Source organism: Uloborus diversus, chromosome 7 (assembly GCF_026930045.1).
Source record: "Uloborus diversus isolate 005 chromosome 7, Udiv.v.3.1, whole genome shotgun sequence".
Taxonomy (NCBI): domain Eukaryota; kingdom Metazoa; phylum Arthropoda; class Arachnida; order Araneae; family Uloboridae; genus Uloborus; species Uloborus diversus.
In genome coordinates this window covers 72,574,832-72,857,417 of record NC_072737.1, presented here as the reverse complement: position 1 = coordinate 72,857,417, position 282,586 = coordinate 72,574,832, and the positions used below count along the sequence as shown (strand labels likewise).

At 34.1% G+C, this 282,586-nt stretch overlaps 4 protein-coding genes across 8 annotated transcripts; 2 read left to right on the top strand and 2 right to left on the bottom strand.

The window, feature by feature from the left end:
* Positions 1-78,647: 78,647 nt before the first annotated feature.
* LOC129226429 (tigger transposable element-derived protein 4-like) lies at positions 78,648-80,864 on the bottom strand. Its single transcript, XM_054861031.1, has 2 exons — positions 79,182-80,864; positions 78,648-79,095 (listed from the first exon to the last, which is right to left on the bottom strand). The coding sequence occupies exons 1-2, from the start codon at positions 80,434-80,436 to the stop codon at positions 78,851-78,853; spliced, it is 1,500 nt and encodes a 499-aa protein (XP_054717006.1). The 5' UTR covers positions 80,437-80,864; the 3' UTR covers positions 78,648-78,850.
* Positions 80,865-99,308: 18,444 nt separating this feature from the next.
* LOC129225924 (3-hydroxyisobutyryl-CoA hydrolase, mitochondrial-like) lies at positions 99,309-231,289 on the bottom strand. Of its 5 annotated transcripts, XM_054860461.1 has the most exons (13): positions 231,172-231,259; positions 221,352-221,416; positions 212,705-212,744; positions 212,474-212,605; positions 212,259-212,343; positions 210,628-210,711; positions 194,970-195,022; positions 180,895-180,973; positions 139,948-140,093; positions 138,963-139,049; positions 138,296-138,451; positions 121,136-121,274; positions 99,309-99,552 (listed from the first exon to the last, which is right to left on the bottom strand). In XM_054860461.1, exons 2-13 carry the CDS (start codon positions 221,381-221,383, stop codon positions 99,434-99,436), a joined length of 1,152 nt encoding a protein of 383 aa, XP_054716436.1. In that variant the 5' UTR covers positions 221,384-221,416; positions 231,172-231,259; the 3' UTR covers positions 99,309-99,433. The 5 variants fall into 5 exon arrangements, with proteins under 5 accessions (XP_054716436.1, XP_054716437.1, XP_054716440.1 ...); XM_054860462.1 differs by lacking the exon at positions 221,352-221,416 and having other exon boundaries at positions 231,172-231,289; XM_054860465.1 differs by lacking the exon at positions 121,136-121,274 and having other exon boundaries at positions 231,172-231,260.
* Positions 183,201-183,971, top strand: LOC129225926 (uncharacterized). Its single transcript, XM_054860466.1, has one exon. The coding sequence runs from the start codon at positions 183,201-183,203 to the stop codon at positions 183,969-183,971; it is 771 nt and encodes a 256-aa protein (XP_054716441.1).
* A 20,668-nt stretch (positions 231,290-251,957) lies between the features above and the next one.
* LOC129226739 (uncharacterized) lies at positions 251,958-253,190 on the top strand. Its single transcript, XM_054861368.1, has one exon. The coding sequence runs from the start codon at positions 251,958-251,960 to the stop codon at positions 253,188-253,190; it is 1,233 nt and encodes a 410-aa protein (XP_054717343.1).
* Positions 253,191-282,586: the final 29,396 nt, after the last annotated feature.

Sequence of the window (282,586 nt, the reverse complement as noted above, 5' to 3'; positions counted from 1 at the left end):
CGTGACGACCATCCCAATGTCTGAATTATTGTAAAAGCAAAGCAAAGAGCGAAAATTGAAAGTTACTTTAAAAGCCTTACTTGAATTTATTACAATTATTTTATTTATTAAAAAACATAAGATGGCAACAGTTAAAAATTTTAATTCATTGAGATAATATTTCCGATCATTTCCATACAATTAAAATCACGAGAAATACGCAGACGACAATCTATTACGGTTTATCTATTTATCTTTCTTACTGTTGCATTAATAAAACTATTTTTATTCGCAAAAAAAAAAAAAAAAAAAATCAACACCTCTTGGAGCGATTGGAGTCAAAATTGAACCAAAGCCTGTTTACGTATGGATTCACATATATTCCAAATTTCAAACAGAACGTAGCATTACTTCTTGAGATAGGGCACTCACAATGGAAAAAAAGAACGGGCGATTGCACTACCCCCTTTTTAGCTGTTGACACCAAAATAAAATCAGCTCTTATACCCACTAAGGGCTACTTGTCAAAAAATTTTTGTTTGATTCCGTTCGTTATTTCTTGAGATACAGCAGTCACAATTCACGACAAAAACCGTTCTATAACTCAACCCCCGTTTGAGCTATTGACACCAAAATTGAATCAGCACCTGCTCCAGTTAGGGGCAACATGTGGACCAAATTTTGTTTGATTCCGCCAGTTACTTCCTGAGGAATAGCAATCACGCATAACTCAAAAAACGTCCCATTGCTCCACCTCCCTTGGAGGAATTCGCGCCAAAAACCAATGGGCACAAGTTCACATAGGGGCACATATGTGTACCAAATTTCGTTCAATTTCATGCGATAGTTTTTGCTGTAGAGCGACCACAAAAAACTGGTCACACACAGACGTGACACACATACATACACACACACATACATACATACACACACACAGACAGACAGACAGACATTTTCCAAAAATAGTCGAAATGGACTCAGCACACCTCAAAACGTTCGAATCCGTCAAAATTCGAAATTCGAAAATTTGCACGAATCCAATACTTTCTTCTATATATTAGATATAGAAGAAAGTAAAAAGGGGGTAGCGCAATCAACCCGTTCTTTTTTTCCATTGTGAGTGCCCTATCTCAAGAAGTAATGCTGTGTTCTGGTTGAAATTTGGAATATATGTGAATCCATATGTAAACAGGCTTTGGTTCAATTTGGACGCCAATCGCTCCAAGAGGTGTTGATTTTTTTTTTTTTTTTTTTGCGAATAAAAATAGCTTTATTAATGCAACAATAAGAAAGATAAATCGTACTAGATGGTCGTCTGCGTATTTCTCGTGATTTTAATTGTATGGAAATGATCGGAAATATTATCTCAATGATTTAAAATTTTTAACTGTTGCCATCTTATGTTTGTTAATAAATAAAATATTTGTAATTAATTTAAGCAAGGCTTTTAAAATAACTTTCATTTTTCGCTTTTTGCTTTGCTTTTGCAATAATTCAGACATTGGAATGGTCGTCAAGTTTTTTCATGTGAAATTTTGTTTTTGTTGGGAATATTGCTTCCTCATCAAGCATGGGGAGGGATCAAAAAAAAAAAAAGAAGAAAAATATAGAAGAAAGTTTCGTGATGGCCACAACATACTAGTTTTATATGTAATTAACTTGTGGCAAGCATGGTTTCGAAGCGCGATGGATCGAATCGGAAACGTTTTTGTTAATTAATTAATTAATTTAAACATTGGATGGCTATATCTCCCAAATGATTAATATTTATTTTAACCTATTGTTGAGCGAGAACTGAAATAAATATTTAACCCGTTGCCAAACGACAATAAGAAAGCCAGCTCTGCTTTTTGTAATGAAATTTCCTATTGTGATATGTCAATTGAGAATAGATAAAACGTAGAGAGAGAGTGAAGCCTTCATTTCTTGAAAGCAATGATTTAGGTCACGTGATATATTTTAAAGTAAAGTACTGGAAGAAATCGGGTGTCTTTTACTAGGTTCACGCAAAACGCGTATTTTTCGTCGTAGTTAAACCATGTGACCGGATCGATGCTTTAGGTTTTCCTAACCAAATGATCAGAAAGTACCGTATCTAACAACATTTTTTTCTCGGTTTAAATTCATCTGAGTTTTGGCACCAATGCCAAGAATACTTTAAGGATTATCAAACTAATTATTACATTATTAAACAAAAAGATGGTGGAATTTAAAAACGAAACAAATTTTATTTTGATCCAGATAATTTGCAACAAGGTAGTTTTGTACACACAAGATCAGTGCAGTGGAAGGTTTTTATCTTTGGTGGAAAGAACAGGCACTATATAAAGTTTTCGTCCAAATTTTTCGTTTTTTAATTAGTGTTTAGTTTATTTAGTTGAAGAATGCGTTTATTTTACTTCGGGAGGGGGAGGATGAGTGATTTCCGCTTATGCTGGGAACTGTTTTTACCTTTATCATTTTTTAAAACGATATCCTATCGATTGTTTTATGTTGCAGAAGGAATTCCGTTTGTTCTCGATGGGCAGTTAGTTTTTTACACTTAATATCTGAGGACGCTTTTTATCCGTTGAGTATGGCTAAAGGAACAAACCATCAAATACGAGAGAAAAAATCTTTACTAATATTATAAAGAGAGAGGGCGGATTTGCGTGTGTTTATATGTTCGAGGTAATCTCCGGAACCACTGCACCTATTTGAAAAATTCTTTCACTACATGAAAGGTGCTTTCTTACTGAGTAACATAAGCTATAATTCGAAAAAAAATCCGGTACATAGTTCTTTTTTATTCAAATTTAAGCGCAAATTTTACGTAATTTGCCAAATATTGGCTATTAAAGGGGTGAAAAAATTACTTGCACATATTAATATTTTTATCGTTAAAAAGGGTAGAATTTTCCGCGTTCTAAGCAATTTGTTTCAATGCTCTAACTTCATTACGACGGGAGCAATTTGCGTTTTTATCTCGAACTTTTTTAGACTTAGCTGAGATTTTGGCAATACTTTCTTCATTAAATCTATCAATAAAAAGTGAAGGAATTGTCCCACAGTTTTCTTTTTGACACCATTTGAAAAAGCGACATTTTTTACTTCAGAAATATCTCGACGTATGGTGGGAAAAATAACCTTCAATTATCTCCAAAGGAAAAAATGTTACAAGTCGTTAAAAATAAAGTTCGAATTAATCTAATCTCCATTAAAATTACTGATGTTTTGTTTCGCATGTTTCATTCTCATGCCTTATTGAAATTATACTAAAAACCTGTAGCTATACTTAAGAAGACTCGCAAAGGACTTGACTCCATAGATTATACAGGTTAACAGGATAATAATTTTATTTGCTCTTTCAACATTGCGAACTCTGCTCTCCATATCCTCCGAACAAGCAATTTAAATCAAAGCTATTATTGCCTTGACAACAGGGATCCCGACACACGCGACTCAAAACATAACTTTACATAAACTATTTGCAAGGCTTAAGGGAGAGTTTTCTAGTTTCATTTGCCAACTTTCAAATGTAGATGGCGCAGAATTTCACTCGGTTTTAAAGGGGGGGGGAATAAAGGTCCCTCTCTAAACAGCTTCACTCAGAGGGAAGTAATTAGGCGTTAATAGCTGTCACGGGAACCGAACCCCTCTTCCTTCAGGCAAATGCAAAGACGAAGACCGGTTTGCTCTTTCAACATTTCTCTAGAGGAGCAAATGGTCAAATTTTAGCTTCGGAGCGATTTTTGTGATGCAGTTATAGGAATTAGTTTTTCTGAAAGGTATTGACACCAGGGCCCAATTTTCCAATAGGCAGAGTAGGCAGCTGCCTACGGCGGCAAATTTTTCAGGGGCGGCAAATTTTGCTTTAACCACACATTTTTTTAATTCTTTTTTTGGTCTTAAAAGTAAAATATTAGTATTTTTTCATTTTTCGAAGATATTTTTTCTCATCATTTAATAATTATTACTTTCACACATCTTATGAAAATCAAATGTTTTTCAATCATGGTAATTAATCAGCCTAAAATAGTAAGTGAAGACGAAAAGCAGGTGTTAATTTCAGAAAGTGTCGTTGCGTTTATCCAGAAGTCGCAACAAGATTGGAGTTTGATTATGATTTTGGTGTTATACTTAGGTTTATTCAGGGCTGGTTTCTTGAGTGACTGACGTTTATTTTCTTTTTTACATTATTAATATTTAAAAATTGTTTTCTGTTAATATTAAGTCTCGGAGGTAAATAAAAATGAATGACGAGCGAAAAAGGCTGACTGCTTTTAAATAAAGGAAACATGTTAATAAACATTATAAAAACCGAAAAACAAAAAAGTCATCAAAATTTTTTTAAACATGATATGTTTTTTTTTTCAAATGGGCAGTTTTCAAAAGCGGAAACTTTTGCAAAGTAATCCAGCTACAATTTACTAATGAAATACCATTGAACAGTGAGGAGTGGTAAGAACACAAGAGAGTGAACGTAATAACAGAGTAAATTATTCAAATCGTTGATTCGTAGATTGAAAAAAAAAAAAAAAATAATAGAATAAAGATGCTGCTATAAATAAAGATGACAACTGATAAAATGGTTAACGCACAAGACATTGAAGTTCAGTGCTTATCAAAGATTCAACGATATAGATATTAAATAATTAAGCTAGGTTTGATTAAAACACAGTTTTGATCAAAAAAGCGCGTAAAAGTAACTTTTTTTCAAAAAGTAACAGAATTCATTCGGAATGTAATCGTGTTCTTTTTTTTTTTTATTCTAAATTCAAAATGTCTTTTTGAGCAAACAATGAAACAACAAAAAAGTTTTTTTCTCTGAAAATAAAGATGCTGTCTTATGTGAAACATACTAACATGCTTAGCATTCGAGAAAAATCTCGGTTACTCTTTATATTAACTCGGTTACTCTTTATCCGTTTTCTATCATTATATTTTCCCTTATAGGTCTAACTCAAGTCTGTATCATTTTTCAGTAATTCATGTGCGTTGTCATTACAAGGAAATGTTTTAAAACTTCAAAGAATGATAGAAAACATGTTTTATGAAACTATAGGGCCCTGAAAAAAAAAACAAAAAAACTATGCTCTTTTAATTGATAATTGCAAATAAATATACATATTGTAAATATTATTTAAATTGTTTTTATGTGAATCGCTTGATAACTTCCCAAGAGCAGTAGGGGAGACCGGGGTAAGTTGTTACATTCGAATTTAAAACTAACCGCCTGTAGAAACTGACTTTCCTTGCACTACTACATGATAGCACTCACCCATCTGCACAGGGGTACCCATCCCCCTCAAGCTCAATGGCGCAAATTCACCCCCCCCCCAAAAAAAAAGTTTCTCGCTTTTGAATCTGGTGAAATATAACAGTTTTTAGAGTGTTTAATTTCCAGTCACATTCATGGGGGGGAGGGGGGTAGTGCTAACAAATAGCATTTTGAACTGAAATATTGTTTGGATTGTTGACCCACCTTGCCTTCCCAAATTTTACAACGTGCACCTTGAGTAAACAAGTTTTGGGTACCCCTGAATTTTGCTACAACTTTTTTTTTTTTTTTTTCAAACGCATGAACAATTACAGGAAGAGTTCATTCAACTTTCTGGCTTGGGATGGAAACATTGCTAGATTTACACAATATGAATCTACGCAATATGAATGTGATTTTATTGTCCCTTAGATAGGGGGTCCGGGGGAAAATTGTAGTTTTAAAATCAGTTTTAGACGATCTCTGGTGATGTTAGGAGGATAAAAGGTTTGTTGTGCCCTTCCCGGAAATTTTTCAATATTGAAACTTTAAAAACGCAATTGTAGATAGTCTAACCAGGCACGTAGCTAGAACTTCGTTAAGGGAGGGGTCCAAGGTTGCACGCACTTCAAAAGAGGAGGCATGCTAAAGCAGAATTAGTAGCTGATAATTACACAAGATAAGATAAATCCAATTAAAACTGATTATTAAAATATGATAATTAACTAAAATTAATTAAATAATTGAAATTAATAGAGTCATTAGTTAAAATTAGTTAACAAAAATTTTATGTTAAGTGGTAAATTAATTATTGTCAGTTTGTAAATTAACATTAAACTGAAAGTTATCACATACAAAGTTTCCAAATATGGGTGAACCTCTGTCCTCCTGAAAATAAGTGATATATTTTCTATTAATAAAAAGGATACAATAAAAGAAAAACGGAAAACGAAAACTGCACTAGAAATTACTTGGAAAATGCATGCGATATTTTAATAAAATATTAAAGCTTTGTAATATATTTCATTTGTACTTATGCCATTTTATTTGAAAAGTAGAAAGCCACCGGTCAAATTGCTTCAACTCTTCTTCATTTGAACGAAGCAATTGCCTGTTCGGTGATATTTTGATAGTTGAAATTTTAACTCTAACACCAGTGGATTAACCCTAAACTCAAGTAGATAGCGTTCATTATTTTCGTTTCTTCATTCCTCTGAGATGACACAGTCTTACCAGAAAAACTGTTAAGTTACCGGATCGAGTTCAGCCTTGTCACAATAAAGCCTTTCCCTGCATGTTAAACATTACCAAAACATATTATCAAATGACATAACATGCCGTGGCGCGAATTCATTGTTGAAACACGCGGGTTACTCTATCATCGGCATTATTTATATGAGGATAAATAAATCTATATCTATGGAGTCGAATGTATAACTATATGAATGTTACATAACGTAACCCTGTCCTATTTGAACAACATTTCAGGCAAAACCCCACAACTCTCTCAACGAAAATATTAACAAGGTTTCATTTAAAAAGCTTGAATTAGTTTTTATTTATCTACATTTATAATATTCTTTTGATAATACGAAATAAAATGATATTTCCAATCTTATCCGTTTTCTAATTATCATTCCTAATCATCAATTAAAAGCTTGAACAAACTATTAACTCTTTGAGGGACGGAGGCTTCCTTTGATGCAACCATTATATATATATATATATATATATATTCTTTCTTCAGCCAATTGACACAGTGATTTCAGTTAGCCGAAAAAAAAAGAGAAGCAAGAAATAAATGGTGTTCTCAAGTGAAGTCATTATTCCTCAAAGGGTGAAAGCTGTTCGAAAAAATTTTAAGTACCGAAAAAGGCGTATTGCCGTTTTTTATCATTATTTTTTTCTTTCTAATGGGGCTGTGTTAGAGGCTTTAGCCTTTGCGGAACAAGTGCGAACCAACGATATGGCATATGCCACCATTAAGACGCGGATGTGAATGTCACAGGAAAATTTGATGCCCAGTTTCCACCAGATGGAGACACCTGAGCTCTCTTCGATGCGAAACTGCAAAAGGAATTTAATTTTGTCAAGAGCATTCACAGTCAAACGACCTAAAGGATCTTTTGCATGCCGATTAATGGAATGTATACCTAATGAATTAAATTAAGCATCTGTGTAATTTTATTTTAACAACATGCTGTTAATTTTAACAACAATAAATATCATATTTTACGACGCAGGTAATGATTTTTTTTTCTTTAATACGATGTTAGCAAAACACTCTATTGCAAGAAATAGTAAATATCTTTAGCTTGAAGAAAATAAGCGTTAAAAAAAAAAAAAAAAAAAAAAAAAAAGGCAACATAGAAACGAAAAATTCAAAAAAATTTACCTCGTATTCACTTTTTTCGCTTCTTTGCTTGCAACGCAGTAAATAGCGGTAATTTTCACCTAGTAATTTATAGTTAAATGCAGATGTCTGTTTTTTGTTACGTTTAATGCTACCTTCACAATTTACTAAAGATGGATGCGTAGATGCTAATTAAATAACTCCTTAGTACAAAGCCAGTGAATAACAATCAGAAAATGTATTCCAATGATGCAAATACAAATATGTTTAATGGAACAACATCGAATAAGAGATTTTTTCGTCAATTAAAAACTGACCTACTGTTTTCTTTTGGGATCATAGAATCACAATTCAGTAAGATTTAAAAGTAATAATTTCTAATAAATTACTTATTACATGCGTTACTATGGCCTAGCTTGTAATTTCATAAACTGATCACAGTAAAATATTCAAGTAATTTTCAATTTCATTTTTCTATAAAATTTTGATACCACGGAAAGCTTGTTACATCAACTTCAAGTTTTATTTATTCATTTATTTTATTCATTTTACCTTTAAACACGAATTATTTTTGGGCATTTAATATGTTCCATGATAATGCTTAAATATTGGGGGGGGGGGGGGGGAATATCAGTAAAAAATCTACGTAATTTGTTACTCAGAAAGGAGAGAGATGTTAAAAATAATCTAAAAGTTCAAATAAAACTTTTATCAAAATATAAAACGAATCTGAAATGAACCATGCCAAAAATATAAAGAATTAAAACGAAAAAAAAATCAATAATTATTTTTTCTCATCCTCAAACACACGAAATGTGTAGAATTTCTTTTTTCGCCGCTGACTTATAATCTAAAATTAGTTTTTAAATGGAAAAACACATTAAACACGTAAAATTGCTCGTATTATTAAGAAAACTTTAAAAGGGAGCACTGCGACTTACCTAGTTTGGGTAAATTTAATGTTTTTTTGCATAAAATTTTGTTCAAGATATGTTTCTTATAAGTATGACGTAGATAAAAACTGCGTGTTAAAACAGAAAAAAATCGGAATTCAATTACTGATTCACCAGGAACACACCTCACTCTGGCTGTCTTTCGTACAACATGCGTCTACGAAATCCACGAAAATCCAAAAAGAAAGGAGAAAGAAATAAAGAAAACCACGCCAATGAGACTGTGGGATACGACGAAAGTGGCAATAAATGCTTGTTTTTACTTTGCCGATGGCAATTTGATGGACTAAAGGCGAGGGGCGGAATTTCAAGGTCACACGACCCAGCTGGTTTGAAAGAAGAAAGGGACATTTCCCCGTTTCGGACAAAGCAAAAAGCAGACGAAAATTGGGAACCTGTAGTTGTTGCACGAGGTTCTCGTGTTCTGAATTGACTCAAGCGCTGAGAAAATTGCCGATTAATGGGAATATTTAAGGGGAAAATGCTGCGTTTTATAAAAATTTAATCTTTCGGAAAAATTTTATTGATGCGAGATGCAACAACTGAGAAAAAAGGACAGGGTTTTTCGGGAAGGGGGGGGGGATCCGGACCCCATGGACCCTCCCCTTGGCTACGTCCTTGGTCTAACGTTGTTTGAAAAAGGGCTTTCCTTTGTTTTCAAAATTGTAGTACTAAAAACACAGTTTTAGACTATGTGTGATAATGTTAGGGAAAGGAGATCCTATAGCTCACCCCAGGAAAATTTTCAAAATTAAAGTTTTAAAAATGCTATCTATGGTTGGGGGAAAAGCAGTTTTCTGAAATTGAAGCTCTTAAATCGCAATTGTAGCCGACCTTTGTAACGTTAAGAAAAAGAGTTTTCGGGAGCTCTTTCGGAATTTTCTCGAAATTGAAGCCCTAAAAATCAAATTTAACACGATTTTTTAATAATGTTGACGAGAATGGAAGGGGGGGGGGGGGAGAGGAGTGCTCCATTTAAATTTTCGAACTTGTAACTTTGAAAACGCAGTTTTGATAGATTTTGATAATATTAGTGGGAATTGAATTTCGGTGCCATTCCCCCGGCAAATGTTTGAAATTGATACACCAAAAACGCAATTCTAGGTTGGCTTTGATCGTGTTAAGAAAAGAGTGGGTAATCAGGGGATCTCTCCTAAAAATTTTTCAAAATTGCAGTACTACAACAGCAGTTTTAGATGACTCTTAATGACAAAGAGGGTGATATTCTGGCGCTACGGTGAGGGGCGCTCTCCTGGAAGTTTTTCAAAAATCCAAAATTTTTTCTAAAATTGAAGTTGCATACCCAAAAAAGGATGAATCAGACACCCCGTGACAGATATGTTTCGGAAATTCTTAAAAATTGATTCAGCTATTCAGTACACATCGAAAATCAGAACTCAAGATTTTTCATGAATCAAGTATCCTTCCTTTTATACATTTCAGATATAGAAGAAAGTAAATATGATTTTCGAAAAATAATTTGAACACTTTAAGAACAGACTGTTCTACCTCCATCAGCGAAAACCAACATCACTGAAAGTTTTAATAAAAATCATCTAATGATAAATTGAAACAATCAGTTTAAAAATGGTAGAGAAGATGGTAGTAAAGTGAAATGAAAAATTCTTCATAAGCTTGAACTCGTTAATGAAGACAATACATTAATTGTCGATTGGAGGGATAAAAAATATGTTATTCGCAAAATTCAAAACTAGTTCTTAACGATTGTCGAGGTGCAAATGAATCAATGGAAGACTGGAGCGTACTCAGAATTATCACAAACAATAAATCATTTTTGACCTCTCTCCCTTTCATCATTTTTAAAACACGCATTCAACATGCAAAATTGTGCTACTTCCAGAAAATTTATAAAAAATTGAAAAGAAATCAAATCGTCTGATCCAGCTTTGAAACGGACATCAACTCCATGCCGTCTGTGATGTTCCCTTCATTGAAAAAGAGACACGGTCATTAAATTTTGGAAAGAATCGTCGGTAGGCCGTCGCTAAGTCAAATAACTGGGGAGGGGGGGGGAGTACGCTTTCGGCGGTCCGTTAATTATTTCAAACGCATGTTCCAATATGCAGAGAGAGAGAAGATTTGGCTTATGGTTCAGCAGGGATAGTCGTATTACTAGACCTTAGTACTAGTACTATAAATTTAATTGTAAGGATAATATTCAATCAGAATTAAGGGGTGTCGGAGGGCTACCTTCTTGCATTATTTTGAAATTGAAGACATAAAAACGCAGTTTTAGATTATATTTTAAGTTTGGGAGGATGGAGGAGAAGAGGTCCAAGATAGCCTCTCCCGATAATTTTTCCAAATTTAAGTTCTCAACACAATCGTACGTTATATTTAATTATGTTCAGAAGAGGGGGTACGGGGCTCACCCCCGGGAATTTTAAAGATTGTTATTTGAAAAACACAGTTTTAGACGACCTATGGTGATGTTAAGGGAGGAAGAGACTCTCTTGGTCATCGTTCTATAATTTTTCAAAATGCAAACTTCAAGCACGCATTCCCATTTGTGAATTATTCGTGATTGTGACACGTAAAGGGGAGTCTGGGGGCTCTCTCCCGAAAAAAATCTGAAAATTTTAATTCGAAAAATGCAGTTTTAGATGATCTATGGTGATCAATGGCATAGCTACACTTTCTGCCGCCCGGGGCGATTTATTTTATATCCGATGAACCGTTTTTTTTATTGAAGTGAATGAATTACGAGCAGCATTTAATTATCAATTCCAGTTTAGTGAAACATTTTCTGCTCTTCAAATTGTATGTGAAACAATTGTCAATATTAAGTAAGTCCATTTCATAATTATGATATTTTTCTATTTACTGTGTATCCGATGAACCGTCTTTTTTTTATTATTGAAGTGAATAAATCTCGTGTATTATTTTGTTTTATTTTCTGGTTAAATGTAACATTTTCCCCTTTGTATGATATGTATATATTTATCTTGAGAGGTGTGAAAAGATGCATCAAACGGTGTAATGCATATTTACTGCATAAACTACACAGTGCATTGTGTACAATCCCTTAGATGCAATTCTAAAAAGAACTAACTTACGTAGTGCATGGTTCGAAGGAATCCCATTGCTAGTTTCAATGTGTGAATTTTAGGATGAAAAATCAGCCGATAAAAGTGGTAAATTGCAGCGGTGCCCACAGGGGGGGGGGGGATTATGGCGCAAGTTGCGCCATCAAAATTTTTGGGGGGGATTTTTTTTCTGAAGGTTTTTTTTCCTTTAGAACATGAATTTTTTTAATTTTAGAAATAAAAAATATTCAAACTCATTCAACAAGAAATAAATGCATTTATAATACTTTTTCCGCGTACACTTCAGGGCCATTACCGTAGCCCCCCCCCCCCCGTTTTTCAGAAGCGCGACCGACAATTTCATTTTAGGGATGCAACTAACGAAGAAAAAGGAAAACTCTTCGTTGTTTTAAAAAATTAAAATAGTAATTATAAATGAACAATTGAAATAATGCACTATAGTTGTACTGTAAACTGTACAGTTAATCCAGGAATGATATTTAACTTTAAAAGACGCAGATGGTGATGATTTATGTGATATTTATTATGTGATTTCATAACGTTTCCATTCTTCCTGGTTTCTTAAATTTACAATACAAGAACAGCTTCCATTTTCATAATTTTTGCACTTTGCTTAGAAACTACTCTGTGAACTTTTACGGATTTCCTTTTCTTGCTTTTTAATTGCATTGCAGATATGGAAAATTCATGGCATTCACAACAACAAAATACAGACCGACAAAATTAAAAAATTGCCTCAGTGAAAAGCTGAAATTAGCTAAGGAATGCATTCAACCGCTTTTAGATGGGGAGTCGATTCCGTGGGCCCCCGGGAAACATCGTTATCAGACTTTGAAGAAAGGAGGAGCTCGCAAGTGGCCAGGCAAGTGAGTCCTGAGGCAAGTGGCTCGCGTTGGGAAAAAGGGGAGTAAGCTAAAGTGATTTATGGTAGAGTTAATTAGGAAACGTGGGAGAGACTCGTATTTTTCAGATCTCTTATTTTAGCGACACCTGCATGAGAGGATTGGAACTAAATGCCCGAAAATTGGACAAGTTTCTAAAACATCCACACTTTAAAATATAAAAATTGATGAAAATGAAATTTAAAAATAATCATTAAGACCCTCAAAGTCTTATGAACCATCGATAACTGCTTTTTTTCCCAATATTATTACAGGATTTGTAGTAGGACGCAAAGTTGTTCAGTTTTTAGTGCGTGTATGGTTGCTGTTCTGAAACCGTCGCCAAGCGAGATTTTCATTTAAACTTAATTTAAATTGAAAAAACGCAAAATTTTTCTACTATATTATCTCAATTCATTCTAGACTGAAAATCACGTCGTATGCAACAAAGATCGGGAGGCTATTTGCTGTTGATTTTGATTACGGGAGTAGATTGATTTTCCCTTGGCGCCAATCTCTTGGGACAACAGCCTTAACATCCTCCCACCTTAAGTTGGCGAGAGACAACTTAACTATCAAAAGTTATAAAGTTCAAAGTTTGAGAGGAAGTCCAAAAGTTCAGAAATAATTAAGTTATTACAGATTAAATCGGTCAGGAGGTTTTATCAGTCTTCCGAAACTTGAAAATTTGGCATCATTCTTCATCAAACAGTTGCCCTTTCAAAACTTATCGCAATTTGGCAAAATTTCCAACGGAAAAATCCTCTGAATCGGTCTAAGCAACTGTCCTTTACTTGTTTGTAGACGCACTACTCTTGATATGCCATCCTTTCCCGGTATTAGCTCTTGTACACGACCTAAAGGTCAATCAATACATTTTGTACTATCACTCCCTGAAGCCGCCTGGCTTCAGGGGGAAAAACTAATTTTCCAGCAGTGGACTGTATAATGGAATTGGTGACTGCATAGATGAGTCATGGTTAAAACAATAAACAATTAAATTTATTTACAATAAGGTATAAGCATAAATAAGACTAGGATACGCTTGTATCCATGCGAGAGATTGGGAGCGAGAGCCCTATGGCTGCATCCGCCTTAGACCATTAAGAGATAGACGAGCCATTCCATTCAGTCGCTATTGTATGCGCTGATGCAGGAGTAAGGGCGACAAGTTTTATGACCCGGGGAGAAGATCAAACAATTTCGCCGCCCTCTACCACGTGATTCGGTCATTTGGATTTCAGCGTTTTCTTCCCATGTCTCTATTCTAGTAGGAGAGAGTCCAACTGAATAACATGCCGTATTGCTGTGCACACAATTGCAATGAAAAAGCAAGAAAAGACGGACTATCGTTTCACAGGTATGAAACTGTTCTCAATTTTTTCTTTCTTTCTTTTTTTTTTTTTTTTTTTTTTACAAATTAGCAATTGTATTTATAAAAAAGCAACTTCTAAAAAGAAAACAAAAAAAAAACGGCTTTGAAATTTATTTTTTAAAAAAGTTTACTAAAATATTCCTTTGATCAACAAATAGTCACGGAAAAGCTATTTTTCATTGTTTCCGTGCATGTTTTACTTACATATAGTTCATAAACCCTTTCCTAAGACAAATGAGTGTGCTATATCTTCGACCACAAAACATGAAGTGCACGATTTTAAAAATGTAATTCATAAATTTACATTTATCTGAAAAATAGTTTTTTTTTTTAAATTTAATATTAAGAAAATAATTCCATTTACTTTGTTAATGAGAAATTTAAAGTTTGGCTCGTTTCGTGTTTAATCAAAATGTCTTTCAAGTTTCGTTTTTTAATATTTTAACTTTTATCTGTAAATTTAAATATGATACTTTTTGTGTTACACATTTTATAAATCATTTTAAAGTTTTTTATGCTTTAATTATTTAGTTTTCCACAAGATGAAAAACTAAAGAAAAAATGGTGTGAGATGATACGGAGAGAAAATTTCATTCCATCAAAACATTCAAGGCTCTGCTCAAAACATTTCCAGGAAGTTGATTTTGAAAGACATTTCGGTTTATGTAAGTTGAGAAAAGGAGTTGTTCCAAGTATATTTCAACGAAATAAAGATATACCATCAAAACGAAAGCCTCCAGTGCAGAGAACTTCTATTTCGAAACAGACGAGGTATTTTAATTTTCTATTTCCAAATCACCTGCAGTCTCACCGTATTTTTTGTTCTTTCGAAGTTTCTAATGAAACTTAAACACGTTTCTGTTTCAGTATGAAATTGGATGCTGCGCATGAGAACGTTGGAAATTTGGCGAGTACTGAACATCACTTTCTGTTTAACAAAGACGTACAAAGCAGTTCTACACAGATAAATGATGCTCATACAAAAGATACAGCGTCTACTTATAGCAGAAGTACAAACAGGTATGTAATTTTTCAGAAAAGAGAATCAAATAACTTAAACAATTGTGTACATTTATATATGAGAAAAATACCTCTAAATTAGCAGCTCAGTAAAACGGGATTTCCCAAAGTTTAAAAATAAGTCCATGGATTGTGTCACTGTTCGGCCACAAAACAAAATTATTAAAATATCCGGTAGTCATTATTGATTGATTAAAAAAGGGTGATAAACTTGGAACTGGACTAACGATGTGAATTGGCCGAAACTACACCACATTTTAAACACATTAATATAACTAAGCAATATAAACCATCTCATTGACTACTTTTGATTTAATAAATAATTGCTTAAATCAGGTGCTTTCTTTGTCTTGATGACTGAAATTAATCAAAAGTATCAGTTATCGTTCGTATTTACAAAAAAATGCAATAGCTCATTTGCTTTTTGATTAACCTTTTTGGGGGGTAGTTGCTAATATATTACCGACTTTATGGGTAATAGCCTGAAAAAGGTTGGAAACCGCTTTTCTAAATGATCAGAAAAACAAGGAAAATGAGAGGTTATCAAATAATACGTATTTTTTTTTTTTTAAATATTATTGTGCTATTACCCGAAGTCCCACATTGTTTTGATGTTTAATAAAATTTATATACATCTCTGTTTCAGTTCGGTATTGGATACGAGGAACGAGAGCGTCGGAAACTCTGATATAGTAGAACATAGCCAGTTTAACAAAGATGAACCCAGCAACAACAACATCATACTGATAAATGACATTCATTTAAAGGATGTAGCGTCTACTAATAGCCGAAGTACTGACAAGTATGCAATTTTTCAGATAAAAAGTATCTAATAACTTAAACAATCAGCCTTCAGTTATTTAAATCAAGAGATTTAAATTATTTGAAAAATCATTATTGTTCTCAAATTTAAAAATTTGTTTAAAAGTAATGGATTTTACTTTATTGTACTGCTTTTTCATAAATTATTTAAATAGATTCAAAATACACATGTTTTAATTATAATAATTAGTATACATATCGTTAATCTTGATCTTTATTAATAATAAAGCTGAAAGTCTATCTCTTGGGTATTAAAAGCGTCTCTGTTTTAGTTTGATGTTGGATACTGCTAACAGCAGACACGGAGATTCATGTAATACTGAAGATCACATTCTGTTCCTCAAAGATGTACAGAGCAACAATACACTGATCAAGGATATTCACCAAAAAGATTCTGCGTCTACTAGCAGCGGAGGTACTGAAAGGTATGCATTTTTTCACACAAAAACTATCTAATAACGTAAACAATAAGTGCAGACATATTTGAGAATTTTTTTTATAAATTATCTTAAAATATAAGCAAAATGAGCAACAACCGAACAATAGTTTTGTAAGCACAAGTGAGTGTGTACTGTTATTATACTTATTGCTTAGAACAGAAAATCTTTCAATCTTGGCGTAAAGCCGTTGCCATTCTATAGCAATGAAAGCATCAACATTCAAAGTAACATCCAGGATTGAAAGGTAAACTTGAAAATTAAAAAACTGAAGGCTGGAATTTCCACTTTTATTTTAATTGAATCACAGACATATTATTACGAGTGATACTTAAAAAAATAAAAACTTTAAGAAAATTTCCTTTTCATCAACATTTTTATGCATAATAATAAAAAAAAACCATTAAGTACATTGTCATAAGCATTTTTATCTTGTTTTCAGAATAACTGAGGAACCAGATTCATTTAAGAGGAAAAAATTCCCAGGAGATTATACACTTTCTGACATGTCTTCACCTACAAAAGCGAAAAAATTCTATGTAAGTGCAACTTCAACAATTAAGGAGAAAAATAAAACAGTGAAGGCATTGCGTCAAAAAACGAGACGTCTTGAAAACAAAGTTAAAGATTTAGGATCCCTTTTGAAATTATGTGAAGAAAAATCTATGTTGAGTGAAGATGCAGTTCACACGCTCAAGGTATATTTATGTATCTATCTATTTACAATTTTCTGTTATTTCTTTAAGTGTTTAAAATCCCCGGAGAATTTTTATATAGCACTAGCAGTACCCGCACGGCGATGCCCGTACTAAGAATTTAAAGGAAGGCCATTGAATACAAAAAACAGACGCCCCCTCCTACTCAGCGTCTAATGCGCCAAGCAACCACGCTACCGGAACCCGGGCTACCGGCCCTTTGGTTAGTGAAGCGGATGTTTATTCTGTAGCAATAATAAATGTTTCACCAAACAAACAAAAACACCAACTTGCAGAGGTTAAGGGCTAAGGGGCTCCTGAGCATTGCAAAACTGCAGTCTTGTGCGTTTGAAAAGTCGTTTTCGTATTCGTGGTCTCTAGTAATATATTTTGCTCCTTAGCTCGGGGTTTGAATCAAGTTGAGCCTAAGATTTACCGTTGAAATCAAAAACCCTTAAATTTTGTGATTATGGTAGAATGGTTCTATGGTGGTCGGACTAAATTTAAAAACATGTAAAACAAAATATATTCTGGTATAATACAATGTAAAATACATATTAGCACTGATATATTATGCTTATGAAAATGGTAATATAAGTGTATTTTTAATAGTTTTAATGTATTAATTTAGTTATTTATTTGTTTATTCTTTATTTCTTACAGTCTTCCGTATCAGAAAACGCCAGTGCATTGATTTCTCGCATTTTGGAAGGATCTGAAAACTCAACCTATACATCAGAATTGCGAAGTTTTGCATTAACTCTGCATTTTTATTCTTCCAAAGCGTATGAATATATTAGAAAAAGCTTCAATAATTTTCTACCTCATCCTGATACATTAACGAAATGGCTTTCAGTTGTTGATGGAAATCCAGGATTCACCGAAGAAACTTCTAATGCAATAAAAATGAGAGTGAAAAACAGCAAAAAGCAATTAATTTGCTCTTTAATTATGGATGAAATGTCAATAAGGAGGAAAATTGAGTATAAAGGCGATAAGACGTATGGCTACGTGGACTACGGTACTGATTTGGTCAGTGACGGCTTACCAGAAGCTAAAGAGGCATTGGTTTTTCTGATAAACTGCGTCAACGAGCGATGGAAATTACCAGTAGGCTATTTTTTAATTAATGGATTGAATGGCCAAGAAAGAGCTAATTTGCTAGAAAAATGCTTAAAGTTTTTGCACTCCACTGGTATTACAATTGCATCGGTAACGTTTGATGGATTATCATGCAATTTTTTAATGGCTGAATGTTTAGGTGCAAAACTGAGCTATCCTGAAATAAAACCATGGATAAATCATCCAATCACAAATGATAAAGTTTTTATCTTCTTGGATGCATGCCATATGATAAAACTTGTTAGAAATACTTTTGCTACTTCTGTGTTTCATGACTACGAAGACAACTGTATTTCTTGGACATATATCAAATCATTGGTAGATTTCCAAGAGCAAGAAGGTTTGCACGCAGGCACGAAAATTAGGAGACAACATGTCGAATTCAAAGACCAAAAAATGAAAGTGAAGCTCGCAACTCAAACATTGAGCAATAGTGTAGCAGTTGCTCTGAATTATTTAGGCGAAACTTGCAAACTCCCCCAATTTAAAGGTTTCAAAGCGACCTCAAAATTCATATCCATCATGAATGACATTTTTGATTTTCTGAACAGCAGAAGCAAGTTTGGAAAACGGTATAAGCCGGCTTTCCAACTGTCAAATGAGACAGTTTTGAAAAATTTCGCTGTTTATGCTGAAAGTTACATAGAAAGTCTTAAATTACAAAATGGTAACTTAATGGTTACAAGTCCTAGAAAAACTGGGTTTATAGGACTTATAATCTGCATGAGAAGCTTGGTACATGTATATGATACTTACGTGATCCGAAAAGAACCTCTCTTAAGTTATGTACCATCATATAAAATGAGTCAAGATCACTTGGAGGTATTTTTCAGTGCCTTAAGATCCCGCGGAGGGTTCAACAATAACCCATCAGCGTTCCAGTTTAAATATGCATACAAGCGTTTGCTGATACACAGCCAGATCAGTGGCTCAAAGTATGCGAATGCTCTTCCATTAGAGGATGTTAGGATCCTAAGTACAGGCCAACTAAGAATTTTCAAAGAAACAGAAGAGTCTAACACAGAAGTTGAAGATATCGCAAAGAATTTTTCTGATGTTCCCTTCGTAGAGCACTTGAGCCCATACGTAAAGGATGTGGTAGGACACATTGCGGGATATGTTGTCAGAAAATTGAGGAACGTATCGTGTTCCGAATGCACAGAAGCATTATATTTCTCGTCCTGGCTCTCGAGATTAACAGAAAGGAAGAGTTATGTGCCTGTAACCGAAACTAAGTTTAATTACGGGTTGACAAAACCTTCCGAAGACGTTATTTATGTCTGTAAAAGAGCTGAGACTGTTTTCAGGGAAGCAACAAAGCTACATGCGATAAATAAACCCAATTTATTGCAGAGCATGGTTTTGTTGACTTTCCGAAACATTGATCACAATCGGTTGTTCAAAAATCTTAAAAACCATGTGTTGGAGTACGAACCTGAAGAAAATCATATATATAAACTAACAAAATTAATAATCGAAAAATATTTAAGGATACGAATGTATCATTACGTAAAAAACATCAACGAATCCCGAAGTGCACCAAAAGTACGCAGCAAGTGCACAAAACTAATCTTGTTTAAAAACCAATAACTGGAAAATAAAAAAAAAATTTTTTTCTTGAATCTTGTGTTACAATTAATTTTATTGCCACAACATTTTTTCTCTAAACAATTATAAACGTTGAAGAATATCAGAGGAGCTAATGGTATTCGAAAGTTGAAAGAATTATAGTGGAAATTGAGAAGTATTTCGATAAAAAATAGCGTCTAACTTAGCAAAAAAAAAAAAAAAAAGAACGAAAGAAAAACATAATGGATGTATGTTTGCATGTGGGTAGGTGTTTGTTCTTTATACAAATACAAAATTTGCGTGGGAGTTTTACCAAATTTGGCGCACAGGTTTTACTTTTAAATGCATTTTGGGTATCACCTCCCAAAAGAGCGTCCCCCCCACGCAAACGCTCCTTCCGTAGTGATGTCAGTGCATTTTAGACATGAAATATAATTTTAAACATATCTGAATTTCAGTATTTACATTTTTCAGTGACTCTTAATGGCATTTCGTGTATAAATCCACCCCTCCCCCAGAAGGATATCAACTGGGGGGGGGGGGGAGAGGGGAGTTCAAACAATTGTTTTATAAAAACCTTTTTTCCCCCTGTCCTATAAAACAAAATTAACACTTTTTTCATCTCACTAACCACTTTTACACGCAATAAAACAATTTACGCTATGAATGCACTTCTCTATAAAATCAGCCAATCTCTAACTTGTAAACTGTATGGGAAATTGCATTTCGAATTTCGTAAATATACCTTTTTTAATTCCGAACCCAAAATATTAAAAATATATTTAGAGTAGCTAAAATTTTCGCGATTAACGAGCGATCCATACTTTTTGAAAGAAAAGAAAAAAAAAACTTTGCTGAATAAGGAAAATACAAACAAGATTCAAACACATAAAGTTAGAGGGGGAAATTGCAAATTTTTTTAGCCTTTCCTTAATTTATTTTTGAAAATTTTCTTCCTGTTTTAGCGATGTTTTTTGATTAGATTAAGCCATTATTTATTTCATTAATTTTCCTTTAAAAAAAACTTTTGCGGGGAAGATAGGCTAAAAATAGTTTTAAATACATTACCATTTGAAACTTTTAACATCATTTTCACAAAATTAATATTTTATTCATTTCTTGAAAGCATGAAATAGTAAGTTAATAGTAAAAAAGCTATCTTGCATTACAAAAAGAGAGAAAAAGAGAGAGAGCGAGGGGAAATAAAAGCAATTTTCATTAATCGTAAAGAACTCCTCTGCAATTTACCCTCTTTCGAAAACGTGGGTGAATTAGTAACTCTATTTCTCAATGAGCGAACTTTTAGAACCATTTTTAAATCGGCGTAACTCAACAATTTACAGTAGAAATAAAAATTAAAAAAAATCCATTAATCAGTAAACTATGCGCTTGCGGGTCACAGAAATTTTTTTTTTCCAAAACATTTCTGGCCGAAGATAAAAAATTAAAATCAACGCTACTCAAATCCCTACGAGAATTTACGCAGTTATGCGAAACACTCCACTGTGTGTCCATCCCAGTCACGTGGTATCCCCTTACTTTCCCCCGCGGTTCTTCCTGCATCAGCAACCACGCCCACTGCCGTATCTATGTGTTAATGATCTAAGGCATCCGCTAACAACGTTGGAAGTGCATCTCCGAGGGGTGGTTTCCCACGCTCCTCTCACAATGGGGGCTTTAGGGTTGCTTGGCGAAGCCAAGAACCAAGACCCCAAGCGTTGCTCCTTATCGCTCGGGGACCCGCGCAGAGGCGTTAACATGCCGCCCGGCGTTGCAATGCATTACATTCAACAATTGAAAAACATAGATTTAGATTTTACCTAAAAATCGAACAAATCCTTTACCAAAGTTGAATAATTATGAAAACAATAACACATGTTAAATACGATAGCATAATGAGTAACATAATGAGTTATACAATTGAAATAAAAAAAGAAACACAATCACAAATATTTCATCCGAATAATATTGTGCATTCATGAGGAGAAGACACTTCGGAACGCCTTCCCGAAAGCAGAGCTAGTTTTAGCGCGGGGGTGATCGCTACCGCTTGCAATTGAGACAACCCTAATTTTGGCGGGCATTTAAATTTGCGAAAATGTCTTTGTGTTCTTTCCTTTCGTTTCTAGCTTCGCGTAATTGTCGACTAATGGGAATCTTTACCTTTTAAACTGAAAATTTCAGAAATATAAATATTGTATTTGCCAAAAAAAAAAAAAAAAGTGAGTTATTGGTTTTCCGAATGAAACATTTCTATTAAGGATAGGCATTCCGAATTTTGAACGATATCCTTTTAAACACTAACGTCCTATATTCGAAATTGCAAGTGCGCTGATGAAAAAAAGGGGGGGGGGGGGACAGGAAAATTTCATTGCCACACAGACTGTGGCATTGAAATACTTAAGGGTTGCGTTCTTTTTGAAGACTTAGTATCTCTCTCTATTTCCCTCTCTCTTTTCTTGAGGGGGGGAGGTGACTCAGCAGCTGTTAGGGGCTGGGTCTTTGATGCATCTGTATGGATTGTACAAAATTTCAGATCATGTAGAGTGGATATACAGTTAGTAGATCTACAGTAGCAGTTATTTTTTAAAAATGCTGAAAACATTATTCGAACAAAAGTTGCCCTCTCCCCCCCCCCCCCCCCCCCAAAAAAAAAAAACCTGGTTGAACCAAAGGCGAGGACTGGAAAATTGTTCCAGAAAGGATTTACATGTGAGAAATAAAAGTAAATGAGAAAACAATAAAAAATCAATTTGAAATATATTAATGCAATTGATTTTTAAAATCAAGATTATTTCTCTAAGTATTGCATGAATGTTAATGTTTAGATATATGTAATAATTTTCGGTGCGTTATAAAAAGTGACTTTGGTTGGAATACTGTTTTAAAATTATAGGTTCATCGGTAAGGCCGTCTTAAGAACTGACGACTACACTCAGGGCGAGTATTTACCAGCGCGGGGGAAGGGGGTGCTAACCAACTTCGTTTCTGGGGGGGAGGCAGAAACGAAGTTAGTTATATCACTTCAGTACACAGTAGCTTAATGTCCACACGGATTGTCCATGAAGGATGTTACACTTCACCCTCTCCCAAGGACGTAGCCAAGGGGTGGGTCCATGGGGTCCGGACCCCCCCCCCCCCCCTTCCCGAAAGACCCCTCTCCTTTTTTCTCAGTTGTTGCATCTCGCATCAACAAAATTTTTCCGAAAGATAATGATTTTATAAAACGCAGCATACTCTCCCCTTAAATATTCCCAGTAATCGGCAATTTTCTCAGCGCTTGAGTCAATTCAGAACACGAGAACCTCGTGCAACAACTGCAGGTTCCCAATTTTCGTCTGCTTTTTGCTGTGTCACCTACTCCGTCCGAAACGGGGAAATGTCCCTTTCGACTTTCAAACCAGCTGGGTCCTGTGACCTTGAAATTCAGCCCCTCTCCTTGGTCCATCAAATTGCCATTGGCAAAGTAAAAACAAGCATTTATTGCCACTTCCGCCGTATCCCACAGTCTCATTGGCGTGGTTTTCTTTATTTCTTTCTCTTTTCTTTTTGGATTTTCGTGAATTTCGTAGACGCATGTTGTACGAAAGACAGCCAGAGTGAGGTGCGTTCCTGGTGAATCAGTAATTGAATTCCGATTCTTTTCTGTTTTAACACGCAGTTTTTATCTACGTCATACTTATAGGAAACATATCTTGAACAAAAATTGTATGCAAAAGAAAATTAAGTTTACCCAAACTAGGTAAGTCGCAGTGCTCCCTTTTAAAGTTTTCTTGATAATACGAGAAATTTTACGTGTTAATGTATTTTTCCATTTAAAAACTAATTTTAGATTCTAAGCCAGCAGCGAAAAAAAAAATTCTACACATTTCGTGTGTTTGAGGATGAGAAAAATAATAATAATTATTTTTTTTTTTTTTCATTTTAACTCTATAATTTTGGCATGGTTCATTTCAGATTCATTTTATATTTTCATAAAAATTTTATTTGAACTTTTAGATTACTTTTAACATCTCTCTCCTTTCTGAGTAACAAATTTCGTAGATTTTTTACTGATGTTTTCCTCCCAATATTTAAGCATGATCATGGAACATCTTAAATGCCCCAAAAAAAATTCGTGTTTGTAGGTAAAATAAATAAAATAAATGAATAAATAAAACTTGAAGTTGATGTAACAAACTTTTTACGGTATCAAAATTTTATAGAAAAATTAAATTGAAAATTACTTGAATATTTTACTGTGGTCAGTTTATGAAATTACAAGTTCGGCCATATTAATGCATGTAATAAGTAATTTATTAGAAATTATTACTTTTAAATCTTACTGAATTGTGATTCTATGATCCCAAAAGAAAAACAGTTAGTTTTTTATTGACGAAAAAAATCTTATTCGATGTTGTTTCATAAAACATATTTGTATTTGCATCATTGGAATACATGTTCTGATTGTTATTCACTGGCTTTGTACTAAGGAGTTATTTAATTAGCATCTATGCATCTATCTTTAGTAAATTGTGAAGGTAGCATTAAACGTAACAAAAAACAGGCATGTGCGTTTAACTATAAATTACTAGGTGAAAATTACCGCTATTTACTGCATTACAAGCAAAGAAACAAAAAAGGTGAATACGAGGTAAATGTTTTTGAGCTTTTCTTTTATATATTGCCTTTTTTTTAAACACTTATTTTCTTCAAGCTAAAGATATTTACTATTTCTTGCAAAAGAGTGTTTTGCTAACATCGTATAGAAGAAAAAAAATCATTACCTGCGTCGTAAAATATGATATGTATTGTTGTTAAAATTAACAACATGTTGTTAAAATAAAATTACACAGATGCTTAATTTAATTCATTAGGTATACATTCCATTAATCGGCATGTAAAAGATCCCTTAGGGCGTTTGACTGTGAATACTCTTAACAAAATTAAATTCCTTTTGTAGTTTCGCATCGAAGAGAGCTCAGGTATCTCCATCTGGTGGAAACTGGGCATCAAATTTTCCTGTGACATTCACATCCGCGCCTTAATGGTGGCATATGAATGACTGGATGCCATATCGTTGGTTCGTACTTGTTCCGCAAAAAGCTAAAGCCTCTAACACAGCCCCCTTAGAAAGAAAAAAATAATGATAAAAAACGGCAATACGCCTTTTCCGATATTTAAAATTTTTTCGAACAGCTTTCACCCTTTGAGGAATAGCGACTTCACTTGAGAACACCATTTATTTCTTGCTTCTCCTTTTTTTTCAGCTAACTGAAATCACTGTGTCTGTTGGCTGAAGAAAGAAAAAATATATAAATAAAAAATGTTGCCTCCGTCCCTCAAAGAGTTAACAGTTTGTTCAAGCTTTTAATTGATGATTAGAAATGATAATTAGAAAACGGATAAGATTGGAAATATCATTCTATTTCGTGTTATCAAAAGAATATTATAAATGTAAGTAAATAAAAACTAATTCAAGCTTTCTAAATGAAACCTTGTTAATATTTTCGTTGAGAGAGTTGTGGGATTTTGCCTGAAATGTTGTTCAAATCGGACAGGGTTACATTATATAACATTCATATAGTTATACATTCGACTCCATAGATATAGATTAATTTATCCTCATAATAAATAATGCCGTTGATCGAGTAACCCGCGTGTTTCAACAATGAATTCGCGCCACGGCATAATATGTATTTTGATAATATGTTTTGGTAATGTTTAACATGCAGGGAAAGGCTTTATTGTGACAAGGCTGAACTCGATCCGGTAACTTAACAGTTTTATTGGTAAGACTGTGTCATCTCAGAGGAATGAAGAAACGAAAACAATGAGCGCTATCAACTGGAGTTTAAGGTTAATCCACTGGTGTTAGAGTTAAAATTTCAACTATCAAAATATCACCAAACAGGGAATTGCTTCGTTCAAATGTAGAAGAGTTGAAGCAATTTACACCCGTCATACCTTGACGGGTGACTTTCTATAGTTTTCAAATAAAATGGCATAAGTACAAATGTACATGTTTTGTTGAAATATATTACAAAGCTTTAATATTTTATTAAATTATCGCATGCATTTTCCAAGTAATTCCTAGAACAGTTTTCGTTTTCCGTTTTTCTTTTATTGTGCCCTTTTTATTAATAGAAAATATATCACTCATTTTCAGGAGGACAGAGGTTCATCCATATTTGGAAACTTTGTATTTGATAACTTTCAGTTTAATGTTAATTTACAAACTTTCAATAATTTACCACTTAATATAAAATTTTTGTTAACTAATGGCTCTATTAATTTCAATTATTTAATTAATTTTAGATAATTATCATATTTTAATTGGATTTATCTTATCTTGTGTAACTATCACCTACTAATTCTGCTTTAGCATGCCTAATCTTTTGAAGTTCGTGCAACCTTGGACCCCCCCCCCCCCCCTTAACAAAGTTCTAGCTACGTGCCTGCCTCTCCCCTCGTCACATCTCACGCAATGTTCGATGAACATATCGCTATAACGAACGGTTTTATTTGGACCAAAATGTGTGAAATCACATTTCTTGTAATCCCCTCCTTCCTCCTTGAGACTGTCAGAAGTTCATGAACCCCGAACCCTCCCTCCCAACCCCACTCAAGCGTGACATCATTTGTGAACGGCTCCTTAGGTTTGCTCTAAGTCACCAAAATCGCACTAACAATTGTTTTAAGGGAAAAGACCGGCTCCCCCCTGGATAGTCACCATTTTTTTTTATGATCATGTATGTTTTTAACAAAGAATCATATCGCATCCCGGCAAGGAAAGTGACACAATTCAAAATTTGGGAAAACCGTACAGGCTATTGATTTAAAATCTAAATTCGATGCTCTTTCTCGACACAAAAATCGCAAAGTTAGCTCACCTAAAGGGTGCGAGGGGGGGGGGGCAATGTGCGATATGTTGAACAACTGAATAAGATGACTATAGCAACGTTTCTTGCTAAAAAATACGCCTTTTACATTCAGAGTCAAGGACGGATCCAGAGACTATTCAAGGAGGGGGCGATTATTTCACACCCTTACCCTTTTATAAATTTGCAAACATCCGCCGACAACCCTTCCAAACACCATGAAAGATCGTCTCATTTCAGTTATTTTGGGAGGGGAGGGGGACTTCCTTTTCTACAAAATTGCGGAGGAGTGTACCAAACCCCATCCCTTACCTTAACACCATCAAAGGTGTCCCATAATAGTGTCTCTTTTTTGGGGGGGAGGGGACTTCAATTTTCGAAACTTTCCTGGGAAGAGCCCTTGAACCACAACCCTATTTAATATTACTAAAATCGTCTAAAACTGAGTTTTTGGAACTTTTTTCCTGCATAAAGTTCTTATCCCTATCACTAAAATGTTAAGATATGTGCTACAATTTCATTTTCCAGACAGCAAGAGCTTCGTAAAACTATTGAAGATATGCTAAAACAATTTTCAACTTCAGTATCAAAAATATGCCGTGGAAGAGTTCTGCATCTCGACTGAAGGAAGGGGCGATCGACCCTCCCTTGTATCCGTCCTTGTTAGGAGCTGTATTAGAATACGAGCAACAAACTTTTGCTTATTTTATAATCCCCACACGTAACGCTGTTCCGTAAAAGTATTGGAAGAACTGAATTACTTTTAGAGTAATCGAAAAAACTTGAGAAAAAAAAGCATATACATTTTCTTGTATTTACAAAAATAAATAGGTCAAAACAGTAACATGAAACGTTGTTTCAGGCACTTATTCAATTATTCTGTAGATAACCATATTGGCATGTGAAAAGCTTTAATTTTTGTTCTGTTCCTTTTTTTTTATTTCTGAAGAATGAAAGCCACATTGAAAAAAAAAAAATAATAATAATAGTACTAAAGTATTGAAATGTGTCACACAGAGTGCAACTTACCTTCCAAAATTGTTCGTACGCTTTAAATGTGTGTGGTTAAAAATGAAGTGCCGAGGAAATGAAATAGTACTTCATACACACTTTTTTATACTGTCTCTACATGATTACATCAACGACTGTTTGAAATGGGCCAAAAATGAGGTGACAGAAAAATATTTTCGGAAAAATTCGAAATTAAAGTTGTTGTCTGTTTTTTTCTTTTGTTTTTCAATGCAGTGATAGTTAGAAAATCGTTTGGTATTAATTTTTGCTTGTTTACTTCACAAATTCTACGTATTATTTTCAAAATGGCTCGAATTCGCAAAGTAACAACAAACACAATTCGAAAATGTATTAATTCTTGATTATATTCGAAGTAAAACAGTTCGAAATATTGCAAAAGTAGTTCATTTATCCCATACTACTGTGTAATACTTTTAAAAAAAACGCTTTAAAGAAGAAAATTGGATTGAAAATAAGGTGAGAAATGGTTGACCAGCAAAGTTAACAAAATGCGATTAGAGATTTACAATAAGAAAATGCGTGAAAAACCCACGTTTGAGTTCTGTGAAAATTTCAGCACAATAGAATGAAACATTTTCGTTCCAATTTCACCTCTAACTGTTCACCGTGTTTGCAGAAAATGTTTAGTTAGTATGAAAAACAAAAAATTTAGGATTTCCTTTGCAAAGTCCAATGATAAATTAACCCCAAACGAATAGAAATACACTGCAAATCTTAAAATAATTTTAAGTCGAACAATTGTCTTTGTAGTACACCTTTCCTTAGAAAATTATAGAACACTGGTGTTCTTCCAGCGCGATAACGATAGCCAACTGGCAACCTTTCTCAGTGTTGGTCTGAAGCCTCATCCCCAAAAGACGCATATAGAATCTTCCGATACCACGTGTTGGGGGCGTGGCCAAGTCTCAACTGCTGAAAAACGGACAATAATAGTTTTGACACTAAACATGTCTATTGTTCTATCGGCAGCACACAAATTTTAGAGACTGATCTCTATGTCACCCCAGTTTCTGTTCGTATAGATACAACCCTTACCTTTCCGTCAGGGCCGGGAAGGACTTCAACGATTCTTCCTAACAACCATTTATTTACTGGTAGATTATCTTCTTTAATTAAGACTATTGAGCCAACTGTAACATTTTTTGTTTCTGACTGCCACTTTGATCTTTGTTGCAAATTGTTTAGATAATCACGCTTCCATTGCTTCCGTATATATTGAACAAATTTAGTGATTCTTTGCCACTTCCCTAATCTATTTTCATTTAAATGGCCGTACAATAAGGAAATGACCTGGTGTCAAAATTTCTAAATCATCAGTTGCTGATGACAAAGGAGTCAGTGGTCGAGAATTCAAAATTGCTTCTACCTGATTAGTTACAGTTATAAATTCTTCATATGTCAATCTCGCATTGCCAATAGATCTCTTTAAGTGTTACTTGAAGGACTTTATACTTGCTTCCCAAATTCCCCCGAAATGAGGAGTTCTTGGAGGGATAAATTTCCACTCAATATTTTCGGAAGATAAATAGTTACTTAAATATTCATTTGGTTTGCACACAAGGTTGTAAAGACGCTTTAGTTCGGCGAGGGCCCCCACAAAGTTTTTTGCATTGTCACTATACAGAACTGAGCATTTACCTCTTCTTGCAAAGAATCGTTTTAGAGAAGCTATAAATGGTTCTGTCGTTAAATTTGAAACTACTTCAAAGTGAAACGTCTTAGTCGATAAGCACACAAAAATAGCGACATAAATCTTGTCTAAAACCCCTTTTCTCTGACCCTTATATTTAACGTAAAATAATAAAGGCAAATGACTTTACAGTGTCATTACAATGCAAAAATAATAATAAAAAAGTATGATATTTTTAATCATGAATTAATTCAAAAATATTTCAGTGTACGATGACTTTTGTGGCGTATTTTTTCTGTCTCATCGTTTTTTGACAAATTTCAAAAATATAATCTGGCAATATTTTGAAAAAAACTACTGGGTTTTATTCAGAATCGCATAGGAATGGTGTGAAAAAAAAATTGGATTTCATATTCGAATTAAGTTTGGCGTTATTTTGTTTTTACTACAAAATTTCAAGGTGTACGAACACTTTTGGGAGCCACTGTAGGTACTGATGGACGTATTGTGTAATGTGCATTATGGCTAAAATAGTCGTACTCAGGGCCGTGCGAAGAGCAGACGGCGCCCGGGGCGAAAGTTTCCTGCCGCCCCCTTGCCCCCTCCCCCTCCCCCTATACACTGTTAAAACTACAGGATGCATTCGGCACCTTTCAGGGGAGAAACGGCTTGTTCACCAGCGGCACCCAATACGGAGCCGAAATCGCACCTCTAAATAGGGTGAAAAACAGGCACCTTTTAAAAACTAGACAGCCGGAGTGAAAAAAAGGATCCTTCGGAGAGAGAAATGGCACCCTTACTATAGATCCTCCTCCCCCCTCCCCCGTATTGTGTGCGTTTTTAAATACAGTTGTGTACCTTTTTTTTTTTTTTTAGTTTTGTTTTGATTTATGATATTTTACGTTTTGGACATTTTTCACATTGAACTCGGTATTGGAAATGATTAAAACATGTAATTACAGCATTTGATCATATTTCAGAGTTTTCAACATAGTTAAGAAGTACTCATAGCGTTAATTCATCTGATCGTGCTCTAACTCAGTGTTTCTCAACCTCTTTTGACCCACGGGCGCGGTAAAAGCAAATGAAAAACTTTGCGGACCGGTGAAATCTTTATCGTTTTCTTAAAGAATCATAAAATAAATAATATGAATAATAACTCTGGGGTCGTTAAAAAACATGTGAAAAAATTCAGGGTTCTGATGGGTTTTTTTTTTTTTTTTTTTTTTTTTTTACAAAAAGTAATGTTAAAAATTAATAAAACAATAAATATCTACCCCTTCACTTGTATCAAAGATCTGTCACAAATACGTTATAATTTAAAAACGAGTAATTATTTAAAACATGTGAGAAATTATACATTTACTAAAACTTGACGTATTCCGAAAATGAAGCATAGCTGTAATTATGGATTATTTAAATGATGAGCCAAAAATATTCAGGGATATTACAATTACGGAAAAACAAAATCGTTTCATAAACGTTAATCAAGAGTAACAAAAGAAACTGCACATAAAGTTTTTCAACAGTTAAATAAAAAACCAAAAGAAAGTTCTAACGCTTTCGAGGACTGCTAACAGGAAATGATTCTAACACTTGAATGAAAAAGCAAAAAAAAGAAAAAAAGAGCTAGACTGAGAGAGATTTTTTTTTTCGCTATCTTTATGCTATAATCTACGAAGCACAAGAAACATTTTTATTAAGGTTCTTTTGGTGACTAATAAAAGCTGCTTATCGAGTATTCAAGAAAATAATGACAGATATTTTTAGTAGCGTTTTGAATGATGGAAATTTCACGATAGTAACGGTAAACGAGAACTAGAAGACTAACGGTTACTGTGAAAAGCAATAAATGCACTTTTAAACACTTAACTATGTGTGAAAGCCCTAAAAGCTACAAAGTGATCAAAAGCTGTACTTACTTGTAATTTCGGATAATTAATCCTAGAAAAGTTGGGTTTTAATCCAATAGTGTACTTCATTCAATGTGAAAGACACACAAACGCAATCATCATTTGTCCGCCATATTGAGGTGGTTGAATGTATGTCTAAGGCAAAAAGCGCATGCGCAATGAGTCTTTCTGCGATTGCATGATGTTCTGGCTCCTCTGCTCTATTTTCTAGCCTGTGATGCACCTTCAGGCACTATGCTTTCACCTTAGAGGGAATATTTTCACTCGTCTGGAACCCCTGCTTTTAACAGTGTACACACAGAAAAATCAAGTTAGTTATAACATCAATGCATAATACAAACTTATTATTTTTTTTACATATTAATGAACAGAATAATCAAAGGGCTATGCATAATACAAATTAAAACAAAACAATGAATCTTTTTCAAGTATTTGTGACACATTAATGCCCCAAAAATTTTTGGAAAAAGGAAAATGTTGAAAATCCAAATCTTTATCTAGTAAAATGTTATCCCACTAGATAAAAAACAAACAATCAAAACTGAGTTCGTTATTCATATTGATCAAACTAAGAACACAAATAAATAATTTGCTGTAATTTGCTGATTATAAATAGAAAATATCGGAGTAAATTACATGAAAATTAACTCATCCAATGATTCTTTTCAAGAGTTTTTTTTAGTTTTACTTGTACGAACTTAATACCAGCTTTTAGAGACGTACCGAGTAGCACTTTGGCCGAGTAGCCGAGTACCAAGTTCTAATTATGTTTTAAAAAGAACCACCGACACACACGTGACGAATTTTGAACTCATTGGAACAGTACAGACCTCCATGTCAAAATAATAGTTTTTAAAACAAAATTCCAGCTGAAATTTAATTACGCACTATTTAAAAAATTCTGCTTGTGTCAATAATTTTACAAAATAAGTTATTTTTAAATTAAAAATAAACAAATACATAAAAGGTAGGATTAATCCAGTTGGAATTAAAACAAAATTATATCAATCTATACTTCTCGTCCGCCAAACGTAAATAATTTTTAAAAGCAAATCGAACAATGCTAAAAGCACAAATTTGCAGGAGCACTGCAAACATGTGTTTCTGCATCACAAGGAACATGTTTTCAGTGCATAATGTGAGTTAATGAATGTAAAAAAAATCCAACTTTTGTCGGATGTCTTTAAATCTATAAGCTCACGTTTTGTGCATTGAAAAAAAATTCTTTGTAATGTCAAAACACATGTCTGCAGTGTTCCTGCACATTTGTGCTTTTAACGTTTTATTTTTTAAGAAAAGGTATTTTTATGCTTCAAAACTCCATTTAATAATATAAAAATTTCATATTTTCTGTACGTACCTTTTTTGCCCCGTTTAGTTATTTCATAAGGATGTGACGAACAACTAATTGCTGATGATTCTACAGGAAAAGAACAAACACAGGCTGTTTGTAATCTCGAAGACAAAGTTCAAAACTCTCTGTTGTGATACTACAGCTTCCAAAACAGGTCCTTTAAGTGGTTCTTGCGCTATTCTTGAGCAAATATTTAATAGAGAAATGCTTTCCTTTGCTTGCCGCCATCATATATATGAACTGATCTATCCAACTAAAATACAGTGCTATGGAGGAGCTGCGGAGTTGTTCCGAACTGTACCCTAACTTGGAAATTTTACTTGACTTTTACCGTGCTGAACTCACTAACATTACGGTCAGGGATGACTAACAAGAGTTGATAGAACTGCCTATCATATTTTTAGGTGGAGATACAGAAAATCAATTTAAAATAATACCACCGGAAGCCATGCACCAAGCTCGATGGATGGCTGGAGCGATTTACTCCCTAAAACAATTACTATTTAGTTCACAACTAAAATTAGATACGAAGGAAAATGAAGTATTGTTTGATGTCTGCTTGTTTGTAGTAACAATATAAGCGAAAACATGGCTTCAATGCATTTTGGCAGTCAAAGCACCCAACAAATATTTGTGCTTTTTGAAAAAAGTGTACGAAAATGTGGACCCAATTATCTCAAAAGCTACTCTAAAAAAATACATCCATCTTTTATGGCATGGTCAATAATATTTCATTCTTTCATGTGAAAAAGACTGTCTCAATGCTTAGAGCAGTAAACGATGCAGCTGAAAGAGCGGTAAAAATAACGTAGGACTTTCATGGTTTGCTTATAGCTGATGAGGAACAAAACTAATTTGTGTAACGTTGCGTTCAAGAACACCGGAATCGCTATCCTGACTGCAAAAAGCAAACATTGAAATAAAAATATGTACAGTTATTTTCTTGTAGTCTAATATCTGCTTTAAATAAATTGATGTCGCGTGTAGTAAGGAATTATACAGTTAGCAATCTTTCCACTGTAGTCGCCGTACAGGATTTCAGGTCCAAATTTGACCTCAAGTCGGCACGGGTTCCCGTTATTTTATTGCAATAAAACTTTTTTCTCATGTTTCTGAGGTGAAATGAAAAACATTTGGAGGGTAATATGCGTATTCGATTTCGCAAATTTTTTTTCTCCATTATATCTTGAGACACCCAAGCCTACACACACATACACACACTCATGCCTGCGCACAGACACAAACACACACTCCTACACACACACACACACATACACACACTCATGCCTGCACACAGACACAAAAACTTGTCCCTACATACACACACACACGAACGCCTACACACGCGCGCACACACACAGCACTGCATACACATCACGCACACAAATGCATACATACACACACATACCCACACACACTCGTGAATTTGAATTCCAGATGCCAAAAGTTCAAATTAATATATATATATATATATAACAAGAGATACAATTTAAGACAAATTTAAAATAGAAATTCAAAGAAATTGAAAAATCAACGACATTAAAAAAACTGAAAGAATAAATACAAAATTACAAATTTACAAATATTTCTTGTGCTCTTTTATCTTAAGGTATGTTCTCTGATTCCTTTCTCTTCTAAGGCTCTCGGGGAGGATAGCAAGCTATTGGGTCCTTCCCTCTTGCTAGACAGAAAGGGCCTTGTGAACTTTAAGACCAATTCCCCCCTGATGAAGTGTTCGTCCTGGGTTCACCTTTTTCATTTTCCATTTTGATGTTCTCGCTTTTTTCATTTGCTTTTTTCATTTGTATTTTGACTGTTTGTGTGAATATATATATATATATATATATATCTTTACTAATATTATGAAGAGAGAGGGCGGATTTTTGTGTGTTTATATGTTCGAGGTAATCTCCGGAACCACTGCACCTATTTGAAAACTTCTTTCTCTATATGAAAGGTGCTTTCTTACTAAGTAACATAGGCTATAATTTGAAAAAAATCCGATAAAAAGTTCTTTTTACTTTCTTCTATATCTAATATATAGAAGAAAGTATTGGATTCGTGCAAATTTTCGAATTTCGAATTTTGACGGATTCGAACGTTTTGAGGTGTGCTGAGTCCATTTCGACTATTTTTGGGAAATGTCTGTCTGTATGTGTGTGTGTGTGTGTGTGTGTATGTGTGTCACGTCTGTGTGTGACCAGTTTTTTGTAGCCGCTCTAAAGCAAAAACTACCGCATGAAATCGAACGAAATTTGGTACACATATGTGTCCCTATGTGAACTTGTGCCCATTGGTTTTTGGCGCGAATTCCTTCAAGGGGGTGGAGCAATGTAACGTTTTTTGAGTTTTGCGTGACTGCTATTCCCCAGGAAGTAACTGGCGGCATCAGACAAAATTTGGTCCATATGTTGTCCCTAACAGGTACAGATCCTGATTCAATTATGGTGCCAATAGCTCAAACGGGGGTAGAGCTATAGAACATTTTTTGCCGTCAATTGTGACTGCTGTATCTCAATAAATAATGAACGTAATCAAACAAAAATTTATCGACAGGTAGCCCTTAGAGTGTATAAGAAATGATTCTATTTTGGTGTCAACAGCTGAAATGGGGGTGGCGCAATCGAACGTTCTTTTTTTTTTCCATTGTGAGTGCCATATCTCAAGAAGTAATGCTACGTTCTGGATGAAATTTGGAATAAATATGAATCCATATGTAAACAGGCGTTGGTTTAATTTTGGCGCCAATCGCTCCATGGGGGGGGGCTGATTTTTTTTATTTGTGTGAATAAAAATAGCTTTTTAATTGCAACAATAAGAAGGATAAATCGTAACAGACTGTCGTCTGCGTTCAGCTCGTGCTTTTAATTGCATGGAAATGATCGGAAATATTATCTCAATGATTTAAAATTTTTAACAGTTGCCATCTTGTGTTTGTTAACAGATAAATGTTTGTAATTATCTTAAGCAAGGCTTTTAAAATAATTCTCAATTTTCATTCTTTGCTTTGCTTTTGAGATAAATCAGGAATTGGGATGGTCATCAAGTTTTGGCATGTGTAATTTTGTTTTCGCTGGGAATATTGCTTCCTCGTTAAGCATGGGGAGGGATCAGAATTATAAGAAAGATATAGAAGAAAGTTTCGTGATGGCCACAACATACTAGTTTTTTATTTAAATTTAGGCCCAAATTTCAAGTAAATTGCCTCTTATTGGCTATTAAAGGGGTCAACAATTACTTGCACACATTAATATTATATATATTTGAAAAGGGTAGAATTTTCTGCGTTCTAAAAAATTTATTTCAATGCTCTAACTTAATTACGGCGGGAGTAATTTGCGTTTTTAGCTCGAACTTTTTTAGGCTTAGCTGAAATTTAGGCACTACTTTCTTTACTAAATCTGTCAATAAAAAGCGAAGGAATTGTCCCACAGTTTTCTTTTTGACAGCATTGGAAAAAGTGAGATTTTTTACTCCAGATCTCTTTCGACCTGCGGTTGAAAACATTAGCTTCTATCTTCAAAGGAAAAAAAGTTACAAGCGTTTTTAAATCAATTTCGAAATATGTCATTTTGATTCAGGTTGTCACTCATTTTATTTTCGCGTTTCCATGGTTACGCTTTTTGAATCCATTGTTATATTATCTTATTTTTCATCTGATTTCTTAAACTTATTTTATTTCATGTTTCCATGGTTATGCTTTTAAAATCCATCTTTCGCATTTTAATTTCTTAAAAGTATTTTAATATCTGTCATTGTTTGGAAGGGTAATTTTGCACCGTGTTTTTTTTTTCTTCTTTTATTTAAGTTATTCTTTAAGTTATTAAGTTATTCTTTTAATTAATTGTTGAAAATATGTTACTTGACACAATTTTTGTTCTCAAGGTAGACCGGGCAAAGCGGGCAACGCAGCTCCTAATATATAAAGATTTGAAAGCTACTGTTAATGGGATTTTATACCTTTTTGTATGTTTGGCGAAACATTTATTATTGCCAAAGAAAAAACATCCGCTTCACTCGCAAAAGGACTATGTTCCGGTAGCGTGGTCGCTCGGCGAGTTAGGCGCTGAGCAGTTCAGTCTAGGATTATTGTTTTAAGGCAACCGTTAATGTAATTCATTGTTTTGGCGATTTGTTTTGAAAGAAAAGAAACTTTTCATTTGTTTTTATCCGAGTGAAATGTACGACATTTTCTTCTTTTTTTCTGACGATGAGTTATGAATGTTCCACGGGATGTTTTTTTTTTTTCGTTAGACGGATGGATTATGATAGCGTGGTTGCTGGCAGAGTTTGGCGATAAACAATAGAGTTGAGGTACTATTTTTACATTTGAAAGATATTATTTGATTTCCTTCTTTTTTTTTATTTGACGAAATATTTTAAATTGCAGTTAAAACCGCTGCACTCGCTAAATAGAGATTTAAAGCAATTGTAAATCGAATTTAGTGATTTGACAAAAAGTTTTAAACTCCAAAAAAACTTATAGTTTTTTTTTTTTTTTTGAAAACGTGTGTACTCATTTTATACAAAGAAAAACGATCATTTCACATCAGAGGCGGAGGGGGCGTGTTGAAACTCGTTTGATATTTTGGCAACACTTTTTTTACTATAGTTATGTTTAGTGAACCTGGCAACGAAAATGTTTAGAATTCCTTTCTTTGAACTGTCGTTATTATACGTCCTACGGTTCTAAGCGAATTATATACGATTATTATACGTTTAAGTTGCTCAATATGTTTAAGAATTATATCCTGTGTATGTCGTGTCATCTACAATAAATTGTATGCACGGGATTTACGAAGTTTCATTTGAGTAACAACAAGTGGCGTCCGTGACATTTGATTTTTGTATTTTCTGATTTGAATAGCGAATATGTCTGACAACGAAGACAAAGATGATGCCGTTGTCACTCAGAAATGCGACTAATTTGAAAGATTACGGAAAGAAAGAACTAGTTTACGAAGGTTATTTACCACGACTTGTAATCAATTTGAAAGAACACAGAAAGAAGAAGTCGGAGGTAATAGAACTTGGCAGTAGGGTAGTAAGGCCGATCCTGCCCCAAGAGGCGGCTCTGCGGCTATGAGCCGCCTCCCAATCCCTCCCCCAGCCGTTCCTTCCCTCCCCCAACCGTTCCCTCCCTCGCCGCGTGAGTTGAGTTGTCCGTGAAAGATTACGAGGTTTCTGGTTGTCATGACAACCAGAGTTTTGGGATGGCAACACTTCGTAGAAGTTTTCGGATGGCAACACTTGTTTTTCGTAACCTTTTACGAGTTTTGGGATGGCAACACTCAACGTAGAAGTTTCGGATGTGAATATTTTTACGCGAACTTTGAAGATTTTATTTTTGCAATGCTCCTGGCGCCATCTATTGAGAGGTTGATTTTTTATTTCCGAACTTTGAATATTTCTGCGAATTTAATTATTTTTATTTTTACAGAATGTCGCGGCCGGGAATCGAACACCCAAACTTTGAGTTAGCAAAAACGTATGCTAACCACTATGCTATATTTTCCATTACTCTTTCAGTCTTAATGTGAATCTGTACCATGACAACGAATATTACAATTAAATTAATTTTAAAACCATCAGTAAATTTACTCTTTAGTACTAATCATGGCATATCATTAACTGAATTTCAGCTCATAATTGAAACTATCGTCATTATTATTATTTTTCATAATAACAAAGTTTTCACTTAAGTAAAGATTTATTTAAATACAACCCATTCGAGATTTTAGATTTATTTCAATGCTTTGTGGGCTTGAAATATATTTTAAACTTTGATTTTCTTTTTCATGCATTTCAAACTTTATCATTTTTATTTTTTCTAACTTGTAAAAATTTCGAAGAAATAATTTTCTTAACTAATTTTTTTTTTTAACTTTCATACAACAAAATATTTTTTCTTATTTGTTAAAGTTTCTAAGAAATAATTAACTTAAATATTCTTTCATACATTTTGAACTTTAACGTTTTTTCCTGTCATTTAGCACTTTGATTATTTTTTTTTTCACTATTTTAGCGTTTTTCAATTATTTTCAGTCTTCAACTATTTTCTTAGCTTTTTAGTCTTCAAGCATTTCAGACTTAAATTATTTTTTCGTGATTTCGATTTTTTTTTAAGTATATTTTAGAGTTTGATCATTTTCTCGCTTGTTTTTACTTTATCGTTTTTTTCCCGATATTTTTAAACTTAGAAATTTTTCGCAATTAGTGACAGGAATCGAAACCTCAAATTTTTCGAAACATTATCAGGTCTACAATTTTCATCCAACTAATTTAATTTAAAAACTTGCAATCAATTTACTCTTAGTAGTAATTAACACTTATCATTAACAAATTTTCACGGATTTTAAAAAAATCAACTTAATTAATTTTTTCCAGTAAGCAAATTTCGCACTCAAGTTACATTCCAACACTGCATATACGTTTCAAGAGTTTCATTGAATTTATCACGTACCATTTAATTAACTCTAATAATTACTTTTTCATTTAATTAACTCTAATAATTACTTTTTCATTCATACTTAACTTAATCATTTTATCATACATTTATTCCAGTTACAAAATTATGCTTAAAAGTTATTTATTTTTCTTAGCACAAGAGATATTACTATGTTCCTACTAAAATGCTTTTCACTCTAGTTTGAGTTTACTAAAATAGCAACTCATTTACGATTTAGATTCATTTAATCGTCTTTGATTCTTTTTCATTATTATTATTTTACATTATCACATACGTTATTATTTTTATACATTTATCCATTTAATTTTCCAAAATCTACAATCAATTTACTCTTCGTATTAATTAACACTTATCACTATCAAATATTTTCATGAATTTTAAAAATTATCTTCTTAAATAATTTTTTACTGTAACCAAATTTCCCACTCAAGTTATATTTTATCACTACATATGCTTTTCATGAGTTTCATTTAATTTATCGCATTTCATTTAATTAACTCTAATAATTATTTTTTATCATCGATATTTAAGTTAATCATATTTTCCTTTCTTTATTTTTTTTTCATGCAAACACTCTTGATGGAATAAAATAAAATTTTCAACTTTCATGAATTAAATCCCCTCTGACTATTTTATTTTACTTTACCATACTTTACTATTTTACTTACTGCGTTTTACTATTTATCATTCATTACAGCTTTTCCAAAATATTACTTTACAACCAACTAATTTCATTAACAGAATTTTCATTACAATTTATAAATTTCACTTTTATTTAATTATTTTTACCTACGGTAAAATAAAACACATCACATAAAAAAGTTAAACATCAATGAAGAACCCGAGAAATGTTAAAATTATAAGTCGAGTATCAAAACTTCATGTCAGCAAATTTTAAAAATAGACTTACCGAAAAATAACTTCTACTGAAATTCATTTCAAAACTTGGAATCAATTTACTCTTAGCATTAATAAACACTTATCATTAAGAAATTTTCATGGATTTTAAAAATCAACTTATTTAATTTTTTTCCAGTAAGCAAATTTCGCACTCAAGTTACATTTCATCACTTTATATGCTTTTCAAGAGTTTTATTGAATTTATCACATTTTATTTAATCAACTCTATTAATTATTTTTTTGATTAGTATTTAACTTAGTCATTTTATCGCATAGTGTTTTACTTTATTATTATTATTATTTTTTTTTCATACAAGCACTCTTGTTAGAATAAAACAAAATTTTCAACCTTCATGAATTAGAATCACTTTGGCTATTTCATTTTCTCAATAATATTTTACTTTAACAACTAATTTCTTTAACAAAATCGATATCATTTATTTTAGTCTTTATCCTTTTCGAACGATACATTCAAATGGACAGCTATACGTTAAATTAAGAAACTTAATCTAAATTTTGACAAATTAAGTTATAGCTAAATACTGACTAAAATTAAGTACAAAAGACTAACCTTTTTGGGGTGAAATCCCTCAAGTACCAGCTATCGCGAAGTTATTTAAAAACAGTGAATGAAATTGTAATAAGTGGATTGTTAATTATAACTCAATCTCACAAAATTACAATTACACGCATGTTTTATTTGAAATCGCTGCATACGGCTGGCTGCCCATCGTCGATTTGCAGAACGCATGCCGTGATATCGCAAATCAACTCGGCTGTTGAAAAAAACCACCGTAATCCTACAGCACTTCGGATCGTCCACACACACACCGAGGCGAATTGAGAAAATGACTTTATCAATATTGCTATCTACCCCTTTACCGATAACAGATAACAAACCCCACGTGCTAGTATTATTCACCACCTGGCCTACGTCTTTCAAGTGATGTCACTGTTTCTGACCAATTAAAATTAGTTCACGTTTCTCAAATATCAAGCACATAGATCGACAATAGCCTGATGTCAGGTTTTCCAAACAAAATTTTAGATTTTAATTCGTAGTTTCGAATTAATTTCTTTTTCATTTCAAACTTATAAAAAAAAATTTCCAGCTTGTAAGAATATTTCTTTCAAAAACAGATTTTTGATTCAAAACAGTATTTTTTCAAACTTGTAATATTTTTCTACTTAGAAAATGAAATCAAAAATTTTTGTTTTCTTTAATCATATAAAATGTTTTTAAGAAATAATTTCTCAAACTTGTAATATTTTTCCACTAATTAAAAAAAATCAATTTTTTTTTTTCAATCATATAAAAATAAATTTTTAATCTTACAACAGTAAATTTTTCCGCAAAAATATTTTTTTCAAATCAAAATAATAATAATATTTTTGTAACATATTGTTTTTTTTCCTTTCAATCTTTTTTTTCAAAAATTTTCAAACTTACAAAATAAAATTTTTTCAACTGAATCTTCAAACGAAATGATTTAATTAAATTTAAAACTCAATATCACTTTACTCTTAGTATTAATAACCAATAGCACTTAACCATTTACTCTTTGCACTCTAAGTATTAATTAACACACACGCATTACAAATAATAATAATAATGTTTAAGATACTTACAAATCATCTACTCAAGCTTTCAAATATCCATCTAGCATGTTATTGTTCATTCGTGTGAGGGAACTTGTAATAAAACTTTACTTATCAACCGAAATTATAAGCGAAAATATCGCATTTTTTAGCACTTAATATAATCCTACAATTAACAAATTGGTTTTAACTTTGAATTTAAGAAAAATAAAAACTATTACACACTTAGTAACATATCTATCGATGTATATTATTTCATGACAAATCACAAATAGGTGAGGATCTTTTATCGATCATGTGACCAACTAAGTTAAGAAAGAGCGTTCTTATCTCATATGAGAATTTATAAGTCTTTAATATTTCTCTTTAATGTAAGTGTATTGATACGTACGAGTTTGTGTATGTGAATATAACTGTGTATTGTTTTCAAACCATTGTCATGTTTAAGCTTTACGGTTCTAATTTTGACTTTCCACTTAGCATTATTTGAAGTCTTTCGCATGTATTAAACTATAGAAATATCACAAAAATTATATTTTCATTCAGTCTTAATTACAAAACCATACAATAAGATGAAGACAACACCGATAGTATAAAGATTACTTACAAGAAAGTGCATATAAAAAATATATGTAAGAGTGATTTCAAAGTATAATCCATCAACCATATTCAACAACTCAATAAAAACACAAGTCTCTTTTAAAATGATAAACATAATTTATTCACACACACACAGTAAAAGACAATTAAATAAACTTACATCTTTAAGTAAAACTCTTCAAAACTTTCAAGCATATTTTTAACATCGATTGCATCAAATAAATCAGACACATGACATTTTAAACATGGACTATCAACATTCAAAGTAACGAAGTCACGAGTCAAGTTTTCCCAATTAACATTAAAAAGAGCCTATTCGAAAAAAGTGTCGAACTTTCGACCCCTTGTTAATGATTCACATTCATGCACTCTCATGTAAAAAATGAATCCATTTTTTACAACCCACACATTCTTTTTAGAAAGGTACTTTATGTTGCATATGAGCTCATCAAATAGTCACTTACGTAGAGAATCAGCCAGTTTACCAACTTCTTGTGATGTATATGTGCTGATTTTATCACATCGACAATCACAGGGATATTTTTTCTCAATTTCCGAAAGGATGTACTCTTTTAGAGTATAAGTCATAAGTTTGTCTTTGACACTACGTGAGATACAAGGGGACGCGTAACACAATTTGTCAATCTGGCTTTTCCAAAAGTAGAACTCTATCAGGCATCAACTGGAACACTTCTCGTTTCAGTTTGAACAATCTTTGCACACTAACACAGATGTTACCATTCGCACTCGACTCTCCTTTTTTATAACAAAAGCGAAATCACGGTCTTCGATTAATTTTTGATTTATATTTTTACGTAGGCTTGAAATAAGAGATCTCCACACATCTGGTTCTAAGGAAATACCATCCATAGTTGGTCGAAAAATACCATCTTTCCCACACGTATATCTTCTAATATGCACGCGTGTACGTTTCCGAAAAGTATTCACCAAAAGTGAAAATACAATCACCCAAGTGTATCATATCATCAGGCTGTGGAGAAGCCTCAATGTTCATTTTCATGTTCGTTGCATCCCATCTGTTCATCTTCAGGCTTCAAAGTTTCAGAATGATTTTCACCAGCGTTAGTCATTCTTAACTCTCATAGGATTAGGAGTCACAATACTAAAACAACTTCCTGTGAACTTAAAAAATAAATCAAACTAGGTTTTAACACTAGCTGGTGAAGAAAAATCCTAAGTACATAGAATAAAATTTCACGATCTCTTTCAAAGCTCAGAATCACCCTGAAAATGATTCTCCAAACATCCACTATAAACCAATGAATATTCACTTTAACCAATGAGAAGTGTACATAAGTCTCTTGCTACTGACGTCATGGAATATCACACGAACTTTTGAGCAGAGTTGAGTTGTTTTCCTCAGTATTCAGATTTTTAGAAAATGCCAACACTGAGGGGGTTGTACCTGGAAAACGGATTGATGTAATTCTTGTACGACCATGTGGATAGAATCCATCCAAATATTTATCTGAGTGGTATGTTGCATTAATAAACACCCGGGCAACGCCGGGTAGTAGACTATTTTATGTAAAAAGCGGATTGTTATTGTGCATAAATATTTCCGATATAGTCTATCAGATGTAATTCAGTTTAACGTGAGTAAAGATTATAGTTGATAATGCATATATTTTCCCCTTTTGTGCTGACTGAAAATGTACTCATAACTTGTATCATTGATAACGATTATTAACGTTGATGAGTTGTTTTGGCAAAAATATGTTTTACTGGTGTTTTGCAAACCTTGCTTTACGCGCATTTATTTATTCCTTAACGCGTTAGAAACTAGTGTCAGTGTACTACAAAAGCATCAACTGGACTGCTCTTACATTTTTTAGGTAGCCCGTGCAACGCCGGGCACGCAGCTAGTCTTATACATATAAAATCTGAGTATCTATCTATCTATGTCCAAGCTTCTTCTCCCGAACGACAGTGAACTGACCATCGAACCAGGTATCGATGGATTCGTCATCTTCCCGTCTTCATGTTTGGCTATTTAACATAATCCTCCGATAATAATTAGCGGAGATATCAATTAAAAACTATTAATTATGACTCTTAGATTTCAAAATCAAATCCCTATTTTTCGAAGGCTTTCCTCCATTCAAATTATTATTCAGTGCTTCATCTCAACTTTCCATAACAATGCTTTTATTAAAATGTATAGCGGGTGAAGAAAATCATTGAGATGAAAGATCTGTTGCCATTTTTTTTCTCGAATATGAACAGGTAAAATTCTTGTTTTTATTTTGAGGCTTTTCCTGTAATCAGGGGATTTAAAATGTTTACTTTTTGGGGTTTTCCGCAATCTGCCGCAAAATTTCAGTGACTTTTTTTTTTTTTTTGGTTCAAGCCTGAGTGTTGAACTCGCGTCACTTGATATAACTTTCATTTTTTAGGTAGCCCGTGCAACGCCGGGCACTCAGCTAGTAATGTTTAAAAATTTTGAAATTTATACGGTAATTGTAAACACATTTTGTTAAGTTCCGAGAAATTGTTGTTTTCGGTTATCTTTCAAGCTTTGATTCCGTTAATTTACCTCTAAATAATTTAATGCATTATTCAAACTGGCCTGCAAAAAACAGAAAAAAAAATCGCGGCTTTTAAGATCTAACCTAATGCACTGCTGAAAAATCGTTTCCAACAACGTAATTTTATTTTAAAAAAAATTATAATTTTTAGTACTTTTGAGAAGCGTGAACGGAATGTTTGTTATAATATTACTAGAAAATCGCCGGTCAAGGTATGATGGGTGAAAATTTGCTCCTACATTTTAGCTCAGCAATTGCCTGTTTGGTGATATTTTGACAGTTGAAGTTTTAAACCCAACTCCAGTGGGTTAAATCAAAACTCCAGTAGATAGAGTTCATTGTTGACCATTTAGTCTTTGCCTGCATGTTAAACATCACCAAAACGTATTATCAAATTATCATGCCATGGCGCGAGTTTCATTGTTGAAACACGCGAGTTACTCGATCATCCGCTTTTATTTATATTAGGATAAAACTACATGGAAATGTGTCTCTACGTGGTTGAAGAAATCTTAATAATTTTGTAAAACAAAAAATGCGAATAGATGCAAATTTATAAAACCAAATGTATATATAATTTTTATTTTCGAGACATTCACTGCTTTGATCTTTTCATATTGTGACTGTATTATCAATTATTGAATGATTGATTTCCCAAATTTTTGCTAGTGCAAATTTTGTTCTTGTGGTAGCTTTATTATTTCTAAATAATTCATATTTGTTTTTTTTTAATTTAATTTTTAAAAATCCTTAGTCAGTTTTAAACAGAAAAAAAATTATAATACGGTAGTAAAAAATTATATTCAGCGAGTGGTAGTTCTAAAAGTGCCATATTTTGTTACAAGAACAATATATGCACTTCACAAAATTAATTTCTTAGTACGCCACTGCAGGACAATGAATTTTAGGCCATTTTATCCGGTCTGAAGTATAATTTAAAAAACATTCCACCAATTTTCAATTTCGATAACAAATCTTGAGGGTATATGTTTCTCTCAACACCCCCTCTGGGTTGAGACCGGTTTATTGTGATTTGTTTAGAAGAAAGGGGGGAGGGGGGAATATGGGGCTTTTTGGCGGTCACCGCAAGCCTGTCAAAACAGGTGGCAAGCACTTCCATATGGCTAATCGCTATGTTCTTTCCCCTATCCTTCTTTATCGGAAGACAGACAAACCTTTCAAATAAAACTGATACTGAACATAAAGAAAGATAGATGAAAATTTATTCAAACAGTTTGTTTAATTCATAAATCTTCACTTTATATAATCGAAAATAAAACATTTTTTCCGCTAACGGAATAGGGAACCAATGTAAAAATAATTCCTTTAATCATTCGCAGTTTTTTTTTTCTTAATATTTCCCTTCTATCCTCCTTACAATTTCTATTTTCATCTCTTTTCCTTTTTTCCCGCTTGAGTTGTAATTTTGAATTATTTAAAAAATGCTTAAAAAGCTATTGTTATGTAAAACTTCAAATCTCCTCCTTGTAGGTGCAGCGAGAAGGATGTGTGTGTGTGCGGGGGGGGGGGGCTCATCTCTCCGTTAGATGCCTTGATTACAAGGTGGGCGACCACCCTTATTTTCAAAAATTATCGATTTTGAGATTTTGAAAAATTTAGAGAGCCCCCAGTGTTTTAGAGAGTTCTTTCTAAATCCGCAATTGTTTTTTAAATTGGTAAACGTTGAATTATTAAGAAAACTAGAAGAAATTTACTAAACTCAAATGCACTGCTTACAACTGAAATTTACTTTTCTTTCTTGATTTTCTCATTTGTTCGCCTACCTTAACAATATTGTAAAACTTAATTCAGTATTTTATACATATATTCTCTCTCTCTCTCTCAGACAATTTTTATCAAAAAAAAAAAAAAAAAAAAACCTTCAGGAGGTAGTTCAGGCTGCGCTATACTTGTAATGAATCTGATTAGTGATTGCATTACCGGTAACCGAATACCGGTATAAAGAGCAACTTTACAATTTCGCAATACGAGTATTTGCGGAGGTAAAATACTGGTATTTTCGGTATTAGTTGAAAATAATCAATAGCTTCAATTAAAGAATTTTCAACTTATTAAATATATCTACTTTATATTTTAAACGTATATTTCTTTGTCCATGATACAACAACCAAAATCAATCAATTGATGTAAACATTTGGTTTCAAAAGCATGAACTAATAGAATATCATTTAACACAAATAGCGGAAAAATTGCAAAATGATACTGTCATTACTATATGTTGAGCTGAATCGTATTTTCGTGCGCTTTTGTGCACCATGTTTGTATTTTTTCCATTTCCCTGATCAATCACTTTCCCTTCTGTGAAAGTTAAATTTCGAGTGTAATTTTGAATGCATATGTTCTGTGAAAAATTTATTTCAACTATCAATTGCAGTAATACTTTATGATTTTTTTACAAAGAAATTGTTTCAACTGTACTAAATTTTGACAAAAACTTTTTCTTGTTAGCATAACAAATAGGTAATTTGTTGTCACCATCATCAGTATTGTTGTCCTGTCTCGCTATTTGACTTTATACTTGAAAGATAATATTTAGAAATTATAGAATAGTGCTTGAAAATTTGCATACAGGTAAAACCTAATCGACTGAAACATACTTTCATATATTTGCACAATTATAATTGTAAAGAATTTTGAAAAGAAAACTAATAAGAGAAAATAACAAGATCTAATTTAGTTACGTATCGTAAATTTCAAAAGCAAACACAAACCTCTCCTTCTCAAGAGAAAATGATGTTAATATTGGAAACGTATCGTCTCTCGCAAAGAAATTACAACTAGCCATAAAGATAAATGTAATTAACAATAATAATAATGCACACAATACAAAACACACACACACACAAACGGATAAGCAAGATACCAAATTATTTGAAGATGAAGGACAATTAGAGGAGATGAATTGCACATTGTTAATAGTACCACCGACCTGCGTGAATCAGAAAGAGTACTTTTAACTATATGAAAGTTGAGCACTAAAATGAGTTCCATGCTTAGACAGTTCAATAAATGCATTATGATTTTCACTATAATCGATTTTTTATTGTGACATTTGTTCCTTCATTTTATGTTTTCCACAATACGTTTTCGTAAATAATATAACTTTTGCACACAATTATGAAGTGTGGCAAATGGAACAATATGCTTTCAAGAATTGTTTGAGAAATTTCAAATAACGGTATTACGTTTTAAAATACCGAATACCGGTATTGAATTTTCTGTCCGGTATTGCAATCCCTAAATCTGATAGAGTACAATAAGATCAGTTGTTGCAATAACAAATATTTTAAATTCACAAGACGGGCCAATGGGACGGTTTTACAGGTTAAATTTTTCCCATTGAAGGAAGGGGGGGGGGATATCTGACAATATAAAGGATTCACGAGGAAGTTGTTTCATAAAAGTTATGATGAGTCTGGTATTTCTCAAAAAAAAAAAAAAAAAAAAAGTCGTTACGACGAAAATGCATAGTGTATAATTTGCCTCTTTAAACTTCAATAATCCTTTCTGCTTAGTTTATAATATATTATTTCGTCACATAAAACCTGATGGACGTTATATCATAGAAAAAGATATTTAAGAACAACTTTTTATAGTTTTTGAAATATGCCGTTTAATGATTTGTTAAAAAGGTTTGATTCGAAAGTAGCTGTTAAATGATTGAATATTGCCACTAGCGCAACCAGAATTTAACTTTTAACTTACTGAGTAAAGGAGAGGGGGTGGTAAAGCAGTCCCTCCACCAAATATAACTCTATGATGAGATTAATAATATGGTTCAAAACCAAGCGTTTTCAGGGGTTAACCCCCGAACAATCCCACCCATACATTCTGAATGAATTATTTGGTACACGGGAAGTTTTCATTACAATGCGAGGGCGAGAAAAGATAAAAGAAAAAAAAATGACACTTTCTCGCTTTGAAATTCTTTACACGGCCTAAAGTTCTCATTAGAATTTTAGGGTGAAAAAGAACTATTTCAATAAATTTGAACTGGACAAAAAAATAAATAAATAAATAAATAAAATAAAATAAACTCGATGTTTCTAAAAAAAGCTTTTTTTTAAAAATTTTTTAAACCTTTTTCACATAATATATATGTACCCTACCTCTCTGCCAGTCTAGAGAGACATCAGGGACTGGTAGCAAGAAAATTTTACGCTGCCATCATAAGCACCCCCCCCCCCCCATCCCCGCCCTTTTCCTACCTTATCAGATGAAGGCATAGGCACATGGAGTACCAAATCTGCAGCTAAATTTTTAAAAAATCAAGTAATTTTATATCGCACTACAGGAAGGCGTAAATATCAAGAAGAGTAAAAGAATTTTAAAATTGTAAACTCTTTAACAACTTGTATATTACTCCAAGCTGAACAGTATGTTTACGTTACTATTACATTTGAAATGATAGATACTTTTGATGTTTACTTTTTATTGCAACCAGGCAAAATTTGACGACACCTTATTTTATGATACATATTTATCACAAGTATATGAGGCAGTGAGAAGCAAAGGGATGCAAATGACTCTTTTAAAGGTTTGAGTACATCGCCTGCAAAATTTAAGCAGTGAGTAGCATAAGATGTTAACTTCAAACAAATTTCTTGTGAGATCACCAGAGCCCGAACGTCAGCTGAGATGGTTTGAAATTGCAATTAAAGGGCTTGATGCAAGAAGGAGGAAGCTCCAAATTTCAATTTTCAAAAGTTCTGCATTAAAACTTAAAGCGCCATATCACAGATTTAATTTAAAAAAAAAATATGACTCCTCTTGTAAAAGTCCTAAGAATTATATAAGGGGAGTTATTAAGATATAAAACAGAAAAAAGTGGATTGATGTTTGAGTTTACTTTTATTGTAGTGAATCCGCGAAGAAAAATATTTTCCGCGATTTAATGAAACTAAGGTTTAGTTAGAATTATAACAAACATCATTAGATCATTAGAATTATAATAAACATTTTCAGTTGTGAAGAAACGGGTAAAACCTTTATTAACGCTGTATTTATTCATTTGTTTAAAAATGTAGGGTTGGTTGCAATAAGTGGGTACCCTAAAACAAATATAGAAATGACTTTTATATTTTTTTACACTTACCATGTCACATTTCATCACAGTGATTGATTTTACATACATTTACGCTTCATGGTACGATTGATTTTACATATATTTAGGCTTCATGGAATTTTTTCTAAGTCATAGAACCTATATGTCAAAAAAAGTTTCCTAAAAATATATATTTTAGGGAGTTTAAGCAACATTTTTCAAAGAAGTGTTTCCATGTTACTTCTTGTAATTGTTTTGATTATTAAACTTTCATGTATAGAATTTAACCTAAAATGCATTCTATATTATGAATTTTTGCATCAAATATTTTTATTAAGTATTTAAGAGGAGGGGCCCCACTTACCCCGTAATTTTTTTTTTATAAAAGGTAAGTTGGTCCCCTCACTGTGGGGTGAGTGCGTTCTCCCCTAATAGTGACAATTTTGATATCGAAAACAATTCTGATGAAATTAAGTCTATTTATTAAATAATAGGTAACTATGAAGACCTAGTAGAAAGTGATAGTTTAGCTACAAAAACTGCTACAGATAATGAACATTTATTTAATGAAACTTCCATCAAAGAAAATCATAAAGTATTATATAGCTCTAATGTTGGAAGTTGATTATTCAAAGAAAAAAAAAATAGTGCTGAATTTACAAGAACGGATAAAAATAGTGAAACTTTTTATTGGCCTGATGCAAATGACGTTGGAATTATTACTGAGGATGAAGTAATAATGGTTCACGCTTATCCAACTTTAAATTGACGTCGCCATTTAGTCTCTCCAATTTCTTTTTTTACTTGCGATTTTTATTTTATTTTTGGCCAATTTCCAAAAATTAATCTCATTCAACTTTTTTATGTTCATTTAGCACACTTTTCATATAAAAGTTAATTATATACCTATATGCTTTCAATAAATTTCATAGATATAATTGTTTTGTTTTTCGTTTTATAATCCTCCATCATACAGGTTTAAATGGTAGTAAATATCTCATAAATGGTTAAATTTATAAAAGAAAAACCCCCTTATCACATTTTTAGATGTGCTTGATTTAAATTTAAATAAAAGTGGGGTGACCCACTTACCCCTTTATTATGGGGTAAGTGTGCATGTATGTAAGTATGTGGTGTAAGTAACCTATGTGATTTTTTAAAAAAATGTAATCGTTAAGAAAATTTAAAGCCCTTTTAATAAAATAGTAATGAACTTTTGGTTATTACCAATATCTAAGATGAAAAATATGTCAGGAAGTTATTATTATTATTGCTTCAAAATATTTGTATAAGGTTTCAAAAACGAACTGTTCTAAAAAGAGGTCCCACTTACTTCAACCAACCCTTACAAATTTTATTGTTTACCTAGGCTTGATTTTATGAATAACGTTTGATTTTTGTTTTTAAAGAAGTAAAAACACTTTAAAATGTTAAAAACCATTTTTGTTATATCATTAAAATAAAATGTCACTGAAAAATATCAAGTACGGGAAAAGAAAGTTGGCTGCAGTGCATCTACCTTTATTAATCGACGCCATTATCTCTCTTTTAAATACTTCCTCCCTCTCCACCCTATACAAAGACCAATTTACAAGAAAAAGGTTTGAGCAAGGTAATGAGAGGCGAGAGGGGGAGGGAAACGGAGATTTGCTACTTCCTTTGATTTTGGCGGTCGCCCCAAGACATGTCTATTGACATTCACACCAATTCCATATGTGAGGTGTCATTTTATTGTCCTTGTTTTTCAGAGCTCGGAAGCTTGAGTACATTAGCGTGCGCGTAGTGGAGTATTGAGTACATTCGCGTTTTTCTCACGTTGATCCTTGATCATCTGTTGCAACGTGTCCCAAACTTATGATTTTCAAAATCTCAATTTTCAGTTAATAAACGAGACCAAAAACGCAATCAAATTACTTGTTTAATTCTTGGAATTCAACTTTATATCAATGCATATATTATTTTCTATAGATTGAAAACATGAAATTGGGCTCATTCATATCTTGCTGTTATGAATTGACAACCATCTTGAATTTCCAACTCATCTTTTTTTTCTCTGGGATTATAAATAAATATGTCATAAATTACGGGAAATTTTGCAAGTGAATTTAATAACAGCCGGAAGAATGATTTTAGATTTATTTATTTTGTGTGATACGAAGTCTCCTCTCCGAAACAGTAACAAAAAGTACCTTTTTTGTGATTAATTTAAATTTTTGTAAAAAGTGAAAAATATTTCATAACAACTGGGGAATTTGGGGCATATGAGAGAAATGCATGATGTGATACAGATCAGAATAAAAATTTTCAATTATTTTTGATACTTCTTCTTATAGGTTGTTTCTTAAAATTCTTACTGTGCAATTGCTATGCTATATGGCGTTTATTAGTGTTATGCACTTATTTTCCTTCATAATTCACAGGAATTAACTGTGCTTCTATCTTTTACTTGTAAGGTTTACGTTAATTTTTCTCTTCTTTACTTTTCTAATTGTTACTGTTATTATTATTATACTGCCTACATCTCTTAAAGTACTTATTGATTCACTGTTTGGAGAAGGTATGTACTGTAGGGGAGACTAGGGATACTTGATCCCGGGGGATACATGATCCCTCAGCCAAAAACGTACCAAACTCATTAAGTAGAGCTTTGAAACCTGACCACAATATTATAATTCTCTCGTACATACGAACGGCAACACTTTGTCTTTTTCAGTCTTTTTTTTTTTTTTTGGCTCAAGAAATGATTGTCTGAATGTGTCAAAAGAAACTTTTTTTTTTGTTAAGAAAAGCATTCTAAAGCTTACATTATCTATTACATACAACTTAGAGAAAATAGAAAAGTGTAATTTTAAAGTACATACAGTCGTTAATAATTAAGACATATTAGGGATCTTGATACCTTTGGTTTCAGGGATACATGATCCCAGGGAGTATCGGTATAACAATATAAACACAATGAAAACAATATAACTGTAGTTTCCTTAGTTGAATTTAATTTTAAAGATTCAAAACCATGTTATCACAATAATATTTATCACAGAGTGTATAAACAATTACTGCAGTATATCTGCTGAATAATTGAAATCTCAGTTCGCACTTTGTTACCAATTTCAGGGTTTTCATTTACACATAACACCTCAAACATATGAAAATAAACTAACTCTACTGATGAGTTATGCCACTCATCAGCCGAATGAGCATGAGCAAGTTGAAATTGATTATCCTTGTTTGAATTTTTAAAAGAAAATGATTTTCCTATAGTTAGATTTACAACGAAAAAAAGTTGCCCATTGTGTAATTTAAATAGAATGCAAAATTGGATTTCCAGAATTTGAAATAAGTTTTTTAAAACGAAAATGTAATGTGCTGAATCAACCCATTTTTCTTGAAAAATTGACAAAAGTGAAGTACATGAAAATGAATGTGTTAAGTGCCACATTCAGTTAGGTTTAGCAGAACTTTAAGAACTACATTAACTACAATGTTTGCATTTGTTTTTTCAGGGTTTGAAAACATATGCTAAGCTTTCTTTTCTTTTTCATAAGTATACAGATAGTTACTTTTTTTTTCTTTTTTTGAAAATTAATTCAATTGAAAAACTCTTAATTTTATTATTATAAGCAAATAAGTTGATTTTCGTAGTTTTCATCGCAATTTTTTTATTACTTGTTGTAATTTTAGTATCTTTACGCTACTTTTAAAAGCATTATCAGTTTTATTTATGAAATATATTGTTCATAATTGTATTGGAGAATAAGTAACTGATCAAAAGCATCTGAGTTCATTAAAGTTGTTCACATTTTTCTACAAATTTCCTAGTTGAATTTAAAACAATGTTATTTTATTTTTTTTCTTGTTCATATTATTATTATTATCTTAGAAAGAAAATTAGAAACGCTGTTTTTTTTTAGAAACATTATGCAAAAACTAAAATTTATAGGTAAATTGCTGATCTAATGAAACGTCTACGTATTTTCTTAGTGGGATCAAGTATCCCCCTTGAAAGAATCAAGTATCCCTTGATGTGGGGATACATAATCCTTTTATAAAAATATTGAAAAAAAGAAAATTCTATCAAAACTATGTTTAATTTCAACTGGAATAAATACTGTCAGATAGAGGGAACAACTACGATTGTTCACGCAATGTTTTTTTTTTAATTGATAATTTGCATTAGAGAAAAAAATTGAGAACTAAAGTGGGTATCAAGTATGCCCAGTTTCCCCTACACACTATCTAAATGCTACGAGATGCTTGTTTTCATTTTCAAGAGATCTAATGAGATTTCTAAAAATAATGTAAAAGATCCCCCCCCCCACCCCACACTGGAAAAATATATATTAACTTCATTTCATTTTTTCCTCCTGACATGTTTCTTTTTCTGGCTTTAATGATAAGTATTAAAATGAACCAAAACTTCTTGATCTCTAACTTTAAAGTTTGAATAACTTTTATTAATTCATTATGCTTAAAAGAGAAAAATATAATTAGATTTCTATAGCGCATGGCACATGTAAAAAAATCTGCTAAATGAGAAGGCTCCCTAAATAAATTTAAATCTATATATATAAAAATGGATGTATGTTTGTGGGTGTGTGGGTATATGTGTATGTTTCTTATACAAATCCAGTTTTCGTCGGATTTCTTCCAAATTCAGGGCCGATCCTAGGGTGTCGGCCGCCCGTGTGCAAAGACCTACTGTGCCGCCCTTCAAGAGTAATTTCCATATTTTGACTAATCTTTGACGCCCATATAAATATTTCTTCAAATTTCAAAATCAAGTTCTAATTAAAAAAAAAAAAAAAAGAAAAATAAATAAAAAAAAACAGAAGGTTGAACTTATAAAAATGAAGAAAAATTTTCTAGTAAGAAACTTTTTAGGTACAATTTATATCTTTGAAGAAAATAACAGATGCCAAAATTTACTAGTCGTAAAAACGCATTTTATAGTCTTTCTTCGGTGACATCAGTGAAAGGATGGAGGAGGGAGATCAGGGGAGGGGGGATTGCTCCCAGAAAATTATTGAAATTGGCGTATGAAAAATAGTTTTAGTAATCTTTGGTTGTGTTTGGTTGCAAGGAGAAAAGAGTCGGGTATATTCAAGGTGCATGGAGAAATTTTCGAAATTGACGTTAAATATCGCTATTTTAGGAACTTTTTCGAGACTTCAGGGGAAAAGTAATGTTGGAGTTCTCTCCTAAAATTGTTTCAAAATTGAAATCAATTCGAAGCTATTTTTTGTGACCGTAACTTAGGAAAAATCGCCGCTCTTCCCGAAAATTTTCCGAAACTGAAGCTTTAAATAAGCAGTTTTGGGTTATCTTTGTTGATGTTGCTAGAGGGAGGGAGATTCAATCATCTCCCATTGAAAGTTTTCGAAATTGAAGTTTAAAACGCAAATTTAGGCTATCTTTGGTGACGGTAAGGGATCTGGCGGCTTTTTTCTGGTAATTTCTTGGCACTATTGTTTCAAAAACCCATTTCTGGCTATATTTGAAAAGAATAGGGAAAACGTGAAAAAATTCCGAACCGAAATATTTTTCGGAACTAAAATCCATTTTAGGCTACTTTTGGGAAGGAAGGGCTTTGGGGCTCCCAAGCGGATATTTCTAAAAGCGCAATTTTATGCTATCTTTGGTGACGTTTACAAAACTGGGAAGCTTCGGCGGATCTTTCGGATATTTTTCGATATTAATATCTAAAAAACACAACTATAGACTTTTGTCCACCTCACTTCGACGATAGATGGGTATATGCCCTAGTGCCGTAAAAAGTTACATAAGCCAGGCCTCTTCTAGAGTTTTTTAGGAATTGATTTTCCAAAATCGTATTTTAGGCATTGTTTGATTACGATGGGACAAAGAGCGGGCAGGGGTTCAGTGTATCCTCACGAACTGTTTTTTGAAACCGAAGTCAATTTCAAACTGAGGGGGTGGGATTAGGGGCCTCTCTAAAGACGCTAATTGAGACTATCTTTAATAGTAATGTTTGGGAATGGATTTCGGGGCCCTCCATCACAAAAATTTCGAAAAAGAAATAGGAAAAATGTCATTAAGCAATTTTTTGATGACATTAAGAAGGGCTGTCCTCTTAAAACACATTTTGGATTTTAAAGCCAGATTTTCAGGCTATGTTTGATTAAGTTAAGTTGGAAGGGGTGAATCAGAGATTTAATTGGGTCCTTAAGATCGGTGGTTCAATCAGCAAAATTTTCCGAAATTAAAGTCCTAAAAACGCCATTTTAAGTCTTCTTTAGTCTCGTCAAGAAGGTCATGGCATTCTTTTGGATCTTCGTTTTGAAGCCACGTTTAAATTTACTACCCGGGGCAAGAGCCCTGATCTGAAACCGGGCAGTTCATGAGTGATTTTAATTCGAAAAAAATGCTGTAAAGGGGAAAAAATACAAAATTTTAGTTCATTCATATATATTTGACTCTCAGGGGAATCGCAATTTTCCAGTCTCTCCACGCAGCCGCGATTGTTGAAAACAGAATTTGCTGTTTGAAATGCTTGTGATCAGTATAGCTTTTTTTAAATATAATATATAAAATATGTCTTCATTAAAGTCAGACCAAACAACGTAAGTAGAAGCACAAATTTATAAATTACAGCAGACACGTGTTTCGGCGTTACAGGGAACGCCTTTTTCAATGCAAAAATAATGAGCTTATGGATGAAAAGACATCCGACAAAAGCCAAGAGCAGATAAGCATGCAGCTTAAAAGATAAAAACAGCGGATTAGCCAAACACCAATGACAAAGTTATAAACCTTTCAGGAACCAATAGGAATGCAAGCAAAGGTCAGGAGCTTTCGCTTAGGTACGAACCCAGAAAGAAAGAATTCAATTGGACAAGGATTAAGCCGAAGCTTAAACAAAAAGAAAAGAAATTGTCAGTAACCGTGAACCGCAAGAAAGGAAAAGCAGAATGGAAAACCATGAAAAAAGATAAACAGAAACAAAAAATATTCGAAAAAAGGAAAAATAAAGATAAATAGAAGAAAATTGGGGGGGGGGGGGTGTCAATCAAGACAAAAAGGCGAAAATAAACAAAGAAAGATAGATAAAAATTAATGGAAAAAAAAAAAAAAAAAAAAAAAAAAAAAGGGGGGGGGGGGGAATGGGGAAAGGGGGGACAGTATTAAAGATATGGGAGCCAAATGTTAGAAAAATATGGAACTGCACTAAGATCGTTAACTAAGTTAGAACTGTTCCTCAAAATATGAAAGGATTCCCAAAAGTCAAGATCTGATGAATTGGGGCATTTTTGGATAATCTGAAAAGAGGTAAAATCAAAAGAGTGATTCGAATCCCAACAATGTTGAGCAATACTAGACTTATTTAATTGTTGTTTTTTTTTCCACATAATTTTGATGCTCTTTCAAGCGAATTTTTAAAGCACGCCGAGTCTGTCCAATATAGGCAAGTTTACAACTACAATTAATTCTATAAATTCCACAACAATTAAGAGGGTGAATAGGATCTTTAAGAGAAGAGAATGAAAGTTTATTAATAGGAGAGAACACCACCTGGAATTGGAAACGTTTTAGAATCTTAGCAACCTGATAGCTTACAGATGGAAAGAATGGCAAAACAACCAAATTCTTTCTGATGAAGGTTCGGTTAAGAACATTAGTTTGGGATTTATTTGAAAGTTTTTTATAAATGGAATCAATCAAAGTTGGCGGATAGCCTCTATCAATTGCCACAGCTTTAAGATAATTAAGTTCCACTTTAAGAAGTTCCGACGAAGAACAAATATTAATTGCGCGATAAACAAAAGAATTAAAAGCAGAATATTTTTGATTTGGAGGATGAGACGATAGTCTATGAGGAGGTAAAGAGACAGCAAAAGGTTTGCGATAAACAGTAGTTTCAAAACCAATTTCTGTACGAGAAAAGTATTGCTCAACATTGTTGGGATTCGAATCACTCTTTTGATTTTACCTCTTTTCAGATTATCCAAAAATGCCCCAATTCATCAGATCTTGACTTTTGGGAATCCTTTCATATTTTGAGGAACAGTTCTAACTTAGTTAACGATCTTAGTGCAGTTCCATATTTTTCTAACATTTGGCTCCCATATCTTTAATACTGTCCCCCCTTTCCCCATTCCCCCCCCCCTTTTTTTTTTTTTTTTTTTTTCCCACTCATTTTTATCTATCTTTCTTTGTTTATTTTCGCCTTTTTGTCTTGATTGACACCCCCCCCCCCCCAATTTTCTTCTATTTATCTTTATTTTTCCTTTTTTCGAATATTTTTTGTTTCTGTTTATCTTTTTTCATGGTTTTCCATTCTGCTTTTCCTTTCTTGCGGTTCACGGTTACTGACAATTTCTTTTCTTTTTGTTTAAGCTTCGGCTTAATCCTTGTCCAATTGAATTCTTTCTTTCTGGGTTCGTACCTAAGCGAAAGCTCCTGACCTTTGCTTGCATTCCTATTGGTTCCTGAAAGGTTTATAACTTTGTCATTGGTGTTTGGCTAATCCGCTGTTTTATCTTTTAAGCTGCATGCTTATCTGCTCTTGGCTTTTGTCGGATGTCTTTTCATCCATAAGCTCATTATTTTTGCATTGAAAAAGGCGTTCCCTGTAACGCCGAAACACGTGTCTGCTGTAATTTATAAATTTGTGCTTCTACTTACGTTGTTTGGTCTGACTTTACTATTCAGCACAAAGGTATTTATTTATGTCTTCATTGTTTAGGTCTATAAAAGCTTGGAGGGTAAACATTAGTGGCCCTGAGTGCTCCTTTTAGAAGGCACCCTTTCATGCTTCAGGAGGGGGCATTTCCCTCATCTCCCCTCCCCTGTATCCATGACTGATTACCGATTCTGTCATAAATTTTGCAACCAAATGAAGCAAGTGTGTAAAGAGTAGATATTTATGGACAATGAACCAGCACAATGTTCCCTAACAATCTATTTTTCTTAAACTATGCTATGCTGTTGGGAAATCGGCACTTACTTTGATAATTGAACATTTAAAATTTAGCACATTTATTTGACTTATTATAAGTTATCTTTTGAGAAATTCTTGAGGAATTTTGCTTGATTAAAATAACTTTTTGATGCGGCCTGCGGCCGCCCCTTGCTTTGGCCGCCCTTGTGCGGTGCACACTCTGCACACCTGCTAGGATCGGCCCTGTCAAAATTTGACACAGAGGTAAATTGTTACTCAGGAATTTATATAGGCGGGTTTTTGGAATTTAAAAAAGATCCTAGGAAGTTCAAGTTCATATTTTTAATCATAAATTGCTCTTTTCGACACGAACAAATTTTTGTATAGTTATGAATTAAGTCTAAATGAAAAACCCGTAAAAAACTGCCCTAGATGAAGTTTCTTCAAAGATTAACTACTGTCGTTAAATTTAGGAACTTTGATTTCAAGCTAATAAAAATTATTTGCAACTTATAACCACCAGGAAATATTTTTAACACAATAAACACAAAAAGTATCATAAACAACGGCCGGCAATATCTTTTAGCGACAAGCGAAACGCATGTGTGGTAAGAGAGCCGTAGATATACGGGATAATGCTGTACATCGTTTCGTATCCCCAGGGATCCATTGATGCAACCGTTGAATTGAAATTTTTAATACTGTTTAATTAAAAAATCCCCGACTGTTAGGGTTGCGTGTAATTTTTTATCAGTGTTTTCCGCGTTAATAGCAAAGAAAATGCAAACCTTAGTAAGGTATTAATATTACATTCAAGATTGACGTATTATCTTCGACTGTTTCAGCATTAGAATACTTTTATTAAAACCACATCTATTTCATTCATATGATCCTTACCAAATCAATTTGCAATGTGTAAATTTTTTGTATACTATTCCTCGATTTACGTCGAATCTTTAAGTAATTCAGTTCAACTATAACCAATAACCTAATTCGGTTAAATAGAAGTCGCTCCAGGCTATCAAAGAACATGTATGTTTGTGGGTGTGTGGGAGTGTATGTTCCTTCTACAAATCCAGTTTTCGTCGGATTTCTTCCAAATTTAGCACAAAGGTAAATTGTTGCTCAGGAGTGTATATAGGCAGGTTTTTAAAATTTTAAAAGACCCAAAATGGTCTAAATTCATATTTTGAGTCATAAAATTTTTTTAGCTCTTTTCTACACGAACGAATTTGTGTATAGTCATTAATTTGGTCTTAATGAAAAGCCCGTAATAAACTGCCCTAGATGAAGTTTCTTCAAAGATTAACTACTATCGTTAAATTTAGGAACTTTGATTCCAGGCTAATAAAAAGGATTTGAAACTTATAACCACCATGAAATATTTTAAATGCTATCAAAACTAAAGGTTATTCTCAACATTGGCCGTTTATGCCGATTCGCGATTACAATAAAGCATATTTAGCAAGAAAAACGAACGAAATCGAAATGCTGATGTTTAGCGTTTTTTGAATAGCATCCTTCAAAGCAGGAATGCTTTGCGGTCTTCGACGTTTCTACTTACTTTGTATGCTTTCTTTTGGTATTTCTGCTGCAGTAATGGTAGAACGAAATTTTAGATCAGTATTTCCCACATGAACAGCCCAGAAAATATGAAAACCAGCTCGGTATCAATAATTCATTCATTATTCATGTACAAGCTTCAACAATTTAATGTTGGATGGTCTTTAAACCAATCTGCATATGTTATTTATACTATGCCATGATTTACGTCAGATCTTTACCTAATTCGGTTCAACTAAGTTAAATCGCTGAAGGCTAACAACGAACAAGAGTAAAAAATACTAATTTCGCAAATAAATTGAAAAATAATCATATTTGTGCTTAGTAGCGTATCTGGAATTTGTTTGTCAAGGGGGAGGGGATGGTCATGACGTTTCTTTTATGCACATAAGCTACCATACTAGAATTGCCAATATGTGCTAAAATTAAAGGTTGTGCACTTTTTTACTCGTAAAACCACACGGAAATATAATTCGGCGGAATTCATACACTTTGGGAGGGTTGGAGTTTTAAGTTTGTAAAAAAATGCAAATAAATATTAATTTATGTTTGAACTGTTTTAAACTGCAAAAATTGCTACGTTTTCTATATAAACAAATTTCTTCATTTGAAATTTTATATTGCCTTAACGCTCGAGTAATAGTACATCTGATGAAGCATCTTCGCCGACTAGCAATAATTTTATGTCTGTTTGCAGGTATGATGCAACTTTTGACACACAGAGATTACTATTTAAAGGCATGATGAAATATTACTCCACAATATGAAGTTTTTTCGTCATCGTAAAATAAGTTGAAAAAAGCTGCATTCCCAATTAAAAAGCTAAGTTCGATAACTGCTATTGTAAACAATCGAAAAATATTGGAAGTTTGTAGCTACCGTTAAGCATTTCAACCGTCATTGAAGAAGTGCTGTGAGATATGAATAGAAAATTATTACTATAATAGCTTAAACCCACTTAAACAGTATAGGGATAAGGTGAAACACTTTCTATCTCACGTGAAACCACATTGGACGATTAAGTGCTTTAAATGTATTTGAGATGTAACTATTTTCGATATATATAGCTTTATGTTACTTGCTCAAGGTTGGTTTCACTCACAAATGTAATTCTTCAAGCTGCTGGGAGGGGGACTAAGAACAATATCTAGGAGAAAGTTTTGAATTAAATTTATGGATTAGGAAAATTTGAATCATTTAAGTTTTAAATTTTTAAACTACTTTTGGAAACGTGAAATATATTTCGTTTGCTTTTAAGCTGTGGATAAGGGGAACAAAATATGCAACAAGATTCTGTAAAATGTAAACAAATGATTTGTCTATTATACAATTGTAAGTACAAACAAGACATTTATTTTTCAAAAAATTTCACGGCCTGCAAATAATTAAAAAACAAAACCTAGCACGGATAGTGACCAAAATGCACACGCCTACTTTTTTCTCTAAAACGCAGTTTAATTGACGGTTTTTAAATAGTTCGTTCAATAACTTCACGTCCACTTACTTCCATTTTTAATGTTTTACATACCTTAAAATAATGACTGTAATGTAGTCGGTGGACCCATTCCCACCTCTCACGACGATTGTATCCCTTTTAATTAAAATTTTGCTGCTCTCTAAGGATTACTCTGTCTAAAGCAACAAACTTAAATATGTGCTATCTGTACCTGCATCAGTGTGAAATATCATGTATAACATTCACGGCAAGTATTAGGTCTTAAAAATTTGAACTAGAACTTAAATCTTGACAAATTTTAAATCTTTACAAGACATTAATATTACTGTCTAACTGTCATTTTTGCTTACGAAAATAGAAATTTGACATCAATATAAGAAAATAAAATGTAGCTGACGTGCGTCTTTTTAGGCAAGTTACACTTATGCAATTTTACTCTATGGCATGACACTAAATCACCATGGCAAGAGCGAGCAGACACATTTGATAACGTTTTTTTATACTAAGCAACTTTTTCTGCAAAATGTGCTTGCCTGAAAAACATACAAAATAACCTATCACTTTATACCTTCATTCTCAAAAACACCGCCAAAAAATCCGCAAAACGGAGTGTTATCGTCTGTTAAAAACACTGACTGAATTCTTTATTTTCTGTACGGTGGACTATTTGTTTAGCTTTTGGACATTGAGGATGATTTCAAATTAATCTGAAAATATTGTAACCGTGTCCAAGAAGACTATTTTGCATATATTTGTGCCTGATAATAGGGATTGACTTTCATTTTTTGGTAAGCTCACGACTATTTCTAAGGAAACATTCAATGATTTATTTCCGAATAAAATGTATGTGAAAAGTACTGTTGCATTTTTTGATGTATTGGGGAAAACAAAACCTACAAAGGCCGCCTAACGCTTTTCTTTCAACGCATCGCGTAAAAGGTTGTCCCACAAGATTTGCAAAAGACAATCATTTGTCTTTGCATTAAGACAATTTACGTACCGCCCGTCTGATTTAACCTCAGACAACGTACCAGTGGAGACTACGGAGCCCAAATAATATTCCTCGTATTTTTTTGCTTTAAGTTGATGCTACCTTTTCGGCAAATGCTTGATTTTCTGTGTTATTTAAAGTATTTTGAAGATTTGAGCCTAGAAAGCATTGTGAATGTATTTTTTTACGCTCATTTAGATAGAATTCATTCAATTGATTATCCAAAAGATATGTTGCATTAAAAAGCCCCCGAGCAACGCCGGGTAGTAAGCTAGTTTACAATAAATATCGCGCAAAACGTTTTTTAATGCAAAGCAAAAGCTATCACGCCTATCGTAATTGTACAAGTAGTATGATTTTATTGCTTATGTTTGGTGAAGCATGGTTACCAAGTGAAATCTTACCGCTTGTTGCAAACAGTTATCAGCCGCTTTTGTCGGATATCTCTTCATCCATAAGCTCGGTTTTTTTGCATTGAAAAAGGCGTTCCTTGTAACACGGAAACACGTATATGCCGCACTGCAGTAATCTGCCAGTTTTGTGCAACAGAACGTTATTTTTAATTTTACTAACTATACTGTTAAACATTCTTCAAACACGCACACGCACAAACATCATAAGCGTTTTATAACTATTTTTCACTCTTAATGCTAGTATTTAGTTGATTGAATCAACTGAATTTCAAAATTTTGATAACATTTTCTACAGCAGCAGTTTGACACAAAATATCTCTAAATAGAATAGCTATAAAATCTCGCGATTAGTACCTCCATATAGCTATTATCATTGTTAATTTTCCAGTAATGTTATAAAATTCTGCACCATCTAATTTGCAGGTAAGTGTATTTGAAACGTTAATTTATTTATTACAGCTAGGGGCGTGAACAGAAATTTTGGGGCTCGTCACAAATGACTTTTCCATGTCCCCCTCCGTATTGTTTACTTCTACATTTCACCCCTAGTTTCAAAAATATTCTGCCCCTTCTGGCTGGGGCCCAGCCCAACAGGTGTCTCTTCTCCGCTCCCCCCCCCCCCCCCACCCTGTGCACGTCTCTGATTACAGCTATTAAATATAGAATTAGGCCCAACGAGAGACCATGTCAGCCTAGTCGAAAACTAGGGCCCGGTCCGAAATTGAAGCAGTATAAATTTTATATGTGCATTGTATGAGAGGAGAGGAAAAAGCGACCAAACCTCTCGGCTGCCCTGAAGTCCCTACTTCTATTTATTTTGGTAGGGCTTTTTTACACCAATTATAATGTATACTTCAAACCGCCGATGAAGGGCAATGATATGGCGATGAAGGGTAATAATTGCGCTCACATGAAGCTGGTAAGTATTATATAACACCAGTTTTTAAGGGCACAAAAATATAGTAGGTTTCTTTTCTTGTGTTTCAGTTTTTTTTTCTGTATATCTCACATCATAACGATTTTAGTTTACATTTTAGTTTGGGTTAGTGTACGAATTAGTATTTATGTTTGATAGTACATAACAACTGAAAATATACGGATTTTCGTGTGAAGGGGCACCAACTATTACCATAAGATATGGCATCAATTTGGCATCATCGGCCCCTGATTGAAACCAATTCACATTGATAAATCTAACTACCAAACGGCACGAACTTGAGGGTCACAGATTTGGACGAAATTCTGGATTTAGGTTAATTCCCATTAGATATGTTCACAGGTGAAGCGGTTTGACTGCATAGGCCCTAGTTTGGCTGCAACGGGAGTCCAAAGTTGTTATCTGAGTACGGAAAAACAATGGTTTTTCCTTTGAAATTAAACTTTTTTTTAGTCTTTTCTGGCATTTGTATTGCAGTATGAGCCAATTAAATGCTTTCACAACACAGAATAAGTCTCCCCTCCTCCTCTTTTGTTGTACTGAAAAGAGACGCCGAATGTCTTGGAATGTAGATATTGTCCCAAAGTTTCCTATTTCAATAAAACTCCATTCCAATTCTCTGGATTCCTGCCAATTAGTGTGGTTCAGACGGCAAAAACTTAAAGGTCACAAATCCGGATAAACTTCTGGTTTTAGGTCAATTCGTACTAGATATGAGCCCAGGTAAAATAGTTTGAGTGCATAGGCTCTAGTTTGGTACCAAGGTGAGTCTAAATGTGCTTGTTTGGCTCCGAAACTGCGATAGCGTTTTCTTTGGAATTTTAAACTTGGCACAATATTTGTTTTCCTAACATCTGTTGCGTCTCTTGTTAGTACAACGTAGGGGCAGTGAAATTTACTCTGTACTGTGAATGCATTCAGTTATGCAATGCTGCAATGCAATATCAAGAAAAGATTTATTTCAAAGAAAAACCATTGCTTTTCTGGAGCCAGAGCCAAACCAGAAACTTTGGACCCCCATTACGACCGAACTAGAGCATATGCAGTCAAACCGCTTCACCTGGGTTCATATCTAGTAGGAATTAACCTAAATCAAAAATTTCGTCCAGATCTGTGACCCTCAAGTTCGTGCCGTTTGGTAGTAAGCTGCCTGATGATGGATAGTGATGATTCAGGTGATTTGCTTCAAATCAAATAAGATATGTAGACAGAAATCTGCCGTTTTTCCGGAAGATGCAAAGTCTCTCATTTGCGCTAAGTCTATTTTTTTACATACATGTTGCAATAGTGCTAAAGGCACAGCCTTAAAAAGAGTAAAATTGCTTGAAAACATTTGTTTTCGGCAATTGCGTTGGTTTTAGAAAACGGTCAGACGGTCTCAAGAAGTTATCGTTGACCCCCTCCCCCCTCCTCCTTTTTTCCAAAGCTCAGACACTTTTTTTTACGACAAACAAATCGCTCCGATATAACGTAATCAAATTTTGAATGAATGAAAATTATTTTGTACGTTCCGTAGTACAGGGGTTCTCAACCTCGACCATTCAGGCTCTGTGCCCCCTTTGAACCCTGTTGTTAGGTCACCCCCCCCTCTCTCTCTACCCACGCACACACCACTACAGTGTATGGTTAATAAAATCAGACTTCAAAACTGAAGCTAGATACTAAATGAAAACATAGATAAGTTCGTGCACAAAATCTGATTCGCATTTTTAAACTTTTAATAATAATATTATTATTAGAGCAGCTGAAATCAAATAGCCAAAGAACTATAAGTGCAAGTAAATTAGCATCTAGGTGAAGTTGGCTTGTAATACCAGTATTTTTCACAACATCTACGTGGAGTAATATTACCAATTTGTCCTTCACAAGTTTTTGAACATTAAATTGTAACTGTTACAAAGCACTCCTCTAATCAATTTCAATGTCCTTTTTTCACTGGTATTTATTCTAAAAATCCAAATTTAAAGACTATTGGGATAAACAGTGTAAAACCTAAAAAAAAAAAAAAAAAAAAGAAAGAAAGAAAGGAAAAAAAAAAAAAAAAAAACAGGTAATGTCGAAATAATTTACATGTCACCACAGCATCTTTTTTAAATATCTCTACCTTGTTTTTGCGTCGGTCCGTGCAGTGGCGCATCCAGAGGAGTTTTTTAGGAGGGGTTTTTAAATCGAAAAATATTGCTTTTTTCTCATTAATTTCTAATGTGAAAATATCATTCAATATATTTCAGCAAACAATTGCTATACCTCAATAACTATTCATTATATCACTTGCTTTAAAAGATTAATAATTAATACATTCGTATTGATATCAAAATTACTTCAAAGGGAGCAAAGGGGATAAACTAGTCAAGAAATTGTAGTTAGTGTTACTTTTTCATTGTATTTTTTTAATCGTTCACTCAGCCCAGGTTGAGAATCGCTGCTGTAAATAAATGTTCCTGAACAATTTTAAGAAAGACTTTCGTTAAATTCTTTCAAGTTTGTTCGACTGTCTCCCCCTCCCCCCCCCTCCCACCGTTTTTTCAATTTCAATGCTTGACTCTTGTAAAGTGTTGTGAAACGAAACGCTTAGAACTTCTTTTATTCCACTACGCTTTGTAGATTCAAAAATAACTGTTATCAATTTTTATTTATGTTATAGTATATCGGTCGGCAACTGGCGAACCGCGGTTCAGATCCGAAACGCGATCGGTCAAAAATTGTACCGCCAACAGGGCCGATCCTAGGGTGTCGGCCGCCCGTGTGCAAAGACCTACTGTGCCGCCCTTCAAGAGTAATTTCCATATTTTGACTAATCTTTGACGCCCATATAAATATTTCTTCAAATTTCAAAATCAAGTTCTAATTAAAAAAAAAAAAAAGAAAAATAAATAAAAAAAAACAGAAGGTTGAACTTATAAAAATGAAGAAAAATTTTCTAGTAAGAAACTTTTTAGGTACAATTTATATCTTTGAAGAAAATAACAGATGCCAAAATTTACTAGTCGTAAAAACGCATTTTATAGTCTTTCTTCGGTGACATCAGTGAAAGGATGGAGGAGGGAGATCAGGGGAGGGGGGATTGCTCCCAGAAAATTATTGAAATTGGCGTATGAAAAATAGTTTTAGTAATCTTTGGTTGTGTTTGGTTGTAAGGAGAAAAGAGTCGGGTATATTCAAGGTGCATGGAGAAATTTTCGAAATTGACGTTAAATATCGCTATTTTAGGAACTTTTTCGAGACTTCAGGGGAAAAGTAATGTTGGAGTTCTCTCCTAAAATTGTTTCAAAATTGAAATCAATTCGAAGCTATTTTTTGTGACCGTAACTTAGGAAAAATCGCCGCTCTTCCCGAAAATTTTCCGAAACTGAAGCTTTAAATAAGCAGTTTTGGGTTATCTTTGTTGATGTTGCTAGAGGGAGGGAGATTCAATCATCTCCCATTGAAAGTTTTCGAAATTGAAGTTTAAAACGCAAATTTAGGCTATCTTTGGTGACGGTAAGGGATCTGGCGGCTTTTTTCTGGTAATTTCTTGGCACTATTGTTTCAAAAACCCATTTCTGGCTATATTTGAAAACAATAGGGAAAACGTGAAAAAATTCCGAACCGAAATATTTTTCGGAACTAAAATCCATTTTAGGCTACTTTTGGGAAGGAAGGGCTTTGGGGCTCCCAAGCGGATATTTCTAAAAGCGCAATTTTATGCTATCTTTGGTGACGTTTACAAAACTGGGAAGCTTCGGCGGATCTTTCGGATATTTTTCGATATTAATATCTAAAAAACACAACTATAGACTTTTGTCCACCTCACTTCGACGATAGATGGGTATATGCCCTAGTGCCGTAAAAAGTTACATAAGCCAGGCCTCTTCTAGAGTTTTTTAGGAATTGATTTTCCAAAATCGTATTTTAGGCATTGTTTGATTACGATGGGACAAAGAGCGGGCAGGGGTTCAGTGTATCCTCACGAACTGTTTTTTGAAACCGAAGTCAATTTCAAACTGAGGGGGTGGGATTAGGGGCCTCTCTAAAGACGCTAATTGAGACTATCTTTAATAGTAATGTTTGGGAATGGATTTCGGGGCCCTCCATCACAAAAATTTCGAAAAAGAAATAGGAAAAATGTCATTAAGCAATTTTTTGATGACATTAAGAAGGGCTGTCCTCTTAAAACACATTTTGGATTTTAAAGCCAGATTTTCAGGCTATGTTTGATTAAGTTAAGTTGGAAGGGGTGAATCAGAGATTTAATTGGGTCCTTAAGATCGGTGGCTCAATCAGCAAAATTTTCCGAAATTAAAGTCCTAAAAACGCCATTTTAAGTCTTCTTTAGTCTCGTCAAGAAGGTCATGGCATTCTTTTGGATCTTCGTTTTGAAGCCACGTTTAAATTTACTACCCGGGGCAAGAGCCCTGATCTGAAACCGGGCAGTTCATGAGTGATTTTAATTCGAAAAAAATGCTGTAAAGGGGAAAAAATACAAAATTTTAGTTCATTCATATATATTTGACTCTCAGGGGAATCGCAATTTTCCAGTCTCTCCACGCAGCCGCGATTGTTGAAAACAGAATTTGCTGTTTGAAATGCTTGTGATCAGTATAGCTTTTTTTAAATATAATATATAAAATATGTCTTCATTGTTTAGGTCTATAAAAGCTTGGAGGGTAAACATTAGTGGCCCTGAGTGCTCCTTTTAGAAGGCACCCTTTCATGCTTCAGGAGGGGGCATTTCCCTCATCTCCCCTCCCCTGTATCCATGACTGATTACCGATTCTGTCATAAATTTTGCAACCAAATGAAGCAAGTGTGTAAAGAGTAGATATTTATGGACAATGAACCAGCACAATGTTCCCTAACAATCTATTTTTCTTAAACTATGCTATGCTGTTGGGAAATCGGCACTTACTTTGATAATTGAACATTTAAAATTTAGCACATTTATTTGACTTATTATAAGTTATCTTTTGAGAAATTCTTGAGGAATTTTGCTTGATTAAAATAACTTTTTGATGCGGCCTGCGGCCGCCCCTTGCTTTGGCCGCCCTTGTGCGGTGCACACTCTGCACACCTGCTAGGATCGGCCCTGACCGCCAAAACTATTTTGGAAGTATAACTTCTACAAATAAATTGTCTTCAGATTACAATACCTTCGGGTACTTAAATTACTTTTTTAAAATATTCTACTGTAGATAACAATGACTTCGAGAACCACCCTTACCATTTTTTAAATATACTAATGTTGGAGCAAACCTAACCAGGCAGCATTATGAAGGCAAGGCATTTTTTATCACAACATTATGTTGCCAGGTTAGGTTAGAAAACTGTAAGTTTTCTAAATTCTAGTTCATCATGTTTTTTAACTTATTAATTGACTAATTTGAGCCATTTACTTGACCGTCATGTAAGGTTTACATGCGTTTGGGTAACTTTTGAATAACAAATATTGCTCAAAACTTACGGCGTCCACCTTAAAAGCTCTTTGCATAAACAAACTGCTTTTGCGTGAACCTCACTTGCAAAATCTGAGAACCATAAATTCTCCCACTGATTTTTGAATACAAATGAACCTATCGATTGCATTTAATATTAATTTGGGAGCGAAAATTAAAATAAAAGAATTGTAAGGCATTTGTTTTTCCTGGACCTCAATAAATTTTTTTTCAAAAGTATCCGAATCTCACTTAAAATTACTTGCCGACTCCTGTTATAAAGGAATTCAAAAATCTTTTGTGAGATAGTACAGTTAATTTATCCCTTTGGGCCCCCCAAAACCAGTTACGGAACTTCCCTTGCGTTTAAATCAAATCATCAGTAATTTTACTCAGAAAGATTTTGTTATCTATTTTTTCATGTTTCAATTTTCCAAGAAATTTCAACAGCGTATGATAGGAAAGATTGACATTACATTGTTAGTAAGTAAGAAAGAGTTCATAATGTTTTTTTTTCTTTTTGTTTTACTAAAATTTACAAATAGACCTATCTATATTTGTTAAGTGAACTGATATTATTTTTATGAATTTCTCAGGAGCTCTGAATCAAAAGAGTTTAGTTGCATTCGATGCGAAAGTAACCTGGCGGCAGTAACGAAAAGAGACGTTTATTCGTATAAGCTTTCCCGTTAAATGATTGTTAAAGCTTGACCACGGAGAGATGGCGGATGACCTTGAAGCGAAAACATCAATTTTTAAATCATTTTTAATAAGTAGAACCAGTTAGAAGGTGCCGAGCAGTGAGGTGCGTGTTCTCGCTTATATTGCGAAATAATAACAATCAACCTATTACAAATGATGTTTTTGCTTCAAAGGCATCCGCCATCTCTACGTGGTTAAGCTTTGGAGGCATACGAAGAGTTTCTTTCAAAATACAGTATAACATGGCTAACTCTATCAATATTTTCATAAGTTCCAACTAAATTCCTTTGTGTTTCGGATTATGTTTTTACTTTGCGTCTTTGAGTAAATGATTGGTAGCTCTTTAAATATTTAAATTTCTGATTGTATCTTGAAATAGCATTATTTAGTCATTTAATTACACTAGTAAGAAAAGATTTTGCCCACATAAAACATTTATTTATAGAGTTAGTGTTCCTAAGGAAATTATTGACTGTGATTTCAAATATCAAATCAGAATTTTTCTATCACCCAGTTCCTGTGCATGTTTTAAGTTTGCCTGTCATGAAGCGAATAAATGGGATGATAGATATTCAGGTCTGTTACTGCAGTGGAAACATGCTGGTGAGTCTCATTGACACCAACTTTCATGATGTATACATATACTATAAGAATTAAATAATTTCCTGTTTTTTTTACATATTAATGCAAACATTAGGGTTTTATAGGTTTCTGCTCTAAGGGGACCGATTAAGGATATGTTTATATCTGAGCATCCAACAGTTTAGACAACATTTGATATCAACTCTTCCAAATTAGTTTAAAAGCTACACTATTACATAACAGTAACTTATTGCCCTAAGTATTAGTGGCATATTCAGTTAAAATGAAGGAAAGTTTTATCAGATAAAATTTGTTCAACACTAACTGTGGGACAGTGGCGTACCTAGAGGGGGTGCAAAGAGAGCCAATCCCCCTTCCCCCAAAGTTTTCACTTAAGTGAACATTTTTTGTATAATTTTTTAGTGTACTTACATTCCGGATTATATAACTTGAAAATTATAAAGATATGCATGCAAATATGCCCTACAAATACTTAAAATATGCACTAAAACTAAAAAGATTTGAAGCGCTATTTTTTTTTTTTATTTATTTAAATGAAAAGTTGTTATACCTGAATATAAAATTTTTGGTCTCTTTTTTTTTTTTTTTTTTCGCACTGTGTTATTAGAGGGATAAATTGTTACCATTGCAATTTGTTTGAATTTGAATGAAAAAATTGAAAATAAAAAAAGGAGAGTGGAAACGGGGGGGGGGGGGCATTTCCAAAAAGTGGTGGGAAATGGGGGGAAATGGTTGTCATATTTGGTTCTGGATCAGGAGATCATTTTACATAAGAATCAGCAGAAATTGTGTCAGAACCATTTTTCATGCCTCTCAATCTAATTAATTTACTCACAATGAAAAATTTAACTTGAACTTTAAACAATTCTTTAGTTTTGAGAAATATGCGAAAACCTAAATATCGCAAAAGAACATAAGTTTTTCTTTTAATAGTTATGTTTTACTTCATTGTTTACGTCAGTCAATTTAAATTAAAAAAAAAAATCTTTTATATAAAAAGAAAATACATACAGAAAAAGAAAGTTCTATATAGAAAATTACAATCTTTAGACCTCGTGATAAATAAATCCATGACAAAAAGTAATAAAAAAGTACGGAATATTAAATGGGGTATTGGAAAACTTAAAACAATAATGGCAATAAATAAATGAATAAAAAAATGAATAAAATCTTTACAGAAAAACAATGGAGAACCAGCAGAAATTGTGTAAGAAGCATTTTTCATGCCTCTCGACCTAACTAATTTGCTCATATTGAAAAATTTACCCTTAACATTAAAAAAATCTTTATTTTTGAGTAATATATGGAAAACTTAAATATCGCACAAGAACAAAAGTTTTATTTATTTATTTTTTTATAGTTATATTACTTCATTGTTCACGCCAATCAATTTAATTTTTAAAGAAAATATTCTTTAATAATAATAAAAAAAATCTGTATAGAAAACTACAATAATTAGACCTAGTGATAAATAAAAAGAAATTAAAATTCTTCGTAGAAAATTACTATCTTTAGAAATCGTGACAAATAAATTTCATGACAAAAATTAATTAAAAAAAATACGGAATACTAAAAAGCGAATTAAAAAATTAAATCAATAATGGTAATTAATTGCCTAGAAAATAAATGAATAAAAACTTTTTTAGAAAAAACAATAAAAGAAAAATAACAATAATAAATACAAGACAGAAAAAAGAAGATAAACAACGCGCGTATGCCGCAAATACTGAAAGGGGTTTGTTCTCCCGTTCCACCTCTGCGCTGGAAAAGGCATAGCAAACGCGAACCCCCTTTCATTAGCAAAAATTTCTCCCCCACTCCGATCAATGACCTTCAACTGCCCTGTCTTCCTGAAAGAAAGGATGAAAAAACCTTCATGATGTATCCGTAACTATTCCCGCAGTAACTATCCCCGCCCGGGGCAAATTCCGAATTCTCACCCACATCTGCGAAGTAGGAAAATCACGTGACAATACGGGGGCCATCTCTACGCTACATTTGCAGTAAAACACTTTTTTTTTTAAAAAGGGGGGTCCTATTACTTAAATTATATTTCCATTTTGTCAGTGTGTGTGGGGAGAAACGGGGGGGGGGGGTCTATACAGACTCATTCTTAATTAAAAAGACGTATTACACAAATAATTTAACAAAATTAGATGAGACAAAGGAAAAACTTTAAAATCCGGACGTTTTGTCCAGCCTGCTCAGAAAACTGGACGTTATGTCCTAGCTGTCCAAAAATGTGGACGTTCTGTCCTTGGACCTTTTGTCCGTCGGACATTGTGTCCGTTGGACGTTATGTCCGCTGGACGTTATGTCCGTCGGACGTTTTGTCCCTCGGATATTTTGTCCGTTGGACGTTTTGGTCATGGATGTTATGTCCGTGGACGTTTTGGATTTGGACGTTTTGTCCGGATCCCTACGAGAATAGCCTTTCCATGCAGTGATATGTTTTCCTTTTTTCAGAAAGCAGTGATACTTTTCTCAGGAAACTTCTCGCATAGTCTGAGTTTGAGAGAGACAAAAAGCATCGGCGGGTCACCAGACCTAACTAAGAAGACATGTATTTGCGGAAGCGCTTTCGGCTATGCTTCTTCCTTCAGGCAGTTGCCGAAATTCCACGCTGTTTCTGGAAGAACATTTTTCATGAGAAAAATGCTCTGACTCACTTAACACTTCAACAACGCCGCTGATCGCTTCACCATCCAAATGAGAATTGACATGTTCTAAGTAATTCCCCTAGGAGGATTGATAACATGTTACCCACAGCACCTTCCAAACCTTCGGAACTGATGGGCTCTCCTTTCTCTTATTGTGTGGTACCCGGGATGGATAGAGTAATAAATCAGTGACATCTTACTACTTTTTGAGAAACTAGTCAATAAACTAATCAATACCATAAGGTCCTGTTCCACGCTCTATTCCCTCTTTTGTATTTTTATCATTTCCGCAACACATATGTTTAATGTTATCAGTGAATACTTTTGAACAAGGTAATGATTTTCAGAGAGGTTCCACTCTAACGTAGACGCTCGTCTGGGCCTCTTAAGTTTTTACATGGGCATGATAATCAGTGGTTTTCTTGTATAAGGCTGATTATTGCGTAGATATTTTATATTAGTATATAAGTGTTTATTTTTTTGCTTTAAAAATGAAGCGTCAAAGCACAACGATACTGAAATACTTTGCGAAGAAACAAGTAGTGTCCAATGAGAAAGGTAAGAAAACAATAAATGAATAAATTAATAGTTTAAAAACTAAACAGACACAAATTGTTCCTAAAAATTCATAAGTCGAAAGTTACTCAAATTCTTCATTTGATTTTTTCTTGAACATTTGTAACCATGGTAATAATCTACTTTTCAACAAAATAACTCCTTATTGAAGTTTGGCGCATTTTCTGGGACATAACATCAGGCCAATGTTTTTCGATGAAAACATAAATATTCATAGGATTTTCTAAAATGTCTGGTTATTTATTTGAGGCATAACTGATGAAACCTCTAGTACAATTTAATGCTTTTGCCTGTTGGTCAACTTACAAAGGGTTTTTTTTTAGGGATGCACCAGATAGTGATTTTGCCGGATACCGGATATCAGATGCCCCCTTACCTGCCGGATTCGGATACCCGACAGATATCTCTCACATTTTTACCGGATAACTGCCCGATATCCTGCAAAAAACTGTCGGATATCCGGATCCGGAGTGGTTTGACAGATCGGATACCTCATAGTTCCGGATAGTTAAAAAATCAGCCGGATACCGGATATCCGGTGCATCCCTAGTTTTTTACATTTCTCCAAACCAAAGCTGGTGTATATTAGTGGTCAAGATAGAGAGGTTTTCCTTCATTATATAAGATAGGACTAATTCCGTTCCTGACAAAAGCGGTCAACTTAGACAAGTGGTCAACTTTACAGGTTTTACTGTATTCCTAATTGACATTCATTTTTTATCTTTATATTTTTTTCCTTAACATCAATCTAATTGTAATCTGAAAAAAAATTTAACTACATTTCGAACCATTTTGACAATCAAAATGCATTAACAAAGTAAAAAAGAAATTAATACCAATAAGGTACTACAGTTCTTAAAATAGGTTACGATTTATTGTTCTCAAAGGTTTTATAATTTCTGACTTAAGGAGCCAAAATTTTTAACTGCTATGCTGTTTTTAGAAGATACCTAATTTTTATTATGTTAAAATTTCCAGTCAGTTATTAGTTGAGATACTATGCATACAGTGGCAAGAACATAAAATATTGATAATTACAGAACTCTGCTACTTATTTTCCTTTAGGAATGCAGGATATTGATTTTTACAGGATATCCAGCACTAGATGTTTTTATGGGGGCGTACATTTATTTTTCACTTTACGCCATCACACAGCAGTAAATTATAACTTATCTGACGTCATAAAAACCTTCTATATGTTTCGAAATATAATTTACAACAGCTGTCTCTTTCAATTATTTATATTAATAGTGTTGCATTAAAAGTAATTTACATAATAAAATATTCTGCTTTTTTGAAAAACAATTTATTAGTTGTCTTATCCCCTAACAAAAGAAAAATTGCAAGACTTGCTCCAAAGGAAAAAAGTTCTTAATTTACTCTTTACTGTAGTTAGCTTTAAAAAATAGCAAGATTAGCATAGTTCTACCAATAAATTGCATTTTTCATCAAATTTGATAAATCTTTTTAATTTACGTAAAGCATGTTTAAATAATGTCTAAATTCCAATAGTGAATTTTCCAGCTTCTGTCTTTGGTATCAGTTGGTTCTCTGTTTAACGACTTTCAAGGGACCACAAAAAATTGTCCTTAAATAGAATGCTTTTAACACTACAGTGGACCATCTGGGAAGGTGAAAAGCGGTTGTTGAATAGAGAAAGTCGTTAAATAGAGTGTCGTTAAACAGAGAGCCAACTGTACTTTTCTTTTTCATCCAGAAAATTACCAGTAGTTGGATGATCCATACTTTTTTTCCTATTAGTATTGTTTGTTTTAGTTTTTAATTAAGAATTATTTTTTAATTAATAAAAAAATTTCAGTAATGTTTATGAGGTACATCAAGAAAAATATCTAATTTCAAACTCTACTTATTCTTTTTCCTGAATTATTGTATTAGGGGCCGTCAAATGAAACCCAATCAGTGTATCTAACTTTGCAAAACACGTAAGGGGATCCATGTAGCTGCATGTGTGGTGATTCCGTGTATTGGTAGAGAGACTGATGCAAGCACAAAGTTTGACAGTGTGGCTGTACGACTAAGAGAAGGTTGACACTCAACTTTTCGTCCACAACAGAACAGGCGAGTTCGCAGGGACATTCAACTGAAACCCGGTCAATGCGTCTAACTTGGGCATTAGATGTAAGGGGCAACGTCTACTGCAAAGTCTTATGTCTAATGCAAAGTTAGACACACTGACCGTGTTTGAGTTGAATTTTCCTGTGAACTTGCCTGTTCTGTTGTGAACGATAAGTTAAATGACAACCTTCCCTTCCTCATGTAGACATAGTCACTATGTAAAGTCAAACTTTGTGCTTGCATCAGTCTCTCTACCTATACATGGGGTCACCACACACACAGCTACATGGAGCCATAAACGTCTAATGCAAAGTTGGACGCACTGACCAGGTTTCAATTGAACATCCTAATACAATAACACAATTAAAGTTGTCTTTCATTAAATTTTTCATTCATCAAAAAATTTTCATAGCATGCATGTTAGTACAATACAAATTCAAACCAATAAAATGTAACCGAGTTACGACAAAGTGTATATAAAATGCTGAAAAAATGAGTTGAAATTGAGTTTGATACACACGAAACTCCTCAAACATAAATTGGAAAAACAAAATTTTACTAATTTAACCAGTAAAAAAAATTTAACTATTAATCAGCAAAAAGTTATTGGAATTTCATTTCACTGGTTAATGGTAAAATAATCCTAGTAAAAAATATCTATCTTGCAATTTTTTTTTCATTTAACATGCATGTCATGTCAATTTTATCCAACTGCAACGAATTCTAAGGGTGGAACATTTCAACCAATACAAATTCAAATCAATAAAATGTAACACAGTTATGACAAAGTCTATATGAAATGCTGATACAAAATTTATTGAAATTGAGTTCGATATACAAAAAACTTTTCAAACATTAATTGAAAAAACAAAATTTTACTAATTTTACCAGTCGATAAAAATTTACCTATTAAACAGCACCCTATATGGGCGCCCATGGTGAGGCTTACGGGAACTCTTCTCTGTCCTATTCATAAGTTTCGAGGTGGTTAAAGACCTCTAAAGAGGGTTGAGGGTTCAAGATGAACAACGCTCTAGGCGACTGTCAACCAGCAAAACCGACAACAATGTGGCTTGTGTTCCTCAATTGTTAGACTTTGACCCTCGATTGACTATCAAGATGGTTGCAAATGAACTGAACATGTCGTCTACTGCTGTGTTTCGCATTACTCAACATTTAGTGATGAGAAAAGTGTGAGGCAAGTTTGTGCCGAAGCACCGTGCCATAATGAGCTGCGAGTCCACGAGTATTTGTCCAAACCCCAAGTGAAAATGCTGTCCCAGCCCCCTACAGTCTGACAGACTTCTTTCCTCGGATTAAGGTAGGCCTGAAATGAATCCATTTTTCATCCCTAGAAGAGATCCAATCAGCCATGAAGAAGACCTTATGGGGAATTCCCCAAAAATGCCTTTTAGGGCACTTACCAGTCATGGCAGAAGCCGAAGGACATTACTTTGAAGAATTTTAAATGTTTGTGCAAATCTGTTCAATAAATTACTTTTAAAAAAAATTGCGTTACTTTTGAAATAGACCACCCTGTATATATTTGTAGCGGAATACACACAGAAAAGTATTTTAGTTGAATATAAATTTTTGAAATAAATACCCAGGTAAATACCCACTTTAGGTATTTACCCGGGTATATACCCTGGGTATTTACCCCTAAAAATAAATACCCAGGTATTTTACATCACTATTCTGAGGTGACGATATTTGGTAACCTTAGGACCTTTAAAAACTGAAACAAATCCAAAACCACGTTTAAGCGATTTTCGGATGCAATTTAAATGATGTTAGGTATTTGGGGCATTTTCTGGAAATTTAGCAAAACTGAAGATCTGAACACAAAATTAGAGATGCTCCGTAATTTTATTGGCACAGCGAAGGGTGGGGGGCGGGGGGGGGGGGGGGGGGGGATCTGGAGTAGTAGCATTTTGACGACTTATTTTCAGACAAACTAGAGAAAAGAAAAAAATTGCTTCGAAACTTCAAAGAGAATGTTTTTTTTTTAAATGCTGTACACAAACTTGAACCTTAAAGTTAATTTTAAGTCAAATATGTACTTTTCTTTGGTTTTTTTATTATGTTTTCTCCAATGGGAGGGGTTTAACCCCCAAAACCCTCCCCTTGGACACAATCCTGGACAAAGTGTATATGAAATGCTGATACAAAATGTATTGAAATTGAGTTTGATGTACACAAAACTTCTGTAACGTAAAAAGGAAAAAGAAAATTTTACTAATTTAACCAGTCGAAAAAAATTTACTTATTAAACAGCAAAAAGTTACTGGAAATTTCATTGCATTGGTTGACGCTAAAAGAATCTCAACAAAAAATATCTAACTTTCAAAATGTTTTCATTTAACATCAGGGAAGAGAGTGGTCAGAGAGCAAAAAGCAGGAAATCCCAAAAAATTTCGTAAAAGGCATGACATCCAAAAAAATTTCGTAAAAGTGCAATTCAAAACCGCATCAAAATAAAACCTAAAAGCCATGATATTTAAAAATTCAACAAAAGTGGCTAATTTACTGGTTTTTAAAGTAATACGTTTTTAATTAAGCATAAGTAATAATTTTGTACAATTTGCTGGATTGTACCATTTTTTGCAACATTGTTTATTCCTAAATACAGTAGAAGACCGTTATAACGCCGACCTATATAACGCAATTCTCTATAAAACGCACAACTTTTCAGAAGTAAACAATATGTTTTGAAATTTAAAAAATCCCTCTGTTTTGCTTTGCAAGCACTAAAATTGTAAGGAAAATCAAATTTTGAAATAGTTTCTCATCTTTCCATCTTAATTCAAAACTTTTAAGAGAAAATTAGTACAGTAAACTCTCGTTAGTACGCCGTTGACGGGGATTCTGAAAAACGTCGTATTAAGCGGGACGACGTTATAAGCAGAACTCTTTAAAATGCCGTTTTGGAAGATAACAGGAAAAAAAAAACATACCTTACAAAAATCTGATGACTCGTTTTTAATCGCTGAAATAAAAATAACAGTCTAAAAGCAAAAGAAACGCGTATGCATTTTAACCTCTACAACTTTATTACATCTTAGTTACATCTATGCTATTATTTTTTTGTAAGAAAATTCTCCATAAGGAGTTGCTTTCCTCCATCATAAGAAGTTGGTTTCCTAAAATTTCTTATTATAAAACTTTCAATCCTGTTAAGTTCTCTCAGCATCGCTTCCGAGTTTTCGGTAGAAGAGAGCGCCTGCCGCAAAACGCTTACGGAATCGCAGGCGCTAATAAAAGAGGGAAGTTGGGGAGGTTCATCTTCTTCCTCTTCCTCATTATCAACCTCGAATTCTCCATCTTTAAATGAGAAAGTAAAATAAATACTAAACTGAAGTAAGGGTGAACTTTAAAAAGGAAAAAATTTAATAAGTTAACTTACTTACCTTTCGCCATGTCAATCATATCCTGAATTTCTAGAGTTTCCGTGATAGGCAAATCATCATCAACTGAACAATATCCAGGATACTGTTCCTCAAATTCGATGTCCAGAAAATCCGCAACATTCAGGTCATTTTCATTAGATTTGCTCTCAAAATGCGCTTTTCGAAAGCAATTTCTTATCACATCTGGCGCGATCTCATCCCACGCAGCCGAAACATAATGGATAGCATCCAACACATTTATTTTACAGGAAGAGTCCTCTCCTGATTCAATTTCACGTAAGTAACGCTGTACCAGCTTTTTACGGTATTTCTGCTTCAAAACTTTAATGACTCCTTGATCTAATGGCTGAAGCTTGCTGGTAGAGTTGGGGGGGAAATACTCGAGCTTGATGTTTTTGAGGGGGATTCCTTTGGGATGAGCGGGACAGTTGTCCACAAACAGAAGGACTTTCCTCTTTCCTTTACCGAATTTTCGGTCCAACTGTTGCACCCATTCAGTAAACAAACACCCAGTCATCCAGGCTCTATTCTGTGCTTTGTAGTTGCACGGGAAAGTTCGCACATTTTTAAAACACCGTGGTGACTTAGATTTTCCAATCACCATCAGCTTCAACTTGTCAGATCCAGTCCAATTAGAACATGCTAATACAGTCAGTCTGTCTTTACTTAGCTTACCTCCGTGGCACTTTTCATCTTTTAAAACTAAGGATTTGTCTGGCATTAATTTAAAAAATAATCCAAATTCATCAGCGTTATATACGTCCTCAGGTGCATAGTCTTTTAGTAGATTAGGGAGGAGATTTTCTATCCAGGGAGCAATGCTGTCGTCGTCTACGGCTTCGGCTTCACCACTAATTTGACGATATTTAATGCCATATCTTTTTCGAAATCGATCCAGCCAACCAGCTGATCCAGAGAAATCATTTATGCCCAAGCCTTTGGCTATTTCGTTGGCTTTTTCCGTCATAATGGGTCCATTGATCGGCAAGTTATTTCCTCGAGCTTGCTGGAACCATTGGTACAGCACTTCTTCTAAATCCTCATTTTTGCCTTTACGTACCCTCCGTCTTTTACTGATGCCTGAAAAGGCGCTGGATTCAATTTCTTCCCGTTTTTTTAATAAAGTTTTTAATGTAGATACAGGTATTCCTATTTCATTTGCAAATTGCTGCTTATTCGTAACTCCTTTTTTCTCATCATACTGCTGTATAATTTTTAATTTCTCATCGAAACTAAGAGCTTTTCTTTTAGCCATTTCTTAACGTGTGAACAAGTAACCGAATGGACCCTCACAGCACGTAGCGTAGATGGCGTAGTTATCGCTCTCTTGGCACCAATAAAAGCACCGCTCTTTTGGCGAATTCAAATTTCCTTACAACCCTTTGGAACCAGAATGGCTGATGCGCCAGCCTGTTTCCTGTCATGGAGCTAGAATCGAGGGGAGATGACGCGGCGGCGAAGATCAAACGAATCCGGGTTGCCTTTTCCTGCCATTCCTCGCTCTTTCGTATCGGCACAGGCAAATGGGGCGCGCAATGCTTTTCTACGAGAATTTGTCAAACTTTCCCAGCTTGTATTTTTTCTGAATTTCTTTTAATCTTTCAACTGATGTGAAAAATTATTTAACCATACTACTAGAAGGCCTCATTTAAAAATGGTCAACATTGGAGGCGATTTAAGATAAAATTGAGTATTTTCGTAGAGCATACTTACTTGATCTGAGAGCTCCCCATCAATGATTTTTTGACTTTTTACAAGGTGGACCTTTTCCTTAGGTGAGGGGGAGGGGGTGAGAAATTCTTGGAATTCCGAGATAACGAATGCGAACAGGGACAAAGAGGCGTACTTCACGGGTCGGAATAAAGTAGTCGAACTGGTTGCCTTCCGGTAACAGAACTCATGTTTTAACGCGAAGATACAAAAGTTTACTAGCGACGCAATATACGGACGCAATATACGGGATTTTTCCTGTGGGGACTCTAGAAAAACGTCGAAATAAGCGGGAAGTCGTTATAAGCGGGGGCGCTATAAGCGGATAGATTTTAATATTAAAAGCATATTGGTCCCAGGGACCGGAAAAAAACGTCGATATATGCGGGAAGTCGTTCTAAGCGGGGGCGTACTAACGAGAGTTTACTGTACTTACAGTAAATAGAAAATACCAGATGGCTCTTGAAAATGCAGTTGTTATGCAAACCATGAACCAACAGAAGTGCAGGATGATGCACTTTCTTTTGATTATGAAACATATTTATTTGTGAATAACTAATTGTAATATTGGTGCTTTAATACTCATTGCAGATAAAACTCATTCTGAAGTGCTAATATATGATATATTCTGAATATTAGTTTCAAAATTTGTGAAATGATCTATATAACGCAAAAACCTGTATAACGCAAAAGCTCTGGTCCCAAGGTGTGCGTTATGACAGTCTTCTACTGTAAATCTAAATTTTGAAAAAGAGACAATTTCTAACCCCTGAGTCCTTGAACAAAGGGGTCAATTTTGGCAGCAGCACAATAGTGTCATCTTTTCATATGTTTTAGAGAAAAAATACATATTTTTGATTAAAAACATTTGAGTTTATAGTGTTAAAAGAGTGAGAACATAAATTTTAAAATTTGGTCTGTTTGTAAAGTAAAAACTTACAACAGAGAGAAAAATCTAAAAACTTTTTATGTGGTAGAACATACTTTTCATAGTAAGAATCGAAAATAAATAAATATATATGTATATAAACGATTGGTTATCTTTTTCATTGCATTGGAACTCAAAATTTGATTTTAAAAAGTTCCTAATGGGGTATTCCAAGGTATTTTTGACATTTATGTAGAGTCCGTAACGTGACCTTTTTTGCCATAATTTTTTAATTTACTTTCCGGGTCGCAGCGCTAAGTACGAAGTTACAATTCTTAGTTTTGTATTATTTTGATGCAGTTAATGCTGCTCACGATTACTTTTAGTTTTCACATTTAAAATAAAGGGTGTCCCAAAATTAACGCAAGATTTGAATTTGCCACAATTTTTGCTGTGAATTGTTGGCAGCCACGGAAAAAGAACAATTTGACAGCTGGGAGTTTAGGGTTAGTAAAAATGGAGTGTTATGCTATTATACAGCCAGCGAAACAATTCAATCACTGCATAAGGAATTTCTTGTTCGTGTACTCTCTCGTTTCGGTGATATGAATTATATCCTAGATCGTGTGATTTTACATCATTAGATTTCTCCCTATGGGGTTATTTGAAGTCAAGCGTCTATGTCAGCAATCCCACAATCACCTGCGCATTACCTAATTGCAATATCGAGCGCCAATAACAGTAAACTGCTTGACCCGCCCAAACTTTCATTATTTTTCAAATAATTGTTCGATAATGAAAACGCATTACAGAATCGAAAACGCTCCATTTGTAATAACCCTAGACCCTCAGCTGCCAAATTGTTCTTTTTTCAAGATTGCCCACAATTTATTGCAAAAATGGCGGCAAATTCAAATCTTGCGTTAATTTTGGGACACCCTTTATAACAAACGCAAATAATGTAGACTATAAAATTTTTGCATACCCATGGTAATATCGACTTAAATAATGCATTTTGAGGTTCGCGTAGGCTTAGCTGTATTATATTTAGAGCTTATAGTAAATGTTCCAATTTGTGAACTAATGGTTTTAAAAGAGGTTGTTGATGATCAACTTAAGTACATGAAATACAACTTGTTCAATATTCCATGTTTACTTTTAATGAAGATTGAGGGTTTTTGGTTTGAAAATAAGTTTTAATCTGAACTTATCTTGCGGCTAGGTTCGAGTAGATTAGAATGCTACTTTGCGACATGCCTACGTCACAACCGATCACGTGAGCGAGAATCTCGATCTCGCAAGCTGACGAGCTTGGAATGACCGCCCAGATCACTGGGTGCCGCAGAGGAGGTGAGAGGCGTGGCAAAGTGTCCATAGTAATAATAATATGTACATAAAACTAGAGTAGGATGCCGTGAGAAAATTCTAATTCTTCAAAAGGTGCTGCGAATCGTTAAAGTTTGGGAATCCTGCGTTAGAAGGCACCAGGCGATGGCGTGGTGTTCAGAAGGAGTCAGGGGCTCCGAAACCCTTACTCAAGAAAAGAATGCGTCTTGGGCAAGCGAAGTTATTTTAACAAAAAGAAAAGCAAATAATGTTGGGGGGAAAATTCGATTCTTTCAAAAAGAAATCTTTAAATAAAAATATTTCACAGATGCAGTTTATTGCTTTGCAACTTAAGTTCCCCTCTCTTTCTTTCCACCCCCCCCCCTTCTTTTCCCCTAGTCAGTCTGATAAAAACGGTCTTCAAAATTTTTCTCTCCTTAACTCTCGTCCCCTGCAAGAAATTGAAAATAAGTTTTAGTAGTTCGATTGGAGTAATAATGGAAATTGATGTCCTAAAAATGCATTTATTCAGGCGCTTTTCGACCATCAATTTCAAAACATTTCCGGGGGAAGGTCCCTGGATCAACATCCTTTCACTAAGGTAACGACCCTTTATTTTTAAATAATTTAAAAAAAGCAAAAGTAATTGGTCATATTTACATACGATTTCCTACCCAAACCAATAAATCAAATTTATTTTACAATTCCAATACAAGAATTACCCCAAACTAAACAACCAATTGTAAAATAAACACTGATTTTAAATATTATGCGACAAAGTATTTTAATGTCTAACTAATTATATACGATCTCTTAATTTTTATTCACCATTTGAAGTCTGTGCCTCCTACAAACTACTAGCTAACCTAACTGACAACCCACCTTTCGTGTTATTCAAATTAGTGTTTAGCTCAGGATCCGGTGGGTTAACCCTGAGCTAAACACTAATTTGACTAACACGAAATTAATCTTTGAAACCAAACCTAGTGAGTTACAATAGGTAGTAGTTTATAGGATTTTAATTTTGAAAAACTTTGGAGGAAAATCCCTAACCTCTAATTACTTCGAAAAATCTCCAAAGATAACCTGAAATTGAGTTTTACCTTTCAGGGGAGGATTCTCTCTTCCTTTCCAAAAATTACCTAATGTTGTGGAAAAATCAGAATTGCTTTTGAAAAGAACATTAAAATAAAAAATTTCAAAAGTTGCTGACTATTCATTGGGTAATCATGCTAACGTTATCAGAACCGCTAACGTTTCCAAATATGGTCCGCAATCACGTTTTTCACAACTTCAATTAGGAAAAAAATTTGGACGACGCTCCGACTGCTCTCGTATGAAATCTGAAAATGAAAAACCTACAATTTTGAAAAGTGGAGAGGGTTTAAATCTCACCACCTAGTATCACTGAATATCTCTTAAAAACTTCGACTTCGTTTTTTAAGACTTCAATTTCAAATTTGTTTTTGGGCCGAACACCAGAACCGCACTATCCATAACATCATCAAAGTTAGTCTGAAACTGCGTTTATTAAACTTCAATTTCGAAAAATTGAACAGAGGGGTGATGGATTTCTCTTTCTCTTTTTTTTTTTTAAGAATTGAATCGGTCAAGCAATTTAAAGAAGTCTCGTTCCTTTCATTACCCAAGTGTCAACAAATAGTTCATAATAGCATTTTTAAAATTTTAATTTCTAAAAATTTTCGCACAAAGCCCCCGAATTTTCCCTTACCGTAGCATTACCAGAATCTGTCTAAACCTGCGTTCTTTGCACTACAATATTTTGGACTAATTCCCCCCCCCCGCCCCAAGCAAGAGTTTTTTAATGGTGCACTCCTAATTTTTTTTTTGGTTGCGCCACTGGGTGACAGTGTGAAGTCCTTGCCCCACCTCGAAAAGAATGAAAAGATCATGGCATTGTTGCCCCCCCCCCCCCAAGAAAAATGGAAATTGCAAAAAGGGGAAAGGGGGAGGAGGAGCTGATCTTGGTTTTGGGCCCCCTCTAAAATAAAAACATATATACGCCACCGATTCTAATAGCTCAGTATGCCGATGATACATGTTTCATTTCAAAAAATTATGGCCAATCGTTTGCCGCCCAATTAGGACTCTAAAAACAGACGTTCAAAATCAACAAATGGTTCAATAGATGGAGAATACAGATTAATGCTAGCAAAACTACCGTCATCTTTTCGCTAAAAGAGTCCCCGTTCGCTCCCCACCCAAGCTCAGCTTAAAACTTATTTTCAAACCAAAAACCCTCAATCTTCATTAAAAGTAAACATGGAATATTGAACAAGTAGTATTTCATGTACTTAAGTTGATCATCAAAAACCTCTTTTAAAACCATTAGTTCACAAATTGGAACATTTACTATAAGCTCTAAATATAATACAGCTAAGCCTACGCGAACTTCAAAATGCATTATTTAAGTCGATATTACCATGGGTATGCAAAAATTTTATAGTCTAAATTATTTGCGTTTCTTATATTTTAAATGTGAAAACTAAAAGTAATCATGAGCAGCATTAACTGCATCAAAATAATACAAAACTAAGGATTGTAACTTCGTACTTACCGCTGCGCCCCGGAAGGTAAATAAACATGGCCGACCGTGAGTAACTTCATTTCACTTCGTTGGTTGAACAGAAGCTCTGAATGGCTGACGATGAAAGCACCTAATTTTGGTGCTTTATGTTTTGATTCGAACCTAAACGTGACACGCGGTGGTTGATGTGAACACAGTTGAACCAAACTATGGTTACATCAACAGTGGACTTTCAGTTTGAACCGTATTATGGTTAAAGGTCGAACAGATATTTTTTACAGTGTAGTTTTAGATGATTGCTACTATTTCATAGGATTGGACCGATGCATCGGCCTGGCCGATGCATCGGCGCCGATGGTTCAACAATTTAGCCATCGGCATCGGCATCGGCGGCCGATGCTAACTTGCAGGAAACATCGGCCCATCGGCCTTCAAAAACATCCAAAAGCCGATGGAATTGGCCGATGTTTTGGAAAATAAATTACCTTTGCTGTTTTACTTTTTAAGAAAAGGAAGAATTCTTTTCATATAAAATTTTTACTTAAATTTCAGTATGAATTTCTATTTTAATCACCCCTGAAAGAGTTTTTAATACTGCATTCAGGTACCAAACAAGTTAATTATTGCGTTGTTTCTTGCAGCAGGATATACGTATGTATCTCTCATAAGTCATAACTCAAAAATTGTAAGCTGTAGAAGGACAAATTTTCGCATGTTGGGTGTGCGTACGTATATTGCCGAATTGGAGACCATGGAAACAAATATGAGATTCCGAAACCGGTTTTTGTGTCATTTTATTAGATTCCCGTTGAACCGACGGTAATTTTTAATTTTTCGATATTTGTAATATGAATCATAGTAATGCAGTCTTTTCTGTATCGCTTTGGTGGAGTTACAAGTTTGCTGCCCATCGAAATATATTTTGGGGTCCTATTTCTCTATCACAGAAGTTGTAGAACATTTATCATAAGCATTTTTGTAACTCCTACGGTGCCCCTATGGTTATGGGGCCTCTCGCGCAATTGCAACATTTGCTATATTTTAAATCTGCCACTGCACGTCAAAACGAACTCGAGTGCAAGTTTTGAAAGGGTTTTTCTGCTCAATGTTTATGATTATTTTGAACTCTATTTTTTACGACTATTTTTTGAATTTCCGAGAACACTTGCGTCCCCCTCCTCCCACTCCCTCGATTTCTGAAATTAAACTCTAGTTTTACTTCTGAGTTGTTTAAAACTAACACCATTCATAAAATTAGAGATTTTTTTTTTCAAACTTTATCTATTGTTTAGAAAGAATTTAGAACATTAATGTACGAAATTGATTAAAGTCGTTATGAATGGTGACATAATTCGGAAATCAAGGAGAATTTTGAATTTTTTCTTAAGAAGTGCTGAAGTAGATTCAGAAAGTCTTCCTAGGCGTTGGTGATAGCGGTTCGGTTCTGTACTAAAAAAAAGAGGCCAAAGTTAAGGCCGAAGTGTGAGTTACTCGAAAATCAGAGCGTGACCCCCCCCCCCTAACCCTTCTTCGTCGTTTCAAGCATTTCTTAAATATTTAGCGATTATTTATTTTGGTCAAGAAATGTCATTTTGCGTATTTCTCATACTTGTTTCACCTATATTTCGTAATGCGCCATTTTTTTTGCATCATTAATTGCGATCGATTTTTTTTCTGTTGTAAGTATCTATTTTTATGTATATATATAAAACCAATGAATAAGTTATTTTCGTTTTTTATAGAAAAGTTTCAAGGATTTTCTATTATGCAATTTTTTAAATTTCAGAAAATTGTTGTTAAATTGAAAAATTTCATTTGAACTTGTTTGTAAAGCTTCATATAAAAGATTAAACAATCAAATTGTTCAATATTATGTGTGCAAACATCAGATAAAGTAGTATATGTATTCGGTTATTAACTTGGTGTAAATATTGAGTTTGTTTATTGTAGCTGCGTTTTAAAAACTTCGCTCTTTTTATGACTATTTTTTTTCAGCAAAAGTTATGTTACTGTTATAGCTTTTATGAAAAATGCAAACTTTTCTATTCATAAATTTTAAATAAGTATAAAAATATTCCTATTTTGATTTAATGTTGTAATTTTTCTGTTACCTTTTTTTGTTTAATTTGATGACTAAAAAATGTCTAGGTGCAATCTTTCCACTTTAATTTCGTAATTTGTGACGGTTTCATAGTTTTATTCTTCTTATTATTTTTTCAATGATTGAACAACATAATTTAATGTTTTTTTAACTACGTTTAATGTCCCTAAATCCATACATTATTACAATATTACTGAAATCTTAGTTATATGTTCAATTAAAAAAAACAACAACAAATCAATTGGTTATTAAACAGTCTCTTTGTTTTTCTTCCCTTTTTTTCTTTCTTTCTTTCTTTTTTTTGGGCTGTTGTTCTTTCTCTTTCATCATACAGCAGTCAAAAATGAAGAAGCATAACTACACCCTATACAGACTGTAAGTAGTACGATCCAAAAGTTCGGGAACAAGCTGTATAAAACCTTACCCAGAATAGTTCACATTACCGAAGCACATCCACCTTCAAAGGCTCACCTTGAGGGACTATGTACTTCTGCCAGTGTTTATATAACTTTTGGAAACACTCCTGGAAGCCATTTTTCGCTACCTTTTGTGATGCAGCTTTATCTTCTCCTGACGGAAGAAAGCGGCGCCCCTGCAAATGTATTTTTGCTGGGAACAGGTAAAAGTCACACGGAGCTAAGTCCGACGAAACGTTATGTTATTTGTTTGTCATATCAGAGTATTGACCAATCGAACCGTGCATCCTCAACATGAAAGTCGCCTTCTTCCCCACGACAAAGTTAAAGCAGCAGCGCAAGAGATCTTACTGGAGGTTGCGAAAAAGTCTTCCAGGAATGTTTCTAAAAGCTATACGAACGTTGGCAGAGTGCATAATCATTCAAGGTGACTATTTTGTAGATAGATGTGCTTCGGTAATGTGAACTATTCAGAGTAACGTTTTATACAACTAGTCCTGGAACTTTTAGATCATACTACGTACGTATGAGTTTTCAACTTACTATTACATAACGTTTTTGAGTGACGCAAGTTTACGCGCATGAAGACATCCCAAGAGCATTTGCGATAATGGGGTTGTTTCCTTCAGTCAAAAGTAGCACTTTTTGTCACTGAAATTGATAGAATAAGCAAAAAAAATAAATAAAAATAAAAATAACATGGACCCAGAAAATATTTTTATTTTCCCAACAGTTATTTTTTAATTAATTTTTTAAAATATCTGATTTTTCAAACAAGGCGTGGTCTTGATGAAGTCACAAATGATGCTCTTTGGTGCATCTTTCTACTGCGTTTCCACGATACGATAATCAAGAAGCGAATAAAGATTGCGCTATACGCTTGCTATCAGCCATATCGTTGCCAATACACGTGAGTAAAGATGCGAAATAAATATTTTGCGCTGTGAATGGCAACACTGAATCGCCTTTCATCATTTGTGATGTCATCGGACAGAAACGTAAACAATGAAAGTGTACCGATTTTAGTATTTTTTTCAAAATACTAAACTTGAACAAACTATTTAAAAAATGGTCAGATCCTGTGTTTTTAAACACGCTCTTTCAGAAAAAAATACTTTTAAAATTTTGGAAAAGCCCCATTAACTGAGTAGGCGTTCAAAATGAATATTTCGGTCATCTATATGTTCTTATAGGTAAATATGCATGTACAGTAGGGTGGAGTGAAAAAAAAATACATTTTCGAATTTCAAAGCGCCTGTGGTCTCAAAAGTTGTGTTTTAGCATCAATATGGTACCCTTAAAATATTAGCTTCCTAAGATAATATCTTTAAGTTCCAAAATCGCATCAAAAAAGTTCAAAAATTGCAAAAAATCGATCTTTTTTTGAACTTTTTTACGAAATTTAAAATATATAATTTTGGAAATGCTTAGAGGTGCAAATTTTAACTCTATCTTTTTAAAGTTTTAGGTCGATAGACTAACTTCTTATTTTTTAAAAACCATAAAATAAACCAAAAATCGACTTTTTTCTTCCATTTTCACACGACCTTGTAAAACAAAAATAAGGTCAAGTGCACACAATCTTATCAATTTATTTCTGTTTGATTTTTTTTTTTTTTTTTTGCCATCGGCCAACGGCATCGGCCATCGGCAATCGGCCATTTGGAGGAAAACAATCGGCCATCGGCCATTGGCCATCTTTGAACAATCGGCCAACAATCGGCATCGGCCCATCGGCCAAAAAATGCCATCGGTCGAGCCCTACTATTTCAATAATAAAACCACAGTCCTACGATGAAAAAAAATACAAGAAAAGTTAAAGGTGATCCTTATGTATTTTTTGGTGCTGATTTTTGAAAAAATAGTGAAAAAATTCCATCACGTCAGAACTTTTTGTAAAATTGATATCTATTTTTTCCTATTATTTTGCATAAAAAATAATAATTTCGACAAATTTCAGATGCAGTATTGGTAAGAGTGTTTTTTCTTTTCATTTATATAACCTATTTTAGTGATTCACATATTTTTCAGCAATACGTTACTTTTTATTGGTTTAAATTTAAGAAAAAAGTTCAAAAATGCTAAATATTTACTCATTCACATAGCAAAACAAAAAAAAAAAAAAAACTCAGGAATAAATCTTTTCACAGAACAAATAAAACCGTTTGGGAGTGCAGGATATTGATACAGATTACCTGTACCAAACTTGATCAAAATCAAAAATAGTACGACATGAAAATTTGTGTATTTTATATGGAACGACCTTGTAGCCAAATTTCACGAATCTCCTCTGTTCAAGAGAAAACTAAAAGTAACCTTGAGTTTGAACTTTTTACACCAAGTAATGATGCATTTTGTATAAGAAAACCACCAACGTAATATTTTAATTCGTTTTTATTAAGTTATAAAGTACATAAAATTGGCAATTAACCAAGTAGATTAAATAATACGCATGGAAGCTAGAAAACGATATTTAATAGTAAACGTGAAATTTGACTACAAGGTGATTCTATATAAAATGAAAATTTTTGTGTCGTTCTAATTTTTATTGTGAACAAGGGCAATCTGTACGAATATTCTGCACTGCCGAATGGTTTTTTTTTTCTGTAAAAAAAATTATTCCTGAGATATAGCTATTTTGTTGCTCCGCAGAAGAGTAAATATTTGGTATTTTTGATTTTTTTCTTAAATTTAGACCAATAAAAAGGAATTTATTGCTGAAAATTCAATGTGAATCGTTAGAATAGATTATAAATGAAATTAAAAAGCGCTACTGCCAGATACTGCATGTAAAATTATTCGAATTCATAATTTTTTAAGCAAAATTGTAGGAAAAAAATAGAGATCAATTTTACCAGGAATTTTGACGTGATGGGAAAAAATGGAGGTCATTTTCGAAATCAAGAGACCAAATAACATAAGAATCAGTGAAACACTTCCCGTCAGAAAGATAGAAAACGACACAAATCACAAATTCCCGAATAAATTAAACGCAACCTACTAAAATCCTTTAAAAAAAAAGAAAAGAGATAAATCTCAAAATATAATCAAAGGGGGAAATTTTTACCTCAAAACAATACAAAATTTTATTAAGTCACAGCCGAGAAAAAAATGTGGCAAGGGGCTATTCATTAATTACGTAAGGGCCTCGAGGGGCAGGGGGGATGGAAGAATCTCTACATTCCCTTACTTTGGGGGCAGGGCCTGATTAACGCACGGTCCTGTGGGTCCGTGGACCTGGACACCACAATTTTAGGGGCACCAAAATAGGGTGAATTTCTTTCTTCCTCCCCTATTTTTGTAACTTTTACGTTGAGAATATGCAAAATTCCTTGTGAAAGGGGCACCAAATTTTACCAGGACCTGGGCACCACTTTGACTTGATCGGGCCCTGTTTGGGGGGAGGGGGGAGGGGGATCAAACCCATTCTTACGTAATATTTTCCAAGTCGATATTTTTCAATAGAAATCGCGCGGTCAAGTGGTTTGACAGGGATTATATTTCCTTTGCTTCTGGAAGGTAAAAAATGTATTAGGATGAGTTGCTTTTTACTTGTTTTATAAAGAATGAATAGAGTGAAATGTAATAAAATAATCGCACTATGTATGGCATGTTTTATTTTTAATTAGTATCGCATCATACGCAAAAAAATGTCGAAAAATATTCAGTCTAGATTGCAACATTTTAGTAAATATTTCTGTACACAAAAGGATTAATTTAATAATAGTGAATTTTAATTCGATTCCAGTGATGTAAGATTCGTTATTTTATTATTTTGAAAAACGAAATGGAATCTTACGTAAGAATAGGGGGGAGGGGTTTGAAAAATCTTACGCACCCTTTCATGGGGGGAGGGGGGGGGGGTCAAAAAATGCCAAAATCGTTTTTACGTAATTAATGAATGGTCCCCAACCTTCTGAATGCTAATTTAAAATGAGATCGTGCAAACGATAATTTTCCGATATGAAAATTAAGTTCCATTAGGCTTAATGATGCTTTTTCAATTTTCCCCGGTGATTTTTACATTTTTTTTTTTTTTCGAAATTCGAAGAAATTGAAGAAACCCTATGGGAATTTCTTCGCAAGCTTTCGATTGGCGCCAAATTCGAAGAAATCGAATAATTATTTCGGGTAGTAAAAGCCATTTAATTGAAATTCGAACGGTTCGGTTCCTTTTTGGCGTTCGAAAACCCCACCTACGTTTCTTCTCGGGTGCCCAAGTACCTCCCTGCCAAATTTGGGCCAGATCCGACCAAAACTGTGGATTTGTATAGGGAACATACACACACACACACATATTCTCTGTTTCATTTATATGGATTATAATTGTAAATCAAAATATGTTAATATTTTTTTTCGATTTTAGAGCTAAAACAGATTTGTAAATTTGACTGCTAAATAAATATTGCTCGAACAATTTTTTTAAGATTATTAACTAAATAAGTATACTTATGTAGTTAATTATCTAAAATATAACTGTTCGAGCAATATTGTATTTGTCAGTGAAATCTACAAATCTATTTTAGCTCTAAAATCGAAAGAAAATATACTATTTTGATTTACAATAAAAATTGTTTATAAGTAATTGTTAATTATTGGTAATACTTAAAATTGTAGCCATCACCAAAAACGTAAATTTAACGTAAACATAATGCTGTAAAATTATTTTTTTTTTAATCGGTTATGTTTTTCCTGAAAAAACTACTTCAAGCTTTGATTGTGTTGATAAAATGTGCTCATTTTAACATTTATTTTGTAACTCAGCGTAAAGATAGCCCAATAGAGGGTTTCATGGACCCGATTATGGCATAAAATTTTTAAGGGAAACTTTTAAGGGTTTTTAATCTCATTTTAGAGGAGGGGATCTCGCTTTTTACAGGAAGGCTTCGTAACAGTTGAAAGGGGTGCAATATCATCCTTGGGGGAAAAGGACACCCATGATGAGTAACAAGATAGTTAATAATTGCTTAAAAACTATTTTACGCTGTCTTAACCTTAATGTCCTCAAAAAAAGTCATAAATGTCGCTTTGATGTTGTTAAAATTTGTGATGGAAATATGTATCTTTTTAATGTAGAGCTAAACGGTTTAGTTATTTAGTATTATTTAAACTTTCAAAAATTAAAGTAAATTTAAAAAAACGTATTTTTAGCAGTTTAAATTGCTTATTTTAAAAAATGTTGCGTGTCTCCAATATCATACTAATATAACGTTTAGTATTTTTTTTTTAAATTTTCTGGCACTGTTAGCATGTTGGTTTATTTATCAGTAACTTTTCGATTTTAATTAAACCACCATGATAGCGACAGCAATCAGAATCATGTATCAATTCTTTAACGTAATGCCAACTTACGTACGTTGAAACGAAAATTTATGTAATAAACATTTTGATGGCTTGCAATATGGCATTGTTGTGAGGAGGGGTAGTTTAATAGAAAATCACTACATGTTAGTTGATGATCTGTGAGACCAAGAGATTCTTAGTTTGAGAAACCTTGATTCCCGGGTTGTTTTGTCTTTCGCGCAAAAAATGAGTAAATATAAAAAAAAATTGAATAGAATAAAATTTTGCCGCTTAGTGTTATTTGAAAAGTGCAGTGAACTGTTAACGGCCGTAGCTGTACAAGTTTAACTGCGCAGTTACGACAGTACTAAGTTTATGAGATTTTAAAATGTAGGACTATCGTGAAATTTTGTTTTTTCAGAATCTTCTACAAATGATAAACCAGGAACAAGTCAGATAGACCAGAATGAAAATGAACCTGTGCTTGGGCAAAATATCGGACAAGATACATCTACTCTGGATGATTGCACGAAGTCGGGAAGTGAAACTAGGGAAAAAAACCGATGTTATGGATCAAGCTCAATGTTCGGGCACATTGGAATTTTCCCAGACAATGACTATTGCGACAAATCCAATGACGAATACAAGGCAGCTCTTAATCCATAGCGACGACCCATGTCATAGTCTTCCAAGTGATAGGGTAGATAAATCGGCTAGGATTATTAGAGGACCCTATCAGCCCCGACTTGCAAGCTATCCCAGCAAACTTCTTGGGTCAGGAAAGAATGAGAGAGTAACATCCTTCAACGCTAAATGGTTTGAAATGTTTAAGTGGCTAGAGTACAGTACTGAAAAAGATGCTGCTTTTTGTTTTGCTTGGCGATGTTTTTTAATTAATGACTGCTCCGTAACGAGGGCAGCCGAAGATACGTTTGTGAAAGCTGGATTTTCGTACTGGAGAAAAGCTGTGAACAGATTTAAGAAACATGAAACTAGCAAGTGCCACATTTCAAACATTGTTGGATGGAATAGTTTTGATTGTAACCAATCAATTGATTTGCAACTTGAGGAAGCAAAAAGAAGTGAGTTGAAAGAAAAGGAAACGGCCCGTATGAAGAATAGAGAATACATGACTCTGCTTATTGATGTTGTCCGCACTTTGACCAAAGGTGGTAAGCCTCTTCGGGGACACAACGAAACCGAAGAAAGCGTTGAAAGAGGTCTATTTTTAGAGATAGTTAGGTTACTTTTGAAGTATGATCCCTTTTTCAAGTTATACCACGAAAATGTCGGAAAGAACGCAACTTATCTCGGTAACAGAATTCAAAATGATATATTGCAAGCAAATAAAAATGTAATATTGAAGCAAATTATAAAAGAAGTAAAAGATCAAGCAGTTTCAGTGATCGCAGATGAAACGTCAGATATCAGTCACCATGAGCAAATGGCGGTGGTTATCCGATACGTTCCTCTTGGAGAAGATTTCCCAGTAGAGAGATTTGTTGGTTTAAAGAGGTTGAAGAAGACAGATGCTGAAACGCTTTTCACATCCTTAAGTGAAACTTTGTTAGAACTCGGAGTCAAATGGGAAAAAGTTTTATCGGTATGCTTTGACGGAGCGTCAGCGATGGCTGGTCAATTTAATGGAGTCCAAGCAAAGTGTAAGGACGTAAATCCTTCCATATTGTATGTCTATTGCTATGCACACTGTCTGAATTTGGCTTTAGTCAGTGCTTGTACCAGCCACAAGTCCATTCCGTTAATAACGGAGTTTTTCGGTGTAGTACAATTGTTGTAGTTTCATCAAAGGAAGTCCGAAAAGACATGCAGTTTTTGAAGACTTAACGAAAAGTACGAAGTTGCGGACTCTGAAGTCGCTTTCCGATACGAGATGGGCTTGTCGGTCAGAAGCTGTTTCTGCAGTTGCAGAACAATTTGAAAATATTGTAAAAGTAATTGAAGAAATAATTGACGTTTGATGTAAAAGCGAGGGCCAAAGGAAAAGGAATTTTGCATCAAATTAAAAACGTCAACTTCATTGCCTGTTTGCACATTATGGATCCAATACTTCAAATTATGCTAAAAAGCAGTAAGACTCTTCAAAGTCCAGATTTGGATCTTTGTGAAGCTGTAGAAGAAGTGGAAAGCGTAGCTTCAGCTTTAGTCGACATGCGAAATGATGATGCTTTATTTGAGGAAATTTACAGGAAGACAGAAGAGTTGTGCTCAGAAATGGACGTAGACGTGCCAGTGCCAAGGAAAAGAAGAGTGTCTGTTCTTTTGAACGACGCTGCATCAGCTCAAGATAACGAATTTTTTGCAAGTACAAAAAAAGAAGAGCTCAAATATTTTACGTATTATCCTGTCCTTGATGCCTTAATTCAAGGACTAAACGACCGCTTTTCTCAAGAAACAAAAATAGTAATTCGAGCTATAGAAAGAATTGTTCAATTAAATCTTGGCCCAAATAAGTGGACCAGCACTGACTTAGACACTCTTGCTTATCACTTTGATATAGATCCTAATGCACTTAGCGCTGAATTGCGGATACTAAAATCACGCAAGGAAGAAAGTTATCCACCAAAAAGTGTTCGAGAATGGATTTCCTGGCTCGCACAATCACAAAGGGGAGCAAGATATGACAATTTTCTTGTGGCACTGCAAAGGTTTGCAACAGTGCCAGTCACCAGATGCTCTTGTGAACGCGCATTTTCTAAGCTCTCTATAGTGAAGACGAAGCTCCGGTCTACAATGGCACAAGATCGATTGGAAAATCTCCTCTTGCCATATGTCGAACAGGATCTTTCCGTGGCAGCAAGAGATAGTGATATTATTGAGGAATTTAAAATGATGGTTCCTCATAAAAGGAGGATGCTTCTGTAGTAGCTATAGAGTCATCGAATATTATTTAAATTATATTTTGTAAAATAATACGAAAACCTGTACATTTGCTTAAAAATATTTAATAGCATTAAAAGTTTCAAGCATTTCAAAACAGGATTATTTTAATTCTTTACACTTTCATTCGTCGTTTCCTTAAGTTTTAAAGACGTACGTATCGTTCTTGTAAATCTTAGAGCTCTGTTATAGGATGTGTTTTTATCGGTTTTTTATTTTCCGTAAGATTGTTTGCACTCTAGTACGTTCTGACACAAAATTATGCAGGTGTCTGTACATGAATTGGAGAAATGAAAGGAGCTTTTTGTTCAAAGCTAAGATGACCAAACATCTTCCATTAGCGATCTAAAAAGAGTGTGAGGTAAGTTATGTACTTTCTGGTAAGTCATGTACTTTTCCAGTGGGTATGGGGGGAGGAGGGCAAAGCTCAACTCAAGATTTATTAGAAAACGATGAAAATTACGGCCATTTGTATCCAATTCTTAATTTTAAAAAGATGGGGGGGGGGATGCTCTCCCCCTGAACCCCCTAAAGAACGGGCATGGATGCAGTGGTACCCCCATTACTGAAGCTCTGCGCACGCCTATGCCCACGTTGGGCGCCAATTGTAACGGATCCGGTGCGACTTCAACTTTCTTGAAAGGACGACACAGTTCTTGATAAAAACACAGGAGCTTTATTTACACTATGTACAGGAGAAATCGTTAACAACTGCTAAATTAATCATCAGCAATTAAACAAATATCACTCAACACCGTAAACTCAACGGTTACACACGTATTTACTTCCTAATACGAAAACAACACAGCGAAATGCCTCGCAATAAACAGAGCTAATACACTCTCAGTACAAATTCTGAATCGAAACTGAACTCTTTATCATGCATAACGCTTTTTATACACACCGAAAGAGATTTCTCAAATATTCCACAAGATTCCAAATGCCTCTCGAAAATAGTAGACCGTTATCAAATTTTATCAATGAACAAAAAAAGAAATAGGGGGATCGTATACTTTAGCCGAATGTAAAGGGGTTGTATATTCATTACGGGAAACTATTTACAGGTTACGTTACTACAATAATTACTATTTACAGAATTTGTAACAATATATTAGTTGCCAATCTTGTGCAAAAATCTTACTTCAAGATTTGACATGAGAAAAGCCTTGAACAGTCACGAAAAACAAAGATAGTCAACAATACAACAGTTGTCGCTATCGACAGGGAGTTGAGATGATACACTAAATACTGTATTGAGTTTAGGAAAGCCTTCGAACATGGATCTAAAAAGCTCATAACTCGTTTTTTATTCTACTTAGAAATTTCGAATAGGTGCCATCTTCAGCAGAAAAATCAGAGCTTTCGATGGACATATAATGTAAATATGTGCAAGTATTTTTTCATCCCTATATTAGAGAATTTATACGAAAATTGTATTTTATTGCTCCCCTAAGGGGGTTTTGCGTCCCATAACGGTACGAAAACTACCCTATGTGTTATTCTGATGCATAAGCTATATTATTGTAAAGTTTCATCAAAATCCGTTCAGTAGTTTTTGCGTGAAAGAGTAACAAACATCCATACATCCATACAGACCAACTTTCGCATATATAATAGTAGTAAGATTGTCTTTCATTTTTGTTATATTTTGAAATTATTTATTATTGTGTCTTTATATTTTATTGTAGTTTTGTATTGAAATATTTATTGCCGCGACCCGGTAATCGTAATTCTACCCAGTTATCTGAAAAATCACATGAAATGTGCTTTGTTTTTGCCCATAACCTCTTTCTAAAGAACAAATATGGCGAAGCAAACTATGGGACCTAAGATGATGAAAATTAACAGATGGCGCTTTGAAAATTAATCCTCTCAATGCCGTGAGATCGAAATATCGTTCAAGACAAAGACAAAACCTTCTCTGTAAAGACGCACCTTTCGCGACTGAACCACCTTACCTTTGTCGTATTGTTAAGCTCCGCCTGCTGACGTAAGTTTTCTAAACATTTGAGGTTTCCATTATTTCTCCAAGTCCCCTTTTCAGACCCTGACCAAACTACCATGGGCCTTACCTTTTGAACAAAGAAAGAATTTTCCAAGTCGATCGAAGCATCTTTGAGTCTTTGGAGAACATATTACATAAAAGGTCTCCGACGAAATCTGAACCTCCTTTTTAAAGTCGATTAAAAAAAAGAATGTGCATATGACAGGTCAACATTCTGAGGTTACATTGCAAATCACAATTCAGATTATCTCGATTATTGAAAGTTTAATGAAGCAAAATCAATGCAAAATTTCCCATTAGGATTGAAGAGACCTTAATTCTTTAGTGATAAGAGTTTCCCTTAAAAAAAATGTTGATAGGTTTTCTATCATCGTTTCGTACCATGTCACCGTCATCTTTTCTCTATTGCTTAAAAACTATACGCAGTAAAAATTGAATCGTTTATTTCAAAAACCAGTCAAACGACAAAGTTCTAGCTTTAAGAAAACAGTTATATCATCATGTTAAACTATTCAAATGCGATTACATCAAGTTTTACTGAAGAAAAAATATCTAAATATGCACATTTCAGTTTAAAATATTGTAATACTTATCCAAAAATCTTATAATGAGGCTAGAAATGCTTTTTCGATATTTTAGAGCTTTGTCGTTTGACTGGTTTATTGAAATAAAGAGTTCAATTATTTGGCGTCCATTAAACTTTATTTATTTAGTTTCAGTACAATGCAATGGGCAGTTTTAAAATGATCTACCTAACTTCTCCCTTCAAATTGTATTTTACGGTTGACCTCTATTCTGTTAAAATTTTTGCGTACGATACTTATTCCCCATAAGTGTGGTCCACCCATCTTTATGATCTTTTGATGTGACCTTCGGACAGAAGAGGTTGATAACCGTTACACTAGAACTATCTTTAAGTACTACGATAGAGTATAGCTAGTTATTTTTCGTTCGTGCAATTAGGAGGACAAATGAAAGAGTTTCATTCTTTATTTTTATGTTAGAAACTTTTCAAACAGAACTGAAAAAATAAATTTGTTCAATAACTACAGTTTTGAGCGCGTTTAGTTTTTTATCCTCTGTGCTGAAACACAAAGCTACAACATTAATTCTTTGTCAAACGGGAACTGCTCGAAATAGGAATTCACAATATCTTCAGTAACCTCCTTTAATGTAGCTGGTTTCCAAACTGGTTTGTTGTTTTTATCGATGAGAACTAGAAAATAATATAAATGTAAAAAAAAGCACTATTGTACGTTATTAAAATCAAGAATGAATAAACAAAGCATATATGTAATTCTAATGTGATTCTAATAATTCTAACATGTGATTTTAATCACAGTCAGATAATCACTGCAGTTTACTTTCAAAATGCTGATAAAATTTATGTAATAACTAGCAAAAATACCTGGCGTTGCCTGGGTCAGTAATAGTTATGAGAAACAATCGTTACTTACCCTTGTTTTCTGTTTTAAGCGAAAGAATTCAAACCAAACCTTTTTGACGTGATTAAAAATGGAGCTTCTTCCTTACTCATAAAACTAAAATAGCAATAAGTATAAAGAACAAAATAGTATTCATTTAGAAACGAAAGCACGACATTTAAGCGTATACAAATTTTAAGAATTTCCGAAATATGAAATTAAACTTTACATGTTTAAAAAGATTTATCTGTAAGTACTTTTTTTTTTACATCTAAAACCTTCTCTGTATGGCTATTGATGTACGAAACTGTTTTAAAAAATGTAGCCGCCCGTGTTCCCCTTACACTTGCTTTTGTTTTTTTTGGGAAATTTCAATTATTGTGGGCACTTAGTGCTGTTTAAAATGTTACCAAATTTGCGAGAATCATTTTGAGACACCTTCGATAATACTCCCCCCTCTTACTAATTTTTATTATAGAAATATTGTCGCTAGATGCTGAGATACTTTTGGTCAAAATAAAATGGCGCTAAACGGTTTCATTCGAAATGTTTCCAAAATAAGAAGTAAAATTTGGCGATTGTTTGAAATTGTGCAAAAATAAAAATCTATGGAAGTTTTTTTGCTCTTTATGGATTTGCCTTATTTAGTTCTTGGATTATTTTACACAGTAGAAAAAGATTTTTAAAAGATTCTTTGATTGGCGATATTATGTTTACATAGTGTAGAACATTAGCTGAGAAACATTATTACGTAGCCTTTGTCTTCAAAAACAGCGACAGTTGAAAAAACTACCAAATGCATCAGCTACTGAATCTTTCTGCAAAAATTTTGGCGATATTTCTGCTGATTGATTGGATAGCGAGTAAGTGTCCAATCCGCATAAATAATAATAAAAAAAGCGTTAATTACATTTAAGTTCCGTTTAAATGGAAAATGATCAGCCAAATCCATTTATTTTTAGCCAATCTTGTGGGGAAACGATACTTTAAGATTTGACTTGAGAAAAGCCTCAAAAAGTCAGACGAAACACAAAAATATTCAACAATACAACAATTCTAGCTATTCGGAACTCCAGCGCTCGAATACGCTACCTTGCGGTGATTTATAAAACTGCGTCTGCACCTAAAACATTGCCACGTTGCGCATCACGTGTGTCTGTTGACGTAAACACAGGCAGTTTGTTCTGAGTATTTATTAACGCAATCGATGTGTCTTAGTTTGCTTTCAGCTACAGAAATTAATTCGTCCCTTAGTAGTATTCTCGAGCTTCTCAAAATAATGTTAGTTTTTCTTATTTCTTTCAAAAAAGTATTAAATGGTGGAAGCGTAAACAAGAAAACTCTGGATTAGCAAAATTGGATAACGTTATACCAGGTAAAAATTTTTATTGTTTTGTATGAATTTGTAAGAATATGAGTTTTTTTTAATCTTAAATTAATTTAACTAATCATATTTTACAGCAGCATTTAGTTGGAATGGACAGTATGCAAAATATTTTCTTGAATATATTATCGTAGAACAAAATGAATAACCGAGAAAGAATTTACTTTATTCCTTTTATTCTCAGCTGAAAGGTTTCGCCAAATTTGTTTAGGGTTATAGTAGTTTTAGTATTGTGCAAGCAAAGTAGCCTTGGCGAGTTTTCGCGTTTTTAGTTAAACCATTTTTAATTTTATCATGAGTGGAATAAAATGATAGTAAGATTACAGAATTCGATAAGTAAAAAGAAATAATGGTCAATCAACTGAAAAGAAAACTACCACCATATATAAACTGTGAGTACACATTTTATTTATTTTGTTCTGAGTGAATTTGAATAAATATCAGTTTTTCAATTCGATGAAAAAAAAACGAACTTAACAACATTGACTGGACACTTTTCTTTAACCTAATTCCACATAAATGATTTAAATAAAATTTGTTACTACAGTATCCTACTGAAATAGACAGTATGCAAATAAATTTTCTTGAAAATATTTATCGCAGAACAGATTGAAAAATCCAGAAAGAACGTTAAGAATTTGAACAATAAAAAATAAAAGTTCGCCAAAAATCTGTTTATAGTGTTATGGTTTTAAAATTATGTGAAAGAATAATGTATCTTGACAAGATTTCGCATATCAGGTAAATTATTTCCATGACGAATGAATTAAATGCATGATTTCTTTGGATATCCAATCATATAGTCATAGAAATAAATTATCTAGTGTTAAACGTTACTCTTGACAGTCTGCCACGTATGTGCACTATGTGACAAAAATGTCAACAAATGCTGGAAATGTCACGAAACTGAACTTAATATGTACTAATGTATAGAAAAAACGGTACAAAATGAAAATGCCGTTCGAAGCGAACCAAAAATTTATGAATTCCGAATTCAACATCGTGAAAATGGCTGCTTCAGAACAACTTACTGTGTGTTCTACATTAATTGTTTACTTTCGTAATACTTTTTGGTTTCTAATCTCTTTCTATATGGGTCAGAATATCCACAAGACTTTGAAAAATCTTTTCAAACGAATAAAGCGAAAAAATCATACATACGAACAAAAATCACAACACTTTTAGCATTTTCTTCGCTACCACATGCGTTTGTTTTAGTTTTCAATTCCGCCATTAAACAGTGACTGCAGTGCCCCCTATAGTTCGTTGGAGTTGCGAATCGACTGGGAGTTGGGATGATACACTAAATAATGAATTGGATTGATGAAAGCCTTCGAACAGGGAACAAAAAAGCTCATAACTCGTTTTTTATACAACTTAAAAACTTCGAACAGATGCTATCTTCAGCAGAAAAATTAGCGCTTTCGATAGACACATAATGTTAATATGTGCACGTTTTTTTCTACCCCCATATTGGGGCATTTGTGCGAAAATTGGGACTAAAATTGGAATAAAAAAGGAACTATCTATCGGATTTTTTTCGAACTGGTCTATAAACCTTCCTAGTAACAAATTGAACAAACGGTGAAAGTTTCAGCCAAATATGCCAGGGAGTTCTGAGATCTAAGGGAACAAATTTACCAATATCCATTTTTATCTATATAAACTACAAGAAGTTCAGTCTGAAACTAAACGAACCTACTTTCTAATATACCAAGATTCTTTTTACCATATCAATATTTTCTCTTTTGGCAGAGGTTGCAAATTATGTCAAACATACCCTTTTAGCATTAAAAACATGATTTCAGAAATGAAGAAGCATGTCTTATGCAAAAAATAAAAACACATTTGATGACATAGAAAATGTATCAAATTCTGTTTTTCAACCTGTAATTGTTTCTTTTTCAGTAAATTTCAATTGTTAATGATGATTCGATCGAGAACACTTTAAATTAGGCTGTTTTGTTTAACATTTAAGCAAAGCATTAAGCATAAAGCATTAAGCATTAATTTTTCCGAGAGACAAACTGTGATAAAAAGAATTACAAAAAAAAATATTTCTCTCAACACATAATTACGAAGTTGAATACGTGAAAAGGCAATCAATACACGAATTAAATAACAGCAGCATAGCAAAGGCAGCTAGTTTTTCAATTAAAAGAAATTTTTTGTCGTGGGTTCATATATTCACTGCATTTAGTATTGCAAAAGTGCCCGATTTTGTTATATACATCACATTTATATTTATACCATCACATTCATGCAGAAAAGTTTAGCTTAGGAATAACTTTTGACAAATAAAATGTTTTAAAATGCGATTAAATAATAAAAAATTGTAACGATGATTTTTAAAGATTGATACATTTCTAATATATTCTAACTTGTTTTTGTGCGGTAGATAGGGACCCGTAAAAATTTGCAATAAAAAATCAAGCACTCGTTACCCAATTAAGCACTTGTTTTATAGATAAGTTAGTCAATTAAACACCAAATTGATTAAAAATTTCATATACCTCACAAAAAAAAAAAATCTACACAAAAATAGGTTTGAGTGAACTTAAAATTTAAGAGCATAGTGCTTCGTGCTTGCTACCCCAGCAGTAATGCTTATTAAAAGAAAAGTTAAAGCATTTTACTTCCATTTATCGTTCCTTGCTAAAAGTTATAAAATGAAGCTGTAATGCAAAATTAGGGTTCAAACCGTGTTTTTTTTTATTAAAAAAATGAAACATGTGTGCATTCTATTTTGGAAAAAAATATTGATTTTTCCCACACAATGCAATTTACCCCCCCCCCCCCTCCCAATATTGTTTCCTCGCAAGGAAAATTGGGAAGTGATATTCCTTCGTTGGCACGTACGTCGATATTTTCTTGCAATTGTTATGTTTCGACTCAACTTTTGAATCAAGAACTTTTAGTATTGCAACCATCAAATATTTTCTTGCACACTTCTTTTGCTTTGTTATTTGAGGTTTCTGTTCCGGATGAATCGATAAGACTGACTATCTCACGGACTGTTACAGAAATATCCCCGCGAAAGCAGAATCAAATTGAAAATCAATTGAAAAACATTGCTTAAATTAGTATCAAACATTTTACTTGTTAAAAATTTGAAGATGGCAAAAGATAAACATATTAAATCATTGAGATTTTTTCGATCTTTTTCCAACAATTGAATCGCGTGAAAGGCTTTCTCGAGCAGACGCATCGAAAACATTTTAATCGACTTTATCTTTCATATTTTTGTATTGTGTAGCGAGTGCAGGGCTTAGCTTGCCCTTTATCCGCTTTGGTTCGTTTGAAGATTTAGTGAACTCGTCTGATTAATTTTAAGAGCTTTTATTTTCACACATTCTCTAATCTACTGTACAATATATACACAAGAATCAGCATAAAGCATAACGCACAACATGAAACAGATCAACTACCGGTCAGAGCCAGCGCACAACACCGCTGCTCTCTACCAGACCTCAGTCATCTCTCTCCCAAACCTCCCTTCGCTCCTCCGCACCCGAGCACCAGGCTGAAGTAATCGTGCGACCAGGAGAGAGGGGTCGAGAAATGTCTCTGTTAGGGTGCCGGACACTACACCTCCCCTCCAAGATTGTGATTATCACTGCAGTCGAAAATCACCATCTGAGAATTAATAGTTTGGCAATCCCAACATACACACATAGTAATTACACTCACCAAATTACTAGCACTTTACATTACAATACAAGAAAAATACAATATCAAAAATCCTCTCCTGTAATAATCACATATGTAAAATTTTAACAGATACTAAAATTTACCTTCAAAAAATGCTAACATATTTTCTTGATGACATGCAATAAATTACCTGATTAGCATAAATTAACATAATACAACTCTGTATTTCTCCAGTCTACGTACTTAAAGTCTGTTTTCATACCTGTAAAATAAACTAACACACGTAAAGTAAGTTCGGAGTTATGAAATATTATAGCACACGGTAAGAAATTGTCACTATGATAACTAATGTTCAAATTAGTCCAAATTCGTTAGTTAGTTCAAGTTCTAAATTAGTCCACAGGTAACCGTGATAAGGCATCTGCATTTCCAAGTTTGGCACCTGGGCAGTGTCCGATCGAAATATTGTATCTCTGGAGTGCCAATACCCAACGTTGTAGTTTGACTGATTGAGGAACTCCCTTGGTAATAAATGTCAGAGGGTCATGATCCGTTATCAGTTCTATGTGAGCTCCAAAAATCCAGGTTTCGAACTTCCGAAGGCTCCAAATAACGGCATAGGCCTCTCGCTCTATAGTAGGCTATGCTTGCTGCGTCACGTTCAACTTCTGGCTAGCGAAACTGATGGGACGTAAGTCTCCTTCGTCATCACGTTGTGATAGACAGGCTCCAATCGCATATGCAGAGGCATCCGATTGAATGACGTACGGCTGATCCAACTTAGGTGTAAACAGCGTAGGTGCGTCACATAACGCATTCTTCAGGCTCTGGAAACAACTTTCGTGAGACTCTAACCATGGAATATCTTCTTGTACTCCTTTCTTCGTGAGTTCTGTCAATGGATATACTAATTTTGAATAACCATCTATGTACTTTCTGCAATAACTACAAAGTCCTAATACACTTCTTAATTGTGTCTTTGTTTTGGGGGTTGGTAGCTTCTTGATTGCTGAGAGTTTTTCTGGATCCGGCTCGTGCCTGCCTGATCCAATCACGTGACCTAAATATTTCACATTGTTTTTGGAAAACACACATTTCGTCACGTTAACTGTGAATCGCAATTCTTCTAATTTCGTCAATATTAAATCGAGGTGCACTAAATGCGTTTCCAATCTTGAGAGAAAACTGCGATATCATCGATATATGCTTTACAGTATTCTTGGTAGTCATTTAAAGCTAAGTTAATCGCACGCTGAAACGTAGCGAAAGCGTTTTTAAGACCGTAAGGCATGACTTTCCAACGATATTGGGCTCTGTGTGTTTTAAATGAAGTCAAGTCTCGACTTCCTTCTTCAAGCGGTATCTCCCAATAACCTTTTAAAATGTATAGAGAAGTTATTACATTCGCTTGTCCGATGCTATTGATTAAGTCATCTACATTTTGCATAGAAAAATCGTCTTTCTTCGTTGCAATGTTCAAAGATCTAAAATCTACGCAGTCTTATTGATCCGTCTTTCTTGTTGACACAAACTACTGGATATGCTATCTCCGCGTCACTAGGCTCAATTAAATCAAGGCGTTCTAATTCTCTAATTTGTTCGTGTACTTTTGGTTTTAAATTTTCTGGAATACGGTAAATGTAAGGCTTCTTCCTCGTAACTCCATCTGCAAGTCTTATTTTATGCTCCGAAACTCGAGCAATTTGTAGTTTCACTGAAAATACATCACCGTGTTTCTGGAGAACTTCTACTAATTGCTCTCTTTCATCAGTATGTAGATGACTTAAGTCTAATTTAGACATAAGATCAAGACCATCCGATCTTTGAATTGGCGCTTCATAGATGTCTCCGAATTCATTATCTTCGTCAAAGATCACTCCGACAGTTTGAGCGCGAGGATAATATTTCTTCATTTTGTTCACGTGAACATGACATATGCTCCCATCGGATAGTTTCACTTTGAAGGAATGCTCCGAACAACGCTCTACCACTATGCCAGGACCCGTCCATCGTGCATATAATTTATTAGTCGAATCAGGAATTAATAAAATTACCTGATCGCCTATATCGAATTTCCTGACCGATGAGCGTCGATTAAAATAATCCTCATATAAATTTTGCTTGCTCGCAGCTACTAAAGACGCTTGTTCTGCTGCATTCTCTAAGTTAATCTTAAGATTTTGCAAATAGTCTACTGCAGATTCAGTTATATTTGTAGGGATATGTACTTCTCCCGCCCACGTAGATTTTAAAATAGCGAGTGGACCTTTAGCCTCCCTACCCTAGTAAAAATGACCGGCTTCTGCTACCTTAGAAAAAAGCCGGTACCGCCTTCAGCCGTCTTGCTGCAAGTCGGTACCGCCTTCAGCCGTCTTGCTGCAAGCCGGTGCCGCCTTCAGCCGTCTTGCTGCTAGCCGGTACCTCCTTCAGCCGTCTTGCTGCAAGCCGGTACTGCCTTCAGCTTGAAGCTGGTACCGTCTTTGACCACCTAACTTGAAGACTGTCAAAAGCAGTACTAGCTTCAGGCAAGATGATTCTATCACCTTTACAGCCTTTGACTGTTTTGATCAAAGCCGGTATCAACTTTCACTCCAATTGGTGAAATCTGTCATTGCTCAATGCCACTTTGTACCAAAAAGGAAAATCTACAGTTAGTACCGATGACAATTTGAAAGATCAAGCAAGCAATACTAATTTGGTTAATGATACAAAAAAAATTTTTTTTTTTCCATTCGGTGCCATCAAATCAGACAAAATATTGAAATAGTTGTCAAAAGGCACACGGCAACTAAACGTTGATTCCATACTTTTTATGATATTATACATGCAGAATAGTGATAGCGATAACATTAAAATTTTTGTTCGTATAACTTCTTTGTTTTTTCAGTATTCTGCAAACATAATAAAACATTATTTACTAAACTAATAAGATGCCAATTATAAGTAATGAATAAGAAATAAAATTACTTTTTTTCCCCAAAATAAACAAAAAAGTGTCAGATTGTGATTGTCTAGTTCCTTTTGGGTAGGATTTTTTTTTAAAAGCATTTTCTAAAGAAGGGATGTTATCACATTTTCGATACCTGAAATTGAAATCGCTCACTGTATTTATAAAGTAAGTAATATATTTCATCGAAGAGGTTTTACATATGTAATCATATAAGCAGTTTATGAAACCATTAAAGAGGTAAGATTCTAAATGCTAAAAAATTTGTAAATGTGTCAACATGTGCAACAGGAAAAATTAACTGACATCGATGTCAACTACACTTAATGTGGTTCAAATAATGATTTTTAGGCATGCATTCATGTTCCTAATTTAACACAGCATTTAGAAAAAGACAAAATACTGAGAAAGCAAATTATGCATCAAATATGATAGTGCAGTGAAGGGCTACAAGACCAAACGGAGGCTTGTTAGCATTTGAACTTTTATTTATATTTTTAAACAATGTAAATTATTGTAGGACAAAAGTAATTCAAAAAAACATTTAGTTTTAATTTTTAAATGTTATTAGTGCAGTATGATTTTCACAGCTCTCTTTACAGGGCTGCTTGTTATCTACAAACGAGCCGAGCAACCATGAATAGCAAACGTAAACAAACAAATTCGTTAATAAATAAACTGATGCCATTTAAGTTTTTCTTGAGTTAAAAGATGGCGAAAGAAATAAAAACTTTTGCAACATTTTATTTTGTGTTCAAACTTAAATCTATTCTTACTTAAATTTTAATTATTTTCCATGAAAATCATTAGCATTTCTTTGAAACAATTTTGTTGAAGAGCCTTACAAATTTAAAATTTATAGATTTGTGGTGATGTATCCACACTCTCCCGAGTATTCGTACTCCTTCAGGTAATTGCCTACTCCTACTTCTTCCGCAAAAATAGAATGTTTTGTCTACGGCATGCCGGCATGGAGACTTGACTTTTCAACTTGTGAGAGTCACAGAACGGCTTGTTTTCACTGTATCGTCATCGAACATTGTAAAGTTATTTTTTTAGCTAGTGTTTATTCAATCTCTACACACCCATATCTCTACAATGGGGAACAGGCATGATAGCTAAATATAGACGCACGCCGTTCGCGGATACATTTGATGCTGTGCAGTTACGTTTGCGGTCTATAAATATATATGCGAAATATATATGCTCACAAGCACACAGATACAAGCGTTATGACAAAACTCATTGAAATGGATTCGGTCAAAATATATGTTTGGTTGCCTACCAATATGCTCGGGTAAATACATACATACAGACTTTGTGGAAAAAAGGTCAAATTCAATTAGAGGTAATTAAAAACAAAATTTATGTTGAAATTTCAGTGACAATTTTTCACGACAACAATACTGCTTTTCTTTCTATAAAGAAGTAAAAAGTGGCTACTCCTTATGTCATCAGAAAAGGGTAAAAAATTAATTTGGAAGAATTTTCCAGGTAACTTGAGGTGGAATGAGCCCCAATTAGCTTGGATTTTCGAGCTCTATTGTACATAAAGAAGGTCTGTGCTCAGCAGTGTCTACTCGCCATTCATTTGAAGTCGACACACACACTCAGGAAAGGATTGATCTGAGGAAGACATGCTCTACTGAGATGGCGAAACGAAAAATCTCGAAGGGGTAGAACAACCAAAAGGCCCTGCTTGGGGCCAACGGGGGTTCCCCGTGATCGCGGCATCCCTTCCCCTTCACGCCGGCAGTGATTCCAGCCAAGACATGAGGAAGAATGATGACTCGCAAAGTCATTGCTCGTTTACATCAGCATACTCCGACGATGAGATGGAAGACTACCCAACCCTCGAAGCCACATGCAAGGATTTAGGCATCGTATGGTCAGGAATAGGTGACGCTATTAACAAGTCATGATATGCAATTTTTGAAGGACTTAAAACAAAAACTCTTAACCGCAGAAAAATGGATAGACAAAGTTTCTTACGACAAAATCTCCAAAAGAGATGCGATATTATTGAAGAGAGTCATGTTCAGACACGGCCACTGCATAACTCAGAAAATATTACTACAGCAGCACCAGGAGGCAGAGATCCTGCTCAAGAAAGACGCCCATTTAGAAGAGAAAAACAAGATCCTTTACCAAAAGCTGAGCAGCGCCTCTAGCCAAAAGAAAAGAAAACCGGTCGTGCTTATCAACGCTGCCAATCCTAAGACCCTTATCGAGGAAATCAGGAAAAAGAACCCTGAAGAGGATTTTCATCAGGGAGGAGGATCATTACCCCTTCTTCCGAAAATGGCCAAGTTGAAGTGGAGAACTACGCTAAAGATCATGCTATTGACTTCCACGCCCCAACCATCGACTATATCCCTCCAACCCGTGTTGTAGTTAAAGGACTCCCACCTGACATTGACCAGGAGGATATCAAATCTGCATTCCGGCAACTTCAGCAACACGTGATTCACCACGTACTCCAATTCATCAACCGGAAAGACCCTCTCCCCATCTTCTGCGTACATCTCAGGAAACTCGAAAGCAGAGAAGAGGACATTTTTTTTACGAAAAAAATGAAAGTCGGGGATTTCATCGCCCACCTGGAGAAGCTGCATCCCCGTCGTGGCCCACTCCAATGTTTCCGTTGCCAAAGGTAGGGGCATTGCTCCTACACCTACATCACGGAAAGGTGCGTCTTCTGCGCCGGGCCCTCACCGACTGCAAGACTGCCCCAATAAAGAAAAAGGCCCCTTCTGCACCAACTGCGGATTGGCTCATCTGGCCAGAACTGCCCTTGGCGCCCCCAGATGAAGATGCGCTCCAGCTTGACTTCCGTACACAACCCTGGGGAGAAAAGCTCCCCTATCCCTACTGGTACTGACGCAGCTTGGCTGCTCCCTTCGGGCGCTTGACTCCCTCCTCCGGTGAGAAATGCTCACTAACTTACTGCCCCGTTCGCGGGGACGCAATGTAGCTCGGCGTTTTGCGTTATACAAAGAGACTTACTTCCTTCAGTTTCGGGGTAAAAGAGCTCAACTCTGTAGGCCCCCAACAAATTCAAAGACCGACCAACCGACCAGCAGTGTCTAAATCTGTCTGTTAATATTTTTCCGACCGTTGTTAGAAGGTCCTGAAATAACTGTTGCACATTCCTGTTGGCTTACAGCAGCAAGCTAAACTCTTTAGTGTTTTCATTATTGGTATAAAAGTAATATTAATCTGATTGCTTTGAAATTGTATTTATTGTATTCTTTAAACTTGATATAAATACTTTTTTTTTACATTCTTTTTAAAATTAAAGTATATCTTCCCCCAATTAGGGGAACTAAGTGTCCTGTTTGCATTTAGTTGTTGCTTTTTAATCTATTGTTGCTAAATGTCACAATGTTGTATGTAATCTCAGAATTGTATGAGATTACCCTAAGCACCACCTTGTTTTTTATTATGATATTTGGGATTATATAACCGCTCTGCATTTGAATCCATCTTCTTCAAATCTTAAAATACAATAGTAAAAATCATATACTTAGGCAGGGTAAAATAGGAATTGTTTTGTGAATATGCATTAAAACTGTAACCTTTTGTGTTATTTGCATAAGCTTTATACTTGTCATTAGTATAGTAAGCTGGCGGTTTTTGGGCAGGCGGTAACAGTTGGTCAATGACGGCTTTCATTGCCTTAGCCGGCTGAAGCCGGTCTCTACCGTCTTGGTCTTAAGACGGTTAAAGCTGGTCATTACCATCTGAGATAAAAACGGTCAAAGCCGGCATTGACCGTCTTTAGCCGCCTGTCCAAAAACCGCCTTTAAGGCGGTAAAAGCTGGTCATTTTCACTAGGGTACCATACATGAATTTAAATGGTGATAATCCTGTTGTTCCATTTGGTACTTTCCTATAAGCCCATAGCATAAATGGTATTTGCTTATCCCATTTCGACGGATCCTCCCTTATTGCATGGTGCATCATATTTTTGAGAATTTTGTTCCACCTTTCCACCAAACCGTTACTGGCGTGATACCCTGGAGTGGATAAGCGTGGAGAACTGCCTATTCTCTTCATAAATTCCTGAGTTAAACTAGCAATAAAATTTCTACCACAATCACTATTATATTCGGAATTCCAGTACGAGTAAATATTTGAAGCAATGCATCGCATGTAGCTTTTGCAGTAAGTGATCTTAGGGGTACGGCTTCTGGCCAACGCGTATGCTGATCCATTAAACATAATACATAACGGTGCCCCCTTGCTGAAGGTGGACTGATTTCTCCAATAATGTCAATATTAACTACTTCGAAAGGTAAAGATGGCCTAACTACTGCAGTAATTGGTGCTCTATCTGAAATCTTATTTTCCTTTCTCGATTGACAACTCTCGCATGTTTTGCAATATTCCTTTATTTCTTTTGCCATTTCTGGCCAATAAAAATTGTAACGAATTCTTTCCTTCGTTTTCCGCATTCCCATATGACCTCCAAAAACAGATTCATGTGCTAAACGCAACACTTTCTCCCTCCTATTGTACGGTAACACCAGCTGCATCACTGTTTCTCCCAGAACCTTATCTTTGTGAAAAAGAATACCATCAATGCAACAAAAGTTTCCCTTTCCCCTCTGGAAATCTTTACGCATTCCCTCTAATGTGGGACATCTTAATTGCTCTTCCTTCAACTTAGAACACTCAGAATGGGATGCAGATGCAACACTTTCACTTTCCAGCCCTTGAGATAATTTACGGTCTCCACCACCCACTTTCATTCTAGCCCAGTGGTCCCTTTCCACGCTCCCCGAGTGATATAACAGGACAGCTGCGTTTCTCCTTCCTCCCCCTTTGACGAAAAAGATTCCTCGTATTCTGCCGGCGGGGTGTCGACTATGTCGTTTTCCTCCTCTTGAATGTCCGTTTCGAAAGTGAAAGTCGGATCGTTCGCGTTTATAAGCATTTGGTGAACATTTGGGGGTATTAAACAAGGCACATTTAATTTATCCGTTACAGCAGCAAGAATTTCAGTTTGCTCTAAAATACAATTGCCCGGACTATCAGATTTTACGGATACGGGAATTCTACACAATTTTGCTTCAAGTTCTTCCCCGAAAGCAGAAGTTAAAATTACTTTCCCTCGGCTGATTTCATTCAAATTTGGAATATATTTAGAATTTAAAATTGGAATCTGGGTTCCACTATCAATTATTGATTCAATTTCTTGTCCATCAGTTGCAATATTTGCGTACTGCAATGGTTAAATAGGTATTTGAGGCTCCAAAAACTTCGTTTCAACTTTGGCTGCCAAACATTCGTTGTTGTTTGTCTTGGGTTTAGAATTTTTATCCCTCGACGGGTGCTCATCAGAATTTCTATGACGCTTATTACAATCCCGAAGTAAATGAGTAGTCGATCCACACAAGTAGCATTCCTTAGTTTTGCCCTTGTTACTAACATCTACCCGTCTATTCTTATCATTTCTTAAGTGAGGTGGGACGTATCTAGCATCTTTCCCTGAAGTGTGAGGTGTGTCTACATCCGTTTTGAAGTTATATCCCTCGGCGTGGTTGGTTTTATGGAATGATTTGCCCTTAGATACGAAATAGGTATCACATTCTTTTCCCATTTGAACAGGTTTAAACCAATTTTCCCCCTGCCGTATGCCAATGTGCATTTGCGTTTCCTGGTCCAGGGTTTCGTACAATTTGTCAGACACCATCAAATCTACAATGCTTTTGACATCATTACACTCCCTCAATTTTAAATAATACTCAAAAGTTGTTTTTAATCTAGATGCAAACTGTACATGAGTTTCGTTACTTTACCTTTTAGCACGTTTGAAATTTGCTAAACAAATTTGAGCAGTGGGCTCGAATTCTCTTAATACTATCGTTTTTATTGACTCATAACTTTTAATTTGTTCATCGTCGATATAAATTAATATATTCGCTGCCTTTTCCCCTAACAGATTTAGTAAAATCTCTGCTTTGTTTACTTCCTCAACGTCCTTTGCCACAAAAGCCTCAGAGGCGTAGCTAGACCCGACTTTCGGGGGGAGGGGGGTTACTTCTTTTATATATATATATATATGTGTGTAAATTTTTTTAGTATTAAAAAAAAGAGGGAGGTGAATCTTACATACTTTGGAATGGGGTGCCCCAATTCCGATACTTGTGTCAAACAAAACAAAAGCAAAGATTTTTTTTTTAATGTTATGGAAAATTCAACTTTTTTTTCTTTTCCCTCCGTTTAATTTAAAGTGAAATTTTCTAACAACGGTCTTGTCAAAACCAGTCTATCCAAATCAGGGGGAAATCAAATATCTGATGAGCGTGTACCGTTCATTTCAGTGTGACTGCTTAATTTAGAGGCTAACACACATCTACAAAAGTTGGCATCCCTGAAAGCTAATAGATACTTCCATTTCCGCCTGTAAACTGGATGTTTGACTTTCAATCTCTTCAGTGGTCTGACTATAAAGACTATTTTTATTAACTTGGTTTGCACTAAAAGTATGAAATAAAATAAAAAAAGACTTCTTGAATTATAACACGCAAAAAATGAAATTGCTTTTCTTATCGTTATATTTATATGTTGCATTTTATGTATTTACATTTATGCTAATTCTAAAGCAGTTAATAAAATTTGAATTTAAAAAGTTAGGGAAGAAATATAGGCGGTAGAAAGTTATTCGCTCAAATGCATACCGTCTGTTCTCATCTCCAGTCTTTATTTTTAATTTTATTAGCTGCTTTAGAATTTACATAAATATCTATTTAGGATAGCAACAGCAATTTTCGAGTATTATAAACAGAACTCTTATTTATTTTCTACTTTTTAATGAAAACCAAGCTAATAAAAATAATCTAGATTCATTTCCTTTTTAAACATTTTATTCATGTAATGCTATGCAGTTTTTCTTTTGAATTAAAATAAAATTACCTTCAGAAGGGTCCGATGGGACTAATGCTGCTTTGCAGACTGTACTTCGTTTTCTTCAGACGACGTTAACTTTCTCTTTTTAGAGCAATCCTTTTCGTCATTTTAATTTTTTTTCTTCGGGTTTAAAAAAGCTTGTTATCGGTTTTGCTCGCTTCATTATGCAACAACTTTCACTTAGAATGTACTATTTTAAACAGACTGTACGTTAACAAAAGAATACGCAGTAAATACTGGCTGAAAAATCAATGTGATTGCAATGGATACCCTGGTTAGCAAAGGTCGTTTTGACTATGACCTATGACACACACGAGACCAGACCAACGAAAACCTCTATCGTCTCGAATTCCGGTTATGCTATCATTTTTGGATTCGAAGCCTAATGATCTTTAAAGCAGCAAACAGAAACATTTTCTTCAACTCAGAAAGAGAGGAATTGTCTTCAAGAGCTAAGGAGGCAGTGGAAAAAAAGGGAGAAATGCGTTCCACGAGTAGGCTTTCCAGGAAGATTAACCAAAGGACAGTCGTTTCGCGCACTTTCTTGGAAGAAGAGTAAAGGGGTGAAATTCACAGGTTTGACATGTAAAATGAACATTTCAAGTTCATGGTTAAAGGTCATTCAAGTTAAAAGCCATTTCGCTCTGTTATCTGGATTAGTACTCTTCTTTGGTTACTCTCTTTCTTAAAATTGTGATTCCTTAGAAAACCGAAATCATTGGAGTGAAAAGAAAGTATAAGCTCAAGTGAAGAAAAAAGGAAAATCGTAGAATACTGGCCAAGTTAGATTTGCAGCAATTGCTAGCCTCAAAAGGATAAATAATGAATCCAAAAAAAAAAAAAAAAAAAAAAAAAAATCAGGGACCAAAAAGCAATAAAAGACTTTTTCTTGAAAAAGATATGCTTAAAGTTTCTTTTACTGTCAAAATGATTCCTTAAACTCATAATAAAGCACATAATAATGTAATAATAGAATAAATACCAAACAAAACTAATAAAGAGGAATTTTAATCAAGAGCCTATATTGTTTTAGTATCGATTTCAAATTTCCACCATCATATTTCAAATTTCTATAAAAAGTTTCTTAAAGCCCCCGTATCTCAAAACCGCTTTATCTCGATTTTTTTGTTTAATGTGAAATTTGAAAAATACAGATTCGACTGTATGCAATATTCCCACTGCGCGGCTCATAAAATTAAGCATATTTAACAATTTGCAGAATCTATGACAAAGAAAGGCTGCATATACGTGGATTTAACAAATCAATCTCATTTCTAAAGCGAAGTGTCAAATTTCACTCAATTATCAAAAAATTGTCTCAGCAGAGGGAGGCGTCTTTATGCTTGAGGGTCACACATGGAGCAAATTTTCATTGCCATCGGGGGGGGGGGGGAGTAAAGTGAATTTTTGACCTTTGTTACTCAGAAAAAAGTCGTTTTGATTTTTTTTCTTTTTCTTCTTTTTTTTTCTTTCTCTTCTCTCTTCTTTTTCTTTTTTTTTGTGGCTGACGTTTCGGGGGGGGGGGGGTCCCCAAACCCCCCCCTTAGCTACGCCCCTGAAAGCACGTTCTAAAGAGCTGAAAAACAAATTCCATAGCTCGGGCTTAGACGGACATGGTATTGTAAGTGACTTATCTGTTTTAATAATTTTATTCAAACTACTAGCAGCACTTTGGATGGGCCCTAATTTTGTGGGATTTTGAGCATTTAAGAGTTCAAGTTGTTTCTGATGCTCTTCGCGTTCTTTTCTGTCTTCCACACTGGTGACCAAAATTCTTCAATGAATTCCTTATTTTCCTCATAAGATTCTGATTTTGTAATAAGATCTTTTAAATCCACTATCTTTAGGTCGGGAGTAACATTTAACCCACATTCCTCAGCTACTAGCTTCAAATCTTCTTTCTTTAAACCTTTTACACTGAACATTTTACTTTTTAGAATTTAATCTTCTTGTTTGAATAATCAATGATCCCCCAAAACAGAACAATCAATATGAGCTCACCTATCCATTTTGTCATCCAGTCGGCTGCGCCAGTGTAGCGAGTGCAGGGCTTAGCTTGCCCTTTATCCGCTTTGGTTCGTTTGAAGATTTAGTGAACTCGTCTGATTAATTTTAAGAGCTTTTATTTTCACACATTCTCTAATCTACTGTACAATATATACACAAGAATCAGCATAAAGCATAACGCACAACATGAAACAGATCAACTACCGGTCAGAGCCAGCGCACAACACCGCTGCTCTCTACCAGACCGCAGTCATCTCTCTCCCAAACCTCCCTTCGCTCCTCCGCACCCGAGCACCAGGCTGAAGTAATCGTGCGACCAGGAGAGAGGGGTCGAGAAATGTCTTTGTTGGGATGCCGGACACTACATATTGATTAAGCTATTTTTGTTCAGTCAAACAATGGCAAATATCAGCCCTCCTTCTAGTGAAGGAGCTAAAATTGAACCAAAGTATGTTTCCGTGTATATCCACATTAATTACAATTTCATCTAAATCTTAGCATTACTTAATGAGATATTAAAGAAGCAATGAATAAGAAAGAGCTTTCATTTGCACCACCTCCGTTGGATCTAATGGTGCTAAAAACGAATCATTTTTAATCTCTACCGTGGACCATTTACGGCTTGATTTCGTTCATTACTTTTCGAGATATTGCTGGAACAAATATCGAAAAAAAAAAAAAAAAAACGTTCGATTGCTCAAACCCCTTTTGAGTCATTGGTACCAAAGTTGAACCAGCATATGTGTCTCTAGGGTCATATATGGAGCAAATGTTGTTTGATTCCATCCGATACTTCCTGCGATATAGCAGTCACGCAAAACGGAGAAAACGTTTGACTACTTCACCCCTCCCCCTCCTTCCTCTGGGAGGAATCGGCACCAAAAACTGATGGGCATCAATGCACATTAGGGTGGGTCATTTTTTTTTCGAAATGTTAAGAGGCAGAGGATTAAAAAGGTGCTAAATGGTCTCAAAATAACATGTGTGACATTTCATTTCATTCTGATAAGTCTTTTTGTCTCCGGATTGAGTTTGAAGTTTGGATTTCCTTACCCAAATAGGACTCGTTCCATGTAAGATTGCAATAATAATAAATGTTACTTCTTTTACAGAAACAAATGATAAAGCTTTCAATTTGCACCTGGTTTAAATTCACACTCGCTCTTTTAGGTGTTAGTATTGGCTGAAATGTGTGAAGTTGATCAAATGTTCCCTGCCTACCGTGCAACGTAAATGAGTAGATGCTAAAAATCTACCTCTTGAAATGCAGCAGCAGTCTTTTGAAATCCTAACCGAAAATAACTAAGAAAATAATCAGAATCATTTCACCAAACTAGTAAATTACTATTTGACACTTCATCTTGCAAATAAAATGACATTAACGACTACATTTGTCCGGGAGAAAAAAAAAAAAAACATGAGAGAGGGAGAGAAATAGCAGCTTCAGCCATAAGAAGAAAGTGAAGACAGTTTTAGTATCATTGTTTTATCACATCTCTTCTACTAGATACGAACAGTGAGGATGAATTCAAGGGACCTTTACAAGCTTCAAACTACAAACACTTATATCGATAAATTTACTACAACAAGCAATACAGTGGACTTGAATTTGCTTTTACGGGCATGTGATAGATACAAAGTATCATACAGGGCTGGAGTAGCTATTGCTTCAGCCAGTTCTTTATCCCACCACTTCAGAAATTATTTTAAAAAAAACATGCATCGTCGGAAACGCAAAGTAGCACGAAAATCTGCCCTGGCAAGAGCCAAAACCTAGCAAAATGTCTTATGTTCTATGGCTAACTGGTGCTAATCAAATTCTGCGTTTGTGTGTTTCAGTGTAATCTCCTTATGAAAATTTAATAGTTCTTGCATTATAAGTCGTCAAAGTTTATGTCCCAATCTGTTTTGCTATCCATAGTTACCCTTTATGTGCAGGTTGGCTCGGCAGTTGTTTAAAATCACTGCAAATAGACATTTATCAACTGAGTTGAAGTGCAAAATAGATCCCGTAATCCATAGAAGCAATTTTTTTGCATATCCTAAAAATTAATTTATTGCATTGCTGACAGACTTGGAGTAGCACATCCGTGAATTGGTAGACCGTTAGATTTTAGAAGCTCCTAGTGTTCAGAAAAATTGACTCCCAAAAGCAGGGATGTTCCCATAGGGTTATACTCCATATACACCGTATACCCTCAAACATTTTTTTTAGACACATAGCGGATACCCTCAAGCTTCGAAAATTTTCATTTATAATTCAGATTCTATCATCGTATTTTTAAATTTTCCTAAAGCAAAAATAATTTTTTTCATGTCAGCTAGATTTTCCCACAAGTAATCTTATTTCTTTAAATTTCTTAACACTTAACAAAACAATGTCTTTTGAACGCCTTATGATCGCATACGCATATTGTGCATAGTGGATTACTGAGAGTATACCCTCAGAAAAATTGATAAAAACATCATTGCCCAAAATACAAGTTTTCGCATTCTTGTTGTTAAAAATTTGATGCAGAATCTTACATTGCTATCAATGACTGGAAAAAATGAGTCTGATCCACCAATACTGAAATCAATCTTTGAAGAAGATAGTCAACTGTTTGTTTCATAGTAAAAAAGAACTGTTTACTATGCTGTCATGTCATACACACAGGCTATTGAAAGGCAGGGGTCCCCACCGGGGGGGTTCGTGGCGCAGACTGCGGCATTAAAATTTTTAAGAGGATTGATTTTAAAGGCGTTTGACTTTATTTTTTGAGGGGGGGGGGTGGCTCTCATTTGGAGGGGTACTTCCCAGCATTGGGGGGGGGGGGGGGGAGGGGCGTCATCACCCTTTGGGAATGGGCAACCCTGTGGAACAGCAGTTAAAATTGACTTAAGTTTCAACTACATTGTGCAAAAAGAGGAGCTTTAATAAAGTACTAACTGGATTCTCGGAAACTTATGCCAATACTAGATAGTAAGAAGGACTTTCATGCTATTTTATGAAGAACATTTTTAATTTTGAATATTAATGATTATCATAAACGTTTTTGCAAAAAATAATTCATACTTGGACAGTCTTAAGTTATTAAACGTACTTGTAATTTTCTTTTTCAGTTTTTTAAGGAAAATAATTTTTTTGGGTTTTTCAAACTCAATCCGGAGGCAGAAAATGAACTCCTAATCGAATGAAATTTTATATATAACCTTAAAACGTCATTTGGCACCTTTTTCTTGCCCTGCCCGATGGAAATCGGAAACTTTTTTTTTTTTACCATAGGACGATGACCCACCCTAATTCACATCGGAGCACATGCGTGTGCATCGTTCGACTTCGTGAAGTAATTTTTAAGTTAGCACGACCACAAAAAACGGGTCACTTGCATACAGACATACAAGCAGAAATGTCCGAAAATGCTCAAATTGAACTCTGCACACATAAAAACGTGCTAATTTGACAAAATCTAAAAATCGAAAAATTTTACGACTCCAATACTATTCTTTATGTGTTAGATACAAGAGATTAAAGTAAAAATTAATGATGGTGTTTTGGCAACGATTATAATGTTGACTTGTTATGACGTCGAGAATTCGGGTTGAATATTATATTTGGAATTTAAAATTTCTAGCAAAGACTGAAATTGATCCATTTCTACAATTGATTAAAATGAGACTAAAATTGCAGTGTTGGACTAATTTGGTGCACAATATATACATATATATATATATTTGTATTTATTTCACAAACGCATTTGAAATTAGAAGAGATACTCAATGGTGAGGTATCGGAAATTTTGATTCCTGAAATTTTGACCCAAAAACTAAATTTTGAGAAATTATCGCTTTATTCCAGAAACAATTTCGAAGCAGAAAAAAAATAATCCAAAAGATATTGTTATTAAGAAACATTGAATACGAGTTGAATAACAGTAAAACTCGTATCCTATTCTCCATTTCTTATGAATTTTGACCCCTCCCCATGTTTGAGGAGAATGCAATATTCCCAGAAAAAATTAAATTACGCGCACAAAAAATCTTGAGGACCGTCCTAATTTCCGAATTATCGCAAAAGCAAAACAAAAAGCTATAATTCGGACTCCTGATAATATCAATCCTTAGAAAGCGCGTTTTTGATTTTTTTTAGAATTGATGTAAAGTATTTGCTTGAATGAACAATCGCTCACGTGAGCACGTTCAACATGACGTACTGTTCCGTCATGTTCAAAAACCGACGTAATGTCCATCAATTGTCTTTCTTCTTCTTCTTTTTTTTTGTATCTATTTAAAACATTTAATGTTATAACAACCACTTTAGGTTACACTCCTCTAGAACCAGGCAAAGGATAATTTACCTCCTAAATTGTAAAACTTTTGAAAAATGCAAAACAAAGCATTACTTTGTTCTACAATATTATTGGTAATCAATTGCAATTAAATATATTTTTTATTTACAAATTTTAAAAAATAGTAATTTAACAATACACACCTTTTTTAACACCTTCGTACAAATCTGAAGTCTTTACAAGCTTTAGAGCTATTCTATAGTCCATTTTCAAGCAATTTTGAAGATCCATATTAGCACCACGTTTTAATGCTTCGAATGTCACTTTTAGCGAAGTTGGAGACTTTAATTAAGAAAAGAAGACATATATATTTTAAATCCGTACGTCATTGGTCCTTTTTACATTAAAAAAAATCAGGTACAATTCTAGCTGGATCTAACACTATTTAATTGTAACTCAATGATGGGAAAGTTTATATAAGCAACCTTACGGTTAATATGTAACACATGCGAATTTACTCCAATGATAATGTTAGAAAGTATATCTATTTTTAACCCTCGACACGTAAAGGAAGGGGCTATAAGTTTGACGTGACTGTATATCAGGGTGGGCCGAAAAAAGGAAATTTTTAAAAAGCAACTTCTAATAACAAAAAAAAGTTGTGTATTGTCATCCTAAACATGAGAAAATAATAAAAAAAAATAATATTTATATCTTCAGATCGCGCATTGGCAGCAAAGTTTGAAAAAAGGGTAAAAAATAGTGAATGTTCAAATATTTTTATAAAAATCCAAGTGTTCAAAATTTTTGTTCTAATCGCGTTTAAATGCTTCCTCTCGCTCCTAGCCTTTTGATATATCTTTGAAAATATTTACATTTCTTAACAGTTTTTAGTTCGCGCATAAGCCGCAAGTTTACGTTAAATCAACCAAAAATCGACGATTTCAAATTATTTTATATAGGGTAATGATCCCAGTAATTGGCACTTTAAGAGTTTGTCCTTAAACTTACCTCTGCTTTCATTACTTTGAAAACAAATATTCACTTGCAAATATTTTTTTTTAATCAAAGAATGCATATTTTCCCTCTATTTAGTTCACTAAAAGCAAAAATATTTGAATAGATTTTTTTATAAAAGGTTACCAAAATCACCAATAATTGGCACCTGATATCTTAGTGTATGACACCTTGTGATCCAGTAATTGGCATACGTTAATATAACTGGAAAATCACTTTATTTTTCATTTTTAGATTACATACAAATTTCATCATCATAAGAGACATACTTAATGTTAATTTCAAGTAGGTATTTTTACATAAGCTAATGTTAAATCACACATCTTGACGGACGTTAAAAACGTATTTTAGAGAAATAAGAATTTGAAATGCTACATGGAAAAAATATCAAGATTATTGCTATTGAATCAGTCAGGACGCAGTTTTGATTTTACGAATTACAGCTATTTTCGCATAAAAAGGTACATTAACCCGATGATTCAAAGGGACCATAAAAATTTAACAGTTATCCACAGTAGCAATATCTGACTGTAATGGCCAAGCATATTTATTTTTTTTATATGTTTTATTTAATATTTATTTTTTATTGTTTCTTTCAAAAATTTAACAGTAGATTTTGGGGGATTCAAATCAATAGTAGAACCTATATAACTTTGTTGTTGCGAAAGTATGAGAAATCAAACTAGTGACGCATTGCACAGCACATTAGGGAGTATGAGCACATGTGCCAATTACTGGGGACTAGCAAAACTGAAACACCTCTAAAGGGAATCCATCATTTCTTCAAAAACTCAAAAACAGACAAAAATTTACTTCTACCCACTCAAAGTAACATCTTTCAACTAAAAAAAACTTATGACAACCAAAATTTAAAATAAATTTTAAGTCGGATTTTAATGGATTGATGTGCATGCTCCCCTTAAGATAGAAAAGCAGCTTTTGCAACAAAAATGGCTGATTTGACGCAAGCCGCAATTGTTTCTCTTTCCTATGCACTGTTACCATTTAGTAACATGAATTGAAGTTATAATCTTTAAAGTATATGTACATTCAGTTGGTATATAGCCTTTTGCTTTTAAAAGGTTGGATACGAATCTTATTTTACGAAATTTTGGCTGGAAGTGCCAATCACTGGTGACCTGCCAATTACTGGGGGTGTTACCCTATTGCAGTATTTCCTCTTTTAGATTCTAGTGATATATATTTTTTTTACAGTAAATATGCCCTATACAGCTCTTGCTGGAACTGCAATTATATTATGTTGAATTAAAAACCAAGAACCCACCCCAAGTTTTGGTTGCACTTTGTGTTCCACCCTGCAGTTCCCAAGAAGAATGGTTATTGACAGGACTCTTACAGTTGTAAAGTAACTTAAAATAATGATAATTATTTAGTTTTAAACAAGTTTCTACGTTTCTATCAAGGTATGAAGTTGAATTTATGACTCAATTTTTGCACTGAGGATCGCGAGTCTAAGGTTTTTCACATTATTCCATATCTTATCTCATCCCAAAATACCCTACCTACAGACTCACTAACCAGTTTAATAACCCATTCTACAGCCGGAGTGTAAAAGAGGAACATTTACTGATTCATGGGTAAAGCATCAGCTGTTTTTTGTAAAATTAAACAGTAATAACGAAGAAAGAACTTGATCGTAAGAAATTGAAGTTTTGGAAACTGACTTAAAAAGTAAGCAAAAGTATTTGATGCATGGATATCGTTAATGTAGTATAGAAAGGAAAATGTGACTTTGATCTCGCTTTCACAAAATTAACACATTTTAGTCATTCACTTTCGTTAACGTGTGCTAATGGAGCTGTATAATATTTAAACTGTGGCAGTAATTTTAATTCTGGGGCTGTATAATATTTATACTAAACTAGTGGCACTCGTTAATAATATCTTTAAAAAATTTGCTTTTATGGTTTGATAGAATTAAAATTTAAAAAATAGAACAAACTTCCATGAAACATGAACTTGTACACTTATTTAAAGTTACAAAATCTACATGTCAGATGTGTGATAATCTTCCAAACATCCCCTAGTAAAAATGACCGGCTTCTGCCACCTTAGAAAAAAGCCGGTACCGCCTTCAGCCGTCTTGCTGCAAGCCGGTACCGCCTTCAGCCGTCTTGCTGCAAGCCGGTACCACCTTCAGCCGTCTTGCTGAAAGCCGGTACCGCCTTCAGCCGTCTTGCTGCTAGCCGGTACCGCCTTCAGCCGTCTTGCTGCTAGCCGGTACCGCCTTCAGCCGTCTTGCTGCTAGCCGGTACTGCCTTCAGCTTGAAGCTGGTACCGTCTTTGACCACCTAACTTGAAGACTGTCAAAGGCAGTACTAGCTTCAGGCAAGATGGTTCTATCACCTTTACAGCCTTTGACTGTCTTGATCAAAGCCGGTATCAACTTTCACCCCAATTGGTGAAGGCTGTCATTGCTCAATGCCACATTGTACCAAAGAGGAAAATCTACAGTTAAGTACCGATGACAATTTGAAAGATCAAGCAAGCAATACTAATTTGGTTAATGATACAAAAAATAATAATTCCATTCGGTACCATCAAATCAGACAAAATATTGAAATTCTTGTCAAAAGGCACACGGCAACTAAACTTTGATTGCATACTTGCATACTTTTTATGATATTATACGTGCAGAATATTGATAGCGATAAGATTAAAATTTTTGTTCGTATAACTTCTTTGTTTTTTCACTATTCTGCAAACATAATAATAAAACATTATTTAAACTAATAAGATGCCAATTATAAGTAATGGATAAAAAATAAAATTACTTTTTTTCCCCAAAATAAGCAAAAAAGTGTCAGATTGTGATTGTCTAGTTTTTTTTGGGTAGGATTTTTTTTTTTTAAAGCATTTTCTAAAGAAGGGATGTTATCACATTTTCGATGCCTGAAATTGAAATCACTCACTGCATTTATAAAGTAAGTAATATATTTCATCGAAGAGGTTTATGATATGTAATCATATAAGCAGTTTATGAAACCATTAAAGAGGTAAGACTCTAAATGCTAAAAAATTTGTAAATGTGTCAACATGTGCAACAGGAAGAATTAACTGACTATCGATGTCAACTACACTTAATGTGGTTCAAATAATGATTTTTAGGCATGCATTCATGTTCCTAATTTAACACAGCATTTAGAAAAAGACAAAATACTGAGAAAACAAATTATGCATCAAATATGATAGTGCAGTGAAGGGCTACAAGACCAAACGGAGGCTTGTTAGCATTTGAACACTTTTATTTATATTTTAAAACAATGTAAATTATTGTAGGACAAAGGTAAATCAAAAAAACATTTAGTTTTAATTTTTAAATGTTATTAGTGCAGTATGATTTTCACAGCTCTCTTTACAGGGCTGCTTGTTGTCTACAAACGAGCCGAGCAACCATGAAGAGCAAACGTAAACAAACAAATTCGTTAATAAATAAACTGATGCCATTTAAGTTTTTCTTGAGTTAAAAGATGGCGAAAGAAATAAAAACTTTTGCAACATTTTATTTTGTGTTCAAACTTAAACATATTCTTACTTAAATTTTAATTATTTTCCATGAAAATCATTAGCATTTCTTTGAAACAATTTTGTTGAAGAGCCTTACAAATTTAAAATTTATAGATTTGCGGTGATGTATCCACACTCTCCCGAGTATTCGTACTCCTTCAGGTAATTACCTACTCCTACTTCTTCCGCAAAAATAGAATGTTGTGTCTACGGCATGCCGGCATGGAGATTTGACTTTCCAACTTGTGTGAGTCACAGAACGGCTTGTTTTCACTGTATCGTTATCGAACATTGTAAAGTTATTTTTTTTAGTGTTTATTCAATCTCTACACACCCATATCTCTACAATGGGGAACAGGCATGATAGCTAAATAATATAGACGCACGCCGTTCGCAGATACATTTGATGCTGTGCAGTTACGTTTGCGGTCTATAAATATATATGCTCACAAGCACACAGATACAAGCGTTATGACAACACTCATTGAAATGGATTCGGTCAAAATATATGTTTGGTTGCCTACCAATATGCTCGGGTAAATACATACATACAGACTTTGTGGAAAAAAACCCAAATTCAATTAGAGGTAATTAAAAACAAAATTTATGTTGAAATTTCAGTGATAATTTTTCACAACAAAAATACTGCTTTTCTTTCTATAAGGAAGTAAAAGTGGCTACTCCTTATGTCATCAGAAAAGGGTAAAAAATTAATTTGAAGGAATTTTCCGGGTAACCCGAGGTGGAATGAGCCCCAATTACCTTGGATTTTCAAGCTCTATTGTACATAAAGAAGGTCTGTGCTCAGCAGTGTCTACTCACCATTCATTTGAAGTCGACACACACACTCAGGACAGGATTGATCTGAGGAAGACATGCTCTACTGAGATGGCGAAACGAAAAATCTCGAAGGGGCAGAACAACCAAAAGGCCCTGCTTGGGGCCAACGGGAGTTCCCCCGTGACCGCGGCGTCCCTTCCCCTTCACGCCGGCAGTAATTCCAGCCAAGACATGACGAAGAATGATGACTCGCAAAGCCATTGCTCGTTTACATCAGCATACTCCGACGATGAGATGGAAGACTACCCAACACTCGAAGCCACATACAAGGATTTAGGCATCGCATGGTCAGGAATAGGTGAGACTATTAACAAGTCATGATATGCAATTTTTGAAGGACTTAAAAACAAAAACTCGTAACCGCAGGAAATAGGATAAAAAGTTTCTTACGACGAAATCGCCAAAGGAGATGCGGTACTACTGAAGAGAGTCATGTTCAGACACATGCATAACCCAGAAAATATTACTACAGCAGCACCAGGAGGCAGAGATCCTGCTCAAGAAGGTCGCCCATTTGGAAGAGGAAAACAAGATCCTTCACCAAAAGCTGAGCGGCGCCTCTAGCCAAAAGAAAAGAAAACCGGTCGTGCTTATCAACGCTGCCAATCCTAAGACCGTTATCGAGGAAATCAAGAAAAAGAACCCTGAAGAGGATTTTCATCAGGGAGGAGGATCATTACCCCCTCTTCCGAAAATGGCCAAGTTGAAGTGGAGAACTACGCTAAAGATCATGCTATCGACTTCCACACACCAACCATCGCCTATATCCCTCCAACCCGTGTCGTAGTTAAAGGACTCCCATCTGACATTGGCCAGGAGGATATCAAATCTGCATTCTGGCAACTTCAGCAAGACGTGATTCACGTACTCCAATTCATCAACCGGAAAGGCCCTCTCCCCATCTTCTGCGTACATCTCAGGAAACTCGAAAGCAGAGAAGAGGACATTTTTTTACGAAAAGAATGAAAGTCGGGGATTTCATCGCCCATCTGGAGAAGCTGCATACCCGTCGTGGCCCACTCCAATGTTTCCGTTGCCAAAGGTAGAGGCACTGCTCCTACACCTACATCACGGAAAGGTGCGTCTTCTGCGCCGGCCCTCACCGACTGCAAGACTGCCCCAATAAAGAAAAAGGTCCCTTCTGCACCAACTGCGAATTGGCTCATCCCGCCAGAACTCTCGACTGCTCTTGGTGCCCCCAGATGAAGATGCGCTCCTGCCTGACTTCCGTACGCAGCCCTGGGGAGAAAAGCTCCCCTATCCCTAAGAATGACTTGGTACTGATGCAGCTTGGCTGCTCCCTTCGGGCGCTTGACTCCCTCCTCCGGTGAGAAATGCTCACTAACTTACTGACCCGTTCGCGGGGACGCAATGTAGCTTCGGCGTTTTGCGTTATACAAAGATTTACTTCCTTCAGTTTTGGGGTAAAAGAGCTCGGCTCTGTAGGCAAATTCAAAGACCGACCAACCGACCAGCAGTGTCTAAATCTGTCTTGTTAATATTTTTCCGACCGTTGTTAGAAGGTCCTGAAATAACTGTTGCACATTCCTGTTGGCTTACAACAGCAAGCTAAACTCTTTAGTGTTTTCATTATTGGTATAAAAGTAATATTAATCTGATTGCTTTGAAATTGTATTTATTGTATTCTTTAAACTTAATATAATTTTTTTTTTTTTTACATTCTTTTTAAAATTAAAGTATATTTTCCCCCAATTGGGGGAACTAAGTGTCCTGTTTGCATTTAGTTGTTGCTTTTTAATCTATTGTTGCTAAATGTCACAATGTTGTATGTAATCTCAGTATTGTATGATATTACCCTAAGCACCACCTTGTTTTTTATTATATTTGGGATTATATAACCGCTTTGCATTTGAATCCATCTTCTTCAAATCTTAAAATACAATAGTAAAAATCATATACTTAGGCAGGGTAAAATAGGAATTGTTTTGTGAGATGCATTAAAACTGTAACCTTTTGTGTTATTTGCATAAGCTTTATCCTTGTCATTAGTATAGTAAGCTTACGGTTTTTGGGCAGGCGGTAACAGTTGGTCAATGCCGGCTTTCATTGCCTTAGCCGGCTGAAGCCGGTCTCTACCGTCTTGGTCTTAAGACGGTTAAAGCCGGTCGTTACCATCTGAGATAAAGACGGTCAAAGCCGGCATTGACCGTCTTTTGCCGCCTGTCCAAAAACCGCCTTTAAGGCGGTAAAAGCTGGACATTTTCACTAGGGTCGTGGATCCGGTGATTCAAAGAAATGCTTATTTTGTTATTTTTGAGAAATTGTTATTGGTGATGGCAATGCACTAAAGGAGAAATATAAAGGGGTTGGATTGTAGTAGGATATCTACAGCGCAAAAGAGTACCAATCAAGAAACACTTCTATAGCTATAAGAGAATTTCTTCCATCAATATTAAGATTTGAAACTTAGAACTACAACAGCTAGTTGACAGGTTAATGAGTTTACTTCCTCCGCTTCAGTGATGTTAAAAAAAAAAGGATATTTTATTTTTTCTAGGAACTATACATTTGCTTAAGTATGTACTCCTAAAATTCCCATACCAAAATCGGGCAGTTGAGAAGATAGTGGAACTGTTCAGTGATTCTGCAGAAATTCATTGCAGGTATTAGACGGAAGAGATGGATTTATATGAAAACCTTTGTATTTTTCAAACATCAGTGCCAAAACGGAGTCTTAAGTCCAACTTCACACCTTGATCGAAACATAGAAATTTGATTAAAACCATGCAGCTATTATAAAATGTACGTTACAAATGTATAATTCTTGTCAATAAGTCCAGTCTTCTTGGAAATTGCAGAGTGGAACACAAAGTGCAACCGCCTACTTGAGGTGGGTTCTGGGTTGTTAATGTAACACAATATAATTCCAGCAAGGAGCTGTATAGTGCACATTTACTGTAAAAAATACATAACTGGGATCTAAACGAAGAAATACTGCAATATACAAAATAAGCTCAAAACGTTGATTTTTGGTTGATTTCACGTAACTTTGAGGCTTATGCACGAACTAAAAACTGCAATGGAATCTAAATATTTTCAAAGATACATTAAAAGACTATCAAAAGGAAGCTTTTAAATGGGATTGGAACTAAATTTTCAACATTTGGATTTTTATAAAAATATTTGAAAACTGACCATTTTCTACCTTTTTTTCAAACTTTGCTGCCAATGCGCGATCTGAAGACAAAAACATTATTTTTTTATTACTTTTCTCATGTTCAGGATGGCAATACACAACTTTTTTTTTTGCTATTAGAAGTTGCTTCTCGGAAATATCCTTTTTTCGCACGCGGTCCACCCTACTGTATATCTGTGTGTTTGTCTGTGGCACTCTAGCGCCTAAACGGATGGACCGACGATTTTGGAAAAAAAAGATGTTGTTGGAAAGGAGAGTTGACCGAGAGTGTTCTTAACTTGGTTGCGTCTTCGGATGACTTTGATTAACAAAGATATTAATAAAAAACTTCTAAAAGGCTTTTCGCAATTTTTTCAGTGAAAATATATTTAAAACTTTTAGAATTTAATACCAAAATAAAGAGTGTTGTTTTCTGTGTCTGATAGAATGTGTTTGGAACTTCCATGTTATATAGAATTCGAATTATAACGCTTTTTTAAAGCAGATTTTCAGTATAGGTAAGTTTTTACTCAAGTCATAACCGAATTCATTTTGACCGACAAGGAAATTAATAGCAATGATTTAAAAATTTAACTGTTGCCAGTTTCTTTTTGTTAACAAATAAAATACTCGTAATTGATTTTTAATAGTTTCAGGCATTTAAAAGCATTTTCAATTTTCCCTTTAGGTTCTACATTTGCGATTCAGTCGGGTTTTTTAAAATTTTTAATTTAAGACGATCATTTATTTTTACTTCTGTCTCCCATTTTTGAGTCACATAAGGCATTACAAAAACTATGTAAAACAATGAAAAGTAAACAAAAAAAGGAAGATGAGCCATTTTATGTTGCAATCATAAAATATGCTAACCACTGTTCATAAAATTTTCGAAATATTTTTTTCAAAATTTAGTTTTTTAAAAATTCGCAACTCCAATAAACTATAGGGGGCGCTGCAGTCACTGTCTAATGGCGGGTGAAAAAGGTAAAACAAGCAAATGACGTAACTTATAACTTGATTTGACGCTTAACGAATGACTGAAATTTTTCATCGTGTTTGTGGGTGTTAAAAATAATTATTAATGTTTAGTTGTCTTAGGTTGGCAACACAGTTAAAATATCATGTGTTCAGAACGTACTAAATTAGTTCAAGTAAAATGTTTGGTCTTATGTGTTTGTAATGTGCTTGTGTCTTTTATAATAAAATATATTTGGCCATTCCCACTGAGTAATCTCTGCATATAAATAAAAACTCTACAGTAGGACGCTTTCTTTTCTAGTCTTCTAAAATTACATTACACCATAATTTGTCTGAAGCCTGTAATTAAGCCCAAAGAAAACACGTGGAATGGAATGTTTTACCTTTTTCGGTAGTATTGTTAATCACCACAAGGTAGTGTATTTGAGCTCTGGAGTTGCGAATTATGAATATTTTGAATTACAATTGAAAGCTTGTTTTTCTTTCCTAAGACTATACTTAATCCTCATTGATTTCAGATAGTATTACTATTAAACTGATAGTAAAGCTAACTTAAAAGCTCTGCAAAATAAAGCAAATTTAGTAAGTTGTCGTTGTCATGGAAAATTAGTAGATTATCTTATTGAAAAGGGGAAACTTGATCATTTACCAAGATGCTGGGAATTTAATCCCTTAACTTTACACAGTTCCTAAAATTCCATACCTGAAACAGGAAAAGTTCGGGCTGCAGCAATTAAATTTACGGCAATTTGGATATGGGAGTATTTGTGCAATGTTCTAGGATAAAACCAGCTCTAACACTGGTCCCATGAGCTAAATGAAGAAACTTCTACCATATGCTTGCAAACTTCTAATCATAGAGTAGATTATAGTGCCTAGAAAGAGTAGTGTGCCGAACGGCGCTTTTTTCCCCACGATTCTTGAAGACAAATCGTATGAAATCCGCTAGATGGCAGTGCGGTCGAGATGTACGTTCAATTTCGCGATGTTTACATTAGTACACGCGGGATTTTGTTACAATTTAGTTCCGCGTTTCTCTTTTTTACCTTTATTTCGTGAATATTTCATGAAACAGCGTTTAAGGCTTTTAATGGAGGCATCAAAGTTGAACATTGGAAGAAATAAAGCTTCATCTTGTTTCGTACCAGGGTGCAAAAGTGGGTACAAAACATGCAAGGAAAAAGTTACGCTTTTTAAAGCTCCAGCAGATGAAGAAAAACTAAAGTGGAACTCGTTAATTCCCAGGTTAGATAAAGTTTTTGATAAATATTGCTCAATTTGTGCTCTGCATTTCGAAAAACATTTTATTGAAACGCATTTTAAGATATTATAAATGGTGAGGAAGTTTTTATTCCTCGGGGAAAAACTTTTTTGAAAGATGAGGCAATTCTGACAATTTTCCCAAGTCTGCCAACATACTTTACTGAAAAATTACCAAAGAAAAGGTCCATCAGTAATTATGCAGTTAAGAAAAATGTTTTCCCTGTTTGAAAAAAATAAAACTTGATCTTTCCGCAGATGAAACTGAAATAACCACGTATAAATCTATCATAAATGAAATTGTTCATAATCTCCAAATATTGTACTTTTTGTATATAAGAAAATTATGTGGAAAATAATATTGACGATAAAAAGATCACTATTGAAGTAGACACAAAGACAAGGATGTTTTCAAAACAAAATTTTACACAATTGACTGAAAATTTGATACTTATATTTTAAGGCAAATGTATTATCAATCAAGATGGCTTAGGACGCAGTTTGTTGTTGTTTTTAATGCCACTTGGGAGACTCAAGCCCCATTCCTGTAGCCAGCATGAGTTTAAAGCAGAATGGAGCGACTCCTGAGTCAATGAGGCCCCTAAATGAGAAAGAGCCCGACTTGCGCACGGTATATGGTAGCACCACCTCTACAGTTTATAGGTCTGTAGAATAGGTTGGAAATCTCCAGCAACGCTACGCCTGGTAACTGTTCGCGACCGACCATTCGACTTTCGGACAAACGGAATCAACGAACACGTAAGTTATATTTAAAAAAAAATTTTTTTTTTTAATTTTAGCCTTTTAAAATCCTGTACGAAATTGATAATTATTTTTGTTATTGTCCCCCATTATCGAGATAAAAGGTATTTAAGTCTCCCGAAATTTTAAGAAAAGTGGCAAATTTAAACACTTGGCGAGGGATTGAAGGTACCAATTTCTCACAGACGATTTCCTCGTCTGCATGTGGCAGGACATCCATATCTACAGAGCGTGAGAAAGATGTCTGTCCCTATCGAAACTCGCTAAATTTGTAACAACGAGACTCGCTTTTCTTAAAATTCCCATAGGCTTTAAAATCTCATATATCGACAACGGGAAAATATTTTTTGCGTCCAAAAACATGTATCACAATGTTCTTTTGATCGCTACTTATTTAGATTTTTTAATTGCAGCACTGCCATGTTGTTTCCTGATTAAGGGTAGGGAGATTCAGAAGCTACGCTTCCTTTTAAAAGAACATTTTAAAGCTATCATAAGCAATGTTAGACAAAGGAGAGGAACGAGGAGGTTCCCCATTTGTTTTTAGTTTTTAAGGATACATTTCTTTCGCTATTTTACATATGAGATAAAAGATAAAAATACATAAATACTTCTTTTTTGACAATGATAACGTCAGATTCAAAAACACTTCTATTTCGATAATTATCGACAACAAAACCGTTTGCTGACAGGTTCTAAAGAACGTTATAAAAATAAGCAAACTAGCAGTTTGACGTTGATAAGTATTACCGAAAATTCAACAAATAATCAAGCCAGCTGTTTGCCAATTGCAGTTATTTGCAAATTAGTATGTTATATGTGATCGGAGCAAGTGACCCTATTTTTTTTTTAATGTAAGGAAAGTCCTTGAAAATTTAAAAAAAAAAAAACAGGTCGGAGTCGGTAGGTTTTCAAGCGACTCCGACGCTTCGACTCAGACTGAGAAGCCCTGATAATTTTAATTAGCTTAAGAATTTCGAAGCAGTTTTATTTTGAAAATAGCGGTACCCGCAGGACTTTGCCCGGAGGAGAAAATTAAAAGGTCATTTGATTAGCTTGTATATTTACAAATAATGGATGATGAATTTCTCGCCAATTGGCTATGTTCATTCGCTCTTCCCACGTTACGGTTCCACGTCATTATAATTTCGTAATTTACTAATTTTGTCCCGGGAACCGTTCTTAAAATTGAAAAAAAAAAAGAACAAAATCGAATTTAAAATCGTTTCGAGGTGCACACCCCCATGCTACAAACTAACTTTGTATCAAATTTCATGAAAATCGGCCGAACGGTCTAGGCGCTGTCCGCGTCACAGAGATCCAGACATAAATCCGGACAGAGAGACTTTCAGCTTTATTATTAGTAGAGAAATAAGAGACGCGCAGTTATTGAATATTTAGGGGCCATTTATTAATTACGTAAGGATAATTTTGGCAATTTTTGATCCCCCTCCCCCCATGTAAGGGTACGTAAGATTTTTCACCCCCCCCCCCCCCCCCTATTCTTACGTAAGATTCCATTTCGTTTTTCAAAATTATAAAATAAGAAATCATCACGGAACATACATCACTGGAATCGTTATTAAATTCACATTATTAAATTTAACTTTTTGCGTAAAGAAATAGTTACTAAAAAGTTAGAATCTAAACTAAATGTTTTTTCGACATTTTTTTAAAATGTAATATTAATTAAAAATAAAACATGCCATACATAATGCGACTCTTTTATTATATTTTACACTATTCATTCTTTGTAAAACAAATAAAAAAAAACATCTTATCCTAACACGTTTCTTACCTTCCATACGCAAATGGAACATAATCTCTGCCAAATCACTTGTTGACCGCGCAATTTCTAATGTGAAATACCGACTTGGAAAATATTACGTAAGAATGAGTTTGACCCCCCCCCCCAAAGGTACGTAGAGGCTTTTCTAACCCCCCTCCCCTTCGGAACCCTTACATATTTAATGAATGGCCCCTTATGGTCTACTATTTTCATTGAAGATAAATTAGCATTAGGTAATTTTATATTCTTCAAAAAATAAATGAACACCCATGTAACAAATAGCACTTATTACAGAATTTGTCTTTTGCGCAGAAATAAGTTCAATCCGAAAAACGGGGCTTTTAAACTGCGAAATGAGCATGCAATCGCTGATTTAAAACGAGTCTGATTGAGGAGCATAACGTACACCTCGAGCGCAGCGCCATCTGGTTTTTCCTCAGATCTGACCTCACTTTTTCCCCGTCGATCGGCATACTATTCTTTCTAGGCACTATAAGTAGATAAATAGTTCAGTCTTTGAAGCATGCATTGGAATTGCATCCTCTACTGAATATATCGCTGTTTAAACGTTTTCAAGAATGTTTGGATTTTGAGTTTGTTTCTTATAGCAACGGAAAGATTTGCAGAGCGATTGGGAAAAAGTTACTTTTTTATTCCAATTTAGGCCCAGTTTTCATATAAAGTTACAAATATGGGAAAATAACTTGCACATTTTAATATTATACGTCGGAGTCGTTGGAAAAGGCAGATTTTTCTGTGTTTTATGCCATTCGTTCCAAGTTTCAAATTTAATTACGGCGGGAGTTATTCACGCTTATAGCAAGAGTTTTTCAAGGCTTTGATGAATTTCAGAGCCTATTTTCTTCGTTAATACCTTCAATAAAAAGTCAACAAACTATCCCAGTTTCCTTTTTGATACTATTAGAAAGAGCGACTTTTTTTTACCATAGATCTGACTTGATCTGCAATCGAAGATCCATGCATTTATTTGAATTTGAAAAAAAGGTTACGAGCTTTTTAACCTGGATTTTGAAAATCTCTTTTGCATTCAAGTTATTAATGTTATATTTTGTATTGCCATTGTTACGCCTTTTAGCTTCTTTGTTTTTCTTCTACTTTCTCATTTTAATCTCTCAAAAGTACAGTCAACTTTCAAAAACTCTAAGTCCCAAGAGACCGGCTAAAACGTTCGAGTTATGGAAAGTTTCCACAACAGTTTCAAAAGCTTGGGACCCGATGAAAACTTTGAGATGAAGGAATATGCCAGTTATAAACTTCGAGATATCGAGATTCGATTATATTTCACTTTATAGCGTTCTACTGCCTTGATTTTGAGCGTGAAAAATAGGACTTTGTAATTTAGGGCAATTCTATGCGTAACGGAATGACATAGTTGAAAAAGCAAATCAAACCAAAGCTTAAATGATTTGATTGAAGCCATTTATGCTATTTTTTGTTTCGTGTCTAGATGACAATTTTAACCAAGGTTTTTGCCTTCTTAGTAGGGGAAGACCGCCTATATTGGACCCCCTAAGAACAAGAGGCCCGGGTTGCTAAATGTGAAGGAAAACAAAAATTAAAAAAAGGGCAAATGAAGCCAAATTTAATTAGGAACCGCCATAGATACTTACATTTTCTGTGAACATGAGAATTTTTTTTTTTTAAATATTTTTGACAAAGTTGCAGAATTTCAATTTAGGAATATATGCACCTATATTGAATCATGCGCTTCCTAAATTGGACTGTAACAGAAAATGATATAATGACTTGCCTTTGAACTGTATAGTCTTTTTACAGAAATTGCAATAGAATTTCCTTTGCTTTGGGATAACTTGGCGCAGTGTTGATGAACCCACTGATGGCCTTTCATACATTTAAACATACTTTGTACTTCATCTCTATGGCAAATATTGCAAGTCCAGTTGTTTTTCGCGGTTTTTTGCTCCTTCTTTTGCGACCTTTTTTGTTTTTTGTCCTTTTTCTGCGGCGATGACGTTTGAACGTTTGCCGAAGTAGGTTTCATTAGGGTTCAGGTTAAGGTAATATGTGTGCCACCTTAACAAAATCATCAATAGAACCGACGATCATAACTTGATGAGAACACTGATTTCTCGGAACTTGTGTTAATTTTATCCGTACATTGTTCTTTGTATCTTGAACAGCTGACACCGAACATGTAGCATGTTTACTTTGGTAGTCTCATCTGGACTATAAACTTCTGACTCGGTTGTTGCAACGTCGCGGCCATTAAACACAATTATACTAACAGGTCAAACTTCTGTTCTAGAGAATCCATTCACAAAATATTGGCCATTCTTGCAATTTGCTCATAAGAGTCACCTAACAGTTCTCTAATTTTATATTGGGTAATGGACCTCATTGGATGTTCTTGCATCCACACATCACAGGTTCGATTGAAATATGTGAACAGAAGTTTGAAAAAGGCCACGTCAAAGAGCTGTAAACGATGCTTATTGTGTGTTGAAAGAAGAAGCATTATTACACAGTTATCGTTAGCCAAGTTTATAGCATAGCTCGATATCATCATTCCTATTAACAGCTAAGGCTCTTTCCATTATTTTTCCCGCCTATGAACAAAATTTTCCCTTTTAGACATCTTCTAAAACCAAGAATGATAGAAATTAACGTAGCTTGTTATTAATAAAGAAATTAGCTTAAAAAAAGGTTAACGAGCACAGATTTCAGTCAAATTTTAAAAACAAAATAAGGAATTTTATGTAACAAAACTGAAATTGAAGGTTGAATTGAATACGAGGTTGAAGCTTGTAAGCAACTTACTTAATAAAAACCAGTGTGAATGCTTTAATTAGCCTAATAATTTATATTTTAAGGAATCCTAAATGCGCAATTAAATGTTACCATTAAATTATTTTCTATAAAAAAAATTAAAAAGTTTGTTTGAATTTCATGTTCTTAAACTGGACTACCGGTCCTTGTAATTAATAAAATACCCAATCAACACGTAACGTGAACAAGCACAAATTTCAGTCAAATTGAAAAACTATATTTAACAAAACTGAAATGCAATCTTATTGGATAAACACCTAGTTTTGTGGGTGGCAGCTTCTAGAAAGTGTGATTGAAAAAAACAAAAAGTCAAAATGAATTTCCTTAGTGTTGAAATATGCTCAAAATAGTCCTAACTGTTGGGAAAATGAAAGAACTTTCTGAGTCCATGTTTTTTCTATTTTTTTTTTTTTTTGCTCATTCTATCAATTTCAGTGATGAAAGTATTACTTTTGACTGAAGGAAACAACCCCATTGTCGCTATTTTATCAGGATTTTTTTTTATTACTTCATGCTTGGAGCTTAGGTAAAATTGTGCACATTTTTATTAGAGAAACAGACTCTTTCTTTGCATTTCGGAGTGGGAAGGAAAATTTATATCGTCCAAAGAGCGTCTTTTTAAACGTTATAACATGAGCGCAACCGTGGGAGTACAGCTAAGTAAAATGCATACCGCAATGGGCTCGTTCCCAAAATTTTAAAAGCATTTTTTTCTGAAAGAGCGTACAAAAAAAGATAGGATCTGACTATCTTTTAAAGTAATTTGTTTAAGTTTAATATTAAAAAAAAAATACTTTAACCGGTGCGCTTTCATTGTTTACGCTTCTGCCGATGACATCACAAATGATGAAATGCCATTCACTGTGGCCATTCACAGAGGAAAATATTTAATTATCATCTTTACTCACGTGTATTGGCAACGATATGGTTGATAGCAAGCGTAGAGCGCAATATTTAATACGCTTCTTGTTTATCATAACGTGGAAACGTGATAGAAAGATGCGCCAAAGTGCATCATTTGTGATGTCATAAAGACCACGCCTTGTTTGAAAAATCGAACATTTTAAAAAATTAATTTAAAAATAACTTTTGGGAATATGAAAGTATTTTCTAGGTCCATGTTATTACTTTTATTTTATTTTATTTATTTATTTATTTATTTTTTTGCTTTTTCTATCAATTTCAGTGACTAAAAGTAGTACTTTTGACTTAAGGAAACTACTAAACGTCTAAACCATTACCTACCATTTTGTTTAGAACACCAAGCTGCTTTCGAGACCAATCAGAACCTTCCGTCCGAAGAGCATCCATAATACTTTCAACACTGTCAGCTTCAAACATTATATTAATTTTTTTCCAGGCCAGACTTAAAGCAGAATCTTTCTTGGGATCTGTCTCTCCCTGTGAAACAGTAATACTGACTTCTTGAAAATTCCCAAAGAGAAATATATATTTTTTTAATATAAAGAAAGTCATTTTTGCTGTCAGAAATAGCCACCTAGGACTAACTGTTGTCAAAATAGTGCTCTTGCAAGTTAAACGGAGACACGTTGCATATCTCATAGAAATCAAGAACGGTACGCCGTAGAATGTTTGGAATTTCGTATGTAAGGTTTTTATGAGGGTTAGTTTTGCATTTCCCATTTTATTTGCAATCCGATGTTCCAAAAAGAGGTCCTGACGCATATTTTTCGTAGATCAACACAAATGTTAATCCATGCCTTACCAGAGTCCTCTGCACCTACCAATCCAATTGGTTTACAGGATAACCACGAAACCGTGGCAAATGTGTCGGTCACTTAGGCTTCTACAATTTCGGCACAGTACTGAGTAAGAAAATCTTTCGTAAAGAGAATAATAGCTTTACTTTTATATAAGGAAATAAAGACATTTGTAAGTTAAATGTACTTACCTGTTGTGAAACTTTCAGTATTGTTCTGTCAATATCAGCCAACGATGGGTTTGGTAATCCTAACAACGCAGTTTCTAAATAACTGAGCTGAAACAAAAAAAGGAAAGAAAAAACTTTTTAATATCATTCTAAGCAATAAAGATGAAAGTAATTGATGAAAATTTTCAACATAGTTTAAATAAAAAACTTTTGATCTGAATTGAAATCTTTAACTAGATAACTCTGCTATCTTAATGGTAGTGTCCTTCTGCCAGGGCAACTACCAGGGAACACTAGTTTTCAAAAGCCATCCCATTAAGTTTTATTTTTAATTATAAATTTTTATTTCGAATGTGCTCTTTGAGATATGGATGAAAAAAAAAGTAGCTTATGCATTACTTGAATATATTTATAGCCAAAACTACTTTAAGCCCCCCAGAATTTCCCGCATCCAGTGGGATAAAATTTTCTGCAAACTTAGCCTAAACATGACAAATTTCTCACAAAAAGCTGACTCACCGTTTTTGAGCATTTGTTAGCGAGATCCTAGTTCCTCAGGATTTGGATCTCGGAAGATGAAAATTTGCATAGGTTAATTTCAAAGGCATCTCAACATCTCTGTATTATCCAAATCGGAGGTGGTTGAGCGGGGCCTGTAGGTCACTTGACCTGGAATGACTCAGCTATCCATTCAGAAAATTGCCACCCTCGCCGTCGCTTGCTGAATGGATGCTGGGCTAGATGAAACGGCGAGACCTCACGTATCTTGGATAGTTCAAACAGTTGGGGGTTTCTTAATACCACTCCCCTCCCTATTCCCCCTACTTTCGCTTAAGTTGACCGGATTCAGATCTAATCTACAGAGCAGCATTTATACGGAGTTGAGCTTAAGCGAATAAACAGAAAAATCGTTAGCTTAACTGAATCTTTACTGATACAAATAATGTAAGAAAGACGTTCTCAAAAGATTAGATAGTAAACTCGCTATTTGTAATTTAAAACTTACTTTAGTTTTGTCAACATAGTGAGTTGCAATGCCAGCTTTAAGAACATCGTAGCCTAGTAAACGATGCCCAGTGAGAGCAAGAAACACACCCATTTTCCCAGGAAGTTTTGGGAGGAAGTAACTAGCACTCCCATCAGGAAAAAAACCTTTTGGACACAAGAAAGAAAATAATTATATAAAATGAAAAACGCAAAATATTACACAGCGTAAGAGACGAAAACAAATACGATATTAAAAGCAAGTATAAATGAGTATTAGAATAATGAATTTGAGATTTGACTTCAATTTTTTTACGTTTAAAACCAGCTGCGTGCCCAGCTTTGCACAGACTACTTAAAAGATAAAAGAGATGTTCAGTTGATGTTTTTGTAGTACTCTGACGTCAGTTTCAAAAGCTTTAAGGAATAAATAACTGTGCTTAACGCAAGGTTTGCAAAACACCAGTAACACATATTTTTGGCGAAAAACTTATTAACGTTAAGAATAGTTATGAATGGTACAAATTATGCGCATTTTCAATTAGCACAAAAATTTAAACTATATGCATTGTCAACTATAATCTGTGCTCAGATTAAACTGAACTACATGTACATATTTATGTAAAATAATAATCAGCTTTTTACAAAAAATGACGCATATAGTGGCTCCCAAAAGTGTTCGTACACTTACGATTTTCAATGAAATAAGCACCTATACATTGGTTAAAATTAATATTTCGAAACAGGTATTTAATTATAAGATCTTTGATCTTTTTTTAACAAAAATGTAGGAAAATTTCAATGATATAATAAAACTTGATTTTTAAGAGATCAATAATCAAAAAGCTCCAGAAACTTTATCTCACAAAATTAATCATACACTGCAAATAATCAAACACCTTTGAACACTTTTTTCACACGGACACTTGTCTCCTTTTTTAGAACACTTATTTCAGAACATTTATTAGAACCGTTGTAAGAACACTTTTTAAAACATTTTTTGAACACGTACACTTGTCCCCTTTTTTAGAACATTTTTTGGGTCAGTTTCCAAAACACTTCTAGAAACACAGTTCGGAACATATATTTAGTTCAGTATTCTTTTTAGCGCACTTTTTAAGCACTTATAGGATCGCGTTAAACACACGTTCTTGAACACTTCACTGAATATTTTGGGGCACACGTATAGGTACAGTTTCTAGAATGCGTTTTAGAACAATTTCCTCGCACTAATATCATCTGAGGATACCTACCGCACAAGTATAAAAGAAGCTTTTAGAAATAATAAATATGCACTAAGTTCGTGTTCATTTTGAGACTGCAGGCTGATGATGGTTTAGGCTTTGGATGAATCTAATTAATAATAAGCATAGCTACTATATGAAAATTTAAAATAAAATGATATTTCCAAAATAATTGAATAGCTTACAGCAGAATTGCACACGAAGAATATTTACTAATGAAACGGTTGCAGGAAAATGTAGTACATAATATTACTTAGTACAGAAACTGCATATACATTTAAAATATTAATTTCCATATTTACGTTTTCAAAGCTAATTCATACTGTAAAAAGTAAACAAAAGTGTACAAACAAAGGATCACAAAACTTCAGTTTGTTGCTTCATAAATTTCATTTTCAAAAATTTTAATATCTCAAGATCAAAATAAATTTGCCTTAAGTGTTTGAATTCGTGCTACCTTGCTATTCAGTGATCTATTGCTTGGTATCTGATCAATGACCTTAAACATTAGTTGTGTTCTTTTAAAAATGTAAGTGCAGCGGAATTCTTTAATGACAAATCATTTCCTTGAATATTAACTAAAGAGATGAGTGCTGGATCTGGGGGCGAAGGGGGGAGTCGGGACCCTTGCCCCCGTGAGACAACTTTTGGGGGACAACAAATTTGTTCTATTTCCGTGGGGGGGGGGGGGGTTCGTTGAAACTCAATATAAAACTTGAAGGAAGATGAGTAGGAGCATCAGTTTCAAGAATTGCCCTAGCTCGGAACAATCGTATATCCGGCACTGACAATTATCAATTAATTGTTTTTAGTTTTAGCTCCTTGCATAAGGAAGAAAAGTGTTCGCGAAAAACAAAATAAATAAAAAATTACTTAGTCATCGCAAACTAATTGCTTCAAAATAAATGATTTGTGTATGAAAAATTATTGGTGCAAAAATTGTGTGGCCGTTTCGGTTCTTAAGACGTGACTGGTTGAGTACTCTTTTTAGCTTCTATCGTATGGCATTTAATCTCCAGATGGCAACTAAATGCCATACATTCAGGTCTAACTCACTCAGACAGCTAATATCAAGTTCATTAACTAATGCAGCTAAATTTAAAATACGCATGGGATTTATGTTTCTAACTTACGCACATAACACTGAACTGAGTTTATCAAACTTATCTAGTCATTAAACACAATATGTTTAAAATGAATTTATTTAACTTTATACATACACATTAAAAAATTTATGTAACAATGTTTGAAACTATCTTGCTTTCTACAACCATGTAAAACTTTACCTTAAAAAAAATAAGAAAAAGCCTTTTAATTTTTTTTTTTGTCAAACATACGCTTAATTACGAGAACACGAGCAATACGTTATACATTTATTTGTAGACTGTAGGGGGATGTGGGCAAAGTGAAATAGCGGTGCAAAGTGAAATGGTGAAATAATTACTTTTACTGCCAATAATCTCGTAATATTTTAACTATATAGTAGCACATGTACTCTATTGCAGTTAGGAAAAAAATACATCTGGCGTTTAAAATTAATGATAATAATGGCAATTTTCAAAAAAGGACATTCATATTGTAATATTTTGATGTAAGTCAAAAATTATTTTTGTAAGAATAAAATGATAAAATTATTGTTACTAACATTTTTAATATTAATTGAGATCTTCTAATATTTGATGCAGTATTTTTTACTTTTTTCAGTTAATTTTAAGCTTACTTGTATTTTTAATATTGGCAAGGTGAATGGGACAAAGTGAAATAGTTTATTTCGTTTACTCACTCAATTACACTGTTCGGCACATGTTTCTGACATTTCGTCGGCTGATTCTTATGTAAAATGACCCCTTGAATCCGAATATGACCTCTATTTTCTTCCTATACATACATATTTTTTTAAAGGTCACCCCCTCCCCCCCCCCCCAAGTTTTTTTTCAATTTATTGTCCTTAGTTTTAGAGCCTTTTTATTTTTGTAGGTGAAAGAAGCTTTATATTAACTGCAAACATAGTTTTGGTGGGCAAGAGAGGTTCAAAGTTCAAGATGATGGACACCCATCGCAAAGAGGGGGGGGGTTTGGGGGTACACCCCCCTCCCCAAATATTAGAAAAATCACGAACAACGATCTTTTTATTCTGCTTTTTTAAAAAAGATGTTTGAAAAAAAAATTTCGGTGTAGACTGATAGTATAAGACTTCCTTCTATGACTTTTATGTCCAAAAAAATTTTCGCGATGTAAAAATAAAAAAAAAAAAAAATGCTTATGAATGTCGCACATTGCATACGAGAATCGCAGGTCCTCATTCAAATAGATATTCTTCTGGCTGATTCTTATATAAAATGACTCCTTGCTTACAAATACGACCTCCTTTCCCCCCATCCCGCCTTAGAACCTCCCCCCTCCCCTGATTCAGAGCCATTTATTGTTTTAAATTTGGAGGGGAAAATGAGTATTACAATAACCGTAAACATTATTCTGAATGACTAGAGATGTGCAAAGTTCTAAATCTTGTGCATATATAGCAAAAAAAAAAAAAAAAAAAACCTTGCCCCCCCTCAATCAAATAAAAAAGGGGGAGGTGATTTTCTACAAAAATCGGTACATGTAGGAGGAAAACGGAGATCATATTTGGATTCAGGGGGTAAATTTGCAGAAGAATCAGGCGGAATGGCATTTGAGAGTAATTTTTCCTGCACAGTGTGTTTGGAGGGGTGCCCCCCTCCCCCGTTTTTTTTTTTTTTTGCTACATATGCATAAGATTTTGAGCTTTGCACATCTCTAATCATTCAGAAATTCTAATAATGTTTACGGTTATTGTAATGTTTTTTCCCCCTCCAAATAAAAAAAGGGCGGGGGAGAGGAGGGGGGTAGGTTCTAAAACGGGGGGAGATGGGGAGAAAGATGGTCGTATTTGGAAACAAAGGGTCATTTTACATAGAAATCAGATAGAAGAATGCCTTTTTGAATGAAGACCGGCGATTCAACTCGTACACAACGTACAAGATTCAAATGATATTTTTTTTATTAATTTTTTTTTTACATCGCAAAAATGTTTTTGGACATAGGAGTCATAGAAGCGAGTCTTATAGTCTCATTCTGCAACAAAATTTTTTTTACAAACATCTTTTTTAAAAAATCAGAATAAAGAGATCGTTTTTCGTGATTTTTCTTTTATTTTGAGAGGGTATGCTCCCCCCTCCAAGTCCCCCTTTTTGCAATCGGTGTCCATGATCTTGAACATTGAACCTCTCTTGCCCACCAAAACAATGTTAACAGTTAATATAAAGCTCCTTTCACCCGCAAAAAAAAAAAATAATAATTACTCTAAAACTAAGGAAAATTGAAAAAAACTTGGGGGTCCTTTAAAAAAATTGGCGCTTATAGGGGAAAAACGGAGGTCATATTCGGATTCAGGAGGTCATTCTATATAAGAATCAGCCGACGAAACGTCAGAAGCATTTTGAAGTGTTTTTTTTTTTTTTTTTTGCCGCGCAGTGTTATTTACAAAATCACTTACGGATTCACTTACTAATTTATTTACATTCCTTCATTCATTAATTCACTTATTTATTCATGCCTTCACCCATTTTCTTATTTATTCACTATTTTATACGGTCATTTATTTTTCTTTATGTATTAAGTATTTTATTTATTTAAGTATTCGTTCATTGTTTCATTATCTTTTTATTATTCATTCTACCCTTCTTTTACTCATTCATTTGAACAAATACATTTTTTATGAGTGAATAGAACATTTTTCATTTAGAAAAATATTTTATTTTTTACTCTTTCTATGAAAAAAATGAAGGGAAAAATTTCCACTTTTTTTTTTTTTTTTATGGCGTAAGTTTACTACCAAGAACTAAAAAAAAAGTTTCTTTCCAAGTGTTGTTATAAAATACAATGTTCTTTCTTTGTAAAATGCAAGTTTCAAAAGAAATTTCCAATTTGTTCATTTAAAAAAAAAACTTAGCCAGCTTAGCAATTTCACTTTACCCCACATTCCCCTACTATTTTTTCTATAATAATAATTTTTCCGAAAAAAGCCCCTATACACCTGTCCTCCTCCTTTTCTCTTTACATCATCAAAGATAGCTAAAATGTTTTAGACGCATCAATTTTTACAATTTTCCGGAGACCACCCTCCCCCCCCCCCCCATCCAACCAGAGTTTCCTTCCTCTAACATTACCAAAGATAGCTTTGAACTATACTTAAAAAAAAAAAAACATTTTTAAAATATTGTGATTATACCTTACAAGCATGTTTTTAACACTTTAGCTTCAAAATATTTTCAGCTGAAATGAACCCCGGAACATAAAATACAAAGTTCCTTCAAAATGCCCTAAATGAACAGTTTTAAAACTGCATTGTTACATTTTTTCCTAGAGGTATCCTTCCCCCTCCCCATCTTTACATAATCAAAGACAGCTTGAACATATTTTAAGACTAGATAAATCTCCGAGGGAGATCTCCCTACGCCCTTTCTAGGACTGTAAAAATGGCTTAAACTTGCGTTACTAATATTGAATTCGGCATTTTTCTCAGAAAAAGAACTGATATATCCTGTTTCCTTAGTCTTTGGTCACCCTTAATCTATCTCTCAATGTGATAGAACATATAACAACTAAATTACAATTGAAATAGTTTTTACACTGCAACAGACATCACGTTCAGTTATCCAACAATTTTTACTAAGTCTTTCATGGAACTTTTCATAGTTAAAAAAAAAAAAAAAAATTGTTTTTGTGTTTACGTTATCAGGTAGTACCTGTTTTACAAAGAAATAAAGGGGTTTTTTTCAAAGAAATAAAGGGTGAAATATTTTACCGACATGTTTTTTATCACACGACAAATTAAAAAGTGGGATTAAAGAAAAAACTATTAAGCATTATTTTCTGAACTAGCGGTTTTAACTATTTTTGTGTCATGACCCCATTTTTAAGAACACGAGACCCGATACATGTATTGTACGTACGCAAAACACACATTTATATAAGACACCCTGTTTGCTCTAATTGCTTTAAGGATTTCAGAAATTTGACTAAGATACTGAAAAAGATTTTTAGCTAATATTTTGAACTCAGATTATTCATTCGAATAATACTTTGCTTGACATTTCGGCAAAACATTGATCATAAAACTCAAATTTCATGATTTTTTTTAATGCAACAGATAATAAAATTAATTATCCATAAATAAGATACTAAATGGTACACAATATTTTATCCTCAAAATTCAAGATAAAATTAATTGATATGTAACATTAGACAATATATTTTGTCAAACATCATTACTTAGAAGAATCTTGATCCCTGGACCTAGGTTCGAATCTCATTCATACTACTGTGGTAGATTTTGGTCATATTCAATTTTAACCTAATCTAAGCCGCAGAACCTCCAGCGATTCATTCTTTTTCGGTTTATTAAACCAAAAAGTTGTGCACAAGATGATCGATCTTATGGGTCGTTTACAAGCAAAAGTACTAACGTATCAAAAAATTGGGAACCAGAAAAATAAAATCACCTGAAATATTTGTAAAAGCAAAAAGTAGATGACAAAACTTGTAAAAAGCATTTAGATGAAAGAGATGCTTTTTTTAAAAGCTGGAAATTGAATAGCGTAAGAAATGCCCTTCGACCTTCATTAGAAATGTTTTGGGTTCATAATCGTTCAGGAGCCCTTGTTTAAACCTCTAATTCCGATGTTCTTAAAAAATTATAAATCTAAAGATAAGGACAGGAGGGAACAAATCTGATATACCCCCCTCTTGGCGACTTTTTCCTGTTTGCGCCAAAAAAGCGTCGCCAAGAAAACTATGTATGACGTCATATGTCATACATCGTTCTTAGCGATGCTTTTTTAGCGCCAACAGGAAAAATTCAAATTATGTCATTAATTATTTAATGAAATTAATGCATTAATTTTTTTCCGTTGTTCTCCGGGATACGATCCCTCGGTCTCATAGTACTTTCGTAATGAGACCTCGGCTCGCCGGCCCTGCCTCGGTCTCGATACGAAAGTACTATGAGACCTCGGGCTCGCCAGGACCTCGCTACCGCTCGGTCCGTTATCCCTCCGACTTTTAATATACATCACAGTCGGATATAAGTTACAGATCTCCTCCGTTCAGTATACAATAAAGTCACAGATTTTATGTGAAATTAACACCATTTTTGTGCTACAAAAATGCCAACCAGACCAAAATACAAACTACCAGAAACACACTAAAAACACAATAATTCAAAATATGTTCACTTACCTTTTTTACTTTTCTTTTACTTCCTCACGTGAGGCAGTGCACATATGTTCCGCTCTTAGGGAAATTATCCCATTTTTTATTATCATTACTTTACAAAAATATTTAAATTATGTTTGTTTTGACAAAAAAAATTCAAAAAAAACAACAACCTTATTTTACTTGTATTTTGTACCCCACCCAATTAATTTCGCGAATTATTTCCAAAAACTTTACAAACATATCCTCATTTTTGTATTCACAATTTTTTTTGTATAAATAATAAGCTAAATAAAATTTAAAATCCCCTAATCTATTATATGTTGGTAGAGTACTTTTAACGTGTCTCCATGTGGATTCAATTGTGTTAGTGTGACATTTAGTTTCTGGATCTACAAAATTAAGTTTATGGTTGACTGTTAAATGCTCATACCCCTCCTCCCCCAATGTATCATATGCCCTCCAACAATCGGAGTGCACCGTCGTGCCTGGTAGTATCCACTGCTTAATTGCCAAAAATAGAGTTTGACTACCCCTATCCCCAACAGCAACCAAAAAAGTTTTCCCCGAACCCCGTTCAACCCCCCCCAAAAACCCATTGTCCCTCAACTGCATGTCCCCGATTATATTTTCTTTTCCCAAATTTAGATTCATCAACTTCAATAACTTTCCCAACCCCCCCTATTTGTTCGGATTTTAATTCAATGTAATTTAATATTTCTTCATTAATATAATTTCGCCAATCGGCTAAAGTTTGTGATGAAAAAAAATATTGACTTTCAATATCAGCAGTTTTGGTCCCAATTAAAATCTCATATGTTATCAAAAAAATCTCCTCTATTTTCAACTTGCTAGAACTAAACCATGACCCACTCCTGATCGCTGCTTCTTTTCCACAAACAACACCCCCAATAACCTTTCTACAAAAAAAAAAAAAATTAACCCATCTGAACATTTTTTAGTTTTTTTAATTTTCATAACAGAATTACATCTAGAACATAACATTTCATTCTTAAGTAAACCAATTTCCCTTAAAAATTCTAAAAAAACCTCTTTATTTTCAATTAGTTTAAATATAAAAAATCTATTTAGGACTCCGGTACGTCCAAACGTTGGACGACCTGACGAAAAAGAAAAAGAAGATTCATTCAAAAATTTCAATTGATACATTTGGACAACATCACAAACCGAACTCATAATTAAAATAGAAAATTCAACTAAATTAACATTAAAAAACAACAAGAAAAAGAATACTCTAAAATAAAGTTTGAATTGAAACTTTATTTTAGAGTATTCAACTTAAAATCTCCCTAAGAGCGGAACATATGAGCACCTACCTCCTACCACACAGACACGTGCAAAAAGACAGACTTCGAGAAACTACTTTCCAGCGTTCAAGTTGCAAAACCAGGGTTGCCAAGTTATCGCCTTATTGGCGATTTTCGTATCGAGCGAAAAATTAAAATCTCGCCAAGAGGGGGGCATATCAGAGGAGAGCCGACAGGAGCCCTAAATCAATCGTCAAGTTTCAAAATTAGAATCGTAACACGTTAATCTTAACGTAACCACACAGTTGTAAAACACAGGATATCATTTTATTTCAAAACTTAAGCGGTATGGTAAATTATTAGTTTATTTAAAACAAATGTATGAAGCTCAGTAAATGTACAAATCAGTGGTGGCGCTAGGAAATCCCCGACAGGGTGGCCAACTTGCCCGACAGGGGGGCATAGCCAAATTTTACTTTGCAAGATTCCCCCCCCCCCCCCCCAGAGCCTGATCATCCTGACATTGGACATGGGGCACATTTCTATTTCAGGAAATTCATTTTGTGCCTCCCCCCCCCTCATTCCAGCTTTTTTTTATATGTTGAAGCAATAAAATATTTCTTTCGATACTTGCGTTTTTACACAACCGTACTAAATTTGGTGGTACCTCATATCACAATGTAATATATACATTTAAAAAGTAGAAGATAGATAGTAGTATACGATAAATATATAAATGTGGTTAAACTTTGCAATAAACCGTAAATACCAAAATGATCTATCATATAACTTTTAATAGTAAATACAGACTAAATTTGGAGTGGTTTTCTGATTTGCAAAGAGATTGTAGCACTCCGAATATAAAATAACGGTGTAAAAATAAAACATTTTATTCAAACATTCTAAATTGCTAAACACTGATAAAAGGTTAAAATTGAAACTTGTAAAATCTAAAAGCGAGTCACAGCTTCACAATTTCATCGCAGCTGATAACTATCACATCTCGGCCAGGTCTCTTGGAAATCGTTTTTCACCCGTGTTTAAACTTGGGTTTGCCTTATTTTCCCCGTCGCCAACTGGCGGCCGAATGGTAGCAGTTCGCTGGACTTGGCTTCTTCTCGCTGCGTCCCGCGGTTGGTCGCTGCACACTCCCCCCACAGTTCCATCGAATATACCGTATCTAGACGGTTGTCGAACTGTCCTTCCAAAGCGTGTAGTCACAACATTAGACGCAGATTGTTCGCCCCTATTCTTAACCACAGGTAAACAGTCTGTAGACAAAAAAGCTGGTTTCAGCCTGTCGATAGATATCGTCTGTTTCCTTCCTTTAATTTCCAGATCAAAAGTTTTCTCTTTTTTCGATATCACTCTATACGGTTCATCGTATGGTGCCTGCAGGGGTTTTCTTACTCCGTCGTGGCGAACAAAGGCGTGAGAACAGTCTTTTAGGTGTGGATGTACAAACACGGACTTATGTCCGTGGCAACTCGTTGGGATAGGTCGCATGTTGTCAAAATGTGTCTTGAGTTCCTCCACCAGCTCCTTTGGGGTACCTTCAATACCCGTCTTTACGAAGAACTCTCCTGGCAGTCGGAGTGTTCTCCCATATACAAGCTCTGCTGTTGTTGCGCCCAAATCTTCCTTAAATGCAGCCCGGAATGTAAGAAGAACTGTGGGCAGTGCATTTGCCCACTCTTGAGTGTTATATGCCTTTAAAGAGGCCTTTAACGGTCTGTGAAATTCTTCCACTAAGCCATTTGCTTGTGGGTGGTATGGAGAGGATCGAATTCTCTTAGCACCCAGAAAGCAAGAGAGAGCGTGAAACAGTGCACTTTCAAACTGTCTACCCTGGTCGGTAGTTATACGAGCAGGGCATCCGAAACGAGCAATCCAGTTAACAAAAAAACACCTTGCTACCGTCTGTGCCGATATGTCAGGTATCGGCACAGCCTCTGGCCAACGTGTGCACCTATCTATCATAGTTAAACAATAATAGTTTCCCTGCGATGGGGGTAGAGGACCTACGAGGTCGAGATGCACATGTTCAAATCTCTGTGACTGGTCCGAAAATTTCCCTATTGGTGCTTTTGTATGTCGGGTTATCTTTGATCTCTGGCAAGGAATGCAACATCTAGCCCATTTAACGCAATCTTTTCGAATAGAAGGCCATACAAATCTTGATCTTATTAATTTTGATGTACTGCGGATACCCAAATGTGATAAATTGTGCAGGGTGGAAAAAACTATCTCGCGGAACTGCTGGGGTACAAACGGCCGAGGCGTACCGGTTGCTATATCGCAAAAAATAGGTATTTCACATTCTGGTATGGTAATTCTCTTTAATTTTAATACTCCCGATTTTTCTATCAACAGTTTTAGCTCCGCATCGCTTTGTTGTGCTTGAGCGAGTTCTGTGTAATTAATGGGGTTCGGCATGACTATAGCGTCTATCCGAGAAAGTGCATCTGCAACAATATTATCAGGTCCCCTTATATGTCGTATATCTGTGGTGAACTGGGATATAAAATCTAACTGCCTCGCCTGTCTTGGGCTACATTTATCCGAACTTTGCTGGAAAGCAAACGTTAACGGCTTATGATCAGTAAACAAGGAAACCTTTCTCGCCTCGACCATATGCCGAAAATGTTTTATGTTAGCATAAGCTGCCAACAGTTCCCTATCATAAGCGCTATATTTTCTTTCTGCCGGTGACAGCTTCCTAGAGAAAAAAGCAAGCGGTTGTAAGTGCTTGTTTACTATTTGCGATAATGATCCCCCAATTGCGAAATCCGATGCGTCGACTTGTAATATCAACTCTGCATCCGGCTTTGGGTGTGCCAAAAGAACCGCATCTGCAATCAATTTTTTGCAATGTTGAAACTCTTCATTTGCTTTATCTCACCAATCGAGCTTAGTCTTATCGTTTTTCTTGGCCCCTCTTAAATACGCCGTTAAATACACCTGATGCCGGGCTATTTGTGGCAAGAATCTACGAAAAAAATTCAAGAATCCCAAAAATCTTTGCAGTTCCTTAACATTTCTTGTCTGTGGGTACTTTAAAATTGGCTCGACCTTATCCGGCAGGGGCCTTGTGCCACTACTCGTAATTAAGTGTCCTAAGAAAGAAATCTCTGCGACCCCGAATATACATTTTGACACATTTATAGTTAGCCCATACTCGTTTAGTCTTTCCAAAACCGCTCTTACATGAGTTTTGTGTTTTTCCTCACTATTACTAAATATCAAAATATCATCCAAATAAACATAACAAAAATCAAGGTCACCGAGAATACTGTTCATAAATCTCTGGAATGTTTGAGCAGCTCCACACAAACCAAAATTTAATTCCAGTTTTCCATATTGGTGGAATCTTCACTGCTAAATGTGATATTTGCGTCGTCACGCCGACACTATTGTTGTCTTCAACACTCATGGTAACCAATTTGTGCGACCGAACTCTATCTTAACTAAATACAATTGAAAAAGGTTTTGGGGCCTGAGGAATATCCTACAACAACACAAAACAAACAGCACCAGAACTTAAAACAACATTTGCTAAACTCCTGCATTTCCTCTAATTGTACCAAACAGGTTGACCAATCACAGAGAATCGAACAAAAAAGAATCTCAACCGCATACGTACCTCTTTAAGAAAAATTCCAAATTTATATCATATTTCTCAATTAGCTTCTGTCCGGGTCACCAGTTTGTAGCACTCCGAATATAAAATAACGGTGTAAAAATAAAACATTTTATTCAAAGATTCTAAATTGCTAAACACTGATAAAAGGTTAAAATTGAAACTTGTAAAATCTAAAAGCGAGTCACAGCTTCACAATTTCATCGCAGCTGATAACTATCACATCTCGACCAGGTCTCTTGGAAATCGTTTTTCACCCGTGTTTAAGGGATAGTTTCCTATCTTCATTTGCCAACTTTCAAATGTAGATGGCGCGGATTTTCACTCGGTTTATAGGGGGGGGGGGGGGAAATAAAGTGCCCTCTCTAAACAGCTTCACACAGAGGGGAGTAATTAGGCGCTAATAGCTGTCACCCCGGGAACCGAACCCCTCTCTCCCTTCAGGCAAATGCAAAGCTGAAGACCGGTTTGCTCTTTCAACATTTCTCAGGATGTAGTTGAAGAGCAACAAATGGTCAAATTTTAGCTTTCAAGTGATTTTTGTGATGCAGTAGTGGGAATTAGTTTTTCTGAAAGGTATTGACATCAGGGCCCAATTTCCCAATCGGCCTAAGGATGCCAAAATTTTCAGGGGCGGCAAATTTTGCTTTAAGCACATTTTTCTTTAAATTCTTTTTTAATTATTTTTTTTGTTCTAAAAAGTAAAATATTAGCATTTTTTCATTTTTCAAAGTTACAATTTTTTCTTGTCATTTAATAATGATTACTTTCACACATCTTATGAAAATCAAATGTGTTTCAATCAGGGTAATTGATCAGCGTAAAACAGTAAGTGAAGACGAAAAGAGGGTGTCAATTTCAGAAAGTATCGTTGCGTTTATCCAGAAGTCGCAACAAGATTGAAGTTTGACAAGGATTTTAGTGCTATACTTAATTTTATTCAGTGCTGGTTTCTTGAATGATTGGCGTTTATTTTCTTTTTTACATTATTAATATTTAAAAATTGTATTCTGTTAATATTTAGTCTCGAAGATAAATAAAAATGAATGACGAATGAAAAAGGCTGATTGCTTTTAACTAAAGGAAACATGCTAAATTAAAAACCGAAGAACAAAAAAGTCATAAAAACTTTTTTAAACATTTTTTTTTTTTTTCAAATATGCAGTTTTCAAAAGCGGAAACTTTAGACTCTTTGCAATGTATTCCAGTTACAATTTACTAATGAAATACCATTGAACAGTGAGGAGTTGTAAGAACACAAGTGAGTTAACGTAATAACAGAGTAAATTATTCAAATCGTGGATTCGTAGATGAAAAAAATAATAGGATAAAGATTCTGCTATAAATAAAGATGACGACTGATAAAATGGTTAACGCACAAGACATTAAAGTTCAGTGCTCATCAAAGATTCAGCGATGTAGATATTAAATAATTAAACTGGGTTTGATTCCAAAACACAGTTTTGTTCAAAAGAGCACGTAAACGTAACTTTTTTTTTCAAAAAGTAACAGAATTCATTCGGAATGTAATCGTGTTTTTTTTTCCCTTCTAAATTCAAAATGTCTTTTTGAGCAAACAATGAAACAACAAAGAAGTTATTTTTTTTTCTTCTGAAAATAAAGATGCTGTCTTATGTGAAACATACTAACATGCGTAGCATTCGAGAAAAATCTCGGTTACTCTTTATCTCCCCATTTGTCATCATTATATTTTCTCTTATAGATCTAACTCAAGTCTACATAGGCGTAGGAAGGGGGGAGCTGGGGGAGCTTGAGCTCCCTCTATAATATTTCAGACCGGCACAGCTCCCCCTAAAAAATTCTCACACTATAGCTTTTTGCAGTACATTGTCTACCTGAAATCTGATTTCAAAAATGCGATCTACCTTTTCTAGGAATTTCCATATAATAACCAACAAAGAAAGGGGAGAGATGGAGTGGTTAGTATGATCAGTACATTTGGGTTTCCCTCTTTTCAAGCCTCTCGATTCCCGGAAGAAAAAAAGTATTAAAGACAAGTTATCTACATAGGGCTGTTTTCCGCCCTCTCCACTTCGAGCTCGTCTTTTGCACGTGTATTACACATTACACTGTAGCGTAGCTCAGTTTAAATGTTCTTAGTTTTGCATGCCATTTGTATCTCACACTTTCGCTAAAAAGAGATAATTGTGAGTCAGTTTGGCATTGAAATATGAAGGTGCTCCAGACATGTATCAAAAAGAAGGTTTCTAAGGTAAACTTACTCAATTTTAGCTTTACAGAAACTTATCTCATTTTAAGTTATCTGACCTCCCGGACGCTATTTAAAGAATTTCCAGCGAATCCTTTTAGATTCGTTGATTAAAATAAACTTGCAAAATATGACACGAAAGTGAAACTAAAATATCCAGTGGTCATATAATATTTTTATGTATTGTAATTATCAAAAAAAAAGAAAGAAAGAAAGAAAAGGAAAGAAAAGAAAAGAAAAAAAAAACAATGCAGAGAGAGAGAGAGAGAAGAGGGGGGAGAAAAGAAAAAAGCCCAATGTACAAACATATTTATTTAGCATTTTGTATCCATCGTTTATTTCTCTTTTTTATTTTTTTCATTTCTTCATAAAAAGTTCAGCCCCGACCAAAGAAAATTCTTTAGCGAGTTCTCAAAAGATTAGCAATGTAGTTTTAGAACAAAAAATAGTTCTAAACTAATTTTCGAGGGATTATGATCGTATGTTTCGGGTGTTAAATTCCATGTTTCGATCAAAAGATACGATTAGATAGCGAAAATATCATTGTTCGATGGTCTATCGAAACCAAAAGTGATCTTCTGACAGGGGGCATAGACTAAAAGCCTGAGATACAAATTCTTCGAACAAATTTTTAAAATTCTATAAAAGGTACATTTATTATTTTTGATTGTAAATATTGTCAGAAGAAACAACCTAAATAAGTGACATACCCAGAAATTACTTTTGCGGATACATATCATTACTGTGATTAAAAAAACAAAAAAAAACACACACAATTTCCAGAACTATCCCACGGTAAAAACTAAAAAAAAAAAACTTTTTATCCATTATTTTGTTATATCTAAAACCCTGAGGGATTAATTTTTTCATGAAGTTAAAAATTTGCAAAGATAAATATAATTTAAAGAATTCTAAGGTACTACGACACAGAAACAAAAATTCTCACTAATCAAAATCGGTGAAATCTTCATTAGAATATTTAAAAAAAAAAAAAAACTTGTAACACTAATAAATAATTGTAAACACTGTTACGATGTTAAAAACAGTGCGAGTTTATTGAAAACAAAATTTTTTTGAACATTTAGACTTTATGAAGTTACATTTATTCTTCTTTTTTGCTTTCTCAAAATTAAGGGGTTTTTTTGTCACAGCTATGTTTTCATGCTAAAAAAAATGCATGTGGAAGAGGGCACTCGAGCACCCCTCAAAATATTTGAGGTTCTGGGAAACTTTTTCATATCCATTTTTTACGATTAAAAATTTTCCTTTTCACTTATTATTGTTAGAAAAAAGTACCAACAATATTTCATAGTTTTTCTGAAGTACTTTTACTAACATTTATCTGAACTATACAACGAACATTTTATTTAAACACATTTCAGGCACACTGTTTCTCTACTTATTCCTCTGTTTCTAGTTCTCATAAAAGAAAATCTTCTAAATGCTACGCTGCAGAAGCCCTCCCCTACCTCCTAAAATTTTAAAAAGCCTTGCAACATTTGTTTTTAGAGAGCGATTTCCTGAAAATTCCCTTAAGAGAACCCATGACTGAATACCTTGACCTCCACAATATGATAGATTATATAATATTCCCTTCAATTTCAAAACATTGCTATGCCTCTAACATTAACAAATATGATCTATCTCGAATAATTTTCGGAGAGCGACACCCGAAACTCTTCTTTCTGATATCAAAAAAGAAGGATGAAAATTCAGTTTTTAAAACTACAATTTCTAAAACTTTAAGGAGAAGGAATCTTTTCCAATAACCTCATTGAGGAACGCTCTCTAAGACTTCAGTTTCTAAAAAATTAAAGAGAGCCCTAGAACCTCCCCCTTTCCCTGACATCATTCAGGACTGTCTTCAATTGCGTTTTTAGAACTGCAATTTTGAAATATTAGGAAAGAGATGTAAATCGATCGAGGACAATCCCTGAGTCATATCATTTTTCCTAACGTCATAAATATGGTCTGAATTAGCGTTTTAAAGACATAAATTCGAAAATTTTCCAGGGAGGGCATTCCAACTTTTTCTCTCCTTAACACTACCAAAGACCGTCTAAAACTACGTTTTTAGAACTAAGATTTCAGAAATTTTCTAAGGCTAAAGCCCCAGGACCCCCCTATTGATACGTGCGCATCTTCGAGAACTGACCGACCCCCTTCTAAAAACCAGAAGTTCTATTACCTCATTCTCTCCATATACAATTGAGGCAGTGAGAAGCAAAAAGATGTAAGTGGCAAAATTAAAAATTTGGAGACAACCAGTTCAAATAGTAGAGGGACCTCTCCTCTGTCTTGGGGCAAGAGATTGTACTAATAGCCCTGGTAGGTGCTGCTGTACAGCATGATTTAGAAAAAAAATCAATGAAGGCTTACTTGATACGTTTTACTCAAAACTTGAAGTCCACTTACATCCCTTTGCTTCTGACTGCCTGAATTTATATATTAGATATGATTGGAAACATTACTGGAAAAGAGAGAGGAAGACGAAAGGATCGACAATCATTTCAAATAAGAAATTTTTTTTCAATTGCTCCAACCCCAAAAAAAATCTGGTGGTGCTACTGCTTCTGTCCCTTGGATCCCTATCATGAGCCCCAGTTCCCCCTACTTTTATATAGTTCCTACGCCTCTGCAAGTCTATATCATGTTTCAATAATTCATCTGCGTGCCATTACAAGGAAATGTTTTAAAACTTCAAAGAATGATAGAAAACATGTTTTATGAAACTATAGGGCCATGAAAAATAAATAAATAAATAGATAACCATGCTGTAATTAATTGATAATTGCAAACAGCGGCGTAGCGTAGGTTTCTGCCGCCCGTGGCAGGTACCAAATTTGCCGTCCCTCTTAAATTTCTTTGCTGAATGCCGCCCCCCCCCCCAAAAAAAGACATTTTTAACATTTTATAGAACGAAAACAGGATTTCATTATCCAAAATACGTTTTCCATTTTAATATAATATTACGTCAAACAGGAAAAATTGTTGGTTGAAATATTTTTCAAAAATTATTGCATTATGAGCGATAATATTTTCCTTAAATTAAAACATTTAAAACGTGATCAAAAACTGTATATACTGGTATGCTGGTAGTAATTCTGAAACCTCTTATTGAAAAGAAAAAGAAACAAAAATATGATTATAAATTACCTGAGAGATACACATATTTATACTTGAAAATTTTTTTCTTAACCTAAGCTATTAATTTTCTACTTTTCATCAACGGAAAATCTTTAACAACACTATCAATGTCGATTATATCAGTCTGTTCTGTAAAATGTTTTATGAAATGTCATTACATAAAATAACCCCTTGAATCCAAATATGACCACCGTTTCCCCCTACCCATCCCATTTTGGAGTTTTGGTGATAGTGATACTTCCTCCCCCTCCCAATGTTTTCTGTTTTTGACTGTTTTAAAATCGTTGTTATTATTTTGAGTGGGAGAGGGCATAGAGAAAAGAAAAGTTTAAAAACATGAACATTTGTCGCAGGGTGGGACCTTCAAGGTGGAACTCCCCCTCCCCTAAAATATTTAAAAAAATCATCAAAACGATCTTTTTTCTTTTTTACCACAATTTGTTGTCGATTGTACTTCTCGATGAAAAATCAAAGTATCGGCTTAACTTCTATGAGCGCCATGTCTGAAAAAATGTGCACGTTAAAAATAAATTAATAAAATAAAACAAATACATATTTAAAAAAAAAAATCTTGAAGAACCGTATCATGAGTCGCATCACAGATCTTTAGTCGCAAATCTTCCCAAATTATTTATATTTACTAAAGTTACAATCACACATATAATTAAGATTTCGAATGAAATTAAATCATGCCTATAATTCACCATTAGTATCTTTATATAAATAAAACGCAAACTCTAAATTTATATGTCCGGGGTAAACTCAGAAAATACCTGACCGATTTCGTTAAAATTTTTAGTTTGCCTAGGTTAGTGCCTGGAAGGTTTATAGACCTTTTCGAAAAAAAGTCGATGAATAATTCTTTTTTTATTCGAAATTGACGTTTTGAACCCAAACACGGATATTTCTACCCCGTTTCTTTAAAATTATCGAAGATCATCTAAAATTGCGTTTTGAGTAGTGATGTTCCGGATATCGGTATCCGTATCCATAGATATCCGATTGAAAATAAAAATCTGTATCCGTATCCGTTACTTTTTTGACGGATCTAAAACGGATCTTTTCTATTCTAAAAATTCTTAAATATTTGAGTAAAAGACTTAAATTCCGTTCAAATTAGGTTATATTCCCTACATAAATTATAAGGTATCGTTTCAGAAGCCAATTAGTACCCCCCGTCGTGAAAAGGAAGGAGTAATATAAGTTTTAAAAGTGTGTTTCTGTGTGTCAATTTGTGGCATCGTAGCTCTGAAACATGTGAACCGATTTGGATAGTTCTTTTTTCGTTCAAAAACTGACTTTTTTGAAAGTGTTCTTAGCTTGGCCTCGATTTTTTTCGAACTTTAATTACCGGAGATATTAATTAAAAACCGACTTAACGTTTTTCACAATTAGGGTTGTAAAAACTTACCCGTACGTTAAAAATATTGGCATAATTGAAAGAACGAGTTTTCTGCGTTTAATATTAGTTTGGAACTTCCAAGTTATACAGTAAGGACCTACTATAATCTTGTTAAGTAAATTTTAAATGCAATTCTAAGCCTTTAAACGCGCGATTGGTAGCGATTTCATAGTCGGAAGATTAGGAGAAAAAGCTCCATGATTTAAAATTTCTATCTGCTATCAGTTCATATTTGTTAACAATGTGTGTTCTGACCCGCGAAATTTATCTTCATATGAGGTTCTTTTTTATAATGTTTAATTTAATATTAGTTTTTTTTTATTGATTTGGGGTTTCTGTTACTCTTCATTTTGGTTTTTCTCAGCATCCTTCAAAAAAAGTGAGATTAAATACTCTATTTACTGTTAGTAAAGGTGTTCCTGTCTCTGTGATATCGTCGGTCGGAGTAAGTTGGGTGGAATGGGTCAGCACTGCATTTATGCTGATGCGATAAAATGCGAAAAATATTATTTCTAGCCTATCTAGTAGCAGCTTTACCACTCTTGTTCCTGTATCCTACATCTACCGAGCAAGCTAGAAATAATTTTCAACATTCTATTTAAACATTAAAGCAGAACTGATCCATTCCTTCTAGCTCTCCCTCAGTTTTTGCGGAGATTTTTTTTAAGGAGTAAATCATAGTCTTGACTATATTTTCGCCGTAACCGACATTTTTTGAAGAAACAGTGCCATTATTCTGACGGGAATACCTTTTGTAACGAATTTTACACTTGGATAGTTGAATTGTGTAAAAAAATTTTGAGATCCGTATCCGTATCCGCGAATCTTGCCACTAATGATCCGGATCCGTATCCGCGGATCTACTTTTTTAACGATCCAGCACATCACTAGTTTTGAGAGCTTCGATATCCAAAAAAATTCTGAAGTCTTATATTTCACCCTCTTCCCTTGATATAACACCGTAAAAACTCATTTATGCACCACTTTCAATGCTGTTAAGGCAACAGATGAGGGGGTTTTCGAACTTTGCTCCGAAATCGAAAATTCAAAAAGGTAACTTGCTGCATAAACTGCAGAGTTCCTCGTGTACAATCCCTCTGAGGCGCTCATCAACAAAATGTAGCCGTTTATTTCGTGTATGAATGTTTATTTATAGTTACCGCCACATTTTTCATTATATCATTAGTCATCAAATTGCATGTAAAAAATTGTCAATAAAAAGTGAATTATGTTTCTGATTTTATATTAACTTTATATCCAATGAACCGTTTTTAAGAGAATGAATTTCGAGAATTATTTAACTACCGATTCCAGTTGAGTGAAACATTTTCCGCTTTGTAATGATATATGTATATATTCATCTTGTGAGCTGTGATGCATATTGACTGCATAAACTGCAGAGTTCCTTATGTACAATCGATTTGAGGCGCGCCTTAGCAAAATGTAGCAATTTATTTCGAGTATGAATATTTATTTATAATCACCGCAACTTTATTCATTATCAATAGTTATCAAATTGCATGTAAAAAAATGTCGATATTAAGTTGATTATGTTTCTGATTTTATATTTACTTTATAACGGATGAACCGTTTCCTTATTGAAGAAAATGAATTTCGAGAAATATTTAATTATCAATTCCAGTTGAGTGAAGCATTTTCGCTTTGTATGATATGTATATATTTATCTTGTGAGCTGTGATGCATATTGAGTGCATAAACTGCAGAGCTCCTCGTGTACAATCCATTTGAGAAAAATGGCTCAAATGCGCTTAAGTTGAAAGTTGTTTGCGCTCATCAACAAAATGTAGCAGTTTATTTCGTGTATAAATGTTTATTTATAGTCACCGCCACATTTTTCATTATATCATTAGTCATCAAATTGCATGTAAAAAATTGTCAATAATAAGTGAATCATGTTTCTGATTTTATATTTACTTTATATCCAGTGAACCGTTTCTAAGAGAATGAATTTCGAGTATTATTTAATTATCAATTCCAGTTAAGTGAAATCTTCCTGGAACAAAGTAATCTATATTTGATTGATTTAATTTGAAGGTAATAACTTCAGATAAAAATGCCTCGATCGCAGAAATAATTTACTTTCTCCAAGCCTTTCCGTACCATTGCAGATGACTTTTTAGTATCTTGTAAGTTTTGACTACCTAGGAGAAGCCCCCCCCCCCCCCACTAAAATTTACTGTTATGTGCTGAGTAGGTATTTAGTACGGAAATACTGAACAAAAAGGAGACATAAATGTTGAAGAAATTAAATTAATGATCAATTTCCATGAGGGAAAATTAAAAAGAAAATGAAAAGGAAGACAAGAATAAATTTAACAGTATCAAATTCTTATCCAAACCATTATTGAAAGGAGATTCCTCATTTTCTTGAAAAATAGTCACAACCCTAAAACTTTCAAAACAGGAAAGATTCTTGGAGTTGGTCTGCACATTTTTTCCTCTTTCGTTTTTCTCTTTTATTGCTCATATACGATGTTTGTGTTTGTCTAAATCATATACTTTTTCTCATTGAGATATTAAGTCAAGAATGTTTAGGAAAACTATGATAAAAAGTTGAAATTTCAGAAATTATTCTCAGTGTTGATCGAACAAGACATATAATTTGATGGCGCCTGCTTTTTCCTGAGAAGAAATCCCTTTATTAAGTGACTAAACCGAAGCAATCGTTAAACCGGTAACTTCAAACCAAACTCTACAATACAGCAAACGCGACAAGTTTAGATAAATTTAAAATTTTTGCTCACATATAGTTAAACGCACTATGATTTATCATTTATCTCATAAATAAAAAAAACATATATAAATGCTTTTCGTTTCAAAATAGCCAAAAAATCGCTTTTATTTTTTTTCATTTTATTAATGAATGGCATTCACAATAACAAAATACGGACCGACAAAATTAAAAATTGCGAAATGCCTCAGTGAAAAGCTGAAATTAGCAAAAGGAACGCATTCAACCACCGATGGGGAGTCGATTCCCTGGGCCCTCGGGAAAGAAAGGCGGAGCTCGCAAGTGGCTCGCGTTGGGAAAGAGGGGGGAAAAGCTTAAGTGATTTATGGTAGTAATTTAGGAAAAGAGCAAGAGAGCGCTATTTTTCAGATTTCTTACTTCAGCGACACCTGCATGAGAAAATTGAAACTAAATGTCCGGAGATTGAACAAGTTTTTTGAAACATCCACACTTTAAAATATAAAAATTGATGAAAATGAAATTTAAGAATTATCATTAAGACCCTCAAAGTCTTATGAAACATCGATAACTGTTTTTTCCCCAAATATTATTACGGGATTTGTAGTAGGACGCAAAGTTGCTCACTTTTTAGTGCGCGTATGGTTGCTATTCTGAAACCGTCGCCAAGCGAGATTTTCATTTAAAATTAATTTAAATTATAAAAACGCAAAATTTTTCTACAATATTATCTCAATCAATTCTAGACTGAAAATCCCGTCGTATGCAACAAAGATCGGGAGACTATTTGTTGTTGATTTTCATTACTTGAGTAGATTAATTTTCCCTTGGCGCCAATCTCTTGGGACAACAGCCTTAAACTTGGGTTTGCCTTATTTTCCCCGTCGCCAACTGGCGGCAGAATGGTAGCAGTTCGCTGGACTTGGCTTCTTCTCGCTGCGTCCGGCGGTTGGTCGCTGCAAGATCAACTTTTAAGGCGAATTTTTAACAACAAATAGATTTTTTCCCTGTTTTGGCATTTGCAAAACTATTAATGATATCATTGTACTCTAGATTCTGAGTGAAATCATTATTTATTTTTAATTAACATGATAAATTAAGGGGATTTTGGGCTTCCCTGAAATCTAAGAGGATGGGCCTGTGCCCCACATGCCCCTGCGGTAATCAGGCTCTGCCCCCCTCCAATTCAAGTGATAAAGAAACTAATCATTCTTTGAACACGAATTCTCTATAAAAATTAAAAGCAAGCAATAAAAAATTTAAAATAGATAAAATGAAATATGTAGGGAAAAAAATCAAATTTAAAATGAAAAACATGAAACTAGGCTTTTGTGAGCAGGGTCATCGCGAGATCAATAAACTAGAACTGTCTGAGAATTAGATATTGACGAAAAGTCTAACTATGATGTAAAATCATTATAAATGTGTGCTCAACAGAATATTATGCAGAGAAAGAAACTTAACAACAGGAATTTAGTTGTGCTTGTAGAAATTAGGGGGGTCCGGGGGTTCTCCCCCGGAAATTTTTCGAAATTGTAGCTCTGAAAACGCAATTTTAGATGATCTTTGGTAATTTCATGGAGAGAAGGATTATGGTGCTCACCTCCAAAGAATTTTAAGAAATTGAAGTCCAATAAACGAACTTTTAGTTGATCTGTAATGGTATTTTATAGGGAGTGAGAGTCGAGGTGCACCCCCGAAAAGTTTTAAAATTGAAGTATCGAAAACGCAATTGTAGGTCATGTTTGGTAACGTTAGGGTGATGGGGTTAGTGACTGATTAAGATACTGAGGGCAGTGTTGCCAGATTGGGGGAAATTTCCCCATTTTGGGGAAATCTGGTGCTGTCTGGGGAAATTTTGGGGAAATGGGTTTTGAGGGGAATTCTTTGGGGAAAATTTTTTTCCTTGGAGAAAACCTGGGGAAAAAAATATTTTTTTCGCATTTAAATTCGCGTCTTGACATCTGGTAGTTACATTGTTTGTACCAAACAGCGTTGGTTTAGCTTTGCTCAACTTTATGGAATTCGCATTTCGTATTATGTGGAATGTTATGCTACGGAATTCACATTATTTATTTTGCGTGAGTAACTAGTTGATACGTGAAACAGGCAAAAATAAGTGTGATGAAGAATGTTCTTAGATGATAAATATATATACAAAAATCATAGTTTAAATGTACATACAGAAGCAGAGTAAGTAAATGCGAGTAGAAAAAAAATATTTGGTTTTTTCTTTTCTCTTGGTCAGGCGCTTGTATTTATGACTAGTGGCACCCGCACGGCTTTGCCCGTAGTAGAAAAATTAAAAGGTATTTTGGTTCCCCTGTTTATTTACAAATAATGCATGATGAATTTCTCGCCAATTGGTTTGCCCACGTCACGGTTCCGCATTATGATAACTTGATAATTTAGTCGTCCATCTTATGATAATTTTGCTCGGGAAAATGTTCGTAAAAATTGGAAAAGAAAAGGAACAAAATCGAGTTTTCGAAAAATCGCTTAAAGTTGCACACCCTTGTGCTGCAAACTAATTCTTTGCCAAATTTCATGAAAATCGGTCGAACTGTCTATGTGTTATGCGCGAGACAGAGAGACTTTCAGCTTTATTATTAGTAAAAATAAAAAAGATAAAGATAAAGAAGACAAAAAAAAAAAAAAAAAAAACGAAAATGGGAAGAAAAAAAAAAGTTGGGGAATTTTATAAGAAAATTGGGCTATTTGGGGGAAAAAATTTTTTTCAAGAGACAAAAATATGAGACGAAGTCGACTCATTTTATGAAAATATTAGGGGAAAAATAATTTTTGAATTTGGGGAATTTTGATAGAAAACATCGCTTTTTGGGGAAAAGTTGGAAGGGAATTGGGGAAATCTGGATTCGACCATCTGGACACTGACTGAGGGTTCCCCCCCCCCCCCTTCCGTAATCAAACCTTATAAACACACAAATTTACGGAGGGAAACTCCCAGGGCTCAAGGTTATAGCGGTGCTCATCCACTAGCTCAAAATATTTATTGGGGAGCGGAGAAACCCACATCTTAAGTAAACAAAAAAAGAGCAACTAATATTAAGTTAAAAAATTCAAAAGAAACTTGTGCCCGATGCCTAGCTTTATATTAAGATGAACCTCGCGAGTCAGAACACGTATAAAATTAAATTTATTTATATTTCCTTTCATTGTATTATTTTTCCGGGATAACTTGGGAAAGCATGGAAAAGGGAAAACGACATTACAACTTGCTAGTTTTGCTAGCGCAAAACAGAATCAAGAGGAAAAATTGAAAATCTTTTGAAGAGCCTAGTTTGCTAAAACCTATTACAAGTATTTTATTTGATAACAAATAGAAACTGGAAACGGTTAAAAATTTTGCGCTAAAAAAATTAGAAAAGTTGCAAATTTTTACGAATTTTAATTAATTTGTATGGTAATAAAAGGTCTACATCGATTAGGCCTAGCTGGTGGTGGATGGAGCCGGCGGGCAACCGGGTTAATCAGATAAATAATCATGATAGTTTCATAGGGGCTGCAAACATATTTCATTCCTAGATTTTTACAAATATCATCGTACAAATCACAGCTATTTGGAGGAAAATGTGTGGGCCGCCGAAGCATGTTTGCAATAGAAAATAAAAGTTAAAATGTAGTGAGCGAGATTTAAATTATTGAAATGAATAGTCACACCAGCAGTTCTAAGCAAGAAAAATGACAGACTCCGACTTCGGGAATTTTAGAGCCTTCGACTCTGATTCCACAAGAACTGGCAGGGTTGCAGATTTTAAGGGAAAATGATCGACTCCGACTGCTGAATTTTTAAACCTTCGACTCCTGACTCCGACTTCTTTACCTCAAAATCAGTCCGACTTCAACTCCTCACCGTTGGTTCTAAGTTTTTGAATGTACTAAACGAAAGTAATGTGCGTGTTTTGTGTAATCAAAAAAAAAAAAAAAACGAAACTTGATAATATGATCGGCACTATGCTAAACTCGGTAACAAACGAAGGTGAAAAATCGCGAATCTCGTTTTTCAAATTCAATGGTTTGCCGTAGTACTCAAAAAGGGCTATTACTACTGTACACTCCCGATTATCCGCGGAATTGAGTAACAATTCTTTTAAACAATTCTTTAGTTTTGAGAAATATGCGAAAACCTAAATATCGCAAAAGAACATAAGTTTTTCTTTTAATAGTTATGTTTTACTTCATTGTTTACGTCAGTCAATTTAAATTAAAAAAAAAATCTTTTACATAAAAAGGAAATACATACAGAAAAAGAAAGTTCTATATATAAAATAGAGCCAGCAGAAATTGTGTAAGAAGCATTTTTCATGCCTCTCGACCTAATTAATTTGCTCATATTGAAAAATTTACCCTTAACATTAAAAAAATCTTTATTTTTGAGTAATATATGGAAAACTTAAATATCGCACAAGAACAAAAGTTTTATTTATTTATTTTTTTTATAGTTATATTACTTCATTGTTCACGCCAATCAATTTAATTTTTAAAGAAAATATTCTTTAATAATAATAAAAAAAATCTTTATGGAAAACTACAATAATTAGACCTAGTGATAAATAAAAAGAAAGGAAAATTCTTCGTAGAAAATTACTATCTTTAGAAATCGTGACAAATAAATTTCATGACAAAAATTAATAAAAAAAATACGGAATACTAAAAAGCGAATTAAAAAATTAAATCAATAATGGTAATAAATTGCCTAGAAAATAAATGAATAAAAACTTTTTTAGAAAAAACAATAAAAGAAAAATAACAATAATAAATACAAGAAGACAGAAAAAAGAAGATAAGCAACGCGCGTAAGCCGCAAATACTGAAAGGGGTTTGTTCCCCCGTTCCACTGGTTCCACCTCTGCGCTGGAAAAGGCATAGCAAACGCGAACCCCCTTTCATCAGCAAAAATTTCTCCCCCACTCCGATCAATGACCTTCAACTGCCCTGTCTTCCTGAAAGAAAGGATGAAAAAACCTTCATGATGTATCCGTAACTATTCCCGCAGTAACTATCCCCGCCCCGGGCAAATTCCGAATTCTCACCCACATCTGCGAAGTAGGAAAATCACGTGAAAATACGGGGGCCATCTCTACGCTACATTTGCAGTAAAACACATTTTATTTTTAAAAAGGGGGGTCCTATTACTTAAATTATATTTCCATTTTGTCAGTGTGTGTGGGGAGAAACGGGGGGGGGGTCTATACAGACTCAATTTTAATTAAAAAGACGTATTACACAAATAATTTAACAAAATTAGATGAGGCAAAGGAAAAACTTTAAAATCCGGACGTTTTGTCCAGCCTGCTCAGAAAACTGGACGTCATGTCCTAGCTGTCCAAAAATGTGGACGTTCTGTCCTTGGACCTTTTGGCCGTCGGACATTGTGTCCGTTGGACGTTATGTTCGCTGGACGTTATGTCCGTCGGACATTTTGTCCCTCGGATATTCTGTCCGTTGGACGTTTTGGTCATGGATGTTATGTCCGTGGGCGTTTTGGATTTGGACGTTTTGTCCGGATCCCGGCAGATCTAGATTGTTTACAAACATGGCGCAGCTAAGAAAGCAGTGATTTCACAAGCACTCTTAAATCTGCGCGCGATGTGTTCTCAAGTGTATTCCCAATCTTCGGCTGAATAGAGATTCCCAGCAAAACACATTCGGTGCACTTTTGGAACGTTTTCTTTATAACGGAACGGATTAGTAAAACATTTCAACTTCATTTCTTTGTACATAACACATTCGAAATACATTTTAGCACATATTCAGACAACTGGAACACTTAAAGAGTTTCAAATGTGTACCGATTATTTGCAGTGCATTTAAAAAAATTCATTTATTTTTTTCATCACTTTTAAAATGTCTCTAAATTAGTTAGTTTATACTGTTCTATAGTGAAGTGCGTGATAAATGCTTTAAAGAAAAGAATCGGATCGAAAACAAGATTTAAAAAAAAGGTCAACCGGCGAAGTTACCAAAACGTAATCGGAGATTTACAGTTAAAAAAAAAAATATGAAAAATACACATTTGAGTACTGAAAAAGTTTCTGTAGATTTTAATGAAAAACTAGCTGCGTCGCTTGGATTTACACGGTCCACCTCAAAAATAAAAGTTATGTCAAGTGAAGATGTAACAATCAGGCTTGAACAAAAAAAAAAAAAAAAAAATCAGTAAAATTTTGCGGCAGATTGCGGAAAAATAACCAAAAAGGAAACATTTTAAATCCCCCGATTACAGAAAAAGCCTCAAAACAAAACCCAGAATTTTATTTGTTCATATTCGAGAAAAAATAATGGCAACACAGATCTTTCTTCTCAATGATTTTCTTTACGCTAAAAATTTTAATAAAATAATTGTTACGGAAAGTTGAGCTGATGCACTGAATAATAATTTGAATGGAGGAAAGTCTTCGAAAAAAGGGATTTCATGTTCAAATCCAAGTATCCCAAAAATAGTTTTTAATTGATATCTCCGCTAATTATTATGGGAGGAATATGTTAAATAGCCAAACATAAAGACGGGGAAATTACGAATTCGTCGATACCTGGTTCGATGGTCAGTTTACTGACGTTCTGAGAAGTAACTTGGACATAGATATGTAGGTACATACATAGATACGCTCAGTTTTTAATTATATAAGATTTTGCGTTCTATTCCACCTAAACTTGTTCACCGAATTCTCTGAGGAGCTGGAATATGGGAGCTCTTCTAGCAAGAAAAAAAAATGTTCGTGTGAAAAGCAGAAAGCTTACATTTTCCGTCGCAAAAACAATGATAATTAAGCTCGAACATTTTGGAACAATGCCTTAGGTAACAGATTAAAATAAAGTTACTAATGTTGTATGATTTTAAGTAGAAGAAAAACTGAAGTACTTAATCTTAAGAACTTAGTTGGATCAGAGTTAATCGGGACGGTGAAGGGGTGATGCTTTTGTGTGAAACTGCATATCAGCATCAGGACTTGGTAGTTTGGACTTGATGGATGAAATAATGAATTATGCTGTGAATTTGAATATTTTAAAAGACAATTTTAAACTACTAGCCCAAAGTTTGGTAACCGGAAAAAAGAACTTTGTTTTTTATCATAATAGCGATAAGAAGCACGCGGTTTTCAACGTTTGCGTCTGGTGCCGAAAAAAATTGTCCTTAAGCTTAGAAAATATCTCCTGAATTCCAAGATTTAAACTTAATGTAACATGTTTACAGATATTTGGAGGCAAGATGACGGAAATACGACATTGAAACGAAAAGCGAGCTAGAAACAGTAAGGCTTGAAGTGTAGTTGAACACTTACTCAGAAATTGCACCAAAAAAAAAAAAAAAAAAAAAGTAAGAAAACACTGTGAAACCTATTCCCAGATGTTTAAAAGCTGGTGTGGATGTTGAATGATGTTCTACTAAATAATAACTTGTTAAAAAGTTCCATAATTTACAAACATACAGATATTTTTTAAAGAGTACACTGCAAATAATCGGTACACATTTGGAACACTTTAAGTGCTCCAGTTGCCTAAATATGTGCTAAAATGTATTTCGAATGTGTTCTGTACAAAGAAAGTAAGCTGAAATGTTTTACTAATCCGTTCCGTTATAAAGAAAACGTTCCAAAAGTGCACCGAATGTGTTTTGCTGGGAATCTCTATTTAGCCGAAGTTTGCGAATACACTTGAAAACACATCGCGCGCAGATTTAAGAGTGCTTGTGAAATCACTGCTTTCTTTGCTACGCCATGTTTGTAAACAATCTGGATCGGTCGCGAACATTTTCGTCATATTTTTGAATGCTCAAAAGGTACGCCACTTTCTTTTTTTTTATGTTCTTTACAGATAATTTTTGTATTTGTACCAGACGTGGCTCCAAGGGAGGGGCAGGGGGGGCAATTGCCCCCCTGTCGCAAACTTCTTGCCCCCCCCCCTCGTCGGGGAAAATTTAGTATTTCGTCGGGGAATCTGTTTGCTTTGGCGTTTATCGTAAATGATAAAAATTTTCTCATATATCAACTCGAAAAAAAAATTAGTAGAAAAAAGTAGAAGTATCCTGGGAACCGGACATAACGTCCAGATCCATAATGTCCACGGACATAACATCCATGACTAAAACGTCCAACGGACAAAACATCCCACGGACATAACGTCCGACGGACATAACGTCCAACGACACAATGACCGACGGACAAAAGGTCCAAGGACAGAACGTCCACATTTTTGAACAGCTAGGACATAACGTCCAGTTTTCTGAGCAGGCTGGACAAAACGTCCGGATTTTAAAGTTATGTCCGCTGGACATTATGTCCGTCGGACGTTTTGTCCCTCGGATATTTTGTCCTTCGGACGTTTTGGACCTGGACGTTATGTCCATGGACGTTTTGGATCTGGACGTTATGTCCGACATTCAGATCTGCCGCAATCATTTTCGTGATGTTTTTGAATGCTCAAAAGGTACGCCACTTTCCTTTTTTATGTTCTTTACAGATAATTTTTGTATTTGTACATTTACTGAGCTTCATACTTTTGTTTTAAATAAACTAATAATTTACCATACCGCTTAAGTTTTGAAATAAAATGAAATCCTGTGTTTTAAAACTGTGTGGATACGTTAAGACTAACGTGTTACGAATCTAATTTTGAAACTTGACGATTGATTTAGGACTCTTGTCCTTATCTTTAGATTTAGAATTTTTTAAGAACATCGGAATTAGAGATTTAAACAAAGGCTCTTAAACTACAGGTTATGACCCAAAAACATTTCTAATGAAGGTCGAAGGCCATTTCTTACGCTGTTCAATTTCAATCTTTAAAAAAAGCATCTCTTTCATCTAAATGCTTTTTATAAATTCTGTCATCTACTTTTTGTTTTTACAAATAGTTCAGGTGATTTTATTTTTCTGGTTAGCAATTTTTTGATACGTTAGTATTTTTGCTTGTAAACATTCCATAAGATCGATCATCTTGTTCACAACTTTTTGGTTTAACAAACCGAAAAAGAATGAATCGCCGGAGGTTCTGCGGCTTAGATTAGGTTAAACTTGAATATGATCAAAATCTACCACAATAGTATGAATGAGATTCGAACCTAGGTCCAGAGATCAAGATTCTTCTAAGTAATGATGTTTGACAAAATATATTGTCTAATGTTTCATATCAATAAATTTTATCTTGAATTTTGAGGATAAAATATTGCGTTACATTTAGCATCTTATTTATGGATAATTAACTTTATTATCTGATGCAGTTAAAAAAATCATGAAATTTTAGTTTCATGATCGATGTTTTGCAGAAATGCCAAGCAAAGTATTGTTCGAATGAATAATCTAAATTCAAAACATTAGCTAAAAATCTTATTAAGTATCTTAGTCAAATTTCTGAAATCATTAAAGCAATTAGAGCAAACAGGGTGTCTTATATAAATGTGTGTTTTGCGTACGTACAGTACATGTATCGGGTCTCGTGTTTTTAAAAATGGGGTCATGACACAAAAATAGTTAAAAACCGCTAGTTCAGAAAAAAATGCTTAATAGTTTTTTCTTGATCCCACTTTTTAATTTGCCGTGTGATAAAAAACATGTGAATAAAAATTTCACCCTTTATTTCTTTGAAAAAAAAAAAAACCTTTAATTCTTTGTAAAACAGGTACAACCTGATAACGTAAACACAAAAACATTTTTTTTTTTTTTTTTGAACCATGAAAAGTTTCATGAAAGACTTAGTAAAAATTGTTGGATAAATAAACGTGATGTCTGTTGCAGTGTAAAAACTATTTCAATTGTAATTTAGTTGTATTATGTTCTATCACATTGAGAGATAGATTAAGGGTGGCCACAGACTGAGGAAACAGGAAGTATCAGACCTTTTTGTGAGAAAAATGCCGAATTCAATATTAGTAAAGCAAGTTTAAGCCATTTTTACAGTTCTGGATAGGGTGTAGGGAGATCTCCCTAGGAGATTTATCTAGTCTAAAATATGTTTAAGCTGTTTTTGATTATGTAAAGACGGGGAAAAGTATGGAGAGGGGGGAAGGATAACTCTAGGGAAAAAAAATTAGGAAAGAAGTTTTAAAACTGTACATTTAGGGCGAACTTTGGGTTTTATGTTCCGGGGTTCATTTCAGCTGAAAATATTTTGAAGCTAAAGTGTTAAAAACATTTTTGTAAGGTAACTTGAGGAATAAGGGTATTATTAACCACAATATTTGGAAAAAGTTTTTTTTTTTTTTTAAAGTATAGTTCAAAGCTATCTTTGGTGATGTTAGAGGAAGGAAACTCTGCTTGGAGGGGGGGAGGTTGGTCTCCGGAAAATTGTAAAAACTGATGCGTCTAAAACATTTTAGCTAACTTTGATGATGTAAAGAGAAAAGGATGAAGACAGGTATATAGGGGTTTTTTTTGGAAAAATTATTATTATAGAAAAAATAGTAGGGGAAAGGGGGGGGGGGGAACGTTAAATTGCTAAGCTGGCTAAGTTTTGTTTAAATGAACACATTGGAAATTTCTTTTGAAAATTACACTTTACAAAGAAAAAACATTGTAAAAAAAAGTGGAAATTTTTCCCTTTATTTTTTTCATAGAAAGAGTGAAAAATAAAATATTTTTCTGAATGAGAAATGTTCTATTCACTCATAAAAATGTCTTTGTTCAAATGAATGAGTACAAGAAGGGTAGAATGAATAATAAAAAGATAATGAAACAATGAACGAATACTTAAATAAATAAAATACTTAATACATGAAGAAAAATAAATGACCGTATAAAATAGTGAATGAATAAGAAAATGGGTGAAGGCATGAATAAATAATCCGACTTACACACATAACTTACACACATAACACTGAACTGAGTTTATCAAACTTATCTAGTCATTAAACACAATATGTTTAAATGAATTTATTTAACTTTATACATACACATAAAAAAATTTACATAACAATGCTTGAAACTATCATTCTTCTACAACCGGGTAAACCATTACCTAAAATAAAAATAAGAAAAAGGCTTTTTTTTTTACAAACATACGCTTAATTACGAGTTATACATTTATTTGTAGACTGTAGGGGAATGTGGGGCAAAGTGAAATTGTGAAACAATTACTTTTACTGTGAACAATCTTGTAATATTTTAACTATATAGTAGCACATGTACTCTATTTCAGTCAGGAAAGAAATACATCTGGAGCTTAAAATTAATGATAGTAATGGCAATTTTCAAAAAAGGACATTCATATTGCAATATTTTGATGTAAGTCAAAAGTTATTTTTGTAAGAATAAAATGATAAAATTATTGTTACTAACAATTTAAATATTAATTGAGACCTTCTAATATTTAATGCGGTATTTTTCACTTTTTTCAGTTAATTTTAAACTTATTTGTATTTCTAATATTGGCAAGGTGAATGGGACAAAGTGAAATAGTGTATTTCGTTTATTCACTCAATTACACTGTTCGGCAAAAAAAAACCCTTCAAAATGTTCCTGACATTTCATCGGCTGATTCTCATGTAAAATGACCCCCTGAATCCGAATATGACCTCCGTTTTCCCCCTATACGTACCAATTTTTTTTAAGGACCCCCAAATTTTTTTCAATTTTCTTTAGTTTTAGAGCAATTATTATTATTTTTTTTTCTTTTGGAGGTGAAAGGAGCTTTATATTAACTGCTAACATTGTTTTGGTGGGCAAGAGAGGGTCAAAGTTCAAGATCATGGACACCGATCGCAAAAAGGGGGACTTGAGGGGGGGGGGAGTATAACCTCTCAAAATAAAAGAAAAATCACGAAAAACGATCTCTTTATTCTGATTTTTTAAAAAAGATGTATGTAAAAAAATTTTCAGAGCACAATGAGAGTATAAGACTCGCTTCTATGACTCCTGTGTCCAAAAAAATTTTCGCGACGTAAAAAAAAAAAAAAACATGTGAATGTTGCACGTTGCATACGAGTTGAATCGCAGGTCTTCTTTCAAAAAGGCATTCCTCAGGCTGATTTCTATGTAAAATGACCCCTATGACCCCATGTTTCCAAATACGACCATCTTTCTCCCTATCACGCCCCCTTTTTAGAACCTAACCCCCTCCTTTCCCCCGCCATTTTTTTATTTTTTTTGGGGGGGGGAAAGAGCATTACAATAACCGTAAACATAATTCTGAATGATTAGAGATGTGCAAAGATCAAAATCTTATGCATATGTAGCAAAAAGAAAAACAGGGGGGCACCCCTCCAAACACACTGTGCAGCAAGAATTTTTCTGAAATGCTTCTGAGGCTATTCCGCCTGATTCTTCTGCAAATTTACCCCCTGAATCCAAATATGATCTCCGTTTTCCTCCGACATGTATCGATTTTTGTCGAACCCCCCCCCCCTTTTTATTTGGGGGGGGGGCAAGTTTTTTTTTTTTTTTTTTTTTGCTACAGGTATATGTGCACAAGATTTAGAACTTTGCACATCTCTAGTCATTCAGAATAATGTTTACGGTTATTGTAATGCTCATTTTCCCCTCCAAGTTTAAAACAATAAATGGCTCTAAATCAGGGGAGGGGGGAGGTTCAAAAATGGGGCGTGATGGGGGGAAAGGTGGTCGTATTTGGAAACAAGGAATCATTTTATATAAGAATCAGCCAGAAGAATATCTATTTGAATGAAGACCTGCGATTCAATTCGTATGCAACGTGCAACATCCATGAGACAGTTTTTTTTTAAATTTATTTCTCATCGCGAAAATTTTTTTCGACATAGGAGTCATAGAAGGGAGTCTTATACTCTCATTCAACACCAAAATGTTTTTTACAAACATCTTTTTTTAAAAGCAGAATAAAAAGATCATTTTTCGTGATTTTTGTAATATTTGGGGAAGGGGGGTATACCCCCCAAGTCCCCCTTTTTTGCAATGGGTGTCCATGATCTTGAACTTCGAACCTCTCTTGCCCACCAAAACTATGTTAGCAGTTAATATAAAACTCCTTTTACCTCCAAAAAAAAAAAAAAAATACTCTAAAACTAAGGAAAATTGAAAAAAAAACTTGGCTGGGCCTTAAAAAAAAAATTGGTACCTATAGGGAGAAAACGGAGGTCATATACGGATTCAGGGGGTCATTTTACATGAGAATCAGCCGATGAAATGTCAGGAACATTTTGAAGGGTTTTTTTTGCCGAACAGTGTAATTGAGTGAATAAACGAAATATACTATTTCACTTTGTCCCATTCACCTTGCCAATATTAGAAATACAAATAAGTTTAAAATTAACTGAAAAAAGTGAAAAATACCGCATTAAATATTAGAAGGTCTCAATTAATATTTAAATTGTTAGTAACAATAATTTTATCATTTTATTCTTACAAAAATAATTTTTGACTTACATCAAAATATTGCAATATGAATGTCCTTTTTTGAAAATTGCCATTACTATCATTAATTTTAAGCTCCAGATGTATTTCTTTCCTGACTAGAATAGAGTACATGTGCTACTATATAGTTAAAATATTACAAGATTGTTGGCAGTAAAAGTAATTGTTTCACCATTTCACTTTGCCCCACATTCCCCTACAGTCTACAAATAAATGTATAACTCGTAATTAAGCGTATGTTTGTAAAAAAAAAAAAGCCTTTTTCTTAATTTTATTTTAGGTAATGGTTTACCCGGTTGTAGAAGAATGATAGTTTCAAGCATTGTTATGTAAATTTTTTTATGTGTATGTATAAAGTTAAATAAATTCATTTAAACATATTGTGTTTAATGACTAGATAAGTTTGATAAACTCAGTTCAGTGTTATGTGTGTAAGTTTGAAACATAAGTCCAATGCGTATTTTAAATTTAGCTGCATTAGTTAATGAACTCGATATTAACTGTCTGATTGAGTTAGATATGAATGTATGGCATTTAGTTGCCATCTTTAGATTAAATGCCATACGATAGAAACTAAAAAGAGTACTCAACCAGTCACGTCTCAAGAACCGAAACGACCACACAATTTTTGCACCAATGATTTTTCATACACAAATCATTTCTATTTTGAAGCAATTAGTTTGCAATGTAAGAACAATCCCAACCTTAGTATTACATGTTGCCTTTCAATCAATAATAAAAGCCATTATTAATTTCAGAATCCAAACCGCACCCCTTAAAAACAAGCACAAACTTAGAAGCTTATACAAAAGGTTTGTACTCACCTTTGGCGGGAGGGGGGTAGGGGATAGAAAAAAGGCAAATGAATGGAATTGCAGTTAGATCTCATTCGGTATTATCTTTTCCACAGCTCATGTTTTAATGTAGTACATTTTTTCCTCATTCAAGAAATAAAAAAATGTTTTGAATAAAGTGGCTACTAATGGTAAAAAAAAGGGCTACTAAACTGAAAGTGTATGCCAGCCACTGACGACTAAGTAATTTTTTATTTATTTTGTTTTTCGCGAACGCTTTTCTTCCTTATGTAAGAAACTAAAACTAAAAATAATTAATTGATAATTGTCAGTGCCGGATATACGATTTTTCCGAGCTAGGTCAAATCTTGAAACTGATGCTCCTACTCATTCTCCTTCAAGTTTTACATTGAGTTTCAACGAACCCCCCCCCCCCCCACACACACGGAAATAGAACAAATTTGATGTCCCCCAAAAACTCTCTCACTGGAGCAAGGGTCCCAACTCCCCCCTTCGCCCCCTAGATCCAGCACTCATCGTTTTAGTTAATATTCAAGGAAATAATTAGTCATCAATGAATTCCACTGCACTTACATTTTTAAAAGAACACAACTAATGTTTAAGGTCATTGATCAGATACCAAGCAATAGATCACTGAATAGCAAAGTAGCACGAATTCAAACAATAAATGCAAATTTATTTTGATCTTGAGAAAATAAAATTTTTGAAAATGAAATTTATGAAGCAACAAACTGACGTTATGTGAGCCTTTGTTTGTACACTTTTGATTACTTTTTACAGTATGGATTAGCTTTGAAAACTAAAATATGGAAATTAATATTTTAAATGTATGCTGTTTCTGTACTAAGTAATATTGTGCACTACATTTTCCTGAAACCTTTTTATTTGTAAACATTGTTCGTGTGCAATTCTGCTGTAAGCTATTCAATTACCTTGGAAATATCATTGTGTTTTAAATTTTCATAGTAGCTATGCTGATTAATAATTAGATTCTTCCAAAGCCTAAACCATCATCAGCCTGCAGTCTCAAAATGAACTCGAATTTAGTGCATATTTATAATTTCTAAAAGCTACTTTTATATTTGTGCGGTAGGTATCCTCGGATGATATTAGTGCGAAGAAATTGTTCTAAAACGCATTTTAGAAACTGTCCCTATATGTGTGCCACAAAATGTTCTGTGAAGTGTTCAAAAACGTGTCTTTAACGCGATCCTATAAGTGCTTCGTATGCATGATTTTTTTCGTTTTATTCTTTTTAAATTAATTTTCAAAGTCGTGTTGATATTCTGGCCCACGTAGAAAAAAAAAAGAGAATTCAAGAAGCGTTACTAAACGTTAGAAATTAATGCAAATTACGCAGTTCGTAGTTCTAAGCAGCCAATTCCACAATGTTGAATTCGATATTTATCAATTCTTTATAAAACTGAATAATAATTGTGGCCTGACAAGAGCAACAATTAATGCTAGAAAATTTAATTATATGGCATTATGAATTATTGTCAAAAGAGGATGATACTTCTTTGCCTTGCTTGGCTAGCGCTAATTGTTTTGCATTTGTAGCTGAGTTATTTTTCTCAAATTGCCGAATCAGTTAATTTTAAATTTTTCTGTTCGGTATGTTTCTAATTTCTGAGTTATGAATTAATTATGTCATGTTATGCAAATCATCAACAAAATTCTCACGGATATATGATGGTAGTTTTCTTTTCAATTGATCTACCATTATTTTTACTTATTGAATTCTGTTAATCTTTCTATCATTTTATTCCACTCATGATAAAAAATAAAAATGGTTTAACTAACATGCGCGGAATCTCGCCAAGGATACCTAGCTCGCACAATACTAAAACTATAACCCTAAACAAATTTGGCGAAACCTTTCAGCTGAGAATAAAAGCAATAAAATAAATTCTTTCTTGGTTAAACATTTTTCATTTCGTTCTACAATAATATATTCAGGAAAATAATTTGCATACTGTCCATTCCAACTATATGCTGCTACGGGCACTTACCGCTCCTACTTGCAGTCCTTGAACACGTTATTTTGCACTTTTACTTCCAGGTTCCCCTCCCTATTTTGATAAAATCACAGCAGATCCGACGCATGCGCAAATTGGCGCTAAGTCTCGGCTTAGGAAAACAAACAGTACCCATCATTAATAACCACTATAAGACTTTTTTTTTGTCGCCTGAAGCAATGCATATTTTGGGCTCTCCAAAATAGCCTGAATTCCGCCTTAAAGACTTCAACAGCGAACTTTTTCTCAGATCAATCCCAAAACGTCTCCTTTTCATCTAATGTCTCCAAAGATTACCTAAAAAAGATCACCCTGCGTTTTAAAAAAATTCCAGGAGAACCTATTGATCCCAAATATTACAAAACATAACTTAATAGCAACTTCAATGTTGGAAAAATCTCGGATCGTTTCCTTTCCTACAACATTACCAAATGATGCCTAAAACTACAGGATTTTTGACATGGATTTCAAGGATCATGCCATTGATACTGGTTACGTTGGCATGAAGTCGCGATAATTTTGACATGCAGTAAAATAACTTATACTACAGCAAAATGCTTAAAATGATACATAAAATGGAAAAAAAAATCTTGCATGTTTAATCAAAATTATAATAGCAGAAATACCTAAACTAAGATGAAAGCAAAGTAAGAGCGCCTTGAAATAAACACGTTTTAACTATAGACTAATTATGAGTCAATGGTTTTAACTGCACGGAATTCAACTGATGGTAGCCATCTTTGAAGTCTTGTGGCCACTGAAAAAACAACATACTGGAAAAGTATTCTTATACATACTAGAAAATCGCACGTCAAGGTATGACGGGTGAAAATTGCTTCTACATTTAAGCGAAATGATTGCCTTTTTGGTAAAATTTTAACCCTAACTCCGGTACCCTAAACTCCAGTAGATAGCGTTAATTTTGAACCACTTTCGTTTCTTCTTTCTCTTAAAATGGCAGTCTTACCAGTTGAACAGTTAAGTTACCGGATCGCGTTCAGCCGGGTCAAAATTAAGCCTTTCCCTGCATGTCAAATATTATTAAATTATAAACAACTTACTGAATTTTTGGTGCTTCAACAATGAAATATGACGATCATTTGAACTTTGAAGAATAAATTGCATAGCTTACATTAATATTTTATAATAATTTGTATTTTCTTTACAATTATTACTACTTTTTTTTTTGATGGGAAATATGTTTTCTGTGAGCTGGCCTCATTATAGTCTATGTCTAGTTTGACATCATAGTCTATGAACTGGTTTTACATTTACTTAACGTAAGAAAAACATTGATTTTTATCTTTGTGGCTAAACTGTAAAGTAAAGTTTTATCAACAGTTGTCTCCAATTAATTCAGATAATACGTGATAGGATAAAAAAAGCCTTCATCTCGGAACAACAAAATTTGACTTAGCACCATCAGCGTCTTTAATGATAAAATTAATGTGTTCAATATACTTAAATAGCAAGAAAACATTTCAGTCGTGTAAAGCTCATGTAACTGGTCATGGATGATTTTCATTTTCTTGTAGTAGTGAATACAAAATTTTCTCCAGCTTTTGTTACAATTTTAGTTTTAATGGCATATTTTAGAAAAATTTAAGCAGGGGAATGTGGGGCAAAGTGAAATGGTGAAATGTTTACTCTGCTTTTAGTGCCAGCTATCTAGAAATATTTTAACTATGTAATAGCATATGTAGTCTAATCTAGTCAAGAAAAAAATACTTCTGAAAATCAAAGGATATGAGGATATAATAATACAGTAAAACCTGTAAAGTTGACCACCCTTGTAAGTTGATCAACTGTCCATGTTGACTGCTTTTGTCAGGAACGGAATTAGTCCTATCTCATATAATAAAGGAAAACCTCTGTAACTTGACCACCTCTCTATCTTGACCACTAATGCACGCCAAATTTGGTTTTAAGTATTCTAAAAAACCCTTTGTAAGTTTACCACTTGGTTTGTTTTTTTAAACTTTCTTCAGAAAATTATTTTATTTTGCCCCTCACTCTGTGGGTACGCAGATCTGGACCTGCTAATGAGTAAAGTTACATGTTTCTGGTGCAAGCGATTAAGAGATAGGACACTTTATTTTTGCCTTTATGAACTGAGAGAGTCGCGCTTATTGCTCTTTCTGCTGTAATTAGTACAATAAAGGCTTGAAAAAGAAAGTTAGTTGAACTTGAGATTAATAAAAAGTATGAAATATTATATTAAAATTAATTGAAAAATTAGAAAGCCAGAGAAAATTAGTCGGCACATATGGAATTCCTAAAACTACAGTGTCTAATATAGTTAAAAACAAGGAAAAAATAACAAAATGTTTTGAATAGTATTTTTAATAATTGTTTCACTTTCAATAATGTTAAACAATGAAAGTGAGTTGAACAGAAAGAATAAGGTTGAATTACTCAAAAAATGAATACATAGTGCTAGAAATGACAAAAAAAAAATCATTACCGCCCTTTATAAGTTGACCACCTGTCTAAGTTGACCACCAAAGTACTGCACCGCGAGTGGTCAACTTACACAGGTTTCATTGTACAAGCAATTTTCAAAAATTACTCATGTTGTATCAATTCAACATACAACATTCAAAGCATAAAATTGATTCTCTTATTATATCAAAAATGAGTATCAACCATATTGATACTCGTTTCGTAAAAAAAAGTGAACATTTTCCAGATTTTTTTTTACAGGTAAACATTCACTATTAAAAATAAAAAATAATGTTTCAATGCAAGTTTTATTATTTAAAAAAAAAATGTTCTTTCTTTATGAACCGTAATTTTCAGAACAATTTTCCTATTTGTTCATTTTGGAAAAAAAAAAAAGTTATCTTAACCCTTTTACTTTGTCCCACATTCCCCTACTAGTGAAGTTTTACAAACATAAAAATTTCATATCAAACCAATAGCAACTTCAGGCGTAGCGCAGACGGTGCCCTCAGTGCATATTCTATAAGTACCATGCACGGTAATTCCAACTCCCTATTAGAATGAATGAGAGAGAAAGGACTTCAGAATTATAATACTTTATGCTGCAATATTACAATTTGAGTGCAAGATTTTTTTTATATTGAAAAAAAATCGATGCATCAATATATGAATATGCAAAGGTTTTTTTTTTTAATCTTTTTTTAGATGTGAAGATGAAAAGAAAGGAAATACACTGATTTAATTTGAAATGTATTCTGTCATTTGATGTGCATAAGTAAGCAATTTCTTTTAATTTGTCCTTGTTGGTTTTCAATTTCAGTTCTAAAGGATATTTTCGCATAAATTTCAGTTAATTCGTGAGGAAACAATTTGCACACACTGAAACTTTCATACTTAAAGAAAGATCTGCTTTTTTTTCCGATAAACTGTTCTCGAACTTTTATATTTAGTAAGAATGTCGGTAATTAACGTTTAAAGAATAGTTTTTTTTAAACACCTTTTTTACCTAATGTGTATAATAATAAATCTGATAATAACAATATTTCCTTTGGTCCCGGCATAATTGTAATTTAACTAATGTACTTATAATCTGCCTATAACTATAATCATACTTCAGATGCAGATATCCGTGCTCCAAAACAATAGACTATGCCATTTTTTTTTCGAATACAAAAAACTAGTTTGTTAAAGTACCACCACGTTTTATATCTTAAAAACTACATCCAATTATGAAATAACAAATGATATATGCACACTGTTAAGAAATAATTTCAAGAAAATTGGGAGAAAAGCTAAACTGGACAGGCCTCCAATCGATAATGGATCATAACAAGTAGATGCGATAAAAAATAGGGAAATTTTTGGCAATCATAGTTGCTGTTTTTGAAAAAGGAAAATTATGAAAATCGTTGTAGGAAAGCGTAAAACGGACATCAAACAAAAGCGGTTGAACGTTGCCAACTGTGGCCATCTTGACCAAACTTTATTTACGAAAAGATGTTCCTAAAATGGTAATAATGATATCTTTGCGTAGTATGTAAACGCATTTTCAAATTTGCTTTGAATTAGAGAAGTTAAATTGATAAATGTTGAGATAACTTTTCATTAAATTATCACTATGCCTCTAGATAGATCTTAAATTACTCGGATCAAATAAGATTTTTTTTTTAAATACTACAAAATATATTATATACACACGATTAGTAAAAGTTAAAATGTCTGATTGAATTTCCAAAAAAAGGGGGGTTCCTGGAAGCCTCGAAACAAGTGTATTCAGTATTCTTTTTATTCTTCTAAAAAACGTTGGATATTTCCTGTTATGACTATAACAGTATTTTGTTTAAGTTCCAACAGTATCATTATAGACATGTTTTACTGCATATATGCACAGTTTGACTATACATATCCTGTATATAGTTTGATCCTGTCTATTAAAATCAAGAGCCAGGGATCCTCCAGTACGAGGACATTGATACTGTGGGAAACCCATAAATTCATCAGATCAGTTCACGCAAAAGGAGAAATCCCAATTGCGCAACTATGGAAACCCCAATTGCGCAAGTTAAACTCCCACAAGGCTAACTGAGAATCAGCACTGGCAGTCAGAGCAAGATTTTCACTGGAAGAGTGAACGTGCGAATATGTGTATTAAACAATGATCTACTAAAACCGAGTCATGTAGTGAATATACTACCTCTGACATAACCACTATCACCACATAATGGTGACTCTTCAGACTAAACACCCAATTCAACAAAACTAAACTTGTGCTGCGTTTTCGCCCAAAAACTCAAAAAAATGGATTAAATTGTGTGATGAAGCTGAGCACAGCATCTTCAAAGTGTTCCAACCGAGGAGAAATGCCAAAGCAACAGTGGGGAACTTTTGCTTTCAAGGTCGCAGATAAGTGCAATTTCTGTAAATCATTTCTCTGTGCTTTGCATTTGATTCGCGTGGAAAAGTAGGTCACTTAGGTGCCCCTTTATTTCCCTCAACTTCAGTTTAAGCTCTCTTGGGTTTTTTCTTATGATAAAGTCGAAGAAAATGTTTCACATGCATGTGATTACTGTTCGTATTCATGAAGTGTTATCTTTAAAAATATAGTAGGCTTGATAATTTTTAACTTCGCATTTTTGAGTTGTATATATGTCGCGTTTGTGATTATAATGCCGAATTCCCATTAACAGTATAAATTACGCATTTATGTTATAGTACTATATTTATATGTATTAATATGATTCATTCAATGTCTGGACCTAAAGAATCTGAACCTTGCACCATGTCTGAAATAAGTGCAGTACAAATACCCCAGTACCATAGATCAGATCCTAGTTTATGGTTTGTGATGTGCGAAAGTACTTTTGAACTTGCTACTCCAAAGCCCATAACTGATTCGAAAACAAAATACAATTACGTAGTTGCACATTTTCCTCCTGATACAGCTTCTTTAATAAGAGATGTATTAATGAAACCAGATAAAACCGATCCTTATTCCCATATTGAGAAAGAACTTATAAATCTGTCAGGGGAATCATCCCAACAGGAAATTCGAAAGTTACTTTCAGGGGAAGAATTAGGTTCTCGCAAACCATCTGAATTGCTACGGAACATGAAACGTCGCGCAGAAACTTTAAATGTAGCTGAAAATTTGATGCTGGAGTTATTTTTGCAGCGTTTGCCATCTTCAGTCCAAACAATTTTAGCTGCAGTTTCCGAACTTACTTTAGACAAAGCGGCAGAAATTGCCGATAGGATCATCGAAGTTCCACTATCTCCCACGGAGACTTTTGCAGTGTCTAATAGAAGTGAACCAACACTTGAGACTAAATTACTTCGCGAAATTGAAAAGTTAAATAAAAGAATTGATCGTCTTTCCTATTCTCGCGGTCGTTCGCCCAATCGCAGAAACAATGGGTCTCGCGAAAGGAGTGTCTCTCGTAAGCGTGATTTTTCAATTTGTTGGTATCATAGACGCTTTGGAGAAAAATGTAGAGAAGAAAAATGCGTGAAACATTGCAAGTGGCAGGGAAACGAAACGAGCAAGGAATAGCGGCGACTTATTCTTTGCCTAAGGAATCACGTCGCCTGTTCATTCGTGACCGGACAACGAATATATCTTTCCTGGTTGACACAAGGTCGGACGTCAGTTTAATTCCTGCTAATATCTACCAGAAACGAAATGCTACACAACAAACCCTTACAGCAGCAAATTCTTCCAACATTAATGTTTATGGTCAGAAAACCTTATCGCTGAATCTGAATTGAAGACGAAACTTTTTATGGACTTTCCTGATTGCAGATGTTAGTTCACCTATTCTTGGAGCAGATTTCCTCCATTATTTTGAATTGGTGCCAGATCTCCGCAATAAGTGTCTGAGAGATACGAAAACAAAATTGCAATCAGCAGGCCGAATTAAAGATTCGAAACTACATTCGGTTCAAATTTCTCTTTCTAGGGATACAGAATATCATAAATTGTTGCGAGAATTTCCTGCTATTACCAAATTACCTAATCCACATCAAACAGTAAAACACAATACTGTTCACCACATAATAACAAAAGGTCCTCCCGTAGTAGCCAAACCTCGAAGGTTAGCTCCAGATCGTCTTAAAATTGCTAAGCAAGAATTTCAAAATATGATGCATCTAGGACATATAAGAACTTCGAAAAGCAACTACGCTTCGCCACTTCACATGGTTCCTAAGAAAGGAACTTTAGAGTGGAGACCAGTTGGTGATTTTAGATCTCTAAACTCTCAAACAATAAAAGATAAATATCCCATCCCTTGTGTTGCTGATTTTACAGCTGAATTACACGGAACAAAAATTTTTAGTCGAATTGACTTAATAAAAGCGTACCACCAAATTCCTATTCATCCGGACGATATTCACAAAACTGCAATTTGTACTGCTTTTGGCCTATTTGAAAGTACAGTGATGCAGTTCGGCCTCTGCAACGCGAGTGCTACATTTCAATGTTTTTCAGACGAAATTACTCGAGGATTACCAGGAGTTTACGCCTTCGTCGATGATATACTAATAGCATCTAAAAATCCCGAAGAGCATCACCAACATTTGAAAAACATATTTTCAAAATTAGATGAATACGGTCTCTGTATTAACGTGCAAAAGTGCATATTTGGTGTGTCAGCTATAGACTTCTTAGGATTCAATCTTTCCGAAAACGGAATAAAACCTCTACCCGATAAAGTACATTGTATCCAAAATTTTCCCAAACCAGATAGCTTAACCCAGTTGCGTAGATTTTTAGGTATGTTCAACTTTTATCGATGTTTTATAACCAAAGCTGCGCATATACTTGCTCCTATAGTACAACTTTTTAAAGGACATACAAATAAAAAGAAATCTCATTCCAAGGTTCGCAAAGCGGCAGAACTTTTTAAATGGAATGAAGAAGCAGAAAAAGCCTTTATTGACGCGAAAAACGCGATTGCTAAAGCCACTCTTCTGAGACATCCCATTCCAGGAGCTCAACTAAGCTTATATGTAGACGCCTTAGAAATTGCTATAGGCGGAATCTTATCTCAACTATCGCATGGACTGTGGGAACCAATAGCCTTTTTCTCAATGAAACTAAACAAAAATCAACAAAAATGGTCAACCTATAATAGGGAATTGTTCGCAATTTACTGTGCTATTAGAAAATTCAAACACATGCTAGAGGGCAGAATTTTTGTAATATATACAGACCAAAAGCCACTTACTCATGCTTTTAAACAAAATCCAAATAAATGTTCCCCAAGACAATTACGCCATTTAGATCTCATTTCGCAGTACTCCACAGACATTCGGCATGTGAAAGGTTCAGAAAATGTGGTATCAGACACACTCTCGCGAATCGAAGTTGAGTCGATTACCAAAGCTGCAAATTTAAATTTTAAAGAATTTGCAAATGCACAGAGAAGTGATCCAAAAACTAAAAAATTTCTCGAAGACGATACATCTTCTTTAAAATTGGAGTTCAAACCATGCCAAACTGCGGACTGCAATTTACTTTGTGATACTTCAACAAGTGTTCCACGTCCATTCGTTCCTGTTTCCTTTCGTAAACTAATATTTGATCATCTGCATAACATGGCACATCCAGGAATCGCAGCTTCAACCAAGCTCATCTGTGCGCGATATGTATGGCCTAATATGAAGTGCCAAATTAAGCAGTGGGTGCAGTGCTGTGAATCATGCCATCATGTGGTGGTGGTGGTTATGTCAGAGGTGGTATATTCACAACATAACTCGGTTTTAGTTGGTCACTGTTTAATACACATATTTACACGTTCACTCTTCCAGTGACAATCTTGCTCTGACTGCCAGTGCTGATTCTCAGTTAGCCTTGTGGGAGTTCAAGTGGCTGCGCAATTGGAGTTTCCACAGTTGCGCAATCGGGATTTTTCCTTTTGCATGAACTGATCTGATGAATTTATGGGTTTCCCACAGAGTATCCCCCCAGTGACTGAGGGCTGTTAACCCAAAGGAACGATTTTTTTTTTTTTGGGAATCAACATTGGAAGTCATTTCATATTGTTAAAGAAAACATAAGATACATACATATATACAAAAATAATTGAAAATTTGAGATTGATATAAATGTATATACAAAAATCTTTCACTAATACTTTGCAGTGAAAAGAAGATATATTAGGTTATATAAGTTGCTAAGTTTTTTCGAAAATGTACTCGTCTTCCGTATCTGGTGACATATTTTGCAGGTTCGTTTGTAGGTGTTTTATTGATTGTTTTTAGTTTTGTAGTTGCTGGAGTTGGAGAATGGACAGTTTCCGGAATTACATGAGCCGGTTTAACGCGGTCAAGAGAAACAGTTGTGCGTCGACCATTGATGTCTATTGTAGTTGTTTTCTCCGTTTTGTTTAGCACTTTATGAGGACTAGTATATGGTTGATGTAAAGGTGGTTTCACATGATCAACTCTTAGAAAAATATGCGAAGATGATTTTAGCAACGGATGGATGTAATACTGAACGGTGCAATGCGCAGATGTCGCAACAGGATTCAGTTGTCTCATTCTGTCACGAAGATCAGTTACGAAATCCGAGTCACATGCAGGAGTGACTGTAGGGTCGATTATGTCACAAGGAAGACGTAAGGTTGTGCCGTAAACCAGTTCTGCACAAGAAGATTGCAAATCTTCCTTAATGGCTGTTCGGATACCCAGAAGAATTACGGGTATTAGTTCTGACTAGTGCTGGGCGATGTTGCAGATATTAACATCGCGATACATCTCCAGTAAACATCGCGATATTCCGATACATCGCGATATTTCGATGTATTTTCTTTTCATTAAATCAAGGGTGTCCACAAAGGGGGAGGGGGTGGGGTAAGGCGCAAGGCCTGCAAAAGCATGAGCCACATAAAAACACCGAAGATTCATTTTAATTTCATATTTTGGAAGACATTCCCCATTTCAAACAATGACCCCAGTCCACTGCGCATTTTTTGTGCGGGGGGGGGGGGGAGAGTCAGAGAAGGGGTCTGACTGAAAGAAAGAAGTAGCAAGGTCAAGGTGAAGGGGAAACGTTTTGATTAGAGGATTTAGAGTCTTGGTTGTTTCTTTTCTTTTTTCTTTTGAGTGGAGAAGGAAAAACTAAAAAAAGGGAAGGACTAAAAAGTTTGTGTCCTAGAATTTCGGGGGGTATTTGTCCCGACGGTCCCCACCCTGTCTACGACCCTGCAGTGGCGCCGACTCCATGGGGCCTGAGGGGGCCCGAGCCCCCTCAAAACTATTTTTGAGAGAGCAGAGCCCCCTCAATAAATCAAAAAAAATATTAGTTATATTATGCTTTCTAAAACTCATAAATTTATCTTTTATTTTCTTTGTTTGAAGATAGTTTACCTTGTAAAATACATTCAGTAATGAGTTAAAACAAATAATTATTACGGTTGTGTAAGCAGGTTAACTGAAAACGAGTGGTGTGAATAATGATAGTGTTACAGTGCTGCGAGTACTGTAAAAATTTGTCCCAGTGCGCGAACTTACGGATCAAGTCTGTTGCCGGTGGGCAGCGCTGCGCACCTAAGTGTTGCTGATCCGAAAAAAAACTTGAGAGTTTGATTTGCATATAAAATGGGAGGCGTGATAGTTTTGAAACCGTTTACCCGCCAATGTTCCAAAAATGGAACATCATATTTAAGTGAAAATTTTCCCTAGAAATAACGTTAAAATAAACAAGTTTTTTTTTTAACACAGTTTAGTCTTATTTCAAAGTATTTTTTGATTTCCTGCTTGATTGTTTATATGATTTCAATTATTTATTGCGATTTTTCAAAGATGAGTGTTTTTTTAGCTTTTTGCAACTTTTTCTTATAAAATTTACCAAAAATTGGCTTTTTCAGAAAACGTGATGATATTTATTATAGTTGTGAAAAATACTTCAATGTATGACTTTAAAATGCTTGTAGAAGTGTACAATGATATTTCCGAAAGGTGTACCCCTTCAAAATAGCATGTTCCAATTTTGGAACATTGGCGCTTTTAGAGAGTCAAATTTCCAAGAAGTAAATCGTTCGACTTCAAAGGGGAAATTTCATTTTTCGTAATATATGTTTCTTTTTTTTTCTAATTTTGAATGTACTCTGATGTAGATGTTGGCAAAACCAAGTAAGTTTATATTTTGAGAGGATATGACGTTTCGTTAGCAAAGAAAATAATAACAGTCTTCTGTTTGATGGACTATATGGCGACGAACCCACACCTGCTCGGACAGCTGCATTGTCACGTGATAATAAAAAATAATATTAGTGAGCGTTTTATTCTTCATATTTTAAATGCAGTTTAATAATTCGCTTGCTTTGTTTTCGAGCGAAACGAAATTCTGTTCGATGTATACCAACTGTTCATAAATGTTAAAAAATGTCTACAAGATTTCTTACTGTAGAACAAGCTGTGGCTTATTTAGAGACATTGTCAGATTCGGATTTGTCAGATGTAGATATATGCCAATTACTCCCTGATGAACCAGGCAATATCACTGAGGAAGAATAGATGTTGACAGAGATGAAATCCTACAATTTTTTGTTTTGCTGCTATTGAGTGGGTACCATTCTGTTCCTTCTGAAGATATTTATTGGAGCAGTGCAGAAGATACATCTGTGCCAATTGTACCAACAGTTATGCCTCAAAATCGTTTTCGAAAAATAAAAAACAGCTTTCATTTGATGGACAACCATGAATTAAAACAAAATGACAAACTGAGAAAAGTATACCCTATTTACGAAGAATTGTGTAAAAACCTTCAACAATTTGGTGTATTTCATGAAAAATTGAGCATAGATGAATCTATCGTTCCTACTACAGTCGGCATTCATGTAAAATGTTTATTAGATGAAAACGAATAAGATTCGGCTTCAAAATTTGGTATCAAGTGAATACCCATATTCCATGGAGATTTATTCAGGCAAAAAAGAAGGATCCCCTGATGTGCAATTAGGATCCAGAGTTGTAAATGATCTATTATCAGTTTTGACTGACACGTCTAAGCATGAAGTGTACTTTGATAACTTTTTTACATCATATGACTTAATTTCTCAGCTATCAAAAAAGGTGTACGAGCAACAGGAACAATTCGTGAAAACCGAACTGGCCATTGTCCACTGAAATCTAAAAAAGCCCTTTCTAAAGAAGATCGAGAAAATTTTGACTATCGATCTGATGGATCAGTGTACCTGTGCAGCTGGAATGATAATGCAGTGGTTACATTAGCATCTAATTTTTATACACATGAGCCACTTGCATCTGTAAAATGTTACTCAAATGCACAGAAATGCAAGATAGATGTGCCACAACCTCATCTTATCAAGATATACAATGAAGGAATGCAATTCTTCCTTTCATATCATGAGCATTAGTTATTTCTGTATTGGATTTTCTGAATTCTGATATGTACATAAATGCAATTTAAAATATTATTTTTTCCGCAATAAAGTAAGCTAAGATAAAAACCGCATTCAAAATCTCTTAGTTTAAAAAAGTTCTCTGAAAAAAATAGAGAAAAAAAAAAAACTTCATGCAAAGCGCCAATGTTCCAAAAATGGAACACACTGAAAAACAAAGTAAAAAATTTTTTTCTGGAAATTTTATTTTATTTCTGTATTTACTAGACATAAATAGACATAATTTCAAAAAATCACTCAAATTTGATCATCCGTCAATAGTTCGGCGGTTAAACGGTTAAAAGAAAGACTTCACAAAATGATGATCCTTCCCTTCCTTGGAATTGACGTATACCATCAAAGAAGTGAAAACGAAGAAGGCAGCTCACCGCACACTTTCAAAAACCAAAAGGAATACAGTTGACTCCCGCTACTTAAGCGAAATGGCGAAAACCTACCTAACGCGAATTCCTCACCTGAAATAGGAAAATTCTTGGAAAGAAATCGTGGTCTGCTCATATCGGCTTTGTTATTGGCAACTAAAAAATTTTTTTTTTCGTGAATGGATCTTTATCCTTTTAGCATCGCTGAGAGTGGAAGTTCCCTTTTCATTTTAAATGCGAAAGTTAATGAAATATAATGACACCTAAGAGAGCTGTTTCATCTAAAGTTTGTGAAGATAAAAAGAGAAAGTTTCTGACAATTAAAGAAAAGCTAGAGCATCTTGAAAAGCTGAAGCTCAACTAAAAAATGCGTTGAAGTTTGCACGAGAATTAGGTATGAGTGAATCTTCCATGCATACAATTACAAATCAAGAAAAGGAAATCCATAAAAATTCACCGAGTAGTGTCTTAGTAAAATGCAAAAATTTATGAAAATGGAAACTGGCTCATGTATTGTGTACAAATATCATTAATGGATCGAATGTACAGTACAACTAAAGATGCATTTTGCTTTTATTACTATATACTGGGCCTATCGTATACCGGTTTATTTTTTCTCTCTTTCCCATTGATCATTGATTTTGTACATCGTAGCAGTATTTTATGTTGAGTAAAACGGTTTTTTTTTAAAAAAACGAGTAAACATTCAGTTTTTTATGTAAGAAACAGTAATGTACAGTTAGTTAAGAGATGGTTTTTAACAGTTTGAGGGGGTGTTTACAAGTGTCTAAAATAATTCGGTACGTTTATAAAAAAATTTTACACGTACCCTTTCCACAACGCGAAATTTCGACTTACGAGGGGTCTTGGAATGCATCCCTCGCGTAAGTCGGGACTCGACTGTACTACAAGGCAATATATATTGAGGTTTGTAAAATGGTGCAATTTTGCTCTATTGGGCGATTTACATCAACTGGACTCACACAGGACATTGCAGTTGAACAAGAGTGCTTGCTTTTATTAAACAGAGGTGAATCATTTTGAAAAATCAACTGAGTTTTTAAATGACCTAGACATTGAGAGACTGCGTTTATGCTTGAATAAGTTAGCCGATATCACTAATGAAAAACAACAGGTCTTAAAAAGCGTACGTAAATTAAATTACCTTTTTACGAAAATGCTGTGTGTGTTCGTATTTATTTTTTCCTCTTTTCAAAGCCAAAAAATATGTGTCGGGCTTGTCCAGTTTTTGGGATTCTAATGTTGATTATTTGACTTTAAAATGCTTTAAAAAAACTTTAAAACTAATATTTTTCATCTCAAATTTAGAAAATTTCCTGCGGCATGTCCCCCCCCCCCTCTGCCCATTATTTTTTAAGTCGGAGTCTCTGGGAGTGCCCTTCAATGCAAGTCAAGCGCCCTACCTTTTCCATGCCTAGCTACGGCACTGCATGACTCCCCATAAAATAGAACAAAGAAATGTCTCTTATTAAGACAAGTGGCATGATCTAGTTGAACCAGAAAAATTTGTAGACCAATTTTTTGATTGTTTTACTTTGAAAACGCCATGTCACATACTGTTTGTTTAAATTATACACACCAGAAAATATGTAAATTGGCATTTTCAAGGCACAAATATCGACCTTTATTTGGGGGGGGGGGAACCTCCGTGGGATTATATAACCGCCTAAACCCCCAGTGATGACTGGCCCAGCTCCCTCAATAATTTTTCCAAGTCGGCGCCCCTGCGACCCTGCCATCGACATAATATCACGATGCTTCGCCATTGGCTGCGAGAAGCGATGCTTCGACTTCAGTCGCCGAGTCATCATAAGCCGCGATGTATTCTCAAAGGCAGTTCTTACGACGCATCGTGACGCATCGCGGTGTATCAGCGAGTAGTCTCGCCGAGTCATCCGCGATGTATCTGCGAAGGCAGTTCGTCCGACGCATCGCGGTGTATAAGCGAGCCGGGGAGAATCGCGAAGGCCCCGAGCGAGCGCAATCTCGACGAATCATTATGAGGCCGTTCTACCTTCCGACGCATCGCGGTGTTTCAACGAACGCGGTCTTTCGCAAGCATCGTGGTTCGCTCAGACGTTCTGATGCCGTTGGAAACATCGCGGCGCATCACGATGTATCGTGATACATCGCGTTTCACCGGGAATCGCGGTGTATCGGAAGAACAGTAAATATAAACACCGGCGTGGCGATGATTGCTTGACACCGGTGTTTTGCGATGTATCGATGTATCGCCCAGCCCTAGTTCTGACCATCTGTCAGTATTTTCATGAGCTTTTAAAGCAGACTTTATATGCCAGTAGCGTTCGACAAGTCCATTTGCAATTGGATGATAACTAGTTGTTCGGATCATTTGAGTGCCCAGTAAGCGAGTAAATTCAGTGAACATTGAAGAGCGAAACTGGGGTCCTTGATCAGAAGTTATTATCGATGGACATCCGAAACGAGAGATCCAAGTGTTGAATATTTCACGGCATAGGGTTAATGCTTTAATGTCAGATATGGGTACTGCTTCTGGCCATCTGGAAAAGCGGTCAATCATAGTGAGAATGTATGTTTTACCGTCAGATGGTGGCAAGGGACCCACGATATCGACATGAATGTGCGAGACTCCTGCATCAGGAAGAGAAAATGTACCTTGAGGCATTTTGGTGTGTCTGTGTACTTTTGATTTTTGGCATGATTCACAGCACTGCACCCACTGCTTAATTTGGCACTTCATATTAGGCCATACATATCGCGCACAGATGAGCTTGGTTGAAGCTGCGATTCCTGGATGTGCCATGTTATGCAGATGATCAAATATTAGTTTACGAAAGGAAACAGGAACGAATGGACGTGGAACACCTGTTGAAGTATCACAAAGTAAATTGCAGTCTGCAGTTTGGCATGGTTTGAACTCCAATTTTAAAGAAGTTGTATTGTCTTCCAGAAATTTTTGAGTTTCTGGATCACTTTTCTGTGCATTTGCAAACTCTTTAAAATTTAAATTTGCAGCTTTGGTAATCGACTCAATTTCAATTCGCGAGAGTGTATCTGATACCACATTTTCTGAACCCTTCACATGCCGAATGCCTGTGGAGTACTGCGAAATGAAATCTAAATGGCGTAGTTGTCTTGGGGAACATTTATTTGGATTTTGTTTAAAAGCATGAGTTAGTGGCTTTTGGTCTGTATATATTACAAAAATTCTGCCCTCTAATATGTGTTTGAATTTTCTAATAGCAGAGTAAATTGCGAACAATTCCCTATCATAGGTTGACCATTTTTGTTGACTTTTGTTTAGTTTCATTGAGAAAAAGGCTATGGGTTCCCACAGTTCATGCGATAGTTGAGATAAGGTTCCGCCTATAGCAACCTCTGAGGCGTCTACATATAAGCTTAATTGAGCTCCTGGAATGGGATGTCTCAAAAGAGTATCTTTAGCAATCGCGTTTTTCGCGTCAACAAAGGCTTTTTCTCCTTTTTCGTTCCATTTAAGTTGTTCTGCAGCTTTGAGAACTTTGGAATGAGATTTCTTTTTATTTGTATGTCCTTCTAAAAGTTGTACTATAGGAGCAAGTATATGCGCAGCTTTGAGTATAAAATATCGTTAAAAGTTGAACATACCTAAAAATCTACGCAACTGGGTTAAGGTATCTGGTTTTGGAAAATTTTGGATACAATGTACTTTATCGGGTAGAGGTTTTATTCCGTTTTCGGAAAGATTGAATCCTAAGAAGTCTATAGTTGACACACCAAATATGCACTTTTGTACGTTAATACAGCGACCATATTCATCTAATTTTGAAAATATGTTTTTCAAATGTTGGTGATGCTCTTCGGGATTTTTAGATGCTATTAGTATATCATCAACGAAGGCGTAAACTCCTCGTAATCGTGGATACTCTGTGGGAAACCCATAAATTCTTCAGATCAGTTCATGCAAAAGGAGGAATCCCAATTGCGCAACTATGGAAACCCCAATTGCGCAACCACTTGAACTCCCAGAAGGCTAACTGAGAATCAGCACTGGCAGTCAGAGCAAGATTGTCACGGGAAGAGTGAACGTGTAAATATGTGTACTAAACAGTGATCAACTACTGCATATAAGCATAGTTTGACTATACATATCCTGTATATACTTTGATCCTGTTTATGAAAATCAAAAGCCGGGGATCCTCCAGTCGAGGACATTGATACCAATGGTGATCTGGGAGGATAGTTCAAATAGTCTTATTCTTCTGTGACGTTTTTGAGAAAATCTTCAAAAAGGTGAAGGATACTGAATGCAGAGCACAAGCACGAACCTTAGCCAAAGCGTCCGCAATCTCATTTTCCTCGAGATCGACGTGGGAAAAGATCCACTGCAGATGAATCTGATGCGAAATGGAAAGCCTTTTTAACTTGTCGAGTATTGGCACTCTGACAAAAGAAGTGGCATGTTCTTGTCACAGTTTTGCGGTTTTCCTTTGATTTTTGACGTATAGCTCGCAGCGTCTAACTATTGCAGCGATTGACCACAGGGCTTTCCGACGTATGGGTTTAACTGACATGTACTTCGCATCTACTCAACAAGCATTTGCCGGCATCGGGTTCAAAATTGGCGGGTTCCGGGTTCGGATCTTTAATCAGAGCTCGTAGGGTGCCGAACTGAAACCCTTAAGTTATTTACTTATAAAGTAAGTTTTGAGCTTTGTGAGAAACAGAGACAGATTTAGTAAAAAATACATATAATGAGGAAACTATTAGTTAACTTACCATTCCCATTGTTATTCCATCAATAAGTGCAACGTATGGAGTTTTCAATGTGTCTAATAATAAGGGGAAAATGAAATTATTAAGTGGTAAATTTTTTGACCTATAAAAGTTTAATCAGACATTCATATTTCTTGAATAAACTATGTCTTAAAATGAATCATTTTTTTTACCTAATTTTCCTATAAAAGTCAAATAATAATAATAATAATAATAATATTAATAAATAAATAAATATGGCTTAATGCATCTTTAAAATATCGCTAAAAAATAAATACAGTGGCTCCCAAAAGTGATCGTACACACTGAAATTTTTTAATAAAACCAAAATAACTCGAAACTGAATTCGAATATGAAGTCCAATATTTTTCCACATCATTCCTATGTCATTCTAAATACAACCCATTGGTTTTTTCAAAATATTGACGGATCTTCTTTTTGAAATGGGTCAGAAAACGAAGAAACAGGGAAATAACATGCCACAAAAGTCCTCGTACACTCAAATATTTTCGAATAAATTCATGATTAAAATTATCATATGTCAATTTATTAATATTTTTGCATTGTGTTGACCCTTATAAGTCATTTGGCTTTAATTTTTTTTTATTTATTCCTTAATACTGCGCTTATTACTATAAAATGGCTGGTATTCATAAAAAACCGCAAACACCATTCAAAATTTGAATTTTTTCCCCACAGTAGCGGTAAATTGGTTTGAAATGTCTCTAATGTAGTTACTTTATTTGTTTGTATAGTAAAGTGCTTGATAAAATGCTTTAAAGAAAGAAATCGGACCGAAAACAAGGTAAGAAAAGGTCAAGCGGCAAAGTTGACAAAACGTAATCGGAGATTTAAAGTTAAAAAATTTATGAAAAATACACATTTGAGTGCTGTAAAAGTTTCTGCAAAGTTAAATGAAACATTTTACATTTAATTTTCACCTAAAATTGTTCGCCAAGTTCTCTGATTAGCTGGATTAAATGGGACCTCTTCCCGCAGAAATTTTCTTGGTCGCGCGAAAAACTGAAAGCTTACACTTTCCGTCGCAAAATCAATAATAAATAAGCTCAAAGCGTTTTAGAATTACGTCTTACTTACAGATAAAAATTAATTCAACATTTTTGGTTAAATTGTTGTATAATTGTAAGTAGAAGAAAAAATTAGGAACTTAATCTTAAGAACTTAGTTGGATCAGTTAATCAGGACGGTAGAGGTGTTTTAGTGTGAGGGTGCATATCAGCATCAGGACTTGGTAGTTTGGAGTTTTTTGATGAAATAATGAATCATCATGTTCCTTTAAATATTTTAGAAACCAATTTTGAACTCTTAGCCAAAAATTTGGTTATTGGAAACAACTTTCTTTTTTATCAAGATAACGATAAGAAGCACACGGTTTTCAACGTTTGCGTCTAGTGCCTCAAAAATTGTCCTAAAGTTTAGAAAATACTCCCTCAATCTCCAGATTTTAACTTAATGTAACGTATTTAGAGATATCTGGAGGCTAGATTACGAAAATAGGGCTTTAAAACCAAAATAGAGCTAGAAACAGTAAGACTCAAAGTGTGGATGAACACTTACTCAGAAATTACGCAAAAAAGAAAGAAAAAGAATGAAATCTATTCCCAGACGTTTAAAAGTTGTTATGAATACTGTATGATATTCTACTAATTAATAACTTAATCAAAAGTTAGATTATTCCATAATATATAGACATTTTATAAAGTGTACGAAGACTTTTGTGAGATAAAATTTCCGGCACTTTTTGGTTTTTGATTTTAAAAAAATTCAGTTTTAATATTTTTTAAAAAAATTTCATGTAGTTTTGTTGAAAATTGATCATAGATCTTATAATTAAATATCTATTCTTAAATATTAATTCTAACCAATGAATTGGGGCCATTTCGTTGAAAGTCGAAGGTGTACGAAGACTTTTGGGAGCCACTGTAAATGGAAATGAATAAATAAATAAATAAAATAATTTAAAAATTAAAAATTCAAAAGTGGGATTTTGAAATGGAGTAAATGTGTGTCGGTGTGTCTGTCTGCCCCCTCGTCCAGCCCCCTAAAAACTATTTAATGAATATTTTAATTCGAACATTTTTTCATTCGAAAGATTTCGGCGAGGGCCCCTTATTAAGATTGATTACACTTTCTGATTTGAACAATCTTTCGTTCAATTTTTAAAAGGTCAAAAAATCTTAACATAAGTAAAAAATAAATAAGTGCCTTTGTGCAGAGAAGTAAAATGAAATCAACAATATTTTATGGGACAAATTAGCAGATCAGCGACATGTGTTTTGAGGTTTCAGAGAATCCTATTTTCAATGCAAAATAGTGAGCTACCGGATGTAAATACATCCGGTAAAAATAACAAGAGCAGCAGAAAGTTTAGATAGCAAAAATAGCAAATTAACAAAACAAACAAGATAAAATGGAACTCACATTCGAAATTTATTACATGATTTCCTTCGAGGAAAAAAAAAACCCGCTAAGAAATAAATTTCTCCAAGAATATTGTAAAAAAAATTTCTGACAAAATGACACCGCTAATTATTTAATTAGCTATAAATGTCATGTTAGAAAAATTTTAACTATTTAATTGTCTCATTTAGCGAAAGTAAGAAAACACAGGAAATACCTGAAGAATGTTGGGAAAACAGCAAATCAAAATTGCAAAATATGTATAAAGTGGTATACGCCCAAAATGTCGCGGCCAAAATGTCGCGGGACAAAATGTCGCGGCCAAAATGTCGCCGGCCCAAAATGTCGCCGGCCCAAAATGTCGCCGGCCCAAAATGTCGCCACTCCAAAATGTCGCCGGTCCACAATGTCGCCGGCCCGAAATGTCGCCAGTCCAAAATGTCGCCGGAACAAAATGTCGCCGGTCCAAAATGTCGCCGGCCCAAAATGTCGCCAGTCCAAAATGTCTCCGGTCCAAAATGTCGCCGTCCCAAAATGTCGCCGGCCCAAAATGTCGCCAGTCCAAAATGTCGCCGGTCCAAAATGTCGCCGGCCTAAAATTCGCTAGTTCAATTTGTACGAAAAATTTAAATGTACGTCGATGCTTTCCAGCATAAAAGTTGCGAAAGAATATTAATTGCCTTTCAAAGTAAGTTCCTTCAAAAATTACAAACTTTTTCTCCTGTCTTAATTTGTAAACATCAGATTAATTCCAGAAAATTAATAGTTTTCAGAAAAACATACGTTTTTCTGTATACTATTACAAACGTAAACATGTGAAAGGCTGCTGCAACGGAATTCTCTTTCTCGTTTAATCTGATTAATAATAATACTCAAGATGTAACATAAAGGATCAAGATGTAACGCAAGGATTCAGACAAAAAATTGGTATGGAAGTAAAACTAAACTGTTCTAAACGCGAATGAAAGAATAGTGAGGCGCAATTTGAATATGGCAAGATAATAGGCGGTTTGTATTTTTTGGCGTGACAAAATGTCGCGGCCAAAATGTCGCCGGCCCAAAATGTCGCCGGCCCAAAATGTCGCCGGCCCAAAATGTCGCCACTCCAAAATGTCGCCGGTCCACAATGTCGCCGGCCCGAAATGTCGCCAGTCCAAAATGTCGCCGGAACAAAATGTCGCCGGTCCAAAATGTCGCCGGCCCAAAATGTCGCCAGTCCAAAATGTCTCCGGTCCAAAATGTCGCCGTCCCAAAATGTCGCCGGCCCAAAATGTCGCCAGTCCAAAATGTCGCCGGTCCAAAATGTCGCCGGCCTAAAATTCGCTAGTTCAATTTGTACGAAAAATTTAAATGTACGTCGATGCTTTCCAGCATAAAAGTTGCGAAAGAATATTAATTGCCTTTCAAAGTAAGTTCCTTCAAAAATTACAAACTTTTTCTCCTGTCTTAATTTGTAAACATCAGATTAATTCCAGAAAATTAATAGTTTTCAGAAAAACATACGTTTTTCTGTATACTATTACAAACGTAAACATGTGAAAGGCTGCTGCAACGGAATTCTCTTTCTCGTTTAATCTGATTAATAATAATACTCAAGATGTAACATAAAGGATCAAGATGTAACGCAAGGATTCAGACAAAAAATTGGTATGGAAGTAAAACTAAACTGTTCTAAACGCGAATGAAAGAATAGTGAGGCGCAATTTGAATATGGCAAGATAATAGGCGGTTTGTATTTTTTGGCGTAATGAAGTAAAAACAAATAGCTCCTTCACTCTAGCATATTATTACGGTAGCGACAGGTCAGTCATTTAGGGGATCAGGCGGAATGGCCCTCGACTTTGAAATTTTTTTTTATATACAAGTGGGAGTGGTTTTTATAGCAATCCTATGAAATTTGCATTGGTAATACATACGCCCGTTATCCTCCCTCTCCCCTTTCACTGGAAAAATTCGAAATCACGGGCCAGGGTGGAAATAAAGTAGAAAAGTATCTTAATGAAATTTAATTTTCTCATAGCTTTATCAACATTACCCTAAGAACTGTAAAAAAAAAAAAAAAAAAAAAAAAAAACTACGTTTTCAGTGAGATATACGTTGGTTAAAGTAAGATCAAAACTGCCGTGGGAACTCCTATCTCTTATGAGTAAAATTCTGAAATTACGTCGAAATGTTCACCGTCAAATCTTTTGAAATCAATGAAACCCGTAACTGCTAAAACAGGTGTCTTTCACTCAGATTTTTGAAAAACTCTACGCGATGACAAATATTTTCAATTCTCAACATTCATGAAATTTATATATTCAATAGAACATCAAGGGACAATTTCAGAACGGGCTATTTTATTGAAGGTTTTCAAGAGGATACTTTCATGCATGCGAAGTAGCGCTTGTCAGCTAATCACATTTTCCAATTTTAAATAGAAAAGAAAAAATTTCATAATGTAGGGTGAAATAACTGATATCAATGAGATTATTCAGATCAATTTTGACCTAGACTTATTTTTAAAATGAGTTTCAAAAAGTAATAGTTCCAGCTCAATATAGCTTGGTAATTCAGAAAGAAAAGAATATCGATAATAATAATAATAAACAAATAAGTTTTTCTCTCTCAGAAAAAATTGCTGTTTTAATTAGTGAATTTTTACTACGCAAATTATATAAGAATGCAAACTCAGTTTTATTTAACACTCACGCTAGTTAAAGTGCTACAAAAACGAGAGGAATACACGGCTAATTTAGATTTTATTGATATCATGCTCAACCTCTCATATATAAATTCAGTATATTTTTCATTGTTTATTTAATTACAGTGACTCACGTAAACGATTACGAAAGTCAACTTAGAACAAAAATAAGGCTTGTTTTCGTTTAATTTCACTTGTATACTACATTTTTGTATGAATCCTCGCATTACTTCTTGAGACATAGCAGTCACATAAAACGATAAAAATTATTCTGTGATCCATCCTTTTGGGATGACTGAAGCCAAAAATAAATGAGCAACTCGCCCTTTAAGATATTCCTGTAGACCAAATTTTGTCTTAACCCTTGTACAGTAGACCCTCGTTTTACGCGGGGGTTATGTTCCATGGAAATGCTGCGTAAATCGAAACCGCGTAAATTGAGACCTAAAATTAGTGTCAAAATAGGGATTAGGTTCCGTAGATAAAAAAATACTTCATTCTAGTGATGACTAATTGTATAATAAGTTTAATGTGTACTTATATCAATTTTTATGCACAATATGCATAAAGAAAACAAACTAATTTCGTGTTCTGTTTATGAAGAAGAGCTGACTATGATAGTTTTTTGGTAGTCATTAAGAATTTTTCCTTCAATTCTTTGCTTAGCATTAACTCATCCATGATCACTTGCGTCATTTCCATGATAGAATCTTCTTTCACTAACAAATCAGAAAGATCATTCCTATTGTCTACGGATGGTTCGAAAATTTTCAATGTGAGCGTTTTTGGTTGTGTGTCACCGGAGTCGGTATCCGCGTTGGTATTGACCTCCTTTGTCACTCCTAAAAGCTCTTCTTCCAGTGAGTTCTGAACTGTGTGAGTTTAATCACTTTACTTCTGATGGAAAAAGCACTGGAACCAATCGCATAAAATGTCTCCAAGGACCCAAGTTCGATTATTAGCACGCCAAAATGCAGTTAGTTACGTGTAATCTGCAATCTTTAGGAGCTTGGGTTTTGAAAGAGAGGAAAATGTTACCTGTTTGCATTGCCGCATCTGCGTAAAACCGAAACTCATCTGCGTAAATAAAATAAAGGTGTCAAATCTTCAACCGCGTATAATCGAAACCGCGTAAAAGAAACCCGCTGAAAACGATGGTCTACTGTATTACTTTTTGAGATATATCAATCACAGATAATAAAAAAGAAAGGAAAAAACATTCGATTGCTCCACCCTCTGGTGTTATTGAGCCCAAAATCTGTCCCCCTGCTGCTTCCTAACATTTTATTTGATTCCGTTCATCATTTTTTGAGCAATGACAGTCACGCATATCGATGAAAATGTTCAGTTACTCCACTATCTTGAACGAATTGACGCAATAAACCACGCAGCCCTAAATCATATATGGGTACTTGCGGGTATCGTTCGAATTCTTACTACAGGTTTTGACAAAGAATGTCCACAAAAAATCGGTCACATACAAACGCACACTATTCTTGAAGAAAAGTTTAAAATAATTTAGCGAACGTCAGAACTGAACGCCGTCAGAACGTTTTACAGTTGGTAGATAGCGAGTCACAAGAAATAAGATAACGTAACACTTGTATTCTATTTGTTTGCTGAAAAACAGCCGAGAGTTGCGAATCAAAACGGAATAATCTTTTTAGAATTTATCATGAAACTCAGTTAGTCCAGTCCCATTTTTAACGGAGACATTCATTAAAGGCAGAAACCATTTATTCTGCAAATTTGGTGTTAAACATCGTTTTTGTACATTTAAATTTTTCTTACCAACTGAATAAACGAATTTTTTTATCTACAACATTTTGGACAGGCGACATTTTGGCCCGGCGACATTTTGGACAGGCGACGTTTTAGCCCGGCGACATTTTGGACCGGCGACATTTTGGATCGGCAATATTTTGGCCCGGCGACATTTTGGGCCGGCGACATTTTGGACCGACGACATTTTGGACCGACGACATTTTGGACCGGCGACATTGTGGACAGGCGACATTTTGGACAGGCGACATTTTGGACAGGCGACATTTTGTCCCGGCGACATTTTGGATCGGCAATATTTTGGCCCGGCGACATTTTGACCCGGCGACATTTTGGCATGGCGACATTTTGGCCCGGCGACATTTTGGACCGGCGACATTTTGGATCGGCGACATTTTGGCCCGGCGACATTTTGGAACGGCGACATTTTGGCCGCGACATTTTGTCCCGCGACATTTCGGTGGCGACATTTTGACCCCAAACCGTATAAAGTAAAACAAGAAATGAAAACGTAAAGACTAATAAAACAATTAAATAAGACACAACAACAATATCCGTATGACTAAAACTATAGGAGTTCGAAGAAAAGGGGGGGGGGAGGAACTGATTAGACGCAAGGTCGCCAAACTGCAGAAAAGTGCGGAGTTGCAATAAAATTGTTGTCTACTAGGCCGTCCCAAAAGTTCGTAAACACTTGCTAATAATGGAATTTTTGGCATTTTGGATACATTTTTGTTGTTTTTGTTGTTACTTGGCAAGTAAAATCTTAATTTTGTAAATGTTTATGATTTTTTTGGGACACCGCTAGTAGATTAGAAATTCTTCAGACTGAAAAGACTCCCAAAAAACAAGATGTGACGAATTAAGGTGTTTCTAAATAATTTTATAAAAGTTAATATCAAAAGAGTGATTTGATTCCCAGCAGTTTTGAGCAATACTAGACATATCCAAATATTGTTTTTTCACGGAATTGTTATGCTCATTTAAGCGAAATTTCAAAGAACGACGGGTCTGTCCAACAAAAGCAAGATCGCAATTGCAATTTATTTTATAAGTTCCACATCAATTAAGAGGATTAATAGGATCCTTAACAGGCGATAACAAAAGTTTATTATTGGAGAAAACGTCACCTGGAATTGAAAAACCTTAAGAATATTAGTAACCTGAAAACTAACAGAAGAAAATAATGGCAAAGCAATCAAATTATAGTAAACGAAAGTACTGTTAAGAATATTACTTTGGAACACTTTTTACAATTAGAATCAGTCTTAGCAGGCAGATTATCTGTATCAATTTGCCACTGCTATAAGTCTTTCTGCATTAATAAGTTTCGGTGAAAAACGAGTCTTAATAGCGCGACAGACAAAAGAAATAAAATCAAAATATTTTTGACTAGCTGCGTTGCCCGGCTTTGCCCGGTCTACCTTGAAAATAAAAATTGTGTCAAGTGACGTATATTCAACAATCAGGCGTACAAAATAAATAAATAAAAGAAAAACATCATGATGTCCCCCCCCCCCAAACATTGACGACAGATATTAAAATACTTTTAAGAAATTAAATCCAGAAAGATAGATTTAAAATGCGTAACCATGGAAACACAAAATAAAATAAGTTTAAGGAATTAAAATACGAAAGAAAATGGTTCACAATTTGAATGGAATCGAGATTTCTTAAACTTGATTTAAAAAGGCTTGTAACTTTTTTTCCTTTCGAGATAAAAGCTTATTTTTCGACCATGGGTCGAGTTAGATCTAGAGTAAAAAAGGTCGCTTTTTCGAATGACGTCAAAAAGAAGGCTGTGAGACAATTCCTTCACTTTTTATTGATTTATTTAATGAGGAAAGTAGTGCCTAAATTTCAGCTAAAAACGCAAATAACTCCCGCCGTAATAAAGTTAGAGCATTGAAACAAATTACGTAGAACGCGGAAAATTCTACCCTTTCTAACGATATGTAATATTAATATGTGCAAGTACTTAATCACCCCCATATTTGAGAATTTATGTGTAAATTGGACGTAAATTGGAATAAAAAAAGAACTATTCATCGAATTTTATTCGAACTGGTCTGCAAACCTTTTCAGGACTCAAAGGAACCAACTGTGAAAATTTCAGCGCAATCGGCCGGTTAGTTCTCGAGTTTTGCGAGTTCAAACACACAGACGCTTTTTGGGGACTTCATTTTATACTATGTAGAGATTACGTGGATGAGGCGATTGTTTATAAGAGGAGGTAATTAAACAGTAAAACGTTTGCGATAAACAGTAGTTTAACAACCGGACTCAGTTCGAGGAGCGAGAACATCAAGAAATGAACAACAGTTATTGTGTTCTGAATCATACGGGAATTTAATATGAGGATATACGGAGTTTAAAATAGATACAGCTTCACCAACACTAAGTTTAGTACATGAAAAACAAAACAGTCATCAACTTAGCGAACATAAAATTGAAACTAGTTTTGAAACAGTTTAACCTCTGTTTACCTTTCTTGGAAGGAGACTGATCTTATAAGAACAAGGTAGCCCACATTGTTGTATCACGTAGTGTTTTGTTAACCATAGACTAATAATAAGAATAGACCGAGCTTTCTCATTCTTGCTGATGAAGAAAATTGGTTCAAACATGTATCTTGTGACTGGTGTGGGGGTTTGGCGAAAACTTTGGCAGCGTGGTTGCTAGATGGCAGGATTATCTATAATTTGGCACTCCACATTTATTTTAAAACCGAATTTAGATAACAGTTTTCAGTAATTTTTATTTCATTTGGAACTGATCATTTTAAATGTAACGTTATGTGTTGAATAAAAGTATTCGCTGCAAACAAGTTGAAACAAGTTGCCGTGTATATTATGCTGAAACATACTGCCTATACTACATTTCTTGCAATAGTGAAATAAATTAGGGGACACTACGTTTCTAATGAATGCCGAAGGAATTTAGAATTTCAAAAAGTTGCTGTCTATGGAAGTTGTCCGCCGTAAACTATACTAGATAGTAGCCAATTTAGAATTCCGCCACTGTAGTAAACTAAACACTGAATTATTTTCCCCCTTTACATTCTTAAATCAATATCATAAAAATAGGTTGTCTTCTCAAAACGAGTTTGGTATTTAAACTGTGTAAATAACGTAAAAGCACTCTTTAACGGATATCAATACAAATTAAGAGGGATCGAATTTGACAATCCCGAAAATTTTAAAATTTCAACATAGAAATACGAATTATTTAAAAATAGTATGTGTACGTAAAAGAGCAAACTAAAAATCAAGATTGTTTTCATTTTGAAAAGGGGATCGTTCAAATTGGTGGAAAAAAATTGTCGCCAACATTAAGACTAACTTGCTAACACTTAAAAACCTTTTTAAAATGCATTTCACTTATCTGAGGATAAAAAAAATACCTTCAGAAGTTAGCAAAATCTTAATATATAAAAATCAATGTCCTGAGATAACATATATATATACATATATATATATATATATATATATATATATATATATATATATATATATATATATATATATATATATATATATATATCAACGCACAGCCGAAACCGCTGAAGCTTCAGACTTGAAATTTGGCAGGCATGTCCGCATGATTACAAAAGTAACCACTAAGAAAGGATTTTTCGAAATCTCAATTAGTTCGGGAGAAATTAATTAAAACCCCTTAATTTCTGCGAAATTAAAAACCTGTCATTGAAATTCAAATCCCTTATTTTCGATGGCTTTCCTCCATTCAAATCATTATTCAGTACTTCATCTCAACTTTTGGTCGATAGCGAACTATAAATTTGATATTGTTTTTGTTTCTCACGTGATTCTTCGAGGCTTTTCACAAGTCAAATCATAATGTTTCTGTCTTTTGCTTTTATTTTTTCAAAACTTAAACGAAGTTTTTAAGAACATCATCACAGGCGGACTATCCTTTTGAATTTAGAAGAGTGCAGTTTCTTGTTAAAGTTTGCTTTGCAATAACCATTAATAAGTCACAAGGACAGACATTAAAAGTAGCAGAGATCGATTTAAGAGAAGACTTTTTTTCACACGACCAATGTTATGTTGCTTGCTCCAAAGCCAGTTCATCAAGTAGTTTAATAATTTTAGCACCAGAAAAAAAACTAAAAATGTTGTATACAAAGAAGTTCTAGCTTAAACATAGGTATAACAATAAAATGTGGATGACCTGTGTTTGCAAAGATAATCAATACTTTAAAAGGATCGTTAATAACAGTTAAAGATCAGTTAAGGATAAGGGCATATATATATAAGGAGTCCAGGGTCCCCGGGATCCTCCCCAAATTAGAAAAAGTTATAGGTAATAAGTAATTATTATAGGGGATTTTCGAAACTAGGTGCACCAAGCACTGTTAACCCCTGCTAATTCCATTACCCGAGCAATGCCGGGTACGGGAATGCTAGTAGTGTATAAAATGTATTCCTATGAGTTTCACTGATATAACTTAGTATTTAATAGAAATAGTTATGAACTTCATATCGAAATACGGCTCGGAAAAGAATAATTGCAAGAAATGAAAAAAAATTTAATATTAATAGTACTGCATACTTGTGAAATGTTACAGGTAATGCTTTTACATATTTTCCTATGCAGGGAATTGCGCAGCAATAGTGAATCATTTTTCTTGCACTTGGGTGTCATGAATAAGAAAATAAACTTAGCGCTTGGCTAACATAATTTCTTTAGATATGGAAGACGTCGTCGTCTGCTACGATCAACACTTGCCGTTGCTAGGATACCCATTAGTCACATGGTTTGGTTCGTGAGCAGCAAAAGGGTTGACATAGCTCGGTCTACTCTTATTATTAGTTTATGTTGTTAACGTTTTAAGAATTTTTATTTGTTTTTTTTAGCCGTTAAATGAAAACATGCGGTTGGGGTAATGGCGGTCACCACACTTGGGGTAATGGCGGCGCCCCCCGAGAGGTATTTATGTGACATGCGCTCTGGAAATTAAAACTAACTTAAACTTCTAAAAGCTCATAGACTTGTGTTGGCACTGCCCTTATATCTGTAATCCCTTTTTAATCATGGAAAGTTTTTTATTTATTTTTTAAATAATTGACTTCATATTGTGTCTATACTTTCAATTCATGTTTGTAATCTGTAAAAAGCGGACTTATGTACTAAAATAAACATAAATATGTCAGTTTAACGTGCTTAGGTTATTGAAAATCGTCATATTTCTTATTTTACAACCATTAAGTAGTAAATGACATTATTGACTGGTATTACCCCAGGGTTGAGGTTAAAGTTGATTTTGCAATATTTTTAATTTTTCCAACAGGTAAGATTAGTTAAGGCTCAATTTAGGTCTTTAATAGGTAAACTATACTATATGTAAGCAATTTTGCATGATTGCATTTCAAATTTAACACAAAGTACAGTTTTATATTCTTTCTCCCTTAATTGACTGCCATTATCCTAGTCTCCCCTATCACTAAGATGGAGGCTAAATGGGTTTCCCATAGCCAGATCATCTAGTATAGTGTAAAATGTTTCATTGAAAACAAAAGAATATTGCTTGAGACAGGAACTAGTAAGGAAAAGTATCTCTTCAATTTACTTGAGATAAAACGAAATTCATAAAATCTACTCTTAAGGCATATTAATGAACAATCAACCTGAGCGTTCATTAGAATTAAGTGATCATTTTATTTAAGGAACAGCAAGAGCGGTGTGAAAACATGTTTCTCTTTTCGCTGAAAAGTGTTATCTCATCAAAAACAACCCTGTTGTAAAAATTTCCCCACCAAGAAAACCTTTAACTTTTTCGCACAAAAAAGAAAACCTGCATCCTAAAAACCCTCAGCCATTAAAAAGTTATGATATCTAGTTTGCCCGCCAAGTATCTACCAAGCTATCATCCTCCCTCTTCTTCCTTTTCATCACAGCTACTTCCATTAGAACCTCCTCCCACCTTCAACTCCTCAGAAATATTAATAGATCTTTTAAATTGTTTATCTTGTTTGGCGGGAAGCTTTTCAAAGTGAAGTGGTTGCTTGGTGAGTAAAAAGCTGCCCGCCAAACAAGATAAACAATTTAAAAGATCTATCCATATTTCTGAGGAGTTGAAGGTGGGAGGAGGTTCTAATGGAAGTAGCTGTGATGAAAAGGGAGAAGAGGGAGGATGATAGTTTGGCAGATACTTGGCGGGCAAACTAGATATCATAACTTTTTATGGCTGAGGGTTTCTAAGTTTAGGATGCAGGTTTTCTTTTTTGTGCGGAAAAGTTAAAGGTTTTCTTGGCGGGGAAATTTTTACAACAGGGTTGTTTTTGATGAGATATCACATCTTTTTGCATTGATATTATTACTTTGTCTGCATTTTTAGAATTGAGAACTTCAAGTTATTTTCTGACTATTAAAATTCTATGTTCATTTTGCGAGAATTGGGCGGTTTAAATTTTATTGCAATCCTTGTATCCTCTCTGTGGCAAAGAAAACTTCTTGGATAATAAAATACTATATTTTAAATTATATTGTTTTCGAGTATTTTACAACTTCGCAATAAATTCTATTAGTTTCTTTATTCGACAGATTATTCAACATTTTCATGAAGGTTTCTTTAAATGTTTTACAGCTTGAGGGCTATTTTAATCTAGCTTTTCACTTTTTGTTTGATTACATTTTTAATTAAATCGTGGATTATTTTACGTTTTATGGGATAATTTTAATTGTTTGGTGATTTATCTTTTTCATGATAGAAGTCTTTGTCTTGTTTAATACCTAGTTTTGTTTAAAAGTTCATTTAAATAACGAAATAACGCTTGTTATCACCAAGCAAAAAAAAAAAAAAAAAACTAAGCCATCAAATATTTTAAATTTGAATGTGTCAGAAGATTTATACAACTTTATTCGATGTCAAATCGCGGATATCCCAAATGTGCCATAGCGAATGCGCATGTTGCGCACGGACTAAGCTCATTAAAAGTCTTGCTTAAATTAATTGCATAACTTTTTTCAGCTAACAAATTACTGCAAAGCACGGATATCCACACACGTGTTTCATATATTTTCAATTCATTATGTGTTGTTTGTGAAAAATCCATTAATTTAGAAAGTAAGCCAACCAATAAAAAAGCGCTATTTTTCGCTTTCAATTAAAAAGTTATATGTGCCTTATTCATATGCGTACAGTTTCATATAATTTGTCACATAAAATATTGTAATGGTTTAACCCCAATTTCGTGCCGACATTTAAAATTTCTTCCCTCCATAAATATATCAAAACTGAAAAACAGAGGGAAGGAAATTTCGTATCGGCAAAACTTTGGGGGGGGGGGGGGGGAGGACAGCATTCTAATCTCATTCATTAATTTGTTTCTCTGCTTAAGTATAAACAAACAACATAGAATCTGAAAACAGAAAGTCCAATGAGCTAAGTCTGCGCGCATGCGCAGTCGCTGCGGCAAATTTGTGATATCCGCGATTTATTGTCTAGTTGCAACTGTTGGATACGTTTTAGTCTTGATTGAATTTGATTTCCTAAGACAACTTTGGAATAACTGTTAGATCTGTCCTAACTTTGCAATTGCAGTCCGAGATAAACAAACCCTATGAGCTGAGAGTAAGTACATAAGAATTTAGGGAAAATTAGTGATTTTCAAACTACAATTACTCCGGCCCATGATGTCCCTGGGGGTTGAATTTTTTGTTTATGTACTCAATGGCCCCCCAAGAATATGTATACAAAAAATCATTACCGTAGCCTCCCGGGGGGCTGTGATAAAACCCCGGGAAGGTACAATTTGGGGGTAAAAACGAGGAGGGAGGGGAGGGGGAGGGGTCAAATGGCACAAAAGGCACATCAGTAGGGCACAAGGAATGTGTGTGCGAAATTTCAGCTTGATTCCTTTTTTCATCTGGGCTGTAGCCCTGTCAAAGAAAGCGAAAACTTTTTTGAACAGCGATTTTATAACTTTAATACCTCCTCCCCCTGATGGTTCAGGGAATTGTATTTTGGTTTACGGCGTCAGGGGTAACTAGAGATTCAGTGCACCAAAAAATCCACTCCGGGGGTCTTCATGGGGCTGAGATACAGAGGGGTGAAAAACCCAAAAAACCCCAACTTGTTCTGTCGTGTAATCTCCTTGGTCGCTTTAATTTTCTTTCGTCTTTGGCGGTGGATTTGCTTCTGCTGGCTGCTGACGCTTGGTTTCCTTGGCGGGGCGGGACGCTCCAGCGTCCCGTGATTTGCTGTTACAGACTCACTTCAAGACTCAATGAGTTAAAAACATTTTCTTTTTTCGGTCAAATTTTGAACGTTCTTTGCTCGGAAAAGTTTCTTTTTTGTGCATATTTTTCAGACATGTTTGTTTTAAATATTCATTATACAAAGCATGATAAAAAAAAATTATAAAAAAAGGTTATTATCAAGACATTTTAATCTGCATGATGTAAATATTTTGGAGATAGATGTTACTTAAAAAGTCTAATTTACAAACTTAAACCATTTTGAAGCTTAATTGTACCATGTTTAAATGCTTTCCTAAGATTTTAACAGCTTAGTCCATGAGCTTGACTAGAGATATTACGAAGTTAGCATTATATTTCTAACTTATATCTTGCATTAACCACCAATTATCAAGTTTGGTACACATTTTAAAAATACAAAAAAAAAAAAAAAAAAAAAAAACACATCGCAGGTCGTTAGTTCTTTTTAAAACAGAATCTGCTTTAAAATTTTAACATCAATAAAAAAAAGTGAATTTAAAATAAATGAACAAAAGTAAAATAAAAACAGACCTATTAAGTTAACCAATTGATATGCTTCCCGACACGTATCTTCCACCAACTTCAGATTTCCATCCTTATATGCATGGACAAATGCTGTCAAAAGGAAGCAGAGTAAGTTGAACTGCGATACAAAAAATTGCACTCGAGGCTAAAATACACACGACAACGCTAGTGTTAAAGTGTTAAAAAAAAGCGGGTCGTTAGGTGTATTTAAAGACCAAATATTTTGCTTGGATTTTAAAAGTTATTCATTCCATATAAAACCAATATTCTGTACTCAAAAGCTATTTTATTGGTTTAGTTAAAACTTTTCCCCCTGAGACATAGCTATTATTTTGGTCCACATAAAATTTAAAGTTTTCGTTTTAACCCGTTTTCCTAGAACTACAGTAGTTTTATTTAAATGAGTAGAGAGATCAGACGCGGCTTATTCTTTAGCTGAAAGAATGAACTTGATGTTTTGCACAAGAAGAACCGATTTAAGTCAAACATAACTGATCTTTTAAGGTCAAATCGTGGCTAAAAAACTTACAGTAGGGTGTTTTTTTTGTTTTTTTTTTTTTTTTGCAATTATGTTTACGGTAAAGGAAGGTATGATGACGAATCCGGGAAGTATTTCTGCAATTCTTTCAATAATATCGACTTCTGTCAAAGTACTTTCTGATACTAAGTGTTGTGTAACAAAATTTGCTGCAAGCAATGTTTTCACCAAGAAGGATGTACTATTTTACGATTATAAAATGAGGCTTATTTAGAGTTTTAAAAAGTTATTTATACCGACGTGTTTTCGCAAAGACAATAACTCATTTTGTCGTCAAATTGATAGATTTTAATGGAACAAATGCATGAGTACTCTTTTGGTAATAAATCCTTAAGTGGTGCTAGCTGGCTCAAAAACCATTAATTTGTCACTCTGCGTGCAATATAGATGCAATATTATTTAGAATTAAATCGTAGCTATTTTGGTTATTTTAAACCGCCAAAAAAAAAAAAAAAAAAAAATTCAAAGTTTTGTCCCAGATTATAATTTCTAGGTTTCCTAGCTTTTTATATTGGAGTTTCATTGCTTTAAACTACATTTCTTGGTTAGATATTTTTATTTCATTTAGTTTTAGCGCAATGCATAGATATCAAAATAGACTATATTAATATCTAGATATTTCTGTATATTGATATCTATATATAAGGTTAAAACCAAAAAAGTCTTTGTAAAAAGAGTCATTGCCAATAAAAAGTAAATGTAACTAATGTTCAATTTTTTATTCCTCATTCAAAGCTTTTCCTCTTACTAAAATAAATTGTAAATATTAACATGCAAGCGGTAAAAATTTTAAAGTTATCAGCAAGTATCTTTTTTTTATTTCCCTTGTTTCAGGTTCATAATTAGTAGCCATTTACTCATAGCATTGAGAATAAACTGCCCTCTGAAATACTTTAAAAGCAGGCCATGGGTGTGTATCCTTTTGAATACTTAGGACGCAAGAGGGAGGGGGGGGGGCGGGACATTCCAGAATCCCGGTTGAATATTTCAGAAATCTGGCAAGCCTAAATGTACTTTGGAGTTCAAAGTTCGCCTTGTTTCATAGGTATGAATTTTATAAAGAGTTTAAAATACATGTTAAACAAAGAAAATGCTTTACTTCTCATATCTCCTCCAGCACAAAATGCGTGACCACCAAAACCTTTAATTATGACCATTTTCACCGCAGGATCCCAATCCCATGACTAATGGGAAGAAAAAGAAAATTCTAACAATTTTTAATACCTTAATAAAGTAAATGTAAAAAGGTAAATCCTAATAACAGACATTTAAAATAAGCAGATAATTATAGATAAAAATAGACAGTTACAGAACCTTCAACTGCGAGGATACTTTTCGCATCATACTCAAAGTCAGGGAATTCATTGCTTTAGGACGATTTAGAATTATGACACCTTTATTTCCTTTTGTCTCCAAAATAACATCACGTTCTGTGCTCATTGGTCTCTAAAAAATATGAAACAAATAATTCTATCAAAGTAAAACAGAAAATAACTGCTTAATTTTTCTTTTTAAAGTTAGCTTATTTTCAGTATTATTACCCACCTTTACTGTTCTAACTAGAATTCTGGGCACCCAGTTCACACTGAAAATAAAAAACTTACTCTTTTTAACCTGAAGTATTAAAATTTGGGCAATCCAATGGATAATTGAAAGATGTTCATATAGCAGAATAGTAAGTAATTTGAGACAAACATAACTACATAATACAGTATGCAAAACATAAATATTAAAAACATATTTTTCCTGGTTTATAACTTTTTTAAAGCTAAATTCAATGGTGTAATTGAATTTCTTAAATTCAATGTGGAAGATTTCAAGGAAAGAAAAACATGATAATCGACTGACATGAAAGTAACCTATGTGAAAAGTAGTATAACTCCAATAAGAGATTCTTTTGAAAGTAAAAAAGGTTTTTTCATAAAGTTGAACTGACATTACGGAACAACAAAGAATCTTTAAGCATATGACATTTGGATTTGAAAGTATTGCTACAATATAGAATTACAATAATTAGAACAGCTCGTAATTGACTGACATTTCTAAATTCCTTACATACTTTAATGCAGAAAATTCACAGTTATGCTGTAAAACATACAAATAAATGTACTGCACAGAAAATCAGAACTTTATTTGTCATCAGCATAGGCTAAAGGGACTCAGTCAAAATTAAACACCGTATGAGGTAGTGAGAAGCAAACGGATGCAAGTGGCAAAATTAAAAATTTGGAGATAGCCAGTACAAATAGTAGGTGAATCTCTCTCCAGTCTTGAGGCAAGAGATTGTACTAGTAGCCCTGGTAGGTGCTGCTGTACAGCATGATTTAGAAAAAATTTCAAAGAAAGCCTACCTAGGATCTGATCTTTAAACGGGTTTAACTTGAAATTTAAAATAGTTCACTTGCAACCCTTTGCGTCTCACTGCCTCATATAAAGAACGGTGTAATAGCAATATTTTAATAATTTACTGAACTTAATTCTATAAAACTAAGGAAATAAAACAGACAACTTTTTCCTTACATTGAAAATATTTCGATTTAAAGTCCTTTCCAATAAAAATAAAAAGTCCGTTTTTAAAAATGTTTAAAGCAAAAATAACACAAAAAACAAGTATTAAAGCAATCAAAGGGACTAAAAGACATAACCATGTTCACGTACACACACACACACACACACACACACACAAAAGGTATTTTCTGTTTCGAAAATAAATTCCATTTATCTTTAATTTTTGATTTTATACTCGAGCTTGATCATTTAAAATCGTTTGGCTTGATTAAGGTAAGCCTTGGATAGCGGCTTTGTTAAAACAATTCTTAAAGCTCTCCTAATGTTAATAGAAACTTCGAACAAAACTTCATCTTATGCAGAAAATTTTAAGCTGTTGAATGACCTCAAACTTAAAATTGTGAATGAAATGCTTCTTCCCCATATTATCAAATTTATGTCAAACTGAGCTTAAAATTGGATAGAGAAAGAACAAAATCGAGCGTTTAAAAAAATGTTGCCTGCCATATCTTCGGAGGCTGTATATACAGATTTTGAAGTTTTGAAGCTCAGGCTGACATTTTCGTAAAGTTATCCCTCTATTTAAAAAAAAAGTTAAAAAAAAAAAAAAAACTTACTATACAATGATATCAAATAAAAATAAATATATAGATAGTAGGGAAACGGGGGACACGTAAGAATTTTTTTTTCTTATTTATTCAAAAAACATCATCAATTTTTCGTAGCAGATATGTTCCTATCTTTGAACAGTCTTTTCTTTGTATCCTGAAATTTTCTCAGATTTAAAAAAAAAATATTTCTTTACTTTATGGATTTAAAAAAAAAAATGTCTTCAATTGTTTTCATGTTCCCAAAGAAAGAAGGGGGGGGGCACATGTGAACAAGCCTGAGGCACATATGAACACGATCGAAAAATACAGGACAAGCATCATATTTTAACGAAAAATCCTTTAATCTAAAATATACCAATTAGATTGAGGGGTTTGTAACCCATACTGTGTCAGTTTAAATTGTACAGTAACTGTCAACTAGAGACTTATTTTCCTGGTTTGTATAACCCTGCTCACTGTCAAGTTTAAAAGTTTTGTAGCATGTTCCAATTACTGGATTGACAAGAAAACAATTAATAAGACTAAACAATACAAATAATGTTTTACTATGTGAAGTTTATTCAGTTTTTAGTTAAAGAATATATTTTGTCGCTTTCTTTTCCTTGTATTTTTTTTCTCACACTAAACTGTTGGCCAACTGTTTAGTAACAAAAAATAATAAATAAATAAATAAAAATACTGTAAAATAAGGAAGAGTAAATTTACAAGCCGATTGAAGGAAAATAATAATGGTGAATTCCAGGAAAATGGGGACATGACACTTGAATTTAAAAAAAACTTTCTGTCACTTGCTATGTACCACTCTTCAGAAATAAATGAATTTCTTGAATCTTAACCTGTTTTTTCCCAATAGTATGATGACTTTCAGAAAATCAAGGGCAAAATCAAGTTTTCTTTTTGTGTTTTTACAGAGCAAAAAATCTCATTTTTTTACATACTGTAATTTCAATATACTTGTTATCAGCATGTAATATTTAGGTTAAATTTTATCTTTTGAATGTCTAGTTAAACCTTTTGGGTAAGTAATTCAAAATTTCTTTTTTTTCAACCGTGAAATAGATCTATTACGAAGGTGACAGTTCGATGTCCTTCCGTTACCAAAATACTACATCTCAGTTAGTTCACCAAGAACCTATTGGGTATAGAAACTAACATTTTTTTTATGCAAAGCAGAATTATGATCCTTGTCAAGGAGGCTCAGTTAGAATTTTAATATAGATTTAATTTACATGGTTTTTAATGGTAACGGAAGGACAAAAAAATGCGGTAACGGAAGGACATCTATAAGCTGATACAGGGTAAAATTTTAGAATGCTAGTGGAAAACAAACTATTGTTTATAAACTTTTATTTAATTTTTTTAAGGAATGTTTTGTGATTTTATTTATTCTATTGTATGTGATAAAATCATAAAAACTACACTTAAAAGTTCCTAAGCATGAGAAAATCCTTTTGGTATGACATGTTAGTGATATGACAAGCCAATTTAAGCAAAAACAATAGCTTACAAACTTGATATTTATATTGAAACAATACAATATTGAAACTGCTTTCAGATTTGTTAACACAAGTCACAGGAAAGGACTGTTGAGAGCCTTAGTTCAACCGTTAAACATACTGCGAAGAGATCAGTGAAATCAAAGATCAATTTTCAAAAAGATGGAATAATATCCATTCTCATCCTGACACATAAAATATGCACTATTTGAACCCTGTAACAAGTTATGTTATTGAGTGAAGTCAGCATTTCAACAGATCGAAGTAGATTTCCCTTCAGACTGACGGTCAGCAGACTGATAGTTTTACGTAATATTAAAAAGAAGATACAGTTGAATCAAAAGCACTAAATAATGAGAATATGCGAAAGTATTCATAACACTTGGACAAGTTTTGTTAGTTGAATGGAAGGGAAATGTTGGACAGGGACTTCATATAGAAGATGAAGTAGTAAAAATATCTTGTTTACGAATGCATAATAATGTGGAAATGATCTTTGTATTCCCTGACAAAGAAGATAAATATTTTATGGATTCTGTTTATATTTTTGAGTATTTCAAGAATTCAGAATTGTAATAGATGAGTCAGGTATTATATGTCATTGTTTCAGACTGCTGTATTAGCTAAATAAATGATTGTAAGTTGAAATTTACCAAGTTAAATTGTTTTCGACTTCTCGACCTTCCCTTATACCCTTAACAAATACATGATTTATAAGCTTAAAATAATTATTTTTTTAAACTAGAGGTGAAATTTCAATGATTGAACACTCCCGTATGTGCTCTAATTTTTATAGAATTTTCCCTTTTGTAGCTTGGCTGAACTTTTGGGGAGAACATAAATGCGTAAAAATCATGTCGCAAAAATGTCCTTCCGTTACCGCTTTTTAAATTTCATTTTTCAATAAGAGTTACTGGCAAAAAAATTCCGGTTTTCGGCTTTTTTAGCAACTTATTATGATGTGCATAAAAGTCTATGCATCAATTTTTGAAAATTATACATTTTGATATGCTCACAGACAAATAAATCGATTTGTTTTTGTTCAAACTGTCCTTCCGTTACCGCTGGAATTCACCTAATTACATATACTTATACCTTTTTTTAACACTTTTAATAACCCTGCACTAGTGTTATATTACGAAGAAGATATGGGAACTGCTTACATGTGCCCCTACATCTCGTGTTCACAAGTTTCCCGTCATCTACCATAGAACTAATTTTCAAACATAAAGAATTCTTAATTTAATTAAAAAATTTAAACGTCATAAATTTACTTGAATATTCGTATAATGGATTGCAATAATTAATTTTAGCTTATTAGTTAGCTTAAAATATATTTTTACGTGAAGAAAAGAGTGAGATAAAATTACATCAGCATCTGCTAAAACTAAGAAGTTGCCACCAAAGGGCGATTAAAGGTCCTTGCTCTAAAAGTTTGGTCAAGAAGTAGAACTGGTACTGCCATTACTAGAGAATTTTTCAAGATTCTTTGCTTCACAATATCCAAGTAAAACATTCCATGTTCAAATGCACCCCCTTTAACCGTATATATAATGAACAAGCTTACTACCCGGCGTTGCCCGGGTGCTTTTCAATGCAACATATCTTTTGGATTATCAAATGAATGAATTCTATCTAAATGAGCGTAAGAAAATACATTCACAACGCTTTCTAGGTTCAAATCTTCAAAATACTTTAAATAACATAGAAAATCAATCATTTGCCGAAAAAATAACATCAACTTAAAGCGAAAAAGTATGAGGAATATTGTTTGGGCAATGTAGTGTCCACTGTTACATTGTCTGAGGTTGAATCAGACGGGCGGTACATAAACTGTCTTAATACAAAGACAAATGATTGTCTTTTGCACGTCTTGTGGTACAACCTTTTACGTGATGCTTCGAAACAAAAGCGTTGTGCTGCCTTTGTTAGTTTTGCTTTCCCCAAGACTTTAAAAAAAAAAAAAATGCAACAGTACTTCTCACGTACATTTTATTCGGAAATAAATCATTGAATGTTTCCTTAGAAAGAGTCGTGAGCTTACCAAAAAAAAAAAAAATAATAATAAATAAATAAATAAATCCCTATTGTCAGGCACAAATATATACAAAATAGTCTTTTTGGACACAGTCATAATATTTTCAGATTAATTTAAAGACATCCTCAATGTTCAAAAGCTAAACAGATAGTCCACCGTACAGAAAATAAAGAATTCAGTCAGTGTTGCTAATAGACGATAACACTCAGTTTTATGGATTTTTTGGCGGTGTTTTTCGAATGAAGGTGTGAAGTGATATGTTATTTTGTATGTTTTCAGGCAAGCACATTTCGCAGAAAAAGTTTGCTTAGTATAAAGAAACTTTACAAAATGTGTCTGCTTGCTCTTTCCAAGGTTATTTAGTACCATGCCATAGAATAAAATTGGATAAGTGTAACTTGCCTGAAAAGGCGCACGTCAGCTACATTTTATTTTATTATATTGACGTCAAATTTCGATTTTTGTAGGTAAAAGTGACAGTTAGACAGTAATATTAATGTCTTGTAACGATTTGAAATTTGTCGAGATTTAAGTTCTAGTTCAAATTTCTAAAACGTAATACTTGCCGCGAATGTTATACATGATATCGCACACTGGTGCAGGTAGAGAGAGCACGTATTTAAGTTTGTTGCTTTAGACAGAGTATTCTTTTGAGAACATCAAAATTTTAATTTATAGAGACACAGTCGTTGTGAGAGGTGGGAGTGGGTCCACTGATTACATTACAGTCATTATTTTAAGTTATGTAAAACATTGAGAATGGGAATGGGTGCACGTGAACTTATTGAACACACTATTTAAAAACCTTCAATTAAACTGCGTTATAGAGAAAGAAGTAAGAGTGCGCATTTTGGGCCCTATCCGCGTTAGATTTTGTTTTTTAATTATTTGCAGCCCGTGAAATTCTTTGAAAAATAAATGTCTTGTTTGTACTTAACTCTGGATAACAGACAAATCTTTTGTTTGCATTTTACAGAATCTTGTTGCATATTCTGTTCTCCTTATCCACAGCTTGAAAGCAAACGAAATGTATTTCACGTTTCGAAACGTAGTTTAAAAATTTAAAACTTAAATGATTCAAATTTTTTTAATCCATAAATTTAATTCAAAACTTTCTCCTAAATATTGTTTTTAGTCTTCCTTTCAGCAGCAAGAAGAATTTCATTTGTGAGTGAAACCAACCTTAAGCAAGTAACATAAAGCTATCTATATCGAAAATAGTTACATCTCAAAAACATTTACAGCACTTAATCGTCCATTATGGTTACACATGAGATACAAAGTATTTCACCTCATCCCTATACTGTTAAAGAGAGTTTAAGCTATTACAGTGATAATTTTCCATTCATATTACTAATTTTTTGTAGTTTAAAACAGTTTAAATTTAAATTAATATTTATTTGCATTTTTTCGAAACTTAAAACTCCAACCTTCCCAAACTGTATGAATTCCGCCGAATTATGTTTCCGTGTGGTTTTGCGGGTAAAAAAGGTGCACAACCTTTAATTTTAGCACGCATTGGTAATCTTAGTAGGTTAGTTTATGTGCATGTAATAAACGTCATAACCATCCCCTCCCTCCCCATTGGAAAACAAATTCCAGATACGCTACAAATACCTACGCACAAATATAATTATTTTGCAATTTATTTGCGAAATTTGTATTACTCTTTTTCTTTGTTAGCATTCAGCGATTAAACTTAGTTGAACCGAATTAGGTAAAGATCCGACGTAAATCAGAATAATATAAAGAACATATGCATATTGGTTTTGAGGACCATCCAACGTTAAATTGTTGAAGCTTGTATATGAATAATGAACGTATTATTGATACCGAGCTGATTTTGGTATTTTCTGGGCTGGTCATGTGGGAAATACTAATCTATAACTTCGTTCTACCATTACTGCAACGGAAATACCAAAAGAAAGCATGCAAAATAAGTAGAACTGTCGGAGTCCGCAATGCATTCCTGCTCTGCAGGAAAAAAACGCTAAACAACAGCACTTCGATTTCGTTCGGTTTTCTTGCCAACATGCTTTACGCTTATCGCGAATCGACATTGACGACCAGCTTTGAGAATACCTTTAGTTTTGATTTCATTTAAAATATTTCCTTGTGGTTATAAGTTGCAAACCATTGAATCAAAGTTTCTGAATTTAACGATAGTAGTTAATCTTCGAAGAAACTTCATCTAGGGCAGTTTTTTACGGGCTTTTCATTTAGACTAAATTCATAACTATGCAAAAATTCGTTCGTGTAGAAAAGAGCAATTTTATGACTCAAAATATGAATTTAGACCACCTTGGGTCTTTTTTAAATTCCAAAAACTCGCCTATATAAATTCTTAATTAACAATTTACCTTTGTGACAAATTTGGAAGAAATCCGACGAAAACTGTGGCTTTATAGAAGGAACATACACACACACAAACATACATCCATTTTTATATATATAGATACATGTAGGGATAGCCTTGACCACATCCCTCCCCTTTAAAAGACAAATTCCGAATGCGCTTTTATGCATTACTATGATTATTTTGCAATTTATTTGCGTTATTAGTACTTTTACTTCAGTTCTTTGACAGCCTGGAGCGACTTCTATTAAACCGAATTAGGTTATCGGTTATAGTTGAACCGAATTACTTAAAGATTCGACGTAAATCAAGGAATAGTATAAAGAAAATTTATACATTGCAAATTGGTTTCATAAGGATCATAGAACATTAAATTAAATTTCTGTTGTAAGAATGAAATAGGTGAGGTTTTAATAAAAGTATTCTAATGCTGAAACAGTCGAAGATTGTACGTCAATATTGAATGCAATATTATTACCTTATTCATGTTTGTACTTTCTCTGCTATTAATGGGAAAAACACTGATCACAACACGCAAAAAAATTACACGCAACCCTTACTGTTGTAGATTTTATAAGTAAACAATATTTAAAAATTATAATTTAACGGTTCAAATTAAGTAGAACCATGAGTAGCATCAATGGATCCCTGGGGCCTCGTAGGTCGCAGTTTAAGACACGATGTACAGCATCATTTCTTACATCTGCGGCGTTCTCGCCAAACATGCTTTAACACTCATCGCTAAGCGGCATTAACGGGAATCGTTCAGGATACGTTTTGTGTTGATTGCATTTGAAATAGCTCCTGGTGGTTATATGCTGATAACCGTTTTCATTTGGTTTGAACCAAGGTTCACAAACTTAACGATTAAACTTAATCTTTTAAGAAACTTCATCTAGGACAGTTTTTACGGACTTTTCATTTAGACTAAATTCATAACTATACAAAAATTCGTTCGTGCAGAAAAGAACAATTTTACGACTCAAAATATGAAATTAGACCTATTTGGGTCTTTTTAAAATTCCAAAAACCCGCCTATATGAATTCCTGAGCAACAATTTGCCTTTGTGCCAAATTTGGAAGAAATCCGACGAAAACTGTGGATTTGTATAAGGAACATACACACATACCCACACACCCACAAACACACATCCATTTTTATATATATAGATAAACTACGTACTTTTCGATGAAAATGGATAATTTCGTAAGCATGATCTTTATTTCCCTTGATTGTTATGACACGTCCTAAATAGAAACAAGTTTTGTGTAAAATATGATGCAACTGATTCTAGTGGAAAACCAAGTACATTTCAGTTAAAAAAGTAAATTTTAACAAAGTTCAGACTTCATTTTCTTCCTTTTTCAATTATAAATTATTTTCTACGCACTCGCATAAATGTTGATACTAAAGTGTTAGAATAGGGAAGGCGTAGAACAGGCATGATTCCATCATTTGAGCACATGATTATATAAAGTTGCCTTAATTGTTTGTCGCCATTCTGAAGTAAGGAGTAGATGAGACCTAGGCATTAAGGGTGGGCTGAAAAACAATTTCTTGTTTTTCGATGATGGGTAGTGCGGAAATGGTGCCATTGGTGAAGCAAAGTGAACATAAAAAATTTGATTTTTTTTTTCACAATTTCTTGATCTGCAGCAATTGGGTTGAAGTTTCGAAATAATGCTGTTTTTTCATGTTTTTAGCCAAAAAAAGTAAAATTAGTATGTTTTTATTTTCAATGATGAGTTGCATGGAAAATGTGCCTTTAGTGGCACTAAACTCCTATTAAAAGAATTGAGGTGTGTGGTATAGTTCTTTCTTTGCTACAAATGAGTAGAAGTTTTGACAATTTTCAGTTTTTTTAACGTTTTCAATAAATTTTCTCGAATTGTAAAAAAATTGTTTTTGCAATATTTCTCTCCCATAATTATCTAGTTTTATCACAAGTGATTCATTTTTAGATGCGTGGTGTGTCATAAATTAATTACTTGTTGCGTATAAGATTTCAAATTTGAAATATGCTATTCGAAAACTTTTGTGCAGCTGCGTTCAAAATTAGGGTTAAACAGCAACTCAACAAAGAACTAAAGGTGGTATGGATGTACAGAAAATTTCTTTTTGTACTTTCAACAGAGAGTTTTTATCTACACTGCTTTAGGTAATAGAAGTTTTTCGATTTTAATTTCTGCATTTTAGCCCTTTTACTTACACTGGTGTGCAAAAATTAAGGACGAGACGGTTTTTTCAATATAACTTTGTACAAAAGCTTTCCAAATCAACACATTTAATACCGTAAGATCCCCAATACGTAAGGACATGTGTAATGTAAGCAACACATACTAAAAGAGAAATCAGAGGGATAAAAAGAAGCTTTATTGAAAAAGTAGCATGGAGCGCAATGCGACTGAAGGCCGAAACATCCCTGTGATGGGTGTCCAGCAAGAAACATCCGGTCTTTAGAAGGGGATATGATCTCCCCCGACTGCTAGGCAGGTTTCACAGCGTCTGCCCATGCTGAGAATGAGGGTGTCAATGAGTTGTTGAGGCATTGTTGCCCATTCGTCTTGGAGCGCCAATCGAAGCTCCCGAATCGTTACTGGTGGTAAGGTACGAGCTGCCAAGCGTTTGCCTAGAAAATCCCATACATGCTCGATGGGAATGAGATCCGGAGATCGTGCCGGCCAAGCCATACGTTCAATATCCTCACTCTCTAAGAGCTGTTCGGCAGCTACTGTGCGATGACATGGTGCATTGTCGTCCATGAAAAGGAACTGCGGACCCATAGCACCTCTAAAAAGCCGCACATATGGAAGAAGAATCTCGTTACAATAACGGGTCCCGTTGACTGAACCTGCGTCGAAGATGTGAAGGTCTGTACGACTACCAAGCATGATGCCTCCCCAAACGAGAACACCGCGACCTCCATACCTGTCCCTTTCAATGATGTTTGAGGGATGATTGCGGCTTCCCCGCTCTCTCCAGATGAGTATGCGATGAGAATCGCTACTCAGACTGAATCTGCTCTCATCTGTAAAGAGTACTCGTCCCCATTCATTGTCTCTCCAATTCCGGTGTTCCCGGCACCACAGAGAACTCCTTCTCCGATGGGCAGGCGTTAGAGGTACACACCGTATAAGGCGTCGTGCAAACAGACCACCACCGTGCAGTCTTCTGGCCACGGTAAAACGCGATATCGGTCGTCCAGTCGCCTGTGTCGTGTGTCTAGCGATTTCTCCCGCTGTCTGCTGCCTGTTTCTTCTGGCCTGTAAGACAATATACCGGTCGTCTGCGGGTGTGGTTCCTCGTGGACGACCACTACTGAACCCCCGGATAGCTGTTCCTATAGTTTGAAATTGTCTCCAAAGTCGTGAAACGATGCTGTGAGCAATTCCGAACTCTGCAGCTCCACTTGTCACACTGCGGCCTTCCTCCAACTTCCCAATGATTCGACCTCGGGTAAAAGCCTCCAGATGTCGTCTAACAGATTGATTATTCGCCATTTCTCGCTGAGGCAGCAACTCGGTGTGATTTTTAACTGCTATACGGCGCGCAATCTCTTTGCCAGAAATACTGTTCTTACTCCGACAACATGCTTTATACTACTCAGACACTCCCCCATTACGTCTGCCTGCATATCTGCGCATGTGTTACCGTACATCACCTTACTTAATCTCCTGATTGGTCTTTCTGTCCGCTCTGCCTCTTCGTTCAGCTAATATGCTAATTTTTCGACTTTCGTCCTTAATTTTTGCACCCCATTGTATGTTACAGTATTGCTACATGAAAGCATCTTTTCCTTTGTAGCCATCTGCAAATTCCGTGCTAATTTAGTAGTATTTCTATTTACTACACACAGCAAGCGTAGGACTTCAGATTCTAAAATTGTTTCGAACACTATATTTGTTTCAGTTTCTTGTGACGAAAGACATTTCATGATTCGAAGTTAACTGATATTAGTTGAAAACCAATCCTACGAGCATATCGAAATATTCAGTTAACCAGAATTTGAATTTTGGAACCTTAAACCTTAAACACTCAAATTTCTTGATCCTTGCTTCTTCTTTTAATTGACATCTATTTATTCAATAATTATTCATCACAATGTTTTGATACATTGGTTTTCGTCAGTTTCCGTTGCTGTGGTAGCATTTTTGTGAATTCTTAGGTTGGTCGTGTTATTTACTTTTTTAAATCCCTTTTGCGTAGTCTGGTCGTTTCTCTAAGGGAATCATATGGGCAAATCAATTTATATAACGATCAGTGTGAGACATCGTAAGGCATCTTTGGGTTTCGAGGTACTTAAGCTAAGCAAAGAGTTCTGTAGGCAGCTGTGAGCCGCCTAGAGGCTGGTCTAATAGGACCTGGTTGGGTTGTTCTGAAGCTCTGGAGAACACAGTACAGTTGAAACAGTTTCACAACTATCCAATTACGTGATTTTGGGCTGTGCTCAAATTTTCAGTATTTTCATTTTCTTTTGCCAATGTAGAAATGCATGACAGAGGTAGGTAACCTAGAATAATAGCATAAGTAGGTTTTTGCATGCCATCAGCTTGGGTTTGATTGGGCCAGAAAGGTTATGTAGTTCCTCAGTCTTATTTATCAGGCGTAAGACTGGGAGTTCGTCCGTATAAAAATGTGCACAAAATGTTGCAATTCTTTAATTCTTTCGTTCTTTTTTTAACACCTGCAATGAAACCGTTGTTTTTAGTTTTTCTTTTCATGCTCTTAGAGCAGTGCCGTTTTACGCGACTGTTTTTAGTTAAGAGATAATAACCATGTACTTATTTAAAACGATTTACCAATGATTAAGAACGAATTCTGCTTTACTCCCACTGGTTTTGAACGCAATACAAACAGAGAGCTGCACTAAGTTTCCTAATAGCATATTTTAAATTTAAAAACTTATACTCAATAAGTGGTTAATTTATAACACACCACGCATCTAAAAATGCATCATATGTGATAAAAACTATATAATTATGGTAGAAAAATATGGTGAAAGCAAAATTTTTACTATTTTAGAAACTTTATTGAAAACGGTTAAAAACTGAAAATTGTTAAAACTTCGACTCATTGGTGGCAAAGGAAAGAAATATACCACACACCTCAAAAAATTTATGGGAGTTTAGTGCCACTCGTGTCACCTTTTCCGCGCAACTCGTCATTGAAAACAGAAATATCCTTTTTTTTTACTAATTTTGGCTAAAAATATGAAAAAAAACAGCATTTTTTCGAAACTTCAACCCAATTGCGGCACAGATCAAGAAGTTAAGCAGAAAAATCAAATTTTGTTTTGTGCACTTTGCGGCAACAATGGCACCTTTTCCGCACTACCCATCATCGAAATAAAAAAGAAAAGTTGTTTTACGGCCCACCCTACTGGGCATGTGGCGAATTTTTTTATCTTTATATTTTTGAAAGATTTTAATTGGAGTAGAAAAAAGTTTTTTTTATTACCTTATCAAAAATTCTTCATCTGTGATTATATATAATGCATATCGATATATTGAGGGTTCTTCTGATAAGCGAGGTAGGTATCCATTAATAAATACAATCGAACACACAAAAACAAAACTCCAATATGCTATACTAAAAAAATGATAAACTTAATATTATTAAATGCAACACTATATGTTCTTACAAAAAGTAGAAGGAGAGAAATGAGTAAGTTCTAGCTAAGGAATTTAAATTCCTGGTTTGGCTTCTGGGCGACAGCGCCGTTCGGAGGAGGAAATGGGCAAAATACATTTTGTAACAGAGAATAAGAATAGTATTAAAACTCCACATTAAGAAAGAATCATGATGTCTTTATAAAAATACCACGCTAAACATCCAATCCAAAATTAATTTCTCATTGTAATGATTTGTAATTCGAAAACGTTACTAAGTACCTTTACATTTGTTGCTAATCATAGAACAAAAGTTCAATATCTTGTAGATCCGTCTCTTCTTTTAGCTTTATCCCACTTATATTATTTTTTCCAGAGATTCATTCCATTGGAATGGCATTAAAGCATGATTGTCCCTGGCAGCGTTGAAATGCTTGAGAGAAATGCAGCTCCAATTTTCGACATCCACGTGCACTGTCACAAGTTTTGCTGCATGTACAGAAAATAATTTTTTAAATTAAATCTAGATCGGGGCATTGGATTGTTTTCTTCTCGATTTAGCACATTGTTTTTCATAATCCAAACCCGTTATTCATAGTTCATGCCGTTGCCAAGCCATGTCAGTATATTTTAATAAACATGAAATGAATGTTGTTGCCCTACACTTGAAGTAGGGGACAGTGATTTAAATTTACCGCTTAAGTTTTCGCAACTGATTAAGTAAAGTGAAGATACCGACAGTTATTTAATGAGGTCTCATTGGTTGGTGCATCATAAAGTGCTGGAAATCTTTTTGTGCCATATTCTGCTGTATGCGAAGCATTGATTTCATAAAATAATCGCGCACAGCGTCTTGCAAGTCTGGACTTTTCCAAGCAATTTCATGACTGCTGATTTTCCTTTCTGGAACATAGAAGTTGCTCCATCGCAGCCAGAAAAGGCATCAAGGAATAAGATTGACTTTTTCAATGTTCCTTCTTGACTGCTTGAGGAGTAAAGTTTCTGCTCCATCTTACCTGGCTTGAGAAAACAAACCTCTTTTTTAGGAGGAGTCCTAGCAGTTAGAATTACTAGATCAATACATTGACCCACATTAACTGCAACATTACAGATAGTTTGTATGGTAGTGAGCATTGTTCCAACAATGAGAAAATCAGCATCATCTTCGGCTTGCTTTACAAGTACATTAACTGTTTTTAAATGTTTTGTGAGAAAATAAATTAATCTTATTTTATCGTTTTCTTTATTGAGTATTTATCTTGACTTAGGGTGGCAGTCATCACTTCATCAAAAATAGTATCCGTTGAAACTACTTTCTAGCACCTCCGGAGGTTATTCACATCTTCGAGAGACAGTATGTGAAATCCCCCCCACCCTCCGAATTTTTTTCCTATTATTTTTTTACCAATTTTTAGGGTATCGTAGAAGTTTATTGTTTTTGGATCTCCTGTAACTAAAGTTGAAAATGACATAACAATTTCTACTCTTCGTCGAAAAGGATTGTGGGAACTGAACTATCTAGGTAATTTCCTAACGCTCTCTTGGTCCAAAATCCTCAAGGATATGCAATCGAGATCCCTATTTTACACTCTCTCTAAAACATAATGTTTCAATCTTCAGAATTTCGCCCAAAATTTTTGTTTGGACTTGACTCGGCCCTCTTTTCACCTCTCTTTTAACACATAATGCTAAGGGAAAAAAACCTATAAACTTGACTTTAAAGGATGGGTAAAATGACGTTCAGGGAATTTCTTTCTTAAATGCCGCAGGAGAAAAATGAAGTTTAATTATGTGGAAAAAATCTATAAAAAAAGAAGTATTTTGTCAATTTTCTTGTATAAAATCATTTATAACTGCTAAAATATGTATTTTTCGAACTTAATTCTTATCTTATTCAACTCAGCTTAAAAAAATACGTTACAAATTATACCCCACTTTCCTTGATAGCAAAAAGTTAAAATTTCTCCCACTTCTCCCCCCTCCCTCAAAAAGGGGGGAAAGCGTACAGCAATGAGTCGGGGACTTTTAAGTTGTCGTTGAGAAAGACGTAAAAAAACTTTCTGTGAGGAAAAACCTTGGGTTTCAATATTTTCCAAGTGACACCCTTTGTTAGACTAATTTTACTGGACTAAAAGTGAAATAGTGGGGCAAAGTGAAATGGAAAAATATTTACTCTGCCTTTCTGGTAATATTTTAACCATGTATAGTCTATTCCAGTCATGAAAAAGTTACCTGAAAATATGAGTATATGATTTAAAAGCAATTTTCAAAAATTACTACTCATAATGTAACTTTTTGTTGTAAATCAAAAATAATTTTTGTTATTTTAAATGATAAATTTCTTGTTAACAACAGTTTGAATATTAATTAGGGCCTACTAATATTCGGTGCAATATTTTTTGTTTAGGATTGTTTGTATTTCAAATGCTTACTACAAGTTAATCAAATGCGTGCAGAGCAATGTAGATGAGCCAAAATGAAACAGCTTATTTCATTTACTTATTCAATCCTTTGTCAAATTATTTACGCATTCATATATCTTAATATATAAAAATCAATGTCCTGAGATAACATATATATATATATATATATATATATATATATATATAGAATCCTAAGAAAGGATTTTTCGAAATATCAATTAGTTCAGGAGAAATTAATTAAAACCCCTTAATTTCTGTGAAATTAAAACCTGTCATTGAAATTCAAATCCCTTATTTTCTCAGAGGCTTTCCTCCATTCAAATCATTATTCAGTACTTCATCTCAACTTTTGGTCGATAGCGAATTTTAAATTTGTTATTGTATTTGTTTTTCACGTGATTCTTCGAGGCTTTTCTCAAGTCAAATAATAATCTTTCTGTCTTTTGCTTTCATTTTTTCAAAACTAGAAACGAAGTTTTTAAGAACATCATCACAGGCGGACTATCCTTTTGAATTTAAAAGAGTGCAGTTTCCTGTAAAAGTTTGCTTTGCAATAACCGTTAATAAGTCACAAGGACAGACATTAAAAGTAGCAGGGATCAATTGAAGAGAAGACTTTTTTTCACACGGCCAATTTTATGTAGCTTGCTCCAAAGTCAGTTCATCAAGCAGCTTAATAATTTTTGCACCAGAAAAAAAAATGTTGTATACAAAGAAGTTCTTGCTTAAACATAGGTATAACAATAAAATGTGGATGGCCTGTGTTTGCAAAGATAATCAATACTTTAAAAGGATCGTTAATAACAGTTAAAGATCGGTTAAGGACAAGGGCATATATGTAAGGAGTCCAGGGGCCCTGGGATCCTCCCAAAATTAGAAAAAATATAGGTAATAAGTAATTATTATAGGGGATTTTCGAAATTAGGTGTACCAAGCACTGTTAACCCCTGCTAATTCCATTACCCGAGCAATGCCGGGTACGGGATTGCTGGTCTTTTATAACAGCAAAAAACGTAGTAACAAAATTACACAGGATTGTTACTCGCAAACACTTAATCATTTGTAGTTCAGCTGCTATGGTGTAGGAATGACACTCCAAATATGCCATGTTGTTTATTAGATGACTATAATTTATTGCACGTCCAAAGCAGGAGTTGTGTATTTAATCAAAATAAAGAGCAAATATTTGGTACATTGACAGTTTCGTTCCGGCTACCATAATTTAGAATTATATCATTTCAGTGAATATATTTTTTAAATTTAAAATTTGATCTGGATAAGCCGGAGACCTGGATAAACGTGTGCAAGACTTCTACTGTAATTATAAATATGCATCAAAAGTACCAAACAAAAATTCAAGTTAATAGCCGCAAAAAATTGCTGATTTCTGACACATTGATTGACGTTGATGATTTAAGAATATTTAAAATATTGTGTGGGTGGAAAAAATATATTGAAACTAAATCAAAAACTTGTCGTTTTAGTTCAATTTATCCTCAAAATAACCCTAGTTAAATATAGTATTTGCATTCCTTCATTTAATAATTTCCTTAGTTATTCTTTCATTCATTATTTTATTCACTCATTTATTTTTTAATCTTACATTAATTTATTAATTTATTTTTTCGTCTATTGTTTCATTTTCTTTTGATTTATTCAACCATTCTTTTATTTACTTATTCATTTGATAAAAAATATCTTTAGTAAATGAATAGATAATATTTAATTTGGAAAATATTTTCTTTTTCTCCATAAAAAATGAAGTGTAAATTTTTTTGGAGGTACAAATTTACTGCCAAAAATTAAGAATGAAGTTTCAATCCAAGTTGAACAATAAAATACATTGTTTTTTCTTCCTGTACCGTTATTTTCAGGACAAGCCAAATTTTTCATTTTGAAAAAAAGTTATTTTTCTTAACAACACTTGCCTCACATTCCCCTACATTAAATGAAAACATAGAACTAATTCTGTCATGCTTCTAGTTTTATTCTATACTAGCTGCGTCGGTCAGTCTTGTAGACCTCTTTAGGCCACGGTCTACCACGGTCACCCTGGTAGCAGCACCTACCAAGGATACTAGCACTATCCTATACCTAAAGCAGAGGACTGGTTCTCCTCCTACCATTCGAATTGGTCAGCTAAAAATTTTTAACTTTAATACTTACATACTATGCTTCTCACTACTTTGAATGTAAAACTACTAATCAAGAAATAATAAAACTTAAACTCAAATGGCAAAACTTTGAATAAAAGTGCAAAGCAATTAAGTAAAAAATTTCACACCTTTGAATCATGCAATAAAATTTAGTCAAGAAAATTTAAAAACAGTATTGAAGAACATTAGTAAAAAAACAAGTACTAAGTACAAAATACCAAAAACTTAGCTTCATCCAATAGAGGTTAGTATAAAAATGCAAAAGGAAAATATAAAACTTGCACTTACATAGTAAAACTAATAATAATAAAAATATTTAAAAAAAAAACACTTAAAAGCTGCAGATCAGAATTGCTCTAAAAACTGTTCTTATTCTTTAAACAACATGGATAATACTTTCAAACACAATTTTGAAGTTGGCACAAAAACAAAAAGTAAAATCATGTGTTCATATTTTTCCAAAAAAAAACAAAAAAAAAAAAAAAAAACACCCAAAATTAGGAAAGAAACTTTTATATCGTTGCACAAAATATGTTGTCATTGATGCGTAACGTTTACAAGTGGTATTGAAGCACCTGGGTCCGTTTGGATAAATAATTGTATTGAATTATGGCTACGAATGGTTTTATCTATCGTTTAAGCACCAACATAAAAAAATATGTTTAACAGTATTATCAATGGTGTTCAAAGAATAAAATTAATTTTCACTTTTTAGAGTAATTTTGATCAAAAATGTTCATTAGTTTTTTTCTTTAAAAAGCGGAACTTCATTTTGTCTCTTTAAGCTGATTTTTTAAGAAGTTTTACGGCTTACCGACTTTTGTAGAAAAAAAAAGATCTTGCCTATTATGCTCGTACTGTCAGACAACAAACTTATTAATTTTGAGGAAATATTCTCGCAAGGAAATGTTTACAACGCAAATGCATGTTCTCATAGAATGCATTTAATTAGTAATTGCATTTCAACAGACGTTGTTCAATAGCGGAAAACGTTATTTCTAGACTACATCAAATGACGTGACTCACTTAATGCTTTATTTCAGGAAATGAAAATAACACGATGAAGTAGGAAGTAAAATATTGAAAAAGGGTGAGTTCTCTAAACATCCAATGTGTATTTTTATGGGTAAATATAGCCATGGATATGTTTTAAGAAGAAATACTTTTTAAAAAGTAAGATGGAAAACGTTGCATAATTGTTCCACTGAGAAGCTTGTAGCCTTATTTCTTTTAAAAACTTTATTTATTTTACGATTTAAAATTTAATAGATAAGTTTAATTTTCATTTAACTTTCTTGCTCTTTACTTAAATTAGATTTTTCATGGGAGGGAGAGTGGAATTTTCATTTTGTTACAAACGGAACTCGTAATGCGCTTTTAATCTGATTCTTTCTAATTGACGATTTAAATATTTGCGAATCAAATAAAATTGCAAAGCAATTTTGGGGTTTAGTGAGTGTTAACGAGCAGAGTGGGGAGCACCCCAGTTTTTTTTATAAATAAATACATGGCCTTAATGCAAAGTTAAATTAATCAGACACTTCATGATTTAGTATGAGTGAAGTAGTTTAGTATGAGTGTGTATTATTTTATGAGTTGTAAGTTATAAAAAGGAAACTCTTCTCTATTATTTTTTAATATGGGACATTCTTCATATTTTCTTAAAATACATGCAGGTCAAAAAATTTAGGCTTTTTATGTGACTTTTTTGGAAGTAAATCTGTCTGCAAAAATTTCCCTCTGGCAATATAAGAACAAAAAATCAAGTTACTTTTTTTTTAATGCAATGTGCTGTGATGGCTACCAAAACATTCTTATTTCATCAACTAGTTTTATGCGCCCTCTAGTAGCAGTAAGAGGAACTTTGATAGGTCAGTGAAGAAATGACGTAGGAAGGTGGGGGCAACATATAAATTACAATAATGTCATATTATAGTTCTTACTTGAATGTAAAAATCGAATTATTAAAAAATAAATAATACTACTTCAATATTGCAAAGAATAATTTGAAAAGTTGAAATCTTGAGGGGGGGGGGCAGTATGAGGGAGTGACAAATGATTGGGTGGATTTACAGTATTATTTAATTTATAAATATCTAAATCTTAAAAACTACCAAAATAACTTGGAAACATCATATTATGCATGTCTAATGAATTGATTTCCAAAACGATGATTAACTAATGAGATGTAGTCTTTGGACATTAATTTGTCCTATTTGGGGAGAATTTTCCTTATACGCGCATATACCCTTTTATACTCGTATATTATATGTGTTACTTATATACTCATGTAGATTTGTTTACCCTTGTATGGACATTTATCACACGCCTTTTACAATAAAGATTTTAAGGAACAATTCATTAACAATGCTTTTTAATTTCATCAAAACTATATTTATTTAAACCTGCCTTTTAATAATAATTTTTATTTTGGTATATTTTTGGTTCACAACATGTGTTTTCTCACCTCCGTGGCATGTCACACACATGGTGTAAATGTTTAAGTTGCTTTATAACTAGATTAATTAAAAGTATATACTTATTTATTTATTATTACTTCAACAAGTGACTCAAATACTAATTGTTTAGGTATATTTAATTTTTTTACATTGTGTATTAGTTCGTTTTAGTAGGACAAGGAGTCATGTCACACAATAAATTCTCACTTCCATTACCTAAACACAAAATGCCATTTCTCATAAACATGCGGCAGTAATGACATCAAATTTTATTTTCCATGATACAAGGGAGCCCCATTGTTTATTTTTTAGCCATAGTTGAAGTTGTGAGATTTTTGTTGAAAAACAAGATGATAGATTTTGCATTAAAAACTTTGTGTGGTTACTCTGACTTCTCACCTCCTCACCTCCGGGAACTTAAATTTCAGAGATGTAAATTAATGTAAAAAAAAAAGTTAACATTTTTTATATGCTTAACATTTGTGCAGATTGTTGCAACTAAGGAAACTAATATTTCCCTGAAAAATGTATCTATTAGGTCTATATTAATGGAAAATTCCTCACCTCCGTGACAGATCTTATCAATGTCATTATTTCTGAGGTAAAAATAAATGATGGAGGGGAAATAGACCAATCTAGTTCACTCTACCAAGATATAAAATGCCAGTATATTCTCAAATTTACTTAATACTATTTTTTAACATGCATTTGAACTGAAAGGACAACTACTATTTTAGCCGTACTTAGATTAGGAGAGCTTAATATTAGAGTCCCACTAATCATAAAAAGAGCTCATTTTTTTTTACAATTAACAAAATTACTACTTTGTTACTAAATTGGTCTCGATTTTTAAACATTAAATTTTTTTTTTATATATATATTTCCGTGAACAAGGCATTTTTTTTATTTATGAATAAAATGATTAGAAATTAGCTGGGCCACTGTTTATGGTTATTTCTAGTAGGTAACACTTTCATGTAAGAATGGAAAAAAAGAAAATAACGGTTTAAAAATTGAAAAATATTTGTGTTCAAAAGAAGCATTTTCTGGAGAATAACCCTTATATACTAATATATTCACGTATATATTCGTGTGTACACTCATTATACTCGTGTATATTCTTGTAACCATTATAAATAACCATAACAAATGAATATTATGGTTATTAACAACTATTTTACATATATACTCAACTATGACCACTTACACCACCCATTGGGGCAAATTTTACATGGTTTCTTAATTGGTCAAAAAGGAATAGGCCCCGACTGTTGATCCTTCTGTTCTGCTTTTGAACTTATGATTTGTCTTATGTGTGTATCGATTATAAAAACTATTTCTATGGTGTAGTTATTCAGTAGTACTTAATTCTATACATTCTAAACAACTGGGCTTATTTTTTTTCTTTTTAGTTTTTTTTGGTTTTTTCGCAGTCAGGGTTTTTTTTTATAATTAATTTGTTTTACTTTTTTTTAGTTAATCTTCATTAATTGCTTTGTCATCAAATTCTATATAAAAGCCTGTATAATTCATGATGACGCGAGCTCGGAAACGTCGTCAGTCAAATTTTTCTCACAAAAATAAAAAAAGCCCGTCAAGAAAGTACACGTCGTTAAACTCAGTCCCCTGAATCACGATAAAAATAAATGCAACAAGTTAGAGATAAAAATAGACTTAATTATGATAGTCTTTCACCCACGACAAAGAAAAAGTGTTGTATAGCACTGCGAAAAGGATGGCTGACTATCGCAAAAGTCGGGAATGTGATCAAAATTGATTTAGTAGACTTAGTAAGCAAAAATGCAAGCAGCGAAAACGTGTAATCTGGAATCGCCAACGAGACAATCTCACAGATTGACATGTATGAGGACACACGCATCTCAGATTCGAAGCGACAAATCTCCCACGATATGATCCTAAATTGACAATATGGCGTCTGGTTGTTGCTGTGGTGAACGTTGATTATTTTCATGTGTTTAGTGACACTCCCAAGGTTAAGACAAATCGATTGCCGTAAGAATTATCAAAATTGGCCAAGGCGCTTAGCCTCTACTGCGCCACATAGGAACAAACATATATACATTGACTCATAAACACATTACCCTCCTCCGCCTCGCGTACACTCAGTCGAGCAAAAACGGTCTTATTTCTACTTATTCCTTCATTTACGAGAAATTTAGTTGTATCGTCTCTTAATGATTCAATGAGCGCTGGACTAAATAGCAGTTTAAAGGAAAAAGTCTTTACATTATTCGCAGAAAGGAGCTTTTGAAATGTTTGAAGAAACGCGTTTTGGATTCCCCATGAACACTAGTGAAATGACGAAATCTGTCGAGTTTTTTTTCGTGTTTTTTTTTCTTTCTTGTTTTTGTTTTTGTTTTCAGTGGAAACCAAGCAAGCTTGCACGATAAAGCTGAAGTACAATAAATGATAAAATGTAAAAAAAAAAAGGAAAAAAAATTGCAGATACCACCCTTTATCTTTCCACGGCACATGTGGGTACACATACACACCAGATCGTAATTAATGTCGTAATTAATGATGAACTGAAATATAATCATACCATGTTAATTGAATGTTTGAACATTTTTCATTATTTTTATCTTATTTTTATTTTTTACTTAAATACAGTTGGTTTATGTGTTATAAAGTCCGGTCCCTAATGGTTGTATATTTCAGAAAAATTTCTTTTGACATTTTTTTAAAAACTTTTTCTTTGTTTTCTTGCATTTTTAAAGTCAAATTTTCAACAGTGAAGTATACTTTTATTTTACACAGTCTGATTTAATTGAAACGTGGATGTGTTCACATGAAAGCAATTCTTCTGTGTTTGAACATGGTCCCACTTGATTCTTACGGGCCTTGACAATTTATCAATTTTCTGTGTTTACTGATCCAACTAGTAGCCTAGGATGAACTGCTCTTGAAATTCTCGAAAAATTCCAAACTTCATATGTCGCCCATTTTGACGGCAAGAGGCGCTGAACCGAATACTGTGCATCCACCAATCAATAGACATTTTGATTCTAAGAATAGAAAACAGGGATTTCCTGTAGCGCCCTCTTTGCTGCCACGAGTTTCAGCGATTGTCACGGCCTATAAGAATACAGGGGCTATGGTTTGAAAATCAGATACATCTTTCAGTTTATCAGTTCTTTGAGTAACTATTTGTTTTTCCTTCGATCTTTTCTCCTTGGTATACACATCCTCGACTGTAAAGTTGTAGTTTTGAATTTCTGCAGTTCCAAAAATGCAAAAAATAATTGCTGAGCTCATGACTATCACAATACCGACGATCAAGAACTTGTTCCACTGTTGGATTGTCTGCTGGAAAAATAAATAGATTATCTCACTACTAAAATTTAAATACGCATTTATCACTAGTAAATTTTTTTATCAAAAGTTTTTGAACCACCCTAAAGGGCAAACATTACTTAAGAGGATATGTGTTATCTCTAGTTTCCAATGAAATAACCTTTAGCAGTGAACCAAACATCTCTTTTTCGCACTGCTTCAGTAACCTATCAGTTCCATTCTTTTAATAGGGGAATTAGAGGGATTAGAGGGATCAGGTGGAGGCGACAAAGTTTCTGAACCGTCAAAAAGATAAATTTCATATTTAGTTTTCATAACTTTTCGAATAAAACTGTCTTGTGTTTATAATTTTGTGCTTTGGTAGCAGCTAATTTCTCCAATACTGTTTGACCGCGGATTGTATGTAATTCGGCAATCTGCCAAGTAAAGACTATTCCATCTGAATTAATCTAGCAGGGGAGAAAGAAAAATAACGATGGGATTTTGATGCACGCTTTTTATAATGTAACTAGTGCCTTATTCATTTATTGCATTCTCTAAAATAAAATAAGGGAAAACAAATATAGTTACCATAGAAACAACAAAAAGAAAAGAAAATATTTTCATTTCGTTCAGGAATGTAAAAGCAAAATGGTAAGCTCAAAACTTTGTTGTGAATAAATAAATCAATTCATTTTTGTCGTGAGAATATAGATCGAATATACTTTAGATTTAAAAAATGTTGCTCCGAGCAAATTTTCATTTTTACAAAACTAAGGCTAAATAATAGAGAAGCAAAAGTGCACATCTGTAGCAAATCAACTAACACCCCTATAAACTAATAGATACGTCCATTTCCGCCTATAAACCGGATATCTGCCTTTCCATGTAATCGATGGTCAAACAGTAGCTATTTCTTGATAAACGAAATAATTTTTCACGTGATCAAGGTTTGTTTTTGGTAAGTGGAAACATAACGTTTAATCCAGATGCTTTTGCCACACATGATATGTGATTACCACTAAAGGTATAGTTACCACCCTCAGAACTTGGTACAGTCAACTCTTGATAACTTGTCCCAAGGAACCGGGTAAAACTTTCGAGGAATCGGTAGTTTGAGCTATCAAAAGTGCCTTTCCCCAGTCTTCTCAAGATTTTTTTTTTTCATTAATAGTGCATTATGGGTCGACTTTTACGCTTAGTTTGGATAAATTTAAATATTAGGACTAGGAAAAGATATTCTTTCAGAGAATAAATTTTATTAAGATACTTCGAGAAGAGAAGTTATGTTGGACTGCTTAAATTTTTATCGCAACTTAAAACTTCATGAAGTTTGTATGTCATAGCCCCAATATATTTTCTATTGATTTCAGTTAGTATTGCTTTTAAACGTCTTTATGCTCTTCAAGCAAATTATTTGAGTCATCCAGAAAAAAAAGCCTTCCTTTTTCATTTTTTGCCACAATTCTAAATGTCTCAAAGATTATAAGAAATAACATTTTAGGTCGTCATCCACACAAAAGGAAGCCCAATCGGCTACCCCTCACGTAATCGTGCAACACTATGTGCATAAAGGAGCACTATTGCAAAAAAATTATCCCCCTTGCACCAGCTGATAAACAAAGCAATGCGTAAAAAAACTTTTTTTTTTCTTTTTTTGGCTGCATTTTTATGCAAAAAATAAACACGAAATTTTCCTAAAAACTTCGACGCTCAGTACATGCGAGATATAGAGATAATTTTGTATTGAAAATACTAAATTATTTTGGGACCGAATGAAAACTTTGAGATAAAGGAATATTCAAGTTATAAGACTTCGAGTTATCGAAAGTCGACTGCACTAAGTTGTCTCTAACGCCCGTATTCAACAGAATACTTGATTCTTGTCTTAGTCGGTCGCTTTAACGGCAGATTCAAGCTTTCTCACTGGCTGAAAATTGTTTAGACCGGCGATTTGACTGATATCCAATGAACTAAATCATACACCGAGGGCAGGTAACAGTATTTGCAGACATGAATTTTCGAGACATTTGAAGAAACGCGTTTTGGATTCGAAACAATAGGAAATATGTTGTAATTGACGTGATTTTCATCCCCCCCCCTTTTTTTTTTCTTAGCGGAAACGAAATAAGCAAACTGCAAGCTTGTACAATAAAACTAACGCACAATCGATGGCAAAAGTGTAAAAAATTGAAAAATTTGCCGTGACTGCCATTTGCCTGCCCTCGGCATTACACCACACTAAAAAACGCAAATCTAAGTGCAAATTCCGTGTATTTTACTGCAAAAGTTACCGGTACCGAGGATACTATCAACTTGTTTAAAATATTACAAGGTGCTATTCTAACAGTGCTGTGAATATTAGGGTAGAGTGTTGTACCTTGGGACACTTTTCATATTTTAATTTTAAACATTTAAAATCAAATTTAAAATCTAAAAGTCACGTTGATATACCCCAACATACTTCTATGCAATATATGTATTTTTTAAATTCAGACAGTTTAAAAATGAAATATTGCCAGCCATTTAAAGTAAAAGTTCCTAGTTGTCCCATGGTACAACATACTATTGTACCTTGGGACGCAGCCTGTTGTACTATGGAAAAGTTTTCATAATTCAGGAAACAACCATATACTTGAACTAATTTTACACTATTATTTTAATATTTTTTTCATGGTAGTGAATTAAATCATGAATAATTAATTATGAATAATCAATAACGAATTATAAATTATTATCTAACATTAAATTTGTTTAAAAGACTAAATAGGATTAGAACATTGTTCCATGTTTATAAACATATATTAATTATTAAGAACCATGCATATGTTGTACCTTGGAACGTGTTTTAAGGTACAAAATGTTTGACTGTCCCAAGGTACAATCACCACGTGGTTTAAAAAAAAAAAACAAAATTATGGTTAATCTAGATGCACTATCATTATTTTCTCATAAGCAAAATTTCTAAAGTACTTCTCTTTTATAACAAAATTAAATCCAGTTGATTAAAGACAGAAAATGAATTAAAAATGAAGAAAATAGTATTTACTTTGGTGTCATGGAATTTTCTTTCTCTCATAAAATCGTCAATTTTACTCATTTGATGCTAATTTTTCCAATGGCACTATCACCAGCGTTGATTCGCTGTTCCACACAGGAGCCATCGATGTAGATTCTCAACCACTCCGGTTCAGGGTAAAGCGCATTGATAGTTGCATAGGATAAGATCTCTACAACATCACAGCTAGTACCTGACTTTCGGACAGTGGAAACAAAATCTGTAGCAACATCAAAATTCGATAGTTTAAAGGACTGCGAGGAGTAGGCTGATTTTGACACTCAAAATTGAGGTTATGGTAATCTTTCAGGTTCAATACTTCCTGCAGGTAACCTGCCTATGTCTTTAGACAACGTTGCCTGGAATTCTCCAAGTTCCAGAGGGCAAAGTATCTAGGAAATAGCATTTTTTCCCAAAGCACCAGAGCTTTTTCTTTAATTATTGTTTTTAATGGCTAGTTTTCAGTGCAAAAAGTATAGCATTTACATGGGAAGTTTTTACAGCACCAGTGATTAGGCGAAGGAAAGTATCAGTTACTTCAGTTTTCAGTCATAGAAGAATGTAAAAAACACAAAAGGACCTAAAAGTATTTTATGTTTATTTAAATGAAAAAATAATCCAACGGTAATATTGTTTTTGAGAATAACATATCAAAACACATGAATTGTATATTACCAAATACATAAACAATTATTCATACATTTTTTTTTCAGTGATAGAACACATCTTTAGCTTTAATTTAAATACCTGCAGTATTGAATAGCAGCCGTGCCTCTTAATGAAAAACTACTTTTGTCAACTCATTTTTTGCACAAAAAACTGCTTGTAATGTTTTTTAAATTAAAATAATATTAAATTATATAAGTTCCATTTTTTAAAAAATAAATCCTGGTGAATTTACCAAAAAATATGTTAAATTGCGGACTGATTGATTGATTTCTGTGTCGGACACTATTTACTAAAGTTGCACATGGGCATACAGATTAGGCTTAGTGCAGGACAGGAAATGAAACATTTACAATAGTTTGAGAGACTGTAACATATAAACCTGACCACACATGAGAGAAAACTTGCACATGATTACTTACCAGCATTGACATATGAAGTACACCAATTGTTTTCAAAACCTGAAAACGGGGGTTACAAAACATTTTTCCTTTTCGTATGTGAGTGAAGTGTATTGACCCTGTTGTCATTGCTAACAACTGTATAGATATTCCTTCCGGCGCAAAGCTTCTTGCATCCCAAACACTCTCTCGCTAGATTCAAATCTATCCATAATTTCAAATGGATATTTAACAATAAAACAATGAAAATCTGTTCAAGATTAGGGCCAGAACATCATTCATACTATGATTTCTAAAGGACTGCGACTTACGAGTGCTATAACTTACCTTTTGATTACCACTTCACCAGGTGGTTTTTTTCTTTCAGAACTTTCCAGTTGAACGATGACATTACTTCGATTTTTCTCATAAAACATTCTTGCAATAAATAACCGCTCTTCCAACTTCAGTGATTCTACGTATTTATTTCCGATAATTCAGTATTCACCTGAAATGTCAATATATGTGCTATTACGCAATGGAAGCAATGTAATTGTATAAATACATTTGAAATCAAGAACTTAAAACACTTTGTTTTATGTTTTTGAACCAATCTGTATAAAAGTGAAGTCCTTTTCCCATAAATAAATATCTGAGGACAAATAGTGTCTGAGCACTTGTACTCTTTTCCTGAGAACAAATTTGCAAAGTGACGAAGAATAAAGCATGGTAAAATCTTTTACTAGAGGATGTACAAGAATAGGTACATAGGGTATAGGTACATAGGAATTGCGTTTCAAAATACAAACTGACTGCAAGAGGGTGAAGACCGCAGGCTTAGGGAGAGAGAGAAGCATACTCATTTCAGACAAGGGCCCCTAATCTGACTCAAACTAGAATTTACCCGTGGGGACCGTGCTAAAAGAGACACCCGTAACATCGAATCTTATAATCAGGATCGCGGAAGTGGCGGCAGGTGTCCGTGACACACCTGATTAGTTTAACAGGTCTGTGGTTCCATGCGTCGACATTGCGAAACGTGAATTTTGATGACAAGTTTTGAGCATCTGCTGTGATATGAATATGCTCTGTTGTTAAAATTATATCACCATTTCCGAGATCATTTTTTTTTCTAATCTTGCATACCTGCGATCATCGCTCTCTACTGGTCATAGTTTGCATTTTCGAACAGAAGTTCCTACGTAAATCCTACCGATATAATTAAATATGTTTGTATAGAATGAATTATTTTTATTTTATTTATTATGTTATTTTATGTGCATCTATTTCTAATTTTATTACAGGTTTGAGTGATCCAACTTAACTGGAGAATTATAACTGGAGAGCCAACAGTCATAACAGATTGATGCTGCTCCTTAGCAAATATTCTCACGTTTTTGAGCATTAATCGAGCTTCGGTCCAGTATGCAGAACTAATAATCTGTTTTCTACCAAGTCTAGTAAATTTTGAGTTGAACGTTTTGAAGCTTATTGTGAATAAATAATACGTAGTTAAGAAAAATCAAATATATAAAAATTAGCAGAATTTTGTTCTTTTTTGAGGATTGCATTTGCATGAACTGAGACGTTATTGAATTTTTTTGCACGTTAAAAATAAATCCAAACTTGTCGACGGGGCAAATTTACGCGTTGAACGTCGGAGCACCTTTGCGTACGTTCTTACTGTATCTTACTTAAAAGTTCTCCTGAAACTTTTTTCGCTCAAAACTGTTTCAAGCATTTTTAGTATTTTCCAGCTATTAAGTTTTGAAAATTACCATTTAATTTTTAATTAAGTTACACATTCCCATTTTATAGCTTACAATCATATACTACTGTCTTCATGCCCCTTCAACTCTAACTTTATACACTATTCAGTCTGTAATAAATTTGCTTTATTTTAGCGATGGTAAGACCTTATGTTCAAAACACTAACAGAACCACTTTTGGTGTCAAGTTTATGCAACCGACTTGGACTCAAAAATAATTTTTTTAACAGTTAAAAACACAAGCTAAGCAACAACTGAATAAACCAATTTTGACTCCATTAAATGCTTCATAAAACCGCAATGTCTAAAATTTCATAAGTTAAAACATTAAAATTAGAAAATTCATTGAAAAAAAATCCGCGTAAACGTGCCCCGGACACCCTAAAACATTTTTTCTTTTCTTTTTTTTTGATGAAGATATTAGTTGGTCTTTTTTTAGGTCCTTTATTTTTTTAATATATATTAATGACATGTCATACATTAAATTATACGGTACAATTACTCTATATGCAGATGATACAGCATTAACATATTCTGCAAGGAGCATTAATGATATAAAAAACCAAATAGAACTTGAGTTAACTGCTATAAATAAATGGTTAACTGACAATATGTTATCTCTTAATATAAATAAAACAAAATATATAAAGTTTGATTTAAAAAAGAATGGAATTAATAAAATTGATTTAGGCATAAAATATCACGAACTAACATGTGACTGCACAAATATCTGTAATTGCCCTACCATAGAAAGAGTCGAAAATATAAATTATTTAGGTATAACTTTTAGTGAAAATTTAAAATGGAAATGCCATACTGACAAACTTGTGAAGAAATTAAGAGGTAGAATACATTGGCTTTATCTATTGAGAAATATAGTTGGGAAAAAGTTTCTTAGATGTTTATTTTATGCTTGGATAAACTCAATAATTACGTATGGTATTTGTGCATGGGGAGGTGATTATGAAACAAATCTTACCAATTTAAATAGAACTTATGCAAAAAATTTTAAAATAATTTATGGATCTAAACAAGAACTTAAGAAAAACGATACTATTTTACAAAAGTCAGAGAAAATCTATAATATCAGAGAAATATATGCACAGAGAATATTGTATTTTTTGCTTAACAACAATAACTGGTTTGAAATTAATGAAAAACAATATAATACTCGAATTTCAGGTAAACAATATAAAGTTATAAAACCAAATAAAACGATTATTAAAAAGCAATTCTTTTACTTGGCACCGCGGCTGTTTAATGAACTAACGGAAGATGTTAGGAATGAGAAGAACTTCAAAAAAATATAAACAAGGGGTCAATGAATATATACAAAATAATGACATTCTATCAATAATTAACTTTTAGCTGATAAAATATACTGACTTGCCAACCGGGGGGGGGGGGGGATTTTGTATTTTATTTTTTATACTATTGAATGTTTCAATGCAAGTTATTGTGTTTTTTTTTCTGGAGTCAAACAGTCCAATAATTGTTCTGTGTAAAATTTTTATTACTTGTGTAAAATTAATTTGTAAATATTACTGTTAATACATATTTGTGTTTGTACTCCATACTAAACCAATTAAAAAACACTGCGGACAGTGCCTTTGGCGCTCTTTAGTGTTGAATTTAATACTAACTCATGTTGAACTATAGTCAAGATTTTCTTAATGTTTTGTTATGACGTTTGTAATTTATGTTTTATAATTTGTAAGTTTTTTTTTAACTTTACTTTTTTAATTTTGATTACTGTTATGTATGTGTATTTTGTTTGTTAATAAATTTTATCTTATCTTATCTTACTCCGGAGATATGACTTATGAATTCTCCCAATTGAAAAAGCATAAAAACTGACTTTAGATGAAAAGTGGCAACACCCCACTATTCAAAGCGTACTTCTGTTGTTTACACTGAAAGAAAAAAGTACAGTTGGCTCTCTGTTTAACGACGCTCTATTTAACGACTTTCTCTACTGAACGACGGCTTTTCACGGTCCCAGATGGTCCACTGTAGTGTTAAAAGCATTCTATTTAAGGACGCTTTCTACTTAACGACGATTTTTTGTGGTCCTGTGAAAGCCGTTAAACAGAGAGTCAACTGTATTAGCTTGAAATTTATACCTAATTCAGCTTAATTGGATAAAAAATAAAGAAAATAGAGAGATTTTTTAAAAATTCATACCAAAAAGGTGGCTTCAAAAAGTGATCAAAAATCGAAAATTTGAAAAAAATCTCCAAAGCTTAATTTTTATTCAAAAAATCTAAAATAATAATAGCTTCATGGATATCTATTCTTTAAAAAAAAAATGGATACAATCTGAGACATGGCGGCACATTGCAAAAGGCGATTTGACGTGAAATGACTCTACTGCGAAAAAATTAAATGGTGATGTACTAAAAAAATAAATAAAAAAATCAGAAGCATTTAAAAATAAAATAAAAGTGGTTTATTTATCAAATAATTGTGTTACTTATTTGTATAATTATTAAGTGAATAAAATTTAATTTACATTTTAAACATGCCTATGTCATTATGACTAATCTTATTACTAAACTTAAGTTGGATGTTTAAAATTTATGTATTATTATATTTTTTCTATAGTCTTATTAAAAATTTCTTTTTTTTGATTATATCAGAAAAAGAAAAGAAAAATAACTCATTAAGAAAAAAAAAAACATACACTTGTCTCCCAAGAGTTGACAATTTCTGTTTAAAAAGTATTTATATTAAACAGTTGATCTAAGTGGAAAGCATAAGTAACTCTCTTCCTTGTTTTCATGTTTATAAAATAAAATAAATTACAAAATAAATAAGTTGTAAAACTTATATTATTAAAAAAACAAACAAAAAAACGAGCTGATGTGTGCATCACATGACTTCCTTTTACTCCAAATAAATGTTATTTTCTCATTATTGGCAGTTTTAATGTGATTCAATAGTTTACTCTCTAAATATCACCAACAGTGGCCAAATTGAAACCAGATTTAAAATTTAAAAAAAAAAAAGGCAAAATTTCTCCCCAAGTTGGCGACAAAACTTGACGACCAAAGGACTGACGATATATCGCCAAGTTTCCGCCAAATTATAACACCACTTGAGTTTACATCGAAATTAACAATGATTCGCCTCTCAAAAAGGGGCAAAAGACCGCCTTTGGAGCATACGAATGCAACCAAAAAAGGAGGTGCACAACTAGACCCCACTAGGAGTCTAAGTACCGAATTTCAACTTTCTAGGACATTCCGTTCTTGAGTTATGCGACATACATACACACATACACACATACGCGCATACATATGTACATACAGACGTCACGAGAAAACTCGTTGTAATTAACTCGGGAATCGTCAAAATGGATATTTCGGGTGTCTGTACGTTCCTAGGCATATATCCACGTGTGGTCAGGTTGAAAAATAAACTCAACATCCATTCGGGGGTGAGCAAAATGGAAATTAAGGCCGATTTTTGAGTGAAAATTTTTTCGCGAATACAATACTTCCTTTTTGGTAAAAGGAAGTAAAAATACAGGGGGTTGCAAAAAAAAAAGGAAAAAAATCGGACAAAATTTGCATCATCGAATGGAAGTAGTAAACTAATTTCTTTTTGATTAGTTTGTTTATTTAGTTTTGTCTCTCACTTTATTAGAAAATAATTTGCAATATATCTCCTGGTTTTATGCATCGTTTTTCGGTTTTCTTACAATTTTAAGCAAAAGACCTACTATTTTAATGTTGTTTAACCAAGGAGACAACATTTTGTTTTCTTGTTGTGTCTTGGTAAACAGTATTTGATGCAGTATGCCGTTTCAAGTGGCTTGGAAATTATAGCCGACGTCCAGGAAGTGTACAAAAATGAACTGTGAACATTTCCGTTAATCGGCAGGCCATCCAAAAGTGAGTTCAATGAAATCCTTGAGTTTCCACAAGAGAAATCGTTCGTAAGACGGGGAATTTGTGAGCGATAAACGCAAAAAGGGCAAAAACATAGCTCGGACAAAAGATTTACGAGTTCCAAAAAGTTCAGTCTTTCACTGAAAAAAAAACAAATTCGTATGATTCCAAAGATGCCAGAAACGTTTGAGACGGGCCGCAAGTCCATGCTGGAAGATATACCTTTCACTGATTTACCGTTCAACCTACGCATAACCGCCAGAACGATAGGACTTGGCTCCAAGCTCCTTAGTTAAACATCGCCAAGCACCTAATGTTAAACATCGCCAAAATCCGAAGTCAGACTTGGTTTATGATGGAATCAGCACAAGTGACAAAAAAATCTCTGGTTTTTGTGGATGAGAGACGTAAAATAAATCAAAAAACGTACCAGAAGGACATTTCAGAAGCTGTTGTACTTATGTGGGCCTAAGAGTACTTTGGCAATGTAGACTTTCCATTTTAATTCGACTCCACACCAATTCATATGGCTAAAAAGACTTGATGTGGTGTAAGGCGCATTGTTTTTGACATGATATCATATTTAGAGTGGACGCTGTACTCGCTAGACCTCAATCCCATTTATTGCACTGTATGGCCTATTTTAGAGTCAAAGGTCTACCCTAAGCTACATAAAAGTTTGAACTTTCTAAACCAATTGCTTTAGAGGGAATAGGATTGATTAAAGACAAAATACTTTCGGCCCTTGGCTGAAAATTTCAACAAGCAGGTGCATCTCTGTACCACTGCAAAAAGCGGTCAGTTTGAAACCAATTAGATTTATTGATTACTAAAGGTCTACTTATATTATTATTTTTTGTGTTTTGTTAATTTATTTATTTTTAATAAAGTTACATGAAAATTTGCTTGTCCCGGTTTTTTATTTATTTGTTTTATTTATTTATTTATTTATTTATTTTTGCCACACCCTGTAACATAACTTGTGTTTAGTTTTTGCAACATTTTGGTACAGCTCTTATCCATATCAACTAAAAAACTTTCTTTCCAACAAAAGAATTAAAATGAAGAAAAAATATTAATGATTGTAGAGTTTATTTATTTTTATTTTGCTACTTTTTATGAAAAATATTTTTTATTTATAATAAAATTTATTTATTTATGTCAACATGTTTTAAGTATGTTTTAAGTTACTCAAGTAAATAATGCTTTGGAATTGTCAGTACATTTTTTTTTATGATTTCAAACACATGTAACGCTGTTCCTATAGCAAACATTTCATATTGAGTTCGAGAGAGTCATACACTGTTAAAACTACAGGTTGCGTTTGGCACCTGTCAGGGGTGAAACGCTTGTTCACCAGCGACACCCGATAGAGAGCCGAAATTGCACCCTTAGCAAGGGTGAAAAACTGACTCCCTTCACCCAACGTGCACCGTAGGTGAAAAGATGGTACCCTAGGTGAGAAAAATGGCACCTTTATTGCTTCCTATAGGGATTCCCCCCCCCCCGTGTTGTGTGCGTTTTTGAATACAATTGTGTTTTATTTATTTGATTTATATATACGAGGGCATTTGATCACATTTCAACTTTCGAACATAGTTTACAAGTGTTCATGACTTTAATTTGTCTGTTCGTGCACTAACTTTCTTATATTCACACTTGAATTGCTCAGTAATTAATATGTTGTTGACAATTTTTACTATAATCCGTACCGAAAATGAACAGGGAAGGTATTTATCAATCATTTGCCGGAACAACCAGAAATATTAGGTAACATTAGATTAGAATCATAGGAAAATAAAAGCGTTTCATAAATGTTTAAAATTTTAATCGAGCGTAACTTATCAATACTTATTATAAAATTCGATATTTGAGTATCCTTATGCGTACAAGATAAATACTAATTTAAAAGCCCTTCTTTCCAATGTCAAGTTTTCCGTCAGATTAAAAATAAAAACGAGCAGATAACTACATTAGCTTCATGCAATAACGCCTGAGAAAGATACGTTAACCAAAACACGATGTGAAACTCATGAGTCAAACGCTAAGTGAGATTTCTTTTCAAGCAGTTTTTTTTTTTTTCCTCCGCCTTTGCTGCTCTGTTCGTTTCCACTACGTAATTTCATTGAGAAGAAATAGACATTGGTATATAGGCTGTTTACGTCGATGCATTTTTATTCCGGAATTAGCAATTCAATTATCAGCTGATTTAAACGTTTTTATTTTTAATGTTGTTGTTCAAGATAGTACTGATAGATAGTTTTAGGTAACAGTTTTGCAGGATATAAATAACAAGACATTAAATGTTTAATAAGGTAAACGAAACAATAAGAGTTGTCAACATACTTTAAACACTTTAAATATGTTCGAAAGTTCTGAGAGCTACAATATGATCAAATGCCTTTACTTACGCGAGATTTCGAAGATTAATCCACGAAATTTTCAGTTTTGTACTTCATTCAATGTGAAAGTAAATTTCGTTGCACCTTCCTTCGTTCGCCATTCAAACTGGAGTTGTCGTTGGACGATAAGTCAGAGCGCATGCGCAAGGAGTCGCTCTCCTATTGAATGGTCTTTTATCACTTTTGTTGACGTCGTTCACCCACTGAGGAACCAAAAGCACCTTAACGACACTTCCTAGCCTCTGTTTCACCCAGAGGCACCGTTTTTTCACCCTTGGGTGAAATTCTTTACCCCTGTGGAACTCCTGGTTTTAACAGTGTACTCAAGGTAGTGACTAATATTTTGACTGCTCAGGTTTTAGGTTTCCCAAGGTGTCGCATTATTTAAAAAAACTATGGTAGGGTTACGGTAACGCGGCTGCGGCGAGTTTTTTAAAAACTTGGCTCTACAGCCATTACATAAGTTCCTCTAAAATAAAAAAATCCGTCAAATACCGGACACAAAAAGAATTAAAAGCTCATTTAAAAACTAAAATTATCTGTGAGAGAAAGTAGGGAAAAAAATTGAGAAGTTTAAAGTATCATTTAATTAAAATAATTTTTCAACTCCATTGTTTATCATTAATCTAGCCAAACGACTGCGTTAATATAGCCCCGTTTGAAACTTGCCAAGTTTCTTGACACTAATATATTTGTCCATTGCACTAAAAGATATATTTTTTAAGTCCGAAGATAAAACAATAGAAAGCACATGATCTGCAATGGTTCGGTTAGTTTCTAAAAATAGTTTAAATTTTGAATTGGATGATAAAGCCAAACTAATTGCAATATTTCTTTTCAAATTGATAATGAAAATCACATGTATGAAAACAATTGATTTATATATAGTGTGTTTCCGTTTAACCTGCAAGACCATACTTCCAATTGCAAGAATGTTTAAAATCAGATGCAGAGTTAAAATATTGAAAGTTTAAAGCAAAAAATGAAGTGAGTCAAAAAATACAAAATTTAACTTTTCATACTTTCTATCACTTTTTGTTAGTGCTTATTAAATCGCACTGTTACATTTTGTTAATTAATAGCTTATTTAGAATAACAACTCAGATGTCGTAGACAAAATAGATAGCTTGCTATTTCATGTCTGGAGAGTAATATTCTCGTATGTCAAAATTGTTTTTACGCCTTTGGGCTTTGTAGGTTTGGAAAAATATTCGCGCCATTTTCAGACAGGCAGATGTGTTTTGTGATCGCCCTGGTGATTTGATGCGGGTTTTACTGAGTCAGTATTAGAATATTATTGCGGTGTATTATTTTGTTCAATACTTCGAACAATTCTATTCGTTAGTCATATTGTGTGTTCTAGCGGTGAGAATAGTTTTAGGATCTCGTGTTATCCATTTAAAATAAAGGCTATTGGATTACTTGTATCCAGATGCAATGGAGATACTTAAATTTAGCACCGCTGGTCACATGTAAGTATTGTTGAATATCTTTGTACATGTTAATATACAAATGTATTTTTCTTATTAATATGCATTTGGTAGAATTCCTATGGTAGCTGATTTAGAATTTATAGAAGTATTATAAAGTTATTGTTTTTGCTCTAACGCATTGTATTCTTGAACGTTATTAAAACGTAAATGCCAACATTTCGTATCAACCGGAGATTATCGTGGTGTGCGAGCAAGACAGAAAAAAAATCACTCAGTTTTTTTTTTTTTTTTTTTTTTTTTTGACAGATTGAAAGTAAACATTTTAAATCTCTAAATAAAAGTATTTCTTGCTGTTATACTTTTTGCGAAAAGGCGTAGCAGATTGTTAATCTTTGAAATTACGATTAAAATTTTGACAAGAATAGGTTTTCTTGACTACTCAAAAATCTGGAAACATTCATTACTCCTTTCAGGATTTTATTCATAATAATAAATATAAATTACTTAATTTATTTTATTAGGATCTCATCCAACAACTTATTTGAGATTATTGTAAGTTTCGTGTAAAAACGTTTCGGGTAAAACGAAATGATTGATATGTTTAGCATAAGCATAATGATTATGCATTAAAAATCTATGTTGCTATTCCAATGAGTGAAAAATGCGGAAATCACCGGGGGGGGGGGGGGACATCATCTGAGCCAAAAATTCTTCACGTGTTTGTCAATGATTCTGTTTTTAAACACAGTAAATTGGAATGCGGTACTCTCCATCAGGTATATTATTCCATGATAACGTCAACCGGATTTTAGTGGTATTTTATTTGACTCATTCTGCAAATAAAAATATTCTATTTTTCATGTATGCTTTTCCATGCCACGCCAGAATATGTACGAGGGGATGTCGAAGGAAATATCAAACAGTATCAGCATCAAAAATTGGTGTTATATTCAAAATCCACTAATTTCCTTGTTGGTACTTTTCGATTATTTTTATTCATCTGAAGGTTCGTGAGGAAATTTCGTGATAGATGCTTGAAGAAGAGCTGTATGGTAGGTAAAATATCAAGCAAAATTTTCGCTTAAAATATATTTGAGTAATAAATACGAATTAAAAAAAATAATAGTTTTTGAATGGTTAACTATTTTTCTATTACATATCATTTTAAAAATAGGATAGAAAAACGAGAATGAAATTTCAGTAAAACATGTGAAAATGAGAACCGAAAAAATAGCGCAACGAAAAATCAAGAATCGAAAGTTCTGTAAAGACACAGAAAATTTAAAAACAGAAAAATAGATGAACGAAAACTTTAAAAACGGAAAAATAGATCAACGGAAAGATGAGAAATTTAATTTTCGATAAATCACGGGAAATTTATAAACGGAAGAACAGAACTAAACGAAGAAATGAGAAATGGAACTTCTGTTAAGTCACGGAAAATAATTTAACGGAAACGTAATATTTACGGCAAACTTTGCTGCCGGTACTTTATCCGTTATTTTCAGGAAATTTTTTTAACAGTGTACCAAATTTCAATAGAATCGTATCATAGAAAGTGGATGAAATTGAATTGAAAGTTTCCACCCGAAAACACCAAACCAAGTTAATAAAACTTATAGATTAAATAAAAAAAGTTTCAATATAGCATGTTTTTAAAACTAACTATAAAGGAGAAAGTAATTTCTCTAAGCTTCATGTAGATACAGTTCTATAATTTCTTACAGATTTTCTGGGAAAATTGTCAGTGTGAGTTTTTAATAGCAGTCAAAATAATTGTAAGTTTTAAAAGGAAAAACATGAAGCTTACACAACAAACAGTTGATGCTATTTTTACCCGACTGCGCGTGAGCGACGCAAAGGAGGGCAATGTGTTTATCAGTCTATGTATGTATGTCTGTTCCTATGTGGCGTTCTACAGGCTAAACGCCTTGGCCAATTTTTTTAATTCTTACGTCAATCGATTTGTCTTAACTGGATATCGAATTATATATATGCCACTATTAATGTCAGTAATATCTGAACTTTGTTGTCCAATGTGTTTCACTGACAATCTTCTGCTTCAAGAAGACTCCAGATATGGATTGGGTTCTAATCTTTCAATAAGTTGCAAGAAATGCACTTATAAGAAAGGATTCTGTTCCTCTTCAAAAAAGGACAATGCTTACGAACTGAACACTTTAGCAGTGTATGGGCTCCGGTTGATGGGAAAGGGTTATACTGCTGCCAAAAAGCTGTTTGCTGTAATGGACATTCCTTTCCTATCCAAGGCAACCTTTCGCAAGCATGAGCTTAAAATTCATCAAGCTGCCTCTGAAGCTGCTGAAGAGAGCATGATAAGTGCTGCGAAGGAAATTAAAAATATGAAAGGCAGTAAAAAAGCTCGTGTTGATTGTGGGGTGTCAATAGATGGTACATGGCAAAAGAGAGGTTATTCCTCTTTGAATGGCTGTGTGACTTGCATATCTATCGACACCGGAAAAATTTTGGATATTGAGGCTCTGACGCTATATTGTAGACACTGCTCTCAAGGGAAAACCAGTGACATTTCACACGAATGCAGAAATCACACTGGATCTTCATCCAGCATGGAAACTATTGGTGTGTATAGAATATTCGAACGCTCGATAGCATCCAGAAACTTGCGTTACTCTCAATATTATGGCGACGGAGATTCGAAAGCTTTTGATAGTGTGAAGAACATATACAAGAAAACCTCCGTTGAAAAACTCGAATGTATAGGCCACATTCAAAAGAGGGTCGGAAGTAGACTTAGAAAACTAAAGAAGAACACAAAAGGTCTCGGGGGCAAGGGCAAACTAACGGATCGCTTTATCGATAGGTTACAAAACTACTATGGTATTGCGATCCGTAGTAACGTTGGAAATTTAGCAGCGATGCAACAAGCTGTGTTTGCTGCCTTTTATCACTGTTGCTCGGGCACAAAACGTTCAATGCATGGCCAATGTCCCGACGGCAAGGAGAGCTGGTGTCGAATTAAAAAGGCTGAAGCTTTAGGCAAACCAGTAAAAGAAAAATCTGTAGGACTTTCGCAAAGTATCATAAATACCATTAAACCAACGTTCATGAAACTATGTGATCAAGAACTTCTCAAGAAATGTCTTCATGGGAAAACCCAAAACGCAAACGAATCTCTCAATGGCGTTTTATGGAATTTGTTACCGAAAGAACATTTTGTGGAACAGAAAACTTTACAGTTGGGGGCTTCTTTAGCTACACTGCAGTTCAACGATGGAGCTAAAGGGCTTATTTCAGTGTTTTCAAAATTGAAAATTACACCAGGAGCATACGCCTTAACGGCTTTGGAGCAGTCGGACAAAGAGAGGGTAAACGACTCAATCAGGCATTCTTTGCCCACAGCAAAAGGACTACGAAAAAAATTGAGGGCATCAAGAAAGAACAAACTAATGAAAATAGAAGAAGAAGAGGGTGTAACTTATCAACTTGGGTCATTTTGAACAGTGTTGCCCCCTAAATAGTGACTGTCACTGTTAATACAAACTTTGATTCCGTTTTTCTCGAAACTTTATTTTGCGAAAAAACTCTCAACCATTTCTATGATAACTTAAAATATAATCAAGAAATTTACTCCAAATTTTCACAGGTTGTTGAATATAATATTGATCACCAGCCATGCTAGAACTGTTATTCTGAAGGAGTTATTATTTTATTTTTTGATGTTTTCATGTTACGTGATGTTAAAATATTGTGAAATTTTCCTACAAATTTATGGTTCACTCCGTAAAATTTTTAAATATCAATTTTTTTTTTAGATTCTAGTTCCATTTGAAGATAAGGGTCACTTGTTTTTTGTGTTCCAAGGAAATTTATATTTGTGCAATACTCTTTTATCAAGAGCGATAACGGTTTTGGTAAAATTTCACTAATTTTTTGCACAAAAATCCAATTTTTTAAAAATCTGAAATACATTTTTTTTTAATTTAAATTTTCTTATCTATTTTGAGTCACAAATGTACCAAAAAATTAAAAAAACTGTTATAAAACTGACTTTTTCAAAAAATCAGTCCCGCAGGTAGGCGGATACCTTAACCTTACGAGTGTCACTAAACACATGACAGTAATTAAAAGTACCATTTCAAAAACCATTTGCCATTTTGTCAGTTTGGGATATGCGTACGCTGGGTGTCGCACGCTACCTGCGTGCGTCAAATGTAGGTAGTTTTCACTGCCTGAATTTTTTGTTTACTAACAATTAGACGGCACGACCGTGGGGTCGGAGATTTGTGTCATTTTTTTTTTTTTTTTTTTGTGGTGAAAGAAGAACTCTAGTACCTTACGTGGTTAAAGTAATACGACGCAATACTCAGAAAATTATGAGAAAAATCGATTCAAAGTCGCCATGCAGTCTCCTAGCCGCCTTAGGAGTTTAAAATGTCATTCTCCTGACGAGCCGCAACTAGCCTAGTTGGTTAAGGCGCGATATTGTGCTCCAGAGATAGCACGATCGAATCCTACTCTGGACCCTTTTCTCTCTCTCTTTTTTTTTTTAATTTTTTTTTTTTTGCTATAACAACAATTAGTGGAAACGCTTTTCACCCCTATATTACTTTCTGAAATTCATTTTTGCCAAAGATCGCAAACTTTTTCATTTACTGAAAAGCATTCTTGTTCGTTATACTGTACGGTTTGTTTTGCCTCGTAAAGGTTTTTGATCTGTGGTCCCCTTAAATAAGGGACATCTGCTCATAAGACTGCGCAACCCTGTGAGAATTGCACTGCAGTTAATTTTTCTATTTCGTGGTGAACGTGAACCTACGTGTCTATTCCATTAAACGCAAAGTTAACGTACAAAAAAAATATAAAAATGTAGGCTGAAGAAGTTGCTAGCTCTTCTGGAAGAGGAGAGGAAATTCCAAAGAATCCATGTACAATGCACTTCCGTGGGGCAACCTTGAGATGTTTACTTCTACAGACAAGTCGAAAATTTCATAAAGCGCTTGCAAAATTGCAGCGAGTTGTTAGAGCAAAATAGAGAAATTAATCCCGGAAAGATTGTATAAAAATTAATTCAATTATTCACCATCAATTATCGTCACCAATATTCCAAGACATGATTCAATACGCCTGGTTTGCGTCCAAATTATCCACTATTCGAAATATTTTCATGAATGTTAATGAGGTATGTTTTTTCTACTGATATATTGCAAATTTCCGGCAATTGCAAAAAATACGCTTTCATTTGTTGCGCAAGATGTCGCAAAAATTATTGCTTTTTTTGTTTCTATGATAACTACTACTTCGGTTTTTGTACATAATCATTAAAAAAAATTGAATTTTTCCTTAATGACTTAGTTATTCTCTCTAAAAACTCAATGTTCTTCCTCACATACTTTAGAATGAAAAATAAGAATTGTTTTAAATAGTTTTGCTGGAAGAAAAAGAAAATAATTTTTTAAAAAATGATTTAAATAAATTCTTAAAAATTATGAAGGGAAGAGAAATTATCTTTCAATAACTGCTGTGATAACAAAAAAAAAAAAAAAAGAAGATCCGAATGTCCTATGAGCAGATGTCCCTTATAACCGTAAGGGGACCACAGGTCAAAAACCTTTATTAGGCAAAACAAACCGCACAGAATAACGAGCAAGAATGTTTTTCAGTGAATGAAAAAGTTTGAGATCTTCCGCAAAAATAAATTTCAGAAAGGAATATAGGGGTGAAAAGCGTTATCAATAATTGTTGTGATAGAAAAAAAGAAGAAGAGAAAAGGGTCCAGAGTGAGATTCGATCGTGCTATCTCTGGAGCCAAATATCGCGCCTTAACCAACTAGGCTAGCGGCTCGTCAAAAGACTGACATTTTAAACTCATAAGGCACATAGGAGACTGCATGGCAAGTTTAAATCAATTTTTCTCATAAATTTCTGAGTATTGCGTCGTATTACTTTAACCACGTAAGGTACTAGGGGTCCTCTTTCACCGCAAAAAAAAAAAAAAAAAAAAAAAATGACGCAAATCTCCGACCCCACGATCGTGCCGTCTCCTTGTAAGTCTACTAATTGGGGTCTCAGTGGCCGAGTGATCTAAGCGATTGCTTCTCTCACTAGAGGTGGTGGGTCAAGACACCCTCGCTCCGGATGTACTTTCCCCTCTTTCTGATGTAAATTCTTTCATGTGTTCTTTATATGTATTATGTACTGTAATAAAAAATATATCATGCGTAACGAAGGGAAGTCACTCAGATTGTATTCCTCATCAAAATAAACCTGTGCAAATAGCACCAAAAGAAAGAGTCTACTAATTCGATTTTCATCTCTAACATGTTGCCTTTGTTTTTGCCTTGATTCAAGGGATTGAGTTTCGCGACGTGTTCTTTCTTGAGAGGCTTTTTTTACTTTTGCTAGAAAGATTTGACTGACGACGTTTCCGATTTCGCGTTATCATGAGTTATACAGGCTGTTTCAATAGATGTGCTATGGTTGACTTAAGTTCGTGCAATTTTTTCGAAGGTCAAGCACATGTAGCTTTAAGCCGAATTAGGTCCATAGAGGGACTAATTATCAGTAGTTTAGATCACCGCAAGTTACTTAATAAACTTCACGATACAAACAAACTCTCTCAATGAAATGACAAGGTTGCGAAATGTACCGTCTTATAATCATAATAACTAAGTCAATGAAAATTAACTAAAAAGTGTAAAATAAAAAATCATTAAATAAAAACAAAAAACCCGACTGCGTAAAAACTAAAAAAAAAAAAAAAAACTGAAAAGAAAAATGTATAAGCCAGTTGTTTAGAATGTATTAATTACTACTGAATAACTACATCGCTGAAATAGTTTTATAACCGTACACAGATAAATCAAATCATAAATTCAAAAGCAGATCGAAGGATCAACAGTCGGGGCCCATTCAAATTTTACGGGGTTCTTTGAATCAGAAAGGAATGGGCCTCGACTGTTGATCCTTCGATTCTGCTTTTGAATTTATGATTTGACTTATCTGTGTACGGTTATAAAACTATTTCAGAGGTGTAGTTATTCAGTAGTAATTAATACATTCTAAACTACTGGCTTATGCATTTTTCATTTTAGTTTTTTTTGGTTTTTACGCAGTCGGGTTTTTTGTTTTTATTTAATAATTTTTTATTAGTTTAACAAACAATTTTATCGCTCTGCAGATAGTATAAACTGAGTTATAAGTCTTCTTATTGAAAGCAACCCTCTTCCCGTATAATTATATATCGTCGCCTCAGAGCGACACTAAGACATCTTCAAACTAGTATGGTGTGGCCATCACGAAACTTTCTTCTATATTTTTCTTATAATTCTGATCCCTCTTCATGCTTGACGAGGAAGCAATATTCCCAACAAAAACAAAATTACACATGCAAAAACTTGACGACCATCCCAGTAACTGAATTATCGCAAAATCAAAGAAAAGAGCGAAAATTGAAAGTTATTTTAAAAGACTTGCTTGAATTAATTACAAATATTTTATTTGTTAACAAACATAAGATGGCAACAGCTAAAAATTTTCAATCATTTTGAGATAATATTTCCGATTGTTTCCATACAATTAAAATCACGAGAAATATGCAGACGACAGTTTATTACGATTTATCTTTCTTATTGTTGCATTAATAAAGCTATTTTTATTCGCAAAAAAAAAAAAAAAAATAAATAAATAAATAAATAAAAATAAAAAAAATCAGCACCTCTTGGAGCGATTGGCGCCAAAGTTGAACCAACGCCTGTTTACACATGGATTCACATTTATTCCAAATTTCATCCATAACGTAGCATTACTTCTTGAGATATGGCACTCACAATGGAAAAAGAGAACGTTCCACTGCGCCACCCCCTTTTCAGCTGTTGCCACCAAAATATAATCGGCTCTTATACACTATAAGGGCTACTTGTCGATAAATTTTTGTTTGATTCCGTTCATTATTTCTTGAGATACAGCAGTCACAATTGACGACAGAAAACGTTCTATAACTCAACCCCTGTTTGAGCTATTGACGCCGAAATTGAATCAGCACCTGCTCCTGTTGGGGGCAACATATAAAAAAATTTTTATTTGATTTCACCAGTTATTTCCTGGGTAATAGCAGACACGCATAACTTAAGAAACGTCCCATTGCTCCACCCCCCTTGGAGAAATTCGCGCCAAAAACTAATGGGCACAAGTTCACATAGGGGCACATATGTGTACCGAATTTCGTTCGATTTCATGAGGTAGTTTTTGCTGTACAGCGGCCACAAAAAACTGGTCACACACATATGTGACACACACACACACAGATATTTTCCAAAAATGGTCGAAATGGACTCAGCACACCTCAAAACGTTCGAATCCGTCAAAATTCGAAATTCGAAAATTTGCATGAATCCAATACTTTCTTCTATATATTAGATATAGAAGAAAGTAAAAAATAACTAGTATGTTGTGGCCATCACGAAACTTTCTTCTATATTTTTCCTTTTTCTGATCCCTCCCCATGCTTGACGAGGAAGCAATATTCCTAACAAAAACAAAATTACACATGCAAAAACTTGACGACCATCCCAATGTCTGAATTATTGTAAAAACAAAACAAAGAGCGAAAATTGAAAGTTACTTTAAAAGCTTAACTTGAATTAATTACAAATATTTTATTTATTAACAAACATAAGATGGCAACAGTTAAAAATTTTAAATCATTGAGATAATATTTCCTATCATTTCCATACAATTAAAATCACGAGAAATACGCAGACGACAATCTATTACGATTTATCTTTCTTATTGTTGCATTAATAAAAATATTTTTATTCGCAAAAAAAAAAAAAAAAATCAACACCTCTTGGAGCGATCGGCGTCAAAATCGAACCAAAGCCTGTTTACATATGGATTCACATATATTCCAAATTTCAACCAGAACGTAGCATTACTTCTTGAGATAGGGTACTCAAAATGGAAAAAAAGAACGGGTGATTGCGCTACCCCCTTTTTAGCTGTTGACACAAAAATAAAATCAGTTCTTATACCCACTAAGGGTTACTTGCCGATAAATTTTTCTTTCATTCCGTTCATTATTTCTTGAGATACAGCAGTCACAATTGACGACAAAAAACGCTCTATAGCTCAACCCCCGTTTGTGTTATTGACACCAAAATTGAATCAGCACCTGTTCCTGTTAATACCAACATATGGACCAAATTTTGTTTGATTCCGCCAGTTACTTCCTGAGGAATAGCAAGCACGCGTAACTCGAAAAACGTCCCATTGCTCCACCCCCCTTGGAGGAATTCGCGCCAAAAACTAATGGGCACAAGTTCACATAGGGGCACATATGTGTACTAAATTTCGTTCGATTTCATGCGGTAGTTTTTGTTGTAGAGCGGCCACAAAAAACTGGTCACACACAGACGTGACACACATACATACATACACACACACACACACATACATACATACACACACACACACAGACAGACATTTTCCAAAAATGGTCGAAATGGACTCAGCACACCTCAAAACGTTCGAATCCGTCAAAATTCGAAATTCGAAAATTTGCACGAATCCAATACTTTCTTCTATATATTAGATATAGAAGAAAGTAAAAATGAGTTTATGATTTTGTTTATATTACCAATTGTGCCTTTATTTAGTGGAGTGTTTAAATTTTTTTACTTTCTTCTATATCTAATATACAGAAGAAAGTATTGGATTCGTGCAAATTTTCGAATTTCGAATTTTGACGGATTCGAACGTTTTGAGGTGTACTGAGTTCATTTCGACTATTTTTGGAAAATGTATGTATGTATGTGTGTGTGTGTGTATGTATGTGTGTCACGTCTGTGTGTGACCAGTTTTTTGTGGCCGCTCTACAGCAAAAACTACCGCATGAAATCGAACGAAATTTGGTACACATATGTGCCCGTATGTGAACTTGTGCCCATTGGTTTTTGGCGCGAATTCCTCCAAGGGGGGTGGAGCAATGGGACGTTTTTTGAGTTACGCGTGCTTGCTATTCCTCAGGAAGTAACTGGCGGAATCAAACAAAATTTGGTCCATATGTTGCCATTAACAGGAACAGGTGCTGATTCAATTTTGGTGTCAATAACTCAAACGGGGGTTGAGCTATAGAACGTTTTTTTGTCGTCAATTGTGACTGCTGTATCTCAAGAAATAATGAACGGAATGAAAGAAAAATTTATCGGCAAGTAGCCCTTAGTGGGTATAAGAGCTGATTTTATTTTGGTGTCAACAGCTAAAAAGGGGGTAACGCAATCGTCCGTTCTTTTTTTCCATTGTGAGTACCCTATCTCAAGAAGTAATGCTACGTTCTGGTTGAAATTTGGAATATATGTGAATCCATACGTAAACAGGCTTTGGTTCAATTTTGATGCCAATCGCTCCAAGAGGTGTTGATTTTTTTTTTTTTTTTTTTTTTTTGCGAATAAAAATAGCTTTATTAATGCAACAATAAGAAAGATAAATCGTAATAGATTGTCGTCTGCGTATTTCTCGTGATTTTAATTGTATGGAAATGATCGGAAATATTATCTCAATGATTTAAAATTTTTAACTGTTGCCATCTTATATTTGTTAACAAATAAAATATTTGTAATTAACTCAAGCAAGGCTTTTAAAATAACTTTCAATTTTCGCTCTTTGCTTTGCTTTTGCAATAATTCAGACATTGGGATGGTCGTCAAGTTTTTGCATGTGTAATTTTGTTTTTGTTGGGAATATTGCTTCCTCGTCAAGCATGGGGAGGGATCAGAAAAAAAGAAAAAAGAAAAATATAGAAGGAAAGTTTCGTGATGGCCACAACATACTAGTTTATATATTCAAATCTTTTGTGTGGAAAACATAACTTTGTGTTGCAGAAGTTCCAAAACTCATCTTAGTTTAGGGCAAAACTAGGTTAAATCAGATATCCTTCTGTTTTACTAAAATACGAGCACCAAAATATTAAATTCGCTAATATTGCTGTAACATATTATCACTCGATAACTTTAGTTACTTTTTTCTCATGATTTAATAGTTTTTCTGCAGCAGGCAGGTGATAATTTTATTTTCAACTAAAAAACTCTCTTAAAATGGGAATTCAAGTTACGATACAGTGCTCGAACTGTTCAACATTACAAAAGGATAAAAAGTTTCATTATGTGAAACTAATGTCATGGCAAACTCTTACAAAAATTCATAAAAGGTCAAGGGTTGAGCGTGCCAAAAATGTATTGTTATGGTTAAAAAGTGGGATAATGAAATGTTTTCCGATGAAAAAAAGATTATTTAGGATGGACTCGTAGAGGACTAAGTTTTACAAGTACAAATCGAAAACATACGCTACCAGTCGCCCAGATTTAGCCAAGAAGGTCTTCAATAAGCATAACAATGAATAGCATTGAAACCACAAAAGCATTTAGCTTTTTTTACATTTCTATGTATAAGTTCAATGCGAGTAGAATTATTAATTGTGGCAATATAAACGAACTTCATACATAAATTTCTCTACGAATGAACAGGAAACATAGCCGATTACAAAAATCTACCAGAGATGAGTCAAGCATAAATAAAAACGCATATCTGATAAAAGATTGAAACTAAACCTAATATTTTATTTATATTTTCCATCATTTACATTGAAATATCTCCAATCTGTAATATATATAGGTAGTGTTCCTTGCATCTACACATTGCCATAACCCATGACAATGTATATTATTTTGAGCATTTGAGGCACATTTAAAAAAAAAAAAACATTGTTAAACAATGACCGTGATCTACAATGAATTTTCAATTGATGATTCAACTTTATTTCTGCATGAAATTAGTTAAAAACAATAGTCATTCCTTTTCTAACTATCTTGGAATGTCGAAATTTTTTTCTTTATCTGAGGAAGAAAAATCAAGGGTTTCCATTGATATTTAATTTTAGTTTGTGTGAACTTTTTTTTTTTATTTTTTTTAAGGCACATTAGCGTATTTATGGGAAAATGCTGATTAAAATAGGAATAACTAATAATTGATAGTTAATCAATTATTTTGACTATACAATATTACATTTTCATCGATGTTGGTGGTCTCACACAAAATAACAAAAGAATTCGATTACAGGAAGTGGGTAAAAATTGAGTTGCAAAATTACGCCCAAATAAGCATACAGCGAACCAAATTAATAAAAATTCGAAAATTTGCACGAATCCAATACTTTTTTATATATATTAGATATAGAAAAAAGTAAAAACATGGAAAAAATTCAAAAAGATGAAGAAATTGCAGTTACTGCCCTTTACCTGGCCACTGTATAGTACATTTCAGGTGGCGAATGTGGATACCACTTCAGTACGTTCAGTATAAAGAGGAATATTTTTACGTTTGAGGGATTTTATTATTTTTATGAAAACTCCACCACGGTCGGCCGGCCGCCTCACGATGCTGCTCCTCTAGCGAAAACCGTCTCCAGGTTGCGTCACTTACTTGCCTACACTTACACATACACCTGCACACACACATACACCTGCACACACACATACACCTGCACACACACATACACCTGCACACACATACACATACACACACGCATACATACATACACCTACACATACACACACGCAAACACATACACACACCTACACATACACACAACTACCCACAGATACACATACCCCCTACAGAAACACACAACTACCCACACACAAACACACATGCCTACACACGCATACACATATCCCCCACACACAAACAAACACCCCCCCTACACACACACCTGATTACGAAAACATAATTTGAATTCAAGATCTCAAAGTTCAATTTTTTTTTTTGAGCAATCACATTGTTTATTGTTCTCATTTGACTGTTTTGAATTCCTATGATTTTAATTTCCCCGTCTCCCTCTGCAGCACCACCGTCGACTGGCTTCACGATGCTGCTCCTTTTACGAAAATCGTCTGCAGGTTGCGTCCATATCCTACAACACACCTACAAACTCACCAACTTGCACACATATACACACATCCCTAAACACATACACACTCCTACACACACACACACACACACCCTACACACACACACCCCTACACACACACACACACACATAAACACACTCATGCCTGCACACAGACACAAACACTCACGCCTACATACACACACTCGTGATTGCGAAAAACGTAATTTGAATTCCAGATGTCAAAATTCAAATTAATTTTTATTTTATTTTATTTATTTATTTTTGTTTATAAATTGTAAAGAAGTTCCAAAACTGAAGTATAATAACGCTGAATTATGCTGCTGCCATCTAATGGTATTATTCCCAACTTCTTTCCAGCATTGCCATTTGATGGTTTTGCGTCCTATTTCGTGCCTATTGTTGCCGTCTGATGGTTCAATGCACTAATTTAATTTTTGGTGCTGCCATCTGATGGCTCCCTTCAATATTTTCATTTTTAGTGCTGCCGTCTGCTGGTTTTATTTCCTATTTCATTTCTAAGTGCTGCTATCTGATGAAAGGTATGTGAGTTTGTTTAACGCTTTTGATCCTTACAATAATGTCATAATAATTAAAGAATAGTATCATAGTAATTTTTAGGTCTTTTCAGATTTTTTTTTTTTTTTAATTCTGAAATTTAACGTATCATAGACTTTTATGGCGCAGACTGTGCCACTAAAGTTTTTAGTGACGCAGTTAAAAAAAAGTTTCAGTCACTTTTTTCGAGGGGGCGGGGGAGAAGGAGGTCACCACCATAAGGTGTGGGAGTTTCGTATCAGTTGAGGGGAGTACCGTAGTACCATCGCTCTTGGAACGATGGACACCCCTAGTTTTTTAAACAATTTTTTTTTAAACTCCCTCCTTTTTTTTTAAATCGGTTTTCGAGAAAGCTCCGTGGATTCTGACTCGATCCTCCCTCTCCCTAACATTATCATAGATCGCCACAAAATAAGTTTTTTTTTTTTTTGTAACTTCAAACTTTCAAAATTTTCCTAGAAAAGCCCTAAATTCCATTCACTTGCTTAAATTTATCAAAGACGGCCTAATGGCATATTTGGGGCTTTAATGTCGAAAAAATTTCTACGAGAGCCCAGAACCATATCTCCTCTCCTATTCTAACGTAATCAAATGTGACATACAACTGCGTTTTCGCAACTTCTTTTACACAAAAATTCATCTGGAGAATCTTTGAATCCCCTGTTCTTATAATCGAAGGTTATCTAAAACTGCGATTTTAGAACTTCGAAAAATTTCTCGTTGAAAGTACCGAGCTCAATCATCGAGCCCAAACATCGTCAAAGATAGTCTAAATTTGTGTTTTAGGACTCCCTTTTTGGAAAAGTTCCGGTTGACAGACTTGGGAACCACCCTTATATCATTGAAGTATTGAAGATCACATAACGATGAGGTTTAGGAACTTTTAATTTGGAACATTTCTTGGGGGGAGGGATAGTCTCCGAACCGCATCTAGTAAGTCACAAAAGATGGTACATTAATGCATTATTAGGACGTGAATTTCAAAATATTTATGGAAGGAAAAAAGTCTTGAACTCTATCTTTTTCCGTAATATCAAAAAAAAAAAAAAAAAAATGTGGCCCAAATTTGAGTTTTAACTTCTACTTTAACTTGGATTCGGAATTCAGAAAATTTTCCTTGGGAAAGCCGACAAACTACTAGTGACTGTACAGCTAGAACGCTTCAGCTTATCTCAAAATAAAATCGACTTACACTATATAAAATAATATTTTGTTAAGCATTTTTTCGCATTAATTCGGTGATTGTAAGTTTCTACCTGTTTTTATTTTAATGTGCTTAATTTGTTGCAATCTTGCTAAATTTTCGTTCATTCCGTTAATTTTCGCTCAAAATTACCTTACTTTTTAAAGCTTTTCTTGTATTTAACTTCAGTTGTGAGATGGAGATTATCTGCTTGGCGAGACATTGGTGACAAGGAGGTTACTGATTGAGAAACATTTATATTTATATATTTGGAAGGGGAGAGTTAGCGGCAAAGTGAAATGGTGAAATAGTTGCGTTGCTTTTAGCGTCACCTATCTGGTACTATTTTAACTATGTAGTGACACATGTAGTGTAGTCTATTCCAGCCAAGAAAAAGTTACTTCTGAAAATCAAATAATTTAATAATAAAGCAGTTTTCAAAAATTGATTCTCATTTGTAATATTTTGTTGTAACTCAAAAATTGTGTTTGTTATTTTACAATGCTAAAGTTGTTGTTATTAACATTTTACATATTAATTAAGACGTACTAATATTCAGTGTTGTTTATTTTAAAAGCTTTGTACAATTCGTCAAGCACATGCGGGGCAAAATGAAATATGGTTTACTTACTCAATAATTTATTAAATAACTTTCATTTCCGTTTATTACTTCATTCATTTACATTCCTTCGTTTAATAATTTCACTTCGTTATATATCCATTTAATCACTTATTTCCTTGCTCATTAACTGTTTTTTTTCAGTCATTTATTTTTTCTCACATATTAATTAAATAAAAAAAAGTAATTAATGCATTTTGTTTCATTATCTATTCATTTATTCATTTTTATTTTTATTTGCTCACTCATTTGTTAAAAAAAAATAATAAATAAAAACCAAATACAGCATTTTTCATTCAAAAATTTTTAATTTCCACTTTCCCACCTGAACAAAAAAAAAAAAAAAAAAAGCGAAAATTTTCCACTTTTTATTGAAGGCACAAATTTACTGCAAAAAGCTAAAAAGTTATTTTTCAGAGCTAGTTGTATTACAAAATACATTGTTCTTTCTTTATGACTATAATTTCAAAACAGAATTCCAATTTGTTCATTTTGAAAAGGATACGTTATCTTAACTATATTTTACTTTGCCCCACATTTCCCTACATACGTGTTTGCTAAGTTTGGCAACAAATTACCGAAGTTTTAACAAAAAGGAAAGCGTCATCGTTTTTCAAGAATATATGAAGTCAAGGTGAACTATTAAATAATACCTGACTGAACTACATTGTAAATTTATTTCTTGCTAGTTAAGGCATTGATTTAAGCTTAAAAGTGCATGATAAAAAAATCTTAGTCCCTTCCAACAATGGCACACCCACGGAGGGGGCTAAGGAGCTAAACACCCCCCTCCCCACCATAAGCCCTAAAAATGCAGAATTTACTATATATTTTTCAAAAATTTTTCACGGGGGAGAAACCGCCGGACTTCCTAAACTTTTGGATATTCTACATCCCACTTAAAAGGGGGCCATGCATATCAATCCTTACTTCGTAGCCCTCCTTCAGTTCAATCAAAACAAAAAAGAAAAGAAATAAACACTCAGTTCAGAACAAATGGTAGAATACGCACCTTAAAAAGAGTAAGTCAAGCAAATCCTCAAACACATGTATTTAATGTAGCTTTAGTTTTACTACTTAACAGCTTCCTCCCCTCTCTACAAAAAACAAAAACAAAATGCAGATTATGAGAAAATAATTTTCAAAAATAATCGCAGGGGGGGGGGGGGGGCGCAACCACTCCCAGGGAGCCTCTTTCCATTAACTTGCCAACCACTCGAAAAGGTGCTAGTCCGAGCCTGCTTTGTAGTAACGCAAAGGGACTGTAATATGATGGTCACACCATGCATCCCCTTTTGAGCACTGCTATTATTGGGTAAATAGTGACATTGCCGTGGGAGGACAGTGACGTAAAGGTAAAATTGCGCAACGGTCATGAATGGGTCAGATTTTAGTCACTGTTCTTTTGGAAAGTTATTAGAATTCTTAAAATTTTGCTTTTGCCTGATTTTCTTAGTGAGCGAATGATCAATTTATTCTTTAGTCATTAAAAAAGTATTTGCATTTGTCACTTCAAGGTCAGTGTAACGTCTCCTCAAAGTTACATAGTGACCGGTCACAATTCAGTTGTTACAGCGACATTATAGTGAAGTCTCATGAAAGTTGTCACAAATGTGTAACAATGTGACGTTTGTGTACGTCACTATAGAGTCACTTTGTGACTGCAGGGCCCAATTTCCATATAGGTAGAGTAGGCCGCTGCCTAGGGCGGCAAAATTTTCAGGGGCGGCAAATTTTGCTTTAACCACACGTTTTTTAAATTAATTTTTTATTCTTGAAAGTTAAATATCAGCGTTCTTGCATTTTCCACAGTGACAATTTTTTCTTGTAATTTTATAATGATTACTTTCACACATCTTATGAAAATCAACTGATTTTCAACCATGGTAATACTCGTCGATCAGCGTAAAACAGTAAGCGAAGGAAACGATAAATAAAGTTAGGACTGCCGAATCGTCAGCAAAATTTGCCGACTAAGGAATGTTTTGGAAGATCACTGTGACCTCCCATCGGGGCTCCCCTGAATGTGAAACATCATCATTTCTTTATAAACTTGACGGTTTGAATTTCATCAACACTTTTTTGTGTTTTTGAGTCATGGAAATTTTGCTCCTTTTAGGGGGGAGGGGTGGCAGATTTCAAATCCGCCTAGAGGCGGTATATATGGAGCTAAATTCGATTTTTTGTGGGAAAGGGTTCATACTCAAAGCATTTTCTGGAAAAAACAATCAAAATACACGCAAAGTGCATACGTATTGCATTATGATTTTAAACATTCATTTTATTTTAATGTACCTTCAAGTTTCAACTTTTTAAAGTTAACTTCTGACGGCCGGTGGGTTCAACCAATGGCCAACCCTGAAACTGCTTGTTTTTAGGTGACAGTAATTTCGAGGCTTACTCGTGCTGCTACCTATGCAACGCTTGAGTCATAAAAACATTATTCGTTATAACATAATAGGCATTATAGTAAAAGTGAAACATGCTTTGTTGTAACAGGGGGGAATATTCTTTTGTTAGTACTAGATCAACAATATATTTTTTTTGCACACAAATGTTAAGTCCAGTCCACTCCTGAAACCTGCTCTCCAATAGAAGCAGGGCTGAATTTAGCTCCTGACGTTTCACTTTCAGGGGCAGCCCGATGGGCGGTCACAGTGATCTGCCCGAAAATTCCTTATTCGGCAAATTTTGCTGACTGAATATTGCAACATTTTTTTTTCTTTTTAAAAATGTTTAAAATTGTTTTTTCAATCATGCGTAACGTTCCTACTCATTAGATGTTACGTAGAGGAAGGTGGCCCAAAGCGGGTAGGCCTTCGTATGCCCCCCCCCCCCATGGTGTGTTAGCGGCGACGAATACATATGTCGTGTTTACCCGAACAACCCAGAGTTATTATCAGTCCCAGCGAAGCAACAGTGAAGTGGCATGGCGCAATCAGGCTTAAAATTTAAAAAAAAATGATACATTAAAAAAATGAAGTTTTGTAAACTTGTGATTAGTCGAAAGCCAGCTTATTTCTATTTTTATTATTATTTTTACTGTCAATAATATTAACTTATTCTGACACTATCCACCCATAAACTACCATGGTCATTCCATTTTTTTAGTTATTAATTTAAGGTTGTAATTATTGAAATAAAAAACGTGCTTTTGTTCAAAGCGGGTCGGGTAAAGCGAGTATAGAGGATTTAATCATATATTTATTTATAATTTCTTGACTCGTGTGCTGACTTTGATTTTCTCTTTCAATAGGATAAGTATAACTTTAAAAAGTTATTTTTTAGGATGGCAATTAATTACTCTATTAATTAACTCAGTTAATTCTTTGTTTTATAAACAAATGTACAGACAAAATTGGATAAGTACAACTGTTTTATATTTTTTAATATAATGGCAGGTAGCTAGTCAACTATTTTAATCATTTATACCTTCATATTTGATTGGAATATGTACCAAGCCACAATTAGTTAAACTTACCCGCTTTAGGCTCAATGGTAGGGCAAAGCGGGTTTTTCACATGTGTGTTAAGTTTGATAATAAAAAAATATTGGGTTTGAAATAATACAAAAATCACTTTTTATTTTGAAGTTCACGCGAGCCCTGCTAGGAAATAAAACCGAAATTGTTGCGATTAAAATCCAAAAATTACAATTTTCGAGTTTTCTTCGAAAACCTACCCGCTTTGCCCCCCCCCTCCCCTACAGCAGTATGATATGCGTGTGAGCTCGTTATCTATATCATTCGGTAAAATTAGAATTTTCCTACTTCCCAAAATTTTAGTTCGCTGCTCCTCTGTTTATATTTTGTGCATCATTCACGGTTCAAATACTGCTCTTGGTCAGCTTAAAAAACGATTCACATGAGGGCAATTTAAATAATATTTACAGCATGTATAAGGGCATTTTAGGGGAGGGGGGGGAGGGGGCCCGGGCCCCTTCCAAAGAGATATTAGATTAGATACTAATTGCACTATTTCATGAATTATTTTTAGTTGACTTCTCTATTAAATAAAGATTTTTTTTTAAATAGTTATTTAAAAAGAACACAAAACATTTTTGAGAAAAAACATTTCTGTTTGTTGTTCTAAAGAAGTTATTTTTATTACAAAGAAGAAATCGTTTGTTAAGCTCTTTTTCTGGGTAAAAATGTAGCTTATCGGATTTTATTTTTCCCGTTGCCAAACGAAAGTATTATTTTTAGCTCTAAAAAATAATCAAAAAGTAATAATAAGTCAACATAAAGCAATGATTTTCATCAAAAAAAAAAAAAAAAAAAAAAAAAACGCCTGCGCAGCTCTGTATGTTGAAAACATAAAGGATACGGAATTTTGCTTTATTTGCCGTTGCGAAAAATTGAATACATAAATTATAACTTTAGAGTGAAAATAATAATCCATATCAATAATAAATTATTTTACAGTAAGACACGGGGTGTCGGAATCGATCTGATTTTTAGTTAAAGGAGTCGGATTCGGGAGTCGTATGTTCTAAATTCGAAGACTCAGAAGGAATAGGTCATTTTCCTCCAAAGCCCGCAGCTCTGCCAATGCTGGCGGAGTCCGGCTGATATAGAGATAAAGGTGTTGGAGTCGAGAGTTGAAGACTTTAAAATTCCAAGAGTCGGGAGTCAGTCATTTTCCTTCCGTGCCTAAATTTCTGCTAAAGCTGCGGAGTGAAAGTCCGAGTCGGGGAGTCAGAGTTCGAACTTGTTTTCGGGTATTGTCCGTTTTGCACGAGAAAGCACTTGACTCTGCCTTCGTCACGTGATTTCCGATGATTCTATTTCGCTGTTTTCGGCGGAAGGCATATTTGGATCAAAGCATTTTGTCGTAAAAGCAGCAGTTTTTTAAAATGTAATCAAAAGTAGCAACAAAGAAGCAAGTGATGTAAAGGATACTAAGACTTTTTTTGTACATTAAAATGCATGCCAAAGTTAAAGTTGTCTGATTGTATCATTTACATGCACGGGGATATGTTTATCGAGCACCCCTGCGTAAAAATGAACTCTGCGTTCGACAAGGCGGGGCGAAGTGCCTCCTCATATAAAACGGACAATACAGGAGTCGATATCGGAGTCAACGGATATAAAATTCTAGATGTCGGAGTCCAGAACCGGTCCTTATTTTCCCACCCACAGTCACTGCAAAAATATTTGCGCTTTGTATTCATTTTATTTTGATTCAGTCACATTTATCTCTGTTACCAGTACGACCCACTTCAAGAAATTCTTTAAATAATGACACAAAAGGATGACACAGTTCCTGAGAAAACACAAGCGATTTATTAACAACTATGCACAATTAAATCGTTAACAATTGCTAAATTAACTGCACAAATTAGGCAAATGTCATCAAGCACCGTAAACACAATAGCACGTACTTAAATCAAAATACGCCCAAAAAAAGAAAGAAAGAAAATCATGTTGCGTTCTAGAACTTACATACGCATCGAATTTTACAGATTAGATGTAACATTTGTGCATCTTAGCCTCTTCTTATGCTTTTACACTCCAGTCTCGATTTTTTACGCATTTCAATATCCCACTACATCCGCTTCCTAAAAAAAAAAAAAAAAATACTCGTTTCCTTTACAATTTGATTCTACTATTTGACCCTTCATAATTTTGTGTCTAGCACAATTTTTATCCCTTCTCATCTAATTTTGATGCTGGTTCAAAATACCGCTGGTCAAATAAAAAACGCATAGATAAATTGACTAATGCCTAAATTATAAAAGTTCCAAAATAATGCAATAGGTTTGGCAGGGCATGATAAAGGACGAACAAACAGGGCTGTCGCCCAGGGTCTCATTTTTTTAAATTTTTTTTTGCATGAATGTGAAATATTAATAAAATCGACGTATATGCTTTTGCTGAAAAGAAATACCATTTCATCACAAGCGTAGCCAGCCTTATCTTTTGGCGGAGGGGTTGGGTTCTTTTGTCATGACAGCCCCTTGCACTAGCGCAGCCAGAGATACCTTCTGGAGAGGGTTTTTTGAAGAAAAATAACATCTAGAGGAGTTTTTAGATAAGAAATACCTTCTGAAGGGGGTTTTTTTTTCATCAAAACAGCCCTTTCATATGAATAAACTATTGTATTGGAATTTGCATTTATGTTAAAACGACTGGCACTGGGGGGTGTTTTCACCTCCCCCCTCGCTGCGTCACTGGTCCCTTGTGTTCATAAATGATCCTAATAGGATTGGTAATATATGTGAAAATCGAAGGCCTCAATTGCTTTTTTGACCCCTTCCTTCGGTGCGCCACCTAGGTCAATCCATGTCAAATCATTCAGGACATGACACCCACTATCTCCGATCTTATTCATTTTGTTTACTAGTAGACTTTTTTAATTCCGATTATGAAAAAAAAATATACATTGCGATAGATGAAGGAACTGAAAAGTTATGAGCTTTATATATGCCAAGATGATTTTCTCACCGCCATTTTCAATGACACAAAGATAATAAACTGCTGTAACTCCCTAAAAAATCATTACAAAACTTTTCTTCTTTTTGTATTTGTTTAGAATGATGTAAGTTTCAATTTAAAGTGGATTTTAGTTGTATAACCACCTTACATTTTTTTCTTGTGAGAGTTTATTTCTAATTTTTTGACTCGTAAACAGAGTAACTTTGAGGGCAATTTACTCACAATGCACTGTAAAAAATCTCGAACAGCTCTCTGAATATACAAAAAGCTTTCCGTAATAAACAGATTCGTAGGCCCTCAGCAGTTTTCTGCTCTTATCAAATACCTTTCTCGTTTAACAAGAAAGTAAGAGTCGACGCCTGCGCAGCTCACACGGCAATTTTATAGTCCAGCACCAAATCCAAACTGAAACTCGTGAAAGCACGCAATGAAGAATCTTACTGCGCAAGAAAAAAAATCGGTATTTTTTTTTTTTTTTTGTCTCATAGAAAAATTCTTTGGAATAAACAAAATGCTCCTGTCAAATGCATTTTTCTGATCTAAAGCAATAAGTTGTTCTTCTCTCTAGAAAAGTAAGGAAGTGATGACTCATGTGCGAAGTAACACTCATCATGAATTCACTGAAGATAATTTTAAAGGGTCATTCCATAGTGACTAACGTAACATTCTCAGCTGATTTTCAAACTCTTTTTATTTACACCGGGAGTAAAAATAAATGTGTTTTGGTTTAATATGCAGATTTAAAATGTACAAGGTGACTATTTTTCATTTATACCAAGAATTTGAAACAAAATAAGCGCTGACAGGTGTTTTTTCACCAAAAAAGGCATCGTGACTAACGTAACATTTTTGCAACCTTGAGAAACAATGCTTATGTTACGAGGCAAATTTTTCTGAAACTTATGCAGGCATTTAAAATTGACCGATATATTTGTAAGAGATAAACAATCAATTTTCAAAAATGTACTAGATTTGTTACAGATGAATCTTTTTTGGCCCTTAATGGTACTTTTACGAAACACTGTATGTGACTAACGTAACGTGACCAACGTAACCATCGAATAACAAGCAGTGAATGCATATAAAAAAACTTTTTATAATTAATTTCTTGCTCTTATATTACTTTTACACTTTTTAGGAACATTCTTTGTGTTGCATTATGGTTCTTTCGTTGCTTTTTTTCTATATTAGTGTAAGAAATTGAATGGAAGGATTCAGTTCAATTAACTCAATTTGAATGTGCGAAAAAAATAAACAAATAACTGCTAACAACTGCTTTTACAAACTGAATAACATCATTTTTGGGCTAGTTAAATTCTAAATATCTCTCTTTAAAAAAATTAACTTTATGCAAGTTTATAGTTTCACCGAATTCTAGTATTCTACCGATATACTAGTTATCGTCATAAGAAATTCCGAAGTACTTTTCAATGGCATATTATTTTTTAAGGTTTACTGATTCATCGAACGAACAGTGTTGTGCATGCTTTTGAATTAAAATGTAATATTGAAAAAAAATATTCGTAAGTTTTTGCAGAATGAATTTTAATTCCAGATATCACCGCAAATGTTTGAATTTCTAAATGATCATTCTTGCATTTTCTGAAATATATGGCAGCAGCACTTATTGTCACTGTTTCAAGTAACATCTTTAAATGTTTTCCAACGAGTAGCCATTACTTCATTTTAATAATACGTGGAGATGTATTTTCTAAAAAATAGAGACGTTCTCCTTTGTTAATACTGTATTCCTATTATCTAAATTCTTAAGCTTGGATTCTTGTGTTGAATGCACATTCAGCAGAGTACTCATTTTGCTTTACTCACATTTTTTCTTTTTAAATATTTCTTTAAATTGGAAGTATCTTTATACAGACCTTGAAAAAAGTATTTTTCTAAGGAAACAGAAGGTCTACAATGTAATATTACTGGTATTTTTCACCCTTTGCACTTTTAATCAATAGAGAATGCCTACATTTCCAAAATTATTCATGAAAATGTACATTAAATTAAATAAGTTTTAAATATTAGCAGTATTTTCAAAATGTTACGTTAGTCACATGCAAACTGTTACGTTAGTCACAGCTCAAATGTTACGTTAGTCACACTAATTATTTTATATCTGCTGATACTAAAATAACTATTTTGCACTTTTTAAGTAGATATAAAACAGATGTAAGAAAATAAAAAGTGCTGTTTGGTTCAATCATCTGGTTTAGATTTTAAGCAGAAAATAGTACATTTTCGTGACTAACGTAACGTAAATATCTTCGGTGAAAAAACCAAACTAATTAAAATACTTATGTTAAAATGTATGCAAAAAAAACAGTCAATTTCATTGGGCCAAATCTAATGATTTAGAATAAAAATAGTTCTTTTAAAAATTTGCAAAAATTTTTACATTATACAAGAAAACGTAGACGCATATTTTTTGCACATGCTAAGCCTTTTCTACAACCTCGCACGTTTAGAGCCAGAAGAAAAACACCGAATGAATTTTTTGCAAACTGTTACTGGATTTATGTACTAGAAAGTATGCTGAATGACACGATAGGTCACAATTAAGGCTTTGTGGAAAAAAATTTCTGAGGTTGAGGTTGACATTTCTATGGAATGACCCTAAAGTCTTATATTTTCTTGCTAATGTATCGTCATGAGATTGAATTTGAAGCTATGTCACTTATTTTTAAGTACGAAGTGCAACTTCTCGACGCATGCTCGCGGGAGGAATACAAACTGAAATTAAAAACCAAATAACTGCCTAGAGGACGCCATGTAAATTCGTTGCGTCGCATTACTCGTGTAGGTAATTTACTTTTTTCTTGGATACTTTTCTTCTTTCTACCAAATGGGTAATTTTTGTTGGCAGAATTTTATTCTGTCATAAAAATCACCTTTTTGGTGACCAAAGCATGCAAAAGACCACCACCGACGAATAGGTAAGTTATTACTTTAAAGTGATTTAGTTCATATAAATCTCATTAAAAAAAAACTATTTTCCTGAGTATCATTTTTTCGTTGTGAACTATTGCAATTTGAAAATATTTTACATTACATAGAACACATATTTAAAGTGCAAGTGTGTCTAGTTTTATTCTGTAAAATTTATGAATTGAAGATTATAAAAAAATTTAAATAAGTGTTATTGTGTACTTTGTTTTTTTGTGTCAATCTCAGTTAATATTTGACTGAACATTTATGTATCAAGCATTATGAATTAAATGTTATAATATGCAAATTGTCAGGTTTGATAGTTCGTTTTTAATGTTGCATGTTTTCATTCTCTTGTAAACAGTAGGACTCGACCGATGCATCGGCCTGGCCGATGCATCGGCGCCGATGGTTCAACAATTTAGCCATCGGCATCGGCATCGGCGGCCGATGCTAACTTGCAGAAACATCGGCCCATCGGCCTTAAAAAACATCGAAAAGCCGATGGAATTGGCCGATGTTTTTGAAAAAAAAAAAAGGACCTTTGTTGTTTTACTTTTTAATACAAAGTGAACGGAGTTCTTGCTTTCATACAAAATTGTTTACTTAAATTTCAGTATGAATTTCTATTTTAGTCACCCCTGAAAGAATTTTTAATACTGCATTCAGGTACCAAACAAGTTAATTATTACGTTGTTTCTTGCGGCTGGATGAACGTATGTTTCTCTTATAAGTCATAACTCAAAAATGGTAAGCTGTAGAAGGATAAATTTTCGCATGTGGGGTGTGCGTACGTTCCAGTTGTGCACTTCCCTTTTTGTTTTCGATCGGGTGTTCTAAAAAGCCTATTTACTCATTTTTTTTGTCTTCTTCCCCACGATGAAGTTAAAGCAGCAGCGCAAGAGGCCTTACAGGAGGTTGCGATAAATGTCCTCCAGGAGTCCTTCTAAAAACTATACGAACGTTGGCAGAAGTGCGTCATCATTCAAGGTGACTATTTTGTAGATAGATGTACTTCGGAAATGTGAACTATTCAGGGTAAGGTTTTATACAACTTGTCCTAGAACTTTTAGATCATACTACTTACGTATGAGTTTTCAACTTACTATTTCATAACGTTTATGAGTGACGTAAGTTTTCGCGCTTGAAGACATCACAAGAGAATTTGCGATAATTAACGAAGGAGGCGTTCAAAATGGATATTTCGGTCATCTATATGTTCTTAAGTACATATGCATGTACAGATGTGCCGAAAAAACTTGTGAAGTTTAAATTGGGCGATCGTAAAATAGAAATTTAGGTCAAAATCTGATTTTTTTTTTTTTTTTTTTTGTGATTACAATTCTTTATTCGTAGAAGGGAAGTAAAGTGAATTGAATCTATGAGCCTTTAAATCCCTGACAATCTTATCAATTTATTTCTGTTAGGTTTTTTTTTTTGAGCAATCACGATTGCTTATTGTTCTCATTTGACTGTCGACGTTACGCTGATTTTATTCCCTTCCCCCGCCTCCCTCTGCAGCACTTTCGCCCACCGTCCTCTGCAGGAGTGGATCCTCCGGTCTTGAGCAATGTCCCCCGAAACCCGCTTCTCCTGGTCGGTGGCGTCCATGTCCTACACACGCTCATACATACACACACACGCCTATGTGCATGCACAAGTCTATGCACACACAAACCTACTCATGCACAAACACCTACACACGGAGACACATACACGCCTATTTGTGTGCACAGGTCTACGCACACACAAGCCTACACATGCATGCGCGCCGACACATACACTCACAACTATACACACGTAACCGCCCAGGAGAAGGGGCAGGTTTAGGGGGACAGGAGCAGTTTCCAGAAACAATAACTCCAATAAGTAGGGTCCTGTCGCAACTCGTGATTGCGAAAAACATAATTTGAATTAAAAATATCAGAATTCAAATTATTTTTTTTTTACATTTTCTTTTTCTTGCCATCGGCCAACGGCATCGGCCATCGGCCATCGGCAATCGGCCATTTGGAGGAAAAGAATCGGCCATCGGCCATCGTCCATCTTTGAACAATCGGCCAACAATCGGCATCGGCCCATCGGCCAAAAAATTCCATCGGTCGAGCCCTAGTAAACAGTGTAGCTAGATTGTATGAAGTAAAAAAAAAACTATCTCTTGTAATAAACATAGTGCTTCAGTATTATCTGAATGACGATATCTCTTTAAATATTTGCATTAGCGATACGCTTTAAATTAGTTAAATGTGTATTAGTTTCTTTAAGAAATAGATTCATATATGTATTTAAAAGTGTCTTCATTTTTTTCGTTTTACGAGCCTCAATTTTACCAAAAGCAAAAAAAAAAAAAAAACTTAACAAAATAAATAATTTTGTATTTTTACACCATATTAACGTATTTGACTTATACTTTGATTTATAATTTTATATTATACATGAAATATTATTTATCTCAGCAGAGCTTCATTAGTACGATTCATTTTAGTTGCAATGTACCTGCCCTTAAGGGAAAGAAGCTGCAAATATAACAAACAAGAATTATTTTTCAATAATATATTTTTGTATATATATGAAATACACAAGCAATGAATAGCAATGAGAAAAAGAAAATTAATAGTAGCAATTATTAGAATAAAGTTGAAAGGTTGAATTCGGAGCTCATCAGCCGTGGAAGATTCGATAAATATGGTCAAAAGACCAAAAGATATTAAACTATTTGCTAAATAGAGAGTGTTTAAGCTCTAATATATGCATTACATTGGGCCAAACGCACCATATGCTAAACTATATGCAATAAACAAGAGCTTAAACCTAAAATTAAAAGTAGAGGTTTTTTACATCGGCTATATTAAGAAACAAGTCCCTATAATTTGTCTTCCTCAGGACAGTACCTACTGCATGCATACTAGTTTAATGTAGGACAGTCAGGAAGAATGAGTCAGTGGCAAAAATGGAACAGCTGCATTTACATGCCAAAATAAAAAGTAATATTATTTCATGTCATTGTTTTAAAAGTGATCATTTTTAAAAAACTATGTTATTAATATACAATGTACATATGGGGAGAAGACGAGGGGCGTTCACCACGCAGACTGTGCCATTGACATTTTCAGGGGGTTGCTTTTTCAATGGGGGTGCTTCATAGCATTTTATGGGTGCACCATCACTCTTATGGGGGGGGGATTCTCGTATATATGAAATGGAATAATCATGTAATAGAGTTCAATGTTTTAATAAATAAAATATATATTGCATTTTGCGCACACTGTAGAAATAAAATCAGTAACCTATTTTGAATAAGTATCTATATTTGTGATGAGCTGGACAAGGGAAAGAACAGAAGAATCAACCCGAATGGTTCCAGCAGGGGGACTTGCTGTAATATTTAAATTCATCAATTTCTCTGTTGGTACTTTTCGGTACACTTTGTTCGTCAGAGAAATTGACTTGAGGTGAACGAATTCCGGAACGCGAAGGGTAGGTAAGTCCTGTCAAATTTTATCCGAAGATAAAAGCTATCAAGTTTGATACAAGATATGTTTTTAAGTTCTGCATTAAAAATACAATATGTTGATAGTTTTGTCTTGAAAATATTGAGAGAAAAACTGAAGTTTAAGATTTTTTAACAAACCATCCCCACTTTTCAGAAGGTACCCCCCCCCCCTCCAATTCCCCGACGATTTTGTGATTAGGAATGAAACTACTAGATTATTTAATCATTTTTCAAAAATTTATAACTGTGCATATGTTATGCTTTATTTTAACCATGCTATTTGTTATTAGAAATTCAAAAAAAAAAAAAAAAAAATCCACGAATGATTCCAAAATTGCTTGCATTATTGCTCTTAGATGTGAAAGAATTGAAACTGATATGGTATGCTATACTATAATAAAGAATTATATTTTTAAAAAAAATCACGGAAAAAGGATTCCGAAATTCTCGGAAACGTGTTTGAAAATTGTTTGGAGAATTCCGAAATACTCGGAAACATTTTCGAAACTTTCATGAACCACAGCTGCACAGAATACTCAGAAACATTTCTGGAAATTACGGAAAGAGGATTCCGAAATACTCAGAAACGTTTCTGAAAATTACAGAAAGAGGATTCCGAAATACTTAGACACGTTTCTGGACATTACAGAAAGAGGATTCCGAAATACTCAGAAACGTTTCTGAAAATTACAGAAAGAGGATTCCGAAATATTCAGACACGTTTCTGGACATTATAGAAAGAGGATTCCGAAATACTCGGAAACGTTTTTGAAACTTTTATGAACCACAGCTGCACGATATACTCAGAAACGTTTCCGGATTTTTTTTACAGTGTGGACCCCCTTCAATTTTAACCACATTTTATGCACAGGTACCTATTTACCTTTAAGTGTGTTAAAACACGTAATAAAAACCTCGGTAAGCCATTCGCAGGCAATCATTAAATACAAAAGCTTTATTTTCAGTCAAAAAAATGAAACTCTTTTCAAAAATAATGTTTTTTACACTGTGTTTCACACGAACTTTCAGCCGACACATATAAATGGAGCCACAGCATGAGAGTTAGGCGTCTTCTCTACTAATAATAAAGCTGAAAGTCTGTTCGGATATCTGTAGGGATCTCTGTGACGCGCATAGCGCCTAGACCGTTTAGCCGACTTTCATAAAATTTGGTACAAAGTTAGTTTGTAGCATGGGGGTGTGCACCTCGAAGCGATTTTTCAAAAATTCGATTTAGTTCTTTCTATTCCAATTTTAAGAACATTTTCCGGAGCAAAATTATCATAAGATGGACGAGTAAATTACGAAATTATCATGACGTGGAACCGTAACATAAGAAGAGCGAATGAACCTAGCCAATTGGCGAGAAATTTATCATCCATCATTTGTAAATATACCGGCGAACCAAATGACCTTTTGTTTTTCTACTACGGGCAAAGCCGTGCGGGTACCACTAGTACAAAATACAAAATAAATCCAAACACGAGTATAAGTTTATGATTATAGGCCGGCAAAGATATTTACATTACATTTCTAACTTCGAGTGGTTTACTTCTTTTAACAGAAGTTTCGTCACAATGCCCTCTCTTTAACTGCGACAAATAGATGTGGACAGATACGTTTGAGTGTGTTTAAACACATGGTAACCAAATTATGATAATCAACTCAGGATGTTTTTTAAACCTAAACTGTCTAATATTTCAGTAGAAAATTTTATTTATGTGTGTTGTGTAAGAATACTTAAACGATAACAAATGACACCAGACGGATATTTTTTTTTTCATCCAATTATATTAAGATCATTCGATAGAAAACCCTGACTGATGACTGAGTGTTAAGCAGTCACATTTACCCTATTTGCCAGAGGACTAATTTCTGCCCAGTCTCTTTCCGCAATTTGACTGATACTATAATTCCATGTATTGCTATCATAGTTTGCTTTTATTTCCAGTTTAACTCGGAAAGTCCTTGTAAGTGATGATTGTTAGACCTCTACTGCTGAAAAAGTCTAGTATTGCAGAAATCTACTCCAAAGAATGTGATACAACAATTTATCTGCATCGTTCATCACCTTCTTACCTTGTCCCAAAATGTTACAGCTTTTACTTACTCCTTGAGCAGCTGGTATTAATAGAACAGCATAGGAAAGGTAGATTTGTGGGGTGGGACTGATACCCTTGTCTAATGAAACTAGACCAGATCCATGAGGCCAAAAATGCCTAAAAAGTTTTAAAACAGCAGTGGATCAGCCCTAGTCTCTTCACAGGAAGAACCAAGACATTGCAGAATGCGATGAGAAGAAAAGAGGGTGACGTCCCATTTGGGGCATGGTGGAAATCTTCTTTCGCCCATCCTCAAAAATCAGGCATTTAAGGTGGTTTGTGGAGAATCTCGAGTGAGCCGATTGATGTAGCCCTGGAGTCCTTGAATGTCATGGTGACTCTTGGGTGTCTCTGGAAGTACGAAGGAATAGCAGGATGCTCTACCCAGGTTTTTCTCGAAAGTTCTTGTGCAATTGAATATCTTGTGCAATTGAATATTGATATATCTGCTGATGTTAGGAGCATGTAGTCTTTCGGGTGGATAGGATTACATAGAGAGCTGGTCGTCAGCTACCTCATTTCCATGAAGGCTAACTTGCGAGGGAATCCACTGCCCTGAAAAGAAGGCACTGAAAAGAAGGGCACTGAATATATGGGCACTGATATGGGGCACTGAAAAGAAAGATAATTTAATAGGTAGGACACTCTCCTGCTTCTGCTATTGCCAAAAGACGGCCGATTCGAAAGATGCTGATTCGAAGATCGGCTGTCAGACAGGAACCAGATCTTCGAAAAAGCATTGTCTTGCATGTTGTCAGCTGGTGTATGGTGCAGCTCTGGTTAGTTGAGCTGTGACCTTGACTGTGTTTACCTTATTTAGGGGAGTTTAGTGAAAAATAAACGTGTTATTGGCTCAGATTTTAGTTGAAATATTTTTGAAAAACTACTAAGAAAGTTCCTCAACTCAACTTAGCGCCAATTATCCCTCCTTATTTTCCGAAACAGGGGTAAACATTATCAGAGTCGGAACTCAACTTCTCAGGGCCTCACAATAGAAAGACCACTTATTATGCAATTATGTTCTAAAGATAGACCCGTGGTCAGCGATTTTCTAATGCAGTTTGACGGAGCGATCTCAGAGCTCAATTTAAACACCGATTCCAGTTGTGCTCCTTTCTTATCTTCGGCCATGGGTATACATCTTGATGGCATCGGATTGTAATCGGTCGTCTACTATTTGCAAAATTGGTGATAAATCGAATGTTTCAGTGTTCGCTGCGGGGGTAAAATATGCTTAAAAACATAGAACATTCAATTTTTATAAACTAGTCTATAGATAAGGGAAATGAAGTAAAATATTGCTGCTGTTTTCTATGTAATGGATATAATCTGCAATCACTATTTTAAAATTTTGTAGCAATAAAGTTATTCGAACAGATCATTTTAAAAAATATAGTGCAAGGAAATAATATTTGCTATTCTTATCTTGCACTTCACACTAAGCAGAAATTACGCAACACTCACCGATGTTTAGTCATCGAAATGCAAATAAAGGGTGTCCGAAAATTAACGCAAGAATTGCCGCCATTTGAATTTGCCGCCATTTTTGCAATAAATGGTTGGCAGCCCTGAAAAAAGAACAATTTGACAGCTGAGAGTTTAGAGTAATCAAAAGTGGAGCGTTATACGATACAATAACGCGCTTTCATTATTGAATAATTGTTTCAAAAATAATGAAAGTTGAGGCTGTCAAGCAGTTACTGTTATTGGCGCTCGGTATCGCAACACGGTAATGCACGGGTAGTTGTGGGCTTATTGACATAGACCTTTGAATTCAAATAACCCCATAAGAAGAAATTTAAAAATGTTAAATCACACGATCTAGGGTGCCAATTCTGATGACCGAAATGAGAGAGTACGCGACTAAGAAATACCTTATGCAGTAAATGAAATGTTTCACTCTCTCTAGCTGTACGGTAAAATAACACCCCATTTTTACTAACCCTAAACTCTCAACTGTCAAATTGTTCTTTTTTCATGGCTGCCAACAATTTATGGAAAAAATGGTGACAAATTCAAATCTTGCGCTAATTTTGGGACAACCTTTACATCACCTCAGGTAAGTCCAAATACATTTTATTATATTTCATGTTATTATTCGTTTGAAGCATATTTATTGATAAGATAATTCACACATATCTATACTAATAACATAAAGCTGAAGAGTTTGCTTGTTTGTTTGTTTCCTTGAACGCGCTAATCTCACAAACGACTGGTTCGAATTGAAAAATTCTTCTGTTGTTGAATAGTCCATTTATTGTATTGAAAAGTTGTGTATGCCTTTTAGTTGAAGAAAAATTATCATTTCACATCTGAAGGGGAGGATGTTGGGGGGAGGGGAGGATATGGATTTTTTTTATTCGACGTACTTCCTTTAAGCTCCTATCACGGGCTTCGCAGTGCAGGTACTGCTTTTATTATATACTTTGTAACATAATAATAGTTTTAGATTCAAATTCATAGTTTTCAGTGCGTTCCGTAAGTCGAAGTAGTAAAGTTCCTTTACTGATTGACTCTTCCAACTACTTCTTCTGATGTTTGCATTCTTTTTGTAAGACATCTAAATTCTTTTGCTATATCTTCTTTTATCTGAGTTGGCATTCACATTGT

Excerpts from the sequence above, each read along its gene's own strand:
- LOC129226429 (XM_054861031.1), bottom strand. The coding sequence starts at position 80,436 with ATGGCTAAAAGAAAAGCTCTTAGTTTCGATGAGAAATTAAAAATTATA. Across the intron at positions 79,096-79,181 it reads TATGATTGACATGGCGAAAG|ATGGAGAATTCGAGGTTGAT; the intron begins GTAAGTAAGTTA and ends TCTCATTTAAAG.
- LOC129225926 (XM_054860466.1), top strand. The coding sequence starts at position 183,201 with ATGTCTGAAATAAGTGCAGTACAAATACCCCAGTACCATAGATCAGAT.
- LOC129225924 (XM_054860461.1), bottom strand. The coding sequence starts at position 221,383 with ATGCTTACGAAATTATCCATTTTCATCGAAAA. Across the intron at positions 212,606-212,704 it reads TTCTAGTTAGAACAGTAAAG|AGACCAATGAGCACAGAACG; the intron begins GTGGGTAATAAT and ends CATATTTTTTAG. Across the intron at positions 138,452-138,962 it reads TACTGAAAGTTTCACAACAG|GGAGAGACAGATCCCAAGAA; the intron begins GTAAGTACATTT and ends ACTGTTTCACAG.
- LOC129226739 (XM_054861368.1), top strand. The coding sequence starts at position 251,958 with ATGGACATTCCTTTCCTATCCAAGGCAACCTTTCGCAAGCATGAGCTT.